The sequence below is a fragment of the Neolamprologus multifasciatus genome, chromosome 16, assembly GCF_963576455.1.
Source record: "Neolamprologus multifasciatus chromosome 16, fNeoMul1.2, whole genome shotgun sequence".
In the NCBI taxonomy this organism is placed as follows: domain Eukaryota; kingdom Metazoa; phylum Chordata; class Actinopteri; order Cichliformes; family Cichlidae; genus Neolamprologus; species Neolamprologus multifasciatus.
The window spans coordinates 20,862,269-21,093,239 of record NC_140454.1 but is presented as its reverse complement, the minus strand read 5'-3'; the positions used below and the strand labels follow the sequence as shown (position 1 = coordinate 21,093,239).

General features: G+C 39.7%; 3 protein-coding genes and 1 long non-coding RNA gene across 9 annotated transcripts; 3 read left to right on the top strand and 1 right to left on the bottom strand.

Moving 5' to 3' along the window:
* The first annotated feature begins 4,549 nt into the window (after positions 1 to 4,549).
* On the top strand, positions 4,550 to 38,525 carry kcnj3a (potassium inwardly rectifying channel subfamily J member 3a). 3 transcript variants are annotated; one of them, XR_014869757.1, is made up of 4 exons: positions 4,550 to 6,400; positions 7,405 to 7,621; positions 29,699 to 37,234; positions 37,999 to 38,525. XR_014869757.1 is itself a non-coding variant. In XM_085135040.1 (3 exons), exons 1-3 carry the CDS (start codon positions 5,723 to 5,725, stop codon positions 30,292 to 30,294), a joined length of 1,491 nt encoding a protein of 496 aa, XP_084991166.1. In that variant the 5' UTR covers positions 4,550 to 5,722; the 3' UTR covers positions 30,295 to 38,525. The 3 variants fall into 3 exon arrangements, 1 of the variants encoding a protein (XP_084991166.1); XR_014869756.1 differs by having other exon boundaries at positions 29,699 to 38,167; positions 38,349 to 38,525; XM_085135040.1 differs by having other exon boundaries at positions 29,699 to 38,525.
* Positions 38,526 to 57,462: 18,937 nt separating this feature from the next.
* On the top strand, positions 57,463 to 169,486 carry LOC146500772 (uncharacterized). 4 transcript variants are annotated; one of them, XM_085135031.1, is made up of 7 exons: positions 57,463 to 57,748; positions 64,690 to 64,766; positions 108,008 to 108,087; positions 161,824 to 161,948; positions 165,549 to 167,130; positions 168,120 to 168,263; positions 168,928 to 169,486. In XM_085135031.1, exons 5-7 carry the CDS (start codon positions 166,611 to 166,613, stop codon positions 168,972 to 168,974), a joined length of 711 nt encoding a protein of 236 aa, XP_084991157.1. In that variant the 5' UTR covers positions 57,463 to 57,748; positions 64,690 to 64,766; positions 108,008 to 108,087; positions 161,824 to 161,948; positions 165,549 to 166,610; the 3' UTR covers positions 168,975 to 169,486. The 4 variants fall into 4 exon arrangements, 2 of the variants coding, with proteins under 2 accessions (XP_084991157.1, XP_084991156.1); XM_085135030.1 differs by having other exon boundaries at positions 57,463 to 58,141; XR_014869754.1 differs by lacking the exons at positions 168,120 to 168,263; positions 168,928 to 169,486 and adding an exon at positions 167,664 to 168,100 and having other exon boundaries at positions 57,463 to 58,141; positions 166,966 to 167,130.
* LOC146500773 (nuclear receptor subfamily 4 group A member 2) lies at positions 143,422 to 153,400 on the bottom strand. Its single transcript, XM_085136228.1, has 8 exons — positions 153,214 to 153,400; positions 152,621 to 152,725; positions 151,565 to 152,436; positions 150,981 to 151,110; positions 150,630 to 150,793; positions 150,049 to 150,251; positions 149,703 to 149,881; positions 143,422 to 149,575 (listed from the first exon to the last, which is right to left on the bottom strand). Exons 3-8 carry the CDS (start codon positions 152,432 to 152,434, stop codon positions 149,319 to 149,321), a joined length of 1,803 nt encoding a protein of 600 aa, XP_084992354.1. The 5' UTR covers positions 152,435 to 152,436; positions 152,621 to 152,725; positions 153,214 to 153,400; the 3' UTR covers positions 143,422 to 149,318.
* Positions 169,487 to 182,859: 13,373 nt separating the features above from the next.
* Positions 182,860 to 199,944, top strand: LOC146500771 (uncharacterized). The gene is made up of 2 exons (XR_014869937.1): positions 182,860 to 186,353; positions 187,451 to 199,944. It is a non-coding gene; the product is annotated as an uncharacterized LOC146500771 (long non-coding RNA).
* The last annotated feature ends 31,027 nt before the right edge of the window (positions 199,945 to 230,971 follow it).

Sequence of the window (230,971 nt, the reverse complement as noted above, 5' to 3'; positions counted from 1 at the left end):
GCAGTTTGCTTGATTGTATACCGGTCTGCCTGGCTCTCCCCTGCACTATATATAGGTTTCCATCAACTAAGTGAATCCAATAATGGGTAGTAAAAGAGAGAGAGAGGGGATAATCAAACCTCTGGAAGTGTCTTTTGCCTCGCTTGAGACCAAAGGAGAAATCCTGCACTTAATTGTTGAGGGGACCTAAAGTTCCAGAGCGCGTACGTTGGAAAGCAGCTTTAATTAGACATAGTTTGAGGCTAATATCTCAGATGGGGTAACATCCACTGCCACAGGAGGCACCCACACACCCACACATACCGAGAATAATGTACAGTACCTGCCTGTAGATGTGCAGAGCCAGCCTAGGGATTCAACGGAGACATTTCTGATGTATGCTTGCCATCTCTTGAGTAATTTTTATTGATTTTCAGGAAGGAATTGGCTCTAACAAGCTTCTCCTATGTGATAATCTCCTTTTTACGACGAAAGCAGTGATTAGGAGGAAGGGGCCCCGCTGCTTTCAGCAGTAATTGTGTCGTAATCAATCATCAATCTCCAGGAGCTGTTCGACAAAGCACTCCTGTTCAGATGCTATTTTTGACCCAGGCAACAACTAATAAGGTCTCGCTTCAGCTAGGGACAGAAAAACCAACAGATGCAGAATAATATTCCCATTTGCTGTTCAGTGTACCTACAATTTTTTATCTCTTTTTAAATCTACGATTGCGTAGCTGTAAGAGGTATGATAGTTTGTTTTGCGGTTAAATGTTGCAATCTCTTTCAATCACTGACAAAAAGCTGTAATGTCATTTGATTACCACAAGATGCTGACAATTTCATATGTCCCTTGGAGGCACCACATTGTGACCCAATTGCTTTACTCCCATTTCTCCACCAAAGCAAGGGCTGAGGTGGGTCTGAGGTGAATGTCATGAAACTTGGTGCAGAGGTGTAGCAAAGGAAGAAGCCGTTCAGTTTATGTGTATGGTGTGTGTCTTCAATATATCATTTTATTTTAAATTGCGAAATAGGCCATTGCCCCATGGGCTCATTGAATGCACTCCCAGGGTGCCCTTTTGTTTAGAGATGCTGCTCTTCTTATCCACCACATGGTTTTACATTACATGCCAAGTATAGAGGAGAGTCTGATAATGCTTCAGCATCCAATGAGCATGCTTCAGATCATGTTAAAGCCTAATCTTTGCAGGGAGAAAAGACATAGCACGCATCTTTTATAAGAAGAGGATTGCTTGTTCAAAATTCAAGAAATCAATACTGTAGCAGCTAAATAAGATTACAGAGAATTTTTAGCGAGGAAGTCGTAAATTTGTGGGGGGCGTAGAAGAACAAATCCATCAAAGCCAGCATCAAAGCTGAGGCGGTTTTCCCTGCACTGTCTTTGATTGTAGAGATTATAAAGGAAGATAGAAAATAAGAGAAGATTGCCTGACATGATGGCTGATCTTCCGAGAATAACCTCAAGTGCTATCCTAGCTGATTTAGGGAGGGGGACAAATGCATCTAGTGTCCTACATTGGTCTGATTAGATTAATAAATCAATCCCATCCTCACCCGCCCATCAGGTTTTGCCCAGGCTATTTTTAAGAAATGGGTTACAGAAGATCATCAAAGTATTTCTGATCACTGACTAACACATGACACTAGCTGTTGCATAACTAACATCTGCATGGAAAGCGCTGGTTATAGATGGCAAATGGAAGAAGTGCTTTTGGTGGAGAAAACCCCTTTTTCTTTGTTGAAGCAAAATGCACTACTTCTTTAAAATTCTCTCATTATTAGATGAGAACTCATCTGCATATATTCCAATTTAGTGCACAGTGTTACACATCAGCTGCCTCCTGGCAAGAACAAGCCCGGACTTTAACCTCTTTCTTGTATTTAGCTGTCACTGACAAGGCCTACTGTATGTGCTGAGCAGAATTAAAGAAGCGTGTCTGCAGGGTTGGGGATGCTTGAATGATGTTTCAATTAATGGTTTCTATAGAGTCCCTTACAGTTGATAAGTTCTGCATGTTTGGATAAAAAACACTTACTAACACTGCATGAGATTTTTTTTGTAATTGTCTATGTGGCTGTAAGTTGACCTGAAATCAATCCATGTGGAAATGGGAGCTTTTGTTGTGAATTACATAAAAGTAAAGGTACACAATGACAAACGGTTCCAGTAACCAGGACTGTGCAGTTTCAAAGGTTCCTGCATACCATCTCTGAATTGAGGAGGGAGCCTAAGGGTACATCTTTCACCTTCTCACAATGCTGTTAGTCAGTGGTGCTTGGTTTGGTCATTATGCAAATGTACTGTTTATAAGATTAGGGAAACCTGCAGTCAGCTGAGACTGAGGAAGTCACTTGGATGAGTGATGAAACATTTCTCTTCTCTACTTCCTAGAATTTAGCAGCATTTCAATGAAAATCATGGGCTAAACTCACATGCTCACACACACAAATAAAAAAACTAAGCAAAATAAAGGCAAGAGGATTCATGATTTTTAACCCAAGTTGATCTGAGTTACAGTTTGAGCTATGCAAACAATTTTATGAAAGGAGTGGCGAGCACATTTCACATTTCAGACAAACAGTTGATGAGGATTCAAATCTCCCTACTCTTACTCTCTGATTGGTGAATGCTTTTTTTTATGTGTTCACAAAGTGTTCAAACCTTGTCTTTCTGTCAGGCAGCTGGTTGAATCTGATAATGAAGCCCTGCTTGAAATGGACTAACTTACATTTTCAAACTTTTAAAGCCAATTTTTATATTTGTCTGTCAGTATCACTGACTCTGCCACAGTTTCCAAATATTTAGAATTTTGATTTTTACTATGTAAGCATTAACAAGAGTCATTGTTAATAAGCCACTGGGTGCATTGTGTGCAGGGTGCTGTGTTCAGCACACAGGCTTTTGGCTCTTTTCGATTCTTAAAAGAAGTGTTTTTTTCTTACTTTAAGCGGCACCTATTTAATCAGGAACATTTAATTTTCTCTTGATTCGGAGGCCTCAGGGGATTTTTAAATCATGAACACTGAAGATAATCCAAAGGGACTTTGTCATTAAAAAAGCTCCACTGTATCCTGGAGTTAATTGCTCTTTTTCTGGAAGTACATGCAGGAGAGACACTTTGACAAAAGTAGTGTACAGACTTTTGTTTCAGTGAGCATATGTATGAAATACAGCAATTAAAAATTTCTAGCTCGTGGTGCTGGCTGGCTGGCTGGCTGATGGCCAATCCAAACTAATAGCCATATTTTTTGCTCTGCAAATATGTGAATAGCCTTTTCCTCTTAATGAGGGCCAAAATGCAGGGATTGGGTGACCTGTGTCCCCCTGCACTCATTATAAAATCACAGAATTGTGCAGAAGCTGAAGCCAATGTTCACCTGGCAATTATGATGGCCTGGTGAGTGATGGGGAAATCTTTTCCTGTGTGTTCTCCTCAAGAGGACAGAATCACAGTGCCTTGCAGACAGTGCTCAGAGGCATCTCAACTTTGCTCTGTGCTGCCATGCAATCATTCATTTGGAAACAGTTATGTCAGGCCTTAGTGCTGTTTTTAGAAGCTACCATTGGTACAGTGGGGCTTGCTGGGTTCTGACTGGACAAGAAATATCATGTGGTTAAGTACAGGGACATAAAAGATATTAGGGGAGGTAGATTTTTCCTGGAACCAGACTGACTTAGCAGAGACTTTGCATTGAGGAAGGGTTAAAGAAAAGGGAGCAACAGGCCATTATAGATATTTACACTACAAAATCAAGAGATACTGCATGAAATGGCAGTAAATACAAAACAAATGATTGATATTCACAGATGACTGTGTGTGATACTACACCGGATGCAACAAGATGTGTAGGTGACTGTCAGGCCTGATTCAGAAGGTGATTTATTCATTTGATCTATTTACTCTTTCTGGGGTGAAAATGAATACAGCCGAATCAATCCATATTGCTGTTGCGCTGATGATGCAGTGTGTATCCTGCTTTAATGCTTTAATATCTAAGAGGCACGCATCATTGACTTCGATAGGGGTAATTGTGATTTTAGCAAGAAAAAAAGACATAATCACAAAAATAAAATAGAAAATAGTAGAGAGGAAAAAGGGTGGAGACACAATAGACAAGCTGTTTGTTTTAGGCTGCTCACCCTGCTTCATGTGTTTGAGAGAAAGCCTGGGTAACTATGGTGTGGGTGTATTCCTCTGTGGCCTTGATCTTGGTAATATGATGGGTGAATTCTGGTTTCAGCTTTTTTGTCCTCCTGAGATCTAAAACGGTTTGCTGGGAGTGACAGCAACTACCCCGCTGAAGGTGTTACTCTGTTAAGAGATCTAGTGTGTAGCATAGATCGGGTGCAGTCACCCATGAGATCGATGAATGTGGGGGTCAGCTGTGGCTGTCAGTACAGGTGACCCAGAAGAATAGCCGCTAAACATTTCAAAATGTTCACTGGCATTGGGACGATTTTTCCTTAAACTGGTTATGTACTTAAAAAGACTAATGAGCATTAGTTTGGCAACTTTTTTTTTTTTTTTGGCAAAATAGAGATAACAAGCTGCAGGAGAAAAATGTAGCTTTTTAAAACACGCAAAAGGCATGTATAATATCCTTAATAACTGTTATTGGCAATCTATCTCTAAGCCAGGGGTTCATTCTTCCATTATTGGAGTCTAAAATGTTGCTTTCGGTGCAATTATTTGAAAGTCATCAAGACATCTCGACTGCAATTTCCCATATTTGATCACTTGAAAAAAAACGAAAAAAAAAAAAAAACCCTATCAAATCAGGCGAATCCTCTTCCCTCCTCCTCCAAATTGTCTGTCTTTGTAGTACCACTAGGCAACAGTGAGTGCATCACTGAAATCGTGGAAGTGCGCAGGAGCCGAACAGGGAAATCGAAGGGAAAGAATGATTTAAGCAGCCAAAAGAGCATCTGGTGGATCTCTGCCGCTGAACTATGAGAATCCAGTCGATATTTCTCTAAGAGAGGAAAAAAGGTGCCCGAAAAGAACCAGGCAAACAGCGTCGATGCGCGCAGCAGCAAATGACGACAGTGGGACAGTGATTTTCTTCCTCCAGCTCGTCATTTTTTACAGTCATATACTTGGGCGCAATTTATCTTCTATGTGTAGAGATCGCAAAGGAAGGACTGGAAGCCGAATTATCTCCAACACAGCCGCAAGTGCACAAAGAGCGTTTTCATCTTGGAAACCGTTTCCACAGACTAATTACGCAGAGAAAATTGTCTTTTATAGACCACTTAAGGATTTTGAACTTTCCTATGAAAACTTACTTCGTGAGTACAGTTTTGAACTAGTCGATATAGCCCCCCAACCTTCACTGGCGATGAGTAATCCACGACGCTGCAACTGATAAACCTCTAAAACCTGGACTGCGACTGGCGCGTTTGGATACCTTATCCTGTGCGTCGCTTATTTTATTTTATTTTTTTCATATGGCTTCTATCTTTGGGGTTAGTAAGCTGGTCGTCCATTATTGATATTTCATGGCTGTAGAGTGTAGCAACAGTAGTGTGTGGCGAAAGAGGACGATGCAAGTCTAACTCGGGAGAAGACATCGCACTTTTATCGCCTTATTTCCCAAAAAGGAGACATTGCGCACGGGCACTAACGACTGCAGCAACTAAAAGCCAGACTTTAAAAAAAGAAAAAGAAAAAAAACCCATTGAATCATTTGTTATTTCTTTCGCTGCTGTCATCGTAGTATGTCTGCACTTCGAAAGAAATTTGGGGACGATTATCAGGTAGTGACCACCTCATCTAGCGGGTCTGGATTCAATCAGCCTCCCCCAGAGAAAAAGAAGAAGAGGCAGCGGTTCGTGGACAAGAACGGGCGATGTAACGTCCAGCATGGGAACCTGGGTGGTGAAACCAGCAGATATCTCTCAGACTTATTCACAACACTAGTAGATTTGAAATGGCGCTGGAATCTATTTATTTTCATCCTCACCTACACAGTCGCTTGGCTCTTCATGGCCTCTATGTGGTGGCTCATCGCGTACATCAGAGGAGACCTCAACAAAGCCCACAATGATAAGTACACTCCATGTGTGGCCAATGTCTATAACTTTCCCTCAGCCTTTCTCTTCTTCATAGAGACCGAGGCCACGATAGGATATGGTTACAGATACATTACAGACAAATGCCCCGAGGGGATCATTCTCTTCCTTTTCCAGTCGATCCTCGGATCGATCGTCGATGCATTTTTGATCGGCTGCATGTTTATCAAGATGTCTCAGCCAAAGAAAAGGGCCGAGACTTTGATGTTCAGTGAACATGCGGCGATTTCTATGCGAGATGGAAAACTAACTCTCATGTTCAGGGTCGGGAATCTGCGTAACAGCCATATGGTCTCTGCACAGATCCGCTGCAAATTGCTAAAAGTGAGTGATGATGCTTTTGGGTTTGTCCCCAGTGTTTCTCATAGTTCACCTCATGAGTTGTTTAGAAAACTGATACAGAAAGGCCTACACACTGACATTTAAGCCTACTCCTAACTGTTCATAGAGCCGCGAGGCATCTGTTGGACAAATCCTCATTTGTATTTCCAAATTTCATAGACTGCAGTGGATGCACGTTACACCACATTTGTGACATAACTCCAGGAAGATCATTACCTACCCTAAATCAAAACACAAAAGGCATATGGTTTCCAGGAATTATAATACAATTACAAAAAGAACAATAACAGTAAAAATAATTTGGCAACTTTTTCCAAGCGGCCTGCACCTTAGTAATAACACTGCGTGTCCATGAGTTCATTTCTCTACACAAGAATATTCTTATTTGTCACTTCCCATGCCTTTTACTGCTTTGCTTCATAAACACTTTCCATAATATAAATGTACATCCACTACCATAACAACAGACGAGAGTATGCTGACAATACAGCAGAAACATTGCAAAAAACCCCAGCAGCTTCTATCACATTAAAGACGTATGTGCCACCCTGCAACAACATCCATGTTAGTAAATGATGACAGTTGCTCTTTTGCTTTGCTTTACTTTGTTTGTTTGTTTTTCCATAGAAGCAAATAAGCCTTTTTCCTGTGTCTAGTTTTCATATTCTGACACGGCAGGTGAATTTAATGCAGGTGAATCCACTTTGATCAAGTGGATCAAGCTGAATCCAGTTTATTTAATTACACATGTAAAGAGTCAGTGACACCTCCAATCTATGCTAAAATGGATATTCTCAGAGCATGTGTCCTTCTTTTGCCTTAATTTAAGAAAATTGTAGTAATTTTCCTGATAGACTGGTTGGATCTGATTGCATATAAAATGTGAAAAGCTTACACAAAGGCTCTTGATAAGCTGTGGATGGCTGTCTTTCCCCTTCCTTCTCTCTACTGAAGAGTTCTCTGTCACTTTCTGTATGCTTCTTTAGTCTCGCCAGACCCCCGAAGGCGAGTTTCTTCCGCTGGATCAGCTGGAGTTGGACGTGGGTTTCAGCACCGGAGCAGATCAGCTCTTTCTCGTCTCACCACTCACGATCTGCCATGTGATTGACACCAAAAGCCCCTTCTACGACCTCTCCCAGAGGTCCATGCAAACAGAGCAGTTTGAAATTGTGGTTATATTAGAAGGAATAGTGGAGACCACAGGTGAGTAACAGCAAACATGCATTTTTGTTGGCTTGCTCTGGTGAAAATGGCAGCCTGTAGCTTGTTTTACGTCAAGTCATAGCTGCAGTCTACATCTTCAGTATAGGAGTATGTTGGATTGTCTTTTTAATGGTGCTGAAGTACTTTGATGTGTTTCTGAAACAGAAATGGATAATATTGAGCTTCTTCATAGGTGTTAATGGTTGACATCCAAACGGACTTGGTATTGACCTCTTGATTGCAATTCATTGATTTTTTTTTTCCTCTGGCAAACACACAGAGCTGCTAATAATGAAAGTGGTTGGCATTTATAAATCACCGATGATTAATTTTGTCTGCAGGCTTTAAATGAATTTTAACACCTTGTGTGCTTTGAGAAGTTAGGCAGAATTTTAAGCCATACTTATGTGCAGAACACTTGAATCTCTAGCAGGTCACCGTTTTGGTTTTGCACCTTTTCTTTTTGTCATCTGCAGTAAATTCCATTCCTCCGTCTTTGTGCCTGAACAGCTCTTACCTCTTGGCTGCTGTTCTCAGAGGGCATGATAATTTGCTTTCTAAGGTCCCTTTAGAATTAGGGGAATTCCATTTCCACAAGGTGAGCAATGCCCCGAGTAAAATTCTCCACCGTGGTCATTTTAAATTCGACGATTTATTTGACACAGTTGCTATAGTAAGAGTGGGGCGAGCTCCCTCAGTGTTACAGTTGTAATAGGCTAGTTCAGAGAAAACAGCATATGGAGATGTGACAGGAAAGCTTGCAGGCCAACACTGCAGACAGTAATTAGCATAGACATTCAATTCCTGATAGATAATCATGATAGCAATTTATTGCAGTTGTATCAAAGATTGAGCTCACTGTGACTCTCCAGCTCAGGGCATGCAGTATTTATGATTCGTCATTTCACTGGCATGTTGCATAGATGAAAGTGCGCTGCACATTATTGAGTTGTGTTAATATATTGTAGTTTGTATTGTGTTTTAATATATTCCAGTACGCAGCATCTGTACAGACTTAATTCTGTGAAAGACAAATTGAGGATGTCTCATTATAAATTTAATAAATAATCACTAAACATCTGGTGTAAAATAATCTAAATCTTAATCTTTCATCTTGCTGTGACTGTACATCTTTTGTGACTGTCACACATTTGGCTAGACAACTAAAACTTGCTGCTTTAAGCAAGTGCGGCAAATCTGCAGTGTAGCAATGCGATAAAAATCATCATTGTTATATTTGCAGATATTTATAGCGTTACGCTGTCGCTGAAGCATGTGTCATCACATCACCCGTGTGTTTTTTGGGGGAATTGTTGTGCTCACGTTTGTATTCCACGGAAGTGTCTGTATGGAGGAGCACTTGCGGTTACGTGAAGTTGGTGAGAAGGGTGATGTAGAAACAATCTATAGTTAAAAATTGATGTACAGTGAAAGTCTAAATCGTCAGATGCTTTCATTTCTGGCCAGTGTAACTCTGTTTCCATGGCAACCTCTCCTTAAGTATTCAGGATTGCAGCACTGCACCTAAACTTAGATATCTTTTATATTCTTATGGTATAGGAATCATATAATCATTTTGGTAATAAATTGGGTAAACATGTTTTTTTAAACATGAATCTAATTTCCAGTTGTTGACACCACCTGGCATCAAGGAGACTCTCCTCTGAAATGTGAAAAGCACACAGAGGCGTTACTCTTCCATAAAGTGCTTCCCAGAACAGGTGATACAGCAGAGAAAGAATAAGATGAAATATTTATGAGGCTTGGTGTTTACTAGTGAAGAAGCTGCCCAACTCCCCACTATTTTATTTTCTTTCTCTCTCTTGTTATGCGTGGAAAAACACTGTCTGGAACATGAGTTAAAATACTCTCCAGATTAAAGCCTCGCCATCACTGGGCTGTTGGGCTTCCCATTAGATAATAACAGACACAACACTGTACCCTTTTTGACACACTAACCTTTCGTTCCTCTAGATCACACGAAAATATTTTGTCAGTTCTTTTTCTGCACAAAAGAAGAAAAGAAGAGCGTGAAGGAACTCAGAATTATTCCATTTGTAACCTCAGAAAACCCCTACATTGTGCAAAAAGGCACAAGCCTACCCTCTTCTCTTTTAAACAAGAGCCTAAGGTGTTTTTAATCACTGCCTCAATGTGATACAGCTTCCAGATGAGACATGTAGGTTGTCTCGTGGCATCCTATCTTTTTTCTTTTCCGCAGTAATACCAGTTGTGCTCCAGAGGATAAATTGCAGTTAATGTACTGTGCATGCTGCCAGAAGAGCAGACTAGCTTTAGAAAAAAACAGCATAGGCTTGTAGTAACAAGTTTTAGATGAGTTAATGGCGCTAACAGGAATAATGTCAAACAATCAATAGAAGCAACACACACCAATTTACTTCCCAGCAAGAAATTTTAGCAGTGTGATGGGCTACAGAGCAGTACGCGTCAGGCTCTGTGTCTGTGTGTGCTTCATCCACCTATTACTTACTGGATCTCTGTAAAATAATACCCAGCTTAGTTATTTCAGCATTATTTGAGCACTGCAGGCCTGACAGGTGCTTGGATCAAAGAGGAGGAATTTATTGCAGCAGGAGTGGATAACAAGTAATGACTACAAACCAGCTAATATCTGATGTTTGCGACTCTGGTATAACTCCAATGCTTAATAAATGCAAATGCATTTGGTCCTTTTAGAGTAATGATAACATTTTGTACATATGTGATTATACATTTGACATTAAATACACAGTCTGTGATAGACTAAGACTGTAGGGCAGAAATATTTGCTCACTTTCAAAAAGGTAGGGTTTGCTGGAAAAAGTGATTATTATATGCTTAAGCATTTTCTGTGCATACTGGACTCTGTTTAAACTGGATGTGAAGATGCATTTCGAACAGTCAGGCTGAAGAGTAATTAGGTGTGAAAAGCGTGGCTCAGTTACCATAGACCTGTGTCATGTGTCGTTATGTGTCTCCAAGGTGTCTCGCTGACCAATCGCGCTCTGATTTTTTCTACATCACTTCCGCTAGAAGGTCAAATTTATTGTCTGTCGCCAGTGAAGCGAAAAATTTATTTAGCAAGGTTGAGCAAAAAAAAAAAAACCCCTAAATGGCTCAAGATGTACGGGTTATTCCAGCTATTTAGGGTAGTGAGAAAAAGGACTACCATATCCTGCACTAATACATCCCGTGTATTGTTTTGTTTTGTCTTTTTTGAGGCTGTCTCAGAACACAATAGTATTTGCACAATTCATTTCAATTCAATTTTATTTATATAGCACCAAATCACAACAACAGTTTCCTCAAGGTGTGTTATATTTAAAGGTAAAGACCCTGCAATAATACAGAGAAAGCAGAGAACACCCTTCAGAGGACGTAGGGTCTAATTAGTCCCAGAACAATCCTGGCAAGTGGTCTAGTGACCGTTTACACTTGCTGTCCATTTGTGATTATTCAGAGTTTGTCTCATAGAAACTGTTAATACAGCAAGACTGCAACAAACCCATCCTACCTACAGTCTCAATTTATTTATCTGATAATACATATAAATATACATAAAGCTTCAGATTGTTGTTTTTTGTCTTTTTTCATAACCGAAGATATTAGTGGTCACGTTATTTTTTTCCTCTTTATTTACTACTAGAATTAGTTAGCAGTATACTATTTATAATGGAATCAACAAGAAAGATTTTTCACTAAAAATTTTGAATATGCAAAATTAAAGTCCTTTTCAGTGAGTCTCAGATGAAGGCAGAGTAAGCAGATGAGTGACGAGACTTTGGATGAGGTGCTCTGGATAACCTGAAAGAGGTGGCGACAGGGACGAGAGGGGTGTCAGGACAGCTCGAAAGGGAGAGTGACAGATCGCAAAGAATTAAAAGAACAGGAAGGATTGATTTGGACAATGTGGGCAGATAAATCATTGGAAAAAAGTAGTAAGTTTACAATTTGGATGACAGTGTGTGAAAACAGAAGCGATGAAGAAAACAGGGCAGCAAGAATAGCCCATATAACCACAATTGATTTTCCCCACTTGGTGACAGACCTGCTGAGAAAAATAATAATAATAATAATAATAATAATAATAATAATAATAATAATAATATATATATATATATATATATATATATATATATATATATATATTTATTAGGGGTGCAACGATACTCGTATCGGTATTGAACCGTTAGATACAGTGCTTTCGGTTCGGTACACAGCTCAGTGGATCTGCGCTCGACTACTCCGCCTAGGCTGCACTGTCGAGCACAGATCCACTGAGCGCAGCTCAAGCTAACAAGACAGGAGCTAAGCTCGTTGCAACATGGCAACTGCCTCAACACTAGCCGAAATTGAGCCTCCCCCACCCTCATTCAGATCTGGCGTTTGGAACTATTTTGGTTTTCATGTGAAGTATGACCCTCATGGTAAGCGTGTCATGGACAAAAGTAAAACAGTATGTCGGATGTGCCACGCTAGTGCGTTAGCGCAGTTAGCTCGTTAAGGTGTTGATGCCATCCAGCATGGGCGATCTGCGGTAACTCGTTAACGGAGATTTGCGGTGTTATGGCATTAATGTCATTTTAACGGGATTAACGCTGACAGCACTAGTGGGAACACAACGAATATGACTGCACATTTACGCTGACATCATCCTAGTGCAAAGAAAAGTGGAAGCAGACAAAAACAACAAGCACGCATAGCCGTTAGCACATGATTCTCCTTATGGGGACCTGATATGTTTAATATGCTGCTGAGAATATAGCCCAGAAGAAGCGTATAGTATAGCTTTTATTTTGGAAAGAGCCATTTCTCTGTAATAAACTGTCTTTTCCAAAGATGAGTGATTTCTCGATCAGATAGATTTAGTTTTTTTAATTATTTTGTTGTTTCAGCAACATTACATTTAAAAACTGTACTTTTGAGTTAAAATATATATTTATAATTTTAATAAATGACAAATTAAAAAGGCATGAACATTTTTGTTGTATCGAAAAAATATCAAACCGTGACACCAAAGTATCAAACCGAACCGAACCGTGAATTTTGTGTATCGTTGCACCTCTAATATATATGTATATATCAGAATCAGAATCCTTTATTGATCCCTGGGGGAAATTATGTTTTTGTTACAGTGCTCCATTATAAACCAACATTAACAAGACAGACAATACGCTAACTAAGAATATATATATATTAGAGTTGGATGTCTCGAGACCGGTCTTGGTCTCGAGACCGGTCTCGAGACCACTTTTACGTGGTCTTGGTCTCGTCTTGGTCTCGACGGACTTTTGTCTTGGTCTCGGTCTTGGTCTCGACGGACTTTTGTCTTGGTCTCGGTCTTGGTCTCGCTGTCTCGGTCTTGCGCTCTCAAATCGACATAGTGTTCGGGAGATTTGGAGTCAACCATCAGCGGAGCGGGGGGTGTCTTACTGGGCTTAAGCCCGGGTCATTTTTTCTGAAGCATGGGGTTTTTTTGGAGTGTAATTTGTTTGTTAGATGCCTGACTGACAACTGTATAAAACAAAAACAACACACGAAGCACAGAGCGCACCGTCCTAAATTCCCCCTGATTTTGGTATGATCCGAGCTTTGGCACTAGGCGACTGAGCACAGCACCCATGTGAGCGAGGGGGGAGAAGCTGCTGCCTGCGAGTTTGCTGCAGAGGAGAGCTTAAGTTTGACCAGGTACCAACGGAAATCATTCGTACTGAACTAATAATGTAAATATGACAGTGTATCACAAAAGATTGATATGAAACTGATCACTTGGTTGCGTTACTTACTCTTCGAGTGAATCAACAAATGGATAAATAAAAAGCCGAACGACAATGCTGATTTTTTTTAGAGAGTCTTAGCTTACATCTCATATTTTCAGTTGTTACCCTCCACGGCTAAACAAACTCTCTAAATCGGTTTCAGTTGTGTACTGATGAACACAACAATGGACATAAGGAGCTTCTTTCAAAGAAAAAACTCAGGTAGATGTTATTTTATATATTATGCTTTGTATGTTGTTGTTGTATGTTCAGTATATCTATGCAAAACAAGAGGAATTTCAATACACAGCAGTATATTCACAGTTGAAACCAGATATTTACATACACTTTAGGGAGAAAACATAAAACCTTTTTTTTACTGTTAAACATCAATTTAGAGTAAACTTTTGTTTTAGATAAATAAATGTTGCAATGTCTTTTGAATTAGTTAAATGTCAGAATAAAAAGAGGGAGCTGTCTATTTTAATCACTTTCATCAAATGTAGGAGTACATATACACTAAGTTTATTGTTAATTAAGATTAATTAAGAAAACTCCAGATGATTCCATTCTGAGCTTAAGAAGCTTCTGATTGGTTAGTAGAGTCCATGTGGGTAAATTGGTGGCACAGCTGTGGATGCATATAAGGCAAAACACAGAGCCTGTTTCTTTGAAATGGGAAAGTTTCTTTGAAAAATCAAGAGATGTCAACCAAAACACCTGGAAAAGAATTCTGGAAAAGAATTGTGGAGCTCCATAAGTGTGGCTCAATTTTGAATACAATTTGGTGCCATTTACAATTAAGAAATACAGACAGTTTCTCTCTTTACTCTTAAAGTTAACAAATATGTTTTTTATATTTATCAATCTAAAAAAATAAACATTTAGTCTGATTTGATGTTACAATTAAAAAGTGTTTGTGTTTTTATCTGAAGAGTATGTAAATATCTGGTTTCCACTGTATATTTGTGTTTGGCTTGATTGTCAGCACAAAGAGGGAGAGAGAGGAACAGAGAGGGAGAGAGACGACGAAAATGACGACAGAACAGAGATGGAACAAGAGCAGGTGAGACACACAAGTTAGTCAAATGGTTGTTTGCCAAAAACTCATCAGAACATGTATCTCGTACCTATTGTATCTTTTTAGATAGCGTTTGTTACTTTTAAAATTCTATATTTATTAAGTTATGCAGGCTTGTTTGCTCAACAAGGCTGAATAATTATATAAACTTTTCAGAATCTAAATAGTGTACTTTGGTAGAATTAAAAAATAAGTGTAGTGCAGGTCTAAGATGATTTTTAGTGCTGCTATCATCTAGTTCTGATTCTGGTTCTGTCTTGGTTACTGTTGTAGTCCTGTTTTAATTCTGGATCAGTTCTGGGTCTGGTTGAATTGGGGTTTAGTCCCTGTGTCTTGATACAGGCCCGACTTTGTTCTGCCTTGCTGCTTAATTAAAAAACTATATATATATATATATATATATATATATATATATATATATATATATATGAAGTCATTCTTTTTTGAACAAAGCTCAAAACAGAGCCTAATAATCTTTCAGTCATTTCTACCCCCACTTAATTTCCTTTGGCTGCTCAGCTCTCACACAGTGGCTCAGCTACGCTCCAATCCCTCCATATTGTGGCCAATCACATGCGAGGATATAGGATAATATCATTATGTGAAAAACAGAGAGGGTGAGAGACGCAACAGTCAAGTGGAGCATGCGTCAGTCCTTTCAGTGAGTGAGTGAGACAGTAGACAGCGGTGAGGAGGGCTGTGCGAAAGCAAAAACACATAAATATGCCCGAGACCCGTAAACGAAGCAGCATCTGGCTGCAGTTTAAAGACTTTTTTTGTCTCGGTCTTGGTCTTGGTCTCGTCTCGTCTCGGTCTTGGTCTTGGTCTTGTCTTGGTCTCGATACCCTCTGGTCTTGGTCTTGTCTTGGTCTCGATACCCTCTGGTCTTGGTCTTGGTCTTGTCTTGGTCTCGATACCCTCTGGTCTTGGTCTTGTCTTGGTCTCGGATTAGGCGGTCTTGACTACAAGTCTAATATATATATATATATATATATATATATACACCCGACAAACTCTCTGGGGAAAACCTGGTCTTATTAGGAGAGATGACATCCATCCCATTTTGGATGGTGCTGCTCCCATTTCTAGAAGAATGGCTGAATACCTTAAACTTCCCCAAAACCCAACATTCCAGAATTTGGACTGTAAAGCAGACTTGCAATCTTAAGCTCCTCTCTGCAGCTTCCCTTCTATTGTTATCCCTCCAAAACCTCATCCTCTCAGAGACTGTGACTGCTCCCAGATCAGCTACAATAGATCAACACAAAAAATTACATTAAAAATGACTTTTGAAACAGCACCAAAGAGCAAAACAATGAAATATGGTTTTATAAAACATTAGATTGCTCTCTTCTAAATGCTTATGAGTAAATGATTTTATAATTGTTCAGTTGTGATTTATGTTGCTTTACAGAAACCTGGCAATGGCAGGAATAATACATTCGTTTAAATGAATCAAACCCCTCACATTATACTAACTGTTAAGTGTCTTGAAGCATAAGCCCAGAAGGAGGAGTGGCAGCAATCTTTCATGTTAGCTTACAAAGACCGAAAAGGAGTTATAATTCATTTGAATGTTTTACTCTTATATATCCAATCAAAAACAAACAAACACATAAAAAAAATTTTCTTTGTCATTTATCATCTACCTATGCCTGACTCAGGCATTTTGTATGACCTATCTAACTGAATTTGAAATCATTCTCAATAACACCCCACCATAGAGCACTTTGCTCTCAGATTGCAGGCTTGTAGTTTTCAGACATTCTCAAAGTAGAATAGGAGGTAAGGCCTTCAACTACAAAGTTCCTCTCATTTTCTGTGAAGAACTAGCTCAGTATGAATTTGGGAAATGGACAGCCTCTCTACTTTTAAGATTAGACTTAAAACCTTCCCTAGTATAGTTAGGGCTGGATCAGGTCACCCTAAATCATGGCTTAATTACACTGCAATAGGCTCTGTCGGGGACGTCCCATGATGCCCTGAGCCTTCCTTCTTCTGTCACCATTTTTCACTCCTCATGTGTTTCTACACCACCTTTGGACTTTTGCGTTTAATGTTGTCTTCTCTCTCCCGGCATTAATATTTGACTCTGTATCTCTGTGCTCTCATCTTTGTTTCTTCTCAACCTCCAAGCAGTTGAAGTAGATGGGTGCCCATCCCTGAGCCTGGTTCTTTTATAGGGGTTTTCTTTTTATGTTAAAAGGGAGTTCTTCCTTCCCACAGTTGCCAAGTGCTTGATCATACAGGCTCATTAAGCTCTAGTTGGGCAGGGACTTACAATATGATATTAAACACCTTGACATGACTGTTATTGTGAAGAGGCAATATATGCATAAAAGTCAATTAAAAGGAATTGCATAAGGAGGAAATGAAATGACAGAAAATATTCTACTTATGAAATTAGTTAAAAATAAATAAACAAAGATACTCTGATTGTTTTCTATAAATGCATTTTGGAGACTTTCGTTAAAACATCTGCAAATTGTTAACTTGCTAGGCATAATTGCAATACCTGCTCCTGGTCTGCAGTACGGGCTGTATAGTTTGATGAACGTGCAACCACTGATGGAGAGTAATTGAATGTGAGGAAAGATTGTGGTTTTGCTTTCATGCAGAATGATTTTAAAGTGGCTTGAACAACAAGATATGCAGGATGCAAACTCTAGTGTCAAAGCCCTTCACTTTGAAGCCTTCCACTCAACCATCCACTTAAATTACCTCCAAGATGTGGTGCAGAACTGAACCAGCCCTTTCTTGAAAAATCTGTTTATGTGTTTTAAAATGAGTGTCACATATAATCACAGGTCAGAAAGAACATATTTTTCAAGAAAATAATTCACATTAGTTTTACATAAATGTAGTTTCTACAGGCTGGAACTTGGATGGCTGTAGCTCAGGAGGTAGAGCAGGTCAACTACAACTCAGAAGGTTGGTGTTCAATCCCAGACTGCTCCAGTCTGCACGCTGAAGTATCCTTGGGCAAGATACTGAACTGAAGTTGCTCTCCAGTGCTTTCATTGAAGTCTGTGTGAATGCTAGATAGGAAAGTAGAGCAAGTGGAAACGTGCTATAAAAGAACCAGTTCATTTACTATTTGTGCTAAACAAGTATAGGCATCAGACAGAATATGAATGTACAGAGCTGCTTTTAAAAAATCTGATAGCTAACCCTGTTATTTTTCTTTTTGACATGATTTCCAGTATGACTCCCGTTATCTTTTACCATATAATACCTTGCATCACCCATATTGACTGAAATCATACTCTTCATGGGCAACAGTTTATCTCATACCAGGCAGCCAGCATACACAATAGCAGGGCCCCAAACCCAGCCCACCTAAATACAATGCAGTCACACTTTTTTCCTGGTATGACATGCCGCACGTCTGCTGTTGTGCAGCACAGCAAATGACAAGTATTGTTCTAAATATATATAAAAAAGTTGATCTTGCATGTCAGAAAAATAGAAACAAATTGTGATATAATGACATATTAATAGCGCTGCAGGTCATTTTCACTGTTCTGCTGCAGCGCGGATGGTGACCTGAGGTTGACTTGCCAGATGAATCACAACTACTACATGCAGTCTTAAAATACATCAGAAGTTTAGATAAGTGTCCCATTAACACCAGTAATGCGCACTACGAAGGCTTAAATACCGAGCCAGAGGCAATCTGTTCGTTAGTGGAGGTGAATCTTGAGAGCTCAAAATAAACTGTAGCTGCCAGTAACAGACGTCTAGGTTGCTGTAGCCATGAAACTCATTAGTGTGTTGCAAATAAATGTATTTCATGATTTCCACAGCACTCCTGTGCGAATGCTGTGTTTTTTTCTTTCCCACGGAGCTAATGTGCATCTATGTAATTTAAGACCATGCACTTTTCAGATTAGAGACGTAATAAATAACGATAAACAAGCTAATGATTTATTTCGTGGGGCCTCATTTTCATTACAGAAGTGAAATTCAGCACATTAGTCTGTCCCCGAAATTTTGTATTATGTTTTCAGTCTAACATGGCAGCAAAACAGTGTTGAAATCTTCGCAAACCTCTGAAAAGTGTTTCTAAATTCACTCATCGGCTATGAAAAGCAGTGATTCATGAGCATAAAGTGTATCATCAGCATAAACCCTTTATCTTTTCAGAGAGATGTGACTTTCATGCAAATGTGTGGAGTGTGATCATTATACTTGTTGCGAAATTCATAGAGTGCTGCATATAAGTCATATTTAGAAATGTTTTTAAGCACAGTTGCCAAGGTTTTTCAGGATTTATACTTCATGATGAACTCGGCGCTCTTAGACGTCATTTAGTTGGTTGGATTACTTTTTTTCTTCTTCTTAGTTTTCACTGAGATTTTGCTTCATTCTTCTGGTGACGCATCACTTTTGTACCGCGGGCACAAACGCAGTCAGCTTACTGCACTAACTAATGATCTCACTGTTTCGAAATGATTTTCCTCTGTGTCGTACATGAAACGCTGAATCACGCTTCATCTCTTGATTTGGTTCTGAGGCCAATAATGAAGGAAATTATGGGTAAAACATCAAAAGCACTCTCTTTTCATCAATTAAGTTGTGCATTGATTTGGATTGTTTGCAAAGGTTTCTTTCGGCCCCCTCTTTTTCATGCTGCTACAAAGATTTGTCATGAATTACTGTTATGGAATAAAAAATAGAATAACCCAGCTATCTGCTCATTTTTTGTTAAATGAGTGTAGGTGGCAGGGGTGGTTGCTTATAGACTGGAGCGGCTACTAATGTTTATTCATGTGCTTTTGTATGCATAAATACTGTATAAATACTGACTGGAGAGATCAGCCCTGAATGATGAATCTTCTACCTTCAGTTTGTTGGAACAGCAGTGTGTCTGTTATAAATGAAGTTTGTGTTTGGGCATGCGTTAAAGTTTTAAAACACGATGTAGAAAATATTAGCATTTGGATTCGTCTACATAAACAGATGCTCGAGATTTATCATCAGATTGTGGAATCAGTAATAAAAAAGGAATTAAAAAGGCTTGGCACTCGTTTTATGTAAATAAACAACAATGAATACTAATTTGTGTGGAGGAAAAACTATTAAGTTATATAATACGAATGTCATACCATCAATTAAGTTGTTGTGCAACAAATACACATACTTGGAAAATGAAATTAAGAGTAATAATCACTTTGATGTAGACTCTGTCTAGTGGTAAAGCCAGCCAGCATAATTAATTGGGAACATTCATTGCCACTGATTAACAGAGCAGCCAATGTCATGGCTTGATCTGTGCTTTATCAGCAGCAGCAGCAGTAATTGAAATGAACACTGAGACCTTTCTTTTACGCCAGAGGCCTCACAGTTTCATTCATATGAGCAAGAGGCCATTGCCCCAGAGGTCTGGGGTCACCTGACGTCAGTTACAGACGCAAGCCCGTTTATAAGCCAGCTGTGAAAGATCAGAGGAGCTAACCATAATTCATTTTGAGTCATCGAAGCGAGAGCATGTCCTCTCATCTCAGTGTCATGCTCCCTGTCTAGGGCCTGCAGGTCAAAGGGTTAAAGTGGGTTCGGTGGAGAAGTTGAGAGTTGCAGCTCAGGTGAGAGCAAGGCTTTCCAATTAAATCTAACGTGCTCGGGGTGAGAGCTCCTGAGAGAGGTGTCTGTCCCCGCAGAGATCCACCTGTGCAGCTGAGGAGATAAACCACGTGTTGGATGCCTTTCAGCTTTATGTTTAAATATTTTCAATGAGACTTTCCTATATAAACGTTACCTACTGTATAACTTCACTTTGCATTAATATTTAGTGAATTAAATTGTGTTTTCATTTATGTACTGTATTTCAAAAGCCACTTTACTGTAAACTGCTTTATTGTACCTGAGTAAAGAGTCAGGTTTTGCATGTATTTCTCACTTAAAATGAATAACTTCAAATATCTGTAGCTGTGATACATCCAGTTCATCCCCAAGAAAAAAGAAATGACACAGAATCACAAAGTTCTATATAAATTTAATGCAATGCGTCACACTAGTCCCACAATAAGAACTCACTTTATGAAGCAAACCGTTTCATTTTATGAGAATGTCAGAGAGGTGTTGGTTCAGCTAAAGTCTGAGTCTAGATTGTGCTGTAGTTGCACTGGATTGGGTAATTGGGTTTTATTTGCAATATATTTCACTCCATTACAACAACAAGAAAAACTGAAGCTTCATATTCATCATAGAAACAAGTCAGAGCGTCTCGTAGCCTAAGCTTTATAGGCATCAGACAGATTTATTTCAAAGCTGATTTGCTTATGTTGTATTTAAAATGTGTTCAACGTATCTTGTCCAACACCTGTAGCAACTGCTGCGAAACTGCTGCTCTGCACAAATGCGTTTCCTTCATGTCGTATCGCGACATTAGCATTGCAAATTTTAGGTAAACAAGGATATTCTAGGAAGATGTGTAAGATTAACATCTTATGGCTATTGCACATACAATAATTGCTCTGGGGCTGAACCCCTCATAATGGACATTGCAACGAACTAGCTATGACATACCGGATTCATTATCCCTTTCAGATGCTGCCATCCCAAGGGGTGAGCACGGTAATTGTGTCTTTAGGGATTTGTCAAGTCTCTGTTGGATGGCAATAAATCACTGGTAGAAGAGGTGTGGTGGTAGACCTGGAATGAACCTCGCGATGAAATAGCAGTACCTCAATTTTTGCCTCTACTCCGAGTGTGAGAAATAACTGACTTGGTTTGAGTAGCTGTTGTCTCCGAAAAGATGCGTGTGCCACTTTGTTGTGAGGACACTTCTTCTTTTTTTTAAATTAATAACACAAACTGGAGACCTCAACATTGACATGACTCCAGCCATAATAGAGGACAGACACTCAGGGCAAGTGTTACGTTGTTATGTTGCGCGCTGCTTGTTTAAGAGGTTATCACCCCAAAGAAGGTTGTGATGCACTCTCAGCATTGATTTGCGGAGCTGTGACCGTCCCTGAAGTGCAGGTGAATCAATCCCGAGGCCTAAACACAGAGCCCCATGAACATGTTGTTCTGAAGGCCTGTCTTCTTGCAAGGCCCTCCTCTGGGATGTCTCTTTCTATTTTTGCCACTCAGACATGGTTTAGTTTACTGGAATAATGCGCTCTCAAGCTCAAGTGACAAACTTGAAAAAAAAAAACAATAGAGATTCTTTACTCCTTTTAGTACCATCCAAGCGAGATCTCTTAAGGCTTGAAAATCCCTCTTTTGTCTGCCCCCCTCTTAGCTGTAACTCCTTTTCATGACTTAAGAAGATTTAATAGTGCCGATCAATATGAGATTATAGCTTCTTTCACTCATTCAGTCTGTTTTAAGGAAAGAAATTGGCTTTCTGATCGTTTCTGAACTCAATATACTTTATAATGAGAAGCAAATCTTTCATATTCTCAGCTGGTGTGGACACCTACTCAGTGTGATTTCTCCTGTATGAACAATAAAGTTTTTTTTGCCTAAAGGAAATCCATTGATTGGCATTTTGCTCAACTGCGTCCCTTTATGACGGTATCAGCTTTGCCTTCATTTGGTAATATGCGCTCTTCTGGCTGTGTTAATGGCCCTCAGCCATATGTTCCTGTAGCCTGCCCGACACCCCACCTTGCGTGGAGATGCTTGGCAGCCCCGCTCCTGTTCCTTTTCCTTCCTTCCCTTTCCAACAGCCTCCACACTCAAGCAATTGCCACAGCATCCAGGCTCTCCCCTCCCCCATAGCAGTGCACTTCCCCTGCCTTTTCCCTCCATCAGCTTCCTTCTTGTTCTCATTGCTGAGCCCCGCGCTGTGGGGCTGGAATAGAATCTGAGAGCTGCAAGCAACTTGAAGCCATCTTCACAAAGGGATTATGCACTAAAACAGTATTTAATGAAGGGAGGGGACTTATTTGCATCCTTGAAAAGTCCAACTGTGAAAAACAGGTCACTGAATGCTTCTGGATTTCTCTACAGTTTACCAGTTGATTGTGGTCACCATAGAAACAGCTGATCAGGACTTGTGGCCGCAATAGCACTATCAAATGAGAAATTTTATTGTGTTGCAGGAAAAATTTAATACTATAGTCAAATTTTACAAAAAAAATAGCTGTGACAAACTCTAAAAAAATGTTATTCAGACCTGTGAACTGCACTTCTCTTTCTTCAGCAAGCAGATATGGCATCCATCATCATCATCCTCTGATATTCTTCAGTTTTTCATGACCTAATACAGACAGGGGAATGCTCTTCCCTGATTTAATTGAAGAACAAAGCAGTTATTATGAATTAATTGTTATACCTCGTAATCGCGTGTTGCAGACAAAGACATGATGCGGATAGCCTCGGCTGCAGAAAATGTTTGACAGGAGCGGCGCACAGATAAAAGGCAGAATCTTGAATAATGTTGTGTGACCGTGTGTGTGCAATGTCCAGATTCTCATGCTTGTTTTTGCTAGCATTTTTCTCATACATAACACTTGAGCTGTTTCCACAGCCGTGATAGACTGTCAGGGGACTTTGCTGACAGCACTGCGCTGGTGTTTGTGTGTGTGTGTGTAGAACCATTTGAGTGACTGAGCGAAAGGGAGAGCCAGACAGAGAGTGAGCGAGGGATAAGGAGGTTATTTGTGATTTTGTCACTAAATATGAGGTTGCGAAGAACTCTTTGACACCCACCTTCCCTTTTTTTTTCTTCTTCTGACTAGCACTCAGATGAGAAGTCATTTGAATAAACCTTCATTTTCACATAGCCGTCAATTTTGAGTGTCGTTTGCCGGGTGGCTGTGAGTTGTTTAATCATACAATAGCTCTGATTTATTTATTTGAAAATCTAGATCGAGACTCTGCCTAGATAATTTGACAGAGCTGAAATTAATAGGCCTCTGCTCTCACGTCTGCCCCTTGACTCTACTCTGTCCTCAGTGTGTCAAGTGCAGATTTGCAGCGGTGAATCTGAGCCGAGTACCAAACGGATATGATCCTGCAGCTTTTCCAGCCTGGATAAGCTTCTTTTAGACCGTCGTGTCTGTGAATACCACTTGTTTTGTTTTTTTTTTTTCAGCTACTATCAAGAAACACTGGCAGGCTGCCTCTGAGTTTACAGTGCTTTTCTGTTCCAGTCACCAAAGAATTTTATCTTTGCTGTCACTCCGCTTCACTTTGTTAGCCCAGAGAAGAAGCTAGCTCTGTCTTATCACAAAAGTGCATTTATTTAGAGTCTCAAGCTGAGGGGGCTTTCTGGGCACCTAAATCTCAAAGCTTATTCTCGACGCAATTTCCTGTTCTTCTTCTTTTTCATTCCATTGTGGAGTCAGTCGGTGAAATATTTTAAATATGGTGCAGATAGGGCACAGGCAGCCTCTACATCTCACTGCTCTCTACTAATTTCCTCAGGGTTTAGCAAAATACCTGTGAGTTGATTTTCAAACATGGTTGTTGCTGAGATGACAAAAGAAGATCTGCATGCTCGTTCTGTTTTCCATGTTCTCTCCTCTCTGAAATCTACTTTTAATGAGCCGCATTTTTATATCTGTGCAACATTCCTGAGTTCAGCAGAGGATTATTCAAATGTTATTCATGCTGTTACATGAATATTACATATCATGTGAGTCCTGTTCTGAAGGGGGGGGGGGGGTGGTGGGGGCAGTTCTGATGGGGTTTCATACTTTGGCAGCGTTAAGATCAATTTAGGCCCCAAAATACCATATATCACACAGACTGTGCAATGTAGGCATACTTTTATGAATAGAGAGATCCTTAAAATGTTTTTAAAAAGTTCACAGGTAATAATACTGGTTTAAATGTTGCAATGATTTGGGAATGTATAATCTTTCTTAAAAAGCTGTGCAATAAAAGTCAGCGCTAAGTAATATCTGTGACTTTTACTTTAACTTTCAGATTTTCTTTTTTCAAAAACCAATATACTGGCATGTCGAGGTAAAACGGGAAAGGATTCTTATCTAAGACTGTCAATCAAAACCGAAGAGAGATGCAGTTTTTACCCCTGTTTCAGCGATACATAATATAGTAAGAATTAAAGCATGTAACAGATGGACTCATTATGTTACCAACAATGACATCAGTTCACAGCTGTGGAGATGGAAAATCTAAATCATCTTTAGCTCTGTTTACTATGTTCAGCAGTCAGACGTTAACTTTGTCTGCGTTTTGATGCTCGGTGTTCAATGTAGGACTTTTGCTTCTACTGTTGTATTTGTCTTTAGTCGAACGGCTACTTTTACTGAAGGACTTTGCACTTCTTGTACCACTCACTTAGGTTAATTGAGGGACTGAAAGCAGATAATAATTTGATCCGAGTCTACCCTCTTCTCTCATATGTTACCTGCCAGCATAAGTGCCTTTGAGGTGGTTTAGTAATTTGCAACAGCATTATCGACACACACGCACACAAAAAAAAAATCAGACAAAAGGAGAGATACATTTTTTAAGATGTTGTAAGTCGATAACAGAGAGGTCTTCCTCTGTGAAACTTGTGTATTGTTGATAAAACAGCCAAAAGACCCTGATTTGTCTTCCAGAGACTCTGTAAGAGCGGTGTTCAGAATCTCTTATTGTGGAGCACTTTATAGAGAAGAGCCACTCCACAGAGGATTTGAAATATACTGGTATTGCCTTATACAGAGTCACAGAGGGGAACAGATAACGATTTACTGAAATTAGAAGTGTAATGGATCCACACAGTTACAAATTTCTCTCCTAATGGGCTGAATGAGGAATTGCCTCTTTACTGATTCCAGTGATGTTTTTTCCCCACTTAGTTTCTTCTGGCTTCTCTTTTCTTTAACAGAGTTGGTGAAACCTGACGGTTATCTGTTTACATGAACTGAAGAATGAATGAAACTGACCACAGGTTGATTTATTGTTATTATGATTATTAGTGTAATCAATAAATCTGTCAGTCATTGTGTCTCCTCAAAAGAGAGTTAAAAAAATTCTACATATTCAAAGTACTTTTTTTAATCATAAAAATCATAAAAAAGAAAGAAAAATCGAAATACTGGAAAGCGCTGTTTTAGTAATTTTTGGATTAATAAATTTCAAACATTATGTTGATTTTCTGTTTTTTTTCTGTCATGACTCATAGAGGTAGGTTAAATTATTGTTACAGCACATCGTTTTTATGCCTCGATGCTAACGACGGCATCAGCTATGGCTGGAGGCATTATGGTTTTAGACCCCCCCATCTGTCCATATGTGATCATTCTTAAATGTCCCCTGAATTTACTCAAGTTTTTTTTTTTTTACTTCGAGTTAAGCAACAATTGATTACAACCAATTGGCAGTCAAACGTCATTCTCACTGCGATTTCAAAAAACAACTTTTGGGCTGTAAATGTGAAACTGAAATAATTACACATAAATGTTTGATAGGATGAAATAGTGAAGTGAATAAGTGAATTTTATCAACTTCATTGTGGCGCAATGATCTTTTCTCACCATTATTAAATGCTATAACTCAGAAACAGAAGGGGAGATTGTGACAATTTATTTTTACATTTTCACAGATGCTGAAATGGTGGCTATAATATTTGATATCCACCTATAAATTTCTCTCACAATGTACATATTTTAATAAGAAAAGATAATATTTTAATCAGGACAGCCATGGATGTTAACTGCAACTTGTTCTTTTTGAAGTAATGGGGTGAATAAAAATAATCTGAATTTCCCAGAAATGGTTAAAAATCCATGTACCGTAGTTCCAGTGGTACCAACTCTGTATAACTGGGAAGCCTATACAATATCAAGCATACAGTATAAAAACAGTGACTACAAAATTATTTTAGCTTTCACTTTTTTGACATAGAGGTGTTGGTAACATCAACAAACCTAAGTTTCAGTGACAACACTGTACACCACATATCAGAGGTGTTTTTTCTCCCCCTCTCTGCTGTAACGTCCTGCTGTTGTTCCCAGCAGCACAGAGCACAACAGATGTTTATTTTTGTGTTTGCTTGTTGTGTTCTTTTTTTTTTTTTTTACCCCTGCTTCGCGTGTGTTTATGACCCGTTCGTGTGATACAGAACGTGCGTGCCGCAAAGATCATCCGAGGGAAACAGTGCAATATTCCGCCCGAGTGATGGATGAAAGGGGATGAGAAAATTGCTCTGCGCTTTATTAAAAATGACATTTGTATTATGAGTTTTGGGCTTCGCTGATGAGATGTCACCAGAATATATGTTTTCCCCACTTCACCAAAAGGCAGACACTTTTGAGCTGTGTGGTTTTGTGTTGTAAAAGGTCACATTTCAGTGACAATAAAACTGTTTTGGTCTGGCTCGGGAGCCATATTGAGGATCTGAGCTCGTCCTCAATGGAAAATCCATTCTGAGCAGTTGGGTTGTGCATTTTTTTCAGCTGTTGAGAGACTTTTGTGTTGTGTCACTGTTACTTTTGACCAAACTAAGCAGAGAAAAAGCTTTATGGCTGTCACATGCACACATTTCTACAGTTTTGTTTCCATAGAAACGCTGAGTTCTGGGCAGGCGTGTGTTTAAGAGTTACATAAGGCTTTACCAGTAATACATTGTACAATCCGATATGGGCATTCTCATTTGAGTAGATTTCTATTTTTAGCAATGATACATAGTAACTGTAAAAAAATATCTAAATGAGGTTTTATGGTTTCTTGCTGCTGCTATTTTAGGCTGTGTAACTGCACTCTGTTACTCGATCTAGGGGTGCCTCTCTAACTGATACGAAACTTCGATATACACATCATAATGTTTAAATATCCATACAAATTTGCAGTGTCTTGGCCTTACTGAAAGTCGAGGTGCACAGTTCATTATCACTGCTGTGTCTGTTATGGTGTGGCCATATGAATGTGGGCGTTGCAGAACAGCAGGTCTTTAGCAACACAATTGTACATATCTGATGCAACAGTGTCTACAATTATGCAATGGCTCAAGTATCCGTTCTTGAATAATGTATGGAATTTAAATCTATATTAATGATCATGATTAAGCCTGGTGCTATTGTTAGTTTTCGAAGGATGATACAGCGGATTAGATCATTGACATCAGAGAGGTTTCTCCCGTAGTGGGCTGAGTGGGTTGAGAGAAAGGGGAACAGGTTGAGCAGGGATTCGGCCCCAGGCCTGCAGGGTTCATGGGTTTCCAGAGACAGAGGTCTTACAGTAACTCCTACACGATCTACAGGGCCAATAGAGTGTTATTAATAGATGTAAGATGAAGCCATTTGGATTTTGTTTTTCCTGTAGCAACCCCTTTCACTCCTTTGATTTAAAAAATAATAATTATGAACCTCTAAAGAGTGTTGTAGTCTTTTAGATATAGTATCAATGTCCAATTAGCACTGAGCGAAATGTTTGATAAAGAAGGTGCAGCTCATTTGTGGTGGTGATTAAGTAGCTGTCAAAAGCTATAATCTGAAAGCATTTTCCACCAGAATTTTCTCACAATCGGTGTTTGCACGCCTGTTGATGGCGACTGTGTTTTGGCTGGCGGAAATTTAACAGGTTCACTATGCAATAAGATTTCCATTCAGGCTTAACTCTATCGCTCTGGCCCTACAGTTCTCATTAGCTTTGCTCACTTTATTCACTGCAGCACATTTGTATATGCCCAAAAGGCTCGGGGACTTTGAAGCAATAGTGCAGAAGTAATACACTGAATACCCTAAACGCACTTGATGTTCACATCTGTGATTGTGTACAGAGCTGTTATCAGTGAATTATTTTATGACCTTGGGAATCAGGCGGAATCGCAGATGCTGCTAGTTTCGATGATGACATCCTCGCAATCAGCAGCAGTGTCTCACTGTGAATAAGCTCTTCTCTTAGTTTGGACCCAAATGTCGCTGCTAGAACAATATTAGTTTGGTAATTAAAATGTGTGATAATTATGAACCGCAGTTGCTGATTTCCTGATGGATTTCAACAAGTTTTAACATGAATGTCCCAGCCTTTCAGCTGTGTGAAATGGGTTTTTTTTTTTTTGCACCGATATAACCAATTTAGTATTTTGTTCAAGATGTAAACCTAATTATAGTTTTTCTGCACTCACTTTCAGTTAGAAATTAAAATTGTTTATTCAGCGGAATGTTAACTATGCTGAGATAGAAAAGGCTTTCCTGTAAGCAGGGGAGTGTGACATAATGCACACACAGCTTTGATAGCTACTGCTGAATAATGACGATGAGTAATCACTTACAAGCATCCAATAACTTTGGATGAAAACAAATGTTTAATGCTATTTAATTCAAACCTTGGGATTTTTCTAATTGCATTAATTTGTTTCTGAGGATGCGAGGGGAGTTTTAAAGCAGGATTTTAATTCCCCAGTGAGGGAACATTTATTCCAAATGTATAATAGTCTGCTATCATGTGCCAAATTTGCAAGGCATGGTTACAAGTACACACACAAGCCAGACACATGCTAATAAGGCTATTGTGGTTTAATTTGTAATCTCCAAAGGACAGAATTGAGCACTTTTACCCAAATTGTCACGCTGGTTTTGGCTTAACAATGTCATGAAAAAGGATAATGAACATTTTTTTTGTCTGTATGTGTGTGTATGTGTGTTTTGCATAACATCTGATTCCCCTTTAATGTCTTAAAAAGAAATATTACTTCTATCTGTTGTAGTTGCTGAGGCGTGGACAGAGCTGTTAAGTAGAATAAGAGTGGATTTTAGGTCTTTTTTTTTCTGTATTTTTGTACTGGACTGCCATAAGTGAAGACTATTCTAAACCAAAGAGTAAATGTAATATTAATATGCACTGTACTCTTTGAATACATGACAGGTGCAGTGGAAGTTCCCTACTAATCATAATTTTTAATTAAAATTGGACTTTTGTAATTATTATTTTTTTCATTCTTATAAAACACGTGCGGCCAATTACTCAACTATACTTTTAATTAATGTTCATGTTAGCCTGGAAATTGCTCATAAACATCACATTTAGGAAGGGAAAATCAATTAAGCTTTTTATTTAGGCAGCTGGCTCTGTAATACAGTAAATGCTTAATCATTGAGGCAGTTTTGTTTGCAATATTGTTTGCTTTGTCATCTAAAAATAGCTCTGGTGAATAACATATTGGCTCTTATGGAAGAATGCCAAGCACATAATTAAATCAGGGCTCTGCTGTATAATAGTGGAGTCTTGAAATATTTCATATTTAAATTTTTGGGGTTAACTTTACTGTTATAAGTCAGTGACACATAATTTGTGAAACTTAAAGGGTCTTGTGTCTTTCCCTCACAGGAATGACCTGCCAAGCGAGGACATCGTACACCGAGGACGAGGTTCTGTGGGGACATCGCTTTTTCCCGGTCATATCTTTGGAAGAAGGTTTCTTTAAAGTGGACTACTCTCAGTTTCATGCCACATTCGAGGTGCCCACCCCTCCTTACAGCGTGAAGGAACAGGAGGAGGCCCTGCTTCTCTCCTCGCCCCTCCTGGCTCCATCCCTTTGCAACAGCGGGGAGAAGAACAGCTCTCTGGACTGCTTGGAGACCCTGGAGGACAATGACAGCACCACCAAGCTGCCTACCAAGCTCCAGAAGATCACAGGGCGGGACGGCCTGCCTAAGAAGCTACTAAGAATGAGCTCCACCACCTCAGAGATGACTTACAGCTTTGGCGACCTGCCCATGAAGTTGCAGCGAATCAGCTCTGTTCCTGGCGTTTCTGACGACAAGCAGGGTGGGAAGGCCTCCAAGATCAGCACAGAGCCCATCAGTAAGTCAGTGGCGGACCTACCTCCAAAGTTGCAGCGACTGGCTGGAGGAGGGGCGGGCAGGATGGACGGACACCTGCCGCCTAAACTTAGAAAGATGAATTCAGATCGCTTTACATAAAGCAGGCAACATATTTTAAATTATGCCATCCACTTTTATTTCCCTAACTGAAGTCCTTGTACTATTCCTAATTTATTAATGGACAATATTCTTATATTAAACGAAATGTAGAATATGTGCACAAAAACCTTATATAAAGTGTGGGGATGGAATTGAGCACATTTGTCTCTGGATGTAAGTGTACATGCTCTGATGAAAGACCTTTGATTATTTTTTTTGGGTTGTTTTTTAAGGATGATGTACAATTAGCACAATCTGGCATGTAAGAAACAGCGCATGTAGAACAGAATCTAAATAATTTCTGGCATGACATTTATTGATATATTATTTTACAAAAAGAATTTCATTAATGAATTTGCAGACGGTGGAACAATTGCACAAAGCCATATGATTTACAACATGGAAAACCTACATTACATGGTTCTAATTTGTGGTGACGACAGGCACATACATTTGTTTTGAGTTGATTGCTTTTGTTGTTTAATGTAAAATCGTGGCAATGTTATGTTAACTGCATGCTTCTCTTATTGACTTAGCTATACAAAGGTAATAGACAAAGATGTTTAGCCTTAACTATATTACCTTGTTTCCATTTTCATGTTTGTTCACAGCCGTATTTTTGGCATTTCATATATAGACTATTTTACCATTTGCGATTTTATGAATTTATTAGATGATCAAATACAAAATATGTTGCTAAATGATGCATTTTACATTTATGTAGGAGTGCATTATCAGCCTCATATGACCTATCGGAACTGGGCACAATGCTATACGAGTTTCACTTATTAAAGTAACACTTAAGTTGAAAGATTGAATATTTGTTCCTGATAAGCACAAAACAATCATTATATTATACCCTGTGATATTAAAACCTATTTATGGGCATTCTGTTTTAAATTGACTGCTTAGGGCAGTAGTCTAGTACTGTGCAATCACTTTTTTCATTATATAACAGAATGCAATCTATAGTAGGCCTGTGTAGTCATACAAGACACTCCTTTAGAATTTCAACTTAGGTGTTACTATTTAGATTTACCGGGCCTATAAGAAAATCATAACCTTTGTTTTAGGGGCCCATAATATTCCTCCTCTGTGATGAAAGCAATAATATTATAATGACTATAATCTTTATATAGCCACAGGGTCTACCACAGCCCCATATTCATTCTGTTGACTGAATCCATGCCATGAAATCTGGTTTTCTCTAAATGCATCAAAGACATTGTATGATACCCAATCTCTTCAGGAATAAAGATCTAAAGTAACTGTTGAGCATCTTGCTCCTTTGACTTGATATAATGCATACTTTACTGAGGTGGTGAAAAAATCTCACCGTGTTAAGGGCGGTCAAAACGATGGAAGACCAACACCATTGTTTCATTACTGTTAATAGCTGACCTGTGTGGCTGCATCTACTGCCATGTGAATTACCCAAAGCTGTGTACACTCACTGGCCACTTCATTAGGTACAACTATTCGACTACAAATGTCTAATCTGCCAATCGCATGGCAGCAAAATGCACCCAAATGTTCTTCGAAATGATCAAAACAATGTGCTGAAATTTTAACTTTGCATCAGAATGCAGTGACTTTGAACTTTGGCGAAACTTTGACAAGACTTTGAATGTGGCATGATGTTTGTACTTGGATTTTCCCACTCAGCTATCTCTAGGGTTATGGTCCCATAAAAGAGAAAATACTGAGTGGCAGTTTTCCAGGTGAAAATACCATGTTGATGCGAGAGGTCAAAGGAGAATGGTCAGACTGGTTAAAGCTCAAAGGAAAGCAACAGCAACTCAAATAACCACTCACTAAAACCAAAGTATGCAGAAGAGCATTTTTCTGAATGCACAGTCCAACGAACCTTGAAGCAGATGGGCTACAGCAGCAGAAGACCACACCAAGTCTCACTCCTGTCAGCTAAGAACAGAAAACTGAGGTTATAATTCACACCAAAATGGGACAATAGAAAACTGATGTGATGATTGTCTGTGAAGGTTCTCAGTCATCCAGGTCATGGTAATCTAAGGAAAGAAAAGCGACTGGACTTCTTTAAGATTCAGCAGCAACACTCAGATGGCAGGGACATAATTTGATGTAAACAACATAAAAGCATGGATCTATCCTTCCTTTCAGCATTGGTTCAGATGTGGGAATATGTTCTTGCACACTTTAAGCTCCTTAGCACTGACTGTGCATCATTTTAAACAGACAACTTTAGCATTGCTAACCTGTCCATCCTTTTATGATCATAATTTACCCATCTTCTGATAGCTGCTCTCAGCTGGATAACATGCCATGTCACAAAGTTGAAGTCAATTCACTGTACTCAAATGGCCTCCACAGTCATCAGGTCTCAATCCAATAGAGGGCTTTTGAGATATGGTGGAGCAGGAGATTCACATCAATGGATGTGCTGTAACTGTGTGATGCTACCCTGCCATTATAGAACAAAATCTACGAGGAATGCTAAATCCATGCCAAAAAGAATTAAAGCATTTCTGAGCATTGAAAAGTGTACCTAATAAAGTGTCTGGGGAGTGTTCAGTTTGGCTGGTAATGTAACCTTTTCTTTTTAAATTTTGGAATGCTTTCACATTTGGGAAAATACGTTACTTTCCGAGTGTAAGATGAGACTACTGATATGACCTCCATTCTTTTTCCACTCCAAGATGAAAAAAGGTCCACTTGCCACAGTATGACAAGAAACATTTTGGACACATAATTTCTTGTATAAGCTCTCTACATTTCCATTTGTAATTTAACATGAAGTGTAAAAACTTTCAAATACTGGTGTAAAATGTAGTATCATGCTTAGGGTTGCGATATCAAAATGCATGCAAATCTTTCCTGAAAAGCAAGGATGCCTCTGTATTCCAGGTAAATTCTACAGCAATTTCATTAACCAGTTGTTTTCTTTGTAAATGTCTCAGAGGGACATGTATTGTGTGTTTTTAATCAGCAGATTCAGAGAACGCTGTTAAAAATTACATACTTAAACGATCACTTCAGATTTCTGTGCAGGATTGATAATGACAATCGCCATAGGAGTTAACTGAGAACTGAGAGGACCTTTTTACAGTGAGTGGCACATTTTTCAGCCCTTTAAAAAACAGATACAATACTAACAGGAGATCAAGCATTGTGGTATTTTTGCACATTTGACTTTTTTTTGCCGAGGACAAAATCAGGGTTGCAAAGTGATGCAACGTATTTCTAAATCGGGCCAAAAATTGAGTCAGATAAAGGATTCCACATCGACAGAGCCAGTGACACTGTGAGAAGTCTTTTCTTCAGCATCTTTCATTGTTTTGATCATACCCTGTGCAATCATTGCTGCTGTTCGAATTTCACAGTACAGCCTTTGCTGCCGTTAAATATGCTATGGGAAATAAGTAGTTTTTGAGAGGTACCTTAAAGGACTTGTGGAGATAAAGTCAGTGGTGTGACTGTAGGCATCACAGGAAGTTGGGTTAATGCTGTCCTTATCCTAAGATAACCTTTCCCCCAAAAAATGTCTTTAAGCCCATGGATGAATCAGTATATCAACATTGCAAAAGTCATTATCCTTAAACATCTTGGAAACAGGGTTAAAATCTTTTTAGGCCACCTCGAAACAGCCAAAACGCACAATCGCCCTTAATCACCATTAAGAGATCTTTGATCTAGATGTTGCCTTTCTTTTGAGTGATGATGATGGTGGTGGGGTTTTCTTTTGCCAATGTTTCTCCACAACATAGTAATTAAATGCTAAAATAATTGACACGAGCAGATTCAGAAGATGTAGGAGGACTGTAGTAGGAAGCAGAAAAAGGGTTTCTCTGAAAATCTTGTTCGCATTCCAGAAAAAATAAAGTCTTGGAGAGATTTTTTTTTTTAAATTATCATCAGAATCCTTGACCAATAAAAATCTGTCACAAACTCAACCTGTGGCAAACAAAACAACTGGCATTACTTACATAAATGCAAGACAAACACAACTGTACATTCAGACTTTCAACAATATCAGCTTGCCCGCAAAATTTCTCAACTATTCCAAAATGAAGAAAAGAGAAACAAGACACACGAGAAGAGAATGTCTTCAAACTTCAAGAAATGTGCAAATCTAACACTTTGTTGGTAAAAAAAAATACAGTGACAGTGAAAGTTCATTGAACATTCAAAGTTAAATATGGTATGCTGACTAGCTGTTTGAACACTCACTCTGTGCCAGCATCAAGATGGAATGATATATGACACATCACACATGATGAGTGGTGCGACATAAGACTGAACTGTTGGTGGTTTTGCACTGCTTAAAATATTGCAACACAAATCTCCTCACAGTGTATCCACCAATGCCAATTGTGTGGCCAAAAGAGTTTCAGCATCCAAATCACTCTGTTAAGCTAACAAAAATAATTCAATCATAGCATATTAAACATCATTTTAGTAAAAGTTATAATCTTTGCTATGTAATACTATATAATTATACTATATTATATAGTATATAGGCAGCATGGTGGCACGGTGGTTAGCACTGTTGCCGCACAGCAAGTAGGTCCTGAGTTCAATTCCACCATCAGGCCGGGGTCTTTCTGTGTGGAGTTTGCATGTTCTCCCCTGTGTTTGCGTGGGTTCCCTCCGGGTACTCCGGCTTCCTCCCACCATCCAAAGACATGCAGCTTGTGGGGATAGGTTAATTGGATAATCCAAATTGTCACTAGGTGTGAATGTGCGAGTGAATGTGAGTGCGAATGGTTGTCTGTCCCTGTGTGTTGGCCCTGCGACAGACTGGCGACCTGTCCAGGGTGTACCCCGCCTCTCGCCCTATGACAGCTGGGATAGGCTCCAGCGCCCCCCGCGACCCTGAAAAGGATAAGCGGAAGCGAATGGATGGATGGATATTATATACATTTTTTTTTCTACTTTGCTGGTTCTATTCTAGCTCATTGTTTTTTTCAGCAAATTTCAATCCATCAACCTGTGACATATGCATTTCAGACGCCAAAAAGCTATGGAAGCAAATGAAAACAAAAAGATTTATCCTAATTATCTCAGAAATTTAGAGATAATTTGAAACACAAAAATGTACTCTGTTTTTCTAAATTAACAATATAACTTAAAATCCCTAAAGAGTCTTTTTGGACTTGAAAGATTTCACATGCAATAATGATCCCACTGCGGACATACTTGAAAAGATTGGGAGATACAGTTTTTTTCAGTCGTAAGGCTGGTACTGAACCTGTATGGCTCCAGGATATAAGATGAAACACCTAAAATTCAATTTGGCTTCTCTGTGGTGACTCAAGACACAAAGACGCTTGTATATCCCAATGTTGCAAAGCTAAACCAAAAGAAAGGTGTATTAAACTAATTGGAAGGGGAGGTCATTACTGCTCATTAAATCAAGCTTTGAACTCAACAGAGGCTACTTTCAGGATTTTAAGCTCTTTTGTAAACTTGTCAAATGAACTTCTTTTTTCTGTATTGATTAAATCCAAGGTAACCAACCTGGGTTAATTTGAATTAAACAGGCTTATCTTACTTTTTTCCTTGTCATATTAATAATAGGTGTCTCAGATGTCGACTTCTTGCCTGCGACATGCAACAATCTATGTATCGCAGTGCTTAACAAATGTATCAGACCACCTGTAACAGAAACAAGGAGTAAATATTTTAGAGTTCTTTCAGAAACTTGTTTGAAACTAAAAATTATACTTTTATTTACGAGAGCAATCCCAAAAGTAAGGTATCCAAAGCTGTGGGGATGTAGAGAAACTGTTCGTACGGCCGTTGGCCACCCTGTTGCGATTGGTGCTTTCTCCACCCCCAAATGAGCATGCACAGTTTTGCTGGGATGCTCAATCCTGGCTTGGCAGCCCTTGAAAATGGAGCTCCCTTTGAACACTACCGCCAAATAGGAAGTTCGCGCAGTTATTCAATTTTTGAACTCAAAAGGCATTAAACCGGTTGAAATTCAGCACCAAGTGGTGTAGAGTTTACCGCCATAAGAAGAGGTGAAAGATGAGGTTCAATGCTTCCTGAAAGACACGGCAAGCTGGTATAACATCGGCATTCTAAAATTGCCACAGTGTCAACAAAAATGCATTAAAAATAAATGATTCTTCAATGATAAATGATGTAAATATTATAGAAAATAAACAGTTGTTTATATTTGTAAAATAGGAGACCTTACTTTTGGGATTGCCCTCATATTAACCAGTACAGAAACATGAAAGAAATAATTTTGGTAATCACCTATACTGTTGATTTAGGGCAGCTGTAGCATAAACCTTACAGTGGGTGATGATTTGTAAATTCGTTAAGCAGTGAAAACTAAAAAAGCCACACTTGTTGTTTTGGTTTTATGTGTAAAAACTGAGTTGTGAATTCAAAACACTTTCACACCTACACACTCTGGGCCACTGCACGAAGTGCCTGTCAGTTTCAGAAGATTGGTGGTGGAAGTAGCTGCTGGTTTCCATGCTAGAAAGTTGCATGCATAAAGGGTGAAGTCATTCACTATTTAAAAAGCACTCTAGTGAAATATAGTATCCCTTTGACTCAGTCTTTTATGGACTGTCTACACTAAGAGAATATTTAAATTGTATTAGCAGTTACGTGTTTTAATACATCTGCTGCTTGAGAAGTACATTTTAGCCTAAAGTCTTGATTTCTTACAGCTAAAAATATCTGCATGTTATGTACGGTTGCCATTGTTGCTGACAAAAATCAAAGGTTGAAGGCTGTCTTTATCTCTCTGAAACCACAGAGCCATTGGAGCAAAAATTTGTGCTTTCTGGCTCACAGTCATAGCATAATGGGACACTTGATGGAACTGAGCCATCACAAACCAAATTAGTCTCACCTGTGCTATTTTTGCTCTGGCAAGTTAAAATGTCTGCTATCGAAAAGCTCCAAGTGGTAAATCTACCCTGCTTGTTCTCATGCATAGGTAACTGCACACAGTATATACTGAAGTAGGGGAAAAAGAGGCTTAGTGAGCTGATGAAATGTCTGTTATTTATTTTTTTACTCACTTTATCTAACATGCAAGCAAATGTAGGTGAGTGTTTCCTTTTACAAAGCTCTGCTTCCTAAAGCAAAAGTTTCTTGTGTTTAAACACATTAAAAAATCCAGCATGACCGTAGGATTCAGTGTTGTCACTATGAGCCTAGCTGCGGTGGGTAAATGTAAACGTGTTGGCTTGACAATCAGACTTTGAAATGCCAAGCGTTTTTGCACTGCTCCTCCTCCAAATTGTCAGATTACTTTTAAACCCTTCTGGCCAGAGTAAATCAACTTTTCAAGGCCTTCGTAGTGATTTCCAATTCATCTTTATTGCCGTAGCTCCTGACTCATGAGCTCTGGGTGTGATTTTCTGAGGTGTCGGTTGGATTAGGGAGCTTAGTGCTTACAACAGCTGAAGGTGATCATGATATCTGCTTCATGAAACAAATACGAGGGTGGCATTTCTGTCCGTTGTTCAAAGACCATGAATCCAAGACGGACTACTGAAGAACCCCACTGCTTCTGGGAGTGATGTGAATTTTGAGTCCATATTTTACTAATATATAAATATTTTTTCTTCATAGTTAGCAAATCAATACCCTAAGTCTGTATATACTTGCAAATTATGATTTTATGACTTTTTTTACAATATCTTTTATATTTGAAAAAACATTTTTGTGACTTTTGTGACATTTTCCTCCTTGTAGTCCATTACAGATCGCCAAAGATCAGTACCTTCCTATGAGGCTTCGACAGAGCAAAGTGAACAAAAGACAAAACTGACAGGAAGATGAGAGAAGTGCATTACAGACAACAGAGGAGAGCCGAATTGGTGTGTGGGATGAATAATACATTTGTCTCAATCCTTCCAATCCTGTAAGTTTTCAAAATGACAGTGATCAAAGTTGAGTCTGGAAGGGATGGTATTAAGGGGGAGATTAAAATGGTTGAGAGAGTGTAAAAGAGAACACCAGAGGGGGATAGAGAATATTTCTGTCTCTTGTCAGATTCTGTCATGACTTGTTTTACATTTACACTTTGCCTCTTTATCCCTCAGCTCCTCTCCTGGCAATACAAATAGGTTTGATAATTTGATGTGGAAACAGCTGCCACAGCCTAATGCAAGTTCTGTCGAGGCAGCATACTGCGGTGCATTTATAAAAGGTCCATAACCCACCATTTCTTTTTCTTTTTTTTTCTGAAGTGCATTGTTTAAAAAAAAAAACCCCAAAAATAAACAAAAAACAAGTGATGCTAAAAAAAAAAATCAGTATCATCTGTCTTCCATCATTTTAAACAAGCTCATTCTCACAGACATGAAAACACATCTCTCCGTACTTACTCTGAAACACATGCACACATGCACACAAAAAGCCACAACAGATGCCTCGTCTCTGGTGTATTGTATTTGTACGATAACGGGTTGGTGTGGGCGTCTGCAAAACAGCTCAGTTTGCACCTGAGTCAAAATCCATCTTTGCTGTAGTCGCCAACAGCACAGGGGAAAAGGAGCTGAGTAGGACACATCACACCAAGCCCACTCTCTCTGTAGAATACTGAGCCTGTTCGCCTGATGCTCGCTTTATCTGCTCCCTTCCATTTCATGTTTGATTTAAGATCAGTAAGTGACTGTTGCCCTCCTTTGCCAAAACTATTGCTTTTAGAGGATGGGCAGTGAAGAATTATTATTATTATTTTTTTTAGTTATGAGAAGCCAAATGTGATTCACAGCTGAAATTTGGGACTAAAGAATCATTTGAAATGCTAATGCTCTGAGTATGCTTTTTGTTTTGTTTTGTTTTTTTCTTTTTGGGCCTTTAAGCAAGAAAACTAGAATAAATAGATTTTAATGTGGGAACCGCTTAAGTCAGTATCGAACACATTACCCCGCATTTAACTTGTTAAAGAAAAGGAAATAAAAAAAGGACGCTATCCAAGAAACTAGCCACGAGGAATGCTTTTGAAAGCTGCAGTGAACAGCTCTTATAGAGGATAGCAAGATTCATAAAACCTGCCACCTTTTGTCCATCCCTGTGTTGGATGTACGCTTGAGGAAAATGACTGCATACTCTAAGGGCACCAAATAATTGTGGTGCTTCAGGCACAGCCAGTAGGACTGAAATAAAACAAGTGCTCTCTCACAATCCATGCCTGCTAAAAATAATCCTGTTCAGACGAGGGTGGCAGATTCTCGGCTGCATCCTCTGCTCTGTGGCTGTGGAGGCAACTGTTTGATAAGTGTAGAGCTATGAGAAAGAGATTGTACATAACGGTGTGCCTCTGTTCCACTGCACGCATGTAAAGGCTTTTGATCCAGCACACAATCCGGTCATTTGTCCTGAATATGACTTAAACTCACAAAGGCAATTTGTGAGCAATGCTTGGATCATTTGAGACAAGTATGCAAGGCGCGTGAACCACAATCCACACAAGCAATCGCTCTGTACTGCACTAGTTTTGAAGGTTAACGTTCAAATACTTCTATCTGCACATTGGCAATTAATGACGCATTTTAAACACTTCATAATGAGGGTTTCCCCGTGAAACACTTGTTACCTAGCAACTGCAACCGGAATACATTACATCTGCATGTTCCCACAACTTAACATGTTTTAATGTAAACCCAGATTCATTTTGCACACCGCGTGATTTCTATAGGAAAGACGTGCTGACTGATGATGATTTCTCTCCATTTTGAGCAGCAGGAGTAAAAACCAGGAGAAGACTGAAGGGTGGTTTCACTTGACTGAGCAAAGTCTCTGCCCTGCTGTTGGTCATTCATTTCATCATTGTCTTTTCTTTGCCATTGCAGCGTCTGCTGTGGCTCTGGGATGAATATTTCAGGAGACTACACTATGTTCCATTTGTTACTTTGGTTGTAAACAGTGTTGGACTCCTCCCCAGGTAGCATGGTGTTTACATGCTGCCAAAAAACTCTGTTCACTTTACACAAACGCTTGGCTGTTTGCTAATATGCTATTACCGTACGATTTATGCATCTGAACTGAGTTGGTTCACCTATTTTCCACTCTAAAATGTGTTCATTTTAAATAAACATGCAGGAATAAAATCACTGTTAAAGAAATCTAGCCTGCATTGTAAAGAAACTAAGCACTTATATAACAATAAATGTTAGATTCGTGTCTCTTCAGGGTAATTTAAAGCAGACTCTCCTTTAAAAATACATTATTAATCCATGCCAGATGTTGAAAATGCCAGTTATGAGACGTTGAACAGCCATGTGTTTATTGGCTATATGAATTTGTTAGACATAGCCCTGCATGTAATTCATAATGCACTTCACTCCCATGCATTTTTGATGCTATAGAAAAATGGAGCAGGCTTACAGCCTCCACTTTCTTTCACCACAGGAGCCGAACCACCCGTCGGCTTTCAGCCTCAGGAAGCTGATTGGACTAAATGTTGCAGAATGAAGAACTATTTTCTCTCCCCCCCTCTGTCTTCCTTTTTGTCAGGGTCATGTAAGCACACAAGACCTTAATTTTCTTGCCCAATTGTTATTTTGAAGGACCGGTAAGATCAATAGGTGACAAGAGGAAGGACAATAAAAATTAACATGAGCTGAGGAAGGTAAGGCCACTTTTCAAGTGATGTGTGAGGGCTATGAAAAGGAAAACATGCCTTTCAGCTTGACTTCAGATAAATTAAGTAATGACTTATGGAGTAAGAGGAATAGAAAGCTCACAGTAGATATAGAAGAGGACAAGATGTTTTCATCTCTTTACATCCCGACAAGTGATTGACTGACTTGCCTGTCAATTATAAACGAAATCTCCTGCGGGGGGGGGGGGGGGGGGGGGGGGGGGGGGGTAATAGCTGCAGAAAGACAAATCCTAACTGATTTACTCAAACGTACATTTGACCTTTCTTTCGGTTTCCCTGCATTTCATTTTTAAAGTCATACTGAAAGTAATAGAATGGAGAAACAGTCTTAATTAGGGTATAATGGGGAGGACACTACCTGGAGGCAATGAAGCTGAAAGTTGGTGAATTTGATAGCTTTCACAAGATTGCATTTAAAAGTTACGTTCAGTTATGGGCTGCTTTTCAGACACAATAAATCATTCACCGACTGTAATGAACGATGGAGTCAAAAAAATAATAAAAATAAAACAATAACAAAACTTTGCTGTGAAAAATAACCCTATGCTACAGAACTAATGACCACCATGGTTTGGTGGTACTGCCTTGCCATTTAAACTAATGATCACTAAGAAAAAAAAGATAGAAGTAACCTGTGCAGAGAAAACTTGACTGGGCCATTAGGTCTGAACTGTGATTTATGGACAGCAGTGAGCTAAAGCAAACTGTGGATAGCAAAAAGGTCAACAAAAATCAGGACTTCTAGTGAAAGAAGTCATAAATGCATAACAATTTGAAAACACACACCTCTCACTGCAGACAAAAGTCTGTTATTACTTTTTTGAAATGGTTTATAACCTCTGAACTTTGAGGAAATATACTGCAAAGTGCCCTGCCACCTCTTCTTTAAACTGACAGGTAGGTCTGAGGGCAACTGTCCCCTCAAGGACAAACATCCGGCATCTGGACCTGGAAAGCTAAGCTGCTGTAAAAGGAGAATGTCACACACAGCAACAGCTTGTTTACAAAGGTAAACCAAAGATCATCATAGCGAGAGGAGGAATAAAACTAGAGGGAATCGGTTTGAGAATGAGCTTTTTGCTGTTACGATTTGTACACAGTGTTCTTTCATAGTTTTGCATTTTCAATCTGTTCAAAGCATCTCTTAAAAAATCTGTTATTCCAAGGTTTTTGACATGTAGCCAAAAACAACAACAAATCACTCCAATATAGAAACTAAAACTTTTCCCACAACAATTTTGAAGTTTTCAAAGCTGTTGAGGCTTTGCTGTGTCATCAGTTGGGGGAATTATTCCTTCTGGCTCAGCTCAAAATATGCTTACCATCTGTTCCATTTTATTCCAGTGCCTGGCTCATGGCTCATGTTTAATGTATCTGTGATAATAGCATCATCCATGTACAGCACAATGGCCTGCTCTACATCAGGAAATCAGTGAAAGCAATCAAAAGGGAGACCTTGGCTGCATGAATGCTTTCAAAACGACCTTTTATCTGAATAAACAGCTTCATTGCCGGTGAAACGGACAATGCCCATACATAATCGACCTTCTAAAATATATATTGCCTTGAAAAGTATGAAATACACAGAGCAATATATCAGTAAGATGACCACGCTACAGCAGTATTAAGATCTATTTAAATCTTTAGCCTGCAAGGTTAAGTTTGACTGACGTTAATAAGATCATTCCCTTGAGTAATATATGGGGGACATATGGAAGTGGAATATCTAATGGCCCTTCCAGGCACATTTGCTTATACATATACTGTATAAGACATGCACATACACACATACACCCACACACATGCTGCACTTTAAATATATGTACACATACACAATTAAGAATTAAACACAGAAGCAATTGAAATTACATGTGTACGTTTCCCAAACACTAACATTCCACTGACCAACTCAGAGATTAGAAAATTAAATCCTTAAGGGATGTGAATATACGCTAAGATAAACCGTGCAACAGGAAAGACACATGCATTTTCAACAAAGTTTGTGGCATTACAGTACTTGAATTTGCCTTGAATTGAACTGAATACAAATGTTTCCGTACATACAAGAGGTCAAGCAGCACACCACTAAAGATCTGTTTTTCTGATGGTAATTTCCGTCTCTGCGCAACACACAGCAGACTGTTAGTTACACCCAGCATGTCCCAGTCATGCTGTAAGCCTAATAATACCCATGAATACTAACTCTGTTTATATTAGAGGCAGTATGGCAGTTTTCGACAATATGATACCAGGCATTTTTTCTTTGCATTATAAGTATTGTAAAAAAGACAATAAAAAGGTCATTCTGAGTCTTCCAGCTAGAGTGAATACAATCTGCAAAACAAGGCAAAAAAGCAGCAAATCCTCACAGGCATTATCTGCCTGTGCTTTGTTTGTTTGCATACAGCTAATTAGTTCAGTTATGTTTTTGTTTCCTTGGACTATCACTGTCACATTCTGTTTTAAATGTGCTCGCACATCCTTCACCTGCTGCCCTTCCTGTGTGATCTCTTGCCCCACCCTAATGTGCTGCACCTGTGTCCAACTGTCGTCTCGTTCCCACGCTATCCAAGTTTCACGTGTTCCCTTTGTCCTCTGCCAGATAATCTTTTTTTTTCACAGCAGACATTTTGACAGAAATTAGTAGGTAAACACAGGTGTTACTAATTACATTAATCAAGGCACTGCCCCTAAATAGACACCTAATCTTCATCATTGTCACTGGTAACACCTGTTTCTTTTTTTCCATGCAGTAGCTGCTTTAAAAATGCCTTTCATCTTCATCCGGATGTCAGAGATTACATCTCAGTGTTTGTCCCACTTCCACATGCTGCTCTGGCTTCTTCTTTTGCTTGCCATACCTAACTATCTACCTGTGTAAAAATATTTTTTTTAGTACTTTGAGTAAAGACTGAGGTTTTTAACTCTGTTACAAATTTACGTCCTCTGCTTCCACTTCTATTTGAAAGATCTGCTCAAAGTGTTACATAAATGTCTGATACATCACTATCTAGAGAGCTACGGTACTTTGTATATTTGCAAATATTTGGCTCTGGACACATAAAATCTTCTGTGTTGCCAATTCCTCCACAGGAGGAATTTCAAATGCACTCTGTGATGTGCCAAGCCAATCTTTCAATTTATCGTCTAATGGCAGCCACTCTCATCAAAACATATTTGAATATGTGTATCTCCATTTGTGATCTTCTGCCGAAGAACATTGGCTCTAGGCAACTAGCCTGTGGGGGCCACATCAAATGACTTTGGCTTTGAGGAAGATGAGAGAGTAGCATCATCTTAATCTTTTGCTCCCAGACAGGGCTTTCACTACTACCTTTAATCACCTCACTGTGAATTCTCACTGCTGGCTCATGCTTCCTCATTCCATTTTATCCTTGCCCAAAGAGAACCACCTAGCCTTGCAAGTAACCACAGTGGACAGCTGAGGTGGCTCATTAACACCAGACATGTCTAGGAAAGTCTAGGAAACACTCTTCCTAATGGCTTAATTAAGACATAGTGTGGGGTTGCAGGTATTGTGCTGCAATATTTCGACCTGAAATTGTTTATATGAAAGAACCCGAACCTACTATCAAAATATATATGTTACTTAGGGATGCACCGATACCGATACTGGTATCGGGGCCGATACAGTAAAATGTGTGTGTACTCATACTCGTAAAAGTTAACCGATACCATGAACCGATACTAACTTATTTCATTAGTCAGAGGGTGGCTGGTCATTTCTGTTGTAGTTTTTTAGATTGGTCACTAGGGGGACATCCCGCGCTACACAGGCACAGGGTTAGGTGAGTGAGACTGGCGGCTCCAGATAAAAAAGAGAAACTGGAGGCTGCTGTAGCTAGGCTAAACAAAATGTCAGCAGTGTGGACCGGAACAGCCAACTTTAACTCAGGTTTTGGAAAAGCGATGAAAAATGTCAAGAGAAAATCCACGGGCAGTTAAAATAACAGAGGCTCTGACTCATTTTATTTCTCTGGATGACCAGCCAATGCCGGTCGTGGAAAGCATAGGATTTAACCGTCTTCTCAGCATACTCGAGCCGCGATATGAAATTGGACACTCTGCAATAATTTAAAAATTTATTTTATTCTCAAATCTAATTTGTATTTATTTTATTCCAAACAGAAGTGTTTATTTATTATTCTGAAAGCTCGAGACAGTGCCCAATAGTTCAGTGATATTTTGTTAAATTACAATGTGGATACTCCGCAATAATTTAACAGAAGTGCTTATTTTTCACTTGAAATTTTTTTTGTGGTCATTTTTATTACGATTAGATTTTTTATTGGCAGAGAATAAAATAAAACCTGTCTTCCAATTCATTGCATTTGTGTGTGTGTGTGTGTGTGTGTGTGTGTGTGTGTGTGTGTGGTAGAAGTATCGGTTTTTGTGCTCAGTATCGGCAAGTACTCAGATCCAAGTATCGGTATCGTATCGGTTTGAAAAAATGGGTATCGTTGCATCCCTAATCTTACTTTTAGAGCTGTCTGAATATTCTAAATAAAGAATGATTATAAGATAGAATAAAGCACTTTCTATGTGGCTAACATATTTATAGTAGTGGTTTGAAGATTATATACAATAATCGTGGGCATAAATGTCATGTCAATTTTGGGTTTTGAATGATTTACTTGAACTGTATAACTTAAAAAAACAAGAGCTGGGAGCACAAGTTTAAATTTATTTGGGTTTTCTTATGTTTAGAGAAGTAATGGTGAGCCTTTCAAACCTAAGAACACTGTACCCACCGTCAAGCATGGTGCCTGTAGCATCATGTTGAGACGCTGCTTTGCTGCCAGTGGGAATGGTACATTGCACAAAGTAATGAAGGAGCAATTCTTACAAATTCCTCAACTTCAACTTTTGGAATGGATATAGCAAGGTAACATTAAGTTTATGGACATGTCTTTCTCAAATAACCCACTTCAACCCTATAGGAATGTTGTGGACTAAAACATCTGGGTCTACGCCAGGAAACCAACCAATTAAACCAATTCTGCCAAGAGGATTGTTCAAATATTGAGCCAGAATTAAGCCAGAAGCTTGGCTACCAATTTAAACTTGTGCACGCAGATTTTGTTTTTTTCTTTAGAAAAATCATTCAAAATGTATGCTGTACACTAATCCCACTCTGGAAAATGAACAGGGCAAAGAAAAGCCCAAAATTACCATGACATTCATGCCCATGATAAGTGTATGAACCCTTCTGACCAAAACTTTATATTACAAAAGATATAAAATGCCTTATTTACACAACTCCAGAAAGTATTGTGCTTTGTTTTACCTGTGTTAGAATACTTAAGGCTAAGTTCTTTAATCAGCAGATTTTAACCCAAGTTTTGCAATTTTGGCCTTTCTTATATTAAAAGAAATTTACCTGTGTTATTTCTGTAGAGCTTCTGGCAGTGGGCACTAGGAGCAAGGAGTCACAAGAGAGCTGCAAGAGACTGTCAGTCTGCTGTGAAGTCAGCCAGATGGGAGACATCTTCACCGCAGGGAAAAGCAGTGAACAGAAACAGGTGAAGAGAGAAAGAAAGAATATAAAAGCAACTGAAGCAGAATTAGAGGAACTGTGTGTGCGCGACACAAGGATGTCGGATGTGGCAGCCAGGAAATCGCGGAAGTTCAGAGAAAGACATGAATAAAACAAAACAATGTGAAGGGGTGGACGAGCAGAGAAGTGAAAAGGAAGTAGGGAAAACAAAGGGTTCTTCCTGGTGCTGTGGATGCTAATATTTATATGTGTCCAGTTAATAAGACAATAACAGCTGATTATTGTGTGTGTAACCCTGAATAAGCTGGCTGTGCATGAAGGGATGCGTCATAACAGTGGTAAGATACAAACACATCACCCAGGATAAAGGTAAGAAGATAGAAGTGAGGGGGATGGAAAATAAAAATATAAAACAAAAGGGCATACGCACTTTAATTCCATGCCAAAACCAAAGCTTTGAGGTCTACGTATCAACCCACACACAGACACATTCTCTGTGCGGTGATTTAGAGCAACTCAGTCACAATTTTACAAGGCAGCAAGACTCATGATCTCCTGTCCCGGAGAATATAAGCTGTCCATCAGCGAGAACTCAGGCAGCAACAATACATGTGATACCAGGATTCATCACCTGCACACAGATAACCTTGCTGCTGCCCTCGGCTCCTGGCTGTCAGATGCACTCCTTTGTGCACTGATTTTGTGGAGTATCGCAATTACTTGTTAGTTAAATTGTGCAGCATAAACTGAGGCCATTGCATGGTTAAGTTGTGTAACACCACAACATTTACATTCAGGGAGCTTCATCTTGACTGTGAGGTCTTTCAGTGAAATTAGCCCCAGTTATTAAAACTGTCTATCAGGCATGTGGTACAGTTAATAAAATTGCCCGGGTCAAAGCTGTTCTTCAGCTGAACAGCGTTATCATTAATGGCAATTCATTATGAGCAATCAGCATTTCCCCCCTCACTGTATGAGCTGAAGTCCTTGGATTCCCGCATCACGTTAATTCGCTTGCACGCATGGAAAAGCCCTGCTGCAAACGGCATTTTATCCTACGAATCAGCACCGTTTGTTGCACACATTCTGTGTGGACAGCAGCAAGAAAATCACACTTTTCAAATGCTCCGTACAGTAAGCAGTAACAAAGCTTACATGGAAATGGCAAAGCAGATTATTAAAGGCGCCCATGAGATGGGGAAGTACTGTACAGTACATTCAAGAGGCGTTGCTAGGAAACGCTACTGCTGGGTGAGTCAATGAGCAATCCACAGGCTCTAAGAGGAGCTACAATAGAACAGACAGCCTAGCAGCCACACAATAATCTCAGTCCACATGGTCATTGCAATTATGCTAATTAAAATCATCCTCACAGCCACTCCAGTGAAGAAGGCTGTGTTTTTCAGTCCACACCACCTTTTTAAATAATAAGACGAGGGATTAGGACAGGTAAAGGCAGAGTCACATGAAGGTTTAGTCATATTACAGGTGAGTTAAACACCTGCAAACATACAGAGGGAGAGCAAAGAGAAAGAGAGACACTGTCACACTTTGAGAGAACATACGAGGATAATTACCGAACATGTGGTGAAGGTCAGAGAACTGTTGTGTTGACTTTAATGCTCACTGCTGTATTTTACCTTTATGAAACTTGCCTCCCATTTTGTTGGTAACACAATGTTTGTATTAAACACGATGCCTCCATAATTGCTATGTATACTCAAAAAGGGAAAATGCCATATCAAACGTGTGCATACACACACAAACTAATGCGCAGGGAAGAACACACATACACACACAAGCAGCAAGGAGAGCAGATAATGAGTCACCTATAATGACACACTGCTCTCCTGTCAGACGAGCTCTGTCAGGTGTAGAAGATTTTCCGTTTTGATATGGAGCGCAGGCCACCTTGCTCTGCAGGGGTTGTGAAAAAGTGCTTCTCTCTTTCGTCCATAACACCTCATGCTGTTCGTACTGTACACCGGGGACTGGTTTTAAATTCATATCGAAACAATTCAAACTACAGATGCAAATAAATTTCGCAGTCTGAGATCCTGCCTTTCAACATCAGCACAAACAGCAGTTTATATGGCCGCTATTAACGACATATATGCGTGTGTCATTTTGGATACATCATATACAGGCGTGCTCAGGATCAAAGGGCTTTGGATAAAAAACTTTACTTATTACATTAAGCACCATCTTTCTTTTCAGTGCAGGTTAATAGTTAAAAAGTAAAGAAATCAACAGAGCCAAAAGGGGAAAAATGAATTTCTCTGTGATGATGTTTCCACTACTGTGTCTGTACTTATATTATTGCTTTATACTCCATATACTTTTTAAGTGTGGCAGTCTTTATAGTTTACCTACACAAAATTAAGACACTGTGTGCTTGCCACTGATATCCTTCATAAAAGTGGGAAAAGCTATAAAGCATATATACATACACATATAGAGAATGCACGGTGATCCTTCAGTGCACCAAGAACACATTAAGGCAAAGCGGCTGCAGGATGTAAGCCTGTTAGTGCCATGGATCTTCATTTAAGATGACAACATTGGACTTGTGCGGGTACATGAAACAAACAAATCAGCCTTTACAGAGTCAGGAAGTGTCACAAGAGAAGATTATTTACATCCACAAAAGGATCCAGCTATCTCTTGCATGGTTTGGCCGTGCAATTGAGCATAAGTACTGTCATACGGTTATACTTATATTCATGTTAGTCTTCTAAATAACCTTAAGCTAATTTTTGGTGCATTATTTGTGATGTAGTTACTGATTCTTTTATCTGTTAACAATATTTATTCAGCTGTGAGGTTGTTATATAAGCCAACATCAATTCCTGCTCACATATAGTATTAATGATTATAGAAAAAAGTGGTCACACATCAAAAGCTTGTCATGAAACATGCTTTAAATTAAAATAGAAACCCTATTCAGCCTAATGTTATCAATTTTGGAGAGTGCTCTAATCACTATTGGTGATTAAAAATATGTGAATATGACTGTGGGTTGAAAATAACCACAATAAAAGGACAATGGCGCCATCTAATGCACTTAAAGAAAATGGGGAAAATATTTAAGAGTTTAAACTAAAACACATTGATACCTACTATCCTTTGAAGCTTCTTGTTGGAATCAGTAGCATTTATCTATGATCTCTATCTTAAGTCTTTTGGGCTAGAGGGTTTTTCAGTCAAAGACCTTAGCTGGTGACCTCAGCAGGAGGCTCCCTTAAGCCCTACAGAAGCGTCTCCTTGAATCTCCCTGTCTATTTCCACTTTCACGTCAAAGTTGAAGCCGTCTTGTGTAATCTACTGAATGCAGTGTGTGTTGGCTTCAAATCACGTCACTGTTAATCATTTGCCTCTCCATCATTCCACACAGGTAGTACAGTAGTATGACTTGACAGCACTCTCCTGTAAGTGTGACAAGGTTGGCAAGTTCTTTCTTCAGTTGTTGTCATTTCCTTCCTTTCTTTATGTTATTAGCTGAATTTGGATATTATGTGGGTGTAGCAGCTTTTGCTGCTACCAAATCCCATTTCCCCCAACCATTTTAAAATTGACAAACTTTAATCTGGGACATATTTTTAGGAGATGCAACAGAGAGGAGACAAAAGTGATAACATTAAGAAATATTGATTTCATGTGTGCAGATTAGCAGTGTTACTGACACTATTTAAAACTTTCTGTACTGAACCCTTCCACTTTGTTCGACATTTAGGAAAAATATTAATCTCACAACTCCGAACATCAACCCAGCACAGACCAACCTGTAGTTTCTCCTAATCATTTTTCTAAACCAATATGAAGTACTTGTCTGTCACCATCTAGGCCATCATTCTCTTATATTTGGTTTTATTTTGGACTTATATTTATGTGGTCACACACACGACTCTTCCCCCCTCAGAGGTTATTTTTTAGTGTTTGATACAATACTTCACTCTCAGGCAAGGTAGATGAGCTGGTGGTGTTGCCTGTCATTTTTTCAAATCACCTCATTTGTGGTGAAATATCATGTTGGGAAGCACGTGGCTTTAAATACTGTTGCATGATTAATAAAGCTTCTAGTTATGTTGACAACGACTCTCCAAATATCTTTAAAATGTTTGGATAACATCTCGAGTTTTTTCTGATTACTTGTTGACAGTCTTACTGCCATGAAGATATCCAGTTCTCTTACTGCATCCATCCATCTATTTACCTGCAGCTTATCCTTTTTAGGATTTCAGTTGAAGCATAATCCCAGCAAGATGCGAGGCAAACTGTCATGGTACTGAGTCTATGACCCAGTGTTATATGTTCCTTATGTTCTCATTTAATTTCAGTTTAGTTCCTAGTTCTTAGATTCTTGTTTATTTTAGTCTGTTCTCTTTTGTGCCTCCCTGTGTAGTCTGTCATGTCTAACAAGTATGCTAAGTTCTGTCTCCATGTTTATTCATCAGTCAATGTCTGTTCCTCTGTTCCCTGTATTCAGTCAGTCCGTGTCCTTGTGTGTCTCTTGTTTCCTGCTTTATTTTCATAGTCTCCTATCCTGTGTGCATTATGTTCCCTGGCTTGTTAGTCCGATTAGTTCCAGCTGTGTTTCCCTCCTGTTTCCCATCCCCTTGTTAACCTCTGTGTATTTAGTGCTCTGTCTCTTCCTCTGCTTGTTGTCCCATGTTGTTATGTGTTCCTGGTCCACTTGGTTCCCTTGCTAGTCTTAGGCTGTGTCCCATTTCAGGGTCTGCACGCTTACTACGCACTACGCGTACTACGTACGGTGCGTACTATAAGTACGAGAAGTGCGGAAGTGAGAGGCTTGTGAAATGGGACGGTATATGCTTCGTCGTGCTGTTCAGGTTGCCTAGCAACCATGATACTAACCGCGAGACACGTTACATACAGCTTTGTTTGACAGAAATGAAGGAGAAAATTGTTTTGTTGGTCATTCATTTTGTCATGACATCACTTTGATTAGTTGAGTATCTGAGGCTGAGACCACGGGACTGTAAAACATGATTCAAGGGCTTCATTTCTGTACTGAACAGTCATTTAAGATTAGCTAGTAAATAATAATTAGTTAATGTTGTTCATGAGACTAAAGTCATCTCACTATGGTAATGTAAATATAATATGGCCAATATTATAGTATTGTCAGATTATTATGAGATATATATATATATATATATATATATATATATATATATATATATATATATATATATATATATATATATAATCTATATCACTGACTTTCAGCTTGTTGTGTTTGTGGATATATGACTGACTTTAATTATCCATAAAATCATCAGATTCTCTGTAAGATTAAGGTCGACTATATGTATATTTAGAAGTAGAGGCTTTAAAACCAAGTTAATGCTGAAAGTACAAACATCACTAGTGTCACATAACTTTGCCGACATGTGGCCAACAGCAAAGTTTTAATGTTCTTCATTATTAAACATTCGCACATAAATAAGTGACGTCATATTCAGTACTTACTTTTGACAGTTCACTTTTCGGCCGCTCCCTTCTGCCGTATTTTGCGGCAAAATTATCCACACCCACCGCCGCGCTATGAATTGTGGGATATATGGGACCACGAAGCGTGCACCGGACCACGCTTGATATTTGGGGAAATCGACGGCGCATTTGGAGTATGCATTTCAAGTACACTTCGAATTGGGACAGCCGTCGTCGCGTGGCGGTGACGTAACCGCACTTAAAATGCGTACTTCAAGCGTGCAGACCCTGAAATGGGAAACAGCGTTAGTTTCTAGTCTAAGGAAACCTATAAGTAATCATGTGCTCATTTGATTGTTTAATTTAATTATATAGAATAAAATACTTTGGGTTTGATTCCTGTAACAACAAACTGCTGTTTCAATTCCATAAAAATATGCACAGAAAAAAATACTATAATTATGTTTCTCTCTCTCTCCCTCTCTTAAAAATTACTACTGTACAGTACCTTTTTGAATTATTTAAACATTTGCCCTTATTGGTCAGTTTGTAATGTATGCTGTGAGTGAAATTAAAATAGCTTAACTAAACTAAAAAAGTAGTTGGCCTAAAAGCAGAGATTTCAGAAACATGCTATGGAAATGTTTTGTTCTGAAGATTCAATCAGATATTCCTCTAATGCCACCATGTGGTCACAATTATCACAACAGTCTGGTTGCGGTGAATGTGTAAAGTTCTTGAAAACTGATGTAATTGAATGAATAACATATTTGTATGACTGTGGCAAGTTTTAAAATTAAGAAACCTTTGAAAGACAGTGTGAAAGGCTGAAACTATGGATTTTTTAATTATTGAATTTTTTGAATATTGTTATTTTTGATTTTCACTCATCGTTGTCAAGCTGTTTTGTAAAGAAAAAAAACCTTCACAGTCGTGATGCTCCCTCACAGTAAAGCTTATCTAACTCTAAACAAGGAGAAAGAATATATATGTGTGTGTGTGTATACAGTGGGGCAAAAAAGTATTTAGTCAGCCACCGATTGTGCAAGTTCCCCCACTTAAAATGATGACAGAGGTCAGTAATTTGCACCAGAGGTACACTTCAACTGTGAGAGACAGAATGTGAAAAAAAAAAAAAATCCATGAATTCACATGGTAGGATTTGTAAAGAATTTATTCGTAAATCAGGGTGGAAAATAAGTATTTGGTCAATAACAAAAATACAACTCAATACTTTGTAACATAACCTTTGTTGGCAATAACAGAGGTCAAACGCTTACTATAGGTCTTTACCAGGTTTGCACACACAGTAGCTGGTATTTTGGCCCATTCCTCCATGCAGATCTTCTCAAGAGCAGTGATGTTTTGGGGCTGTCGCCGAGCAACACGGACTTTCAACTCCCGCCACAGATTTTCTATGGGGTTGAGGTCTGGAGACTGGCTAGGCCACTCCAGGACTTTCAAATGCTTCTTACGGAGCCACTCCTTTGTTGCCCGGGCGGTGTGTTTTGGATCATTGTCATGTTGGAAGACCCAGCCTCGTTTCATCTTCAAAGTTCTCACTGATGGAAGGAGGTTTTGGCTCAAAATCTCACGATACTTGGCCCCATTCATTCTGTCCTTAACACGGATCAGTCGTCCTGTCCCCTTGGCAGAAAAACAGCCCCATAGCATGATGTTTCCACCCCCATGCTTCACAGTAGGTATGGTGTTCTTGGGATGCAACTCAGTATTCTTCTTCCTCCAAACACGACGAGTTGAGTTTATACCAAAAAGTTCTACTTTGGTTTCATCTGACCACATGACATTCTCCCAATCCTCTGCTGTATCATCCATGTGCTCTCTGGCAAACTTCAGACGGGCCTGGACATGCACTGGCTTCAGCAGCGGAACACGCCTGGCACTGCGGGATTTGATTCCCTGCCGTTGTAGTGTGTTACTGATGGTGACCTTTGTTACTTTGGTCCCAGCTCTCTGCAGGTCATTCACCAGGTCCCCCCGTGTGGTTCTGGGATCTTTGCTCACCGTTCTCATGATCATTTTGACCCCACGGGATGAGATCTTGCGTGGAGCCCCAGATCGAGGGAGATTATCAGTGGTCTTGTATGTCTTCCATTTTCTGATGATTGCTCCCACAGTTGATTTTTTCACACCAAGCTGCTTGCCTATTGTAGATTCACTCTTCCCAGTCTGGTGCAGGTCTACAATTCTTTTCCTGGTGTCCTTCGAAAGCTCTTTGGTCTTGGCCATGGCGGAGTTTGGAGTCTGACTGGTTGAGGCTGTGGACAGGTGTCTTTTATACAGATGATGAGGTCAAACAGGTGCCATTCATACAGGTAACGAGTGGGGGACAGAAAAGCTTCTTACAGAAGACGTTACAGGTCTGTGAGAGCCAGGGATTTTCCTTGTTTGAGGTGACCAAATACTTATTTTCCACCCTGATTTACGAATAAATTCTTTACAAATCCTACCATGTGAATTCATGGATTTTTTTTTCACATTCTGTCTCTCACAGTTGAAGTGTACCTCTGGTGCAAATTACTGACCTCTGTCATCATTTTAAGTGGGGGAACTTGCACAATCGGTGGCTGACTAAATACTTTTTTGCCCCACTGTATATATACACATACACACACACACACACACACACACACACACACACACACACACACACACACACACACATATATATATATGTTGTCATATTATGAAGTTCTTTGTATTTGGACAGTTTTTATTTCTTGGTTATTCCTGTTTGGATTTCTTTATTATTCTTGAATATTAGAGTTTTAGTCTTTTGAGTTTAGATCTTCCAGACCTGCTTTGATTTTATCATCTTACACTTCCTCTTTGTCTTGTTTTAGCTTTAGTTTCTTTGCCCTCTCGTGTTCCCTTTTTACTGTTTTCTTGTTTCCTTGCCATTTGTATTTTGGTTACTTTCGCTTTTACTTTGAAGATTCTTTTTTCTTCATTGTCCTGTAATTGTTACTTCCTGTCTCCGTTTTCTGCTGAATTCCCAGATTGTTCTCATGTGTTAATTACTTTCATCGGTCTTCTGCTCATGTTTCTTGTTGATTAATGACTCCTCTGTGTATTTATGTTCCTGTCTTCCCCTTAGTCTTTAGCAAAGTGTCTGCCATGCCCTCCTCTGTTTTTGCTGTCACACTTTGTGTTGTTTGGGTTCTAGTTTGTTGGATTTTTTTTTTTTTTAATTAAATTTTATTTGGACTGCTGCAGCAAAGGCTTTCCTTTTGTTGCATGTAGTCTCCTGCATCAACAAAGTGAAAGCCTCGCTAAAGTTGACATGAATATTTCAACTAAAACATTGTGTATAAAACCCAAATCTTATTTTACCAACTGTAAAATGCACACCAAAGGGTGTTTCAAACTAATTTGAGGCTGAAATTTCACACTTTCATTGGTTTTCCAGGAGGAGACATTACCTGGACTGGAAAGTGGGATTTACATATTAACCCACTATATACCTACAATATTCTCACTCTGCAACAAATGTAATTTTTAAATGTGTAAGATCCAACTTAATCTATTCAGCTTGCAGTATATGGTAAATGTAGAATAAATAACCCTGTCTACATTTTTTTTTAAAAATTCAGATTATATGAAATTTCACACAGAGCTGGCAAAAGACACTATTTTGCACAAAAACGTTGTGCCTCATCAACCAAAAACATTACATTCACATCAGGCACTTACAATGTGTTTGTTGTTTGAGTGCGAAGATATGAATGATTTTCTTGTTCTACCAGTCTCAGGTTGCTGTTTCAAGAGTCCCCACCACTGTTTCTCAATTAGATTTTCAAGAATGTCAACATGAAAAACTGCATTTACAGCTTAATGATATGATGGGAAGTCTGAGATATTTATCTTAGTTTGTCCAAGTTGACAAAATTATCTTCAAAGTTTCTCAAAGGACAAGACAAATTCAGCACAGTAATAATTAGTATTTTTAATGTTACAATAATTTTATAAGACAGTAGGTTTACATACCTCTGATGAATTACCTCTTTTTGGTTGCAAAGACATATATGGGGTACTACCAAAAGTCTGACCTGCATAGGCACATCTGCTCAGTGTCCTCCTCAGGCATGCCGATTACATAATTGCTGCTGAGGACTAATGAGGGAACATAGGCTGTATCCCAATTCAGGGTCTGCAGCCTTAAAGTACACAGCCTCAACGATCCTCAAGGGCCGCGTACTTAAAGACCGCTAAGGCCGGAAATGGGAGGCTTGTGAAATGGGACGGTCTAGCCTCCGTTGCGCTGCCCAGGTTGCCTAGCAACCATGATACTAACAGCTGGAAACGTTTCATACAGCTTTGTTTGACAGAAATGAAGGAGAAAATCTTTTGTTCATTTGTTTGTTTGTTTCTACATGAGCTTTGATCATTCTCTGTAAGATTAAGCTCAGCTATTGAACAGCGTATATTTTAAAGTAAAGGCTTTAAAACCAAGTTAGTACAAACGTCACTAATGTCACATAACTTTGCCGACATGTGGCCAACAGTAATGTTTTAATGTTCTTCGTTATTAAACATTTGCACATAAATAAGTGACATAATATTCAGTACTCAGTGTTGGGGAGTAATGGAATACATGTACCGCCGTTACGTATTTAAAATACAAAATATGAGTAACTGTATTCCGTTACAGTTACCGTTTAAAAAGGTGGTATTTAGAATACAGTTACTTTGTTGAAATAAATGGATTACACGGCGGTACTTTCCTGTTTCATATTGTCGCGGGTCAGGCCTGTTTGGGTTTTGTTTGACAGCTACGTTCTGTTGTTCCAGGCGGCAGCGTTACGGTTGCCATGGTTACAGGGTGACGCTCTCTCTGCGTGTTTCCTGGGTGAGAGAGGCCTTTTTGTTGTTGTTGTGCTAAGCTAACAGGCAGAATGCTACAGGTATAGCTCTAAAGAATGTAGCATCATAGGCAGTGTAGTCCGTGCTGCAGGGAGAATGGACTGCCATACACGTTATGTGTCTGTGAGCGAGGGAGGGAGAAAAAGGAAAAGTAGGAGCTGTCATCGAGCAAAACGGGAGCTGGAAGCATGTAAATATAATAATAACCACTGCAGAGAAGAGAGCCTGACGAGCCCAGTTGTAAGTTAGCTATTAAGACTCGACTGTACACCGTGTTCGTGTTTTCCTCCAAAAACAATAAGTTCCGTTGGAGCAGCCTTTCAAAGCCTCTCTCTGTCTCTCGCTAGCAAAGTTGATCCAGACAACAAAGTAAAGCTAGTTTTCAGCTACGAGCCCGACACAGAACCCACCGTATTAGCCAGAGGTCCCTTTACTACGGTTCGGAGCCGCGGACCTTCAGTAACAGTAATAAATCACAGCAATAGTACATTCATGTAGTTGTAAACAGCATGATAATATATTAAGTAATCCAAGGTATTCAGAATACGTTACTCTCATTGAGTAACGTAACGGAATACGTTACAGAATACATTTCGGGGCATGTATTCTGTATTCTGTAATGGAATACATTTTAAAAGTAACCTTCCCAACACTGTCAGTACTTACTTAAAGTTTACTCTTCAGGCTCATCCGCCGTTTTTTCCTGCAAAATTATCCACACCCATGCACTATGCATTCTGGGATATGTTGGGCAACGAAGTCTACACCGCCACGTCCTTAAAATTCAGGGAAATGAAGGGCGCATTTCGAGCAGCCTTCGAATTGGGACAGCTTTCGTCGCGTCGCTGTGACATAAGCGGCCTTAAAATGCGGCCTTTAAGGCTGCAGACCCTGAATTACAGCCATAGTTGTCTGTATTTTTTAGTGTGGACACAAAACGGCCAACAAAAAGCCAAGTTTAAAACCAGCCCACCGAGGTATCTGTACTTTACTTGAGCATTACCGACAACTCTTTACTTTTACTCCCTACATTTTTAAACACATACCTGTACTTTCTACTCCTTACCTTTTAAAGCCGAGTTCAGTCGTAGGGCAGTTAAAGGAGGCCGGAAGGAGTGCAGGTGTCCAAGTTGTGTTTGTGCTACTAGCATCTAGCTAGCTCTACAGAAGATTGGGGACGCATGAGGGGAGTTTTAAATTAGGAGATACTGTAATTTCAAATGTAACGTTTCTGTCTGCTCAAGAAACGTCAGCAAACTGTTTGTCTGCAGTTTCTCGCACATTGTGTCGCTAGCTAAAAGTCCAGCTGCTGTATTTCCCAGGGCGAGAAAGAAAAGAGCTGGAGAGGAAGAGAGGGGTTGTATTTAATGGTAAGGGCTACTCAGTCAAACGTGAATTAAATCTGCAGATTAAAAATTTAAATATTTTTACAGAATTTTTAAAAAAATTCATATATTTGATTTGTATATCATGTGTTTTGATAAATTATGTATGTTCATTTTGTCAAAAGTCCTGCAAAACAAATTATACTAACTTTATTATTCAGTGTTGTATGAAAACATTGGGTAGTTTTTTTTTCCTTCCAAAATAAACAGGTTAGTTTGCAATACCGTGGTGAATTCAGAGTAAAGCTCTGTGTTGGATTGATACACAGTGGCTGTGGTGCTGACGGTCAGATTTTAGTTACATCAAGTGTAGCAGAGATAAATTTGCATTTACGCTGATGATGCTTCCATTAATTAACTGAATTGCAACTTTATACCAACTGTGTATTATCTAGCATAAAAATAGTATAAACAGTATAGTGTCAGTGTAGGGGATGAATATCAGTCAAGATGGCTCATGAAACTGCTTACATATTGTTGAAATTAGCTTTGTAAATCCACGAAGAGCAGCAGGTCGGTTGATCACAGCATGTACACTAAGAAAACCTGTTGAAGCTCACATTAGAAATTACTGTGAGTTGTGATTGTTTTCCCTATGCTCAGGCATCCAACTGTAACCCCCGACTGTACAAACTTTCCTGTTTAGTTGTGGAGGCAGAGTCACCCTTTACAACACAGGCAACAGAAAATAGCTGTTTTTTTAAAAAACAAAACAAAACAAAACAAAAAAAAACTTTTTCACCATATGAGTCCTACATAACAGATTGGATCTTTCATGAGAATTAGAATTTAGATTGAAATAATATTTTCCTTTCCATGTACTAATATTGTTTTTTAATATATTATATTACTATAGCACAAGTTCAGTTACGTTTTTACAAAAAGGGTTATTAGAACTGTCCTTCAAAGAGCTACTTTTTACTTTCCTACTGTTAGTACATTTCAGAGCCTGTACTTTTTTTTTTTACTTAAGTAAATAAGTTGCTTCAGTAGTTCAGTATTTAATTGAGTATTTTTAAACACAGGTATCTGTAGTTCTAATTAAGTAAAAAAAAAAAAAGAAGTCTGTACTCTTGCCACTGTTGCTAGAAAGTAGTAGTAGAAGTAAAATCAAGGACAGCTAGCAAAAGTCCCTCATTTTTATTTATTTTTCACTCTCCACAAGTAAAATTCTTGGACAGTTTAAACCAAATAGCAGGCCATATATTTGTAAAATGACTCCAAATTGCTCCAAAAGGCACCACAAGCACGATGGCAGTGAAGAGGTCCATTTCAACATTTAACAGAGGGCTAGCAGACTCTAGAACAGCTATAACTAATTCCAGTTAACAGATGGAGTTAAAGTTCACCCAGCTATCCACACGTGTCAGAACCATTCTTTGAAGAGGTGGTGCACACGCTTTTTAATCCTGTGAAGTTGCGTATCTAAGTGGCCCTTCGAAACTTGTAAGAATTAAATGGATCTTTCAAGAAAAGCACTAATGACTGACTCATTATTTAACAGTTTTTCAGTGAATCATTTCTGAAGAATAATTTTAACCACTTCTCAGAAATCACATTTCATTACTTTCCCAATTATGTTGTGCTGGCATTGTAACTTTTGGCTGGTCTCCATTTTATGAAAATTTAATGTTTTTAATGAAAGAAGTACCACATCTTTAAACTGCCTTAGAGTCGATGGAAGGTTTAGGCGTGCTGGTGAGGTCTACAAACTTTTACATTAGAGACTGTCAGGGTTCCTGGGTCGGTGACCCAGTGCTTTCCGTTTTGTTCATGTTCAGTTTATTTTGCCACTGCCTGTTTCATTTCCTGTTTGTTCCTGTGTCACCTCGTCTCGTGCCATTAGCCAGATTATGTTCAGCTGTGTACTCACCGGTCTCTCATTATCATCCTCATCAGTCTGTGTATTTAAGTCTTCTGTTTCTACTCGTTCTTTGTCGTGTCATTGATGTTGAGGTTATGTTGTTGTTTCCGCCTGTGTTCAGTCAGCCAGCCAGCCTTTCAGTCCGTCCTTCATTCATTCAGTCAGTCGTCCAGCCAGCCAGCCATTTCCTACCTCTGTTCTGTGTGTTCACTGCATCGACAATAAATCACCCAGCTTCACCTACCTGCGAGTCCTGCGTTTGGGTTCCTTCTTCCTCGCCTCCACCACACAACGCCTGACAGAATGACACGACCCGTGCCACGAAGACACGATTGGGACCCAGCGGACTCGGACCTCTACGAGCGGCAGGTGGCAGCGCTTTCCCGTTGGGCAGAGGTGGTCAGGGGAAAACAGCGGCTCTTCGCGGAGAGAGAGCACGTCTTCGAGGGGACTCGCCTGGCTCTGGGCGGGCCTCGGAGACGCCGCGTTCCCCCACCTGCTGCCTCACCTGCCCCGGAGCATTTGCCGCGGAGAGCGGACGTTTCATGCCGCGTTTCGGCCGCTCCGATCCTCGTTCACACACCCGCCGCCTCATTCGCCGGACCTCCACCTTCGCCACGGCTCCGCGGCTACGCCTCCCACCTCGGCTCAATGGAGGCTACCGCGCCAGAGGCTCAGCTGTTTACCCCGGCCGCTTCCTCTTCCCGGAGAAAGCGGCGCACACGCCGTCAACAACTCCCGGTGGTGAGTTCCGGTAACTGTTTTCCACCCTCCTCATTTGACACTTCACCCAGATTAACTAAGGGACTCATCTCCGATTCATGGGGAGATTCCCTCCTGGATGATGTAGACTGGGAAGATTTTTTCTGCTGTGCTCCCGCAAAGACTGTAAATCGTGGTGGCAGAAGAAACAGACTAATCCCGGATAAACCTGCCAGTATCACACACCCGGTCACTATTTCCACACCCGTCACTCAGCCATTTCCCACCAGCACGGCAGCCCAGATTCGGCCTTCCTCCTCAGCCATTTCATCACCTCAGATGACTAGGGCCCGGCCTACACCCACACCAGTACCAGCTCCCAGGAGGAGGGCAGCTGCGACGCAGCCTACCTCCACATCCGCTCTTGTTTCCCGGGTGGGGGTGACTGGTGTCCAGCCACCTCCCGTGCCTGTCCCAGCACCCAGGCTGAGGGCAGCCTCAATCCAGCCTGGCCACCCTAGAGGCTTGGAAGAGCTAACTGGTTCACCTACTACTTCACCTCTTCATCCTCCTCCTGATCCAGTCTTTCACGCCCTCGCACTGTCCCTGGTTAGGCTAGCTGAGGTGTCCCCTGCTCAGGCACCAGCCTTATTAGCCCAGGCTGCAATCTTATCCCCCTCGGTAACTCTGTCATTAGCTCAGCCATTAGCATCGCCAACCTCTGTTCATCCCTTAGCTTCCCCACTCCAGTCAGTTCCCTCACCTGCTGTTCAGCTTCCACTCCAGTCAGTTCCCTCACCTGCTGTTCAGCTTCCACTCCAGTCAGTTCCCTCACCTGCTGTTCAGCTTCCACTCCAGTCAGTTCCCTCACCTGCTGTTCAGCTTCCACTCCAGTCAGTTCCCTCACCTGCTGTTCAGCTTCCACTCCAGTCAGTTCCCTCACCTGCTGTTCAGCCTCCACTCCAGTCAGTTCCCTCACCTGCTGTTCAGCCTCCACTCCAGTCAGTTCCCTCACCTGCTGTTCAGCCTCCACTCCAGTCAGTTCCCTCACCTGCTGTTCAGCCTCCACTCCAGTCAGTTCCCTCACCTGCTGTTCAGCCTCCACTCCAGTCAGTTCCCTCACCTGCTGTTCAGCCTCCACTCCAGTCTCCTCCCGTCCTCCAGTCTGTCCAGTCTGTAGTCCAGTCAGTCCAGTCGCCTCCCGTCTGTCCAGTCTGTAGTCCAGTCAGTCCAGTCGCCTCCCGTCCAGTCAGTTCAGTTCCCGGACCTGCAGCCACAGCACCCAGAGCCAGCTGTGAGCCCTCCTGCTTGCCAGCCAGGGGCCTCCGCGCCCGCTGGCCCGGCCGCTCTCCCGCCAGGGGCCTCCGCGCCCGCTGGCCCTAAAGCTGTGGCTCCGTCACCCCCGGCTCCCGTGCCGTCGCCTGGGCCAGCCTCGGCCTCTGCTTCAGCGTCTGCTTCGCCTGGGCCAGCCTCGGCCTCTGCTTCAGCGTCTGCTTCGCCTGGTCCAGCCTCGGCCTCTGCTTCAGCGTCTGCTTCGCCTGGTCCAGCCTCGGCCTCTGCTTCAGCGTCTGCTTCGCCTGGTCCAGCCTCGGCCTCTGCTTCAGCGTCTGCTTCGCCTGGTCCAGACTCGGCCTCTGCTTCAGCGTCTGCTTCGCCTGGTCCAGACTCGGCCTCTGCTTCGCCTGGTCCAGACTCGGCCTCTGCTTCAGCGTCTGCTTCGCCTGGTCCAGACTCGGCCTCTGCTTCAGCTTCTGCTTCGCCTGGTCCAGACTCGGCCTCGGCGTCAGCCTCTGCTTCGCCTGGTCCTGCGGCTGCCGCACCGTCGCCCCAGCCACGTTCTGGACGTCATCGCCGGTGCGGCCGCCCACCGGACCGGCCGCCCACCGGACCGGCCGCCCACCGGACCGGCCGCCCACCGGACCGGCTGCCCACCGGACCGGCTCAGCGGCGGCCGCCGCCGCCTTCCTCGCGGCCGCCCGCCTGAACTGTTTCGTCGCGGCCGCCCGCCTGAACTGTTTCGTCGCGGCCGCCCGCCTGAACTGTTTCGTCCTGGGCCCCCTCCGCCCACCCTGTCTGGTCTTTTTCTCTTTTGGCCGTCGGGTGCCGTCCTTTGAAGGGGGGGGGGTACTGTCAGGGTTCCTGGGTCGGTGACCCAGTGCTTTCCGTTTTGTTCATGTTCAGTTTATTTTGCCACTGCCTGTTTCATTTCCTGTTTGTTCCTGTGTCACCTCGTCTCGTGCCATTAGCCAGATTATGTTCAGCTGTGTACTCACCGGTCTCTCATTATCATCCTCATCAGTCTGTGTATTTAAGTCTTCTGTTTCTACTCGTTCTTTGTCGTGTCATTGATGTTGAGGTTATGTTGTTGTTTCCGCCTGTGTTCAGTCAGCCAGCCAGCCTTTCAGTCCGTCCTTCAGTCAGTCAGTCAGTCGTCCGTCCAGCCAGCCATTTCCTACCTCTGTTCTGTGTGTTCACTGCATCGACAATAAATCACCCGGCTTCACCTACCTGCGAGTCCTGCGTTTGGGTTCCTTCTTCCTCGCCTCCACCACACAATGCCTGACAGAGACCAGAATTTGGAAACCGATAGTCTGTGGTCAAATCCACATTGATGTAGTTAACGAAAAGATTGTGGTTTCGATTAAGTCTAAATAAAAGCTTTTTTCAACTCGCAGAGTAACAAACCAAGCTAGGATATTTTGTTTGCTTTAACCAGTGCTGTCAGATTTACTCAAATGATTTACTGTTAGCCCTGTGATAGACTGGTAACCTGTCCAGGATGTACCCACATGTGTTTTTGTGTGTCTGTGTCTCTGCATGCGCATAAGCTGCTAGAATATTCCAAAATGATCAGGTCATTACAGTAAAACATTAAATGATGGTGTTCAAAAGAAGCATTAATATGAATGGATGATTATGTGTGGACCTGTCTTCTTTAATAACTACATTAAAATAGAAATAATTCGCATTCTAGCTCATTAACATTACCTGTCCACACTTTAATTTGAATTTCTTTAATATTCTGGTCAAACTCCAGTGGCTAATTGGACTGCTTTAAGTTGAACTTAATTTAACAGTCTGCTAGCTTATCTTAAGTAGGCCTTTAGGCATTTTTAGTCCTTTTTTTACAACCAGAATGTGAGACTAATTTACATTTACTTACGAAACAAAATGAGTTCTTTGTGTTAGTTTCTATTTCTGTCCTCTTTGCTTTCCACCTATCCAATGTTGCTGCTCTGTCTCAGTAATAAGGACTAATGTCAAGGTGACTTTGGGGAGAAAAGTACAAAATGAAACTCATAAAACGTTCAATATTTGCAAGATGACACATTTTATATAGCTTCTGCAGATGCATTTAATTTAGAGTTATTAGACGTAATGGTATGAGTGAAGGCTTTTTTTTTTTGTCAATTTTTAATTATTGATACTGATTATTGAGGTAATGACTGCTTTATTAGTTGAGTTAATTGCATGTGTTGTGGCTGAAATGCAGCCCAAACCAAAATGAAGCCCTACAGTAATTTTAGTTATAAAATAATCTTGTATCCAATAGCTGCGATGTTATACTAAATGTAGAACAGTTTAGACAGCGGTTTATGTAAGCAGCAGGCTGTTTAATAGTTTCAAATATACCATCTGGTTTTATTTTTATTATTTTATTATTTTTAGTATTATTAGTAGTAATAGTAGTATTTTGTTATTATCATTATTATTATTATTGTTATTATACTTTGGCCAGCATGAAGTGAAATTGGTGTTAAATTACCTTTAAACTGTCCCATAATAATTTAATATAGAACGCTTGATGAATGATATATTTTGAACAATGTTTAAAGAAACGTTTAAGGTAGGTGGTTTGTAAAACTACAACTTTACTGATTAACTGAGTCTTTAACCAACTTTAATTGTAGGTAAAGATGGACAGGCTTTTAAGATCCTACATTTCTGTTTATACTTATTCCTGCAGCATCCGTCCATCCATTCGTGGCAGGGGAGTTGGAGCCTATTAACCACCAATTAAGGCCGTACCCATGATAACCTCTGGTAAGAAATTTTTTTTTAATGAACTGTAGTGACTCTTGAAATTGACACTGACCAGAAGCAGAGAAGGTTTGCTTTCAAAGTAAAAGTTTCACCTTTACTTTGAAGGTGAACATTCTCCTTTTCTTTTGTGTTTTCAGTACTGCTTGATAAGTTTTGTGTCAGTTTGCAGAAAGTCAGTGTCATTTATACAAGCTACTGGTGACCGCAGCAACGGGCTAGTGACCAAACCAACTGCAGTTTTATCAGCTTGTGTATACAATGAGATTTTGTTGTACAAATCTTTCCTTTGTTATCCGTGGTAGCTTGATGGTTACAGATTGGGTCTCTGGGCCTATTTTTTGTTTACATTGACTAAAGTACTACAGTGATCCTTGACCAACTTCAAAAAATTGCTGATTGGCTTTCTCACATTTCTGTGAGGTGCTTTCACATTTGTATTGCATTGGGGTTTGAATTAGGGCAGGGAAATATGGCCAAAAATATTTATCACGATATATACTTGAAAGTTTGCGATAACGATATAATTGACGCAAGACAAAATACTTTACAACTCCACAACTTTATTAGTGCAAAAGAACCCCATCAATGTATTTTCACTTAAACAGGCAGCTGTTTTTTTAAGGTGCATTAAAGGTATATAAAAAATTAACAGTGCAAATGCAAATTCCTTGCTGACAGTTTAACCAAAAGGTATTTCCAGTGGAAATTGGATATGTCGGCCAATTTCCACTGGAAATACCTTTTGGTTAAACTTTGGTCATCCGTTTCATTCAACGATCCGCTTTCGCCCTCCTCATTCTTCGTCGCCACCATGCTTTTTCCGCCATGTACGTATGAAAACAAAGGCACTGCGCATGCGTGTTTTACCCATATTCTATCGCAATATTTCATTTTCTTATCATTGCCCGACATTATACCGGTATTACCGTGAATGATATGATATGGCTCATGTGGATACAGGAGAACAGGCTCTCACCACCATGTTTTTCAAATGCAAAAAGATTTTTATTGCTGGAAAACAATCTCCTGTATCTCATATTTCTACATATGTGTATTTACCCTGGGCTCATTTGTCTTCCTAGATTATTATTATCTCCATCCATCCATCCATCTTCATCCGCTTTATCCGGGGCCGGGTCACGGGGGCAGCAGCCTAAGCAAAGAGGCCCAGACCTCCCTCTCCCCAGCCACCTCCTCCAGCTTGTCCGGGGGAACACCAAGGCGTTCCCAGGCCAGCCGAGAGATATAATCTCTCCAGCGTGTCCTGGGTCTGCCCCGGGGCCTCCTCCCGGTGGGACATGCCTGGAACACCTCACCCAGGAGGCGCCCAGGGGGCATCCTTGTCAGATGCCAAAACCACCACAGCTTGCTCCTTTCGATGTGGAGCAGCAGCGGCTCTACTCTGAGCCCCTCCCGGATGGCCGAACTTCTCACCCCATCTCTAAGGGAGAGGCCAGCCACCCTTCGGAGGAAGCTCATTTCCGCCGCTTGTATCCGCGATCTCGTCCTTTCGGTCACTACCCACAGCTCGTGGCCATAGGTGAGGGTAGGGACGTAGATCGACTGGTAAATTGAGAGCTTCGCTTTTACACTCAGCTCCCTCTTCACCACGACGGACCGGTGCAGCGTCTGCATTACTGCAGCTGCAGCCCCAATCCGTCTGTCGATCTCCGGCTCCCTTCTCCCATCACTCGCGAACAAGACCCCGAGATACTTGAACTCCTCCACTTGGGGCAGGAACTCATCCCCGACCCGGAGTGGGCACTCCACCCTTTTCCGGCTGAGAACCATGGCCTCAGATTTGGAGGTGCTGATCCTCATTCCCGCTGCTTCACACTCGGCTGCGAACCGCTCCAGTGCGAGCTGGAGGCCCTCACCCGATGAAGCCAACAGAACCACATCATCCGCAAAGATCAGAGATGAGATTCTGAGGCCACCGAAGCGAAAGCCCTCCGCCACTTGGCTGCGCCTAGAAATCCTGTCCATAAAAATTATGAACAGAACCGGTGACAAAGGGCAGCCCTGGCGGAGCCCATCACCCACCGGGAACGAGTCCGACTTATTGCCGGCAATGCGAACCAAGCTCTTGCAACGGTTGTATAGGGATCGAATGGCCCGTAGCAATGGGCCAGACACCCCATACTTCCGCAACACCTCCCACAGGACACCCCGAGGGACACGGTGGAATGCCTTCTCCAAGTCCACAAAACACATGTAGACTGGTTGGGCAAACTCCCATGCACCCTCAAGTATCCTCGAGAGGATGAAGAGCTGGTCCAGTGTTCCGCGACCAGGACGAAAACCGCATTGTTCCTCCTGCATCCGAGGTTCGACTAGCGGACGAACTCTCCTTTCCAGCACCCTGGCATAGACTTTCCCGGGGAGGCTGAGGAGTGTGATCCCCCTGTAGTTGGAACACACCCTCCGGTCCCCCTTCTTGAAGATGGGGACCACCACCCCGGTCTGCCAATCCACGGGTACTGCCCCTGATCTCCACGCAACATTGCAGAGGCGTGTCAACCAGGACAGCCCTACAACGTCCAGAGCCTTCAGGAACTCGGGGCGGACCTCATCAACACCAGGGGCTCTGCCACCAAGGAGTTGTTTAACTGCCTCAGTGACCTCGCCCCCGGAAATTGGCGGGTCATTCCCCTCATCCCCAGACTCTGCTTCCTCCTCGGAAGACGCGTCAGTGGGATTAAGGAGGTCCTCGAAGTATTCCTTCCACCGCCTGACAATTTTCCCAGTCGACGTCAGCAGCGCTCCGCCAGCACTATACACAGTGCAGGTAGAGCACCGCTTTCCCCTCCTGAGACGCCTGACGGTTTGCCAGAACCTCTTCGAGGCAGTCCGAAAGTCTTTTTCCATGGCCTCTCCGAACTCCTCCCACACCCGAGTTTTTGCTTCAGCCACTACCCGATCCGCCTTCCGCTTGGCCTGTCGATACCTGTCGGCTGCCTCCGGAGTCCCACAGGCTAACCAAGCCCGATAGGACTCCTTCTTCAGCCTGGTGGCTCCCTTCACCTCTGGTGTCCACCATTTGGTTCGGGGATTACCACCACGGCAGGCACCAACCACCTTGCGGCCGCAGCTCAATGCAGCAGCTTCGGCAATGGAGGCGCTGAACATGGTCCATTCGGACTCAATGTCCCCCGCCTCCCTCGGAATGCTGTTGAAGCTCTGCCGGAGGTGTGCGTTGAAGATCTCGCGGACTGGGGCCTCTGCTAGTCGTTCCCAGCACACCCTCACTACGCGTTTAGGTGCACCAGGTCTGTCCAGCGTCCTCCCCCGCCACCTGATCCAACTCACCACCAGGTGGTGATCAGTTGACAGCTCAGCCCCTCTCTTTACCCAAGTGTCCAGAACATATGGTCGCAGGTCTGGTGATACGATTACAAAATTGATCATCGACCTACGGCCTAGAGCGTCCTGGTGCCACGTGCACTTATGGACACTCTTATGTTCGAACAAGGTGTTCGTTATGGCCAAACTGTGATTAGCACAGAAGTCCAATAACAAAGCACCACTCGGGTTCAGATCAGGGAGGCCGTTCCTCCCAATCACGCCCCTCCAGGTCTCGCTGTCGTTACCCACGTGAGCATTGAAGTCTCCCAGCAGGACAACAGAGTCTCCAGGTGGAGCACCTTCCAGCACCCCCCCCCCCCCCCCCCCCCAGGGACTCTAAGAAGGCTGGGTACTCCGAACTGCCACTCGGCGCATAAGCGCAGATGACAGTCAGGACCCGTTCCCCGACCCTAAGGCGCAGGGAACAAGCCCTCTCGTCCACCGGGAAAAACCCCAACGTACTGGCAGCAAGCCGAGGGGATATTAGAATACCCACCCCAGCCCGCCGCCTCTCACCAGGGGCAACTCCAGACTGAGACAATCTCCTGTATCTCATATTTCTACATATGTGTATTTACCCTGGGCTCATTTGTCTTCCTAGATTATTATTATCTTTGTACCTATAATGTATGATAAAGGTGAATATGATAGATTCGGAAGAAGATTCATAATGTATTAAAAAAATAATAAGTACTAAGAATACTGTAGGCTGTACTACTATTGTGATAAATATGCCTGAATGGAATTTAAACATTTAAGCTTTTAAAACAAAATACAAACAAAACCCCAAAACCCGAAAACTCATAAATGGTATCTGCAAGCTGCCAGAATATGTTGGCTAGATATGCACTGTTAATGAAAAATTTACCCTTTAAAATTGCATTTATAGAGCAGCTGCCTTGTACTAGCATGGGCGAAGCCTCGGTTTTGTCCACTAGATGTCAGGAAGCTCCCAGATTTCAGAATGAACTTCCCAGCATCCTACTCTCAGAGCACTATTACATCTAAACTTCAGCTTAAACAACTGCTTTCTACCTCAAAATAAACTGTTAAATCTCATCATAGTTCAATTAAAATGTCCACAGGTACATTTTTAAATTCAAGTTTCACTGCACATAAACACAAAACCATTATATGAAAAAAAATACACAAACACAGATTTCTTTTTATTTATAAAAAAAAAAGACAAAAGTAGTCCTCAGTCAAAATCAAATCCTCTTGTTTTGGACTCTTGAAAGACTCACACAATATCCACCTGAAGAGGGAGACATTACATTATAAATCAACATACTGGCTCTGTGTCTTAGTTCACATCTCTGTATATATCATGAAAAGCATGAACTTTTTGAACCAATTCAGTCTTACTAAAATAAAAAAAAACTCCTAATATTGGTTTTATCGATAGAACACTCGACTGTAGCCTTTTGAAGCAGCTTTAAATTTTCCTTTGCATTTTCTTTTCTTGTCAGTGTTTCGCCATACGCAGTATATACCAAGAGTCATGTGTGAATATAGTCAGAAGATGGCAATGGTGTCAGGTTATTGCTTGGCACTCGGTGTTGGTGGGCTGGACAGGCATCTGCTCCGCACTGAGAAGGGCTCCTTTCTGCCTGCTGGAGATCTTGTACTGGCTGCTTGAGTCAGCCCTAAGCCGCTCTCCCCACGCAGAGCTCCCTTCACCAGCGTTCACCTAAATCTGTCACACAGATTTGACACTGCGTCACTTGGAGCGCACTCTGAAATGACATGTATATAATGTGGAATATTGTGCACATTTACAGCCCGGACTTCCCTTAGAGCAACGGTTTTCTTGTTTGCTTATTTCCCTCCCCAAAGCCCTCGGTTTCTTTTTGTTTTTTCTCATATAAATATTTTAACATTTTTTAAATAGTAAAGGAGTTTGTGATTTCTTTAACCTTCAGGCCTGGTCAGTGTTTAAAGTTTGGGAAATGATGAAATTATTATTTAACTGATATTTGCTTTGGTTATGGTTATAAAAAAACATTTAAATTTAAAAGGAATTATTTTACATTAGGAAGTGTGGTGGATTTAAAGCTCTGTTCATTTATAGTCAGTGGACACTTTTACCAGTTGTCTTCAAATGTTACAATGAAACATTTGAAATGCACAGGCCATTAACCTAACAACACAAATCAGCTCACATCACACTCTTAGGTATTGCTATGAAAAAAATTATTATTAATTATTAAACTGAAATATTAATGGAACAAAATAATAGAAAAGGAAAAAAATGTTCATATTCAGTGTTTGTGTTACATCTGCTTCCTTTTAAGTGCACATGTGTAGAATGTGTGTTTTCTATTTAATTACAGTCTTTGTTAAAATAATATATATATATATTTTTTTCTAATGACATCAGTTTCCCATCAACAATGTGTATTTACACACTAATTCCCAATGGCATTTTCAAACTTTTGCAGCAGTCTTATCCTAATGTATTTTCTATACAAACAAAGCACTGTGGTTATTCTATCTTATATATCTTACTCAGAAAGCTCATGCCTGGAGAAAGTTCTGTATTAGGAACAAAGAGAAGACAGAGTGAGTGCTCATCACCCTGGGTTCGTCTCCTCTCTTTATATGGCTTTCGGGCAGCTGCTTTTTTCTGGAGTATTCTGGTAGCGACTGGGCTTGGTGGCCAGTAAGAAGGATTTTCTCTCCCCAGCTTCTGCGGCTTTGTCGGTTTGCACTGCACAAAGTGTCTCAAAACTGGGTTGTGGTTTAGGGCTCTCAAGACATAAAGGTTTAAAAATTAGTAATGGACTATTTCAGAATGTACTGTGTATTTAAAATATTGTTCTTCTAGAGATGTCTGAGCTAAATGTATGGATTGTAGGTTTTAAAAGTGTGATGTTTGCATCTCTAACAGCAGACCTAGGAGGGTCCTTAGGATTCCCTTATGTTGTTAGAAATAAAGACTCGTGGCTATTTGAGAATCTCCAGCCTTTTGAAAAGAAAATAGAGGTTATAAATCTGCTAAACATGTTTCTCTTCCTAGTGTATTTTATTTATTTATTAATTTGTTTTTGCGAAATTTTAAATTTAATTTAGCCAACTCTGGGATAATATCAAGCTGCATTTTGCTTGTTTTTGCACTGACGACTTAACGACTTGAGACGTTGTTTGGACATGACATATGCAGGTACGCAAATGGAATCAAATGCTTTTTAAATGCATTTTTCAAAACTTGGATTTCAAAGTTTTGAAACGCTTTCAAGTCAAAGGAAGACTAAACAAACTTTTTGGCCTATAAATAATAATGCAGGGGATGCTTATTTTCTCACACAGGTGTTTAGAGATCCTCTCTCTGATAAATCATGATTTGTAAACTTTACCATAGACAGCAGTGACAGGTTTCCTTTGATAATGTAGAAAAATGGGGAAAGAGAAGGCTGGGCTTAAGTAGAGCTGTGATTTAGAGCAGAGAGATGCAGCATCTCTCCTTTCCAGTGGAGGCCCTCCTGGGTTTGATTTAATTCTCTCCTTGCACTATTAAAAAGGCCTTCCACTCTCTTCACTGCATGCACCTTGCTGTCATAACTGGCACAAAATCATTAATCAATGCCGCTTGTAGGCAGTGCAACTAAGGCCTTTCACAGTGTATATTTTTCCATTATTGATTGTGTGTGTAATGCATGAAGAAGTACAAAGATGGGTGTCCTCCTGTGTTGGAATGACCATATTAGGCCAGGAGATGAGGGAACCTTTTTCTACATCAACTACAAATTCATAAAGCAATCATCATTCCAGCTGGGAAGAAAACTTCTTGTTCTCAAAATGTTTTTTCTTCTTCTTCGTGTTGTTTTTATGGACTGAACTTAACAATGATCTTGTGCTGGACGTATGACGAGTAGTTATTTGGTGCAATAAAACTGAAAGGCTGTGAATGTCAGTGTCCCCCTTTGTTGTTTAATTTATTTTCTTTTCAAAGTGAAGGGAGGTGTCCTTGCTGTGAGAGTTAGTCATTGATGTGGCTATAGTTAGTCCGTGCCCTGCTGCGACTGTCTGTTGGAGATGCTACTTCCTCTTTCCTGCTCGTTCATAGCTTCCTTTGCCCGGGATGATCGCTTTGCTTCGTGCGTTTGGCTGCATTTTGTACGGGTTTAGTAACTTGATCAAGAACAAAAGATGTAAGAGTGAAGCGAGTTGAGTCTCTTTGCTTTGGGGTAGAGCAAAGTCAGGTAACCTTCACAACAAAGCAAAGCACTCTTGAGATTCACATACTGTTAGGAGGTTTTAGCTATCTATGTGTGTGTTCTATTATGTGTCTTTTATTGCTGAATAAAGCATGTTTACTCTCAAAATCACTGTAAACTGTACTTGGATTACATGCTGCATTTTAATTTTTACTTATCATGATCATTTTAATTGTCATACCCCATGGGATTAAAGGTACACAAACACACAAAAGGACTGTAGCGTGAGTAAAGGCCTGATATTGTTTTTGTCATGCATGGAATTTCTCTAATCAGAAATAATTTTCTCTGTATAGATACCAGCAAAGGGGTGTCACTCCACCTATGGTGCCACTGCTTCTCTAATCCAACATTAAGGTACTAAAACACAGCCTGAGTAAATAAAAAGAAAACATAATGGAAGAAACATACAACAATGTGGTTTGAAAAAGATACATAATATTTTACTAATGCAAAAACTTTCCTTACACAGTCCACATAACAACAAAACGTATCTTTTGCTTAGTCAATCAGTTACATCTTAAATAGGAAGAAAATGTCCCAGGAACTCAAATAATTCAAGTTAGTAGGATTTATAAGGAAAATTAAGCTTACAGTTCTTAATCTGTTTAAGTACTTGGGACATTTGGGTGTACGATGTATTAATAATATACTTTATAATGGTATTAACATTCTAATAGTTAGTGGTAATATTCATTATTCTTGGTAGACAGGCAAGATCAACGTTCTGTTCTGTAATGTCAGAGTCTGAGGCTACTTGGTATCAGAAGTTAGATCATTTCTTGCATAACAACCTTACTCACTGGATTTTGCTGCATAATGTTGCTGTAAATTCTCATTATGAGCTACACAATTACATTGAAGTTTATGTCAAAATAAAGAAATGCACCAGAAAAGAGAGGCAACATGATTGCTAGATATTAATCTTATCTTTTAACAAGCTCTATTTGTTATATTTAGAGCTTTAATGATACTAAATTGTTTTATCAACAACTAACTAATGGGCTTATCAGCAATTGACAAACCCTCTTCTCAATAAGCTTATGGTAAATGGAAAGAATCTATTACCAGCTCAGAGCCCTTTATCTCAGCTGTCTTAAATATTGATGCTTACAGTAATTTGTCCCCATTTTCTATTGATTTCTTGTTATGCTTTCAGGTTATGCTGTAAACAGGGTAAATAATGACAGATTTAAGCAGCGCCCGCTCCAGAGATGATCCAGAAGTAGCTGGCTGCGGTGCAGACATTATTTTCTCATCAGCCGAAGTTTATGCGAGGTGGCCCTCACAGTCACTGTGGCTTTCACTGGAGGCTAGGTTAGTTGTGGCATCTCTCAGAAATAGATCCGGCATGTTGTCAATGCTGCAGGAAGCCTGGCTGAAACCTGAAGATGCTGAGCAGAGCTGGCAGGGGATGTGTTGGCGTGATAATTGTAATTATAAGTCAGAGGAAAAGAGGTGTGGCTTTTGCAGCAGTTTGATGAGTTCAAAGAAACAAGCCCCAGCATGAAGAGGAAATCATGAGTCAGAAGTACAGAGAAATGTTTGCAGGATTTCACAAAAGCAGTAAGCGGGCTTGCAATTATGTTTATCAGCTAAAGAGCAGTGTTTTCATCAGTATTATTTGAGGTTACTAGGAAAAACTTTCTTCACCCTCCCACATATCCTCCTATTACAGCACATCTGTAACATTTTAAGCATGCATATTCTAAGACCATGAAAGAATTATTCAACATGAAAATTGGAAAGGTTCAGATTTCCCTGTTTATTTTGCAGATCTGTGCCCAACGCCGTGATGTCTTTCCTGGGTTTTATCTCTTCTATATCGCAGTCTGGAATGCATTGCTAAGCCCGGCCACCAAGGGCTAGCATATAGCTCTCTCTGCAGGCTTTGTACAGGATGAAGAAGTCATAATCCTCAAACAGACTTAAATTCCTCCAGAAAGGCTCTTGATCCTGAATCCACTCATTTTCTTCAAACAACTCAGCCCAAAAGAGAAGGGATATTTGGGCATGGCTGAAATCCTTGATTGAAATCTGCTACAAGTGGGCACAGATACACATGTGGGTCGATACACATGCACACAAATAAGCCTAACACACATAAATACATATGCACATACACCTCCCCAAACGTCCCTTGCTGTCGGTGAGAGCCTAGGCTGTTGAGAGGGCCTCTCTGAGCTCTTATTAAAAGGTAAACTTCTCTAAGGCCAGGGAATCATGTCAATCACAGGTTGTGTTTTCGCACCGAGCCCAAAGGCTGCTCTCTCCACCCTGTCAGACGCTGTTATCACCCTCAAAGCCATATCAGAATGCTGTTTGTTCTGCGCTTTAGTTTCACCCACACGGCGGATTCAAAAAGGTACAGGTCTATTTGATAGTGTATATTTCATTGCCGGAGAGAGACTGTGTTTGTCTTGCTGTGTTTGTCAGCTCATATTTGAGCTGAGGGTTCCTATTAAAACTAAACACCATATCAGAGGAATATTGCCACCGCTAGGTTCTTTTAAATCGCATATTGAGCCCATGGAGTGTGGAAGCAATTTAGTTGTAGCATAGTTTATAAGTGTGTCTGTGCTTGTGATGTTTCTATTTACTCTTGATTCTAATTTATTTACACACAGCAGCCTCTCGCTGCATTTTTCATATACTGTTATAATTACTTTCGTTATATTGTCACTTCCAGTTCTCTAAAAATATTACCTTGTTTGCATTTTCACTTATTTAATAAATCCCTTAGAGAGTCATGGCTATTTTCATTAAGCAGGATTGATCAAGTCCTCAAGGAAGCATCAGCTAACAGTTAAAAACTTCATGGGCTTTCACCGCTATACTTCACTTGCAGTGTGCTGTGCGTTAGTGATGGGCAGAAATTGACATCACAGTATTTTTTTAAGGTTCTGGCGGTTTCAGTGTGTCACAATACTGTTATTATTATTATTGTTACTATTCCTGCAAAAAAGTGCTTTTATAAAGGTTGACAATGGCTCACTAAACACTTGAATGTCATCATAAAAGAAATGAAACATAAATAGCTTAAAATAAAATAACCCAAGCAAACTCATAAATATTCTGAGTCTTTTATCAAAAAATAAATGTTAGACACAAAGCTTAACCTTCTGCCTGTTATGCTTTTTTTGGTTAAATGTAATGCCATATAGTGCCACGTCCTCTAGAGCCCAGTTGATACAGAATTTTTACGACCAATACCGATATTTGCTGATTTTGAAAATCAGATATTATGAAATATAGGACTATTTTTTTTTCTTAACTGATTTGTATAAACAGATTTCTCTTACATTTTTTAAGTGTAGCTGTTTATTTATTCTACCTGCTTCTATTCAGATTAGCTGATTATTGTGTTTGTGGTATTCAAAAACAGGGGATTCCAATAGTGAAGTGCCCTCTGGTGGACGAAATATGCAACAACACTAATGACATTGTTGAGAGACGTTCTCCTCGTTTCTTCTTTACTTTCATTTATTGGCAGTTAAATGCTGATACCAATAGATCAGTAAATGAATATTGGCTGATAATATTGGCACAGATGCAGCATGACCAGAAATTACCCTAGTGTCCCTTGTTGTGTTATTGTGGGTTATTAATTTGACGTCTGATATCAGTTGTTTTGCGATATGATGAAAAAAGGTGTGCAGCTAATACAGGCTGCTTCTGAATGCATGGTGTTCTTGGTGTGAAGTAATTTAATACATTTACACCTCTTGAAACATGAAGGTGTTTTTTTTGTTTGTTTTGCTTGTTTCTGTATAGCAGCATTTGAAGAAATAATATGCCAGTGCATCAAATATAACCCCCCAGCATTACTGTACAATTTAGATGGCTGACAGAGGTTGTATTGAGCCAGTAGGACAGGATGCAAGATTGCAGAGCCACCAATGTTGTCAAGTAGTGTGCTGTTAATTATTGCATGAAAATATGCCTGATAATAATGTTGCCTTATCAACCGTACGAAGTAGCTCCACATTTATTTTTAAAGAAAATTTCAGGTACAGTTAGGTCACTTCTGAGATATTGTTATTGAATACTAATAATAGAAGAGAATAATTATATTTTAGATATTCTTTTTAAATTATGTGCTAAAATATTGTTAATATATATACTATGGTCGTTTTAATATCTGAGATATTGATTTTTGTACCTAATTCCCTTTTATCTCAATATTAGTCTACAGATTGTGTATGTGTTGTCATATTAGTGTCCTCTAATTACTAAAGTATCAGCTAGCTCCTGCCCGTTCTCCTACCAATGGAAACCAAAAGCAAAGCAGAAAGGCTATCCCAGTCATTAGTACGTTTGCTGGACAAACTGTGGGATCTAACACTGTGGGAGGCTAGGGAAATAAAAAGGTACTTACGCTAGTATTGACCTTGTTGCTGGACCTACTGCTGTTTGCTCTGTGGCCAGCTTTCCACAACAGACACGCACACACCCACACATACATTACATGGTTTTGCATGCACGTCAGCGAGCAATACAGTGAGTGATGAAGGATGAAAACGCTACTGGTTTTGCAGTATTGTCAGGCAGTCTTAGCAGCGCTTGTCGTGCATACATTTTGTAACAACAATAACAAGCGGCCAAATTTAAAGAAAGTAATTATAATCGCATGAGCAAACTCAGTTAATTTTTCACTGAAGACACTTTTTAATCCATAAATGCATTTTTAGTTGTTCCTATGGTGCTGGAAAACAAACAAGATAAAAAAGAACAAAACAAAAAAAAAGTTAAAGCTGTTCATTAGTACCACAAATGGCAACCTGCTCCTGTCAGTTTGAGAACCCATATCTATAAAGCAGCCCAAGGTTCGTGACGGAACGCCATGTAAACAACTCATCACTGCAACTTCGACTGATTAACATATGATTGCAATTCATCATCTCATGTGCAGCCGGTGACATCTTGCAGTAGCATTTATTCCGTGTTGATACATGCCTTTGGTTCCTTTTTGACAACTCAAAACAAACAGATTGCAAGCTGTCGCTACATTTGCCCAAGATGAATGGGGAAAATGAATCGGTAAATCAGGTGTGTCAGGTGATTAACACAATCATGCCTGAGATCCTTGTGGAATCACTGGAACTTAGTATGTTTGGATAAACACTGACAGTGGAACAGACTGTCTGAACAGTGTGAACAATGTGAACAGTCAACAGTAACTTGCATCTATAAACTATTATACTGTGAAGCCTTCTGAGCATAACAGGCATTGCCCTGATGGTATTAACATTACCCTGTGGTACTGAAATTTACTGTCTGTGACCAGATAAAATGGTCACCTAGTCACCTTGCTGCTGAAATTAATGACAGCCTGTTGCAATTGACTTTACTGTTACTGAATAGGCTTATTGGAATCAGTAATAATTATAAACATATAATTTTAAAAAATGGCCTAGATACTGCAGTATATAATATTGACATACCATTCATATTGTCAGTATTTGCAAATATACTAATTGGAATTGATTAAAAATTATGAAACTAAGTATGCATAACTGCTCTCTGTATATCTTTGGTTTTAGTACTTCGTGACAAGTATTGGCACCTTTTGATAAATTAACATTACTCATCTGATAAGTTTGTGTGTGTTGGACAAGGGAATGATAAAATGCTGTAATTTCTTTCAGGAAAATATTAATATCTTATAACAATTTTTGCATAACTGTTGATCCCTGGAGCAACTTTTTTCAAATGACTAATTTAACAGACAGAAGTGAATTGGGTTGAAACTACCAAATCCTGTTTATCCTGCACACTTCTGGATTTGGGAATGTGGTGAACAGAGTCACTGGGGACATTCAGCTCTGTTGTGCAGCTGTCATTTGCTAGTAATGGGACGCAGTCACCAAGGAACCCCTTGAGTATGTGTGCTGGGAGAAAACTGACAGAGGCGAAAGAGAGAAAAGAGAGATTCAAACGAGTGAGCAATAGTGAAGGCAATAGAGGAGCATTTGTATGGTCTTCCTTGCCACTGAAGTAGTAAAATGGAAACATATTTCTCCCCTGACAGTTACAGTAGATCTAACCCTCTGAGTTGAGCTGCTTATGATGTTGTGTGGTGTTGAGGTGGACCCCAGGGGTGTCCCAAAGGCTTGTTGTTTCTTGTCAGAGATTAGATTGAACCAAGCGGCTGTGGTTCATACTCATGCCTGAGAGAAGCCAAGGCTCCCTGTCACCGAACACAACCTCTGAGCTTTGCTCTGTAGCACCGCATCTAGATGTATTTCTTATTGTAGAATAAAGTTTGTTATTTTAAAAATAAGCTCCACCTTCTCTGGGGGTTTCCATGCTGCTGAATATTTGCTCACTGCAGCACACTGTACACTGATGCATGACTGGCCACTGGGAATGAAAAAGGGGATTTATTCACATGTTTCTCAGCTGACATTATGTTTATTTCTCACTTCACACATTTTCTTATTTTCCTACAAGTCCACTTTTTACATATTCATTTCATCACCCCTTAAAAGATCAGACGGAGGGTTTTGCCAAGAGTCTGCAAAGAATTGCCGTTATGTCTGTTCACTGAAAAAATTTGTAGAATTCATATCAAAGTTGAGGCTTTGTAAATTTGCGTTGCTTCATTCCTTTGAAAATGTGCCAAAAAATAGGTTGAAATATCTCCAAGCAAGTTTTTTTTTTGTTTCTGAGTGTGTACCACATAAATTTGCCACCTAGATAGATGGAAAAGAAGGAGAAGCACTTTTTCTTCTTCCTGTCAGTCTCCTCCATGCGTCTTAAACATAGTAATCTGACAAAGTAACTGATTTTCCTTTATCATCTTGGGGATTTTTGATAACAATTAGCGGTGTTACTGCATCAAGAGGTTTAACATTTCTTCAATGGGTCTTCTTCCTCTTTTTTTCTTTTTCTTTTTTGTGTGGGCCACTAGTCCATCTTCATTTTGTGGTAATCAAATTTATCTTCTCCTATACTCCATATAATAGATTCAATATTTATAATTTTTAGGTTCTGAGTATAGTACTCGTTTGGGTTTTGGGGAATTGTATTTCATGATTGCCTTCAGACTGTACTTAAGTAAATTGCACTGTAATTGTCTGGTAATAGAGATTTTTTAGAAATCACCCCCTCTCCAGCAATAATCAATTTGATGCATGCTTGTCTGCTCTGTGAAGGAAGAGGTTAGCTGTCCCCGTTAGTTTTAGACAGAAGGTTTAAGCAGGGATCCACTGAAGGCATCTGTCAGTGAGGTAAAGAGCACTGACAGCCATACATCATCTCTGCCTAGTGGAGGCCCTTGTATTTAAAAGAGTACTGCAGTCAAAAGCCCATAAAAGTGAGTGACTCCTTGGGAGCATCTGCCACTGCATGCAGGGAGGAGATTCAATGTGAAAAAGGGGAGATAATGTGCTCACTCACTAATGGGCACCCGACTAGACACAGGCTCATTTTTCACATCATGTCATCTGTAAGGTTTGAATAAAAGTAATGGCCACAATGAGCCTGGATCTCTCCCAGTCATTATGGCTTTTGCTTCCTCACTTTTATTTGTGTTGACTTGTACAGTCGGAGGAGATGACAGTCTCTGGGCCTGTGGATCAGTCAGAGTGATGATCTGCACTGCTCTCCTCTGCTGCTGACAGGTCCCTTCTTTCTGGCAGGCATGTGAGGCCAGAATGCCGCACTACGTCATATCAAATGCTGTAATCTGACAGAATAAAAGGATTTGCACACTGGGGACATCACAAACTCTGTCTTTTGTAATTTTCTGACAGAGACAGAAGGGGGAAATGGAGGGGTTTCTACAGTTTCATGTAGTAAGAATTAGTGTCAGTCAAAGTTAAGTGGCTATTTTAAGATAAATAGGAGAGGATTTCCGTGGCATGTTTTAGGGCACTGGGCTTTAAAACACTATGCTAATGTGAGTAGATACTGATCGGGCGTTGGATGTTTTCATTTCTGAAACATTCAGAGTCGCAGGACACAGCATGTCTAAATATCCATTCTGAAAAGGTTAGTGCGTAATTAACGCTGAAATTCACTGCCACTGTCAGCCACGTTCAGTTCAGAATAACAATAAATGTCCAAATGATAATCTTTTCATCTTTAGGATGCACTGCGGAAAAGATACCCTATCTGAATTTGTAAAATATAATAAAAAATGGTAACAATGATGATGACAATAATATTATCATTATATTTACTGACAGATTAGTGTTGTATTGGCTCTCTTGAGTAATGTTTTTTCCGTACGTATAAAAATGAAGAAATGCCTCGATATTATATAACACATATTTTACAGTTCATCAGATACTTTTAAAATAAAAGACTGTTTTGCGTCGGGCCCTATAAAACTGGGAAGACGGATGAGAAAACAAGTGATTTCCTTATTAGGTTCAGGAGTCAAAGGCCTTCTTCCATAGATGTGAGCTTCAAGAGCCCAGAAGATTAAGACATATATTGGATTCAGGATGGAGGCCACAAAGTTCATTTTCAAAATAAAACAGAATATTATTCACAGTCCTTTTAAAATTCAGATTGCCGGCTGACCTGTGACTTGGAAGTAGTGCATTACATTTTCAATGAGCTGGTGCTATGTCACTTGAAGGAAAAATCCCATTTCTTGCCCCTTTGCCGGGGGAATTATGGGATTAGATCAGCCATAGTTTAAGGAACTATGAGGAAAACAAAGATACTGTGAAATTAAATTTTGACATTTCAGATTGGGCTTTGTCTTCCTCTCACATCTCTTCTTTTTTACCACAAGGTGTTAATTTTTGAAGTAAATGGAAGTGAGACTGATTTTTTTTTTTTTTTTTTTTTTTTGAGCCATTCTGAGACAGCCCTGTAGTGGGAGGAAACAAAAACAGCCCTGCTTTGTAAAATCTCCCACTGGTGATATTATAAGCAACACCTGCACACAGTTCCGCCTGATTTTCATATATATTAAAATCACTACCTACTGTGGCATATGAAATTGTACAAACCGCTAAGGCCTAAGCTTACCACTGGAACGTCGACTTCCCTTTGATTCAGATTTTCCTCTCAATTCTCTGACCCTCAAAAAAGGTGACCAATAATCTCATTCATACACTGTTTCCATCATAGACCCCACATACCCTGCATAAGACCAAAGAAGTAATATTGACATTGTTCAGCTGCATAAAAAGTTGCATGTCATACACAAATATTATGAAAAGTTATCACTTTCCTCCCAGCTAGACACACTCCAAGTTGCCACTATAATAGAAATCTCCACTTAAACCCTTCTCCACAACACTGAAAATCTGTGTTTGTATACAGTACTAGCAGCGAAATATCAGTATCATATCTGTCCACATTCTAATTTTACAATTACAATACTGAGAGCATTGAGATATTGAGAAAATATGCTTAGCATAATCAGTCAATAGACCTGGTGGAGAGATCCACCACACATGGCAATAAAGCCCCAACTTAAGCATGGTGGTGAGCTCATTCCCTTAGTACCCCCATCCAACCCCCATCTCCTTGCACCAATGCCTGCCTCATCACTCCACACAAAATATCCCACCCTTAATTGGTCTGTGCTCCTCCAACATGTCTGTAATGAAAAAAGCAGCACATAATTCTTAGTTTGTTGGCTGGCAGAGCCCAATTTACAAAAGTGGAGGTTGGTGATAAGCAGAGACAGTACGGCTGTGGAGTGCTCAGAACAATGAATCACCCCACTGCCAGGGTTGAGCAGAATATAATTGAGTCCAACATCTCTGAGCACTTTCACCATAATTAATGATAATCTGTAACAGAGGAATCTGAGATTCCAGTTCACAGAACTGTTTAATTAGGCCCAGTAATGAAAGCACAGGCACTACAAGAATATGGCCGGCCTCATGATTAATGATTTGTGCTACTGAACACAAAAGTGCTGCACCGTTAACTCCAACGGATGCTGCTGTGTCTCCCTGGCATTTACAGAACACCAAAATACATATAGAGCTGTTTGCATCCCCTATATGAGCAGCTAAATAAACACAATGTTTCTTGTTTTTTTGTTTTGTTTTGTTTTGTTTACATATGTGTGCTTCTGTTTTTATATTTAATTCTCACATTCACAGTCACAACATTTTCTAATGGTGTTTTTGTACTAAATTTCAAAATGAATGGGTAGAAACATTCTTACATGCTCCTGAAGACGGTTATAATTGTCTGTCCATATCTATTAATGTATTGCACTGGAGAGAGAATTTGCCTTGAGAAAATGGCAAAAACATAAGCTACAGACTCTATATAGAGAGTTTAATAATAGTATCTAACATTAGGCTGCAAAAAAGAAAAAGATTAATGTACTAAAATAGGATGTATTAGCCTTTAAAGGCGCTAAATCTTGAGGAGCTTGTGCTCATGGGAAACACCTTGAAATTGTATCATGTGACTTGTTATTTGCTATGTACCAGTAAAAACACTACTTATTTATACAGTTGTGGTAAAGGTCTGCGTAAAAAGATTGACATGTGACAGGGAAAAAAAATGTGTGGTGCCATTCACTCAAGTAATAAAAAAGTACATAAGAATTTAAGTCTTTTACCTAAAAGTATGGATTACATTATTGAATGAAATGCTCCAGCTCCTGTTTATGCCTTGCAGGCATCTTTGTGGTTATTTCCTGGTAGTATAGCCAGAGTTCTGCGACTTCATAACACGGCAGCAAGCAGGGCTTTGCAGAGGCTGTGTGCTAGACTGGCTCCACCTTTTTAAATGAATCTCATGAAATGCACAGTAATACGGTTCATACCATTACAGAAACAAAATAAGATTTTTGTTTGGCATGAATTGGATTTATACCCTGAAAAAAAGCTATTAGTCACTCCCTGTCAGTTTGTTGACTGCTCTGAGTTTGATGTTGTGTGTGTTAGACCTCTGAAGTTAAATTTCGCACTTGCTTGAATATTTTAAACTTAATGTTTCCTGTGGTAAAAATATGATTCTGCAAATCAAGAGTCATGGTAAAAGACTTAATAGAAAGATCAGACCATTACAAAATAATAGGAACAATATTCTGTGCAGGAACATGCTATTCATTTTATTCATCATACCTTTCAGTAAAATGTTGAAGTCTCCATCAAGTAGACACATGCCTTAGGAAACGACAGTGTGAAAGGCAATACGTGCGGGAAACCAGGCACGGGAGCTAAGCCCTCATAAATCTATGACAAAACTTTCCAAAAATGAAAAAGAGGACGTAAAAAGAGAGAAAAATAGATGTGTTCCTGCGAAAGAAATGACTGTAACCGCCCACCCCCTTGCCCTCCTATTCCCCATGTCTGAATCTTGTTTAGTTCTTTAATTCTACAGTTTCTGACCTGGATCTGGCCATCGCTGCACATGAAAGAAATTACAAAAGCCTCTCAGTCACAGCAGCCCAGCTTCCTCCTGCACCACAGCATTTGTCATTGCCAAAACAGCAGAGTTTAATTAAGTGTTGTGAGCAGCCTAGTGAGAAACACACTTTAAATTAAACCTCTGAACATGCTGCTATTGGTTCTTTACCTTCTCAACAATCAGCAGGGTATACGGCATAAATTTCTATCTCTCAAGGGGGAAGGCAGCTGCTGCACCTCTTGCGATTCATAAACGGCATGCCTCCCCAAGAGCAATCTCTATTACAGCACATTTCATTATAGCTCAGTTTGGAACAGCAAGCAGATGAATGTGATAATTAATGTCCCTTCCCAACAAAACATTTTATTTACTCTTGATGAATTAATGGTTGTTATCATGGTAAGGGAGAAAAAAACCCAAAAACTGTACGGCTCGTATGCTGGTGCATCTGTGTAGGTGAAAAGAATTACATGGCAAATTATCTTTCAAGGCATCAAACAATTCTTAGTGCAAGAGTGGAGTTAATTCAATCCTTTCTATAATAATGGATTGTTTCAAGTTTGTAAGCATTTTGATTCACTCATGTATTTTATAAGTACGCCTTTTATTTTTTATCATAGAATACATCAGTAGCTATGGAAGAAGACACAAGAGGCCGGTGGGTGTTACATCTGTAGCAAAGAAAGTCTTCTTAAGTGGCATTTGGATTAACTCTGGAGATTTTAAAGGGATTATAATTATTAGAACTGGAAAAAAGAAAGGAACATTTAGACACATCGGTGGCTTAATTTATTAAATAATTGTCATGTGGAACCTTTGTGATATGCAAATATTATGCTGTTGCTTTATTGATGTTATGTCACAGTGTGTCTATTGTTTACATATGACATGTATTGGATATTACACACAAAAGGTATGTACAGACCACAGACTAACCATGGAGATAAAGATAAGTGTGGCGATCAATACTTTCAGATTGTCAATAAATCTTAAGAAAAGAGCAAAATCAACAATGCATTGATCCATAGTCTCATATATATATATATGCCAACAAATAGTTTGTCCAGAAGTCAACATATTTGGGGGTTAAAATAACATTTTTCTAATATTTATTAAATCTGTCAATAGTAATGGCAATAAAAAATTCAGTTGGCCTTATTGATTCACTCGTTTGAATAATACCGCCAAATGTTCTTGCAATTCATTAGGTTTGGCCATTATAAGTAGTTTTATTTTACTGTTCATCTCCTCAGGTTATGTTAAGTGCAGCTCCTTAAGGTCTAGTAGAGCTTCATTCATAAACCCTGCCTATATTGGACAGCCAGGTTCCCCAGCAGGCCAAGTGGTTAAAAAAAAACTCTTAAGTCTGGTGCGTATAACATCTAACAAGTCAGCACTGGCACAAACACAGAAACCAATCAAACTCAGCCCGCATGAACCTTAAACAAAGGTGGAGGTACATTTTCTATCCATGTTGGATGACATTTCCTTGTCCTCCTGTTGCTACTGCTCCTACGTTTGAGTGATCAGACAGCCATTACAAGGTCCAGGTTTATTAGCGAGACCATATAGGCCCTAAGCTCGCTGTGGTAGAAGTGTAATTCTCTACAAAGTGTGTCACGTTAGCTCTGTTGACTGATCCACACAACATCTGGTTGAGAGGACCTCTCACACCTCTGTGCAGCAGCCCTTTAAGGCAGCTACAGTGTGTAGCTCTCCACGGTGCAACCAGAAAGAAGTCTTGACGTGCCTTTCATAGCTGGCTTGTTCATAGTGAAGCAAGCAGTCACTTATACAAGGCAGTTTCCAGGTGCTAAATTGGATAAGGCATTTTGTCTTCACTTCACTTATAGTATCCTTAACATAAATGGGAAAAAAAGGCTTAGCTTGCAGCAGGAAAACTATGTATCAAATAGAATAATTGTTTGAGATGACCCCAGCCTTAGTTTTAGTATCAGTATTGTTAAAATAGTGCATTTGCAGAGGGTTTGCTGTCAGAGTTTACATCACTTATATGCATCAGCAACACTAATCTTGTACTGAATTAATTTAAGATTAAAGGAAGCTTGGCTTACATCAGATTCTCCTTGTAGATAACTCGCAGTAACATCATCGTGCAGTTTTACAGGGACCTATTAAGGTTAAGAGTTGGATCTCTTTAATCGTTGATCATTTAAGGATGCTCCTCTGCTCTTACTCTTTACAATGCCAAATGATATATGATCACTTCTACACTTCTAGTTAATGTACACTATTAGCTCTGTATTTAAACATGATAATGTAATTGATTCACAAATTGATTTATTGATGTTAATTCAAGTGTTTCATGTATTAATCACAGTAAAGAAATTAATTTAGTATATTTTATGAGCTGTTGTGTGATCAGCTAATGATATGAATTAATCAACTTTAATAAGAATTCAAACACTATTGTTTGCCTAATTTGTCACTTTGTTAGAGGGAGAATGAACAGCGGCCTTTTGATTTACAACGTGCAACTCTACTGGGCTGTTTTAGGGACTTGCTCTGCTTATTTGGGGTTTAGAAGTGTCACTTTCAGGACACTCCACCAGGTTAGATTTAATGCAAATGCACATTACCAAAGTGATTTCCAGCATTTAAGAATTCAAAAATAGAGATTTTTTTTAAAATTTGGATTGCAATTTCATTTCAAGTAGAATTGACTCCAATGCTGGACATCACTTTTCTTCTTGTTTACACTTTACCCATTAAAGTAGAACTTTACAGTTGAGAGCAATAAAATTGTTTTCACTCTTTGCTTTGAGTAAATTGTTTTGCACTCCAGAGAGCCATTTAAGTAGTTCATTAGTGGCTATGTCATGTCTTTAAAGTATTGATCTCTCCAGTCAATGGAAAAATAACAACCCGGTTATAAGCTACTTGTCCATAGCGATGGGCCACATAAATTATTTAAAAAGGGCAGATTCACTGCGGCCATGGAGCCATCAATCATAAGATATGGCAATGACAAAAAAGCTGTGCTTCATACGTCCCTCCTATCTCCCCCCAGAACAATTCTATCAGCCAGGTGACTGTGAGGAGGCAGGATGACCTGATGTCACTCACATTGTTGCCTCTACCTTTGAAGGACCCGGCGCTCCTCTCAGCCCTGGAATGGGATGGCTAAATAGATTCTCTGTGTTTACTGCTGGTCTCCCTCCCTCAGTGCACACTTCAATTTGTCTAACAAGAAAAGGTGGACAGAAGAGTTTTGAGTTTCCCAAACAATGGATGAATTTTTTATCAAGTGGTTGAATTGAGTTGCAAGTGGCACAATATTTATTCATAGGTGTTTGTTCGGTTATCTTCCATTGAAAAATTAACACTAAAACAACTGTAGAGGTTTATAGGAGCTTGATTTATCCTCTGTTGCTGAAGAAAAACTAAATTAATGAATCATGAGTCACAATTTTCCATCCTGAACAAGATATATTTGTTGTGCCTCTTTACAAAGATCTGATAATTCTGTTATAATCTTTGTAAGGCCAAAAAGACCAAAATCTTAAAGCACACACTCTGATGTGGCAGATCTTCATCAATACTCTGTTATTGATTCAGCCGGCAAGGTTGTTGTTGTTTCTCGGCTTTACTTTTTCTTGTAGTCCTTATCTGCTTTAATTCTGTTTTGCCTTCAGTGTAAAAGTAGAACTTTAAACTCAGTTTAATTAAAAAGATTTATATATATATTATTTATAGATGTATGTATATATTGTATATGTATGTATAGCACCAAAATTGTCATTTTGTGTATTTTCTTAACACATAGACCTGTCATGCTTTCATATACTAAAAAGGAGCTAACTGACTTAATGAGTCTAATTTTGGTGAGGTAAATACTATATATCTGGACAAATAGCCACTCAAACATAACTTATTTTCTGCACAGTATAAAACATATGATTGAATAGACATTTAACTCACTGTAGCTCACGGTCATCATATCGCATAATAATCCTTTGGCTGTTATAAATCGCACCCCCCAAAATAAACTCACTACCCCATGAAGACACACTTTGCCTTTATAGTAACTCATCTAAAACACCGCGAGAGCATCGTAAATAAAGCAGTGAAAAGGCAACCAAGCAAATAAAAAACACAGGGAGTTACTTAAGTGTGGCAGACGTGTCTTTGAGTTTCAGTTTCAAAACGCAACTTTGATTAATAATTGATTATACAAACCCATGCTACATGAAAGGCAGGAAGAGGTGCCATTCTTGTGAACGGCGAGCCAGTCAAACGGCACTTTGTTGTTTCAAATGCTCCCCTGCATATCGGTTCTATGGTCGGTCCTCTAACCAACCCGATGCTGTGCAACAAAGACAGCCTGACAAAGTGCCGGTGCTGCCCTGATGAAACCAGACATGCAGGGATATGAATGACTACATCTGAGGGGTAATTGCTGCTGAGCAGGAGCCTCCTACCTCGTTTCATTTAGTCTATTAGCAATTTATGGCCAGTCTCACTCAGCTCTACACAGGAGGGGTTTGATCTAAATTCTCATGAGCTTTTAGGTGAGGCTGGGACCCAGTAGAGAGCCTTGGGGGGAAGAAAAGGGTTTCACTTACCACTGTTTTAATTCTCTTTGGCTTATCATTAATTTGTTGTCACAGAAGAAAGGTGAGCATCACATAAATCTAATTAAAGTTAATGGGATTATGATGCCATTCTCTGAGTCTCCGAAGTACCATTTTCTACTTGTTTAGTCAACTAAAGGATTGATCTTCTTAGATCTTTATCATGCTGTTCTGCCTCTGTCGTCACCACACAATGCATGACAGGTTGAATGACATCATTTATATATACGATGGGACTGGAAGTTGACAATAGAGAATAAAGTAGATGTAATGTTGATATAGCCAATAACGGCACAAAAGCCTGAAGATGTAAAATTGTGAACAGTGGAAGTATAACATAGCTGCTGAAGCAACACTCATATCAAGAAAAATAATTTAGCAGTCTGAGTGCTTTGGACATTGTAGTCATAGTTCTTCTTTGCCTGGTGGTGGAGTTCGTGGTAGGGGTTCAAGCCAAAAGCGAAGGTGTTGGTACTATCAGAGGCCCCACTGGCTAATGCCTGATGTCAGCCCCCTGCTGACAAGGATGCAGATCTGGATGAACTGGGGTGGGGGTTCTGACTGGTCCAACAACAACAGACAAGCAGATTAGGAGACCTAACACTGTGTGATGGCATCATGCCGTTCTGGCCTGGTGGCCAGTGCACCCAGGCATTGTGTTCTTGTCTGCTGAGCAGTGTTTGGAATTACAGTAGAAGTCATTTGGATTTAACAACAAAGTACAATAACAATTCCCCCAGAATTTTACTTTTAACACTGATAGAGAGCTTATTCTCAAGAAGTGTGTTTAAATAAACAAATTTTTTTAAAACATTTCTTTCAGTTTTCATAGAATAATCTGCACGGAAAACTTAACAGCATTACTCTTATTAAACGAGTTAAATTTCATTATCTAGATACAGATTCTCATCCCTGCTCTGCATGTGGGTTTGGTGTTTTGATAAAGCAAAGAGGATTTCTCTAACTGCTAAATTAGGCATAATGACTTGTAATGAAGAAGCCGTTTAATGTATATGATATGAGATTATTATTATACATTTATGCAAAAACATAAAGACAGGAAAAATAGCCTAAGCTATACAGTAGTCTCCATTCTTTCCACTACCCCCAACTGTGTCGGACCTTGTGGCTTCACTGAGTGGCAGGTCTGGTGTTTGCTGTGAAACTCTCTGTGGCACCTCCCTCCACAGGGGACTCTGAACTACCAGCTCACAGGAGTGACTCCCACTGGGACGGCCGAGGCCCTTTGCTTCCTCCCCTGGACGACCTCTGACACACCCAGTTTGTGCTTGGTGGCCTTGAAGAGGCAGTCGTGGGGATTTCTCCCCAGCCAAGCAGCAGGTTGTAATTGATGTGGCAGAGACGTCAGCACTAATCTTTTGCTCTCTGACGGCCTCTCTGTAAGCCCCTCATCCACTCGACTCTGAGACCTGCCACACCAACCTTGGCAAACTGCTACCTAGTCAATTAGATCTACCCTGTCTGCTCCCTGTTTTGTGTAAATATATCTCCAGTAGACACCCAACATGTTCAGTTATCTACTCCGGCACATTCAGGGTGATTTCTTAATGCCGCCGCATGTCACTATCACCAAATGGAAAGCTAGCCTGATATCTCTTCCTGCAGTGGGCTCACTGATTATATATGGAATAGGGGGACACTGTTGATTTTCATATTTGTATGGAAGGTTCATATCTCCCTCTACATACCTTGGGTCCCACAGTGCATATGGATATTCTAATCACACAGTTGTATATTCTGCAATACACCTGGGGATACCATTACTAATTTGTTTAAAGTAGTGTGAATACAGTGTAGTGCGAAGCATATCTCAAGCAGCGCTCTGTTGTGTATCCACTCATCCCTCAACAATGTCAGCAACTTTGCTCAGAGGACAAAACATGTCATGGGAAGAGGTACTACTTGTGATTGCCAGGGATGCACCAAAGACAACATTGTGGGTTTTTTTAGTAGCGCCCACAGAAATGGCTGAACTGATGTCACTGACTAGTTGCATTTTAAACAGGCTACCTTTGTAAGTGAACCACATGTGGACCAAGCATAAATGCAGCATGACCTGTTTTGTAATTTCATAGATGTATAATATTGCTGAAACATTTTTAAATAAACACGTATCTGCTTTCTGGACTAAAAGGCAGAACGAGGGAATTTAATAACCTCATTCTGTCCAAATGTAACTAAATCTAGGCTGTTTATCAACACCTGATTTTTAAAAAAAATTATGTTTCAAACCTATTTAAATTAGGTGCAAAAGTTGCCATGCAACCAGTGACGTCTTGAGGAAGTTGCAGCTAAGAAATGTGGTGATGCCACTTTTTTTGGACAGCTTATTTTTTTGTGTGTGTGATTCAAACTTGCTGTTTTGACACTGTATTTTGGTAAACATTTGCTTCAGATAAAATAGAAATATATTGCTGTGATCTGGGGCTTCCAATTCCAAATTGGATATTGTTTTATGAGCTTCCTTCTAAAAGAAGTCAATCTAACTAATGATTATTAAAAAGAACAGTGAAACAAAATGGCACCTTTAATGTTTGAGGCTTATGGAATTAATGACAAATCATCACTGTATCTATCTTCGGTAAACTGTGTGTTTTATATGCTCTGATTTGTTTTATATATAAGTACAAAGACTGGTAAAATTATGTGAAAATAACATTTTCTTCACTTTGAAAATGCAAATCTGAATCCACTCGGGATGAATATCAAAAGAGTTATGTGTCCACCACAGCATCAACTTAATTTACAATATTACACTGATGTAGTTACACAGTAGTGTGTTTGACAGTTTTGGCCAAAAGACCGATGATGCCACAATCAGTCATCTGTCATCCATCTATCTGTCTACAATTCATATGAGTAACTACTTTTATTGGTCAGTTAAATTGATGTTGCTTATTCAATTTGACCAGCTGATGGCTTTTCACTTAAATTGTGATTAAGGTCATATTTGTCATTCTCTTTAACTTTTATTGTCTTTAGTTTTTATTATACAGCCAACCAATAACAAGAAATCGTATATTTTTTTCTGTACTTACACATTACAATGACCTGGGAGTTGTGATTGATTGTGAGGTGGATGAGCTACTGTCTCATTGAGATATGGTATTCTATTTATTTTGAAAAATTATTTTGATTTTAAATTTTGAGCCTTCCTGTGATTCAGACTATGTTTTGATACTACAGCAGCAACATTTAGTGAATGTATTAAAGTAAGTCTTATTTAGTGCCTCAATGCCACTTGCATTTAGATACAAAGATAATACTCCAACCTTAATGCATTCATTATTTATATAATCACTATGACTAAATATTCCAGCATAAGAGTTGTGATTATTTTGCAAGAGGAAGGTCAAGTCAGTGAGAAAAAGATGGAAAAGCAATAATTTGCTAAACGGGGGTTATGAGCAGGATGCATGTAAATGTATCAAAGAGGGGGCCCATAGGAAGCACACACAAGGTTAATCTGCTATGACTGTTGAAATTTCCATGATATGCCAGGTGAATAAAGAATTATAATGGAATGAACCATGCTGTTTATTCAAACTCTTCCTCAGAATAGCAGCATGAACTGTAGAGCTTTTTGTACAAATGCATGAAAGCAAGCACAACGTCAAGCTTTATTCTTGCAATAAAATATCATGACATACAGACTATGTAGAATGAATACTGTATATTGGAAGAGCATTTTATGAAGTCAGAAATTATAAGGTTATAAGCTAATTATAATTTGCATGTAATTCAAAATTCTGAAGTTTTACAAAAATAGTCAGCCATTTAAAAAAAATATCTTAAGACATTTCAAATCTTTGAGTGACAAGTGAGTTTTTTGGGGGAGTTTTTTTCACTATGAATTAAAATCAGCCGCCTATACAGAGGTGAGATATTCATCACCGTCTCAGCCATGAGCAAACCCAATGGCAAACACTGACAACATCTCCCCATGGCCTCACTCATATTAGATGAGCTCTGTCAGTAAAGGAGTCTGCTTCATGTAAATCCTGTTGATTAAACCGAGTCATATAATGTGAAATGGTATTATGCATAAACACAGATATGAATGATAAATAAAGGATATGAATCTTTTTAGTCATAAAGGTGTCTGCAAGTTCAACCCATACACACTCCCTACACATACTCACATCTCTTGTTTACTGTGTTTGTATCTTTTCTGCTGTAGGTTAAAAGCACCTACATCAAGAGTTTGGTGTAAATGAAGTCAGCAAAATGAATTTAAATAATTTCTCTCAGAGATTTCTCTTTACTTCCATTCATGTTATTTGCACACCTCGATTTAAAAGAGAAAAGGAAAAAAAAGAATCCTTTTTTGGCCTTTTAAAAGGTTCAGTCATGTACAATGCCTTCAATATAGGTAATGGTTGTAATCACTGTGTTTTGCTCTGATTTGTTTGTTAAAGACATTTCTCAACAGTCTTAATAACTTTCAAATCGGTTTACGCGAGCTTCCAGCCGATGTCTCAAAGAGACTCACACTCAGTTACCTTGTCTCAGTCTAGTCACTGTCAGCAGTGTTTATCAAAATGTCCAAGTATAAGTCAGGACCATCATCAAATGACTGAAAGTATAATAGGTGCAAAATGTCAGGGGAAATAGCTCGGTGTACAGGATGCGATGCCATTTTCATAAATGTTTAATTGATTGTAATCCTTTGTTGAGGAGACATTTGCACAATGCATGGAGTTCACACAGAGCAGGATATAGAAATATTGAAGTACAATAATTACTTTGAACCATCTGTAGCCTAATTGTCAGAAAATGTCTGATAATGGCCTTTTATTTAGCGTGATTATATACCATGCATTTAAAGAGGCTGGGGAAAATTAAAGGGGGTTTTGGAAGTTGTAAATGACCAGAGTCAACTACTGCATACAGAGTCATACTTTCTCAGATATGATTAAGTAGCTCAGGAAAAGCTTGAATTGTTAACAGCAGAATACCTGCCATGGCCCCTCCGATAGCCTGAATTGTTTTCATATGGCCATTCATTTGTGTACATGATTGAGTCATATGTCAGCAGTGAGCAGCTGTTTGAATTGTCACTGAGCTGTCAGGGCAGGGGAAGGCTGTGAGATGTAGTGATGGCAGTCAGTCTCCTCCCCAGCCACTCATCCACCCGGCCACCTCCACACAGAGCCGCAAACCTCGCAGTCAGGTTTGCGGGCAACCATCTTTACTTGTTCTGCTGCGCTCACTGCAGCCATGACAAGATTCACAATTCTCTCCCTTTATTTACACACCATTGCCCCAGCTCAACGTCACGTCAAAGCGGCACGGTCCTGCGGTCGCCGCTGACCCCAGGGTAGGGGCTGTCTCCACTGATCCGAGCTTATCCTGCTGGGGGACCAGACCTCGGTCATGTAATACACAGTGTAACAGCAGCAGCATGTGAAGCCACCATACATATTTCCCGCAAGAAACTAAGAAATTGGGCATCTCAGGCTTCGTGATAATGTCGTAAGGTGTGATTTTTGTTCTGTGCATCCATTCATATATATTTTTACTTTTTCTTTAATACACTCCCATTGGGATCCTCAGTAGACAAACAGAGATTAAGGCCTTTATATAGGGATTGAATGTTGACTACTTTTGTCACAGCAGACAGTCACATAAGATGCTCTACCCACAAGCACAGATATTACCAAACCAAAAAGCTGCTGGAGGTGTCATGTAAATACCTAACCACAGTTAAAGTAATAGGCTATAAAGTGATCTTTAAGTGGAGTTTTAAGCACCCCCATAATGGCTTTGGCTGCCTTTTAGCAGACCATGTGACTCCCCCAGAGTAGTGATTATGAGTCACGGATGAAGAGGTCTTGTGTGTAGGTCAGCCTGTAAGCCTCACTTTCACCTGCCAATCTTTACTTTCCTTCGATACTCTAAGAGCCTTGTTCTTTATACTGTTAACTGTCTTACAGCAGGTGGTATCTGGTGAATTATGTCTACAAAACACCTTGACAAAATTTGGGTATAGCCTCATGGAATTCCTGCTGTGGAGAAAAGCCTCCAAAAATGAGAGACAGAAGGGAAAAAAAATTAAACAGCCATCTCACATGGCATATTGTAGCATGGTGAGATGGGTGGTGGGTTGGAAAGGGGGGGGGGGGCTGTATAGTATGTATAATGTAGATGGTCTTAAAGATTTTCCAAAAATGCTTAGTTGAATAAAAATCCCTGTTGTATTCTGGTCTTGGTTTTTTTCCCCTTTTACTTTACTCAAGGACATTGATGCATGCTGCTTTTTGAATTTTGCATTATGTTGGAGGTCGGCAGGGCTAGTTTCAGGAAGTTGTCTTAATTTCACAGGGTTAAGGAACAGCAGATTCACTGGGAATACAGATCACTTAGCACAGGCCTGCAAACGCCCTGAAGTTGGTCAGCTTTCTCCCCATTTGTTAACCACATCCGTGTGGCCGCTGAAGCGTTGAGGCTGCCAAGGTGAACGTGCGGTCCCACAAGGAGGCCTTTGTGTCATAGATCAGTGAAACCGTGATTCAGCTTCATCTGTGTTTTTTAAGAGTTTGCTTGTGTCTGTTCAAGCTTCAAGATCAAACAAGAGACATAACTGTTTTGTACATTCAAATTCCCTGTTAAGAGAATCAAACCACTGTGTAAATGTTTTGTATCTAGGAAATATAATACAAATTGATATTTGCTCTGTTACAAAAGTAAGCAATTCTTAGGGGTTTTTTTCCTGTAAACTGCAGACTTCCAAAGCGAACAACCGTTGTATAGATTGTACCAGAATCCACCCTTCATTTACCCAAACTAAAAGGAATTGTACATGTATCAATGATAATCCGATAATCACGCCGCTCCTAAGCTTTTAATTTGATTAAGTGTGTGAAAATTGAGGGCAGAGAGTCTCTTGGAGGATAACATCACAGACAGTGTCTCCTAATTGGTGCTGTAAATTTACATATGGATTCCTGTTTAATGTTTAACTAGTCTTTAATCCACCTAGCTCTGTGATGTCTGCACTCAGAAATATCCGCGTCTGTCAGATGATTTGTGATTATTCCAAATGCGCTCAGGCTGTTTTTGATGAAATGGGAACAATTACTGGCGCTATAAAACAGAGATTTTGGAAGCGTTTTAGTCACGGTGAACCAAAGATTCTCAGTTTCCCTTTAGGAATTGAAAGAGACACTGATTTCAGCAGTGATCTAGACTGAACACAATCGTGATCTCTTTTATTGTCTTCTTACAGCACACAGGTCTTGCCCATTGAAATCGATCGTCATCTCCCAGGTGCTTTTCTGAAAAATGACAGATTAAAGTGATCAGGTAACTTATTTAAAATTAACTTAATTAAGATACTGCACATCTTCTTTTGATTGGAAAGGCCATAGATCATTGGCAATAGTGCTACAATATTTATTGGAAAACAAGCTACACCTCGCAATGCATGGTTCATTTTACAGACTTTCTGAGAGCTTATACATCAGTCAATCAATAGTTTTGGATTAAGTGTTACTGGTGAGTTATATGAGGTAATATAGCAGAGAGAGATTTTTCATTATGTTGTCTATAAAGTTTCGTCTTTCCCTTTTCTTTCTTATTTCTTCTAATTCTCAACTCCCTCATTGTTTGTTTTTCCAAAGCCTTATTTTCTTTCCATTTTTAATAAGCTGAACCAAACCATTTTCACTTTTTACAGGCGGTTTCACTCTTTCAGCTCTGAATAAATGGTGACTTTATTTCCATGAAATTCTCAAATGACATAGATTTTACTTTTGCATAAAAGCATGAAAAATGTGCCTAATATTGGCTGCATTCATCTGCTAAGTGGACATTTGCATGGGTGCAAAGGGGAGGGGGAGAGGGAGAGAACCACTAGCCTCCTGGGGTGACAGCAGTGCAGGGGGATGACATGTGACAGCTGTGACAGTACTGAAGGGGGGTAGGCAGGCGACTTGCTGCGCCCCCTGATCCAATTACGCCACACGGCCCCCTGTCAGACCCAGCAGCTTGACTCCAACCACTCGGAGGACAGTATTGATCTCTTGTCAGGAGGACCAGTTGCCCTCTTTCACAATCCAGCACCACTGAACTTTCCAACCACCCTGCCATCGCACCCCCACTTACACCCACATCCAGCCTGCTATCCTTTCTCCTGCCAACCACCCTCGTAAATGACTGGTAAAAATCGGGTTATGGGATTCAGGTAAGGAGAGAGAGAGAGGAGGTCAGTGGGGCTGTGTGCTAAATACCCACAGCTACTCAGGGAGAGTGCATAACATCCTGAGAGTGGTGGTGGTGGTAATATGCCTGTCCAGCTCTGAGCTCAGTGCTGTACTTACAGTACCCACTAAAGGTCTGAGAGGATGCTGCCTCTCCTGGCTTGTGTGAAAGTGCTTGATTTGAGATGATGAAAAGGCCATTGCAATTAGCAAGCTCTGGTTTGTTTTGCCATATCTAGAATGGAGCGGTAGAGACAGTGGCAGCTGCCAATAACTTCAGCTTACAAAGAACAGACAATTAGGCCGGGGCTTGTTACCACCGCTAGTCCCACACCTCCAGACCTTTGCACTGGCCCTAGCCCTGAGCACCTGCAGGTCAATAGGTAATGATACTGTGTGGAGCAACAGCTTGGAACAGAGGTTAATCAAACCACAACCACACACATGAGTTGCATCCAGCTTATTATTCTCACCACAAAGGCCAAGAGGGTGAGAGGAAGAAAGGGAGGGAAAATGGCATTAACGAGGGAATGATCTCACTTACACGGTTCTCAGGTTTGCACTGGCATCCCAGGATTGCTTTAAAACACATATATTTTTACTTTTAATCTTTACCTATTTAACTTTAGAGTTGTTGCATTTGACTCATTTTCTGTACAATTTACGTACTGTTGTGTCCTTTCTTTTTCTTTTTCCCCCCCTTTTTTTGAGTGTTTTCTCTTTTCCCATGTTTTCTTTACATCCCTGTCTGTCACTCTCTGCTAAGCTATGGCCCAGATCCAAACCTGACCCTACACAACAGTGGTCGTCAACAGTTTCTTATTTGAAGGGTACAGAAGGAATTTTGAAAGCTCTTTCTCTGATAGAGCTTGAAGCTTTCAATCAGCATCTGTGGTGATTTATACTGCTGTCAGATTGATGTGTCTGGTCTATCCTGTCCATCACTTGCTAAAAATATGTCTATTCCATTTCAATTGCATTCATGTGTTTACATAGATAAGGAAAAAGATTACAAACCCCCCAAATATCTTTATTCTTTTCTCCTGTCCTCATTTCTAATAAAAAAATTATTTATTATTAAGAAAATTGTGAACTTTATAAATCCATTTTCCAAAGCAGGCACTATGTGCTTTAAATTAAAATTTAGATAAATAAGACTATATTAAAATAAATTAACTCTTATAGAACACTCAGAATTTCAAACCTAGAATGTTTTCTGAGGATATTACAGGTCATTTATAATTTCATTCCATTTAATTTCTTTCAAGGTTTTCATTGTAATGATGCAAGTCGTGTTATCATACTTTGAAAACAAAGTATTTTCCTTTGTCTGTCTGTCTCTTTTGAACCATGTCAATATGACAGTATTTTCTTTTGTTTCACATTTTGACATTAGCAAATTATTTTATTCTTCTCTGAAGCAATCCTTTATCTTGGGTTCCACTTTGGTACACACTAGGGCCGGGCCATATCATACTGTTCACAGTAATACCGGTATAATGTCGGGCAACGGTAAGAAAATGAAATATTGGAATAGAATATGGGTAAAACGCGCATGCGCAGTGCCTTTGTTTTCATACGCACATGGCGGAAAAAGCGTGCTGGCGACGGAGAAAGAGGAGGGCGAAAGCAGATCGTTGAATGAAACGGATGAATCAGAATTGGTTTGTAAAAATGCTGCAACTTCAGGGGTGTGGAACTGGTTTAGCTTACGTCCGTCAGATACACAACAAAGCACTATTTTTGGTAGAGCATGCTAGCGGGCCGTCGTTATTACCATGTTTTTTGGAAAATACGGCACACTTAAGATCAATCCTTTGATTTTTCTGAAAATCGACAGAGCCCCTTATAATCCCGTGTGCCTTATGTATGAATTCTGGTTGTGTTTACTGACCTCGAAATGATTTTATGTGGTACACGGCGCTCGAAAATCTGTCAAATGTTTTAGTACAACTTTGCTAAGCGGAGTGATACGTACTGTGCTTCAACATAATATTACCATATTGTGTGTGTATAACCTCTTTTGTGGATATTATACATGGTTATGCTGAGGATATGTCGGCCTATTTCCACTGGAAATGCCTTTTGGTTAAACTGTCAGCAAGGAATTTGCATTTGCACTGTTACATTTTTGTATAACTTTAATGCACATAAAAAACAGCTGCTGTATATTGTGATAAATATTTTTGGTCATATCGCCCTGCTCTAGTAGACACTGCATCTTCAAGGAGCAGCATTTATAAGAAAATGCAGACACAGTGTTGGAGGGCTTTATAACCCACTCCCACTTAAGTGTGGTGGGTTTGAAACGGCACTTAATATGGCCGACCTTCCACATGAACTTGCAGATAGAGTGAGAGTGTGTAAGGGAGGATGAACACATGGTTTTAGAGAGCAGGCTGTGTCTCTGTATTAGTAATTTCCTGTTTTATTCTGATAATCACCCGAAATCATATCTCTGCTGGTTTTGCTTCTGCTTTTTTTAGTCACCATTTCTGATTTTCTGTGTTGCCTATTTCTTTCTTTTCAAGTGCCATCCTTTAGTGTCGGTCCTTTGTCTATTGTGCTTCCTTTCGTTTCTTCCTGGTACTCGTTCTTACTTTTTGGTTTTTCTCTGTGGATGTTTTTGGTAGTTTTATCTGTTCTTTCCTGGGTCTCTTGCTGCCTTTTCATTTGATTGTTTATTTTAACCTGACAGTTATTCATTTCATTTTCATTGCCACTTTATTTGTCAGGGACCATGTACAAACAAACTAGAAAAAAACCAAAACAGTACTTTCTAAGAGAAAAGATGCATTGTACCAGATTTAGCTGCTGGATAATTTCCATCTGCTGTCTTGCATGTCAAATAACAAATAGAAATATATAAAAACACATCATCAGTAAGTATATTACACTCCCCAAAACACATAGGCTACAGTCTGTGTATTTGTGGAATGGAAAAAACTAATGAATAGCCACACAACACTGTAATTAAAAGTCAACTTAGTAATGCCCAACTGCTCTGAACATAAAACCTAACATCAAAATTTTTTGTTCTGTGCTGAGGAAATCATAGAAGTTGTAAAGTAAGTCATCCCTATAGGACTTACTATATAAGTTAAGCTGCAAAATGCTGCATGCTGTAGACATACAGGAAAACAGTAGATATATGGCAAATCAGTGTGATGAACTGATGCTGTGAGTGTATAGCACCATGAAATTGGCCACAATCTGGAAAGAAGCTCATAGTCACTTTCATGGTACATGCAATGTGTATCCAATGCAGAGTGTGAACATTACCCTGGTCACTCATGCAGTCAGTTGTGACACCGAAGACACTTGGTCAGGGGTTAGACAGAGGTAGGCTGTTCATGTTTGTTATTGGTTAAAAATGTAAATGAAAAAATACATGGAAAAAATAAATTCAGAGTAGTAGTACAGTTAAGCAGTGGATCCTGTATGTACCGGATCTGCCATCTTTCTCTGCAGTATCTCTTTATGTTATCGCAATCTATGATAAATTGCAACCTATAATCGTTGAAATGAAATAGTGTGAAGTGGAATACACATTATTTTCTTCTGTTTAATCAAACGAACCACTCCATTAAATAACTGATGTATTAGTTTTTATTTTTTGGCTGTTGAAAGAGAACAAGAGAAATGACTCAGTCTTCTGTAGAGCCAGCTCCTCAAAGAAGACTTTTCAATTTCAGCCTCCAATTTCCATGTTTCCCTCGAATGAAATACTTGTATAGTGGATAAAATAGGCCGTGTCTGCACCAGTGAGCTTAGATGGGCTGTTGTGTTACCACCAGACTTATGTTCAGTAAGAGTGTTGCTTTTTTGAGCAAAGTAATCACTCATGTAATTAATCTAGAGAAAATGTGAGGAAAATAACCCAGATCTGTCGTGGAAACACCAAGTCACTCCTTGGGATGTTTGATTTAATTCATTCTGCAGAGAAATGGATATGGTGCTCTGCTGCTTTATACTTGAAACATAAATCAAACTAGTGCATCTGGGAAACAGTGACAAGAAAAAGTTTTTAAACTCGCAGGATTTCTGTGTTGATTACTGAGAAAATGTGCTAAGATTTTTATCTTGGTCACAAATCTAAATATATTCTTATCTCATAATAACAGACAAAATTTGCAGTTGCTGTTGGATTTTCCTCTTTTATAACCATTGTGTTGATGCGTGTGTGTATGTGGTTTGAGTCATTTTTATGTTGCATTACTCAATCCCTACTAAGCAGGTCCTGACTTTGCCCTAATGTTTTTCAGTAAAATATGTTACAATTTTGATTTGCTTCACTTTGTCAATGACTAGGACAGATCCAGGCTGTTGCATAACATATCAGTAAACCTCGTCTGTACTTTGTGATTGAGAAAAGGTTTTGGTGCTACATTAGATTTTGGGGGTTTGGGTTGTTTTTACTGCTCCAGAAAGGGTTACCTCTTCAGAAATATTACAGCTCATATACAGTTAGATCCATATATATTTGGACACGGACATACGTTTTGTTTTTTACCTGTTTACTGAAACATATTCCAGTTATAGTTATATAATGGACATGGACATGATGTGTAGACGCTTAGCTTTCATTTCATCCACAATCAAATAGGATGAAGGGTTTAGGAGTTCCAGCTCTTTAACATGTGCTACTCCCTTTTTAAAGGGACCACAAGAAATTGGAAAATTGACTTAAAAGTTATTTCATCGGCAGGTGTGGGCAATTCCTTTGTTATTTCATTAAGCAGATAAAGGGCCTGGAGGTGATTTGAGGTTTGGTGCTTGCATTTGGAAGATTTAGCTGTGAACAGAAAACATGTGGTCAAAGAAGGTCTCCATGCAGGTAAAACAAGTCATCCCTAAGCTGCAAAAACAGAAAAAATCCATCCAAGAAATTGCTACAGTATTATGAGTGGCAAAATCTACAGTTTGGTACATGCTGTGAAAGAAAGAAAGCACGCAAAACTTAGCAAAAAGACCCTGACGTCCACGGAAGACAACAGTGGCGGATGATCGCAGAATCATTTCCATGGTGAAGAGAAACCCCTTCATAACAACCAACCAAGTGAACAACACTCTCCAGAAGGTAGCCGTATCGATATCCAAGTCTTCCATAAAGAGAAGACTCCATTAAAGTAAATACAGAGGGTTCACTGGAAAGTAAAAGCCACTCACAAGCCTAAAGAATAGAAAGGCTAGATTGAACTTTGCTAAAAAATCAAAACAAAACAAAAAAAATATGATAAGCCAGCAGAGTTCTGGAAAAACATTCTTTGGACAGATGAGACCAAGATCAACCTCTACCAGAGTGATGGTAAGAAAACAGCATGGAGAAGGCGTGGAAGAAGCTCATTATCTAAAGCAGCGGTCCCCAACCCCTGGGCCTTGGGCCGGTACCGGTCCGTGAGTCGTTTCGTACCGGGCCACCAGAGTTGAGGCTCAGGTGTGAAATGTATGGTTTTCAGGGTTTTTATCGGTTTTCAGCGTTATTTTGTTATCGTTTTTATTGTTAACTCGGTTTTCCTGGGTCTTTTCACATGTGTTATGAATAAATCTTCTTTTTTTCGGTATCGGTACTAGTTTTATTTTGTTGTATTTATCTGCGACACCTTAAAGGCCGGTCCGTGAAAATATTGTTGGGCATAAACCGGTCCGTGGCGCAAAAAAAGGTTGGGGACCGCTGATCTAAAGCATACCACATTATCTCTAAAACACAGTGGAGGCAGTGTGATGGCTTGAGCGTGCATGGCTGACAGTGGCACTGGGACACTAGTGTTTATTGATGATGTGACACAGGACAGAAGCAGTCGAATGTATTCTGAAGATAGACATACTTTCTGTTCAAATCCAGCTAATGCAGTCAAATTGATTAGGTGCCATTTCATAATACAGATGGGCAATGACCTAAAATATACAGCCAAAGCAACCCAAGAGTTTATTAAACTTCTTGAATGGCCGAGTCAGTCACCTGATCTTAACCCATTTGAGCATGCATTTCACTATTTCACTTGTTGAAGACAAAACTGTGGACAGAAAGGCCCACAAATGAACAGCAACTGAAAGCTGCTGCAGGAAAGGCCTGGCAGCGCATTAAAAAGGAGGATACCCTGAAATAAACATTTTATTTTCAGTTATGTGATTTGTCCAGTTATTTTTGAGCCCTTTACCGAGCCCCTAAGATCGCATTTGAGGGCTAGCTTATTTTGTATTGTGTCAACAAGGTTTCTTTTCAGATACCATACCTATATGTGGATTTCTTTTAAAACTGTGATACACAAGTGACAATGTAACAATGTCTGAACAGCTATGGCTCTGGGGATAGAGTAAGTTGTCCACCGATCTGAAAGTGTCTCCTACAGCTTACATGTACAAGTGACTTTTAACAAGACACTAAAACTCAAAATGTCTCTGTGTCTGTCATGTTTGAGTGTGTGTAATAACTAAATTGTTGTTTCTGTAGAACAATATGCTATAAGGATGCGTGGGTGAATGTAGCTTGCATTGTAAAGTGCTTCTACGGGTCAAGAAGACTAGCAAAGTATTACATAAATGCCAATTCACTGCTGCAGCATAAGAATAAATAGCCTAATTCTACAATGTCTTCTATTTGTTAAGTCATTTGGATAAATAAGTACACAAGCTAGAGGAAACATTAAAGATATACAGTGGGGCAAAAAAGTATTTAGTCAGCCACCGATTGTGCAAGTTCCCCCACTTAAAATGATGACAGAGGTCAGTAATTTGCACCAGAGGTACACTTCAACTGTGAGAGACAGAATGTGAAAAAAAAAAATCCATGAATTCACATGGTAGGATTTGTAAAGAATTTATTCGTAAATCAGGGTGGAAAATAAGTATTTGGTCAATAACAAAAATACAACTCAATACTTTGTAACATAACCTTTGTTGGCAATAACAGAGGTCAAACGTTTACTATAGGTCTTTACCAGGTTTGCACACACAGTAGCTGGTATTTTGGCCCATTCCTCCATGCAGATCTTCTCAAGAGCAGTGATGTTTTGGGGCTGTCGCCGAGCAACACGGACTTTCAACTCCCGCCACAGATTTTCTATGGGGTTGAGGTCTGGAGACTGGCTAGGCCACTCCAGGACTTTCAAATGCTTCTTACGGAGCCACTCCTTTGTTGCCCGGGCGGTGTGTTTTGGATCATTGTCATGTTGGAAGACCCAGCCTCGTTTCATCTTCAAAGTTCTCACTGATGGAAGGAGGTTTTGGCTCAAAATCTCACGATACTTGGCCCCATTCATTCTGTCCTTAACACGGATCAGTCGTCCTGTCCCCTTGGCAGAAAAACAGCCCCATAGCATGATGTTTCCACCCCCATGCTTCACAGTAGGTATGGTGTTCTTGGGATGCAACTCAGTATTCTTCTTCCTCCAAACACGACGAGTTGAGTTTATACCAAAAAGTTCTACTTTGGTTTCATCTGACCACATGACATTCTCCCAATCCTCTGCTGTATCATCCATGTGCTCTCTGGCAAACTTCAGACGGGCCTGGACATGCACTGGCTTCAGCAGCGGAACACGTCTGGCACTGCGGGATTTGATTCCCTGCCGTTGTAGTGTGTTACTGATGGTGACCTTTGTTACTTTGGTCCCAGCTCTCTGCAGGTCATTCACCAGGTCCCCCCGTGTGGTTCTGGGATCTTTGCTCACCGTTCTCATGATCATTTTGACCCCACGGGATGAGATCTTGCATGGAGCCCCAGATCGAGGGAGATTATCAGTGGTCTTGTATGTCTTCCATTTTCTGATGATTGCTCCCACAGTTGATTTTTTCACACCAAGCTGCTTGCCTATTGTAGATTCACTCTTCCCAGTCTGGTGCAGGTCTACAATTCTTTTCCTGGTGTCCTTCGAAAGCTCTTTGGTCTTGGCCATGGCAGAGTTTGGAGTCTGACTGGTTGAGGCTGTGGACAGGTGTCTTTTATACAGATGATGAGGTCAAACAGGTGCCATTCATACAGGTAACGAGTGGGGGACAGAAAAGCTTCTTACAGAAGACGTTACAGGTCTGTGAGAGCCAGGGATTTTCCTTGTTTGAGGTGACCACATACTTATTTTCCACCCTGATTTACGAATAAATTCTTTACAAATCCTACCATGTGAATTCATGGATTTTTTTTTCACATTCTGTCTCTCACAGTTGAAGTGTACCTCTGGTGCAAATTACTGACCTCTGTCATCATTTTAAGTGGGGGAACTTGCACAATCGGTGGCTGACTAAATACTTTTTTGCCCCACTGTATATGCATTCTTTTGCAAGGAAAAAAAAAAGAAATACAGTCAATTTTCATGTGTTTAGATTTCAGTGTATATGTTGATATACCGACAATAAAGCCAGCAATTCTCAAGAGGTCTTTATGTCATTATATAGTTGCTATTTCAAGGCAACACTCCATGTAAATTTCTTCAACAAAAGTGAAATTTGCTCTTCTGATATGATGCCTCACATATAACAAATATAACAATATCAGACACAGAGAAATTTCCTGTCAGGGACACATCGGCATGGCCCAAATTGGGACACTGCTTCCAAAGTGCAATTATGAGTGTTTTTAGACATCCCACTTACATGTCGTGTGTAAACCAACGCAAAGCTAGCACTTCCAGACCACAGATATTTGTCACACCTACTGTAATGCACCATCGAGCTGGTGAGGCAGAGGGGCCCAGGAGGGGAATCAAGGAATCTGTCGAATTAATACATGCAGTGAAGATTCCTCCTGTCATCTCAGCTCTCTTTTACCACTGGCTTTTAAAAGCCATTTAGAGGCAGCAACTGAACAGGACAGACAAGCTTGACAGCGACTCCTTAAAGAGCATCTGTCTCCTTTAACACTTAAATAAACTATGATACTGTCTTTTACACACGAGCTTAATTTTAATTAATGAATTGATTTGTCTTGTCAGTAAATACAGCCAAATTGCCTAAAATATGCCAGAAGCAATATATATAAATATATATATCCTCCTATAAGACATATTGCAGGCTTTACATCACTTTGGATAACCCGTCTCTTAATTAGAAATGTGCTCAACATTATAAACCATTATAGCTTTTGATGCAGAAGAGCAGTCAGAATTATTTTTCAAGCTGTTAAGATCAAGTTGACAAACTGGAAATCTGGACTTACTTTGTTCACTCATGGGAACTTTAAAACAAGTTTGATGCATGGTGCACGTTGTAAAAGGACAAAAGTTTCATGTTTCCGAGTGCCATTGCGGAACAGAAACTGTGATGGTCTATCACAGCAGGGTTTATCCAGATAACAAGCAGATGACTGCTTTTCTTTAGCTCCTTTAAACTTTTTTTGCCTCCTCCCAACAAGCAACAATTTAAATGAGCTATTTCCCATACTAAATATATCTGCCATTAAATTACAACTCCTTGCTGCATTTCATAAAGCAATACATGCTGGAAAAGATGTGCTTAAAAATAATGCAATAATTTATATCTTAGATAAGGAAAGAGATCTACATTTACTCCGTCCACCGTGCTGCTGTAAACTACCTGACAATTGTTCATTAATGATTCCCAGTAAATTCCTTAAAATGGTAATTTGTCATCCTGTCACTTCATTTGTGACCTAAAATTCCTCACTAGAGGCATCATCAAATAAATTAATCACTACCCAGGATCCATTTCTCCCCTGTGCGTGCTATTATACCCGGCTCTCTTGTGTTTCTCTTCATTTACATATATTTAATGGCCCAGTTGTGGTTGGTTGTGCCATGCGACTTGCACAGCTCATGTCAGGTGAAATATTCCGACTGCCACAGTCTTTAACAGTGCGAACCATGTCTTGTTCATTTTCCTTGAATACCTGAAACACAGGAGAATAAAGAGAATTAAAGACATTTTATGGAACAGTAAAATCAAAAGTGCACATTTTGCAGGTTTCTGGTTGGGGAATTGCAATAATAAGATGACACACTTTTCAGAAACGCGTTATAACAGATGCATTCTTTTTTCTAAAACACACACACAGCAGATCTTTAGAACGTTTACACAGCTGCTTATAGCAAAAAGAAGCTCGGAAAATTAAATACATACGTTATCTACACAATTTAGTTTTATTTAATTGCATCTCATTACAGCACATGTGTACAGTACATTACCCACCAGACAGATTGCTTTGTTGTGTGCCTTGGCAAAATTATGAGGTTCAGCGTGAAGCTATGATCACAGACAGGACTGAAATACAAAAAATGCTAATTTCAGCACTAAAATGGCCAAAGAAAGATCACAGTGAGATTCAATTTATCATTGTTCCAAATTTTATTAAGCTGTGCAGAAAGAGAAAATTTAGCTACTCTTTGATTAACATGAAATCATAGCCTCTCAGCATCTTGAGAACATCATCTGCTCAGTTAATTACCTTTCTTTTTTTATAGGATATTCTATCAGCCAACCAAAATTTATGTTTAGTTTATGTGCTGAATTTCATCACATTTCCAAAATGGAGGCATCTTGTAGTTTTTCATACATCATGTTCAAAGCTGTTTGTTTATGTTTAATCTGTTAAAAGTGTTTTGAAAGCTTCAACATTAAAAGTGTTTAAAACTGTTTAAAAGTGTTGTTGTTGGGGGGGGGGGGGGGGTTTACATTCTCTTAGGGGTGCATGCAAATATATTCAATTGTTTTCTGATTTTTTTTTGACACATAAAAAACAGCCCAATTATTTTTATGAGCTGAGAGCTTGTCATGTTTTGAACTTCCATCCTCATTAAGGGTCCCTAACACCAGAGGACATGTGAATGTGCTAGGAGCACTACCAGAGAAAACAACAACCCCATGTTGCCAAAAGGATCCTCTCTCGCCCAGCCACCCTGTTAGAACCTCACAGCCCGTTTCAAATGAAATTAGCATAATTAAGAATTAACATGCATTAATTGTGATGCTTAATGCAAACTGAAGCTAAATGTGTCACTTACTGTAGATAAGCTGCTAAATGCTTTGTCACCTCCTCAGTAGTGCTTTGGGTGGCAGAAAATGTTTGGCCGACAACTACTGTAGGCAGATGCAAGACCAGAATATTACACATTGCATGCACTTTATTACAAAGTACAGCTTACTTTTTCAATTTTTCTCCTCTACTTGATGTGATGCCCCTGTTTGCATGCTTTTTGGGGTTACTGTGCCAAGCCAAGTTGTGTAAAGGCTTCTGCTACTTTTATGTCTGATAATCCTACTTAGGCTCTTGTTGAGCAGGCCCCACTTCTCTCCATATACGGAACACTGGAGTGGGTAAAAAAAGAGACTTTCAGCTAGCAGTCAGCCACTTGTAACTGAAAAGAACATTAACATTACATCTGGAATTTATTATCAGGCACACATCATTTTATGTCATGAAGTTATATTCATTATTCATTATATTCTACTGTGTACAGCGACCTTGAGTGTTTTGAAAGGCACTTTCAAATAAAATGTATTATTATTATTATTAAGTGATCCAAAAATATTTTAATTTCCAAGTCTTTTTTTTCTTCTGCCAACAGATGGCGCTGTGCTCCATTTGCCTTGATGACCCTTCACCTCCCCTCTTGTGTAGCTGAACATGAATCACAGTTTTTGACAGGTAAATAAACAAAGATCCATTCAGTTGTAAAGACTGTCTGGCATGCTTGTATTTTAAAAGAAAAAAAATCAAGCAGCGTATTGATCAAGGACGTTTGTGATGTTGCAGAGATGGATTTATGACAAAGGAAGAAGAGACTTATGAAGTGCTGATTGGTGTAACCAGGACTCAACCTGGCAATAAAGTCTGGCATTTGGAGAGTACAGAGTGTGCGGAGGGTCATGCTGTACTTTGCCACTTTGAGTGGTTGTGGAGCTGTCCTTTTGGCTCTTGCTCTGTGGTCTGTCAGATGGAAGACTGATGAAAGAATGATCAAGGGAGATCAAAAAGATTTTTCCTGAAACCTCAAAAATGGCTGATGTACCAAACCTGTAACACTGCTGGACATTTTTCTGCAGGAGTTTAGTGTGGAAGTGCTCTGTGGACATTGCTGTTTTTAGATTGCTTTCATTTAAAACATGATATAGGCAACAAATTGCAATAGGGTGTACTGTGGCATGGTACTGTTGGAGTACTGTGTTTAGCTGGTTGTAATTCCTTGTATATTTTTATATTTTAAGTTTACAATTAGGGCTGTGCGATATGACCAAAATCTCATATCCCGATATAAGAATTCTATCGTCCGATAACGATATAAATCACAAAAATGTAACATTTTCTGTAAATTCTGTGAATCTCGGGCAGCTCGACTTGCGGGAAGTGTTTCCAGCTGCGCGTCATGTAGCTGGAGTCGAGTGTTTTAACAGATGCATGAAACTATACATTTTTAGACATAAGTTGTAACGGCCGCCGTTTTCTTTGTGAGTATTTATTAGTCAGGGTGCTGCGAGGAACAGCCTGTTCTAACGTTTGAGTCTAAGGTTTATTTATTAGCACCTGGCGGCTCTTTTTTTTACTTCTCTTACGTAAATAATCTGCTCTTTCACGTGAATCAGTTTATTTTGAAAAGTCTCAACAGGATCTTGAGCTTAATTGTGAAAGGTTTATGTGGAACATAAACAAGCGGACAGGCGATGGTGTTACCGTCGTTGTTGCTAACCACAACTCATAAAAACAGGCGCTTGTCTGTCGGTAGTGTGGTTATATAAAATATAAGAGAAAGAGAGAACTTTAAGAAATTAATATAGCCACTACAGTGACCATCAAAACGATGAAAAAATATTGCCGTAAACAGTTTATTTTGTGACACCAGGAAGCAAACGATAGCGTAAAATGAAACGATAGACGTTTTTATATTGTCATCCGATATATATCGTTATATCGAACAGCCCTATTTACAATAAGGTGACCCAACAGTCTCAATAGCTGTTGGATAGATTGCTCTGAATTATTTTAAAGACACTCATGTTACCCAGGAGGATGAAGTGGTATCCAGACTATTTAGTGTAGCCATGTTCACATTTTGGGTTTTACATGAAGTGTCTCAACAGTCATGAAATGCCATAACATGCTGTCATACTAAACTATTAGGATTTTGAACACTGTAATCATTACCAATTACCTTTTTAACATATTAGCCCAGTGACTGTAAGGAGCGCTTTACCTTCTAAGTAGTTTTTTTTTAGTGTTAAATAACTTCATTTATCCAAACTGCTGACAGTATCACTATTTCAGTTATTTAATCTGTGATTTTTTTTTCAGGAGCGATGTAACCAGTGTATAAAACTTCATAGTTAGTGCATGACTTTTCTTTGCAAAACTACCATTCTATACCTTTATTTTGCAAAAAATACATCTTTCTCATCCACTGCACTACTGAATGTTTTCTCTTTTCGTACAAAGGAGAGGAGCTGTACGTTTGCAAAGAGCTGGGTGTTTTTGTTTTAACATTAATCTAGATTTAATATACATTCCAAAATGCATTTTCCCTATTAATTAAAAGTAAACCATGTATTGTATGGTACATTATCCCTCTAACGGCCCCATGTGGAGATTATGAAGTGGAAAACTAATGGTGCAGACTTTAGCATTTGGGTTTTGTCATTTAAATATCTGTAAGGGGATGTCGATGTATGTGCAAATAAGCAGAACTTTATGTGTCCTGTGCTTTCTCTGCCGCCACCTTTGTCCTCCCCTTCCCCTCCCCAGTTTACAGAGGAAGTCAAAGAAGAAGTGTTGCCTCTCTCCCCTCAGCTAGAGAAGGTAATGAGATTCTGTGCACCCTCTATTACGAGGAGGATGAGAAATCTGATTATTAAGGAGAGGCATGTGGCAGTAAGAAAAATCTGTTTGTTTTTTTTCTTATTGTATCACCCCAAGAAACAAAGGTGACCCCCATGTTCCATTCATTAAATCTTGCCTCCTCTAATTTATCAAGGTAAACTATCACAGTTTCTGCTGAGCTAATCAGAAATGGGGAAACTTGTTAGGTGTGCCTCAAAAGGACACATCCCAGGATTTGGATATCACTTCACATACTGAGTAGGGCCTAATTCATGTTTCCTATTGCACAATATATGTTTTATGGACATTTGCATGAGCGCATTGTGCATTTTTTTCCACACAGGATACCTTAGGACAATGAGAATGAATTATGACCTCCATAACAGAACAAGTGTAATTATTTCAAGGACACAGAGTTGCTGCAGGTGTGTCTTCTGATGCAAATATCACAGAAAATATAATTTTTTTGCGGTATATTGTGAGCCCACACTTATTGTTATTTATGGTAAAATTTCAATACCCAGGGACTGCAAAATTGAATTTAGCCACGAGAGAGGCATAGAGAGAGGGATTCACAACAGAATCGTTATTACTGTTTGTGTTAATATTCGTCAAATATGTCATTCTCATGCGCTTAAAGAATAATTGTGTTAATGTGCTACAAATAATGTGAACTATGTTTGTAGATTAAAAAAATATTGTCTGTGGTCCCTGCATGAGACGCGCATGTATCAAAACAATGTGCAAAACATAAGGTTCTGCTTTAAAAAAAAGCATGCCCCTTGAAGTAAAAAGGACGAGAATCTCATTTTTTATGGTCCGAGAGTTGTTAAGAGCTATTTAGAGCTCTTTGGTGTGAGGGGGTTTTACCTTTGAGAGATGTGAAAAATGTCCCACCCATCAGCCCAGAGTCATTGCTGTATGCCTAACCAGCAACGACTCCTGCACGTCCCTCCTCACAAATGTCACATGAGCTTATGTCAGGCAGCACTTGTGGCAAAGGCACTATACGGGGAAACAAATTAAACTGATTAGTTTACACAAGAAAGTGATCTATTTGCTAGGGAAGAGGGTACAGGTGTAAAACCAAACCTATGGTGCAGGTTTTCTAAACTGTGTTTTCACTGACTCTTGTTCCCTCGCTGGTATGAAATTACTATGTGTTTAATTTATTTCAGAAAATTTAAAAATGATAGGCTTTTCTAACTTTCTAATCTGTAATAAACACAGTCTAATAGGCATATTTTTAATCCTATTGTGAGCCGATTAGATGCATGAATTCTGCAGGAGCCAGTGAGAAATTGGTATTTATTACTGAACTCGTAATCACACCACCAACCTGCCTCTGCAGCCCCTTGCCTTCTGACTAAGGCCGTGATGTGCACAGCAGGCTCACAAAGCTGCAGCCCCGGTTCAAATGACCCAGCTTAGCAAGCATGGCTGCTGTGACCCTCACATGACAAAGCCCCTGTGTAATTAATATGCACAGTGAAATGCACAGCCACTAAAGCGATTGGAATCGTGCACAGGAAACATGTAATGGTGGATTCTGCATGGTGCATGGTTTAGTCAAGTGGCATCTGATTGCGAGCAAGTTCTTTTTTCTTTCTCGGTTTTTTTTTTCCTTTTAACGTGCCTTAAGATTGAGATTAAGACTTTCTCCTCAAAGATTCAAATTAATCTTTAAAACTGGACATTTCCCAACATGGAGAGCTCAGTGTGGTGACGCTCCAGCCCACCGAGTTCATTTTAATCCCTATGGGCAATTATATTTTCAAATGATATCCCGAAGTTAAATCATGTTCACACTTAATTCATTTAAACACTACATTTTAGGCATGAAAGTCTCCTTGTCCTCCTCAAGACAAAACTGTTGTTTAATAGGATACAGTAGCCTCAGTGATAAGGATAGTTGTGCTTTGTGCTGTTTATTAATTATGTGTTCTTTTTATTTTGTTGTTTATGTTCGTGTATGTGTGTGGGAGGCTAGATAAGGCAGATGATCAGACAGTACGGCACTCGGATGACATTTCTTTGTCTTTTCATATTTGGCTGATGGGATCGCATGTGTGAGCGCTGGCTTTATAGGCTTATTGTAAAAATAGCCAAATCAAAGATGGGCAGGGTCAGCAAACAGAGTTAGCCTTAATGCGGCTGCAACTCTTCCCTCAAATCCAGATGTGCAATTTTGATTAAGGATGTCATTCCCCTTATGAGAAAGGGAAAACAAATTGATTCTGGATGCTGCTTAAATGTTTATTGGCGTGGTCACTACGGTATCTGCAGAAGTACCATAGCTGTATTTTTTTTTCCTAATTCAGAGTTAATTAATGATATGTGTGGACTATTGTTCCTCATTTTATAATGAATACATTACTGTACTGTCACTGACTCCATTGTGACAAATAGGTGGGTGGATGGATATAAAAAACATACATTGGTGGCTGCCAAGGGGTTAGATTTTGAATTAATTGAGGGAAATGAATTCAGTAGTAATAGGCCCTGACAGCAGACTGTGGCAGTTGTGATGGCAATGATTGATTGCTGATGCACACGCAGGCTTATGACAAACAATGCTTGTTTTGCACCTGATGTATTTTAAACCCTACTTGTGTGTTCATTAAAAATAAATACATAAAGTGACAAATAAATATACAGATTTAATTAATGACAATATGAAAATGTGTTCTTTCCTAGATTTGGAGTCTTTTTTTAAGGCATCCTTTGCTGTTGTTGCTGTGAAGATAGTGTATAGTACTAAGCTGAGTGCTTTCAGGGAGGCGGACTGGCCACCTCTATCTCTGACCCATTTGAGAGAGGGAGCCCTATCACAGCTCTCATCACGCTCTTGTAGTCAGAGCCTTCTGACAGCGGCGTAATGCTGATCAGATAGCTGTGTGGAGTCATTGCTTACATGTGTCACAACCACAGTCCATGATCATGTCAGAGTCATGCTGGGCGCCAGAGCCAGGCTCAGGGCTCAGTGGACCTGGCTGGTTTTGCAGCTGACATTTCCCCAGCATGACCAAGCTAGTCGAGCTCCAGTCACAGCCCCAGCTAATGCGCCTTTCATGGGCCCCGCAGCTCAGCGCTGGCAGCTGGAACGTGGGGGCACAGGTGCTGCCAGTCCCTGTTAGCTTTACAGTACCTCCCGGTGAGTCATAAACAATCCCAGCACGTGTCGACTCTGATACCTCTGCTTATTAGAAGTGTAATGAATACAGCACAAGTCTTTTGTGTGCGCAACTGTGATGGTGTTAGTCGAAGTAAAGTCCTGCCTTTGATCGTTTTCAACCAGCAGCAGCAACAGTTCTGTGGAATCACGATAAATTTGACATTATCAGTCAAATTTTGAAGAAGTAGTTAGATTAGATGACGCTGCTGCTACTTGATTTAATGCTACTTTTGGATGTCACATGCTTTGCCGTTGCTTTAAAAGGCACATACTGATGGTTGTTGTCAATACAGCTAAACAGAGACTTGTGAAACATTCTTGTGAAACCAGATTGATTTATTGGTTCTTTGTGCTGGACACGATTATCTTCTTACTCTGGGGATCAGCCAGCTTCCCAAACAGATCTGGGTCCTGCCATGCAGTCATGACAGCTAAATTGCTTCACTCAAGAGGTTGTCCCCCTGTCCCTTTTACCATAGCCACTTGCAACTAGAGAGATGTTTTATAATTGTGCCCAGAGGAACTTGTAAGCTATATTGTGAATCTCTTTCTCTTCCAGAGCACAGTCCTTTGTGGCATCTAAAACTGGGAGGAGGAGGAGGGCAGGAGATGTATTCCCTCTTTGTACGAAGCAATATTGGATCACAGTTTCATAAAGTAGAACACCGTTTAGAATCACTTATTTTCTCTAGAGCTTTGTTTTTCCTCTCATGGCAAATCTACTGTACTTGCTCGGCGGATTGTATTAGCACTAACAGTCGACATAGTTCGTGAAAATGATAAAAAGCCCAGGTCTTGTTTAATTATTCATAAAAACTTGTTGCAATTTAAAGCTGCATTTCAGGGGTTTACCCCCTTTTCTGTGAGGAACTACCAGCTTTTGAAGTAATGTCTTTTTCACATCCCTGAGCATTTTTAAGTGCAGGTGAACACGTTGCTAGGAAGACAGAAGTAAGAAGGATCTATAAATGGCTTCTACTCCTTTGGTGTCTGCAGTGGAGGTGGTGCAGGGGAGGGAAGGGGTTACTCACTGACCATTAGTGTGCTCAAGTGCAGTACATTCTATGGCCTGTCAACTCCTCCACTAATGTGTGAGGAAATATCTCTATTTTCTCCCTCAGTGAAAATTACCTGGTCTGACATGACTAAGAGTATGCAATGTTTAGACATTTTCTTTCCTTTTTTTTGTGGTCTTTCTTTTTTTTTTTTTAAGAAAATGTGTCATGTTAAAAATGGTGACATTTCATTTTAAATAAATAGCAATTAATATCCTAGAGAAATGAGAATTAAATCCAAAATTAATAGAAATATTGAAGTTTTTTCAAACATCTTTCCTTTCAATGCTGCAGTTGCAGTTGCTGTATATTGTAGTAATCAGAGCAACCAATAAAAACATAAATACAAGCTATGACAAAAGAGCTGTTTAGTTCTCTCCAACAAACTCCTGCCATAGGTAAAGCCACTTTATTTGACTTTTTACAGGCTAACAAGTTAGAAAAACAGCCACTTATCCTCTTCTTTATGATGGTACTTTCTTACTGCTGTGTTTTTCTCCCAGTTAGATCAAAGAACAGGGAGGTTCTTGGAAAAAAAACATACTACATCCTCATCACATGATCATTGTGAACAACAATTTTCTCTTAAGTAATGCTGAGTGGTATGTAACTAACAAATGAGCCTCTCCATGCTTGTATGTTGAGTTAAGAGGTGCCGAGTGGCGAACAGAGTTACGTGTTCAGGGGTTTTAACCCCTGCTGTTCCTGTCTGTCCAACATCCCAACCGCCACCTACCTCACCCTCTCGCGCCCGCCCGACCCCCCTCTGTTTTCTCAGCGCTCCGTTTCTTCATAGAGCCAATACAAACAGCATTATTTATGCTCGGCAAAACACTCCTTAATTACTCATGAACTGGCACACGCTCCAGAGTCCGCCGCTCCCTACCTCCCACCAACAGCCATTAAACACTCCCTAAAAGCTTGCTATTTGATATTAGCACACTTGAGCCTTTGAGAAGAAATAAAAAATAAATAAAAAAATAAATCTGCGAGTGATTTACATATGCACAGCAGCTGATATTTATACTTGGCGGCATGTCCCTGAAGGGCTTGTCTTATTACCTCCATCCTCGGGTCCTTGCACTGAGACCAGGAAGGCAGGCAGGTGATTAATTCTGTACTCGTGAGAAGCCAACAAGAGAAGGTTTTTTTTTTCTCCTTCTTCTTCTTTCTCTTGCTTCTTTTTTTTTGGAAAACATTTGTTCTCTTTATTTTATGGTTTCCTTTGCCTTTTTATTTTCATATCTAATTTTATTGTTCCCTTTTATAAAGGTTTACATGTGATTAAGTGGTAATGTGGTTTAGGTACATGGTGCACTGCATGTAGAAGATGTTTTATCCACTAATAAACAGCTGTTTAACTTTTTTAGATGGTTTATGCCGGACGATTAACCTGCTCTGCAAATCTCTGTAAAGATGATTATGTTTTTACACGTTTCAGAGCATGACAGTTGTGGAGACACTCTTGAGCAGTTGTGTAGAGCACATGATGTCTTTGTACTTTGTCACAACACTAAGAAGAAAGTTGTCATTAGGCTTCTTGTTGCATTACAGTAACATATTTCATCCTAATGAGCTCTCAACCATCCCTTAGCGAATTTATATTTAAATAAAATTTCTGTGCTGGATGTATGAAGTCTTTTTTTTTTTTTTTTTTTTACAATAATCCATCTTTAAAGTTTATTAATTGATCATACAGATACTCTCAGATATATTGATAATGATGTCAAAGGCACACTCTTTACAGCACCTGCTCACAAGCTCACCCAGCAAATAATCCAATAGTATTTTTTACACTTGCAGTTTAATTACCTGCACATCTTGCTTCTAAAAAGCTGGCCAACCATTGAGCCAGATTATTATTATTTAAACCACGAAAACATAAAAAAAATCAACTTTGTTCAACTTTGTCTCTAATTACAACATCAGATTGAAACGATAAAGCTATCAACTGCTCGCTCAGTGTGTTTAAAATCCTGCTGTCTAATTACTGCTTTAGTCCCATATCCCTATGACATGGCAGTGATAGATCATTATTTTTCCCTGCAATTTGTTATATTCTTTGCAATATAATTGGATCAGATTAATTATGATGATTAATGGATTCTTAGATTTCTGTGTGTGACCATTAATAGTAGAGGTTTAAAACAGGCAACACGTGCAAATTTAAACCACCAAAGCACAGTGGAGCTGCTTCTTGAACCTCTTTCTTCATCAAATGTGGTTGTTGTTTATTCTGAATGTGTTAAAGTTGTATTCTGCTAATTTTTTTTTTTTTTTTTGGGGGGGGGGGGGGGGGGCTACAAAAAAAGATTTTCCCTCATGTCTTGCAAGCATTGTATTAGTCCGTCAGCATCACTCGGTTTACTGCTGCATAATTTTAAAAAGGGACAGTAGTACTTTTGAGTTAAATTTCAATTTCAAGTTTATAACATGATAGTTTATTAATGAGAACTGAAACTGTTATCCAGTGCCCTAAATCTATATCATGGCTGCAATTTAGCTCTTCCAAAAAATACTGTCCAGTTATGGTGGATGGACAGTAGTCAATTCCCTGTGCATGGGAATGGCTCATTAACGGGGCGAGGCGAGCAGCGTGCGTTTGTATATGGCTGCCGTTGGTCGACGTGCAGAATGGATTTATGGTGTCACTCAGCCCTGGAGAACGACTAATGAGGGTGCGCAGGCTAGCAGCGTCCGAGTGGGGTAATTCTACCCACCATCCATCCAGCAGAGGGGGGTTGGAGCGAGGGGGATGGGGGAGTTGTGGAAGGAGGACACATCCCTCATTACGTGAGTGTCTCAGGAGCTTTCTTTAATATTTTAATAAATAACATCAGCCCAACAAGAAATTAATGAATAGTATCATTAATAATGAGCCCCAGCCTTGTAGTGATAGGACAGATATTAAATTGAACCTATGTGGGGAGATCTCCTGAGACTCAGGATTTTTCCAGCAGCAAACAAGGCCAGTGAATGAGGCAGCCGTCCCTCCGTGCCAACAGCTTTTACAACAGGTTGAAAGTAATAAAGGAGGATTTTCCCAGCGATAGAGTTAAGCCCTAGGAAATCTGCTCATGTAGATCGCTATGAAAGGCACAGCCAAATGTGATCCTTAATTAAACTTTAATCAAGATAATTCTGTTTGCAGGAGAAGTAGTTTAAAAAAGGTGTCCCCAGCCCCCTGTTTCCATCCAGTCAACCTTCCTGCTTTGTGTTGTAGAGGTCATAACCCCACTTATGTGCTTTTTAAACTTGTGTGTGTTTGTTTGTTTGTTCAGTTTGTTTTCATTTGCAAAGCCTGGTATTGTGTCTTTGTATGGTTCTGCTTTAGCTTTACATTTGTCAGGATTTGATATTGTCTTTCTTTGTTTGGTCTTAGAACGTTTTGCCACCCCCACCCAACATTAGGAGGGAAACTAAATGCTCTTCTCTGCTAGAATTAAAAATTAGCCGAGTTATTATAATACACTGTGCCCATGCAGCATACATTTCAAAACTGTGACATCTGAAGAAAATAAACTGCTTTCAATTTTTAGGCCTGACAGGTTCAAAAGTCTTTAATGAACAAGCTGAAGAAGCCGGCTACACCAGACTTTTACATTGCAGCGATCATGTGTGAGTAATGGCGTTTGTTTTGCATCTTCCAAATGCTATTATTACTAATAGAAAAGTATTAATTTTTGTACAGAAAATTTTCATTGTAATTTATGCCACTTTTTAGCAACTAAATCTCAGTTATGCCTATCTTATTAACATACTACACAAATGGTTTGGTAGCTATGCAACAACTTATCTTAAAGGTAAAATACATTAATTTACACAGAGCAGATTTAGGTCATGCCATATTCATTTACATAATAGTATGCATTATCATAGCAGATAGACTACAGTATGAGGCAAAGTGCTTACACTTAATCATTGGCGTGTTACCTTATTACATGAAAAGTTAATGTATGTTTGTTGGATTCTCTAATGTGTACAGTATGTATTTTTTTCCACTTGCCTGCTAAAAGATGATAATACACACTGAGACTACAGTAGTGTCTTGTGTTAGCTAGTTTTGGGGGAATTCGATTTTTTAAAGCTGTATATCATAAGATCATATTCACATAGTTTTATTTGGGGTTTTTTTTTTTATAACATTTTCACCGTTGCACTGGTTTAAATATGATTATGTCAGAGCACTTTGTATTAAACCAGAAAAGTTGTGACAGCTTTTTAAAAATCAATATAAATGGAAAACAATGATACTCAAATAACTTACAAAACTATAAAACTGTTATTTTGTTATTTTTAATTACTGTGTTGCAGGAGCTCATTGGAAAAAATGATTGCTAAATGATTTTCCCTTTTTTAAAAACAAAATATAATGTAAGGTGCCCATCAGTTTCAGGCCTCCGGTCCCTGTGTTTATTTTTATAACAGAATATGGTTTAGTGTTTTCTTGCAGAAATAAGCAAGGCCTTCCAGAAGCCTACGGTGCTTCAAACCATGTAAATACTGTTCAGTGTTTAGGGGCAAATCTCCATAACATTTATACTAATGGACTTTCATACCATTACAGTTACTGGCCTTTGAAGTATGAGTTCATAGCAGACTGAATACAGTAATCATGATTTCTTAAAACCGTTTCAAATATGAATTTATCAAACCAAAACACAGTTTTATCTCCATTTTAAAGAGTTTGGGCATTTCTCACCCTTCTACAAAGAAACATACTTTCTGGTGTTCCATTGTCACAAGGGGTCGCTGCAGGAGTTTTACAAATCTCATAAACCCATATTTTATTTACAATAGAACACAGATTTTTTTTTTTAAATGTTTGAACTGAGAAAATTTACCAGTTTAAAAAGAAGTGATTTGATGACAACATAAAGTTGGGATGGGGCAACAGAAGAAGAAACAGTTGGAGGAACATTTTCAGGTCATTACGTTAATTGGCAACAGGTCAGTAACATGATTTGGCAGAAATAAATAACTTAAAGAGGCAGAGTTTGACATAAGGAAAGATGAGAAGAGGTTCGCCGATCCGCAAAAGAAGTACATCTACAAATTATGAAACAATCTGAGAGTTCCTCGGTGTATGTGAAGACTTCGATTATCTATCTAATTAAAAGATTCTGAGGAGCTGGAGAAATCTCTATGTGCAAAGGACAGGCCAAAAATCTATACCGGATGCTTGTGATTTTTGGGCCTTCAGGCAGCGCTGCATTGAAAACAGTCCCAATTCCGTAATGGAAATCACTGCGTGGGCTCAGGAACACTTCCAGGAATCGCCATCTGTGAACACAGTTCATCATTCAAACCACAAATGCAGGTTAAGAAGAAGCCACATGTAAACATGAACCGGAGACCAAAAGTTAATTTAACTTGCATACATTGGAAAAGTTCACTGTGGTAAGACAACTTGAAACTTGAAATTATTTTTGGAAAAACATCGACATCGCATTTTTCTGGACTAAAGAGTAGACGGGAGCATCAAGCTTATCAGCACCCGATTCAAAAACCTACATCTCTGATGTTATTGGATGGCCATTAGTGCGCATGGAATTGGCAGTTTGTACATCTGGAACAGCACCATCAGTGTTGAAGGGTACATACAGGTTTTAAAAGCAACATGGGCTCCCATCCAGATGGCTTCTTTTTTAGGGGAATGCCTTCCATGTTTAAGCAAGACAATGCATCTGTTACAACAGGATGTCTTTGCAGTTATTGACTGTTGATCAGCTAGGATCCTATAACAAGAATCAATCATTTTTGTAGTGTTTCAATTAGTTCGTGGTTTTTTGTTTGGTTTTTTTTGCTGTTTTTTTAAGAATGCTCAAATAAGTTTTTGGATGATGCCCATTAGACGATTGCAGAAAGCAACCTTCAGAAAGCAACCTTCAGAAAACTGAAACTTCAACACTTTCTCATAAATATTTGACTATTTGATCTGTGAACAGGTGGTCACTGTTTCCAGTTAATTAATTCAATGGCATTTTTACTACCTCTGACTTGTTTATTGCAATTTCATATCAAATATACATTATCAATTTAATTCCTGTTTTTTTTCTTACTAAAGAACGACTTTGTCTAAGAAGCTTTAATTAGTCATATAGAATTTCTCCCATGTGTAGTTTTGCTATGAATTGATCTATTTGAAGGTGAAGTCATTGCTAGCTTGAAACACCACGTTCAAAGTATTTTGCCAGCCCTGTAGATTCAGCAGCAAACTGTGTCTACTAACATAAGTTATAGCAAGTATTCATAAGCCTGTGCAACAGTTTACAGCCTCATGTCTGTTCTTTATGTTGCTTAGAGCCTGAAGATCTTCAGTGTTTAGTCCTTTTTTCATGCTTATAAAGACTTTATTTTCAGCTTCTTTGTTTTTAAGGATGTTACATATGACAAGTAAAGAAATCCATGAATTTCTTACAGTCTTGTGTTTTAAAAATGATTCTTAAATTATTGATAATCTTTAACAGACTGATGAACACCATCCATTACTACTTTTAAAAGCCTTAATCAGATGCTTTTGTCTGATAAACTAGATTTTTCTTAGCATTACACAACTTTTCCTGCCCGTGTCCCAGTTTTTTTGAAGTTTGCTGCAGGCATCAGTTGTGCTTGGTGTAAATTAAAAATTTAGATATTTGAATTTCAACGCAACGGTTTCCTTTCTTGGAAACAAAAATCTTTATTACATATTGACTTTATGGCACAGTAATAGAGCTTTAATTAAATATTCTTGTAGTTCTGAATTTTTCTTTTAATATCCTTGAGCTAGTACAACCAAACAGACACCTTTGAAAGTGCTGAGTTTTTTCTTGGAAATTTGGCTTGCCATTTCTGTTCTGTTTGGACCATATGTCCCTGCCACCTACAATATTTATTCATTCCCCACTGTATAAGAAAAATACCAGTTTTTCCTTCATAATGAAAAGTGGATTACTGTGAATCACAGGAAAGCATCGCCAGCTGTCACAGAGAAATGAGACCATGCTGGCCAGTGTCTATGATGATTAAAAAACACATTTAGGAATTAATGATTCATTAGCTCGTATTTGTTTCTATGAAAAGCAGCAGTGGAACTGGTCAGTATAAGGTTATTAATGATAATATAAATAGTTCACAATGTTTATTATTAGTAAAATTTGTTCAACAGGTGGAACTAAAAGTTTGAAAAACAAAAAATTGCACTGTATTTCTATACCAAAGTGTGGTTCAAAGATATTGATGAGAAGCTGCCCTGGTGTGTAGTGTGTAAAAAGGGACAGTGCTACTTCAGAGTTAAAGAAAAAAACAAAAACGCTGCAGTCTTCACCACCTGAAGAATTAGCAGTGGGGTTTGACTGATTACAGTGCAGCCACTGCTTGTTTGGTTGCCTCCTCTAAAAGCAATACTCAGCAGAACATTGCTTTTTCTCCTTCACATTGTGCTTTCTGCATGAGTAATTGCATCCTTGATTTCTGAGGTGCAGTTGTACAGCTTCCACAATAGAAAAATCATAAGATCGTTAGAGACTCCTACCCCTTGAAAGGAGTTGCTTCATGAGGTGATTTTTAAAATAGCTTAATATGAATAAAAACATCTGTTGTACAATAAAGAGGTTCACATCTCCCATTTCTGCTAATAATACTATATTGAGCCTTGCTGTATCAAGACTACAGCTATATTGAGCTACACTTGTTCAGCATGCTGTAGGAGTCTGACCAGACAAAGACAAATCACAAGCTCTCCAGTATCCATAGTGCTGTACATCCTTTAATCATAACGACTAAACAATGCACAACACTGGGCTCGTGGCATTGGATTAACAAAAGCAGCGAGGCTCCCTTTTTCCTCCTTCATGCTGCTGATGGAATGACTAATGCACGCGGGGTCACGGTGTAAAACTGTTGCCCCAAGGTCAGCATACTGACACTTAATTGTTTGTCCTGTCATGTGTCACTTCCTTGAAATTTCATATCTGACCCTTGTTAGCCCCGAGTTTCTGTTTTAATCCCCAGTGTGACAGAAAGATCAGAACTGTGCTGTGATCAAGATGTGTCAGATTACTTGTGTTGGGTCCTGTCATTTTGATGCAATGCAGACCCCAGATACTTGTCTGTCATGTGCAGACTGAGGATTGTCTCGTTCTTTAAAGTTGTTTTCTTGATGTTTGTCTTAGGGCATCAACAACTTACTTGAAAAACAGGCTTAGATATTTTAATGTACAGAAGTGCTTTTTTGTAGCTGAACACGAGTCACTGGGAATATTGTGTCTCCTTTCTTTTATGATTGTTAAGACAATACTTTTGCAAATTATTTTCCCAAATCAATCTCATCTATTACAATTACATTGTATGTACATTGTAATAAATTTTAGAAATTGTATTATTTAGGTCTCAAATTAAGTTCAGCATCTTTAATTTTATTTGTTCATGGGGAACACTATGCCCATTTCGATGAAGGTTTTATGCACCTTACCTCTTAGAGTTTCGAAGCGTGTTGGGAACAGCTAAAAACAATAGAAATTGGATTATATAAGGTACATCAATCACAGCACACAGGTAATATTGCTTTTTCACCCGACAAGCTACTGCAGGAAAACAAGCTACTGCATGAATCTTCAGTTAGTTAAATTCTGGATTTTATGGGAGGCCATTTTTAAAAATTATATATTACAGTTACACATTTATTCTGCACTTGTTTGATCAATTTTTATGTGTGCACTGTAAACGTGCATCACAGTTTAAAGAATCATTGATTCGTCTCTGAGGGTTTTCACAGTCCATAGCTTTGCAATGTATTTGGTGAGGGGTTGTTACAGATAAGTTGAGTGTAGGCCAAAATGAGTGTTTAATTCGTACCAGATGGGACTAACCACTGGTATAGGTTAGCTGGAGGTAAAGTGCTTTTTTTTAACCCATTGAAAAGATTATTTAAATTATCCTTTTTTTTTTTAATAAACCTTTGACATTTGACCTTTACATCAATTTTCATTTTCACCTGTCAACGGGCATACACTTGTACAAAGTTCTGTATATGCAGATGGGGCGCATAATTCAAACATCTATCCTCTTTCAGCAACACACTAAAGTCTCACTGATGCTGTTATCTTCAGTTTGATTTAAAAAAACCCAACCATCTACTTATATAACTGATTTGAGCAACACATTTTTATGTTTTTTAATGCTGACCTATTTTGCAAACAAGTACACAAACTGAAACACCACAGGGCATTTACAAACCAGTCTAAAAATCCTTGCAAACTCTATTATCGGTAATTTATGATGTCTTTTTCCCCCCACTCCTGCAGTTCCCCATGTGCAACACTGTGAGGTTATCACCAAAGACTTAACAAATGATGTGCTTGTGTTTGTATGAATGTATTGATTAGTGGTGTATTTGGGCAGATATCTTTCTTTATTTAGGATGGCAGGCTTGCAGGCAGGAACGCTGTCTCTCTCCTTCATGCCATGTCTTCTGCTTTTTGCCTCACTGGCTTCCCTAACTGCCCCGCTTTATTGAATAAATTCAGGCTGTCACTTCCCATGCTGGTGGAATAACTCAAACACAGCATATAATAATACAGGAAAAGTAGGATAAAATAATCTTGTCATGGCTGTAAAAGTGATTGCTTGAAGCCATAGTCAGCAATCAATACACTAATTCCATAATTTATACTTGCAGCAATTGAGGAGGAAGGAAGCTCTGATATGGTATTTCTTGGCTCACTGACCAACTTTGACCTTCAGTAGAAGTGAAGAGTGGGATTATTGTGTTGTTGGGCTCAAAGAAATCACCTACAAGTGTTGAGAGGCAATGTCTGACATTTTATGTTCAGGTCCGAAACCTAAACTGATTCATTCTTGGTAAGCACCAGCTCTTGAGCTTTCACTATCTTTATGACAGCAAATCCCTGACACTCAGCTGACAGAGTGAAACGTAAAAGCTGGCCAGTGATTTTCTCTAACTTATTTCTTTTATCCTTTCTTTTTATGGAAGGGGAAGTACCTTTCTTTTCCTCCCTGGAGCAAGAAGATTTTTCACCAAAGCAGAAACTCATTATCCGTTCCTCATTCTGTCTGCTTCACTTTTCAGAGGTTGCCTTTCATATGCTACTTCAGTTTCCATTAATTATGTCTTTTTATGGGTCATTTCAGCCTCCACTTTATGGCTAAGACTGCATGCAGATAGTACCCAAGTAGATATTGCAGCAAACTACAATGTTTATTTGCATTTGCTCAGAAATGTTTCAACAGATCCCTCCTCAGAAGTGTACAACACTGCTGCTATTACTAGGAGGGCAGGCCCCACATAAAATCCATGAGGAGCAGAATACCGGAAGGCATCAGAAGTTTCTCTGAAAAGAAGAAATTGATTGCAATTAGCAGAGAGATTTTTTCAAGTGTTTTTCAACCCCCTCTAGTGATGCTAATAACTTAATGATCCCCACACAAAAAAAATGCATGCAATTTGCCCCGATTAGATTTAACCATATTGTATACTTATGTGCTACAGATTTCCAATCACTGAAGGTCTGATTGTGCGTCACTCATTGTATAGTAAATAATGGCGTCAACAGCCAGAAAAATAGCACACACTCTACTCTAAAAGAGTTGCTGTCAAACCGGAGCTAAATGTGATATATACTTACTGCGTTGTTAAAGTTGAGTCAAACTTTTCTTTTACTGTCAGTGTCTCAGGTTTTTCTTTGTGCCATGCAAAAGATACTATAATTACCAGCCGCATTAGTGTAGTGGGTACTATTTCCATCAGCTCTGAGTCTCTGTGTGGGTGTCATTATGGAGACACCTACCGTACTGGGAAAAACCTCAAAGATGTTTTTGAGTACTTTGGGGTTTTTTTTATGTCTGTCTGTAGAGTACTCACAAGTACTGAATACTCATGTAGCATTGTAGTACAGTCAGCTAGGTGCTAATAATTCAAAAATGTCAGTAACTGATAAAAGGGGAAAGACATTGTGAAGAATCCTTCAATAAATGCTTCCAAGTGTGAATACAGAATCTGTCTCCTTCGTCAAAAGTGTTTTAATTTTATTTTCTGCCAGATTGTGACAGCAAAGACCAGATAGTGATCACTTCACAGAAAAAAATAATGGTATACATAGCTGCCATGAACTGAACAAATATTGAATTTATTAGTTAGAATAGCATATCATTTTTCCAAATCTCCTTAATCCTAATTGTTTAATGAAAAACAGTTACCATTTAAATGCAGGGGGTCATTGGGAGACTGGACTGTATCCCTGCAGAAACAGGGTGAGAAGTGTGGTACACCCTCGACAGGTGGGCAGCTGACATTCACGCTCACACTCACACCAAGGGCCAATTTGGAATCACCAGTTAACCTAACACACGTGTCTTTAGACTGCAGGAGGAAAACAAAGCCCCTGTAGAAAGGGGAACCACGGGATCAGGGAAAACAGGACACTTCACATAGAAAGCCTCTGGGTATGTTTGGAGCTTGCATGCTGTGTGGCTGCAGTGCTAACTACTGCACCACCAAGCCACCATGAAAAAAATTGTATATCTTTAAATCAACCCCAGTAATTTCAACTCCAGCGATAGCCCTTCCCTGCCAAACCAGACCTCAAGCCAATATTCTAACCCGGTGAGACCCAATTATAAAGCCCCGCAAACAGTGACTGTGCAGTCCATAAGCTCTGTAGGTAGATCGAGGTAGTCTAAATCAGCAGGGGGCAGTGGCCCATAAGACCCCTGCCAAGCTATTGAGAGCAGATGGAACTTCGAGTGTCATAATGATCACTAAATGTCTGTGATGTTCAGTTACAGCGGGAGATTGGCAAGGAGGTGCATGACCTTTGGTAGACTGACCTACTGGCTGACTCCTGAGGAGGAGGTACTATAACACAAGAGTCAACATTCAAAAAGAAAAGAGGCAAATGAACAAAAATGACTTGTTTATAGCCCATGAGTAAAGTATCCCTATGCTTTATTGATTTACTGCCCATATGTGTGCATCTAAGCACAAGACCATGAAGTGTGTGGGGGTGTGTGTCTGCTATGGACAAAGTGGCGTGGTAGTGGAGTAGGGGTGGGGGGATAAACGGGAGGGGTGTGACAGACAGAGATCTCACCTCACACTTCACGTCCCAAATAGATTAAAGGAATTTTTCCTTCGGATTCTAGCTTTCCCACTGCTGCCTGAAGCAGAATGAGCACTTGTGAGGATAATTAAAAATGATGATATAAAATGACAGAGACATGATTTCTGCCTGCAGCAAGAGGTCTCTGAAGACAGTCAAACCAAACCGTCATGCCACCACTATTCTGTTTTACATGACTGTTTCACCTTACTAAATTGATAGCACGTAAATACTCTATTGAATTAAAGTTTGATTAACAATGGTGACTCAAGGTTACTTTCTATTGATGGAAGTACCCCGTCATGGACCTTCATCGTGGTTAAGTTGGGGTGTGTCATTATTGTTAGACTATTGTGAGTCTTTTTTTTTATATATAGACAGAATGGACTTTTAAGTCATTAAGTGTGTTTTAACCCCAACAAATTTAGCATTTATGAGCAGTACTGCATACAGCACTTAACAGTTTCTCTTTTACAGGAGAATGGAAATAAATATCCAAAACTGCTTATAACATGTATAGCTTTCTCCTATATTTATATATTATCCCCCTTCTAAAAATGCCATTTTTCTATTTGGATTACATGAACAACTTTTGATTTTACAGAAGTGTCTAAATATCATTATAGAAATCTGTGTAGCTCCACTTTTTTCCACTTGTGCACAGGTGAGACGATAATGTCAAACTAATTATCTCAGTGAAGAGTAGGAAAATGGGAGAGAGCTCAGCTTTTGATTATTCATGAGTTTTGAAAGTTTCATAATATCTAAACGCTTTAATTTGGGATAAAAATGGTGGCCTGACTATTTAAAAATTCATTATTGGATGTAATACACAATTAAGAGTAAGTTATCCCTCTGCAAATAGATCATTTGCATCTCAGGTTACTGAACTTGCTCGACATGTGTTGCGCTGGCCGTGTATCAGAATCGTTTGATTGGTGTGGTTTATTTGAAGCAGTCGACAGCTGTCAATAAGAGCAGCAAGGGGGCGAAGGGTTAGATATGGGCTTGGTGGGGGGATGGTAAAACACTAAACCCCCCACTAGGGTCCTTCTAAGGATAAATATTGATTGCGGACAGTTTTAATTACTTTCCTAAATTGAGCAATTTTGGTTTTCCCAGTTGGCGCTCTGTGAAAAATCCATGTAAGGCTCTGCATTGAGGGAAAGGAAAGGAAGAGTTGGTGCACCATAAATCACTGCAGATACATAATTCATTGGAAGCATGTGAAAAGGACAAGACAAGATGCTTTGGATCATTGAAAACAGCATCGCCACTGGTCTTTTCATGTAGTCAATCTCTCCCTTTGTTTGCTTTGCCCTCAGAAATTTGTTACCTTATTCAACTTGCACTCTCTTCCAAATAATTCTGACTGGCGAAGGTGATCCCTTTCAGTTTTATTCTGGTGTTTTGCTTTCATTTCTGACCCCCATTGATACTTCAACAGAGCAAATGCCAATATTTAATTAAACATGAAAAATTATTCACTGCTGTGATGCTGACTAGTATTTCTGACATTCATGTGTCTAGGCATCTTTTGAAAGGCTTTACTCTGCTAATGTTTGGTCCAGTTTTGTCAGCATAGAAAACATTTCTCTTTCACAGTCTTTCAATATCACTCCAGAATTTGGATTCTATTTAATTATGCATATTTCATTGACATCTAAGTTGCATGGCTGTTGTGCTTTTCAAAGGGCTGGCTGCTAAGAACTTGAAGGGCAAGACTTTATATTGGAGTTGTAATATCTTCATCTTGACCACATGTAATGCATGGCAACTGGAATTAAACATTTTTGAATGTTGCCTTGTGAGACTTTCCACACAAGTTTGTTATCTATTACAGTGAAATGAAATAAAGTATTTTCATTCAAGAGGCATGTATGAACGTCCAGCTCAGGTGCAGTTCAAACTCCAGCCCTCTCACTCCAGCGGACCATTTCTCATATCACTGAGCTACTTAACAAATCAACAAACTGTGCACATCACCGATAGGCAATGATTAGTTCTGGGGGCTATGCAACTGTGCAACAAATGACGGGTATAATGTGGTTTATGTTAGAGTTTATACTATACTGCTATGCTTATACAACATCAACATCTGTCTGTCTGTGGTTTAGTTTTTGTTGTCATACTGAACCCGTTTAGATAATGTTGCTATATTTGCTTGGATGCCGATATAGTTCATCTTTCCTTACACTATCTACAAAAGCACAAATGCTCTTAAAGGCATCATGCTAAGATAGTTAGAAAGATAAACACTGACTTTACGAAACTTACAGGTAGCCTATAGCATTTAACCTTGATGTTTATTGACTTCTTCAGTGTTGCTAAAAATTTCCTCTATGTAAGAAAAGTCCTGTAAAGTTAGTCATTCACCACAACTCATTTTAAGTAAGAGATGAATACCAAATAAATGCTATAGCAGTCTGTTTAATAGGTGTCTGGACATTTTACCAAAATCCACAAATGTCAGCTTCATGCTTCCCTGGAGGAAAAGTCAGAGAATCACTGAAGTCATTTCCATTCATTCTCTGCATAAGCTTAACCCCAGGAACATCCTTCTGATTAAATAGCTTAAGCCCGCATTCTGTCTGAAGGCCACCAGATGGCAATAGCTATGGTTGCAAAAAGACTTTCGCCCTGTGGAAAAACAGCTTTCTGCCTTGAACTTTGTAAAGTCTTTCCTGCTTAGTTAACACGCTCATTCACTCAGTTTTGGTTATATTGAACAAACACGAAGCCTATTTTAAAAAGCTTTGTCGCGCTACATTTCAAAATGGAGGATTATTTGTAGAGTGAAACACATGCTCATTGGTTAACGGCTTGTCAATCACAAATCAGTAGCCAATGACAGTGTGTTTGTTTCTTTACCACACATTGACATTATGGTAGCTAGATCTACCTTTTATTCTGTGATGGACAGAGATTTGACAGAAAATGAATTAAATGCCAAACATGGCAGATAACTGGAAGGTTAATCATTGTGCATAACTTGTTAGCCACTAGTTACTTGTATGTTAGCCAGACGTATAGGTAAAAAGCAAGATGCAAGTGAGCCTCTGAACCTTTTTCTGCCAGAAAACCCTTTGCCTTTTTCTTTATAAACTATAGCAATAGAGATAGCTTTGGTAGCTTGTGTGTATAATAAACATGCCGCTTAGCCGCAAGCAGCTGTTAATGCCTGGTTATTGTGTGCTGGTTTAGTGAAAGCTGTAATGTTTAAAGTTCAAGTAAACTGGAATAATAAATTACAGCACTTTCAATCGATCGTGCCTTCTGTGCCGTCCATTTTTATATGCAATTGTGGACTTGTCATTTGTGTTTTGAAATTTAGAAGTAGCAAGCTCTCTGTGGCTGTGTCACAACAGGCTGTAAATGGCAGCATCCACTCCTCCTTCCTCAGGGGTGCAGCCTCGCTTCGGCTTGCCTGCGGGAGAGGGAGCACAGCATCCCGCTGCTCATCTGTCCCAAATTCACTCAGCCAGACCTTCTCCCCTGATACCAACTCAACATAATAAGAACAGATTTGTCACAGGAATAACATGTTTGGGGTTTCTGAGCAAGGCATTTCACTGCAGCATTGTAAAGACCCCTGTACTGACCCTTGCAAAGAGTCACAGGAAGAAGAATTTTTACACTCTGTTCATCAGAGATTCCACTAACAATTGGCTTCGAGAGTGGAAAGTGGCCGGAGCGCTGACCTTAATCTAAAGGGCTGTGCTGTTGTAATCAGAGGTGAGTCTGGTCAGCTGTGCTATACCAGCCCGTTGTCCGTCCATAACACGATGCCAGCTGGGGAATGCATACAAAGTGAAGCATTAAATGTAAATACTCCAAGTGTAGCGTCTCAGTCACTGTGGAGCTTGTAGACCTCTTATAGGCTGGTGCGATTTATTCACTGAAAATGCAACATCTCACTTGTTTTCATTGGATACACATGAAAATGATGTAAAATATATAGATATACATGAAGCTGATGTTGCACAGGCAGCAAACCTATTTGCTCTTAGCATTGATGCCTACCAAGCATCATGTTTTCATGCCTTCTCCTTCTTTATCAGTGGAATAATGCAAACAAAAGGAGAGAACTCTTGAATGGTGTGTGCTGCAGTCACTTATTGTTGTTTGACGTGTCTGTTGTTTTATGGTATCTGGCCTTTTTCACATTGTTATTCATGTGAGTGAATCAGCATATATAAAGTACATCACTAGTGTAAACACTTTGCCTAACCCTGCAGATGATGAGGGTTGTTCTTAAACAAACTCAAATGAATAAATAATATGTCAAAGAAGTGCTTATTCTCAAATCCATAAATTACCTCTGCAAGCTTTCCAGGCCCTCCATGACATCGGTGTGTGAGTGAGAGTCCCACCTGTGATTACGTCCTGCTACTTCTTATGCACCAGACTGACAAGCCTATATTGGAAAGAGGCGTGATGGGGGTGGAGGGGTAGACAAGCCCCTCGCTCTTGAGTGCTAATGGATGATTGGAGGCAGGATAGGAAGCTTCAGTTCTCTCTTTTATCCTAGCCTGCTTTGACCCTGAGAGCCAGCAGTAATCGGTCCGGCAGAGGGGGTAATCATTCCCCGCGTGCAGACTCTGATAAGTTGGAACACCTTCCCTAAGCAGCGGAGGGAGCTCCCGCGGCCTCCCTGGTTATCGCTGTCCCCGGCACACCTTCAAGAGGCTGCGTTGCCTCCTCTCCCAGCCTCAAAGGCTCCATCAACAGCAGCTCTCTGGCTCGCTTTCATCTGACAGAGCACATAAGCCGGTGAAAGGGAGAAAAAAATAAACTGGGTTCTATCTCTCGAATTGTGATCTTATGAATTCGATTTGGTCACTTTTAAAATGTAACCGCACAATTTGTTATTTTCCCCCGTTTCCCTTTCTCTGTTAATATCTGTGGCGATAAATTGGTTCAATTGACAGGCTCTTCTTTTTTTGTTGTTGTCGGGTGCTTCTTTATTTGAGATAAGGTAGCAAACTGTGGTCACCTGAATCGGCTGAGAACTTCTCTGAGGCTTGAATGCTCTTGCTCAACACTTTCATGTAAGCCACTGTGAAAATTGTTTGGCTTATTTTGTTGAGGAAAATCCTCGTGTTTTGCTTGATTACATTTTGTTATGGTTTTCCTCCCATTTTTCAGAGAACTTCTTAAGCCTGCCGAGATTACTGTTTAATAGGGATGATATTGTGCTGGCTTTATTGGCTATTTGCAGCTGCACCGCCGGTTCATTTAATAGCCCCGCCGGTTGTTAAAGGGATTACACAGCTGCCACACTCTAGAGTCTACAGTGGGCCTCTGGTGGGGAAAAAAAGAGTATTGGCTGAAAAGGAGGACAGAAGGAAAAATAATTTCTTATAGTTTTTCAGGAACATGTGATCAGATATGCAAAGTTTGCCTGCCACATTCAAATTACCTGTTCGCCCCTTTGTGATCTGGCTCTGATGATTTCCCTTTCCATATCAAAGTGACCTTTAGAAGGCCAGAGGCTCTACCCACCATTGATTAAATAAATTGATCGCCATACATTCAAAGGATATTAATTAGACATGGAAAACAAGTGAATGAACACAAATAGCTTTTAGTTTAAATGCAATAGCAAATAAAACACTGAGGGAGAATGAGAGGAAGCAGAGTAACACATGAGCAGCACAAGACTGTTAATGTAATTATGAACTTAAAAAGCTAGTCCAGCAACTTAAACTCGTACAAAGTGCCCTGAAAATATTACATCCTTTTCTACATCTGCCAATTCTTTTGCGTTTTAACATATTCTTAATACTTTTACAAGGCAAAGCAAATTAGTGTTATTAATTCTACACTGGAGTTTCAGGATCAATATGTAACGTGACTGAATATGCCATTTTTGAAGAGGATGCATGCTGACATGTCGTACTTTAGTGGCCTGTGACTTGTCCGTGTCAAAGGCAGCTGCCAAATAGGTTTCAATCGAGAGGGCAGAGTCATACAATTTGTGCCAAAGCTAACAGCTGTTAACTACACAACCTTTGGGCTATGAACTGCAGCTCTGTCCATTGTCAGTCTTTCCAGAGTTAAATATTCCAGGAGGAATTTGTTTCAACAAGGCCATACATAACGGGTGAAAACCCTTTACACCAATATTGCTCTCAAAATTGGCAGCATGAGAAGGAGGGACATGAGGGATGCTTGAGAGTGGTAACCTATCCCTCTCAGCCCCCTGGGAGCCACTTGGCCAGCTTTCATCCACATAATTATAATAAATTTGACATTTCATAGATAATATTGATTTCTTTATTTTAGCATTTCACCATAGGTGACAGTCTAGTGTCAAGAATGAAATTTCTATTGATCTTCTGCGCATTAATCCCTCATGTGTATGTGATCATTTTTATAAGACCTTTTACTGCACATAAATCAATATTTCATATTTCCAGCCATGCCAGAGGAGATGTCATATTTGTAAACTGTGTCTTGACACTAGCAATTCCTTTCTTGTTCAGCTGCAACTGTGCAAGACCAGTCAATTTGGGGTGGTGGGAGCAGGGGCACAAGGGAGGAGGGGAGGAGGATGAGGGAAGAGAATTTGCAGTCTGTGGCTTGGTCTGGTTGCGAGGAGCCGATCCCACTACGAGAGAAACGTACTGCAGCATTGGTGATGAAATATAATTTAGATTTAATTAGCTTGCGATGTGGTAAACTGGTGTTCATTGATTATCTTGGTGTTAGTCTGTTCAGTTATCAAATTTCAGGCCATATTTCTATGTATATGTCTATTATACATATAAAAAGGTTTGTGCAATTTAAAAAAAAATAATAATAATACAAAGTATAAAAATATTGTTTTGGGATTTTTTTGTTTTTTTGTTTTTTTATATGCACAAGAATAAATTTTGCCCGTGCAACATGCAGGAAGTGTCAGAATGAGTGGCTTGTTTTCCAACATGATCTAAAATAGAATATCTTCACACGCATGAATGTTGCTCTCAGCTGCAGTATAACATGACAATAGCCATGGAGAATGCACAACTGTTTGGTAAAAAATATGATCACCTGAACGGTACAGACACCTGACCTTTTCTCAGTCTCCCTTAACATGTCCCTTCCATACAATCAGTGTGAGAGCACCGTGCAAGAAAGGCCAGTCCATTAAGAGAATATGCTAATTTTGCCATCCGCTCCTAATTGATGCCATTTTACCAAGTAAACAAGACTTCTGTCTACAATGGATGTGTTTTCTGCCAGTTAAAAGGATATTTCAGATCGGCTTTTTCCTGTAATTTTCTCTCTGAGAGCTATTGGTGTGCCATTATTGCAAATTATAAGTCTTTCCTTTTGAAGAGAGGTGCTATTCTTGCTGTTTTTTCCCCTCCTTAAAGGCCATCCACTATTTTTTATCAGTCACTGGAGAATTTTCATTCACGTGAAAAGGTGTCAGTGCCTGACTGTTTGAGCATGATGACAGACACCCGGTAGAAGTGTGAGTGACTGCCTGACACCATAGAGGTTTGTCAATGATGTCAACGGCACTCTAGCAGCTAACACAGTATTGTCCCAGACACTCTACAGGACAGCACCATAATATGGGATGTGGAGAGGGCGTGATGTGTTATCTTCACAACCTCTCTCCCATCCTTCAGTCTTTACCACAGGCCATGACTGAAGGTCTATGAGGCTCCCCCGATGCGCTGGGTTGCCTATATTCATCTTCCCTGTCAGCCATGTAATGCTATATGAGCTTGTTCCTCCATTCAAGTAATGCTGATGAATTTGCTGTCCAAATGTCTTTCACTCCACTTTGTTGAAACAGCGGGATAGACCCATCACAATGTACCTTTGGGTCTGACCATAAATGATCATTTCTCCTCTTCTGCCAAATTGTTCTTTAGCAAAAAGGCTATCAAAGTCTGTGTGTGTGTGTGTGTGTGTGTGTGTGTGTTGTGTGTGTGTGTGTGTGGTGTGTGTGTGCGTGTGTGTGTGTATCGTGTGCGTGTGTGTGTGTGTGTGTGTGTGTACAGGAGGGGGGGGGGGGTGCATGGCTGGGCAGGCGAGGCTGACTGGCACTCAGTGCTAAACTGTCTCTCTAAGGAAAGGGCTGTTTAAAAGGCAGGAGCTGGCGGCGGAGCAGACCTCTCAGCTCCCTGTCTAAATACTGCCTCTGTGTGACTGACAGCAAGGCAACAGCACACTGGCATTCTCCTTTCAGCCACGCAGCAACGCTTTAACAAAAACCACAGGATTTAACATAAAACTCAGCTCAGAGTGTCACCTAACGCTCCATTTCTGCCCCGCAGTTCTTTAATTATTTAACATGACATGATTTCCTTTTGTTGTTACTGCTGAACATCGATATTCCCTCTCGCAGCAAAAGTAGTAACGTGTGAATTCATTAGGATCATTTAAATAACTATTATTTTCTGCTGCGCATAAGAGCAAAATACCTACATGCAACAAAATACTGGCATTTTTTCTATTCCGAGTAATATAAGCTTAGGGAAACTCTTTCTTTGTATTCTGAATTTCACTACTTGGAAGCGGTACAAGTGTCCTTCATCTTTGATTTATTGTTATTTGTTTCGAAATTGACCTTTTGAAATTAAATTTTAAAATATATAAAATGTTATTTTCCCATACAAGGAGACAAACAAGAGTCATCAACAGGCAAAAAGAAGACATTGTAATGTTGCAAAAAGCTTAATAGCACAAAATTAACAATCTATGTGGTTTTGCGGGATTCAATTAGAGGAATATTTCGCTATTTCATGATGCACTTAGGAATGACAAAGCACAGATATAAGTATTGATTTTTTTGTGCATGTAACAAGATAAACAATATGTATATGTATGTATTTGCAGGGCAAATTGAATCAAAATGCACATATTACATTGAGGGCCCCAGAATACTGGACAGCAATTGAATTTGTCAGTCAAGAATTTAGTTAAAGAGTTAAAGACCTTTGAACTACCGGTGAGCAAAATGATTCAACCGTCCAGAGTATTAAGGATATTTATGGCATCTGCCTTGTGCTGCTGTTGTTACTGCTTATACACATGAATTTCGTTTTCTTTTCTTTTTTTAAACATGCAGCACTGTGCTCTGCAGTACTGGCTTTTGTATTAGCTGATTCTTTTATGCGTGGGTATGCTTGAATCTTTTTATCTGATGTGCATGTGAATGTTTATATGCATGCTGGTGTGTGTCAACAGAAAAAAAAAATCCTGTGTGTGCAGTCGGGGTACAGTATGCGTGACCGTGTGCGTGGGGTGGTTCGAGTGCGAAAGGGATTGTCTGCAAGTGGCAGAGAGTTAGCAATGAGGACGATAGCTATGTTTGTGGATTAATAATTATTAATTCTCCTTTTGACTGTAATTGATGCTTAAATCTCCTCGCCCCTCCTCCTCTCAGCAGACCTCTTGTCCCCCCGTCAGTTCTGTCCTTCTAATAAGGGCATTATTCCAGGGGATTTCATGCATTCTGATAAATCAAATTAGAATGCCAGTGACTTAGATAGATTGCAGCAAGTAATTAGAGAATCCTCGATGCCTTCCGCGCTGCCACTCATTTACAAGAGTCTTTGTTATCTACCTATCTGGGCGCAGCGTGAGCCGGTGTGTGTTTGCATCACTTCTCCCTCTTAAAATTCCTTCCTTATGTCACTGGAGAGACAGATCCCAGACCATATCTTGTCACCCGGGCTAGCACACTGCACATCGGACAGCGCAGTGGGACAGCCATTAATTGGAGCAACTTGGGTTGGTAAGTACCCACGTGTGTGTCAGTGACATGCAAGAACAAGGAGATGGCCTGACACATGGAGACAGGGGACAACCTGGGCTGGGTTGCCCCCCTCACGCCCACTCCTCCAACCCCACCCTTCACGACCCACCTACACACACATGGATACACGCACAGCTCCTCCTTTGCCCCCCCGCCCTCACACTTCTTGCCCTCTAGAAACAACACCATGTTCTTAATACTAAGTCAGCGGTCACTATCCATGTCAGCCGAGCAGTCTTGTTCACATGCGGCAATGCTGCGTGTGTGTGTGTCAGTGTGTATCTGTTTTGTTCATTTGCAAGTATTTTTTTTTAAACATCATTATCAGAAAAACCAATCTGGAAGTATTTGTACATTATTGGACTGTTTGCAAATTTTACTCAATTAATTCAGAGTGAAATACTTTACAGTGGTTAGGATCAAAAACCAAATACTATACTTTTACTTCTACATAACATATTCAGGATATAACTTTTAATTGATGGTTGATCTTCTGTGGTATTACTTTGGTATTACTTTACTGTGAGAATCTAAGTTTTTAATCCACCGTTGTTTGAAATTAAAATGAACTACGGTCAAACCAAAAGAGAAATCACTCCACAGGCAGGACCATCTGTGTACCTTACAATCATATTAAAGTCCAAAATCCTTACAGCTGCACTCCCTTCTGATCCGCCATATCTCCTCTATGGCATTTTTCTTTCTATTCTTTTTCCGCTCCCCCTGCATCACTTTCACAAAGCAGTCTGACAGAGTTCACTTTTCTCCTTTAAGAGGATGAATGAAGATAAAAAGCAAAGCAAAATGGAGCACAGGAGGCATCGCTTGCTTTGATTCATGATGGCTGGGAATCTGGTGCTCCTGTGCAGCCTGCCTGTTTGGCTACTCGCTCGCCTGCCTGTCTGCTCCTTCCCAAGCACTCTAATGGAAAGTCGTAGTCGGCTCACAGTGACACCGTCGAGCCATCAAGAATGGCTGATTATGGTGCTAAATATTGATCTCTGCCTCACATGTGTCAAAATTCCCCCCACCCTTTAATTAGAATTTCCCCTCCGTGCCATACAGGAACTAACCGAATATATTAGAGGACTTCATGAGGAGGAGGGGAGTGCAGCAAGCGGGGCATAATTGTGACCTCTTGTCTTGCCTCTTCTCTCCTGAGTTTTGAGATGACTCCCAACTGTCTGTCTAATGCTCCCAGTCTCTGCGATAATCAGACTTATTTTCCTCATCTTATCACAGGATGATCCGCCTGGCTGTTCTGTTCTCCATTCTCCTTTTCTCTCTCTTCTACCTTTTCTTCCCCCCCTCCTCCGTACCAACTTACCCCTTTTTTCCCTGAATTTTGCATAAGGTGTTAAAGATGTTATTAATAACATAATGTAAACATTGTGGTTTAGTGTTTTGGGGGGGGGGGTTTGTAAATGGATGCACATTTTAATGCCTGCAGCACGCTTCACAAACAGTTCTACTTTATGTTACCCATTGAGTTACTTTACATTTTTTTAACAATACTTATATGTGTTTTGAGCTGAGGATACCAATCGCTGTAATTTTGTTAACAAAATATTTTCCCATTTTTATACAGTTATGCTGTTTATAATACATGCAGAATGCTCTTTGGCCTCGTCTCACTTCCCTGAAAAAAAAACCTTGTCATGGTGGCAAATGCTGGTGTATCTTTCAGTATTAAAGGTACCTTCACAGCTGTGCACATTATCCACTATGTGCTCCAGTGCATTCCTGTACCATCACAGATGGTGACATTTGAACTGATTGCAAGCCGGATATTCCCTCTCCTCTTTAGCCCGGAGGACAGTGTCTCTGATTTCTAAAAGCAGTTTCAAATTTTGATAGATCAGGCCACAGTTTCTAATTTTACTTCAGTCTTTCCTAAATGAGTTTGCTCCCAGAGAAGCTGGCAGGATTCTTGGCTCTTCTTTATATATGTTTTTTCTCTCCTTTGTATAGAGTTTACAAATAAAGTGAAAATTTGTGTTCACGATGATTTTCTGACTTGTTCCTGATCTCATACAGTGATTTCCTCAACTCGGTCCTCGCATAAAGCAATTTTGCTATTCTCTGAATCACCGCTTTTGCATACCATAGATGGTGATGAAGCCACCACAACGTGGCGTTTAAGTTGAGAAACGTTATTCTTAAATCGCTGAACTTTACCTATGCAGTCTTTTCTTTGCTACGCTCAAGCAAGTAAGAATGAAATGAAGCCAATGTAGAAGTGCCAAAAATTGCAGCTCTCAAGTTGCCACTTGAGGTCGGCTCCAAAAGGCAGTCAATCAATACAAATTGCAGCACAAAATGCATATTTACAATCCAGCTTGATACAAAACAAAATGACTTCGGTATCTGTAGCTACTTTTCTTCATGTTATAACATCTGTACGAGTGATTAACTAACACCTTTAAAGTTTATTGAGGCTTTTGTGACTGATACAAAGATACGCGTTAGGCCTACTCCAGTTTGAATCACGGAAATGAGCCTCTTGGCTTTGTCTGTGGTAGTGATGCATTTGAGAGCATTTTCACCAGTGAGTAAATCATGGTGGCTACATGATGTCTATGATCTTTCACAGAATGATAAAGTTCTCCATACTTCTATGTGATACACTTTTCATACCTAATCCTGTCACTGAACAATTGTGAGATCTTCCACAAAGTTTGTTTTTAAGCATTATACAATTTCCCAGTATATTTGTAGCCAATCCCTCAACTTTTTTTTATTATTAAATTGTCATTGGACAAATGACTAAATGTCATTTTCAGGGAATCAGAAAATATCTTTTATTTTTTAATTTTCTTTTCTTTTAAGTCTCGTCAAACAAAGAAACCTTAAAACACCAAAAAACTATTTTTTCTACCAAAGAAGTCGATTTTGCTTTTATCTAAAATAGAGATGGCACGATACCACTTTTTTATGTCCGATACCGATATCATAAATTTGGATATCTGCCGATACCGATATGAATCCGATATAGTGTGTTTTTTAATCAATAAAACTGTTTTTTTAATATCTCGCTGCTTTTTGTATAAGTTCATACTCAAGTTAAAAAAACAACAACACTAAAGCTATTCTGTTATACCTGTATGTAAAAAAAAAAAAAAAAAAAAAAAAAAACCCACACTGCACCCAAAATATTTCATAGATCAGCAACACTGATCAATCTAATAAACTTAAACCTGCTCCATCCTCCCTATTCTGGTATTTTAAAGAGTACTTAGCAGAAATATTAAGCAACCTAACTAATAGGGTTGCAAACTCCCAGCAAAAGAAAATAGGGAACCACCCTCTTCCTCATGATGCTTAATCAATGTAATCAACTTTAATTTGATGCAGGGTGAAAAAATTCACAGAAATATATTATTTTTCAAGAATAATTAAATAGATTCAACATCTTTCTTCTACAGAATTGCAGAATTCACAGATGGTTCCCAAAGGAAAAAGTACTACAGCTTACTAGAGTATATTAGACTTAACAGTTACTATATACAGTAATGGACTTCTATACATTTTACATCAGATTAAAACTTTGGGTGTAAGATTCAGATAATTATTAAATAATTAAAAGCTAGATATTTTAAATGAGAATAAGAAAGAAAAGTATGTCTTTGTTCCCCCCTTATCCCTGTTAATGCCCTATCAGGCCCCCTGGCTAAACTTTGCTAGATCCGCCCCTGCACAAAAAGATCCTGATCTTGAAAGTAATATTAAATAAATTCTAACAACAGCTGATCAAGCTTAATAGTGCTGCAGTGCTGTTGTTCAGCCGCTGGTTTCCTCTTTCTGGTGCAAAGTGAGCCAAAAACAAAGAAGAGAGACTGACTCGCGACAGAAAAGCCGATCAGCTGATCATTAAGCAGTTTCATGATTGAAGTAGCAGCAGGAGAGAGAGAGAGAGAGAGAGAGGCAGTTGCTCCATATATCCTTGTTAAGCTTAACGCGGGAATGCTTTACAAACATTCAGAGATGAACTTACACACTTGCTTTACTTCTCTCTGAGATAACTTCCTTGGAGATGAAATGTTTGCTAGCAGGCTACAAATACACACAGCCGCTCTATCACATGACCACACTGCTCCGCTGTGCTACGGTTATGAGCCGAGTTACACCGTGTCGCAAGTTTTGTGAGGTGCTTTTTTGATGTTTAATGGATCAGATTACATTTTTTATTTCTCTCCGATATCCGATCCAGGAATTTAGGTCAGTATCGGACCGATACCGATACCGATATGTAATATCTGATCGGTCCATCTCTAATCTAAAACAAAGGGTTAGGGCAGAATTAGGGTCAGGGTTACCACCTATGATGACTTGGATCTCAGCGTTAAAAGCCTCATGCTGGTAGGAGTTAGCCCTTAATGAGTAACAAGTGAGCTGTCAACCATTTGGTCAAACATTTTAATGGCTAATGTCATCTGGAGCCTCAAGAGATACGAGTTTGTCAAATTATTTTCTCTCAGATATCATAAAGATTCCATTTTCTGTTTTCAAACATAAAGTATTTACACCTAAATGACACTGAAACAAGAAACATCCCTTAAGGCAGTTTATTAGAATTTATATAGCTACCCCACAAAAGACTTCATACAACAGTTAGTTGTATAGTTCTGAAAACCCATAAACAGATTAATGTGTAAAACTGATGAAAGTTTTGATGTATTTGCAGTGTGTGTTTGTATTTCTTCTGATTAGTAGCTCAATAAAAGCAGTGATGCTAATTTGATATTTTATTCTGCAGCATTACAACCACCATGTTGCTCCTAAAGGCAAGCCCATGCTCACTCTGTGCTTATGCACTATTAATAGATGAAATAAACATAAAACACATTTGAGCTTTGACATTCTTTTCCTTAGTAATACTTCTCTGTCGTTGTTGCTAACCATGTATTGGAGCTGTCAGACTTATTTTATATTTTCCTCTGTGGTCGCTCAGTATTTATATCCTCAGTATTTTTATCCTTTCTGCTACTGTTGCATTCAGTATTATATATTTGTAGTCAGTTTCCTGGCTTTTACAAGCACAAACATGCTACATTCTTCTACAACCTTGTTCGTTTTTGTTTGTTTTTTTAAATCATCTTTCTGCCTCTTTCCTTGCTCTTTTCTCCCTCTCTCTCAACCCACCTCCCCCCTCCCGCCCTCGCTCTCTCTCTCTTTCATTCTTTGGTTATGAGGCACTGGTCGTTATTATAGGACGCTGGCAAGCTTGCCGTCAGTTGCATTCTGGCGAGTGTCAAGTGCCACAAGGTGCCTTTTTCTATTTGTTTGTTTCATGCAACACTGCACCAGCCACTGACCTGTGGTATCCATGTCGTGCAAGAGGGAGTCAGGTTCATCCAATCAAAAACGGGCTGAAATTAACACTGATCTTTCCATTCCTGAAGAGAGACTGTGGCAAAAGGCAATTTCATGACTATAGGGTGGACTTTTTTATTTTTTACTTTTTATTTGGATTATATATATTCTCCTCTTTACATTTTAATGTGTTTGTTTACAGCCGGTTTGTGTCATAAACAACAAACCCAGGGTTTAAACTCATCATTTCCATTGTTATTAATTACAGCCTAAAGTGTTCACCCTCAAAACAATTTTTTTTGAGATTTAATCTGAAAGTGTGATATCACAGATTTTGTCTCACTCTGAATTTAATCTGATTCCCTGCAATTCAGGACATGCAATATTCATAGTTGATCCATTGACTGCTATTCAAGCGGGAACTATTTGAAGAGGGAAAGTTCATGTGCATTTTTGATGGATTGTGCATGTCTTCCCCTACTCTATATGGATAGAGCGCTTGTTTGAAGGTCAGTGATTCTCTTCAGTCAGAGTCTTCCCTCTACACTCCTTTTTTTGGGGTGGGGGAAGAATATCTCAAGTCTTCACTCCATATTTTTCAAGTGCTTCTAGGATGACTAGGTTGGATGACCTTGGATCCTGGTGGAGATGAATCTCTTTGAGCTTCCCCGCTCTGCTTTTCTTGAAGAACTCTGTCACGAAGAAAGACAATGACCTTCTGCTGTAAGACTTTTCATGTAAAATATCCACTTTTTTCCAGCTCTCAACCTTTTCATATCTTTGATATTTCCTGTGTTTCTTGCTGTATGTGTTGAAATACATTTTCCTTTAACATACATCAATAATATCATACTAGTTACGTGTTCCACTTTTATCTTAAATTACGTCTTTTAGTCAGTATATTTGAAGGGTGGGGTGAGGTATTTTTTTCTATTAAAAAATGGTACATTTATGTGTGTGTGCCTTTGTGTTTGCATGTAGGTACAAGGGGTTGAACAAGGGTTGAGTGGATCTTGAGAGCTGGCAGGTGCATTATTGCAGCAGGCTGTGCCTAGCTTGACATGTGTGTTCCTAATCTCCTAGTGATATGACAAAGCTGTGTGGGGGCCTGGGCTGGATCTCTTCTGTCTGTTGTGACACACAAATACACACACTCTCACACACACACCACAGCCCCCTCTCGCCTTCCTTTCTGTCCAACACACATCATATTCCCCTCTTGACCCTTCAAGAGTACCCCACTCAATCTACTTGCACTTTCTCACACTACATGTGTGATTAATATGTTCTGAGGGAGATTTGTAAAACCAGTAGTGCATCAGTTTATGTTGTGATTACATGCATATAGTCTGTGCATTCGAGAAATAAAGCAGAGGCCTCAGATGCCCTTAACATGCATCAAAGTGTGCATTAATTTCAAGCTTGTTTACCTCCTGTTAGTCATCGTAAAGAAAAAAAAAAGCATTGTGCCAAAAGATATGATGCAGTTGATGCAGTCCTAGGATGTAATCTAGGACGTGACATAGTGTGTTACATGGTAAGCAACTTCAAGTGTTTGGTTTACTATGTATTTACCTTTAAAAGAAAACCCAGATTGCTTTCATTTCACAAGACTAAATGCATGCAAAAAATGCAGCAGACAGAGAAACTGTAATACTGAGAAGATGGCAGACCACACACATGATTTGACCCAAAGGCATGAACAGATTACATGTGCATGGGTGTGCTTCCACTTTACCGTGGAGCAACAGCACAAACCATAACACAGGATAAGGGCATATCCTTGTGGGAACAGAGCCAGTGCATCTGACCATGTTGACATTTTACAGTCTGACATCAGATGGAGGGATAGTCCAGTTTGCATCCCTGCATCCAGTCACATAGTTAACAGTGTATAAACTGGAGGTATTACAAGGTATGTTTTTACTCATTAATTAAAAATGCAACGATTGCATTAAATAGTTAAACACATTAATCAAATAGCTGGCTCTTGGGATGAAATTATTTAAAGTAGATTTCTTTTTGGTGAACATTGTTGTCCACTCGTGATAACCCATGTGCATCATCCGAAGCAGCTTCTTCTTTCCTCCGTTTTTACAGTTTACTCCTCGGTCTCCTCCAGCCTCGCCCCAGAGACCAAATGCATCATTTGAGGCTCATACAATTCACTGCTTACCGAGCCACTGGCTCCTACCAGCCTGATAGAGGCATTTTTCGCCACTTAGAAGCATGCACTGTGTGTCCGATCCCTTCCTCCTTAATATGTCCTCTATTACCATCAGGCATTTAAGCCTGTTTTTTCTACTTCAGTGACCACTGAGCACCGGCTTCATTAAAACTAATTGAATCGGAAACATGTCTGCCTGAGGAAACATTAACTCTTTCTATAAAGGAAATTTCCGATTTCACTTTGTCAATAAGGTCAAAGGACCGAGCCCATGTGTTCGATCCTGATACATGCGGTGCCCATAAACGTAATCTCATCCCTAAATTCTTGGGCTATTTCATTTGGGCATCTATCAGCACTGAATGCACTAATGTAGCCTTGATTAGCTTTTTGTGATGAAAAGAAGCAAATAAACAAACAAAAACACCATTTCTCTTTTCCCCCCATTTATCCATTTTTTTAGGCAGAAACCTGAAGAAACTCCTCTCCCACATGATGTTCTGTCAATTTCATTGCATTATTAATTTCTTGTGGTTAGCATAATTGAGTCTTGGTACAAGCATTACATTAATGGATTTTACTGACCACACTTGAAACAATAATTTTATGGCATCCGTCAGAAATCAATGTGCGATAACAGAGCACACACAGCTGTTTAATGTGAAGTAAATATTTATGAGTGATCTGACTAGACATCAAGTTCAGTCAATCTTCTTTGAAAGGATCTGTGCAAATGATTAACCTCATTTTACTGGTGCTGTCTGGGCTGGTAATGGCTATTAGAGCTAAGAAGGAGTGAGGCCTTTGATTTTTGGCTTCTCATCATTCACAGCTTGTCGCATCCCTTCATCCTTCATACACGGCTGCTGAATTGATTGTCTGTTTAGTCCTATGAATGATAAAGCTGCTCTGGGCCACAGGCTGAGAGGGACAGACATGGCTCACCTCCATCTATATGCAAGGTGGATTTCTTTTCCTGCCTCGCCGCTCGGAAATCAGCTTTTTGCATTATTTATTGGACAATCATCAGCATTTCAATATGGTAAATCAAATAGTCACAGTAATATAACTATAGACAGTCTTATCCAAAGGGCCATCTTTCAACTCATTATTCATTCATTTTGTTTAGAGCAATAGTCGGCAGGACTCATGAGATTCATAAGTTGTGTAATCAACATGTTTTACTGCAGGCTCCCACAGCAAAGTGCTTCGCTGCCTAAACAGAGGGAAAGGTAACATGAAAGAAACTGATGCCGAGGTTGAGGGAAGAGTGGATGCAGTGAATGAACAAAAAGATGCAGAAAAAGGCTGTCGAAAAGGCAGTGAATGTTGTTTAAATGGCCAGATCCAGGTAATAAAGACTGCCATGTGGTGTGCAGACATATAGATCCACTTCACAAGCTTTCATCTCCCTTTGTACCTCAAAATGACTTTCATTGGCAACTATAAAAGACAAAAAGAGTTTTAAAAAGTCATTTTGCACGTGGCTTTGTTTTAGCTAAGCCAGAGAAAATAAATACTGTGACCAAAGCTCACTTGCTGTATCCCAAGAGAGCAGACAGTGGGCAGCGTGTAGGCTGCCACTTTTGTACTATTTTGCACAGAAGTTTGTATCAGATGTATTCATGCATCCTTATAATTATTCTTCCTTATCTCCTTCTGACTGCCGCTGATTGCTACTTGTTGGTTCTGCACTTTAAAAACAGTGTAGTTCTTCTCCATCTAAATGCAGTTTCAGCAAAGGCAATGCCTGCTCTTTAGATGTCTACTAAGTTCTCATATACTGCAAAGATGCACGGTGTGGTTTTCTCCCACTTCAGGTATCAAGTGATGCAATGATCTAGCTGTTAATTAACACATTTTGGCTTCCCGATTAAAATAATATGAATAAAAGCAGTTGACAGTGTTGCGTATTATAATAAAATAATAATGGTCAGTTGACAGTGGAAAATGATTTTCAGATTAAATACCTACAACTGACTGACAACACTTTAAATCCACCACATACAACACACATGAACCTGACAGCTTCACCACAGTGTACAGGTGAGCGTGCAACCAAATGCAAGACTGCCACAGTGTGCGGAGTTCGTGTCTCTTCTAAGACTGAGAGATTTTTAATTCGATGTCTTTCTCACCTTGTGTATGAGCACTTAGAGGCAGATATGCGGGCTTTGTTCTTGGGAGACGGCCACCTCCACCTGCTGGCTTTCGTTGTTGTTCTGTGTTCAGGGGCTCAACACAAGACTGTAAAAGTGAAAAATGATTTTCTTTTCTTTCTTGTAGACCAACTTGTGCTCACACAATCACGCCTAACCTTTCGCCGGTGTCCAAGAGTGGGGAAGAAATTAGGCACTTAATAAATTGAGACTCAAAGTCTTGCAGCATATATATAATCATGCACAAACAGTGACAGAAGTGTTGGCTACATGTGTCATGTTTTATTGTATTGAGATAGACATGTATAAAACCTAACTGTACTTAGAGTCAATAGAGGAAACTTGTGACATTGTAATGCACCCTTTCAACAGATCTACTAAATGTCAGCAAACTGGTTATGAGCACAATCCTAATTTGCCTTGGAATTAGCACTTTACAGTGACGATGTAATTATTTAGACAATTTATTGCCTGCTGCTAATATCTCTCAAAATAAGCTGTTCCCTTCATCTTGATCATGTGATAAATGTGGAATCGTTGTGGATAAGTCCCAGACATGCCTCAAAGCCTCGCGTCACTTCTCCCTCCTGATAGACTGAAGGAAAGGCTTAGTGACAGCGGCCCTGCCTCACTTTGTTCAAGCTAATCACAGCCGTTTTGTATACATTTCTAAATGACTTGTATTTCTACTTGTGCAGTTCACAATATGCAGATGTGATGTGCAGCGACATCTCACAAAAAAATCTTCACCGCAGTTGCGTGAGATTAATCAGCGCACTAGATTAAAGGATACAGCCTACATAGGGACGTTTTTACCTGTGTACTTTAATGGCTGATACAGCGGAAGGGGGATGATGTAGAAGAAATAAGAGGCGCGGAACTTCATTCCCGAGGGGTTTGTGGGAGGTTGTCGGTAAAAGCTGGCGTATTACTAAACTATTAAAAACCAACTGGGTATCGTTTTATTTTCACCTCATCGGCCTCCGTTTGCAAAAAAAAAAAATGCGCACAACGACGCAGTAAAGGTTTCCTGTTTGTGCATCATCATATGTCTCTTCACTTAAATTTCACAGACAACTGGAGCGCTGGAACGCGAAATGCGAGTCTGCGCTACCTGTGCTCAAACCGGGTTTCACCTCTCAGAAAGCTTTTCGAACGCCTTTTTCTTCTTATTTGTAATGGCAAGTTGCATGTAGACGGATTTTTTTTATGCCAGAAAACTGCCGACTGTAAAACTGTTTAGTTCTAGCTCTGATCTGACTTGTCGGTAGGATATTAAAAGTCTGATTTTAAATTATAAAAGGTCAGTGGAGCGGAAGCGCAAAAGGAAAAGAAAATCAGCTTGTACACAGACTGTGATAATGTAAAGCTCGGCATTACGTTTTTAATCACCTTTTTTGGTAACGAGGAAAGTCGAGATCCACAAAGTTAAAGTTTTATAATCATCCGCGCTACATCAGCAAAGAACAGATGAATTATAAGATGAATTCCGATGTTCTCATTTCAGCAGTCGTTCGAGAAATTGTGTTTTATGTTCAATTTAAATTCCTGCGTTTAATCTGTTGCATCGCTTCTTTAGTTAGACAGCGACATTAGAAAAGGGAGGAAATGTTTTATCGGCAAAGGATAGACTAATAAAATTGTCACCTTTATTTGTTAAAATATTAGAAATAATTGGAAATACACACTTGCACGCATGGCGACACTTTAGAACTCCTAAAATGTAAGTGGGTTAAATTGAATTTGGATAAATGAAATATGAGCTCAATAGAGTCGGGAAATGAAAGCTTAAAATTGTGAAGTCGTTAATATGCGCCTCTGTAAAGATTCATATTTTTGTCAAATTTAAAAATCCAAATCCAATTAAAATGGGCCCACCTTTACGAATATTTCATCTTTTAATGCAATGACTTACTCCCTTAGCTTGAACTAAATATCTCATCGCATCCTGTCACGTTTATTTAAAACAGGATGATAACAGAAATTATTATTATTGTGGTGTCCTTATAAAAAACGTTTGGGTTTTTTGCGCAATCGAGCCTGAGCGCTGATCGCAACAGTTTCCACAAAACTGAGAATTCAGTGAAGTTATGAGAAAATGCATCATTTCTCGTGTGCCTCGCTCTCTCTTGGGGATTGTAAAAGTCTGAATTTGAAGAATAAATTTCAGAGAAAGTGTTTAGCAAAGGATCGATTTAAAAGTTTTATTTGTAAACATTAAATATTTCTTTCTCTCTAAAGTTTTTTGAATTCGGCACCAAATGCGTTACAGAAGTTGTAAGTACACCATGATGCCAAAGATGTAGGCCTATATCACACACTCATGGACCTCTTCATATAAGATGGGATTTTTCAGTTCCAAAACGTGTTAAATTATAACTAGCTAGACGCTTATAAGACATAAAACATAGACAACGTGCTCAGCATGAAACTTGGATGGTTTGAAATCGTTTAAATTGCACCATGCTTAGTGTAGCTCTTGGCAATAGAAATAATAAATATATAGAAACGTTTATATTCAACAGCAACAATACTTACAGCACATACAAACAAGGAATGTCTGACAGTTTTACAAACACCATGGGTCCCTCATTTTCTATACAGATGAAATATTTTTCCACATATGCGTCATACATAAAAGGAGTGCCATAACTACGAATCAGTATCAAATCTAGCAGACTACATAGTGTCCGGTATATATTATATATAGACATCACCTCAGCAAGTGCCTATAAAAGAAAAAGGAAAAGGGGAGGGAGGGAAAAAAAGAAACTAAATCATGCGTTGTCTTTTCTGGATGCTTTTGGGATCCTGTCAGAAACACATAGGCACGAGTCAAAAGAGAAAAGAAAATTAAATATTTTCATTATAACAAACTTTTTACACATGTTATAAACCGATGCATTGGAGGCATCACATAATCTATCATAATATACAGTGTGTGTGCGTGGGTTTATATATTTCTATATAAATGGAATATATTACATCTGAGTATGCTGAATCAGTAGAGCCGAGGTTAAACAAACAGTAAATGATTGCAAGACCAAGTTAAATTTGATGACAGTTTGTCCACCGGAGAGCATTAACCAGTGATAATTCAGTTGTTTGGCACAAACAAAAGAGAGAAAAGGGGGAAAAATCAAGGCCCGCACAGCCATTAGACTTTGTCTTTTTTTTTCCATCGTGTTACTTTTTCACGAATTCATATTCATTATGTGGTTGTTCTGTTAGCATATGGAGCTTGCAAATACTCAGAAATAACAACTTTAAAAATCGGTCAAGTCTGACACAAATAGTCTTTTGGAAGTTCTTTGAGGTTCGCCATTGAGTCAGACTCAGAAAGGTAGGGTGTCGAGGAAAAGTTTGTCAATTATTGCTGGCGGAGGGACTAGGTCCTCTAGCTTTAGGTAAAAGATACGCTGCAGACCTTGGGTACAGAGTGTGCGCAGTTCTGGGAGCTTTCCTAAGAGTTTTGACAAGTAGTTGGGACGATTCAAGCCGCCGCCATTGAATGTCACTTGATCTTTGAGGCAGTTGACGATCTTGTTTTGGAGATCCTCGACTCTCTTGGGTTCCTTAAGTCCGTGTCGCTCTGAAAAATACAATTAACAAAGAAAAAACAGGCACGGATAAATAATCTATGATACGTTAACCCTCTCATTTTTCATAAGCGTTGCGAACCAACCAGTGTTCATAAATGCACCGTCGCCTTTACTCACCTGTTACCATGGCCAGTGCTGCGATGCAGGAAAAAGCTGAGATGTCTATATTCATACTCTGCAAGTTGGAAGAAAACTCCACGATGGCGTCTACCCACTCTCCAAATCCACGGACGCACTGTAGTCTGTGTAAAACCACTCCATTACAAAAAATAAGCTTTCCTTCCACTGGGTTGGACCTGCAGTTATTAACAAAATGTCATTAATTATGCTTGGTAATAAATGTGGATTCAAGAGCCTTCTAATTATTGGGCGGCTAATAAAGCCAAAAGCAATGAAGCTTGAAGGAGGGACTGATGATTATCTAAAGCCTAAATTGTTTTATTTAGTAATTACTCAGTCTCACCTGTATGCCAGCCGTAGGACAAAAAGTTCAAGGAAGGCGGATTCAAAGAGGAGATCTTGATCTTGCTTCGGTAGATCAGAAAAGCCAGGGATCTTCTCCGCCCAGCCTCGGATGATCTCCATGGAGCCCGTCAGGAGATCATAGAACTGCTGGATATGCTGAGTGTTGTCTCCAGTCATTTGGTAGTCAGGGTTAGCCTGGAACTGGAATTTAATTTAAACAGCGCCTTAATGAGGTCCTTTAAAATATATAATCCGTGAAATTGCAAATGCCCATTTCCAAGAAGGAGAGAGAGGTTTTTTTAACCGTTGAATTCATGTCTCCTTTTTATTAAGTTCTGCATTTCAGTGCAGCTCACTTAAAATATGTCATATTAAAAGGCTGGCAAAGTTTGGAATTCAGGGATGTATTACAGAAAACTTTCAGGGTAATAAATTTAGTCCTAAAGCAGGACTAAGTTAAAGGAGTCGCCAGTCTCGTTTTATCTGTTTTCTCTGAATAATATTTAACTCTTTTTTTTTTTTTTCAAATGCTCTGTGAGTGTGTGACTTTTTATTTCTGGGATTATTATAGTCACTTACTCTGGAGTAGTCCAAAGCGGACATGGAGGGATTGGAGTCCACATGGGCCCTAACAAGTGCGCTTATGAGGCTGACCGGCGGCGAGGGAGGGGAAGGCTCTTGGGGACTTTTGGGTTTGGATGGTAGGCGTCCTCTTCGACCTTTTAGATTATCCGTTCGGACAACTGCAAAATATATAAAGATATGTGATTGAGATAAATCATCAATATACAAACTCCAGCTGGTGTGCGTAAATACCTATTAGTGGATAAATTTACAACCCAGTACTGCATTATGCACGTTTCCCAGTGTGTCAGATGAAAAATATTAACCACCGGGACAGAAATAATTGAATGCATAGCCCAAACGTACCTTCTCTCACCATTCCGACGACAAGGCACTTCTGGAAACGGCAGAACTGGCAACGGTTTCTTCGGCGTTTGTCAACAGGACAGTTTTTATTTGCTAAACACACGTATTTTGCATTTTTCTGTACCGTGCGCTGAAAAGAGAGAGAGAGAGAGAGAAAAAAAACACAGTCAACTTTCGGGCCCATTTCCAAGGTTACACAATTCTGACGCACAACTTGAAGGGGAAAATGCAAGGATGAAAACAATATAATATAATTCATATTTAATGTTTTGAATTGTGCTGTGTGAACCAATAATAATAAGAGAAGCTCAGCAAATACGCATTAGTGGTGTTGGTTATTATTTCTTTTCATTCGATGTCACGTCTGTGTGGACAAGTACGACTGCCATGTGGTTCTTTTTTGTGTGCGCACTCACACTTGTATTAAAGTCGGGTTTAGTGTTATTGTGTTGCCTTTGATTTATTTTGGTTTTTAAGTAACTGAGCAGCATTTAACACACTGCGCTGTGAATAATAATCACAGAATGTCTCGCTGACGTAAAAAACAGTAACACGCATTCATTGTTGCTGTCATTTCAGCCCACCTTGAAAAATCCTTTGCAACCCTCGCAGGTTCTCACTCCATAATGTTGGCAGGCTGCGTTGTCCCCACATACCGCACACAGACCTTCGTTTGACGGAGATCCTCGGGACGGGGGCGATGGCACTTGGCTGTCCATCAGCTGGTGCCCGTGGCTGAGCTGCAGCGAGTGAGGAAAGGCCAGGCCAGACTGTTTCCGTATAGCGCTGGGCACCGCAAAACTCTGGCCGTCCGGGCCGCGGTGTGCGCCCGGGTTGTCGTGGTTCATGGACACGTGCAGCGGCCCGTCGAACCGCATCTGACAGCTGGAAACAGGAGTACCGGGCGGGGACTGTTTGAAGGAGAAGAGCGAAAGCCTTGACACCGGATTCTTGCGCTGGTCTATCATATGAGACGTGGCCGCAACATAGTTCTGGTGGAAACTGTGGAGGGAGCCAGGGTCCTCCCACATGTGATTAGGCTGAACCTGGAAGTTTGGCGTACTTGGGGCGTGAGGCGAGGAGGGTTTGAAATACATAGGCCCAGAGTGAGCCATCATTTCCTCAGACTGGGGTGGCAGGTGGCTCTGCTGATGGTAACTGTGCATCTGAATGTCCTCCACTTTGATAGAGGACTGCTCTCCGGAGTGGGGCATCTGATAGAGACAGGGCGGTTTAACGTCGTAACTGGTGTTATAGTTGTCCATGAATGTACTGAAACTTGGTAGAGAAGTAGTAGCTGTGATCTCAGTGTTGGTCAAGTCCATGCTAAACTTAACAAATTCGGGTGTTAAGAAGTCGCAGCTGTATTCTCCTGCGGTGTGGTAGCTGTAGCTCTGGGAAGCTGGACTGGCTCCTTGAGGTGATGATCCATACTGAGCCTGAACGCAGGGCATGGCTGAAAACCAGACGGGTGCAAACAAATTAGAATTTTTCACATAAATGTTTAAACTGAGAGGGAAAGTTTTATATATCAATGTAAAATTATATGAAATGTCCACAGCAAAAACTACACTAATTTAAACAAGTGTGGGATTTCAGGTAAAAATAAAACTTTAACACATAAATGTTTCACATCCTACCTCAAGTCTTCTGACAGTTTTCCGGTGACACTTGAAATGGGTTATGTCAGGAGCTGTTGTGTGGGTGTCGGGATAGAAGAATGCGACTCTGTTCTGGTTCTTCCCCTAATAAAACACAAAGCTTTGGAGTTACTAGATTATACAATAAAACAATCTCTCTAAAAGGAGAGATCACACATTGGTTAAGCATAAGTCTATTTGCGCGCAAACCATACCCCGTTTCCAAACGTGCAGAGCATGTTACAACATTTTATTCACTGTTCTAATGAATATGAACAACATGCTATAGAAACCAAACCACAAGTATTTCTTTTCTTTTGTTAAGATGCTGGTTCGACGTGAACAGACCAACTTTGCGCACTTGACACTAGTAAAAACATGTCTAAAAAGCAGAAAGATGAAATGTGGCATTAAATGACAGTCGCATCTGAATAGTCTCAGTCAAACTTAATTGCGTGCAATTTCAATTTAAGGATAGAAAAAACACTTATATTAAAAAAAAAAAAAAAAACAGATTTCAATGCCTCAGAGAAGCCGGACAGGACGAGCGAATTCGGAGATTATGTTGCAAGAAAAGAATGAATGAATCTTACCTCTTTCACATCAGGATCGCGACTTTCTGTCCATGCGATAAGCATGTAGGTGGTATTCATCAATTTTAGTAAAAGCTCCAAATCACGAGCGTAGGTACAAGCAATGCCAAGCAGGGAAGTGAGTCCGCGCACCAACAGCGACACGAGCTTCGACTATCCAGTCTGGCCAATGTGGCTTTGTTTATGTGAGCTCTAGATACCCTGGCCCACGTGTTTCAGTGCGCAACGTCATCGGCGTCGACACCGACGCGGACCAATCTCCTCGGGAGCTTTCTCAAGCCCCAATTTTTCTGGTGAGTATGTTTGTCTTGTGGTATGTGTTCTGTGTTGCTTCCCACATGGACATTAGCAGAGATGTAGTGGAGGATAAACCCACCTAAACTCAGTTCAGACACCTTGGTGTTTGCACAGGGCTTACGTCATGCTTGTTTTAAGCTGACATGAGCCTATGTGATATGATTTCGATGTATTTGCTACAAATCTCTAAAGTAAATGATGCACGTTTCCGATGGACTGGTGCTGTCACTGTTGTTTTCCTCACTGTTCTGGCATGCGGGAATAGTATTTACAATCGGGGAAAGTTCATTTACTACCATGCACTACTCCAAAAAAATGAAGGTACACTCCAAGGTTGCAGCAGGCCAATATGCAGCCAAGTGTGCGGTGTATTTTTGTGGCATTAAAACAAACGTACACACACCCCTAAGTTGAAACACGTCTCCTTACTAGCACTGAGTTTATGCATGGCCTGGTTGTCGGTATTTGAATGTGAAATTAAGATGAGTGTACACCGGGACACATATATAAGGCACAGTTATGTCACAACGTCACAATGCTAGAATCACTGTAGTTGTATGAAATAGCCCTAATGAAGCAGGGGTCAATATTATTCTTTGTTATCTTCTGACAGGATTTCTGTAGGCTATTTCAATTGTGTTCCAAATTTAGACCTCAGATGGGGTGGGGTCTGCGAGGTGGGCTGCCTATTCATAACGCTGGTAGCACGCGTGTGTGTGTGCGAGAGAGAGAGAGCTTCTGTAGGAGGAAGGGGGGATAATTAGCGGGCCTGTAGCCAGTTGTCATGGGGGACCCAAAACAGGGAAACGTGATAGCAGCGCGCAGAATAAGAGTGACGCAGAAAACGCTCAAGTTGACGCGGTCGCCAAAATAATATGCTGACCTTATTGTTCTGCAGCGATGGAATAACTGATCTTCGCCTAATCTTACACCAACACCTTGTAGCCAGTCGAGTTGGCCTAAATCTTTCTAGATGTACGCAGGCTTGGGAACCAGGCCCAAGAGAGCGAGCAGAAAGTGCATTCGCAGAAATGTGGCTCCACACGCCACAGCCAGCATCTCGCCGCATGCAGCATCATATGTTATTGCTGTTGGACTGCTGCTTTATTACATGAACCACAGAACAACCATCAGTCTTGAAGCTGTTTTATGTACTGCCCCGTACTCACAGCACACACAATAAGAGTGCGCAAGAAGAGGGGTGGGGGAAAGAAAACTGTATATCATGGTTACACTCACCTCTAGAGGACACTATTGTTCGCCAGCCATACATCACAAAGCTGCTGTTTCTTACAATTAACCTTTTAATTAACCTAACCCCATTAAGACTGTGTGGTCACGCCCAGTCGTTTTCAGGTGGACTATAAGATGGGATTTGTAAATTACAGTTTCCCCACACTGAACTGTGGATATCCGGAAGTAAAATATTGTTAGACTTGCATAGATTATGGCGCTTTTCACATTGTACTGACCCAGTCTTGTGTCATCGTGATTTCGGTTCATTAAACAACAGTTATCCTACAGCCATGTAAATATATTTACATAAAGTGGAATATGTGACCAACCTCCAAAAAAACCCCCAAAAAACTATTTTGACCTAAAACGCTGATGACAGGACGCCGCTTGGTTTTTATTGACTGGTAACAATTTACCATTTAAAATTAAGCTCGGTTAGCGTTTAATTGGCCGTTTTACCGAAGAGTAATTAACTTCCTATTTATGTGCACAGTTAATTGGCAGTCTGATGTGAATCTGACGGGTTAGTTGTAATCATACGGAAGATTATATGTTTAGGTTTGTTTGTAGAAATGCCAGAATGTGTAGCTTTGACTCTCTCTCTCTCTTTTATCACCGTGGGAGCCCCCATTATTAATTTCTCCCCGGGTGCAATCGAAAACTCTGTGGGAAATGCCTTTTATTAGTAGAAGAGACACTTTCGTCATCTCAAGGTCAAAGGATACCATATGAGTCTCAGTTACAGTCAGACCAGGGTCTGCCAGCTCCCCGGGGATTCGACCCTGAGATGCGAACAGTGAGCCTCACTTGATTCGCTGGTCTCCATCATGATTGTGGTTGTTATTAGCAACAGGCCCAACGCAAAGAAACTTCAATTTTTTGTTTTCATTTTTTTTTTTTTGACAAGTCTGTTCAAATTAACGTCTTTACGTCCAGCAAGTATTCTTCACTATTTTTTTGGGCGACTTGATGTAGTCTATTCCTTTTCCCCTTCTCTGGAGATGTAACGTTCACATATAGTAGATGGATTTCAGGTATGGACCAAACTGACCATGTGGTGCAGTCTTCTCAGATATTGTGCAGCTCCATTTGACACATTTTAAGAGCTTTATTAACAACATTTGCATTTCAGTATAATACATTACAGCTTTGCTGCTGTGATTGGTTAATAAAGAGGATAAAAAAAGTGGTCATTTTCAGGGTGAAATATGTGTTCAGATACCTGCAAAAGGAGTACATGGCATTTTAGCACAATGAAAAGTACAGGCTACTCTTCTACACGTGTTTAACAAGTGAAGCATTTATGTGAAGCAGAAGGAAACAAAGTGCATTTACTAAAGTACTGTAGTAAAAGTTTGACTTACATGCATACTTATTTCTTACTGCCAGCTGCAGTGGAAAACACTACTGTTTTACTGCACAACATTTACAGGTCAGCTATAATAAAAGATTTAACAAGTGAAGATTTTTCATGCAAAACAAGGTCAGCTCTCAAATACGATTATGTGTTCTAATTTAAGCAGCAAAATAAAATATAGGGACAATAGGCACAATTATCATCAATATCAGCAGTTTTGTTCAATACTTTCTTGGGCATGGAATAACTTAATTGGACTGAACATTTTTTTATACCTTTTTTTGTGCTATTATTGCTTAAGAATCAACACTTACTGAGCTGTTTGTAACATGCAAATGACACTTTTGTTGTAGATGGTTATTGCTTTGGCATAAGTCATCCCACATTTACCGTTTAACAAGATGAATTTCTTTTGCTTCTTAGCAATCATATTAGATATGCATGACATATGTTTGTTCATGAAATAACCTACAGAATAACAACACCGTTTCCCTCTAACACTATGCAGCATGTGAAGTTGCAGAAAATTGTGAAAACTCCATGAAACACCACTTTCTCATTATTGTATTGAGCACATAAGCTACTCAAATTAAGAATAAGTGGGAACTGAGAAAGAGGCTTCCACTTTTTAAAGACCTAATCGTCGCTCCATCTCTAAATTGCATTGTCTTTTTTTGTGAATTGGATTTAAATTAGAAAAGTAGTTGCGACGTTCTCCTTAAACTGCAGCCTAGATAGTTTGCAAAATCTCCCGGTCGCTTCTACAAACCTCATTTCATCTCAAAGCACTGGCAGGTATCAAACTTTCTGAGAATTGAACAGCCAGACCCTGAAGGCATCCCTTTGCTCAGTGTCTTCTTTCCATTTCTAGATTCCCACTTTACAAGCTTAAATGTCTACTTAATATGCTTTAATGCCTGCTCTTTAGAGCCAGGGTGCACTTCATCACTTTTATACACCTTTATATAACACACTGTTAACTAGCAATGCCTTATGGAACAGCTTGTCTTGCAGCTGGAAGGCTGCTCCATGGCATGATGGAGGTACCTGTTCACCATTCACAATGAGACAGTAAAATGGGAATAGAAGCCTCTGCATACTGCTGCTGTCTATATCAGTCAACGATGAATATTCATGAATCATAGTGTCATGACATGCTCTGTAATTGGCAGCAACATTAGTAATGACACTGCTGGTATCAATTCCCTGCATATTCATGTGGTGGGGCAATATTTCCTCGTGGTGCTGGGGGGTTTTTTCTTCTTTTTTTTCAATACTCCTGAAAGTGAAAATGTATTCCGAAGCTGCAGGTGTCCCTGGTTTCACAATCAATTGCTGGCTGGATTGTGCCCCAGTGAAAATCAGACAAACCATTAGTTTCTTTGTCAGTTTCTTTGATTAATAATATATCTGAATTATGAAAGGTTGAGAGGACGCTAAATATTGTAAAGTGAATTTCTTTCTAATAGTTATGAATGTGGACCTTAAAGACTCCTATATACCATGTCAGTGCCACTGGCTATTGGACTTTTAAAAGATCATTGATATAAAGCGTTGATTACTCTTGCCTTAAAAGTAACAAACCCAGATCATTTATTTTTGTAGATCACTAATAAGCATATGCGCTCTGCTTCAAACAATTTTTTATTCCATCCAATCCGTTTGAGGTTTGATTAGATTTTACAGTTTTCACAGGCACGCTCCTCCGATAGGCCAGACAGTCCGGCAGATTTCTTTGTGTACTGGAATTTGCTGCGATTCCATTTCGGCCCCACCAAAGTGTCCTAGAATGGATAATGAGGGAATTGGATAAAGCTTTGCATAAGCTGGAAGGCTTTCCCCTCTAAGTAGCTGGAGGAGAGGATTTTTCCTCTCATGGGTTCAGTTTGCCATGAACCGTCCAAACTGTGCTGTGAGGAGGCAGACCTGTTTCTCCACAAACAGGAAAGGCTGCATTAGTCATGTATCGAGTGATAAAGAAGTATTCAGATCGCTGTGGAAGAAAAAGTAAAAGTGCCATTATCAGTTTACAAAAACAATGTATATTTTTAGTACTAAGCGAATGTATCTCTGTATATGAGTCTCTCTGCATTTCTCCATGACTGTTCAGCACATTTGGTGGATGTATTCCTGAGGAACAAAAGAAATACGGTGTTGAGCTTGAAGATTTTTTAGTTCAGTGTGCACGAAGCATTTAGCATTTAAATCGTATAACCGCGCACTCTACCTCTTTAAATTGCCTGAGTCTCAGCACAACATCTCAGATACATGCACAACATGTGGGAAACACTGAAAATGTGGGCATCGTATCACCAAACCACTCACCGCTGTACTGTGTGAGTTTGTGACCACTTTAGTGTGTCATTATTAACCATCAGCTATAGTTTTTCTTTTAAATTATATTTTGTTTGTTTTTCAAAGTGAACACAGTTATGTATTGAACAAGCACTTTATGAGTAACAAAAAAGTAGCAAGCTAAGTTTCTATATACAGATAACTGAGACATCTATTTTTCACCAAGAAGACAACCCCACTGTGGGTTAAATACCTGGGACTCATTTGAGAACAGAGGAAGACTCTGACTTCATGAATAAGTCCAGTTGGTTTCTTTTTGAGCACATAAATTATTATAACCTGGATGATGAAAAACCTACAAAGACATTCAGATGCTGTTTTTTATGTCAAATATTTGGGAACTAACTATCCACCCATCTACCTGTCCAGTTCAGGGGCTCTGGAGCCTATACTAACTGTCATAGGGCAAAAGGTGAGACAGACCCTAGGAGAGATTTCCAGTATATTGAAGAGCTAACACTAACTATGTGTTATATTTTAAAAGTTTATGAAGTGTTTTATGTACAGGTAATAAGAAACTATGACTGTAAAGTCTGCATAGTGGAATAAAAATATAATTTCTCCTGTTAAAGCAGGCAGACTACAAGTCCCTCACATTTCTTTTTAAATACAATAATTGTGTAAATGTACTTAATTACTTTCTACCATTGCACATTTCTTTTATTAAGACTTTGGAGTTTGTGCAACCTAAGAAAAGTTCCAATCCATAAATTTTCAATGTGCAATTTACCTACCACACAACGCCTGCAGTGTGCAGTTTGTTTAAGCAATGGATTGCTTAGGCCACTGTACACCACAAAGCTCGTTGCTGATTTTTCTTCTTTTTTTTTCTGCTGCTCACCAACTGAGCTGTATCTAGGCATTACAGGAGGAGGTAGCAGTAATGGGAACCGCTGTCAGTGCAAGGAGGAGGCTTGTTTTCATTTTATGGCCCTACTGCACTGACAGAATAGAGAAAAAAAACATGTGAGATTCAGTGTTGCAAAGCAATGAGTAGTGTTGTTAACAAAGTCTTATTAGTATAAAAAGGATGCTTCAGATTGCGTTTGTTGAATAAAATTTCAGCGTGGATTTAAAGACGGTACTTGTAACTTAATTTCACTCGGTGTTGCACAGACCTTAAACGTGTTCATTAACAACAGGTGACTAAGCAAAAGTTAGTTTCCATTCTGTTCACTATTACCTGCTGCATATTATTTCTAACAAATGGTTGATGGTGCCTCCATAATGTGGACGTGTCTCACAGTTCCACTGAACTTGAGAGCGAATGCCATTTGTCTTCTTCTGCTTTGCTTATTTGAGCTAATCCAGCTCTATCATCATCATCATCATCAGTCTTGCAATTAGTCAAGTTTGCTTGTTAACATGTCTCAGCGTTGTCCGTCTGCTCGCCACATGCAGATTCTGTGATTAATCTCGAAAGACACTATTTTGAAATGTTATTGGGAGTGGAATATAAATAAGCATGTGATGTATTGTTTTTTATTGTTTGATGGTGTCTGACAGCTTTGTCACAGAAAATACATGGCTTCTTTTTCCTAAATCCATCACAAGGAATATAAAGACATATGCATAATAATGAAACACATTTATTAATGTGTACTGTCCCCTGGAGTCATATGACAATGAAATGGATGGCTGGATTTCTTTTGCATGGATGCTATAGGCCTGAGTGTTGCATGTGAAGGTGGCTGAACAGGTAAAAGGGGGACTGAACAGTTAGAAGAAGAACACCTTCGAGAGGACTCAGGGGAATCAGAGGGATGAGATAAAATACAACAAGTGATTGTTTAAGGGGTCCTAACTGCTCATTACAACCTCATAGTCAGATTGATTTACGCTTTTTTAAAATTCTGAATGTATTTGCAAAAGTTTCTGTATGCCGTAAAAAGTGCTGCTATATAGTTTTACATTTTTTCTTATTGTAAGAAAAAGCTTTAAAAATCCTTTTAATATCTTTACAATCATTGATCTGACTGCAATTCTAGTGTTACAATAAACCAGCCTAAAAAATGCATAAAAGCAGGATTACCCCTAATACTAATAATAATGTCTATCACAAGTCTGCCTTGAAACGGGTGTGCTATATGTTTATTCAAAGCCTGGAAAGTCTCATAGCCGTATTAAAAACACATCAACAGGTCAAACAGTTCATTTGAGTGACATGTACATTTGGACACTGGGGATAATTTTAAATTAAACCCATGCACACCATCCTGCCCCTATAAGTAAATTTTAAGAGACAGTATTGAGACATAAACAGCACAGGTGTGTTTGTTTTTAAATCAGGGATTTATTGACACTGAGAAAAAAAACAGGAAAATCCCACCTTATCCTGGTTCCCAATATTTTCTGGTCCAACTTCTTTAGTAAAAAAAGGGGGGGGGGGGAATCCAATTTTCCCTAGTGTACAGGGATCTGTATCAGGGTTTTACAGGCAAAAGTAATAAAAACAAATAAATCCCAGTTTTTTCTTACAGTACCAGCACAATATTTTCTGTGAGGAGCTTTCCGAAAGGATTTTTCATGGCAGAGTCTTGTTCAGCCTCTGTTTGCAACTGCAAATGGGTATTCTCCATCCTGATGTTGCATAACCTCCTTGCCATTGTGGTGGAGCTGCTTTCCAAGCTGCCTCTCTGGGGCTTCCTCTGTAAGATGTTTCACATGTCTGCTAGAAAGTGTAGAGCAGCAGTACGTTTGAACTGGAAGGATTTCTCCCCTTCACACGTCTACGGGCTTTAGTCCAGTCACCAAAAAAAGAAATGAAAACTCTTTTGTTCTCTTCCAGTAAGGGCGTGCATCCTCATGTGGTTACCATTACATACCAAATCAATTATCTATGCTGCTGGTGAGAGGCTTCTTAAATATGTTTTGCCCCTTTATTTGCCCTGGTTGTCTATTGGCAGTGAAGAGGGGGGTTTCAAACCCTTTCTTCTAATCCTCAGTTATTCTTCCTTTCTTCTTTTCAAAACTGGGATTTATCGACCATCTGGGACAGCAAAGAAGCTTCTAATGGGCAAAGCAAAGAGCAATTTCACTGTTAAAAATGCTATGAAAGTCATATGACTTCCTTCAGTGTTTAAAAACATGCATATGTTCTCTAGGTTTCTTTTTTTTTTTTAAGTTTTGTTCTTTTTAAATGTGGTCTCAGAATATGTGGTTGCTCTTTGTGCTTCATGCTGTCATAGTGGTAGAAATGATTGTTGTTTTTAACCAATGGAATATGTATGGCCCCGCAATATTGTTCTCGTCATGAATATTACAGTGGAAAGTTGTGCATATGCGAATAGCATCTTGATCCATTCTAAAGATTTGGGACAGTAAGTATCCAAATGTTGATGTGTTTCCTTGGCTCCCATTGTCAGATCTCAAAACTGCCCCTGTGCAGGGAGACGATTTCTCATCAGGCACTAGCAGCCGGAGCACCAAGCTCATTCACGGAGGAGTCCGATATCTACAGAAAGCCATCATGAAATTGGATTACAAACAGGTAAATGCTTCATTTTTTCTCCGCAGCTGACACTTATCCGCAGAATTCCTGGTCCCTCTGGTCATATTGCTTTATTTACCCCCCTATGTTCATTTTTCATTCACGGGAAGCAGTGACATGTTTGCCTTGAATGACTGCCTGCCTGGAATTTTCTGAAGTTGTTTTAAAGGATTCTTACAACTTAGCAGATCTCTGTTGCTACCACACTGTAAATTAATTCGGGAAATTATCTCTCAGTAATAGGTGAAACGAGGCTTATGTACCCTCTTTTGCTATAAGTTGTTTAAGACGAGTCACCCAGGTTCAAAGTAAAATGTCACAATTTTCTGTTACGTTTCAGTCTTTGCGATATCTCATTATTCTAAGCCTGTGTTTTCTTTAGGAGCCTTATTTTGTTATCTGTATGAACATATGAGGATGCTGGAGGTGAGCAGCAGAAGAGACCAATTAGTGTGATTGGTCTGGAAACACAGCTGCCTAGTCAGCAGCTCAACAGTAAAATGTAGCCTGTGCTACACAGGGCAAATTAAAGCAATGGTATTTGGGAGCCGGTAGCTTGAACCTTCAGCTTGTATATTTACCCTCAAAACATATGTCTTATCCAGTTTTTCCAAAAAGACTGTGCACCAAAAAAAAAAGGTGATATTATTTTGTTAAAGGAATACCTTTTCTGATAAGAGTGAACTGTCATAAATCACTGATGTCATCAGATGAAAAACTTAACCATGTGTTGTTTAATCTACTACTTCCAAATAAATTACATTAAATTAAGGTTATGATTAAAATTTGAGGAAACTATTCAATTAATTAATTTTTAAGCAAACATGATCAAAACTGATCAAAAAAAAGACGGTAAACCTTTCCCTCAATAAAGCCGTGGAGTCGAAAAGATGTAGAAGTTCGGCCGATTGGAAGCAAACTTTATAGTCACCTTTGGGTTTGAAGGCTCATTGAAGTGTAAGGTAAAGGAAGAGTAGACCATGGCATCTCTGCTCCATCTCGCCTTTGCTCTCTCTCAGACTTGGTTGAACTCAGAGGCCTTGATTTGATTGGTGCAGCCTTGAATCATAAGCTTTAATTGCACCTGACATTTAAAGCTTCTCTCTGGTATTTAAAGCAGTGTACAGGTGTGGTTCATTACTGAGAGGGGGATAGGAGATTTTCTGATTTCTCTTTCATTGCCGGGCCGTGGCACCTTCTTAACTCATCATGCTGCCTGTCACCATCACCGAACCCCTCCCTCGTTTGCACAAAGCCATACCTAGCCCAACTAACATCAGTCAAAGAGTTCGAGACTATGATAAAATTAAGTCTTTTTTAGTGCTGTCCTAGAGGAAAATGCAGGCAGAGGGGATAAAAGAATGTGACTATGTAGTAACAAGTCATCCTCAGCCATGGAAATGCTTTTTTTCCCCCACTAATGCTGCAAGGTGCTGATTCTCTTAATCCACCAGACTCAAGACAGACAAGCTGTGGGAGCCACTGTTTATTGCTCAAAGCCTCTAATCATGAAATCTTTCTTTGAGCAGTATGTAGTGTGCTGTGCACATTACTATGCACTGTTAAAGTGTATGCATCACTTTCACTTGTAATGTTAAAAATTATAGCACTTATCACAGCTGGAGATGCTGATAGCAGCAATCTGACTGCAAATTGTAGAACCCTAAGTCTGTCCTGTTTTGTGTGCTTTAAAAAGTTATTTTTTTCTTGTCTTATGAGAAAAACAAGTTTGTAGAAAACACATTTAAGAATTCAACTTTGATAACAACTGAGTTTCTGTATTAGCAGTAAAATATATATATATATATATTTTACATATATATACATGGTGCTAAATTGTATGTTGTGCATTAACATTCATTTTAAGTAGTGTAGCTGTACAGCGGATGTTTTTATTCGTTTGTGTGTAATATAGTTAAATATATTGTGTTTTACACAGCTGTGTAATTGCTGTCTATGTGAGCGTAAACAAATTAGAAACAACATTTAAAAAAACAACAACAAAAAAAAGCAGAAAATAGCCAGTAGCCATCGCGTTCCTACCAGTCCCAGGATCCATCTATCTCCGGGCTATATGTGCCTGGTGTTGGCATCAGAAAAACAAAGCATATGTTGATTGTTAGCCAGGGTGTACATAGCATGTCCCATTCACTCAAGGTCTCCCTTGTAGCTTCAAACTCCCAACTTTGTTTCTCTAGGCTATCTGTCAGACTTCATTTAGCATTTGAGGATATGTGGATTCCCATGTACTGCAAAAAGGCAACATACTTCTGAGGGAATATGGCCACTATCTGAGCAGTGATCTGTCAACCTTATTCATTTAGCAGAAGTAAGTAGGAGAGGGGGGTATTTTACATGAGCTATTTATATTTGTTCAGTTTTATACCAGTGTGTTTTTCTTCTTTTACCTCTAGAAAGCAGAGAATCTGAAACGCATCAGAGTATTTACTTAATAACTGTTTATAATAATTGTTATGTTAATAAGATTTCAAATTTAGCCATAGTGTTTATCATAGACACTCTTTTTCTTTGATCACAAACATTACACCATTTACATGTATTTAATTTTTCCTCGAGCTGTCTTTTCCACCTCTTTTCCCATAAACAACTGGGTACATTATGGCACTGACATTTTCTGTCCTGACCTTCTTCAATGGGGATTGGGTTTTGACTGCTTGGGTTCATCTCCCCGGGATTTTTCAAGCCATCATTGCCAGATAGTTTCCACAAATAGACATTCCTTACCCTAAGAAAATGTTGTATTGGCAAAAATATAATTTAGTACGAAATGATTTATTTTTTTTACTTCATACACATAAATCGCATGGACAAGGGATCATAAACTCTAACCATTCAGCAGCAAGAGTTTTTCAAATATTTAAAAGCGGCGCTTCACCTTTGCTTTTTTCATAAAAATCCGACTAGTCAACAGCAGCACGAGTATTTAAAATATTATATTACCGCGCCTAATAATTTTCACATTTCTGGTGTGTGTTGAAACTTTTTTTCCCCCATATTACGGAAATATTTTTCTCTTGTTGTCTGCTCAACTCTGCCCTTCTTCTTTCTGCTAAAGGAGTAATTGACAAAAGAATCTGGGATAATAACTCTATCTCCTGCTGTACCTGTAACAATTTAATTGGACAAGTCAGCCCAGCCAAGCATCTCTGGCTCTATGACTGGAAGACATGAAATTCATTGTCATTATTGTCCCTGTCATTTTGCAGCATTTTGTCCAGCCGCAGAGTTCCTCTCACTCCACTGAGTTTTGTACCTCCAGGAGGCTGGAACGACTGGTGGTGTGAGCCGAGCGGAAGTAGGGGCACGATGGGAGGGAGGGAACAAGAAAGAGGGCGGGGGTGGGCTCCTGTCCTCCAGGGAGCTTTGATGCTCATTTAGCTCTCCTCTGTCATTCGGCCATTTGGGCTTTTAATTGCTGATGATAATAATTATCATCATCATTATTGTTATCATCATCACTGTGCCGGGTTATCATACCCATGCTATGCCGCTCATTCATAAATCCTGGTTCCGTGATCTTACTAATCCTTGAATTCCTGACATTTAGTGTAGTATTAATTCTCCTGTTTCTTTACCCAGTGCCAATCTGTGACAGGCCCCACAACAGAGAGCTGTGAATCACGGGTTCAAAGGTCACTACAAGGCTCAGCAATCATCGAGGATCAGACGCTGCCTACCGGTGCCAAACCTCTCTCAAGTCTTAGCCGCTTGTGTGTGTGCATGCGTGTGCATGCGTGTGCATGCGTGTGCTCATACGCCACCGGTGGCATAAGTTTGCTAACCACATACTATAATGGTCACATTCACCCTACAGAGATGAAGAAGTGGATTCTATGGTCTTCCTAATACATCATGGCAGGGTGCATACTCTTGTATGTAATTCATTCTAAAATGTGGCCTTTAAATCTGTTGTTGTTGGGTCTTTTTTTTTCTTTTTCCCTTCATTTTATTTATTTATTTTCCGTAGTGAGGGAATGGCTTCCAGCATTCTGTAGCATTAAGCAGAGCCCACCAGCTAGCTAGCCTCAAGTCGCTCAAACGTAAAATAAATCAGGGCACAAAGGACCCTGCTCATTCCTGCAAAGTAGCAACATTTTCCCTGGCCAACAATGAGGACTTGAACTTCCTTGGCAATAACAAATAGAAAGAAAGTCACCCGAGACACCAACATTAAAAGTGATTAATCATCTCTATTCTCTCTTTACTTTTGAACCAAGGGATTGTCCAGCAATAAATCTTCAAAGATGTACATAAGAATCACTTCCTAATGAAACTGGGCTTTGTTCATTTGTCACCTTTTAGACCCTTTCATTTAAATTACAAAACTTGTGACCTTGTGACTCTGAATATAGATCTCTGGTATTTTAGAGCTGAAGAGGGATTAATCCATAAATCTTGATACTTGATTTCTCTCTTCATTAAAAGGATTCTGCCAACGGATCTTCTTCTAGAAAGGAAGATCAGCCGCTGTCAAGATTTGTTTACCGTCATATTGACATATTGAAAAATGTGATTATTAGGAGGAGACGTGACCGTTTTCACTGATCACTGCTCTCTTTTAAAATGAAGCCTGCTGAAGTTGTGCACACAAAACTATTAAAGTAATCTTAATGAAATGTTCAAAAGACAGGAATAACTATTATGTACTACACAAGAGGCACACTCTCAAACAACCATTTCTTTTTAGCTCCTCAACACTCTTTGTATATTCAAGGCATCAGTGTGTCTATTCCTTGCATTCCCTTCCTTTTCCTGAGGAACGGTTACCCTTCCCAGCGTAGGAGAGGAGAGGGGAGGGGCTGCCGGGGCCCCACACTCAGGCCAAAGGGCCACTGTGGCTTTAAGTGTGCTCCTTGTGTGGCCAGAGCAGCCATCGCACTGATGCAAAGTGACAGGGACAGATGTGACATATCGGTTCCGACACACTTCCATACCACCAGTCACAGGCTTGGGGTGACTCACATCCCCCTGCTCTGGTCCTGTCCCCCCGCTGCAGGACAACACAACGATGCTCGAATGAACCTCGCCATCGCCCTCACTGCTGCCAGGTATGGGGCTGCCATAGCCAATTACACTGAAGTGGTGCACCTACTGGAGAGGGCAGACCCTCAGACGGGGAAGGAGAGGGTCTGCGGAGCGCACTGCAGGGATGTGATCACAGGTAAATCCAACAAAAGCCGCTTCCTTCCTTCCTGCCTCACTCTATTCCCACTCTCTCTAGCCCTCACAACAGGGTTCCTCCCAGCGCCTCTTACTCAGTGCTAGTTTGCACATAGTCATTGCACATCTAATGCAGGGGCTTTTAATATTTCATAAGCGTTTTATGGTGTAGAGGACTGCTTCAGATCTTGTAGGGAGGAACATAAGACAGAATTAGCGTACTCCAAATGGCCTTACTTACCTTTTAAATGTCATGCATAGGGCTGGCTTTGGAAGAATAAAGCAGTTAAGGGTAAAAGATGGTATTCTGAAACATTTCATGAATAACCAAGATTTGAGGATCTCAACACATGACCACCCCCTGATGTTTTAAAAGATGGAAGTGTGCTCTTGGAGGAGATGTCTCACTTTAATAATGTGAGAGGAGGGCCTCACATAGGGAGGGCTCAGACTGAAAGGATAATAAAAACAGTTTTGTCATCAGTTCTTTTTTCTTTGTCTTTTATTTTTTCTTCTTTTTTTTCTCGCTCACAGAGATATGAATTTCTGGCTTATGGACGCAGTCATTCCTGTTCTTTTCTTCGCTTCTCTTAGCAGTGGCAGCATCACGCATCAAATTTTTAAAGGTAGTTTGTCATTCATCTTGTTGCCAAAACAGATCATTTGCTATCCTCATGGTATCTTTTGATATGCATCCCATTATATACTGTAGCTCGTCAACATCAAGCATCACATTAACAAACATTTCCCTTCCACAATTTCAAAAGACCCTCAGTCACTGCCACTGAGCTACTCTGTGACACAAAGAGGCAAGAGGGAAATTAGGTATGTCTGTTTCCTATTAATTACAATCCTGGGAAGTCTCCCATGGACACACTCGAGCCACTCTATTACGGAGAGAGGGGGGCGTTCGCTGATAAATTAATAATCCGGCTTGTCACCAGCCACAGATGAATAGCCCCTGGTGATTGATGCTGTTTTCTTTCATAGGGCAGGAATTTGATGTCAGAGCCAAATGTGTTATCAATGCCACGGGACCTTTTACGGACGCGCTGTGGAAAATGGATGATCAGAAGAACCCCGACATCTGTCAGCCCAGTGCCGGGGTGCACATCGTCATCCCGGCTATTACAGGTAACTAACGGTGGACCCCTACGTCTCTGTCACTATCCTCCTGTATCACCTGCTCCTCAGCACTGCCGTCTCATCAGTTCATTAGTTAGCTGCAGTAGAAACTCCTCAGCCTCTGGCCACAACAGCCAGGCTCTGTCTGGCAGCTCTGCCTGTATGTCTAGCTCAGAGCAGGTGTTTAGTCCAAATGGGAACTTCAGCTCGGGAGTGTCACAGCTTCATGTAATCACTGTGTTAACTGCAAGAGAAGACTTACATTTCTCTTCAAACATCATCTATTCTTGCTGAGATTGCATCTCAATTTTTGATTGGATTCCTTTCTCTTTTGGGTCGGACTGAGATTTCTGCTTTCTTGTTGATGCATGTTATTTGTGTTGGTAAGGAATGAAGGCTACTCCTGTGACACAGCCTTCCCCCTCAGCTATTCCTGTGTTAAATTGAGTCAGTGCCGCGTGCATGTGTTTTAAACAGGGCAATATGTGTACCCTTGCGTTGAGGCTACGGGAGCAGCGACTGGAATTGAAACCAGCTGAATTAATCTCCTGGAAACAGCACTGACAGGAGCCTGATTATGGGGTGTCCCTTCAACCAGCCCGGCCCGCTTGTGCCCTCCCCTCTCCAGCAGACCAAAGGTTAATGCAGTCTCCTTGTTTGTTCCCCTCCCTAGCTGCTCGCCCTCTCATGCACACAACACTCATGCACCTCCAGACTTGACAGCATAAAACTCCAAGACGCCGTCGCATCATCTTCTATCTGACCTGGGGAGCGTCAAACACACCATCGCATAGCAAGTCATCTCTGGAGAGGATATCAGTGTCTGAAATACATCCTCAACTAACTCGGTAACCACTGCCAGGAAATGGAAGGTGATTTTATTTTTTCATAAAAACTTACCATTCTTCACCTGATGCCTATTTTTTTTTTTTTTTTAATATCTTCAACAAATATCAAAGTTTTACTGAACTGCAGCCCAATACATGTAAGGGACAGCTGTGATGTAAGGTATAATTAATGCAACAACCAACATAACATTTCTCCCAGGTAAAAAAAAAAAAAAAGAAAGAAAGAAAAGAAAGTCATCACTGCGCACTTACACTTGCGGCACTATAGCCGGGACGTTTGAATCAGACCTAATTCATAACACCCATTTATGATAATAAATACACGTCCAACGATCCCCACCCCCACCCCTAGCATCCACCCAACCACCCTCTCTGATTTACAAATAGCTGATAGAGCAAGCAGCTGACAGAAATAAATGAGCTAATCTGATGGCTGTGTAGGACTTCCACCAGATATTAATTCATCAGGAGGCCACAGAGTACAGACAGATACAAATTCCTGTTTTAATTATGTATGGGAGCTGTGCTGGAAGCTGGAGACACCTCCAATACCAAGGCTATTTCTCAGAGCAACTTTATGAACCCTTTTGATTCCATCGTTATTTTTGTTTTCCTTTAGATATAATACATGTCCCTCCTGTTTTCCCCAAACACTCAAGACCACATAGATTTTTCCCCTTCATAGCAGTGCTTTCACATGAGACATTTGATAATGAACAAGTGGAAAAATAACCTTTGCCACATTAAATTATATTGTTTTCGATTTGCAATTTTTATGAGGCCTTCCTGGAGCCTGTTTGATGTATTTTGTTCCCACTCGGAGCCTCAAATGGCCCTTGCCGACTGGCAGGCTTATCAAAACCCACGAAGGTTTTATTGAATGAGTGACCAGTGGGTATCTAAACAGAATGCAGGGTTATTGATTTTGGAGAAGTGGTCTAATTGTTTCTAGTAGACAAGGGCTTGTCCCGATTATTTGATTGATTAGTTTGATACTGGTCAGCCTCCTCATCCTCCTTCCCTGGCCAGTTAATAGCACTGTAATCCCAATACACTGCTGTATTTCTAATCCATCATCATTATCATGGCTGTACTCAGCACAAGATTAGTCCATGAGGGTTTTTTCTTTTTTTGCATTCCTCAATATTAGCTCTGCCTTCTATATGCTAAAGAAAAAACTCAGATAAATTCAGCTTATCTGCTGTGAAGAGAAGAGCTGTATAGAGGAGGTTGTATGGTTTGGTATACTAATGAGATAAAGATGCTTATATTGGCACATTTTAGAGAAGCTATTAGGAAGTAACTTAGTATATTTACTCAAGTATGATAGAATAATTTTCAGCTCTACCAATTTATTGTTCTGTTCTGGGTGTCATAGAAAACGTTGCATTTCACTCGATTTGTCTCATCAAATCTTACTTTTAGATTAAGATTTTGAAGTACAGCAGAGTCTTAACTGTTGAATAGTTGTTTCTACGCGTTTTAGTCTGTGAAACATTTTTTTTTTAAGTGGTTGTCTCACGCGAGATGTCTAAGTGCTTAGCACTAGAGAAATGTCCCTCTAAACCTATGTCGTTTTATTTACATTTTTTCTCAACGTGGCAAAAACGGTGTGTTGTATTTTCCAAAAAGCAAACAATGATAGGCCAAGTAGGGTTAGTTTAACCAATTAAAAATACAAAATGTCTCAAACTTATTTTTTTGTGGGAACACAGAGTTTGAGACATTTTCTGCTGCCACTGTAACTGTTAGCTTAAAGCCTCACTGTGCGTGCAGCTGAGTAATCAGAGTAAAGTAACCCGGAAGGTATCGAGCATTAAATGGTGGATAAATTATCTAACTAATTAGGTGCTTCATAGCTTTATTTTTCAATTTGATTACATTTTATTTAAATAGCACCAATTTACAGCAACAGTCACCTCAAGATATTTTATGTCGTTAGGTAAAGAAATCCCATAAATGACACGACCCTCTATGACAAGAAAGAAAAAACCACCTACTTGGCAAAAGTGGGAAGAAAAAACTCCCCTTTAACAGGAAGAAACCTCTGGCAGAACCAGACTCGGGGAGAGGTGGATATCTGCCAGCCATCTCTTCTCCTCACAGTTGGGGGTGAGGGAGAAGAGAGCAGAGAAAGATAGGACAAAAGAACAGGACACACTATGGAATAATGATTACTAATTATTAAATACAGCAAAGGTCTATAAACACACAGGGAGTGAAAAAGGTGAGTGAAGAAGAAACAGTCTGCGCAGCAAAGCCCACTCGGCATCTTAGGCCTACTGCAGCATAACTACATATGCAGCATAATATCAGTGTCCATAAGATACATTATTAAGGCTAGAAATAAAGTGGATTATTTCTTCAGCAAGAAGGTGGAGGAAACATGGCATGAATAAGACATTTATTTAAAAAGAACTATTCATCAATCTCTAACTCCTTACAGCCTCACTGTTGCTTGTTTCTTCCTTCCTATCTCAGTAATCACCTCGTAAGTTCATCTCATTTTAGAAGGGCCCTTAACTGGAAAACCATTAGACTAAACTGCTTGCTGAATACTCAAATGCAAGTAGTTAAAAATCTAGTAACATGATGCCATTATTTAATAATGTATCACTGCTTTTATTATGGATTGATTGAGTATATTATATTTAATGTGGAATTATGCTTAAGATGGGTTCTTACATTGTTGTCTTGGTACTCGAGGTTCTGTATGAATATGTCTTCTGTAAGCACCATAAAAAATAAAGAATAAGACACAGAAGGGTTTGTTGGGGACATGCCATAGCAGGTCTCCAGTTCAAGCCTGAGACCACATCTGGCTCCAGGCAGCATGGCCACAGACAGCAGGGTGACATGTGGCGTATGTCTGGGCGAGACCTCGGTAAAAGTCTCGTAGTCACAAAATGAGCAGTGAAAGCCCGAAGCCTGAAAAGTAAGATAAAGGAAGGGGACATAGCAGAGTGTGGGGGATATAAGTGTGAAGTGATGGAGCGAAAAGCTTTGACTGGTGGAGCCCATGCAGTCTCCGTCCTTGCCTGTGGTAGTGCCCGAGCTGGGGTCTTCACTCATTTGTCTAAGAACACATAAGGAAGGGGATGGGGGAGTGTGAACAGGACTCAGACCAGAGGGGTTTGTCACATTGTGTGGAGGTGACACCTCGAAAGGCCCACTGGCCTGCGTAGTGGACAGCCACTGTCTCCCCTAGTCCTTCCCTTAAGCAGGAAGGGTCTCCATGGCTTCTCACAGTCACACCAGAGTCTCCTTGTGTCAAACACTAGATCTCTACTTCGCTGTTCTCAGTTTGACTCAACTCACTGGATTCTCCACTGCCTGGACTGGCATGTTTAAAGACCCTCTTTGTTTCTTTCCTGCAGCTTGAAGTGGCCTGCCTTTCTGTTTTTGTGGTGAAATCTTTCCACACCACACAACAGTTCCATTCCCCAACCATGAGTCAGGCGAACAAAGGAGGCATCAGTGTAACTCACTCTGCCTCTGGAATTAAAGAATGAAAAACTTTTTTTCTTTTTTTTCACTGAATATTTCCCATCTTCTTCTTTAGCCATCAAATCCAAAGGGACTCCTCCTTTTGCTCACTGTGATTATTTACATCAAAATTCAGCTAGTTGTCTACACTACAAACTGTAATGACATGTAAATAATTAGAAGTGTTAGCCCATCCTCATCACCCATCATTATTATCCATTATTTTGGAGTTTTAAATCCATGGCGGTATGGCTTCTGAGCTCAGGAGACATTGTTTATTATCTTTAACTTTTATTTTGAGCAAGTCTAAATGGACGTTGTCTTCATCCGCATGCTTTTTATTGTCCATGTGAGGCCTCCTGCTCCACAGCTACTCACTTGTCATAAATGTTTTAAAAATGCCCTTTGATAACGAGTTTGTCATTGTTTTATTCAGAAATATCAACCGGCCCATTATAGTGGCAGGTATTTTGTCAATCGATACACAATAACGTATTAATATTTAATCCCTTATATGTCACCGCTATACAAGAAAAACTGGATTGTTGAGAGGCAGCAGCAGGAGCTCATTTATTTTCCTGCTTTAGCGGTGAAATAGAGAGGATAGACAACTCACTTCAAGGGTGTGTGTGTGTGCACGCGCACACTGACACACACACAGCATATATCTGCAGGATGCATGTGTCTTCAAACAGTAGGTGTCCACATGTTTATGTTTGCCAACATAGCTGTCTGCACTGTCTTTCTCTGAGATAGGAGAGGTGATGTCTCACCACCCTGCAGTGGTTTTTCCTCCGGTCATAAAGCTAAACTCCAAGGACACTCAAACTGCAGGAGCAACAATGTTGACATTAGTGACAGTGAACTGGTGACCATGTAGCGCTTTTTCCAGTATGTATTTTAACAAATGAGGCAAAGAAGAGAATAATCATATCTATATATATGATTGCTTGATCTACTCTCTGTGCAAGGCAACAATTTTGATCTATCCTATCGATCATTCCCTATTTACTCAACTGGAGACCAGTTTAAAATGCACTCAATGAACATGTTCACAGTTAATGTCTAGATAGATAAAACTAGTATACAACACACCAAGTCAAAATTGCTAATTATAAAATGACAATTTGAAATTATACTTTTACTTATCTATGACCTTTAATTGTGTTTTTAACATTTGGGAGGGGCGGTTCAGTTTATTTTGAGAGGAACACTTTGGGTGTACCTGTTCACGTATTTAGTCACTGAACGTAAATTAATGTGCCTGAGCCCACTGACCTGACTGATTTCCACTGTGCATGTTGGGAAGAAAACACAATACAAACTGTCTACTGCAGATTTGAATAGACCAGTAGTCTAATGCTTTCTGCAGTCTCAAAAAAGTCAAACACCTTTGCTTGCTGCCTTTGTTTGTTTGTAAAACAGCTGTAGTTCAGCCATCATAAACTAGGATAAAATGTACATTATCCTAGTGCAGGGTTCCCTAAATATAAATTTGATGTTTGCGTTCTTCTTTTGCTTCATTATGGACAACATGTTTTATTTTTTTCAACAAATCCAATGAAAACAGTGTAATAACTTGTCTCTTGCTACCGTCCAACCTCCATACCCTTCCAGAGTTCCTAATGAAGACGTAAATCTTTTTAAAAAATTATCTCAAATGTATTATAATTGCAACAGCTAGGTACTGAAGTTACCTATATATTTGTTGAGTATAGGGACATGCCTCAAGTGTCAGACAGTGAGGTGTGTAATTGTTTTTGGAAATTAATACAAGTCTGTGGCACAGTTCTATATTATGCTGTGGATAAACAGTAGGTTGAATTCAATGTAGGTCTTTAAAACTAGAAGCACGCCCTGCACAGTAGATAGTTCTAGGTAAGCTCCTACAACTGCTTAAAAAAAACCCCTCAAAACTTTGAAAACTTGGAAGCTGAAAATTTACAGGTGTGTGGGTGTCCTGCAAAAAAAAGAGAAATAAGCTCAAAAATATGAAAATATTAACTCTAGAAGCAAGCTTGTTTTAGATTGCAAAAATGGATTATGAAACATGTGTAGGTGGTAGACTGAATGGACGGATCTACTCAAGCAGTAACAGAGCTTGCTGTCATCCTGCACAGCTTCTCTGTCCTCCTGACAATACACACATATCACCAGGACAGTCCATGCCATGTTAGACTTCAAATGAACTGTACAATGACCTGCAAATGACAAGCACAGAGAGTTGCAGCCCCCTGTGACTTTGGTGTGAATGAGTTTTAACCCTTTGTTACCGAGAAAGAGGGGAAGAAAGCATAATCTATGATCCCAATGTTTCTGGAATGTTTAAAAAGGTCAATATGCTGATATTTTTGACAGCGCTTGACCTTTTGTGAAAAAAGTAACAAAACCATTGGAATTGAAATAACTTCTTTGTTTAGTTCTGGCACATAATGTATCACAGTCAAAGCATGCTGTCTCCCCACAGCATCTGCCCATGAATGACTTGACTGTTAATCCGGTGTATTGATCTAATATCAAAAGGTGCTATTTAAATGCAGCATAACTCCCCAGGAGCCATGATCTGTCAGTAGGCTCTGTTTGGAGTCTGGCTGAATAACTAATGTCTGTTTTGTCTGTCACTGTGTCCAGATGGCACAACATCTGGCTTCCACCTACAGACGCAGCATCTACAAAGTGGTCAGGTGGGCTGATGGATACCAGGAAAGTAAGTTCACATACACTGACAAGGCACACTAAAACTACTGCAAGGTGAACTAGATAGCATTAGTTATGCTGTCACAGTGGCACCAGTATGGAGTTGAGTTCAATTACGATACTTACGAATTGTCATTCCTTGATGCTGAAAGAGAAGGAAGACCTAAAAGACTTTGACAAGATCCAAAAATGTGATGGATAAATGATCGTATCAAGCATATGCAGTGTTTAGTACCTGCTAAAAGTGGTCTTAGTAAGGAGAGCTATAACTGGAGACAGGATCATGGCACCAAAGATTCATTAATGTGTGTGGGCAGCACAGGCTGGCCTGTGTGGTCTGATCCCGTCAAAGAGTTGCTATGGCACAAATTGCTTAATGGTAGAAAGCTGTCATAGCCAAAGTGCATTCAGTCTGCTGTGATTGGGGCCATGTAGACACCAGTCTGTTGCCTACAAAACCGTCCATGGTGCAGTGGAACAAGGGGGGAATTCTTTTACATCATGTGGATGCCCAAGTGTGTGTGTGTGTGTGTGTCATTTACCTGGGGAGGAGATGGCAGAAGGATGCACTGTGAGAAAAGAGCAAGTGTCCATTCGCCACATTTTCAACTGTATACTGTTAATGTTAGTGGAGCACTGCAAGGAGAGGGTCTTCTAATTCATTCTGAACTTATTATACTTAATGCAACCACTACTTTTCAGTCTAGTTCAGGCTACTTAACCAACCTCTCCTGGCTTTAATGTTACAGGTTTGTTGGGTTCTGCAAACAATGTTTGCAGAACACAACAAGCACAGGCCAAAACCTTATAATAAAACCCCTCCAGCTATGACTTCTCTGTTTAGCTCACCATACTTTAAAACAGCCAGTGAGTGAGTGTACAGTGGTATTAACACTGTGTACTGTTATTGTTTTGAATTAAATTCGACAACAGCTTGCGCTCCATTGTCTATTTAGAATAGATGTTTTTGACAGCACCATTCACACTGTCAGTAATCCCCGTACACCTCTCCCCAATCAGCTACATCAATTCCAGCTCTGATATTCCCGCACATGCATTTGACCTCACATTAACCCAGATACATTTGATCTTTAAGAGTCATAAATTGGCTTTTGTCATTACCATAGGTTAATTACTGAGATTTGCTCAGAACCGTTTCTACACTGTGATTGCAATAATACCCAGTACACAAAAGCCATTCACTGTGCCTGTGTGAGCCCTAAAAATAGGCATTGTTTTGATCTATACCTATCAGGAGTTTGCAATAGTCTATTATTGGCAGTCAACCTAGCAGTACTTTTCATACAGTTAAGCCTCACCCTTCCTGTCATTCTGTTCTTAATACGTCATCTGCCTGGAAGCTCAAATATAGATCTGAATGTGATCCCTGCATTCCTCACAGCACCTTTATAAGAAAGGAAAAACTGTTATTCAAAGGAATATTCAGCAAGTTAATCAGTAATGAAAATAACTGGTAGTTTTAGCCCTAATCCAGACATCAGATAAATGTTGGTTTTTGTGGATTATTATAGACCATGAGAAATTAGTAAAGTAGCTCATCAAGTATCACATGATTAGTATATACAAGTGATGTGACTGTCCAAGTTTTGGACACTCCTCTTGCTTCAGAGGTGCAGGCTTCTGCAGTATCATTACCACTTTCTTTGCTTTACTTGGAGGTAAACCTGTTTTCTTTTATAGAGAAATGGGGGCCGATTCTATGTAGAATGCACAAGCCCGTTGGTTCAGAATGATTCACATGTTAACACGATAGTAAGAATGATTCACATGTTAACACGATAGTAAGAATGATTCACATGTTAACACGATAGTAAGAACAATATATTTAAGCATTGAATTAATTAAATAACTAAACCCTTTAAAGCCAAGCATATCGTTTTGATACATGTGTTTTTGTGAGTTTTTGCGACGTCTACATCCTCAGCGTGACTTTTTTTTTACCCTCACAAAATGATATAAATTACATCACACATTTTTAATAACTAAATTGCAAAAATATGGCTTATGTAGCAAATGTGATACAAATTAAAACTCATATATGCAGATTTAAATTTGATATATTTGTTATATATTTTGTCTAAACACTCCATTATCAAAGATTTCTGACAGTTATTTCAGGTTTCAGGTTTTAAAGGGTTAAAGGAATGGGGTGCAGTTTGTAGCACTGTTGCCTCACAGCAAGGAGGTCCTCATTATGTTAAGTTAATTGGTGAGTCTAAATTTTCTGCAGGTGCGAATGTGAGTGGTTGTCTCTCTGTGATAGATTGGTGACTTGCCCAGGGTGTATTCTGCCTCTTACCCAGTGACTGCTGGTATAGCTCAACCATAACTCTGAACTGGATAAGTGGAATATGATGGATGGTTGGAAAAGAAATGTGGAACAGCTAGGCCTGGAATGTGGTGAGTGTGTGGGTGCGAGTAAGTGATGGAGGCATCTGAAAGAAAGTAAAAGAGAAAGCAAACAAACCTAGATTGTACTTGGTGCTTTTTATAGAAACAAGAAGTGCTTAAAAATGGAAAAAGAATATGACTGCCATTATACAGATACAATTTAATGTAATATAAGGTCATATTTTTTAGCTAACTTTGCAGTCAAACCATTGATTTGAGTTCTCACGTGACATGAATGATCATAACATGTAAACCCAGAGGTATTCATCTTTACATTTCACTCTGCCATTCATTCCTTATGACTTTGTGTCCTACCACGGCTGCTGAAGACTACTTACAGTTGTTCCTCTTTACTGCTCAGAGAAGTACATGAAAAGATTCAATTTTTTTTTTTTTAAAGAAATCAAAGGTTTGATTAACCATGGATGTTCATGAAATATTACGGGAAAGTGTGAGTGTGTGTGGGTGCATGTATGTGAACAGGCTCCTATCTGATTATTACCAGTGGGCGTTTCTCATGTGTTCCTTTATGAGAAGAGGTTTTAGATTTCTCTACTTTAATAGATGTTCTGTGCTGATGATCCTCTTTTAGCTCAGTAACCATGACACTCAGACTCTCTGTCTGATATGCGGGATCAGGAACAATACTCCAGATGTTGACTGGAACAGCACATCCATGTTGTTTTTCTCTCAATGACATGTTTTGTTACCCTGAGAATGTCCCGGAAATGCAGCTTGATTCCATATATTTTCACTTATTACTTTTCAGCCTCTGAAAATAATGATTTTGTACAAAAATGGCTGTGACTTCTAAACATTAAATGCAATACTTTTACACAACCCTTTAAATTGAAGCTGAAAGTCTGCACTTCAATCACATATTGATAAACTGATTAAAAGTTCCCTACAGTGATGCTGGCAAAAACCTATGAGCATAAAATGTTAGAGAGGTACTGATGCTTCCCTCCTTCCAGGCTGGTGTAGGTTTAGACCCTGTACTCTAAAACCCACCAAAAATCAGTTGTAACACTAACAGAAACTATGTATTTTATACTGTGTGTCACAGAAAATTAGGTGCAGCATTACTTAATCAGTGCTTCTCCCAAGCCCCTGAGGTATGACAAATAAGACTATATTTGTGTTGTGAGTTTGAAAGGAAACACACAGATAACCTGTGAATAGAGATTCAGTTAGTGGCAGGCCTTTCTACGTGAACTCCGCTGCACTAATTGAGCTGTGAGTTTATTGTAGGGTCTTGTGTGGGAGTTTCTACCAACACAATTTCTAAATTAAACACGTTTTTGTAACGGCAGATAGTAAAAGTACACATTCCTAATTTACTTTTCATCATTTTTAAGCAGTTTTATACTTTCTTGGATAGTCTCATATTTTTGAAGTTTTAAATATGTAACACTTTTAGTCCCTTAACTTCATTTAAACTACCTCAAATTAAACCATTCTACAAAGCTTAACTGGTTTTAGCAAAATTTACCAATTACAATGTAAATTAAAAGCTGAGTGTTTTAAGGCTGTCTTGAGACCTTTTATATGGTTGAAGATTTAATATATTTAACACTGGCAGTTCAAGGATGTACATAACTACATACGGGAAGTTTCAATGTGCTTTTTTTTTCTCAATGTGGGAAGGGATTACATGAAGAGGATGTGGGAGCTATGGAATCTCCGATACCTAACACCTAGACTGACAACAAAAAACCTCAGTGCTCCAACATTTGGAAGAAGGAGCTGCTATCACAACTGAGCTGAGGGGATTGTATCCCACCACAGCCTCTGAAAAGGGTGGTTCTGACTACCTTCCCTCTCTTCGTTACCATCTGACCATAGTTCTCCGGTCCGAATGACATTCCTCTGTCGGCTCTGGGTGTGATGAAGAAAGGGTACAGAAAGCTGTCCATCTTGCTTGTATCTCTCTTCAAGATCAGTGAATCAATGTCTTGTTCACTCCTGGTACACAGCTTGATGTCACCCATGTAGAGGAGGTAGCTGACGCTTTCTCCATAGTCACTAGTTGCTCTGTAGTCACTATCTGTAGCCAGTCTTGTCAGTGATCTCACTGAGGGGGTTCAGGCCTATGCAGAACACCATTGTGGATGGAGCATCTTCTTGGTGGAACCTTGATGGTGGCTTGTGCAATTGGCTTGAAGTTGTCCTCAAGTGTTGTTCGCCACATCCCAATTGAGTTCCCGATGAAGGGTTAGGGCCCTGTTCATGTTGTATAGTTCTAAGCATTACAGGATCCATGGGTGGAACAAAGAGTCGATAAGACTACCGAAGAGTCCATAGGTGCCACATCCTCTTCATGTAACCTCTTCCACTGGGTTTACTTGCATAGTAGCATTCCAATAGCACTCTGTTTTACATCTCTTGCTCACGTATGCCTTCTTTTTCCAGTAGCCCACTTCTCCTCAGTGTGTCCTGGTTGCTCAACACCTGACGCTTGTTAATCCGGGCGGCGTCCAAGCCAGTATGGTTTAGTTATCTCTCTCTCATTCTTATCCGAGGTAGGCTTGGTTAGCATGGGAGGTCTAACCTAGGGACTCTTACTAGACACAGACGCCTTGGTTGGGAGTCGAACCCCCAACCTGAAGAGATTTGCCTAGGCCACAAAACACAAGGAACGAACATTAGACCAGTGGAAATCTGTGCTTTTGTCTGATCAGTCCAAATTTGACACCTTTGGTTGCCGTATATTTGTGTGACTCAGGAAAAGTAAAGGATGATCTCTACATGCATGGTTCCCAATGTGAAACATGGAGGAGGAGGTGTGATGGTGTGCGAGTGCTTTGCTGGTGACACTGTTGGGGATTTATTCAAAATTGAAGGCACACTAAACCAGCATGGTTACCACAGCATCCTGCAACAATATGCCATCCCATCCGGTTTACGTTTAGTTAGACCAGCATTTATTTTTCAACAGGACAATGACCCCAAAAATGCCTCCAGGCTGTGTAAGGGCTATTTGACCAAGAAGTAGAGTGATGGAGTGCTGCGCCAGATGGCCTGGCCTCCACTGTCACCTGACCTAAACCCAGTCAAGGTCTGGGATTGCAAATGGACAAGCAAGTGCTCAGCATCTCTGGGAACTCCTTCAAGACTGTTGGAAAACCATTTCAGGTGACTACCTAATGAAGCTCAGTGAGAGAATGCCAAGAGTGTGCAAAGCAGTAATTAAGGCAAAGGGTGGCTATTTTGAAGAGTCTAAAATATAAAACACGTTTTAAATTTATTTATTTAAATATACATGTAGATACACATACACCAAGCCTACACATAGATACAGAGCTCCAGAGTTCTGGTTTGAACCCTCCCTGTGTGGAGTTTGCATGTTATCCCAACAAAAACAACGTATAGATCCAAACTAGACACTAACCAGCATCTAGTTTGTCAGACTAGTTTAATTTATAATGCTACATCTGTTGCATTTATGCATACATGCTCTTTCATGCTCTTATGCTATTATTAGCTATTCATAAAAATAGAAAAAGAACAACTTTTGTAAAAGAAAATATTTTGAAAAAATGTCAATCTTGACTACTATTAGAAGATATACATTTAGATACAGCTGTGAAATGTCTTCAATAGATAAATACAAATAATAATTGTGATTATTTAATAAAGACAAATTTGTGCATTCAGGTAAAATGAAAAGGCAAATGTCACTCTCACCTGGTGAGTTGGTAACAAATTACATCTAAAGTGACCAAGAGGGAATAATAAGAGTGCATGCACAGAAGAGAATCAGGTATGAGTCACTGTCTGAACTAAGCCCTGAACAGCATCTTGTAGATTTTCACCCACATCACTCAGACGATGGAGTTGCACAACACAAAAACATTTTTTTTAGATTGTTGTTTTCTTTAAAAACAATCTTCCAGCAGCGTAAAAAATAGACATTTTATTATCGTTGTCAGTGGAGTGAAGAAATTAATCATTTTTGTCTTCTTATTTCTGCACACATCTTCTTCTTTTTTTTTATCGTGTGTGTATGTGTGTGTGTCATCTGTCTTTACCACACACACAGATGCAGCCTCTTTTCTGTCCTCATGTGATGCCGGCACTCTCCTCTAGGTTAGTGACAGTGATGAATGCAGAACATGGAACACATTAATGCAGTGAATACTGGTCAATGTCAGGCCTTTCTTCACCGTGTCAAGTTAAACAAACAAGATCAAGCAAAAGCGAATGGTAATTGACCCTCCAGAGATAAGGCCCTTGCGACTGAAGCAGGAGGTCACAGGAATCCCAAGCCATTCTAAAACCTCAGTGTGTGTGTCCACATTTAAAAATATACTGTACTCACTGTCCAAGTGCTCACACTTTGATAAAATGCTGTAGCGTTCTCACCCCTATTACAAAGTGAATTATTACAAGAAGGAGACCTGTGATATATACTTTCTCTGTACAGTGCCTCATCAGCAACAGACTGTCATTGTAATAAGTGGATTTTACTTGTAGGAGATGTCTAAAGCTGTAGTGGGATGTGTTTAAAATGTGGAGCTTCTGACATTTTGATGACACATTCTTGTGAAACCTAACTAATTAGTAGAATTTTGGTTTTGAACTTCTGATTTTATATAATGAACCTTGTATACTTACTGCATGTCCGTCACAGCTAGCAAACATCATTCTGATGCTGTGTAATTGGAAGTGAGTATGATAGAAAAGGAAGAGGGTTACCAGGTGGTGAAAGGCAAACAGCTGATAGAATTTCATATTAATTTATTCATTCATTTTTGTTATTTTCCTATTTTAGTCCTGTTGATAACACTAAAAGAAATCATTGTGGTAAATTTTACTTTTTTTTATTGTTTAATTTGGGAGATTAAGACATCACATCTTATCACACTTTGTAAGTGTGATTGGTAGTTGGGTGAGACCGTATAAGCAAACTGTTATTTCAATGCATACATATTTTTAGGTATTGCACTCGATGTAATTGAAATAAATGTACTAATGTATTACATAGAACTCAATTTTTAAGGAAATTACAGTGTTTAACAAACTTATTAGATCGCCACCCAATTTAAGGTTTATACCACAGCTATAACAATATTAGTAATGACCAAAATCTTTTTTTTTTAATCTTTTTGTTATGATAACTCCATCGGTGCAAGATGTTTTAAAATTAAAAACATTTTTTTTATTATTATCTCTTTTATTGGGACAGCTGTTGAACATAACAGTAGTTTGCCTTTTTACACTTTCTTTGCTATCACATTTTAACTTATAATTGAAAAATAAAGAAGACAGAAAAAGAAGAAAAAAGAAAAGAAGAAGAAAAAAACTAACAAACAAAGAAACAAAAAAAAACTAGGGTTAGGAGGCAGCAGCGCAGGTAGGTTTACGTAGTACTCAGGGTTGTAACATCATATACAAAATCACACCTCATATGCTTAACATAGTCTGTCCATTTAGACCATATTCCGTAGAAGGTATCCCTCTGAAGTTTAAGAGAAAATGACACTTTTTCCATCGTATAGATCTCTTGTACAGAATGTATCCAGTGTTCTATCGTTGGTGGTTCAGGCTTAAGCCATCTTCTCGTAAGAGGCTTTTTACTTGCGGCCAGAAGGATATACAGGAGTCTTCTGTCGTTGGAATTCAGTTTATCCACTGGTACATTGCACAAAAATATGGTCTCAAAAGTTGAAGGAAAAACAAATGAAAAAACATTTTGTAAATGATCATGGATTAGAGACCAATACTGGCGAATAACTTTACAGTCCCAAAAGATGTGGAAATGGTTAGCTCCGTCTCCCCCACATCTCCAACATTTATCACCAAGTCCTCGATATCTTTGTTGAGCAGGGGTAATGAAAAATCTCATAATGCTTTTCCAGCAAAATTCACGCCAAACATTAGACCCAGTGGTAGCCCACTGTATCTTGCATGCGTGAGCCCAACACTTCTCTGTAATTGACAAATTACCCTCCTTTTCCCACTTCGCTTTAATATACAGAGTGCTGTCGTTTTTACACCGCAGGATGCTGTTATATAATTTAGAAATAATTTTACTTTGCGCTTCAGATTTGGTTAGTAATAAGAATGTTTCTACAAATTGTAATTCGTTTAGGTTCACTTTTAAGTTTTGATTAAAATAATTTCTGATCTGTAGATATCTAAAAAAATCATCTGATCCCAAGTCATGTTTACTCCTTAAAGATTCAAAGCTTTGAAATGCACCCTTATGGACAAATGAATAATAATTAGTTATACCTTTTGAAATCCAGTTTTTGAATCTATTATCATATTGATTTGGAGTAAAATCTGAATCATATGCACACCATCTTAAAACCTTAGAGGCATTTTCCAAACCACCAATTTTTATTACTTCTTTCCAAGCAGATATCATTATTTGTAGTATAGGTTTATCTGCCATATGTATTTTATTCTGCAATTTTATGTCCGATATTAAAACTGAAACTGGTATTTCTTTTACTATTGTTCCTTCAACATCTTTCCATCCGGCGGTGTAATTTGGACAACAGAGACAAATCAGTGGTCTTAACTGAGCTGAAATTAAAAACATTTTATCACTAAAACATAATTATTGTTGCTATCCATGTTTTTTCAAATTTACTTTTTTTACAAAAAAAAGCATAAAAACAGTAATCTGACTTCTCAGCGAAGGCCAGTGTGCCCGAAATTTGAGTATGCTGTGGCATGCATAGTTGAAGCATGCGAACAACCACGAATGCAAAAAAGACTCTTCTCCCTGGCCTTGCATGCTTACACCACTGACTCCTTGAGATTTGTATAGGCACACACGCTCAAAGCCATAAGTAAAACGCTAAACCTGACTCCTAATTTCATTGTCACCAAGTTAATAAAGGAGCAATTCATGGGGGGAGATGTGTTGTTCAAGGGTGCCTTCAGGAGGGGGATACATTTTTTAGAAAATAGTACTGTACCTGGGGAAATTAATATCAATATCACAGTCTTCTGGTAAAATGGATGGGTTGTTTGACCATTAAAAGTCTAGAAACGTGCGCCTGACTAATTTGATACTTTCTCCTTGTCTATGACTCACATTTAGTTGCCTCATTTATAACGCCTTCAGGCTTCTACCCTTATGCTGAAGTGCACCTGCTACCTTTCAAAGACTGAATAGAGTGGTTGTTGGTCTGGAAAACTGTGTTGTAAATCTGGGTAGTGTTGTGATTTTGAGCAACAAATGAAAAGGCCATGTACTGAACTTTCAAGCTTTGTCTAAATATCTTGGATGAGCTCAGCTTACAGTAAACTGGGCTGCAGGTTTGCCAGGGCTACTGTGACCTACATAGGTAAGGTAATTGTTGAGGGGCAGGTACAGCCCATGGGAGCCAAAGTCCAGGCTATTCATTTTCTCCCTTCCAAATTAAAAAATGAACTAAAAAAAATCTTTGGTATTGTTGGTAATTACTGATCAGAGATTGATTTTTAGAAGACTTTTGAACTCTTATGTTGCTGGTAGATGTTACGAGCTGGACATGTTACAGGGTAGAGATGGGTGGAATGACGGTTTAATCAGTATTAGGTCTTTTTTTTACTGTTTTATCTGGTTAAACCTTCATTGAAGGTGTCTTAAGTGAGACATTAACATTATCCCTTTTCCTGTTTGGATTATTGCTCTATTATTGTCATATCCATCTACTAATTGACTTGTTTGATATCAACATTGCCAAGTTCAAGTTAAAAGGTCTCTAGCAGGAGTTGTTTTTGGGGGTTTTTTTTAATGTTGAATATCAAATTTCCCCCAAAAGGACTTCAAATGCTTGAAGCACCGACTAACATTTCAGCCAGTGCTGAACGAGATACATATCAACATTAAATATGTTTAAATATTGCACAGTAGGTACATGTGATTGGTTCAAAGAAATGTTACTGCCATGTATTTTATTAAGCTAGACTGCCTGTTGTATTCGTTGCTGGCTTTTAATTTCTACATCTGTCCACACAGCTGGTGTTTTTATTACTATTAATTTATTACTTGGGTTTTGTCTGCCTGGACACTTGCATTTATAGAGTAATAAGGGAATGCATTTAATGCTCCCCTCCTCAGTTGCATTGTGAATTGTGAGCATAAATTGAATTGAAGGCGGTTGATTAAACCATACTGTCCCAGGCTTTTAAGTGTGTTTAATTTCACACCATCTATAAATAAGCCAATTATTTTCTTATGCACACTGTCGGAGTGAAGGCTTCGTGTTTATCTCACGCAATTGTGTATGAAGGCTCTTTCAAACACCATGCATCTCTAGTTCTCTTGTTAATCCACTTCTAATGTTGACTAAGAAACCAACACTGTTTTTTTTGTTTTTACAAAGCTCAGATTATGAGGGAATTGTATTTTGAATGCACTTGAAAGCCAGGGAGTTCTACGCATATTTTTGTTGGGCTTAATCTACAGATTGTTATGTCTTGCCATGTGGGTATTATTCAACACAAACTCCTCAAAAGAACACAAACAGTGAAATTCTCAAGACTGAGTATGTGGGAGGGCTTATCCGAGCGTCTGCTGCCAGTTTTAACACTGGAGGATACTACATGTTGAATAGATTTATGCTTTTTATGCTTTTATTTCTAGTCTATATTGTTTCTCTTGCAGTTGGGGAGAGTCCTGTCTTCATCCTGACAGAAGCCAGAGTGAAATAAAGTAAGCCGCTCTAATCACTTTCAGTCTTAAATGGTCTCAAAAGGAATATAAAATTTTTGTATTTTACTGTTTTTATTTATTTATTGCACATGCACCATGTTTACTTTTTTACTTGACATTTGATGGATGTACTTTTAAGCTAAATGCAAATAGACACAAGACTCAAACTATCCCATTTGGTTTCATAGCTGCTTCAAGAAAATCTCCATTGTTTACACATTCAAATGTCGTTTTGTATAATCATGCATGCCTATTGAAGGACCTAAATGCATTGTAATTAGAAAATAATGGGCCAGTGTTCATGGATGGAAGGTTTCTACTTAACATTTTCCCTCGAAGCAAATGGGCTAAAGTCAAAATCAACCTGGATAGAAGCCCGTCAGACCCCGGTATAAAAGTTGATCTAGCCTGTTAAAAGAGGGGGGACTGTGCATGCAGAGGTGTAATGGCAATCGCGGTCTCTATTAAGGCTAACAGCTCCCATCTCCTTCAAGGTGGTCATTTAGTAGTGCTGCTCATTCAGCCTAATCAATGGTTGAAGCTGCAGCGAACCATTAAATAAAAAAAGAGGCTAGAGATGAGGTGCTTCTGATTGGGGTTAATTGGATGTAATTGGAATTTATACTGTACAGTGGACGACTCATTAAGAACACATTTAAAAATAATGTCATTTGAGCTCAGGTCATTTAACCATTTTTACACTGAAAAAAGTGCAATGCAGGACTTGGGAAAAGTGGCATAGCTGGTGTCCTACTGTGACTTTCTACAGGCTGTATGTGCGCTAAAATGAAAAATGTCACTCATTGATTTCTTTTCAGTTTGCACCTGAACCTTGCACCTTGAATTTCAGATTGAACAGAGTTTAGATTTGTATAGGATAATGTGCTAACACTTCATTTAATTCCCCCCCTTTTTTTTTTTTAGCATTTTTAAGCCCCAGATAAACATTAAACACTTTAAAATCAATTATAATGCAGCTGTAACCAGAAGCTTTCTGTGTGCAGCAATAAGCATATGCTTGTGAATAAACAGATAATCAAACAAAGTCTCATTAAGCTATATTTAATTTAAACTGTGTTTGTTTGTTTTTTCTGCAGTTTTGTCCAAGCTAGCATCCTGTGTTGGACAGCTACTTGAAGCTCTGTGCCATGAGACCAGCTCAGACGGATGGATTTCAGCACTAATCCGTTTGATGTAAGTGAATTTAGGTTCTAATTCATGGGCTTGTGCACTGTATAACAAGCCAGAATCAGCAACACACGGTCCATAAATTCAAGAGGAGAGCAAGAGGGAGAGAGAGACAGAGTGTGGGATGAGAGAAGGGGGTAGAAGAATATGGTGTTTAACTGGAAGGCAGTATGTTTTATCAGTCACTGGCACCATTTAGCTGACAAAAATGAGCAGGCCCAGCTCTGGGAATAGGGCCTAGGCACCGGGTGTTCACCAAATCCTCACAAGAAGAATATCAGCACTTCTCACATGCTGCTGCCTGATATCCACTGCTGTAGCTGAAAACTATCTCCATTGTCCAGTTTGATTGCCTGAATCAAACTGATTTACTGCAAATCCATCTGAGCTTTGATAAATCTATTACAGTTTCATTTCACTGATTTCATTAACGTGAATAAAACCAGCCATGCTTTCTGCATAACTGCCTTTTAATGGCTTGGCCCTGTCACCTGCCTCAGTATTAATCCCTCTGACTTATTGCTCCGCAGAGGGAATGAGTAATGGGTATTTGAATGTGATCAGCACAGTACAATGCAATTAAGGAACCAGTACTGTTCTGTGCCTTTAATCCTGAACTAATTTGAATTGCAGTTTGATAGCACTGTGAATCCTGCATAATTATGTAGGGTGCATATTAAACTCTGTGACAAACCAAAGAGGCCTTTAACTAGCCCTGCCACAAGGAGAGCAGCCAGGAGAGCCACAGTAAGGTAGCCAGCCGGAGCACACTGGAAGTCTCAATTACCACCGTCTTGGATGACAGGTGGAAGCTTAGGGGGATGGGATAGGGGAGGCTTCATTTGAAAATGGTTGACACTGATATCTCTCTTTTTTTTATCCCTAACCTCAACTGTTATGTACAAGTGTCATTTCAGCCTCAAAGAACAGATACATCAAGTGTGAATCAAAGAAAGGTTTGGGTTCGATCAGTGAGGACAAGCCCTGAAGAGACGCTACTTCAAAGTCCATGTGTATTTAACAGTTCTCTTCTGGCAGCTAATTAGGAAAGTTTCAAATTGTTCATTATGGGAGTTCATTTTAGGACATACCTGCAGAGGTAGATACAGTTTGGTAACATCCGACAGAGTGTTTGCACTTGTTTTTGCTTCTGATATATTACTAAAGCCAGATTTAAATTGAGTGCATGAAATATAGACATTTATAACATTTAAATCACACCTGTGTCATTGCAAGACGTGTGGACTAAAAATAAAGTTCTTTAATGGGAACCGAGTTAAATATGTTAGGTTTCTTGTTTTTCATCAAAATGGTCAGAAAGAAAATTCCCATGTATCTCCCTCTGATTTTACTTTAAAGCAAAAGAATTTAAAGGCAGGACATAATTTGACTGTTATTCTCTGGGGAGGGGAAAAAAGAGTTTAAAGACAGTTTAAATCGGCAATAAATGCTTCCATCAGGACTTACCTTATTTTTCGTTCCACAAGTGGTCGGACTCGCATATTTCACACTGCCTTAAAATATTCTTAACAGTGAGTTATTCTGCCTCACACAAGATTGAGCCAGAGAGCAAAGATAAGAGGGATGGAGTGAGAAAGAGAGGCAGAGGGGAGAAGAGGAGGAAGACACAGAGGGGGCTGCTAAATTAAGCCATTGTGACTCAAAATCCTCCTTTAATAAGGTTCATGCTGTCTACAACTTCATCATTTTCTCCTGAATGATAATTACTTTATTCAATCATGTTCAAGGTTTTAGTGAAAGCTAGCATTGATTGATTAACTTCAATTACCATGCTTGCATTTGCATAGATAAAAACTGCTTTTCAATTTGTGAGTGGCACGCGGGTGGAAACCCTGCCTTGATATTTGCATTTCAATGTGAACGGTGAAGGATAAAGGTGGGAGCGGGGTCTGATCACTGCTAAGCCCTTTCTGGTCGGCTGCGCCAGCATCTATTTTTCCATAAACACCCTTTGTTATGATGTTGGTTTGCTCCCTCCACGCAGAGAGAACCAGCAGCGAGCTCTGTTTGCAGGCTGGCTTGTCGGCTCTGTTGGGGGATTAGGCTGCGTCGCACTACAACTCAGTCGAGAGCTTAGGTGAGCGCAGGCTGTGGCAGTGCACTGCTCTCACAACAGTTGTACACCAGGCAGATGAATGGGTGAATGTTGGAAAATTTCACACTCCAAAGAATTGTATATGCTGCATTCTATCTATAGGTTCACCGAGCTAATGAAGATGCACATGTGTAAAGAGCGGGAGGCAGTGGGAGATAATTACAATTATCACATGTCTATATCAATCATCATTAACGAGATTGAAAAACACGCATAAACCCACACAATTTATCTTGACATACTTATTTAACCGTCAAATTATTTTAATTTTCGTAACTTTTTTTTTTTTTGAAGCACCTCATGTGTCATACCAGCCACACAACTACATGCTCATTTACAGATGACAAGATATCCCCTCTCTTGACAACCTGAAATCTTTTGCTTCTTGCCAACTTCAAGTGATAATGGAAAACCCAACAGATACTCGTAATTGAATTATTGTAACGGCAAGGCATGAGCACCTAAGTGTGAAGAAAAAAAATTTTTTTTTTGAAGTCCGTTGCCACTTGATCTCTGTGAGCTAAAATAAAAAAAATAATGAGAGGAGGTGGTTTCGTAATGTATTTCCATTTGTGCTCCAGTCCATGCAAGGAACCGTATAGATATACAGTGAGTCAAATCACAGCTGTGCCACTTATGCATGAGTATTGGGATTACTGTCACCTTTGTCTGCATATTTTTTCTTTGATTAATGTCACCCAAATGCTGTGTCTTCCAATTGAGAACCCAGTTCATTTGCATGATTTTTTGTACATGGTGCAAATTTGGGGATAAATTAGTCAGTCTCCCTATGTTGGCATGGCACTGAGTGATTTTTACAGAAGGAAAAGAGTCTCAGAGCAGTACTCCCAGAGAATTACACCTGTGAGATATGCTAATCATTAACACAGCCATAATGACCTTATTTACCTTCATATAAAAGACAGAAATTAGCATTAGGTGCCCTAAATGAACAGGGAGTTAATAATCAAGGCACTCACTTTTACCCCCCATTTGTTAGCTGGAGAGGCGTCAATATGTTTAGTTGGAGGCAACCATCAGTTGATGCCTTTAAAACGTATTATGGCGCCATCCCCTATTGCTGCCTTGAAGGGGAATTCCCAGATGGTGGGCTATGATTAGGTAGTTCACTTAGCTGTTTAGAATTGAGCATCTGGAAACACAGGTTGAATTAACACCACTGGGTCCCTCATTTTCTCTAAATGAGTGTCATTCAATTAATCTAATTATTAGGCATGCAAAAACTGAAGGACTAATAGATTCCTATTATACCATCATTATCATCTCTTACTCACAAGTGCTTACATTTCCAAGCGGACTCATGTGTTCAGCACCAAAAGAAACAGCCTCGAGCTTTGCTCTTATACCTTCAGCTTACCTACGGACAAGTTTAGAAAATTGACAAACTTAGTTACTTTTTAAATGATCTCATTTGCATTTTGCTTTCTACTGTGCAGCGAGTTTCACTCATTCTCATTTCTAGTCCTTTCGGATGCAGAGGCCCTGCTGGTTTCCACTTTTGTCATGTAATCAGGGCCTGATTTAGACCTAGAACACCAGCTGAATGAAATTAAGATTCTAGTAGGACTGAAAACAAGCAGCACTCTGGGTACTGAGGACCAGGACTGAGAGCCACTTAATTACAGCACTGTATCTGTGACAAAATAAAATGCACCTCAGAGGCATCATTAGCAACAGATACACGGGCAGATCAACGGTATAGGTATGAAACTGAACAAAACAAGTCTTAAAGCGATTACAAGTGAGAAAACTGACGATGACATTAGAGGAGAAATTTCAGAACATCATAGCCGTATCCTATCTGGGACTCCTGTGGCTATTTCTGCTACATTTGTTGCAAACAAAAAGGTTGATCGAGGGGTTTTCTTTTGAACACATTGTCCTTCTGTCACTTCACTCTATTTGACATAATGGACAGGCAGAACAGATGATAGGTGTCAGCTCCTCATCAGCCACCTCCCGATCATGTGATGCAAGCCTAAAATGGCCAATCTCACATCTCTCTTCTCTGTTCCCTCGCTAACTCCCCCTCTCTGGATCCCCTGCTGGCCGGAAGGACCCTCTCCCAAGCCTGGAGTGACTCCTGCTGGGACTAGTGAGCCGCTGGCGAGAAAGGCAGGGGAGGGAAAGAGGAGGAGGTGGTTGAGGGTGTGGGGGTGTTACACAGACCTGGAGAACACTAGCAGTCCCAACCTTACCCATCACCCTCCACCCCATCCCAGACTGCTATCTAGTTCCTGCTGACCCTCCCCCCACACAGACAAGCACTCTCCCTGCTGTTTGTGTGTGTATATGCGTTTATGCACTTCTATTCTAGCGAAAGCATGTGTGACAAAGCGACTGCGTCCTTGTGTGTGCGTCTGTGTTTTCACACAGATGTACTTGCTTGGTTGTGTTAGAATTATTTTTAGTGCGTAGCTTGTGTGCGTGTGGCCGTGTTAGTGAAAGACTGAGTGAGTAAACATGTCCCGGGAAAGGCTGAACATCAAGTGTAAAGAACAATAAATCTACTGCACAGAACTAATCATACAGAGGTAACAATCCACCCAGAGCTGGAGCTAGTCAATTAAATCATCAGCTCATTAGAATAAAACCACTTAAGCTGTAATCAAATAACTTTGAATCCTTAGATCAGCATCTAAAAAAAGAACACTTTCTATTTTCTGTTTCTTTTCCTCTCCAACTAATATCCAGTTTTCTCAGTTTCCATGAGATTTTTTTTGTCATTTGCCACACTTCACACACACACCCCTCCAACAGGCCCTGTACCAGCCGCACTCCAGTCTAGCCCTGTCTGCAATGCAAACACCCCAGCAACTTAATTCACAAAGAACAGATACCAATTTCTTCTCAGCAAGAGATATATCAAGGATGTTAAACAAAGCAAACAGCTGCATCGAATTCTGATGGCGCAAAGCTAAGCCTTCAATTTGAGCCTTCTCTCAGGAAAAAAAGCAGAATTTAGCTTCAAATATATTCCTGGTAGAAAAGAGAGCGTATTGTGTTATCATGAGAGTCTGTTTACCTAGTGAATCTACATATGGCTATCTAATATCTTTGTGCCATTGAGCAGGTTGGAAGCTGGAGTCCCAGGGGTTTCAAGGCTGGGATTATGCATGGCGGGGGTTGAACTATTGCCCCTGTGTGATTGAAAGACCTCCACCAGCTTAGGCCCTGTTTATTGTACATTTGCATTGCTCAGTTCCACGAGGCTGCTGGGAACTATCAGTGGCCAGGCAGCTCATATCTGGGCTTCTGTAATTCGGTTTCCTGCGGATCCCCCTCATGCCTTCCAGCAAGCAGGAGGCGCTGGGGGCTTATAGGCAATCATTTAGTCTGATTGACCAGGATATTCTCCGATCAATATCTCGTACCAGGCCCCACACGGTGAGAAAAAACAAATCAAGTGTTTGCGTATTTCAAGCCAGTATTTACACTGGCATTCAGGATTCAATACCAAAACACTTCTCCTTAATTTTGATTAACAAGAGGAAGGCTGCTTTGACTGTGTCATGCTTTCCAAATGAAGAAATGTAAGATTAGCGATGTTGTGAGGCAACTTTAAGATGCACGGTATGTTTTGTGTCAGTAAGTTGGATTCTGAGTCATCTCTTGCCAATGAAGTGAAGATCTATTAATAAAGATAATTGCGTTTGGATCCATGCCCTGAAGTGGTCAACTATGCAATTTCACTAATTCATCCTGGAGAAAGGTTGACCTTAAGAAATGTAATTACACACACACCTCAGTTACATCGGGAACCCAAGAGGTCTGCAAAACGTTTACTGGTGAAGAAGGTATAATTACCAGAAAACAATTAGCCCATTACTGTGGCAGTTGGAAGAAGAGTTTTTTTTTTCTGGTGCATCTTCTGGCTTTAAGCAAACAATTTATTATGAAAATCCTGTTGCTAAATTACATGTTATCTGTACTAAAGCAAGAGTAAAGATTGTTTGACTTGTTAATTTCTCTCTTTTTCCCCCTTAGGTCTTACTTCTCTCTTAAATAGTGAAAATTGAGTTATTAAAATTTGTGAGAAACTCAATGCACCTGCCTATCTTTAAGGTATACAGTGGGGACCAGCATTAGTTCTACATGGCCACGTGGAATTAAGTGGTTTAGAGTAGCCTGGTATAAACACAAATCATTTATGAATTTTAATAGGCCCACCCATGCCTCATAACTATGCATGACTTCATACTTTCATAATTGACAGGAAATATGATCTAGGCCAAGGGTCGCCTATTAGAATGACTTTTCATTTAATTTTTTGACAGCCCAATACACAAATACAGGGTGGATTTCTTGAGCATATTCATGTAGTGCACAGGAACCTTTCTGGTGAAGTCTAGCAGCAAACCCCTGAGGTCAGGACCACCTCTCTTATAATTACGTACTACTACATTTTGTAGTAGTACAGCATATCTCCCTTTGAGTTGCACAATGCTGTTGTTCAAGTGGAAATTCGGCTTGTTCGTTAAAGTGGTTGAAAGCATATCTCACAAAGCTAAAATGTACATTAGATATACAGATCATTTCCGCTGGCAGGTATGCTGTGCACTCTGATGTCGACCATGCAGACTGAGCAAATATAAAATGTTGCCTTTCGCTCAAGTTCAGCTGTAGCTGTAGGCCCTCGCTCTTCTTCCACACCTACCCTGACCAGGACTGTTCTGTGGCAGCGAGGTGTTCATATACAATGGAACAATATGCCGTGGGAGGTCGAGGAATGTGGGCTCTATCACCCCCCTTTTAGCACAAGCTAAAACTCATTGTATCCCTTAGATGTAAATCTACACCTCTGGGCTATAAAAGTGCTACAAAGAAGCTTCTTGACTGTGTAAATTAACATTCATCCCACTCGCAATTAAGCAGACAGACTGACATTGTAGCTCCTACATGGCAGCAACACTGGGGGCTTTGTTGACATGGCGTCTGGATAGAGGAAAAACCAGAGGAAAATATTTTCAACTGAGTCATCGACTGGACATTGGGATCTGGAGACTAGAGTTTGAGTGCAAAACAAGATGCTGTAATTCTGCTTTTGCTCTCTCGTAGGATGCTATTGCGCCATTATTAAAGTCATCTTCACACCAACAGAAGCACCTTTGGTGCTGACATGCGAAGTGTACAGCACAGTTTGTTATTTTCTCCGCACTGCTGATCACCTTTAGATGGTATTTCAAACATTTTTTCTCTGCTGGAAAGATAAAACAAGCTAATCTCAGTGAGCACATGTATCCATAGTTAGAAATTACATGGAAACCAAATTAGTCTCTAATAACTCTGCAACAGATGGTGCTTGCTCTTCTTACCGAAAGTTAAGAATAAGCACAGAGATGCAGTAGTGCAACATGAAGCTAATAAATTAATCTAAATGACCAAAGACAAAAATAAATTCCCCCTAGATAAATCTATTCAAAACACACACACAAACATGCACACACACAAAATTTATATCCAGTTAACACTGGATATAAGAACACATTGCTGAAAGCATGAATACATTACCATCTGCTGCTTTTAATCCCAGACAGTTACAGTAGTGCCATGTTTTGGTAAAAGGATATCATTAATCATGGGTATAATCAGATGACATCAGGTCATGGCCCACTAAGTGTGTTTTCCTCATTATGGTAATATGGAGGAGAGGGGTAAGTTTCCGCTCCTTTTTTTTCTACTTTGACACTTCTTTTCATGACAACCCTCTCCTCGTGGAGGAGGAAGGAAAACATTAGCAGCCGTCTGCTTCAGTCACTATAATCTGATAAACAGCAATTTTAGCTGATGCTACAAAGAGCTAACAAGCGCAGATTTATTGTGTTAAGACTATTTCAATTTAGTATATGATCTCTAAACATGGAGGTATCAAAGAAGTCGTTTTCGTATCAGATCTTAATTCAAGCCAACTTCAACTTATGAATAGACCGAAAGCTTCTCTGTGGCAGTAGAAAATAAACCCTGAGGCTATTTACTGTCTCCTTGATATATGAAGTTTGTGGTTTTGATTGTGTGTGATTATGTTCTGGGAGAATGACCTTTAGTGGCAACCGTATTGTAATGTAATGAGGATGTGTCAGTCGGCGGGGGTACAGTGATGAGACGAGGCCAGGCAACTGGCGTTTAGAGCATCGATCCACCGGCACCACGAGTGTAGAGGAGAATCTGAAATATTCCAGCGCCTCCCTCGCCCAGGGTGTGGGATCTCTTTGAGCTGGTCTCAAGTACTTTGAGGCATCCTCTGAAACAAGGCTGATGTATACGACCAAACCAGTAGGTGATGAACTAAAGATATTCCTGAATAATACATGATTAGAGTAAATCTACTTCTAGAAATCACAGACACAGGCAAAAAAGTGATCTCGCTGCACCTCCTTGATTTTTAGTTTACACTATAAAACCACAAATCTGATTCTGTGCTGCTAGGAATATGACAATGTTATGTCATACTAATCATGATTAATGTGGAAAAGACAGTTGGAGTGGAGGTGAAAGGAAAGGAGGTGCAGATTGATATGGTGATGAATTCTCTTACCTCCACCTTCTCATTAACTCTTGCCTGGGTAATATGACCTGGGAGAGATTTCCTCCTCCTACTTCAGCCCTGACACTGACTCTCTAAGCCCTTCTTGGTAAGCCCTATCTCATAAAGTACAATTAACTGGGCCAATCAGACAGGCTTAAAGTCACTCCTAGTGCCTTAACTCCTAATTAACCAAAATACATCATCAGCAATAAATCAGCCCCATGGATTTCAATCATAATTAAAGTAATTCGTAATGTTGTAATTTGCTCTGACTTTTTCTTCAAGGACTACTTAGTCTGATTTGGGCTAATAGGAATTAAAATCAATATTTTTTAGTCAGGCTTGGTTTTTCTTTAAAAAAAAGAAAAAGGAGTACAACATACAAGTACAAGATATCTGATTTAGAGTTGAATGTGAATATTTGGTTGAATGTGATCTGAGCATGTACTGGATAGTTTATCTCTGGGGTTTGAGCCTTAACTATGGAAGCAGAGCACCAGTAAAACATTAATCACCAAAGTATTATGGCTGATATCCTTGGACAGCACATTAATTCAGGTGGCTATTAGGCTGCCTTGCAGCAAACCTTCGAAAAAGGTCTACATTGAAATTCAGTTGACAGTGTGTAGAAAGTAACTATGGCGTTACTGCATTAAAAAAAATAGGAAAAACAAATTATAGGTGTGAATATAACCAATATTTTAAGTATGTTTAGTGGAGCAGATTTTAAAAAAATAATGTGGACTTCAGTGGGCTGTAGGTTTAATCATTCCTGACTGGCACAACAGTCTTCCCTGTATTCCTTGTCAACAGAGACAGCCACTCTACCTGTAGATGGAAAATACAAAAAAAAAAAAAAGCTGAAGAAACACCAATTAGAATGGTTCGCTCTCCTGCACTCCCTCAGAAAAGCCTGGCTCCGCTAAAGGTCAGCCTGAAATTTGAATGACAGGGCCAAAGTCTTTTACTCATAATTTTTGTGTTTGCAATAGATTTCGGAGCAATTCACAGCCTTAAAGGCCTTAAGTGGAACAGCAATTAATTGTAATGAATAATCTGACAAATCTGGTTGACATATGGCCGCTAATACTCCTCCTTTCTAGAGGGAGCAGTGGAGGGATTAGATTACCTCAAATGAAATCTGGGAGCACTGTGCCATCTGCATGTACAGGGTGAGGCAGCGCACGTAAAACAGGACGTGGGTGGAACCAGGGTCTGCTCCCTGCCGCTCGAGTTCCCTCAGCCTCACCGGCAACTGATTTGGGAATTGAGCCTCTTTCCCCCCCCCCCCCCCCCCCCCCCCCCTCATCTTATTGAACCAGCTGCCTCTCATGAAATAAAACGCAATAATGCTGCGGCGTTGCCAAAATCGAACACACTGAGAAAAGTAAACAAACATGACAGAAGTGATAAGTGTTGTGCAAACATATAAACAACACCGCCGTGTCAAGCCATCTGAGCACAAGGAAGCCATAACTTTATTAAAAGTATGATGAATTTCCATGAACCCCACACACACATACACACATCTGTTTGTTACTAAACTTATAAAGCTACACAAAGTATCTTGTATTTTGTTGCTTTAGGACATGAAAGAGGTAATTAATGAGCGGCTGGTTTAGCAGTGATAGAAAGCCATGAAAAGCATGGACAGTGATGGGAAAGCTATTCAGGTAATTTGCTTAAGTGAAACAAGTAAACCCACACTATAAAAATACTTCATCACAAGGAAAAAGTTCTGCATTAGCTAACTTCATTTAAGCAAAACAATAGAAATAAATTTAAATATAAAGTAGTTTTACAGTAGTTTGTGAATTGGTGCAGGTGGAGTAGATTACAATTTAATCTGTACTTGTTATATGAATGTACTCAGTTACTTTCAAACATGGAATGAGGTAATTCTAGCCTTTGGCAAAGGGCTGCTACAGTTAGGGTCATTAATGCCTATTTAATAACCTATTTACAAAGTCTTTTAAATGGTGCCAGAAAAAGTAAGAATAGCCCAGTCCTCAGCACTGGGAAACAATGTATTCCTGGGAGTGTGCTGCTGTATCAACAGAGCTGATACGTGTAATGGCGTCATTCTGTAAACTCCTGCTAAAAGCCTGATAAAGAGGCAACGGCTATTAACAGCCAGCTGACATAAGCATGGATCAGCACATTCGTTTAAAGAAGGAAAACACTCTTCTCACAATATACTTCAGCCTCTACTATTTCTTTGTCTTGCATGTAGTCTTGAGACCCCTGATTATAAAGTCACAGCAATATTTGTATTTGATAAATGCCTTTATACCTCCCTTGGACCTTAAAGGACTAGTTCAACATTCATACTGCTAAGTTTTTTTTTCTTGACCATGTGCTCCAGCTGGCCTCAGTCTTTTCTGTTGATAAGCACGTTTTGCCTGTGAAGAGCAATGGCATAATCTGACTAAATTCTCATGGTGCATCTTTTGACTTGCTTTTCTGTCTTTGCCTCCATCTTCATGTTTATTCATTGTTATGAGTTACTTTCTATTCTGTTTTCTTAAATTTAAACAAATATGGTCAGTTATTGGCGTGAAATGATTTTCATTTGTCCCTGTAGTGGTCCACAGAACAACTTAAAATTTTACTTAGCTTTTTGAGGATTTTTTGTGTAGTGTAACCAGGAACAATCAGTCATAGTGTTAAAACTTGTGTACTGAGTGAATAGTGAGTCATTTTTTGTCTCACTTGCAAGTTGTAATGAACAAAAATGATACTTTTGACATGTTTTAGCACAACTCTAGACCCACTTAAAATATTTGAAATGTTTTAGACAATTTTTAAAGGTGGGGGGTGTTTGAAGCAATTCATAGAAAGTCATTGCCCAGTGGAGGTTTTGCGTTTGCTCACATTGTCCTAACCAGCATCAATGTGACATAAACTCGCCTAGAAAACACGGAATAATAATTTTATACAAAGGCAGTGGGTGTCAGCTCAGATTATCAGTCACCACTTGCAGCTTTATTATCATCGCTTTAGCCAAAATGTAACTTTGATACAGAACACTGGATTGGCTCAATTAACTCCACCTGACAGAGAAGGAAAAACAACAATACATAATTACCCTTTTCTTCTTATAAAATGCATTCTGAGCGGAGAGTTCAGGAGCCAGGTCTCATATTTAATTGCAGGAATTGAATAAAGAACGTTTTTCTGTGAGGTGCTGGTGTGTGGCTAGCATAATTGCCAGGGAACAGGTCTTAATTTAAACCGGGGGGTAATTATCATGCAGAGCATACCCACCCAGAATGTTTGCATAACTATCACAAGCGTTTTCATAAATGATGCTTTAATTAGTCTTAATTAGAATTTGTTTAAGTCAGCAGGGAATGCAGGGCCCGTGAAATGATGTATGTAATAAGCATCAGGGCCCGCTCTGTTTTTTTCCTTACTTGGGGAATAGAGCTGACAAAATCACATCACATTAAATTGATTCAGTCAGAATTAAAATTCTTATGGTATTAATTAAATGAGGGAAGATCTCATTAGCAGGCTGTGTGGTGAGGGAGAGACCCTCTCTGCCAGCAGATGTGACGGTGTCAGAGCTGCTGTACATGCTCGCCATTAGGGCCCCCAGACAAGGAAAAAGTGAGGGAGGAGAGAGGAGGGAAGGAAGGAGGAGAAAGAAGGAGAGGAGAGATACGCTGAGAATGATGGAAAACAGAAGAAGAATAAAAAAAGTGGAATGCAGACAATAGAGGAAGAAGGGGAGGGGGGAAGAAAGAATAAGTGAGAATAAGAGAATGAGAAAAGGAGCGAGAGTCAGTGCATGTCTGTTGCTCTGGGAGAGGAGGAGGAGGGGAGAGAGAGAGAGGTGGCAGCGTATTAATGGGTTGAAGGCTCCTCACCATCTATAGCTTTATTTAGCTTCATTTGGTCTATTTGGCTGGAGGAATTCAATAAGAGAAGAGCTAATGACTTGACCAGATACCCTGTTATCAGCACTGATGAGACACCCTCTCTGCTTGACTCTTTATACAGCTACAGTGGTCTAATAGGCCTCTGGAAGATTGCTACCCAGAGTACAGTACAGACCTTCCCCCAGGAAATATAGAACATGATTTTGCCTCAGGGATCTTTGCTTGGCTGTTACAGGGCTCACCTGATCCTTTTGAATTACTATTGACACACTTCTTAAGGTACTAAACTGCAGAATAATCCTCCAATTCAAGGGTGTTACTCCACAGAGGATTTCCTTTTTTATCCTGTTGTGTTTTCAGGGTTGGGGTATTCATCCCTCGAGTAGCACGCAGTATCATCAGGTCAGCAGATAGTGATGGGGATGCTAAGCAGCAGACACATTGTTGGATGCCTGCAGCAGCTGTCGGTTTGAGTAAACTCCAATTTTAGCTGTGTAACATCTATCATAGGTAGACAGCAGATATACCATATAGAGTGTCAGGATACAGTATGCCTTAATGTCTGTGAAGCAGAGACTTTTTATTGACAATAAAGTCAAAAATTCTGAAAGAAATCACTTCATATCCAAAACGGGTCAGTAAAACACCTAAGGCCTACAGTATATGAGGCAGGAATTGTAAACAGTGGAAACACTGCCCTGTATAGAATCCAATGAAAATGATAATGGAGGAAACAATGGCCTCAGGCAATGTAGCAGCAACCTACCACTGCCAGTGTTACAAGGCATCACTTTCTCTTTATTAGGAGTAAGCATGACTGTTAGTAGGTCCTGCATAAATATTTGGGGTAAATACACAGTATATCATTTTTCGTCACACTTGAATTGCATTATGATTTCCATGCAGACTCAGGTGAACTGGGGTCAGGGGACTAAATTAAGTGGGTCCTGGAAGCAGCTGCAATGGTTTCTCTCTTTAACCATGCTTGGCTGGTTAAGCTATCAAAAGCCGCTTGTACATGCATCATAAAAAACACTGTGTCTGTGTTTAAAATGGTATTAAAATGCTGTTGACCCTTAAAATTAGAAAGGGAAACGTGCAACTCTTTGCATGGCAATTATTTCATGTCCATCTAGAGCACAGTAGACTAGAAACGTATGACAGAGGCCTCTTGAAAATTTATTGACAGACCGGCACAGAAGTGAGGATTCATTTATGACAATGGGGCGTGATGACATCACACCATAAAAGCCCTGTGTAGGGTCAGATGGCATACGCCACACCGGTTTGAGTCTTTGTGTTTGCTATGCATGAATATATAAGAGGTGGAGTGGGTTAGTAGCTGACATTGCTTTCCTGTGATGTATTGTGACATCCACCGCGATGCTCTTTTTTTAATGCACAGGCTGTAGGATCACGTGAGCAACTGCAGTTCAAAATGGTACGACTTGGAGGTCCTTATAAAGCAAGTTTCTGTGGAGAAATTGCAGAAATTTTCCTTGTAACAAAGAGCTACTTTAACCAAAAGCTCGTTTACTGTTTTTTTTTTCTCCCACTGGGATAATAATTGCCAGCTTACATTAGAAAAATCTCCTAAACTAGCTGTCAGCAGTAGCATAAATAATTTCTTTTTTCATGGCTGAATCTAGACTTTAGTGTTGTGAAATTTCTGAACTGTTTACCACAGTGTTTCTCGAGGGGAAACTGCTGCACCTCTTTAATATCTCTGGTTGCATTGGGCCATTGTGGGCAATGTTGCGAATGAGTAAGCAGGATTTGAAAATGTTGGAGTAACTGGCATTTCAAAGGATTTGATAAATTTCCTTCCTTGTTCTCATTTCAATAGATTAGAAAAAAAATTCTGAATTTCATTTGCATGACATGTGGCTGTATCACATTATATACAGTAGTGCTACCATGAAGGGAGATTTGCATTGCCTCTTTCAGATTCCATGGTGATATACATGTTGATTGATATACATGTTGATGAGCTTTAAAAACACATAACAAGCTTTGTAAGCCTGTGAGTGTGTCAGTTACTGTTCCCAGTATGTCCAAACTAAATGCTAAAACTGTAAGCACGGGCTATTATGATAATTTGGCTTACTTATAATAATTAGCTGTTGTATATTCATTAGCCTTTTAATTGGTTAACTCTGGGGACCGCCAACAACTCCAGTCAGTCAAATACACTAATGATACATGCACATACATGAACACACATACATACACACCCTACCAGAAAGACCTTGCTGGAGTAACCTCCTCCTGAACTTTTATAGAGCACTCTCCCTCCAATCTTACTCCAGCTTTCAATACAGCTGTCAGTTTTGGGCAAAAAAGAAAGCTTTAACTGTGAATTTGCAGCTTTGTCCTCAGTGAGAGCAAGTACCTGTGACATCTGCACTGACATGTTGGAGATTATCCTCCATGTGATTGTCAGACAAATTGGGGGTCAGCAGCGTTGCAGACAGGGGAGCGTGGCAAGGGACACAGAGGAAATGTTCAATCACGGGCCAGCCCATTCGGGAGCCTCCCTTTTCAGCCTCTCCAGCCTATGGTTCATCTCTCTTTTTCACACTCACGCTCTCTCTTTCTCTGCCCACAGCTGCCGGGCTTCCACTGGGAGGAAGCTGTATTATGGCTGGGTTAATTTACTGATTAATATCCAGCCACTAGATCCAGCTTTCCCCAGATGGCCAATTAAAAACTACAACTGGCAGCGCACATAGGCCTGGCAGCAGGTTGCCGATGGGCCCAGGGCTGGAGGCTGTGACAGAAGGTGTGGGTCCTGCTTGGGCCTGAATAAGAGCCGTTGACGATCTTAGACTTTGACTTTCCACACCAAACTAAAAGCCATAATACTGTGCAGAGCAAAAGTGAAACTGGGGCTGCTGAGAGGACACATACTGTGTTAAACTTAGGCCATCGCAAACAGAAAGTTGTAGGTTCTTGTGCTTCTTGTGCACATTCTACATTTAATATATATATACATTTTATATATATATATATATATATATATATATATATATATATATATATATATATATATATATATATATATATATGTATATATATATATATATATATATATGTTATATATATATATAAGAACTATTTATATGAAGGTCATAATGGTGATGTGTAATATACAGCTTTAGATCGAAACATAAAAGACATTCCCGGAATCTGAATGTATCAGAACAGTTAAAAATTACTTATTATCTGTTTCACATAGTTACCCAGAAAATGTAATTTATTTTTCAATCAAATGTAACTGTCTGACTCTAGTGACAACAAAGACAGTAAAATCAAGTTATAGATATATTATACTATATAAATAAGGTAAGAAATTATTAGTGATAATAGCTTTATTTACAAATGGTAGATAAATATTAATAACTGTTCCTGTGGTATAAATCAAATAGAAAACAACATTGATAAGAGAAGGCAAAAATGTTTATCTCCTTCTTGCATATTGAGTAGAACTGCATTCGCCTGGCTTACATTATATGTATAATATACAGATCAGACCTGTCTATATTAATCTTTGTCCTGTATTTATTTATTTATTAGTATGCAATAGAAAATCACTAGGTTATATCCATTTAAAGTTTTTTGTACTAAATATATAGACAAACCTATTTACAATATATATATATATACACAACATAATTTTTCAGTTAAATTACATTTAAGTAACATGTGTTAATAAACAACACATTTTGTATCAGTTATTAGAGAACAAAATAGAACTAAATTACATTCATTATTATCCTTGCCTACATAAATCTTGCTTTGTAATTCCAAATGATGTACACTTATTACTTGGTAAGTACTATGTAATTATTTTCCAGGAGTGTGTATGTACTATGCATGTACTTCTAAATGTAATGATAGTTTATCTTCTATACTACATTTTCACTGCAAGCTGTAGTACTGCTGAATATTACCAGTAAGTAATATAATCCAGCCTGAAATGGAGCAGTGTTAATTTTCCTATAATAACCGGCACATTATGAGACACGGCTATATTTAGGTGGAGACCATTTGAATACAGGTCTTGTTTTAATACTGACACAAACCTTATAAATGAGCTAGGGTCACCATGGAAACACTGTAAATACAATGGTCGCTGCTCCTCTGAGAGGAAGGGTAATTAATAACTGAATTACAGAATGGAGATAGAAAGCCAGACAGACCCATGCAGCTTCTTGGTCCCTTGATAAAGGAGAGTTTAATACAAACAGTTGTACTTCTACTGGGTCAGCTAAACCAGGGATATCTGGGCCATCTCTGTTCAAAGAGAAAAAGGCCACGAACAGAATTGATGGCCCATTTCATTATGTAATTGCCTCTTTAACTTCCTTGTTCTGAGCAATCGCTCTTTAAACTCAAGCTCAAGGTAATATATGCAGAGATATGAGGGTAGTCTCACAGACAGATAATTCAGTAAATAGCTGTAATCTTTGCATCACCTTTAACCACCCCGGAGCTGGCTAATATGTCATCTTAAAACCGCGGAGTGCTAGAAATGAGTATGGTACATAAAAGACTGGTCTGCTACAGAAAGGAAATGCATATCAACACAGTAGTGAGCCCTCATGTGCACACAGACAAGAGAAAGAGGTTTGCTGTGGCTGCTGTGAATATCACACGTGTGGTCTGTTGTGGAACGAGGCTTGAGACAGCCTTTAAGCTGCCACCCTCAGTGTCGGGGTACAAGGAGCACAAAGCTGGATATGATTACCTACAAGAGAGTGATGCTTCCTGCCCTCCAACCCTTGAACTTAAGGTGTACCCTACATAGAATCAAAGTAAACACCAAGCCCCTGCTCAGAGCCTCTGAAGTGGGTAGATGTGAGAACACAACATGAGTGACCCGCTTCCTTTCATTTCCCTCTTCATAAAGATCCCACAAATGAAAAAAAAAATGTAATGCAACACACAAAGCAGCGGTGTGAAGGCAGTGCTCTTATTGAAGGGTCAGTAGTAGGATCACTGGGAGAAGGTCACCAAAGAGCTCAAATTCACACCCCATAATTGAGTAACAGGGGTCGCTGATTACAAGAGAAGCATCATAGAGGAGCACTGGACAGCAGTTGGAGATGCGTTCACCTTGGGCTGTACAGGAAAAACAAGACAAACCATTGAAAGAAGGCTCTGGAAAGGCAGAATATTGGGTCGTCTTCCTAGGTGCCCCGGTGTGATAAAGAATTAGGAATTAATTAAGTGAACAACTGGATATAAAAGGAACTACTATATCAGAGAGATGGAGAGCGAGACTTCCTTCATGTAATTAGATCAATTGGGCATGAAGTGAAGAGGCTTCACTCAGGAGCAGTGTGTGGTTCTGAAATGGGATCACTGGCTGAGGTGTGATTACCTTTTGATTGTTAATGCAAAATTGGATTGAGCCACAATGGTAAAAATCCCTTATTTTCTCATTAAGAGTTTGGAGGATGGTTTTGTGCTTCTCTTTCAATGAGTGATACGTGTGTGAATCTTAGTTGTAAGAAAAGCTTGACCTTAATGTGCATCATAAATAGTTTTTATAGCAAATGTGCTTGTCCCATTTGAATCATTAGCGGTAATTAATGGCTTCTCTGATAATTCACCTGAGTGCTTTATGTCCACTTACTCGGCCTATAAATTACCTTTAGAAGGACTTATTGACTCTTCATTTCAAAACAGGGCTTTTCAACTGAGTCTATGTATATTTCACAAAGTCACTGTTCATTAAAAGATGCATTTCTGTGACGCATCCTGTGCTTGTAGGAAAAAAATGGCGTTAAAGTGTGTTCTACACAAACAATCAGTCTGAGAAGAATCCAATGAATCTCTTAATTACTGTTGGGCTGAGAGAGTCCCCTGTATCTTAGATATGGACCTTAATCCAGAGGCTGGTCCTAACATAAGTGTCCCTGGGGAGGGGATAGTTCTGTGGCCCAGTGGAGCAGTAGAATGCCTCTATCTTTATCTGTCTCTATACACCTCCGTACACAGACAGAGGACATGCGTGAGGGATGGGCCTCATCGTCCGGGGGAAACGGCTTGTGTCGGCCGCCCACACTGCGCTTCCTCTGTGTGAAATTGGCTGAGAGGATGTAGACATATTCCATGCACTGATCCATGGCTGAGTATAAACAAGAGAGGATCTTGCTTTCACTCCTAGAAGGTCAGGAAGCTTCCCCGTGAAACAGTAAGTGACACTGCCTCTTCCGCGCTCACTAACTGTCTGACCGGTGAAACTTGACCCTCCCATCGCCTCCTCCCACCCCGTAGCTCTCACCCTTAACTGTGACGGTGTCCTGTATACAACCAATTCGTCCACTCTCAGTGGGGTGCACTGATATTTAGTGGCTGGGTATGCCAACTTAATCAACAATTCCAGGGACAGATACTCAAATTCACATTGAGGGATCAAGCAGCAGACAAAGCATTCAAGCCTGTGACTGGAGATCCATGACCAGCTGGGAACACCTGTAACGTCTAACGTCTAAACACTGCTCTGACTCATATATCATGACTTCAGCTGGACAAATGGGGGGGGGGAAAAATCTAAACATCCTGTTAGATCCTCACCTCACAACTAAGACTGTCCAACTGGTTGAGACGGAGCCATGAGATCTGATTGCGGCTGAAATAAAATGGACTAGGGAAGGCATGAATGTAATTAAAGTGGCTGACACTTTTATGCTGGGTAATGGGAGTCCAGGGCCTAGCTATTCCCTGATGAGCTCCCCTCACAGTATGGAGTACATTTTAATACCACGTTGCACAATGACTTAAACGCAACTCTCAAGGCCTACGCAGAGATGTAATATTGATGTGTAAATAGGATAAATGCCAATATCCTGGGGTGTAAGGCACGCTGGAAATAAACACTACCTAATACGCTAAATAGTGTCAGTTTATATTGTCACAGAGGACATAAATGTATATCTAAGAGTAAATGAAACTAAAGATACTCTGCTGTATTGGTATGATACTGCAGAAAAATAAAACTTAATGTTATCTCCTTGTAGCTGCAGATTATATAAAAAAGTAAAAAGCCAGAACAAAAGAAAAAGAACTTCTGTGTGTGAAATTAGGCTTAATGAAATCTTCCCTCAGTCCTCCCTAAGTAGACAAAACAGATGAGTTGTGTTGTGCGCACTGGCACTAATGCAGAGAGCAGAAAAACAGTTAGGCATTGTCCAATCAGTAATGTATTTGTTAACGCAGGTAGGAAGGAGGGAGCTGTTAGATCACAATGGGGCAGATAATGAAGAACTTAATAAGAGGAATGGTACTTTGAAATGTTCCTCAACCACCTAGGTCCCACAATTTAATCTGTAATAAATAATCTGGCATCATTGCAAGATGGCATCTCATAATGGCAAATGAAATATGCTGGTATGATAGGTACAATAAATCTGGATTTTCCTATGGTTCCCTCAGGCTAGGACAATATGCAACTATAGTGCTCTCTGTCAGGAAGAGCAGATCTCGGAGCCGTCATAAAATCTAAATGGGCACTAATTAGGCAAGCCTTCCCTCTCACACTTACTATTTCTATTGACATTTTCGGCGCGCCACCCTCCCACCCTCCCCCTGCACTACTATAAGTCACTGGGAAAAGAACTCCCAGGATTGCAGAGCACAGGGCTGTTAAAAGGAAGTTCAACTTAGTGGTAATGAATAAATTTGCCCTCCCATGCAGAACTGTTTCTTTTGTCTTGGACCCAACCATATTCCTGCATCTAAATGGTAGTTTGCTTTGCAGCAACCAACGACGCTATGGCAGATATTAGAGCCGTTAACGTAGATGATAATTACCTTTGATTAGCGATAACATCCTCATTTTCGGAAGGATGACAAGCATAGAGGGCGTTTTTAAATTGTGCAATTTATTCAACGTTAACTACATAATGCATATTTTAGGTTCATATAGCAAATGTTTCATTAGTGCTATGGAAACTATAAATATTAGTATTAACTAAATTCATCATCTAAGAATCTCGATATTATTTCTTGCAGCAGGCACGAACAAAGTGTAGTTAACTTTTCTATAGGGAGCAGTGGTGTTCAGAGGTAGTGAATAGTGGTGGGATCAGGTAAATATATACGTATGCATTCCTGGGTGCTTCAAATTAATAAAAACCTAATGCGTACTTGGCACAGGCCTGCATGTTGAACATATGCTGCAAGCATGGCTAAGCCATCTGGCTCAGAGTCAAGTATTCCCACCAACTGTAGTCTTATTCTACCTGACAGTGGAAAAGCTTTATTCCCCTGGCATCGGGGGCACAAATGGAGAAATATTATTGAAATGATTATCTGCATCAAGACTCAGATTTGGGCTGACATTTCACTGGCTCTGTGTAATCCAAGGGGTTGTCTAGGAGAGGGCGGAGAGGGGGTTTGCCAGTAAGCCTTGGCGGGATGATTAATGAAGCCAGAATACTGGGTGGACCCAGCCCACCTCCACTCAGACCCAGGGGCCGAGCCCCGCATATGAAATTGGCCTATGCTGCTCATCTCCCTGGGAGAGAGGCACTGATGATCCTCCCGACACCGCTCTACCTCCAGTCACCAAACAACAGCCCAAAGCCATGCCAGATCCAGGCTTAGGAGTTACTCTCCTCGCTCTGTGTGGCTGTAAGGGAGTGCTGCAGAGAAGAACAGAATCTATGCACCTGCTTGTCAGTCAAGCGCTCAAGCTGTATTGTTTGTTTGTTTGTTTGTTTTGTTTTCACAATGACAGCTTTAATGCTTCTACCCGTTCCTACTGGTGATATTTTATGGTTAGATTAAAGCTTATAGCGTTCATGTTGGAAAAATAACTTTTTAATAACCTGAGAACATCTGCATGAACCGATGACTTTTAACATTTTTGTGAAAAAAGTGCCACCTTTGTATAGTCACATAGAGCATCATGTAATGTCATAGCACATGGAAAGTCTTGAAATTTTCTATATACTGTGCATACCTTTAAATAACCAGTAATTTCTCAGCGCTGTACGTCTGCAGCAGCTCTCCTTCTACCCCTTAGTCTTGATGGATTGGCCTGTGGAAGCCTCTCGGGACCCTGGTAATCGGATAATGCCAAACCAAAATCTTGACCAAGGGGGGAAAAAAACCTGTAACAAGCTCATGAATGAATACAGACAGAGCGAGAGCGAATAATTCAAAAAAGTGAAGAACATCTTTAATCATTCCGTGTCGATGATTAGTCATAGACAACGTCGCTTTGTTAAAGTGTGCTGTAATTAATAACAGGACCGGGATAGAACAATCGAGGGAGTGAGTGTCATGAGTTGTACAATACTAAAGAGGTGATTTCTAAATAGTGTAAATTAGCTGTTTACCTATTGTGATCCAGACTGTGACACTGGAGTTCCTTTTTCCTTGAGAACGAGACTAAAGAGAATGATTAATTGCAAGCTCACGGGTTTTACAGCTTCAAGAGTAAATCAACTTCTCAGAAGTGCTAACTTGCTAAAATATAAACTAATTTTAGGCCCCAGATATTAAAATATAATCCATCTTCTTCCTCCACAGGGAAAGCTAATTAGAAAATGTGACTGGCATAAGAGAAGAGAGGTGGAGGAATGGTGGGATTAGGCTCGGAAGCAGAAAATCACACCCTCTTGCTAAATCTTAGGATTTCTATACACTTCAAATCAACTATTTCCCTTTGTGCCTCACTGTTGGTCACATTTCCAAATTAAAAGCCTGAAACCTGTTTTATTCCACATAAATCAAGAGATTACTATCGGAGTGTTTCAGTACAAATAAAGAAAACCGTGAGGAAGCATTTTTATTTTTTTCCCCAAATTACAAATATTTCCTTCTTTTTTTCTCATGTCTCTTAGATGTTAGTTGAATGTCTACCAGGCACACTTTCACTAATACAACAGCCAATAAACAACAATTGCCAGAGGCAATGAGGCTACCTGGCTGAGGCTCCAGTGGCATTCAGCTCCTGTGTTCTTTGTATGTATTGACCTTATGCAGTGAAACATCCACAACCCATTGTACAGTGCGATTTATTTGCCTAAGGATAAAGCAGTGCTAAACCAGGGACTATCTGCCATGTAATATTACAGACATAATAAAGCTAAAAACATGTAGTAGGATGCAGACCAAAAGAAAGATTTGATTAATCTTTTTTTTGTAATTTATTTTACTTCTGAATTAGATAATGTCAATGTCAAAGAGGGTGCTTTATGATGAAATTTGTAGAAAATAAGCACAGTGACAGTAGATTGCATGCAACGTGAGATAGTAGCAGTGTGCGACAGATCTGAGTAGCCAGAGCCAGCCGAGTTCTCTCGAGTCCCAGAAGACAATCCCCTGAGAGAAGAAATGCTCTGAGTGGTGACAGCTTAAAGGCAATAAGCCAATAATAAAGACCAGCAAAGTGGCCATGAGAGAGACTTCTATCTCTGCTTCCTTCCAAACAACAGAGCAAACAAGTGTCACTCAAAAATCTGGGACCAGGTGTGCAAAGTTAAAGCAATTTTTAAAGTTTTTTTTTTCTGCATCTATTGTGTAATTAATGGAAATGTTTTGTCTACTCAAATAAGTGATTTTTTTTCTAAATCTTCTCCTGCAAACATTAAAGAAGGACGCAATTTTGCTGAAAGTGGGAAACTAAGAGTTTATTTTCACCAGACCAGTTCTGTTAACCCTTTCAGTATAACTTTGTAATCCATTTACAGAGGCACATTGCAAGTATTTTAGTGCTATAATCGCTGTACAATTGCTGCCCTGCTGGGTGCCTATTTGGCTGCACCAAATGCACTGTAATTCCTTTGTGCTGTATGTAACTACTCAGACAAAAAAGAGTCTTCAAATTGAAAATGGCACTTAATCTAGCTAAACTTTATTTCATGTGCAGACATGATTGAAGAGGTTAAAATGTAAATGAACTTAAAAACTTGCATGTAAAGGACAAAACAGTGGCTCAAAATCAACACTGTAGAAAGTGCTCCATTTAAGAAAAACTAAAGAGTAATGGAGGAATGGTAAATTTGTGATAAAATGTGATTGCATTAACACACATTAAAAAAAAAAAACACTTATTTGATATTAAGCAGCACATAGTTTATGCTAGAGGAGAAAAATACATGCAAAACCTTGTGTGGCTCTATTCCATCAACCTATCACCCCTAACTTTGTCTTTCCATCAGCCTCTATGTAATCAACTTTTCTGGTAGAACTTTAGGGGTTGACTCAAACGTTAATCCTGCACTTCAGTGCAGTTATACCCTGTGAGGATAACACATTTCTGGGCTCGTTTGGAAAGGAGAGTGCTGCAGAAGAAGGCAGTGGCCAGTCTGTGATGGGGGGCCAACCAGTAGAAGGCTCATTTGGAATTCAGCACTGCAACATTGCCATCTTTTGGCCAGACTGTATAGTCTGAAATCCCAAGGATACCTCATCTCCAGACCCATATCGATGTGCTTAGGTGGCTTGACACAAAGGTGGATAATGAATTTATTCTTCTCTTACAAAGAAAGGAAGCAGTGTGGTTTGGGATGATAATACAAGATATAAAACCACTGCTTGTTTGCTTTATTATTCTATTAGTAAAACACTTATGTGTATTTTCATTTTTACAAAAGAAGTGAGTGTAATCTTTTAGAGAGTCCATTTAATTTCCTCTGTAATCACAATTTTAAAATCAAATTTGAGTTGAAATACTGTAAACTTCACACTGCAGCGTTCAGCAGAAAGCAACCAAACGTTATTCTCAGCGCTGTGCATTTTAGCGCCATGAATCAAATATTACACTGACAAATTAAGAGTGATGGCTCTGAAAAGCAAAGTCACACAGTGGCTCAACATCATCATCGTCATCATCGAGTCTTTTTCTGCCAGCAAATTTACAAACATGTAGTGAACGGGAGAGCTCGAGCGGCTATGCTTATCCTCTACCTGAATAAATATTTGTCTGATGTGGCCGTGCTCTCCTGTTTTCCCACGGTAGTGTATGGGACATCATGGATAAGAGAGAGGATGGGCTCTGACAGAGAGTGACAATTCATCCCTTCATCCCCCCCCCCTAACTGACATGTCACATTCTCTGATGACTTTATTGTGCTCCCTGTCACTGCACTTAATCTGTGTGTCAGTCAAGCTGCAGCAGCCCACACCACCACCTCCAGACAGCAAAGCTAATACCCACCCTTTTTAATGACATTAGATTTGGAGTAATGCCATTCAGTATACCACTGATATTATCTTCTATTTGCATCATTCAGCCAGCGACGCAGCCAGAGCCCGGCCGATAGAGAGCTGGTCATTTCCCCATCCATTTCCACTCAGATGACAGATGTCAAGATGGAAAGTGACTATTATTTACTGTAGCCGTGTTTTTATCACAGACAGACATGATGTCTCACTTTACTCCTGGCTGTCAGCCGCTGCATCACAACCTGTCTTTTTTTTTTTTTGGTAATATTTTGAGTGCAGCAGTGAAGCGTCTAGTTACATTTTGATTTTGATTTCATTATGTAAACTCAGCCTATCAGGAGGCAAACTAGCAGCAGCGATTGTCTCAGTCAGTAGCTACATGTTGTAAGTCTAATGTCTTATAATAAACCTTTGGAGCAACAAACTCTAATGATGATCAGTTTTGCAGATTTCGTGTCGTCTCAGTGCACGTGAAGTAATAACACCTGCTTATGCATGCCAAACACTGCCCTGGAAAATATTCCTTCGCTCAATAAGTGTCTGTACTATCCTCTTCAGGTGCTATGATGACTTTGTAATGAACATGCCACGAATGATTTTGACTGATTCAAATTCCCTCTACAGTATATTTGGTCCTTCTGTCACGGAGAATGAGTAAGCAGCATTACCAGCCTATCAGCATTAGAGGTAACAAAATCTTTCCCTTTTTCTTTTTTTTTCTTTTCTTTTTTTTTTACTGACAGTGCATTCTCTCTCCCATCAGAGCTCCTAGTGCCTAATTAAATGTATTTAGCATCATAAATATTCCAGGGGGACAGGTTGACACAGTGAATTAATGTCTCGCCTCAGTACCAGAGCCTCTCTATTGGCTGTAGAGAGAAAGTTAGCCCAATGCCAGGTAAATGCCTCTGCTTTCATGTCTTCTTATAAATCGGTAGTGCATTTGTTTTCTAATATAGCAAAACTGAAAACACGTTGATGCTGATGACATTACAGGAGAGCTACTGTTGGATTAACTGCAGGGGAACGAAGCCAATTTTAGGCGACTTTCTATCAACTATTTTATACTGATACAGCAGTCCCTGTTAACCTTACTCTTTGTTAATATTCCTGTTTTAAAACACAAGCAAAGGAGGGATCCAAGAGCTTTTTAGATGCTTTGGAAAAAACACTGATACGAATTGATTCCATTTCTCCATATTCCCAGTCTTTGTGCTAAAATGAGCAGAACAATCTGCTTTTATCATCCTTCAGCTACCAGAAAAACATATGTTATAGATTAGGACACACTGCAGAACGGTGTTAAATTATGTTGTCTGTTTAGCTGATTTGTAGGTATTCTATTTTTACAGATGCACTTACAATATAATTTATTTCTCCTTTAAATTCAGTAAAAGGACTAGATGTTGTAGTCCCTGATAATGCATCGCTTTAAATGGTGAGAATCTTGAGGGATGGCTGTTATGTTAAATTTCTTAGGTGCTGCCTACTTGCTCCACTGTCCCTTTATTTAAGTATGTAGAAATCCATGTAATAAGATTGCACTGTAAAATCAGAATAATTATATAATAATAAATCATGGGTGGCATTATTGTACGCCAGATAAAGAGCAAATTACAGATTTGAATAAATGAGAAAAGACTATAGGTGGCTCATGTAAAACTATATATGCCTTAAACTTTCATGTAAGCTTTATCTAGTGAGCACACCAGCTATGAGCTTATGAGGTATTGCCCCACCTTACTGCTAAGTTCACCAGAGTCTTTTTTTCCCAATACTGCCCCAGGGAATTTTGGAGGACTTGATTAGGTTTTGAAGCTCATCCCAGGTCTTTGCCCTGGAAAAAAAATGTTTCTCATCTTATTTGCTACACTTTTTCTTCCAGGAGCATTATACGCATCATTATGCTTATTTTTAAATCTTGATATTTTTCCTAATTTTCTCAAATCTTCTGTTACCTGCAAAAAATGCATAGACTCCATTTTCCCCTTCTCAACACCTGTAATTGCAATTTGCAAGAGCTAAACTAATTTTACGACACAGGAACACCTGTATTCATCTCCATATTAATAGAAAACAGGAAATATAAATCCCAATTTTCCAGCAGCCAGTGTCAGTGAAGATGTTCCTTGAGGGAGAAGGCTGTCTCTTCCCCATTAAAATATTGGTGCTCTCCCTCGCTTTCTCTCTAGAGCGTCCGTTTTGAACCTAAATCAGATATCATAATTATGAATGGCACCAAATCTACATCACTAGCCTTGACACTTGTAATATCCATATATGCCAATGGACAAGTAGGTTCCCACTGTTGGGGTGTTCTCTGCGTTGAGTTATGTTTGGCGCTGCTCTACAATTCGGGGCCCTGTGAGTCTCATTTAGCTGTGGGAAGAGAGCTCTGACTGATAGGCTCATTTCAAGTGCCCTACCCTAAAACATCTTTTGGAAAAGAACCCAACGAGCCTTTTCTTTACTCTTGAAGTCACCTTAAAAACAATACTCCATAGAGAAACTCAAGGAAGAAAAACTGGCCTTATCATAAATCAGCACATCATCAGTTAGCCTAAAACGCTAAAGAAGATCCTCTTAAAAATATCAGTGCAGTATTATTTTTGATGGCTAATGATAGAGTTGATTGAGAAATGTAGTTATTAATGAATGTGACTCTATCTGTGCTCCTGCATCCCTCCTCTTGCTGTAAGTCATTACACCATGAACAAGAAAGCACAGGAGCCTTTGTCAGGTCAAGCTCTACAAAGCTAGGCTGATGTAGGTGGTCTACGTTGCCTCATTAGTAACAGCATGAGCTGTGGTCTAATGAACTTAAGACAATGCTAATTAATGGAAGAGAACAAAGGCTTAACATTTTTTAGAAAGTGTGAAGCACCGAATCTGCTTGTATGACAGCATTTAAGCCACCTTAATCCACTTGTGATGCAGCGCATGGTGCCTCGACCGCACGGTGCCTCGACCGCGCAGCACCGGGGCAGGTCAGAGGGAGCAACTCCATACCTCAGCAGATATAGTCACCTGTGACAATCCTTTATAGGCTGATAAAGTAAAGGAAGTCTCTCAAGGAACAGTGCACTGACTTGGCGGAGGGTCTCCCCGGGGAGCAGGTGTCAGGGTTGTCTATCAGAAGGCTGAAAGGAGAAAAGGGACGTGTTACCGGACTCTATTGTATCCCAGTTGTCATTGACTGATCGGGTCCATTTAGCTGGCTTTCACAGTGAATGAAACCACCTGAATAGATGAAAGCGAGACAGCCTTCCCGACAAACAAGGAGCCCTGGAATATTCATGGAGGATCTGTGAGGAAAAGATTAATGTATTAGAAATTAAAATGGGGCCCGGACGTATGATCTTGCTCTAACACTTGGCCAGACCTGTGTCACCCGCCGCTAGCGCCTGAAGTCGGCACATGCCACTGCCAAGGTGGAGAGGAATCATTAAGCACCCTGCCATTGTGTGAGCAGAATAATCAAACTTCACCCCCCCCCCCCCCCCCCCCCCCCCCTCCATTCTTTCCCGCAGCACTGACAATGAATAATTCTGGAGCCATTTGCAATGTTAACGGCACCTATCTGGGCCATCCATGCCTTTATGATAAGAGCTCCAAATATGCATTTCAACAGTCTGAACAGAAGCTGCTTCACCGCCATTTCAAAGGACACCTGTCAGTCATCTGAAAGAGCTGTCAGTCTCTGTCACGCAACGGTGCCAGTGAAATGGCCCAAAAGATAATCTTTACTCTCTCTCTTTCTCTCTCTCCACCTCTCTCTTTCAGATCAGAGCAGTTACATTTGCAATAGAGTGACAAGTGATTTACACTGGAAAATGGATTGTGTTTAAACTGAAAAAAAGGGGGTTTATTCTTTTAGGCTGTGTTATTCTTTGCTAGCGTACAGCTGTATCAAATATGCTATCACAAATGTGATCTGGGCCACACTGAATGTCATTATGTGTGATACCATGAGCACTAGATGGGCTACTGAGCTCAAAGGTGACTTTGATAAATCCTATCTCACTAAACAGAGCTATGTGACTGTGAGGAGTGGGAGTGAGCTAGGTGGGATCAAACAGGTTTGTGTTTCCAAAAACTTTGACCTTCTGTTATTTTTTACTGGAATAAATGAGAATCATTTCTATATATATATACCACACTCGATAAAACTGCCTTTCTTATCTCTGTATAGATTTTTACTTAAGTAAAATCCATCTTTTCCCAACTGTACCTCTTTGCCCAAACATGCCTATATCATTTGTTTACTTCATTCCCAAAACTAGGTTGTTTAATACTGTTACTTATATGGAGGCCTGGTTGACAAGGAAGCCCATTTACATGTAAGCCAGGAATTTTTTTAAGCACGACTAACTTGTGTGCCACCAGCTGTTGGTGGTATTTACAGCTGAGTGCAGAGGATGTGTTTGGATCGAGGCTTGCAGGGCTAGAGCTGCACTGGGCCCAGTCCCAGTATCCTTATGGCCACTCCAGGGGCAAGAACAGCCAGCATTCACAGCATACACCATGATACAATAAAATCACAACACCAAAGTGCTCAGAATTACACAAAACTAAATTATGCATACCCTGCAAAGCTGGTAAGGACTTAGCAATGCCCTTTGAATACACTGAGTCTGAATATAAAGGACATCCTTCATGACGAGACATTCTGCTCTCCTTCACTGGGTACTGTTCAATAAAGTAAAGAAGACTCTTACTATGTTCCCCTGCATTACACAACTCTCTAAATCGTAAAGAGATCACAGCTAAATTATAGGACCATTATATCATGGATGCCACAGACCACACATTTCGATCACTGAAGTCCACTTCAGCTACTGAAACTGTCTTCAATGCACTCCTGGGAATTTTGCCAAAAGCCAGAGTCATTTTAGTTCATCCAGCACAAGCCAATACAAAGCTCTGTGGAAACCCTTATGCTTACCCATCCAAAATTCTTTGTTGTTTTCCAGCGAATCAGGCCATTTTCACACAGAACAAACAGCAATTTGACAAACCATTTCAATTTTGGGCACTCCTCTTTGTCACATAGTTTCCACACCATGTCCATTCCCCCCAACAATCTCTTCATTGTGGCTCAGGGAGGACATGGTGCGAGAAGTGACTCACTCCATGAATGTACACGTTCATTTCAGAGTGCAGTAGGATGGCATAATCCCTGATACTGAACCCTGACTCACCAGGTCTTTTCATTTTTTCTAGATTGAGCATTTTCTCCCTCGTTCACCGTGGAAAAAAAAGGTCTTTTGCATTTGCACTTTTGGCTAAAAGTTCAGCTACGCACTCTGTAGTGAAATTAAGCATTTCAGAAAGACAACAAGGCCGTTGTGAACAAAACATTACAAGGTAGCCCGCTGAAGACAAATGAGCACGCTTTCAAATAATTCACGAGTAAATGAAATGTTATGAGTTAATCAAATGAAGTGAATAACGGAACAAAAGGGAGAAGCTATCTTGTCTGCAGTCCCCCCCCCCCTCCTCAAAATCACACAAATGAATGTCAATAGATAAGCTTGTACAACAGCTTTCTTACAAATTATTCAGTGACTACAATTTTGCAGTTGAAAAAGTCACACACAGAAAGCCATTTACCTGAGTCACAAATGAGTATGTAATTGAGTCCTTAGGGAAAATAACTCAGCTTAACTACTGGAAATAATGTGTAAATTCAATACATTTCCTAATGAGCTCATTTGAGTTTGCTGCAATTATATTTGCTAGTCTTGGTGGGGATAGGATTCTGCCGCTGAGTTGAGGTGAATAAAACCACATCTCCTTGTATTCATTAAAATTAGCATATGGACCTGTCAACACTTCTCAGAGGCACGTTGTAACAATGCCATTTAGCCCTGCATCAAGCAATGCCAATAGAATGAATGCATGTGCTGGGTAAATGCCTCCCCACCCTTAGCGACAGGGGTGGAACGGGACTGGCAATGCTGGCTTTGACGCACAAAAGAGGCTGCGTTTTAACAGCCAGGCCCTGGCCTCTGACCAGGGGCCATCCACATCAACACTGCTTACACTCTACCATACCTCCCAGCTACCAGCCCAGCCAACCAACTCTATACGCGCACCGAGACAGACAGGGAGAGGAATAAGAAAGGAAAAATGAAGACCAGCATTGTGTGTGCGTGCGTGTTTCTGTGTTTGTGTTTGTGTAGTGGCAAGGAAGAAAACATAGAAATGTTAAAGACGGATAGGTCTCTGCAAAGTTAGTCTTCGTATATATCTTCCTTTAACAGCTCTATATTGATCAACTTTTTAAAATATATGAATAAGAAAGCTAAAATCTAAAAATAATTAGCACTGGAATAATACCTGGAGTATATCTCTGGATAAACTTTCAAATATTCTTATCAAAAGGTGCCAGGAATGAGAGGCCTGTGGAAAAAAAGCAGAGCCTTTATTGTTGTTTGTCATCGTTACATTGAAGCTGCCAGTGAGAGGAGGTATTGTTGCTCAGTGGAGCACACAAGGCCCTAGTTGCATTGTTGTGCCAGGATTTTAAAACAGGCACGAGTTATCAATAGACCACAGACTATTCGACTCACTCAGCTGTGCCTCTTGATACACTTCAGAACCTCACACACCAACAGCCAGCCACGATCTCACACAATTGGGCTGCTTTACTCACAAACACTTTGTATCCAGATGGATCCAGGTTCATGTCTAATGGATCGGCTATACTATCATTTCAAAGAGCTCAGCCTCTCCGTTAAGCACATCTTATTAGCCATTTCAAGTATTAGTTGCCATAGCGTATTAAAACATAATATCCTCGCAATCTGCACACGATGGTGCAAATAGTCTCGGTGAATTCACACTCGTGAAGGTGAACACAAGAATAAAAGACAGGCTAAGGAGAAGACAAGGCCTCAGCTGTTCCCTCTACTGATTTGCAAGCTGTGATTACCTGGAGCACAAAACCAAATGTAAAGGCCTTGGGCTGGCTTTGATATTTCCATTGCTCATTTCTCTGCTGTGACCTGGACTACATCTAACAGACCTAGACTGGAGGTCACAAGGAATCAAGGGGGTAGATGAGGAGATTTAAAATTAAAATCTGAAAAAGGGCCAAAATTTAAAAATTTCACTGAAATGACCACGCTTATGCACACTTGCTTGCTCTCTCCATCACTCACTCTCACACACATCAACACTCATTATGGTTAGCTTTTTTTTCCAGTGTTGCGTGCCATTACCTCACCCAGCATTAAAGAACTCGGACCACCTGGATTCTGTCAAGGAGCTTATTAAAACATTACATATTCACACTTCTGTAGAACAGAGTTTTAATGAGGTTGAAGGGCGATTCCTCAGTTTGTCCCCACTTTATAGAAAACTATGTGCAATAAGGTAGAAAAAAAGTTACCTCATAGTCTGCGTACAAATATTCATAAAAAACAAAGGGTTGTGTAGGGTGACAGCAGAGGAAATTGCATTTTAAGTGTAGCATATTATAACATAAAGTTGTGTTATTATTGTTAGGAATTAAACCTACCGGCTGGCAGAGGGATTGTGATTTGTCTTTAACATTGGGAACCAGAGGATGTCTTCCAATTACCAAAGCGTCACACTGGTCTAACTTTTAGCATGCCTGCCCTGTGGTGACCTCAGAGGAGACGGCGCTTCATTAGAATGACTAGACTTTTAAAAATTCACCTAGAGATATTGACTGCCTGTGGAAAAAGTGGCAAGTTTTAATTCAAACACATATAAAGAAAAGAAGGTGGAACGGTTGTGTGTTTGTTAGTACTGTTACTAAAAGAAGGTCCTCTGTTCATCAGTATGGGGCCTTTCTGTGTAGTGTTTTTCTTTGGGTCGCTTCCTCCCACCCAAAGACACTGATGGGGTTCGGTTCATTCTAAAATGACTGTAGGTGTGAATAGATAACCTGTTAGGGGTGTACCCTGCCTCTTGCCCAGTCACAGCTGGGATAACCCTGAACTAAAGAGAAAAAAGATGAATGGATGACCCAAAAAATCAATTTGAAAGGCTGTGGAAAATTGTACCATATATTTTCAGTGCTTTATAGTCATAACTCCATGTTTAAGTTGGTTTATCACATTATCAAATGATACATAATGAGGTTGCAGTAACTCAGAATTGTGCAAACACAGCCAGCACTCCTGTTTAGTAAGTTAGTGACTTAAAGATGCCTAAATGTGCCAACTTCATGACTAACCACCACCTGAGCCAACTAGGTATGAAAAAAGATGTGCTTAGTCATTCACTGTGTGGAAATGCTGTAAAAGTAACTAATTTCGTTGTATGGCTGCTTTCCAATCTTTGGATCCCCAGACCCCATCCCAGCTGTCACAGGCCAAGGTGCAGCGTTCAATTCAGACTGGTCCTCGGCCTGTCACGGTGGGTGATGCACCTGGCAGCATTAGTTCAATAAATAGGAAACGCACCTGAAAGATCCACCTGATCTGTAAATATTCTCAATTTATTTGCAAAAAATCACTTCACAACATTAGCATACATTAATACCGGCAAAATCTGGGTTACAGTCCCCAGTTAGAAAGAAGTAATCATTTATTTGAATCATATCTAACTTATGGATCATTTTTCTCATGGAACAAATGAAGAAGGATAAAATAACTCAAACCAAAACTTGTATAATAGCTATTTAAACTCTAAAATAAGTGAAAAAGTTAGTTGATGGATTACATGTAGCTACTACATGGGAATTTAAAACTGCATTTTAAATCTGCTGTAGCTCACAGTGACAGCTCACAACCGTTTCTCAAAACATGTTTTTGTGTGTAGAGTAATACAGCCGAGCTCAAATTCCTCTCGTCCCTTCAAGCGCAAAATAAAAGAGGCCTGGGCTGCCACCACCTGATTCAATCAAGTGTGTTACATTGTATACCCATGGGCAACAAGGCGACTTGTATTTTAATTAATAATGTAATACCCCGGTCTCAAAGGCCTGGCCCTTGGCATTCTTGCTGCTTTTTTGTAAATACTCAAAAGATCCCAGCAAAGAACATTTTTCTGCACACTCAAACTCGCAACTAGATTTAATACATAGTGTCTGAAAGAACACAGCAGCATTTCCAAGGATCGTATGAGTGAAGAGAAGCGTGTTTTAGGGCATTAGGTGATAGCTCAGGAACCGAGGAGAGTAGCCTATTACGTGACATATATTGTCATTTAGATGAATGAGAAGAAGAAATCGCAGGAGAAGTAAGAATAAAACTCTAAGAAAAAAAAAGAGAGAAAAAAAAAAGAATAAAACTCTAAAAATCATGCAAAGGTGTTGGAAATAAGTAGAATACAGACTGCAATAGTGTAAATCAAAGCTAATGTTAAGGGATATGAAAACAGAGACATGGCCGTGGGTGCTGTGTTGTGAGGAATAACAAGCACAGTCAAGGGTAAATGCACGCTTCTTTGGAGATCCTGGACCGGAAAGAAGCCTGAGGGAGCTCAAGGGTTTTTGGGATACAGGCTGTGTTCAACCTTTTTCTACAGCCACACACACAAGAACAACGGGGAATGGGGATGACACTTTTACAGCATACTATAAGAAGTACTGATTTGTAAGTTTACACATAACAACACAAGAAAACTGCTGCCTGACTCACATTATGAATGTACAGCAGTCCCTTGCGTAGAAGTGACCAAAAGTTTTATTATAGCAGACAAATGTAAGTTGAGGCAAAAAAGACTTTCATATGTAAAAATAAATAAATAAAGTTCAATGAACCATGTTGTCAACATTTTATCTGCTAGAGTTTAGATTTTTTTGAAACAACTGATAAAATGTCAAACAAATCAAACAACTGATAAAATGTCAAACAAAAAAAAAAACAATGTCTCAGATCCCAAATTAAATTTTTAACAGAACAAACATCTTAATTAGCTAGCATGAGCACAGCCACAAGTAAATCTAAAGTGATTATTCCTGCCCTTAGAGAAAGGCTGTCTCCCTGTGCTCTGTCAAAAGGTCAATTATGGCCCCAAACCGGCATGCAGTGACAGTGACCTGGAAGCGGTACTGATGACCCCACATCCAGGGGCCCAAAAGAGTTGATCATCTAACATGCAGGCTGCCTGGAGCCATGGAAATCTGACATTTGTCCTTATTCAAATGAACACAAACAATATGCATCTCATGCCTCTCCCTAACCTGTGCCAAATCTAAGGCATAGGGACCAGCAGTCTTAATGCATTGTCCTCCAAGTACATGCCTCTACTCGTGACTGCAGCCGCACAGCAATCACGCACAAAGCCTGCAGTAAGAGCATGCTGCACAAAAGCAGCATCTTTACTAGCAACAGCGGTCATTACAGTTCTAGTCAGCAGTGCTAGGGGTCACAAATTGGATTAAGGTCATACAGTGAAAGAAAGCGTTAAAGGTGAGACGAGTTTACGTCACGTGTACGGCATAATAGGCTACGGCAGTTTTTCTAACACTCTTAACGGTGATTGAAAGAAATCCTTCAATTAACTAACTGTTTGCAGTGTGCAGGTGTCACTCACAGTTAAGGATTTAAAAAAAATTATAACACAACTGTTTCGGTTACCTTACCTCTACAGTGGTTTATAATGACATTATGCATATTGTTTTCCCTCACCGTGTAATTTTCAGACATAGCAGGTGGGTGTTTTAAGCCAAAAAACAAACAAAAAGAAAGCACAGAGTGTTCTGCCTTTGCGCACAAGACAGATAAAATGAGCAACAATGCAGTGGCTGTGATGGTGCACTTGGGAGCTAGTCAAACCCAGTACAGCAAATACAGTCAGATGCATAAATATAAACTGGCAACTGCTGCAAAACTTTAAAAAGCAACTGATGTTAATCATTGTGATGTCATTTTTGAGTACTTGTGACTATTAGTAAAATGTGGGTTTCATTCAAAATACACCACAGTCCATGTTTGTACACTGATGGAGAAGCATATTATATTTCAGGGTTTTAATGTACTAATCTCTGGTGAGATTTTCGTTTTTCATGGATTTTTGTTGATATAAATTCCACATATGCCACTTTTTATAGGTTTTGCAAATGATGAATATCTTCATCCCTATATGTAGCCTTTCATGCTGAGCCCAGCATGAACCCGTTTACTACTCTGAAGTAAAAACCTTTGCAAAAACACCTACATAAGAAGGTTATTGCCATAAGACCGGTGTATACACGGTAAACTCCCCTCGAATTGCACTTGCCTGAAGCAACACCTACTACATTAAATGTTTATCCATGTGGACTTCCCATCTCTTGCTGTTCTGTCTGTGTGTGCAGAAGGTAGCGGCCTGGCCTGGAACCGTGTGACACAGAGCAAGGGCTCTCATGTCTTCGGGGTGTTCCACAGAGCATGATCATGAAAAGCAGAAAAATGAAGAAAACCGCAAAAGGTTGAGCCATGGAAACGTCTTTCTTCTGCACGTCAGTTAATTTCCTCTTTTTCCCTTTGGTTCCACATCACTTTTCTATTATGCTTTGAACACAGTGAAAACATAATACAAATCATGCTGCTGGAAAAAAAAAAAATCTAATCATTACACCCTCAAATGAAAAAATGGATACCAGTGAAAAATGTACGGGAATTGTTATTTTTCACATTCTAATTCACATCACAAGGAACCGAAGAGAAACTCATGCTGTATATCAGATTGGTTTGGTGCCTTTTGCCCCAAGCCATGCAGCACACACTGATATTAGTTTTAAATACAGATTGCTGGCAATAATAGAACAGAAGAGTCCATGCTTGCCACATGGGCCTGGTCTGGAGTGCCTCACATTGCCGGTTTACAAAGACGGCTTCAATCACAAAGCACAAATAAATGTAGTTCTTTGGGCTCTGTCAACTGTAAACTGTTATTGATCCCAACAAATGAAATTTGTTCACGTTGATCGATCAAACATATTATCTGTGTTTTCCAGTCTATTACCAGCAAGTGGAAACTCAGGAGGCATCAATAAATAGAGTTGGGTCACCCCGGGTAGATTCCTTTCAAGCTAGAAGGGCTTTAAAAACAGACGACCAAACATAAGTACTTGTACTTAAAGGTAATGGACCTGCATCATGACTAAACACTAAGTGCCTGGGGTGTCTAGATGTGAAAAGCACTTCTGTAGCACCTTCAAGGTCTAGAGGCACTTGTGTATATACTGTATACTTGCCCTCTTCTCTTCTGCCCCTGCTAATACCCCCCACCCTCGCTCCTCTACGTTCGAAAGCCTTCCAGCTGGCACCCAGTGCCTGTACTTGGCAGGTCGGAGGGAACATGAGAATTAAACCTATAACGCCCCAGTTACCAGTTCTCAAATATCAGTGGAGTCCAGCACTTCACCAGGGACTGGTGAAAGGAAAACGTGTTAGTGGAACAAAAAGCTCCTTCTGGCAATACTCCACTCAAGTGTTCTGCTCACTGCTGTTACAGGAGCAAAGTTTTCATTAGGAATTACAGTAGGTACAAATGATCGCATGAAGGCGGAATCCATCTGAAAGTTGGATAACAAAGCGATGTATGTAGGCTGCGTCTAACGTTCGGTTTGATGGACAAAATGTTTTCAGACTAAACCTTACTATTTAGGCTTTAAGGACTTCTGCTGAATGCTGCAGAGAGATGCAAAAAGTTGCAAAGAACTAGACTACATTGTCATCTTCACACACTATACAGTCACTCATCGTGTGCTATACATTTCTAAAAATTAACACAGTCTAATGCAACAAGACTGCAATGTGTTCTGGGAGGTTATAATGTTCAGGTGTTTGAAGTGTTTAAATGAAGGTGTTTGGCCCTTTGGGTTTTTGGTTGAATTGCACTGAAATATTCCGAAACAGGTAAACGGTGTGGATATGTGATAAAGAAATACATAAAAACAAATAAAGTAGCAGCTGCAGTTTTGAGTGAGTGACTTTTAAGTTACGGTAAGTCTTCAAATTATTTAGTTGTTGGACATCATCGTCATCATTTTTGTGCTGCATTCAGGGATGTGGTCAGCATCAGTAAAAATGCATTTAATAAACAAAATCATGCGACAACAACCGTGTGGTAAACAAGTACAATAACTTCTTTTTATAGCTGAGTCAATTCTGCTTTCTGAGTTATTAAATGCCAACTATGACGTGCCTGTGAGAGATTACCAAAACCTCGGCTGAACTTAGTGCTTCCCTCCGTCAATTCACATTTCTTCAGACTAACGGGAGAGTGACAGCTTGTCCACAAACCAAAGGCAGCCTTACCAGGAATAGGGATATCCGCCTCTCTACAGTGATAGAGCAGCTCTGATAGCTCCTTTATTATGGAAAATTATTTTAAACAGCATAAAACGGCGGGGCTCATTTTTTCCATGTTTCTGCCACTATCATTCCAGCTATTGATAAGATGTCTAAATTTATTGCAGAATAATTCTGCAGGAAAAGAGATAAAAGGTTGCTGAATAAAATATGAGGCAGAGGCTGTAAATTGTAGCAATGCATATCATTTCATTCAAATGTGGGACGCAATTACCATCTGCTACACTCATCAGTCCCCTCCTTTATGACTTAATTATATGTTTAATGCTATCAGATCAAGGAAAGGGCAAAACAGATGAATGAGAGAGAAAGAGAAAAGATTCCGCAACAAGACAAAAGGCAGATGAAAAGTAACATAAAAGGATGGAATTGATTTCATTCACCAGGAAATAGAAAAAGTTAATTTAGATACAATGTTCCCTCATCTCCTGTGCCTTTGTAAGATAATAAACCCAGCGTGTTGCCAATAGGTCCCGCACCAGTCAAACAAAAGAAGTCAAGTTCCTCAAAACTAAAAGTCTTCTTCCTTAACCATTTGAAGCGATAACAACTCAGTGAATCATTCAAAGTGCTGGATGATCATCGCAGTAATTTCAGTCCATGCAATTCTTGTATGACAACTGCGCATGATCTTAAAATATTAGCAATATTTACTTTTGCATGACTTGAGATGAAACAGTATACTCTAAAACATTTGTTCTGTGCTTAAATTTAGCTCGATGGGGGTGAAGGAGGCATACTTCTTCTGCACATTTTCTATTCTCTTGTCAGTTCTTTTACAACGATTATGCTTCTTGGGGGTTTTTTGCAATAAAACGAAACAGTCTTTGTTAAATCTTTACTCTATGTTATTCCATTACCAGAGTGAAAATTCAACTTTGAGACTGAAACTTTTTGTTTGGATGCAAATCGTGTACACCAGTGTTCACAAAGAAAACTGGGGTTGTCCAAATGGCTTTGGGGTAAAAAGCTAGCCAGTGGGCATCCCAGGTGCCAGCGGGCACTGTCCTAACTGTGTACCTTTGGCCAGAACTCATTATAGGGTGACATTTAGGACTGCTGCTGTCCATGCCAAGTCAGCCTTCTGGATTGAGACAAATTATGTAGTTATTTTTTATGTCAGACATTAAGCCATACCCAGTGGGAGCCAAATCAGTATCACCTTCATGTCACCTGGAAAAAAAACGATAAAGGATGTGGACTTCTTAAACAGGGGCATTATTCAATTCTGGTCTTACACATCAAGACTGGAACAAAATACGACCACCGAACATACAAAAAATGTGATTATAAACTGATATTCAGCTAAATTGTTATTTTTTTTAATGCAAGACTTTCATGCAATCGAGCTATTAGTTCCCAAAGGGTTCTCTCAACACCCCAAGAGAAAATAATATTCCCAGTAATTTGTTTAAAAAAATCAGAGCTTTTTTGAAAATATTTGCTACGTCTGTGCTGCAGATGGTGCACTCTTTTCCTTCCCTCTGTCGTAACTGTCTCTGCAAAGCCTTAAACGCAGAAAAGAGGCGACTGAATGAGGTGTTTGATCCAAGGGTTTATTTTAAATGCAGAGAAAAACTTTTAACTGGGCTGAATGCTGTGTTCTGAAACAATGCGCCTGTGTCATGCCACTGCTGATAAGGATATTATTTATCATAATTTGACAGAAAATCTCAGCACTTTTTAAAAGATATCAATATTTTGATGTTGCATGACAGCACTTTGAGAGGTAAAATTGCCTGGTTTTGCTTTACCTCTGTAAATATATTTTGGAACGCAAATAAAACAACAGTCTTTGATGCAGATCCTTCCTTAAGATCTTCTTGAAGCAGATTGTCCTCCCACAGAGAGTCCGTGAGCATGAGCAGAACTAAAGCGCCATCTTGTGGACTTAAACAAGTACAGCAAAGAGATGCAGGCACTGTCTGCCAGGTTTTCAGTTTACAGGTTAGGCTACAGAGGTGCATTTAAACCCCTGAAATAATAGTGTGTAAAATAACGCGTTACTAGTCAAACCACACACTGCATAAGGCATACGAGTTAAATAATACGGCACATTTTTTAATAAGAAAAAATAAAAACACCTATTAAAGCAATCAATAAATATTTTATAGTGCCCTCATTTAGCAGGAGACACATTTTTTAATGTGGGAATCTCATTAATTCATCAAACAGCTGACAATTAAATACAGATGAGACCATCACTGAGAAGTATACACTGGCAGACAGGGCACACAAAGCGTGAAATAAATCCCACTTGTTTACCTGCTTTGTGTTATTGGGCAAATTGTAGATAATTCCTCATTTAGTGTATTCACGGGAAAGCATTCACATGATGCATATGCTGTGAGTGTTTTCTACACAAACTTCAAGATGTAACAAACAGCAAGAAATGGGATATAATTGATTATAAGTTAATTGTGCAAAGGTCTCTCTGATGGGAGCCATCTGTCAAAACAAGCCACACATCCACTAATTCTAATCATAATTAATTAAATGGCTAACAAATTACATACATCATAGTTAGTAAAGGGGGAAAACTACCGCAGGAACTGTTATGAAACAAATTAGCTTTAACAATGAAAGAAAATTACATCACATAACTAAATATTATCCTCGTTTCCGCAAGCCATATTTCTTAATGAATTCTCTAATTAATTTAATTCACACAATGTGCATAATTTGGAGCTGAAAATGTCAGTGGGTCAGACTTAACCATATTGTTGCTGGCTGTCTATTTCAACGAGTGCCATATTAGCACAACATGACCTCTATGTAAATTACACAGACCAACTGCTGTAATTTTAATTCCAGAGTCAAATTAACATGTTCCGAAGATATCATACAAGTGCATTTAGCTCATTTTACACGTGCTGGTGTCAGCTGATGATTTCCACTTGCTTTAATTTTGTGGACTCCTTTTGATGGGAAACTCGATGACAGTGCAAGTTTCAGACGTTCGGTCATGCCAGAAAGCCTGTTATTGCTTTTATGCTTCTTACATTAAGTGCTGAACTTTCTCGTCAAGGTGACTTACCACTCTCAAAACCTAAGGCTAGTGGACCTTCATGCTTGTGCAGACCCTGTGATTTGGCTCATTCAAAACCCACTTGCATGTAAATTACTACACAATTTCTAATGAAGATGGGAATGTTGGCTACCTCTTAGGTTTTTGAACACTTATCTCAATAACTCACTCCATAGTGTCGAGGTCAGAACACACAATTAAAGTCAGCAAGGCTGAAATGATCTTTGTCACCGGTGTATTTGTAACTGCAGAGTGAATAAATAATGTCCCGTGATTATAGGCAGTAGCTGATTATTTCTGGGATTATTTTTAATGGGTTTTGAGCTGGAAAAGAACCTAAAAAGAATAGTTTTCCCCTTAGAGTAATCTCGTAAGGATCTTCTTTTAAGTGGGTGGATCAAAGTTTGGTTAACGGCAACATTTAGACATAGGAAATGAATATAAATCATTACAACTAGTAAGAATTAAGGATACAATGTTTATTATTGATCAAACTGCTGATAATTTACTCAACTTATTCATTAACTATAGGCTCAAATGGCATACAGTATTGAAACTCACTGCCAGATTTAGACTTAATCAGCAATTTTAATTGTATTTAAATTGATGAACTGGTAGATCTCCTCTTCATAAGCTCATTCCAAGTCCACTACTATTACCTGTTTGCGTCCGTTCTGTTGTACTGCATTTAAAGCTTGACAATCACCGTGCTGTCACCTTTAACTTGGTACTGTTTCCTAACCCCCGTGCCTATTTAATTTACACAAAATGCACTCAAATTGACCAAATGATGCCAGCATGAGTGAGATGCAGAAATCTGTGAATACATGAATAATTTGGCCAGTGGATGGAGCATATAAGCTTGCACATGCATTGCAAGGCTCGGGGGCTATCCTGAGGCCAATCATTTAGCTAACACGCTAATGAAAGTGTGTGTAGTGCAGCTAAGGGCAGCCACCATGGGAGGTAACACTCCCCTCCCTCCTCATGTTGGAGACTGTTAATAGGCTGGATGGAGCCAATGGTACTCCCATGAGAGGCCTGCTGATGAAGAGGAAAACCTGTCCTTGCCTCCACTAATCACTGCCTAATGGCTGCAGTAACACAGGTTTTACAAATGCAATTGTACACGTGTGTGTTTGTGTGTGTGTGTACCCAGCCAAGGTTATTATAGTTAATGAAACTAAAACATAAAATTAAATGTACCCAAAAAAACATATTAGTAAACTGAAAAAATACAAACTGGACTTTTGAAAGGAAAAAGCAAATAGAAATGTAAAGAAATGGAGGCTTTTGTGCATGCGTTTATTGAGACTGGGATGCCTATATGACTGTGAGCAAATTTCTTTGACAAACTGTTGACATTTTACAATAGTCACAGTCACTGATATTGTGTTGTAATATACAATATTCTCCTGACAAAGACCCCTTTACCATGGCGAGACGTGTGACCTCCACACATAATGTAGTGCTCACAACTCAGCTGTGTTGTATGCATTTGTGTTGCTGCCAAGTCACTTGTGAAATTCTAGAGAACCTAATTAACAGTGCTAGCTTTAAGATTTCAATTCATTTGTTTGTTTCTCACTTCTCAGCCACACTGCACCTTCTTGCTTGGACCCAGGAACTGTCAAACCAGTCCAGGCCCTTTTGGATTCCTTTTAAGTCAATTTCCTGGGGGAATGTGGCAAATCTGGTATGGAGAATGGGAGCGTTTTCTCTTCTCTTTAGAGAGCAAACACGTTCTCTTAATGTTACTCGATTTCTTAACATTGTCTTTTGCATGATAGACGGAGCAATGCTGTAAGTTAATTATGTACATGTATTGCTCAACTGTCATTTCCTTGAGTGGGAGGAGCTGCTGAATGCATAGGTAGGTTATGTTTATAACTTTTAAGCTAAATATAACAAGCTGACGACTCCTTAATCCTAGTGATGCGTCCATATCTAAAAGCCCTAGATTAATGGATCAAATTGACTGTATGAAAACACGATTACAAGAGAGAGAATAGGCAACTATTTCTGGAGAAAACACCCACACAATTCAGGTGTGTGCAGTGTAATCTCCTCTAAAAAAGACGAATAACGTCAGACTAGTTTTAACAAAAGTGACCGAACAATTGAACAAGGCGCAGCCATAGTCACATCAACGTGAAACTACGCGTCCTGCCTAGCTTCCATACTACTTGGCAATATTGTTCCTGGTGTAAAGTGAACGGGGAAACACGGAACTGAGTTAACAGAGCGCTTCCGGCTATAACCTCCAAAGTAAAGGTTCTTAAAGAATTAGATGTAATAATTTGTCATGGCCAGTTTTATTTATTAAAATATATATTTTCTAATTATAGACGGTTGTTTCCAAAATCCAAACCAGATCATGGATTTCAAT

Bases quoted from the DNA above. Each gene is read 5' to 3' on its own strand.
- LOC146500772 (XM_085135031.1), top strand. From the start codon at position 166,611: ATGTACTACACAAGAGGCACACTCTCAAACAACCATTTCTTTTTAGCT. The intron at 167,131-168,119 runs GTAAATCCAACA...TTTCTTTCATAG, and splicing joins CTGCAGGGATGTGATCACAG to GGCAGGAATTTGATGTCAGA. The intron at 168,264-168,927 runs GTAACTAACGGT...TCCCCTCCCTAG, and splicing joins CGTCATCCCGGCTATTACAG to CTGCTCGCCCTCTCATGCAC.
- LOC146500773 (XM_085136228.1), bottom strand. From the start codon at position 152,434: ATGCCCTGCGTTCAGGCTCAGTATGGATCATCACCTCAAGGAGCCAGT. The intron at 150,252-150,629 runs GTAAGTGACTAT...ATTAAATTCCAG, and splicing joins CCGCTTTGGACTACTCCAGA to TTCCAGGCTAACCCTGACTA. The intron at 149,882-150,048 runs GTGAGACTGAGT...TAATAACTGCAG, and splicing joins GTCCTACGGCTGGCATACAG to GTCCAACCCAGTGGAAGGAA.
- kcnj3a (XM_085135040.1), top strand. From the start codon at position 5,723: ATGTCTGCACTTCGAAAGAAATTTGGGGACGATTATCAGGTAGTGACC. The intron at 6,401-7,404 runs GTGAGTGATGAT...ATGCTTCTTTAG, and splicing joins TCCGCTGCAAATTGCTAAAA to TCTCGCCAGACCCCCGAAGG. The intron at 7,622-29,698 runs GTGAGTAACAGC...TTTCCCTCACAG, and splicing joins AGGAATAGTGGAGACCACAG to GAATGACCTGCCAAGCGAGG.